The sequence below is a fragment of the Nyctereutes procyonoides genome, unplaced genomic scaffold (genome assembly GCF_905146905.1).
Source record: "Nyctereutes procyonoides isolate TBG_1078 unplaced genomic scaffold, NYPRO_anot_genome, whole genome shotgun sequence".
Classification (NCBI taxonomy): domain Eukaryota; kingdom Metazoa; phylum Chordata; class Mammalia; order Carnivora; family Canidae; genus Nyctereutes; species Nyctereutes procyonoides.
Window position 1 is genome coordinate 14,699,575 of NW_026575128.1, and position 222,926 is coordinate 14,922,500.

General features: G+C 42.6%; 7 protein-coding genes across 13 annotated transcripts in view; 4 read left to right on the forward strand and 3 right to left on the reverse strand.

Moving 5' to 3' along the window:
* The first annotated feature begins 3,328 nt into the window (after positions 1 to 3,328).
* Positions 3,329 to 44,956, forward strand: IPP (intracisternal A particle-promoted polypeptide). Of its 4 annotated transcripts, XR_008666631.1 has the most exons (10): positions 3,397 to 3,668; positions 6,493 to 6,834; positions 11,283 to 11,714; positions 20,230 to 20,385; positions 21,882 to 22,049; positions 27,001 to 27,138; positions 28,118 to 28,240; positions 32,311 to 32,531; positions 39,474 to 40,004; positions 42,898 to 43,008. XR_008666631.1 is itself a non-coding variant. In XM_055341628.1 (9 exons), exons 2-9 carry the CDS (start codon positions 6,543 to 6,545, stop codon positions 43,120 to 43,122), a joined length of 1,755 nt encoding a protein of 584 aa, XP_055197603.1. In that variant the 5' UTR covers positions 3,329 to 3,389; positions 6,493 to 6,542; the 3' UTR covers positions 43,123 to 44,956. The 4 variants fall into 4 exon arrangements, 3 of the variants coding, with proteins under 3 accessions (XP_055197603.1, XP_055197602.1, XP_055197604.1); XM_055341628.1 differs by lacking the exons at positions 3,397 to 3,668; positions 39,474 to 40,004 and adding an exon at positions 3,329 to 3,389 and having other exon boundaries at positions 42,898 to 44,956; XM_055341627.1 differs by lacking the exon at positions 39,474 to 40,004 and having other exon boundaries at positions 42,898 to 44,956.
* A 2,252-nt stretch (positions 44,957 to 47,208) lies between these two features.
* TMEM69 (transmembrane protein 69) lies at positions 47,209 to 51,525 on the reverse strand. Its single transcript, XM_055341635.1, has 3 exons — positions 51,436 to 51,525; positions 49,448 to 49,568; positions 47,209 to 48,209 (listed from the first exon to the last, which is right to left on the reverse strand). The coding sequence occupies exons 2-3, from the start codon at positions 49,487 to 49,489 to the stop codon at positions 47,502 to 47,504; spliced, it is 750 nt and encodes a 249-aa protein (XP_055197610.1). The 5' UTR covers positions 49,490 to 49,568; positions 51,436 to 51,525; the 3' UTR covers positions 47,209 to 47,501.
* A 1,155-nt stretch (positions 51,526 to 52,680) lies between these two features.
* Positions 52,681 to 111,347, forward strand: GPBP1L1 (GC-rich promoter binding protein 1 like 1). Of its 3 annotated transcripts, none has more exons than XM_055341631.1 (12): positions 52,681 to 52,820; positions 78,318 to 79,348; positions 79,940 to 80,054; positions 84,030 to 84,159; positions 85,134 to 85,420; positions 98,595 to 98,667; positions 99,917 to 100,110; positions 105,243 to 105,380; positions 106,036 to 106,194; positions 107,607 to 107,731; positions 108,882 to 108,984; positions 110,402 to 111,347. In XM_055341631.1, the coding sequence occupies exons 3-12, from the start codon at positions 79,995 to 79,997 to the stop codon at positions 110,552 to 110,554; spliced, it is 1,422 nt and encodes a 473-aa protein (XP_055197606.1). In that variant the 5' UTR covers positions 52,681 to 52,820; positions 78,318 to 79,348; positions 79,940 to 79,994; the 3' UTR covers positions 110,555 to 111,347. The 3 variants fall into 3 exon arrangements, with proteins under 3 accessions (XP_055197606.1, XP_055197607.1, XP_055197605.1); XM_055341632.1 differs by lacking the exon at positions 52,681 to 52,820 and adding an exon at positions 53,052 to 53,074; XM_055341630.1 differs by lacking the exon at positions 52,681 to 52,820 and adding an exon at positions 53,318 to 53,461.
* Positions 111,348 to 112,931: 1,584 nt separating this feature from the next.
* On the forward strand, positions 112,932 to 117,352 carry CCDC17 (coiled-coil domain containing 17). Its single transcript, XM_055341486.1, is given in 12 exon segments — positions 112,932 to 113,902; positions 113,935 to 114,602; positions 114,818 to 114,901; positions 114,991 to 115,109; positions 115,365 to 115,560; positions 115,737 to 115,806; positions 115,933 to 116,030; positions 116,173 to 116,376; positions 116,531 to 116,741; positions 116,813 to 116,923; positions 117,148 to 117,251; positions 117,253 to 117,352. Coding segments are annotated over 12 exon segments (2,130 nt in total). The 5' UTR covers positions 112,932 to 113,737.
* A 1,444-nt stretch (positions 117,353 to 118,796) lies between these two features.
* On the reverse strand, positions 118,797 to 155,788 carry NASP (nuclear autoantigenic sperm protein). 2 transcript variants are annotated; one of them, XM_055341625.1, is made up of 15 exons: positions 155,608 to 155,788; positions 138,080 to 138,130; positions 136,104 to 136,214; positions 133,608 to 133,688; positions 131,106 to 131,215; positions 129,192 to 130,205; positions 123,592 to 123,671; positions 123,119 to 123,204; positions 122,939 to 123,012; positions 122,092 to 122,280; positions 121,806 to 121,972; positions 121,145 to 121,201; positions 120,978 to 121,055; positions 120,174 to 120,302; positions 118,797 to 119,689 (listed from the first exon to the last, which is right to left on the reverse strand). In XM_055341625.1, the coding sequence occupies exons 1-15, from the start codon at positions 155,664 to 155,666 to the stop codon at positions 119,609 to 119,611; spliced, it is 2,367 nt and encodes a 788-aa protein (XP_055197600.1). In that variant the 5' UTR covers positions 155,667 to 155,788; the 3' UTR covers positions 118,797 to 119,608. The 2 variants fall into 2 exon arrangements, with proteins under 2 accessions (XP_055197600.1, XP_055197601.1); XM_055341626.1 differs by lacking the exon at positions 129,192 to 130,205 and having other exon boundaries at positions 155,608 to 155,786.
* Positions 155,789 to 166,272: 10,484 nt separating this feature from the next.
* On the reverse strand, positions 166,273 to 180,877 carry AKR1A1 (aldo-keto reductase family 1 member A1). The gene is made up of 9 exons (XM_055341634.1): positions 180,464 to 180,877; positions 172,930 to 173,019; positions 169,908 to 170,027; positions 169,586 to 169,737; positions 168,766 to 168,961; positions 168,095 to 168,294; positions 167,767 to 167,839; positions 167,536 to 167,622; positions 166,273 to 166,900 (listed from the first exon to the last, which is right to left on the reverse strand). Exons 2-9 carry the CDS (start codon positions 173,011 to 173,013, stop codon positions 166,835 to 166,837), a joined length of 978 nt encoding a protein of 325 aa, XP_055197609.1. The 5' UTR covers positions 173,014 to 173,019; positions 180,464 to 180,877; the 3' UTR covers positions 166,273 to 166,834.
* A 29,476-nt stretch (positions 180,878 to 210,353) lies between these two features.
* PRDX1 (peroxiredoxin 1) overlaps positions 210,354 to 222,926 on the forward strand; it is a 16,695-nt gene continuing 4,122 nt past the window's right edge. Inside the window, exons 1-5 of the mRNA XM_055342004.1 lie at positions 210,354 to 210,462; positions 212,961 to 213,077; positions 216,073 to 216,226; positions 216,587 to 216,709; positions 218,000 to 218,130. Coding sequence (XP_055197979.1) covers positions 212,972 to 213,077; positions 216,073 to 216,226; positions 216,587 to 216,709; positions 218,000 to 218,130 — 514 coding nt within the window. The 5' untranslated portion in view covers positions 210,354 to 210,462; positions 212,961 to 212,971. The remainder of the gene's footprint in view (positions 210,463 to 212,960; positions 213,078 to 216,072; positions 216,227 to 216,586; positions 216,710 to 217,999; positions 218,131 to 222,926) is intronic.

Below are 222,926 nucleotides of genomic sequence, written 5' to 3' on the forward strand. Positions count from 1 at the left end.
AGCACAAAGATAAAAGTGCTCAGGAATAAATTTAATAAAACATATATAAGATTCTTATGGATAAAGTTAACAAGCTTTTAAAATTTCTATAATTCAAGGGAGTCTGACTGGTTCAGTGGGAAGAGCATCCAACTCCTGATCTTGGGGTTGTGAGTTCGAGCCACATATTGGGTATAGAGATTACATAAATAAAAAACAATTCTAAAATTTAATTTTGTTAATGGATAAGAATACTCAATGTTATAAAGATGTTAATTGTATCCAAATTGTCCTATAGACATGTTGAAATTCTTCTTTTTTAGACATATTGAAATTCTTTTTTTTAAGATTTATTTTTATTTATTTATAATAGACACAGAGAGAGAGAGAGAGAGAGAGAGAGAGAGAGAGAGAGAGAGAGAGGTAGAGAGAGAAGCAGGCTCCATGCCGGGAGCCCGACGTGGGACTCGATTCCAGGACTCCAGGATCGTGCCCCGGGCCAAAGGCAGGCACGAAACCGCTGAGCCACCCAGGGATCCCCCGACCTATTGAAATTCTAATAGGAGTTCTATCTTGTGTAAAAGTGAGTGTAAAACTTAACAGGCTAGTTCTAAAGTCCCTGTGGAAGAACCCAGAGTCCCAGGAACAGCCAAGACACTGCTGAAGAAGGACAAGGTGGAAACTTGTCCTACCAGAGTTATTACAAAACTATAGTAATTAAAACAGTATGGGGGGGATCCCTGGGTGGCTCAGCGGTTTCGTGCCTTTGGCCCAGGGAGCGATCCCGGAGTTCCGGAATCGAGTCCCGCGTCGGGCTCCAGACATGGAGCCCGCTTCTCCCTCTGCCTGTGTCTCTGCCTCTCTCTCCTCTCTCTATGACTATCATGAATAATAATAATAAAAAAGTATGGCATGGATGAATAGTCTAAGGAATTGAATAGAGAATACATGAATAGCCATTTTATGGAAGAAGAAACTTAGCTGGCTATGTATTAGTCTGTTTAGACTGCTATAACAAAATATCAGGGCAGCCCGAGTGGCTCAGCGGTTTAGCGCCTGCCTTGGCCCAGGGCATGATCCTGGAGACCCGGGATCGAGTCCCACGTCGGGCTCCCTGCATGGAGCCTGCTTCTCTCTCTGCCTGTGTCTCTGCCTCTCTCTTTCTCTCTCTGTGTGTCTCTCATGAGTAAATAAATAAAATCTTTTAAAAAATATACCACAGACTGGGTTGCTTAAACAATAGAAATTTATGTCTCATAGTTCTGGAGGTTTGGAAGTCCAAGATCAAAGTGCCAACAAGGTAGGTTTCATTCTGAGGCTTCTCTCTTGGTTTGTAGGCAGCTACCGCCTCCATGTGCTCACTTGACCTCTTCTTTATGTACATAGTGGGTAAATGGGTTCAAGGGGAAAACACTGGGAGTTTAGGGCTTCAACATAAATTTTAGCGCGGGGGGGGGGGAGACACAATTCAGTTGTAGTATCTTATGAACATCTTTTTACTGCCTGATCTCATAAATAATGAGATAATGTAAATTATAATAAAATGAAACACCATTTTACAGTCACCAGGTTATGATATTAAGGGTTGGCAAGTATGTGGAGGAAGGGAACTCATTCACGGCTGGTGGGAATGTAAATCCCCCTGAGATTTGAAAAGAGGATGTATATGCCATATGTCCCAGCAATTCTGCTCCTAGGTATATACACTAGTTTTCAAATTGCTGGGTGCAATCCAATACTAGGTTGGGAAATTAATTTTAATGGTGCTAAAGTATAATTTTCCAAAAGGTAAAATTATGACTGTCATAGAAATAGAAAATAAACAGATGCCAAAAATGTTATTTATATTAATTAATGAGAGCCACGAAAATGTTACAGGAATTCTGTATGAATTTGCTAAGAATCAGGAATGTTGAAATGAATTTGCTGAAAGGCAAAAGTGGTTTATATCCCATAGGTCAACATAATGTTTTTTGTGATATCTTTTCTACAGTGGACAAGATTCATTTTAAACACCTATTCTCTTGCAAAATAGCTTAGTTAATAGAAAGTTAGAGGTCCTTATGGACTCAAATCCTTCCAGAGTCTGCTAGGCAGTGCCCAGCCTTACACGAGAAGGGCACCCAGGTAATTGCTTTTGTTCATTTCCAAGTCTTTGAAAATAATTTTTCTGACAACGGGTCCCTCTTACCTTTTTTGGGAGGGTGGGGGGTAATAAATCGAAAAGAAATAGAAATTCAGTGCCTTGCTGGCAGTAAGTATATAGTTCTGTGAAATTGTTTCAGATATACACATCTATATATACATATGTGGTATCATTGGGTTTGAAGCATAATGTTTTTGTTCACCGTTGGCTGAGGTCAAAACATTTGAAAGCCACGAATGTGGGATATTACGAGGTTCGACAGTCAGACATTGAGTCCCCCCTTCGCTCAAAGTAGGCATCCATCCAAATGCCAGGCTTGGTCAGGCAAACTCAGAAAATGATTTGAGTGAATGGTAAGGAATAAAGAGAAGACAGAAATATCGAATCACGTTGTAAATGAAGCTAATGTTATATGTCTCAATTAAAAAAAAAAATCTGGGATCCCTGGGTGGCACAGCGGTTTGGCGCCTGCCTTTGGCCCAGAGCTCGAGCCTGGAGACCCATTCGAGTCCCATGTCGGGCTCCCCGTGCATGGAGCCTGCTTCTCCCTCTGCCTGTGTCTCTGCCTCTCTCTCTCTCTCTGTGACTATCATAAATAAATAAAAAAAATTAAAAAAAATTTTTTTTTAAAAAATCTCAGGGCAGCCCTGGTGGCTCAGCGGTTTAGCGCCGCCTTCAGCCCAGAGCGTGATCCTGGAGACCCACGGTCGAGTCCCACGTCGGGCTCCCTGCGTGGAGCCTGCTTCTCCCGCTGCCTGTGTCTTTGTGTGTGTGTCTTTCATGATTAAATAAATAAAATCTTTTTTAAAAAATCTCAGAAAAAAAGAATAGGGAGCAGCTCAGCGCCGGGGGCTCGTCTCCGTCTTTCCTTTAACCATGAGGTTCGCTAGGTGCCTGGGACACCCCAAGAGTGGAGAGGGCGTAGGCGGTGTGGGACGGTCCGGCGGGCCAACCCCAGCAGGCAGGAGCTGGGACTTGCAGCCGCGCAGGTCGCGGGCGGCGGTTCCCACACTAGCTCGGGGCCAGGGCCGCTCCCCGCGAGCCGAAGAACACTGCGCACGCGCACAGCCGACCGGCGCTGGCAGCGCGCGAGGAGCGCTCTGAGGCCGGCCTGGCGTCGCCTCCAGCCCCCGGCGGCTCGCGGGGCCCAGCCACCTCCGCCTCGGCGGCTCAGCCGGGGTTCCCCCGCCCTCTCCGCGCAGGCGCGGGTGGCGACTGCGCGCGCAGGCCCGGAGCGGGCGCCGGCGGGAAGGGGAAGCGGCGGGTAAGAAGGGCTTGCGTCTGGGCGCGATTGTGACGGGGTTGGGAACGACCTCTTCGCGGTTGCGGCTCTCGGGCTCCCTGAGCAGAGCAGAGGAGCCTCCGGAGCCGCTTCCTCCGGCCGCTCAGGCCGGGCTCCTATTCCAAGTGTTTCCGTCCGCACCTTCTCGCTTGGTCGGCTCCGCTCCTGCCTCTCCTCTCCCCGCCCCCACCCGGGAATCCGAAGGCCGAGCCCGCAGCCGGTCAGCCCCAGCCCGTGGCGGATGCCTTCTCCGTCATTTAGGTAGCGCCGAATGTTTATCCGCTTGTAGAGTTGCAGCAGCTTAGGGGGTTCTCACTCAGGCGCGAAGAGCTCCGTTGTTTTGTTTTGTTTTGTTTTGTTTTTTAAGATTTTATTTATTCATGAGAGACACACAGAGAGGCAGAGACAAGGCAGAGGGAGAAGCAGGCTCCTCACGGGTCTCCAGGATCACGCCCCGGGCTGAAGGTAGACACCCAGTCGCTGAGCCATTCGGGCTGCCCAAGAGCAGCTGCTGCCGCCCCCTTTTTTTTTTTTTTTTTAAACGCTTGCTCTTTCTGCCATCCTTTGCTGAAGCAGCTTCCCGATGCTCTCGGCGGTAAAGTCAAGGACACCAAACATAGGTCTTTACTTCCGGGCTTCTCCACCTGATAATCTCCCATTCAAGCTTAGGTCTCTTGAACCACGTCCCTCACATTCCTGTGCAGTGTCCCGGAGTTAGTTGTACTCGTTCCTTTGGAAATGAAGTTCTTCACTGGCAGCGGGATAGTATCAGCAATTACTAAGAAGCATGGTAACAGATTAGGATTTCTGCTGTCTGCTACCGGAGTGGATGGGTGTTCAGTGAGCTCGTTTGTAGCAGGAGGCAACGTTTTAGTTCAGTGGCTGTGCTTGATGACTTGAAGCTGGGATAGAGGAGGTGCCTTGTAACTCCAAACTCTGGTGACAGGAAGAAATCTAAAACAAAAATGCCTCACAGCTATGTCATGTTTAATAATATCTGCAGGTCGAATTTCTATGTAGAGATAAATGCACTGTTTGTTTTTATATGCCAGTTAAATGTAATATGTTGACATTCTGTAAATGCTGATGTGAAATTTTAGCAGCTGCTCTGGAACTTCTCAAATTTCTCAATTCCTAGATAATCATGATAACCAGCTTCATTAGTTTTACTTTGATAAGTTTAAGCGCTGTAAATGTAGCCACTTTTTTCTAATATCAGCCCACACCTTTCTGTCAGTTTTATTACTAGTTCCCTTTGACGCCTAGATTACAGAACCGTAGTCGTTTTAAGATTTCCCTGTGCTTCATCTTCAAATGTCTTATATTACCGGATCTCATGGTTTCTTTACTTAAAAAGTAAGTTGGATTTATCCTTTCAATTCTCATTGTTGAAGCTGTAAGGCTGTTTTCAGGTCTTTGCTACCTCTCCGTACATCCCCTGGAAAGTACATGTAACAGTTCTGAGACATGACAATTTACCCTTGAGTCCATAAGGGCTCATTCCTCAATGTCTGTATTTGGGTTTCAAACCCTTTTCTCTATAGGTTGTCCTAATAGTTACTGCGTGGGTGATCTGGTAGGAAAAGCCCAGGATTTAGAGTACTAAGACTTAGATTCAAATACTGAGACTCTCATTATACTAATGCTGTGTCCTTGAGAAGCTTTGAGCTTCAGTTTCTTACTCTCTGGTTTCAAATAACAGTATCTTTTCTTCCAGCCTCTTAATTGTGAGGATTACAAATGGCAGAATGTGTGGCGAGCCTATCGTAGTTAGACAAAAACAAGCTAAGCTGTTATTTTCTCACTGTACTTGTTCATTTCACAAATATTTGAAAACCTAATATATCTTAGGTACTGGTGCTATTGATATGAAAAATAGTTCCTAACTTTAAGGAACTGTGTTTCAGGAAGCTTTCACAGGGGCGCCTGAGTGGCTCAGGGGTTCAGCGTCTGTCTTTGGCTCAGGGCGTGACCCTGGAGTCCGAGGATTGAGTCCCACATTGGGCTCCCTGCATGGAGCCTGCTTCTCCCTCTGCCTGTGTCTCTGCCTCTCTCTCTCTGTGTCTCTCATGAATAAATAAAATCTTTTTTTTTTAGAAAAAGGGAAGCTTTCAGAGGATGTGTGTGTCTGTAGGGAATAGAGTGGTAGAGTGTCTGGCAAGATAGAGCGTGCTATAGGCACTAAAATAGGTAAATTTAGGGCAGCCCTGGTGGCTCAGCGGTTTAGCGCCGCCTTCAGCCCAGGGCCGGATCCTGGAGACCTGGGATGGAGTCCAACATCAGGCTCCCTGCATGGAGCCTGCTTCTCCCTCTGCCTGTGTCTCTGCCTCTCTCTCTCTCCCTCTCTGTGTGTCTGTCATGAATGAATAAATAAAATCTTTAAAAAAAAATAAGTAAATTTAGGGTGAGCACCAAATCCAGAGGAGAGAGGAACAGGGAAGTTCTGCAGGAAATTATGTATGAACAGAGTCTTGAATTATAACAAAGATCCAAAAGGAAAAGGTGGGGAAGGATATCTTGAAAGAGACACTTTTAGAGAACTACAAATTGTTAGGTTTTGTTGGAGTATTAAGTTCAAAGAAGAGCACGGGAGATAAGACTGGACAGGTAGATGGAGGTGAGATTTGAAGGGCTTTGTGTGCTTAGTGTCAGATTGAAGGACTGTAAGCAGACAGTTGGCCTGATCACAGTTTCTTTTTTAAAAATTCATTCTGGCTTGAGTGTATGCTTCCCTACTACAGTGTACAAAAACTTTTACCTTTGTACCTTATTTTCTTTATTTCACCCAGAAGGGCTTATGCCCTCTCCTCATATGTTAATATTTATCTTGTAGCATCCAGTTCAGGTCCCATTTCTACTGTGAGGCATCCTCCAATTATTTTAGGCCTTATTATTTATTCCCTTCCTGAAACCCTATTAGGAATAGTACCACACAGCTTTAGTTCTTACTTGTTTCATGTGTATTTTATGTCCCTAAATAGATTGTAAGCTTCTTGAAGGTAGGGAATATTTGATTTGTGTGTAAATAGAAGATGTGTTAAACACAAAAATATTTTATCTTACTTCCTTCTATTTTTTTTTTCAGGGTAGGACCAGATTATGGGCAACAGTCCTTTTAATTAATCTGTCACCATCATGGCTAATGAGGCCTGTCCTAAGGCTGGTGATAGTCCTTTTTCATCAGATAAACATGCCCAACTCATCTTGGCCCAGGTCAATAAAATGAGGAATGGAGAGCATTTCTGTGATGTGCAGTTACAAGTTGGAAAGGAAACTTTTAAAGTTCATCGACTGGTTTTGGCTGCCAGTAGTCCTTACTTTGCAGCTTTGTTCACTGGAGGAATGAAAGAGTCCTCAAAAGATGTTGTACAGATTCTAGGAATTGAAGCTGGAATCTTTCAAATACTTCTAGATTTCATTTATACAGGTATGTTAAATGAGCCTATAGCTTTGAGTGAAGAATGATGTAATCACTCACTCATTGCAATGAGTTGATACAACTTATATGGAAAGTAATTCGATAGTATGTTATTATGAGTGTTTGAAAAGTTCTATCTTTTGACTCAGTATTCCTTTTCTAGGAATCAAGGAATGAATTAGTGTTACAGACAAATGTTTATGTACCAGGATGTGTATTGTAACATTATGTATAACAGTACATAATTGAATACAATTAATTATCCTTCAGTAGGTTATATGATTAAATAAATTGTGGCACATTATATACCATGGAATATTTTTTAAATCTCTCAAATTATTTAAATAAATATATTATGGAAGAGTGTTTACAAAATATTAAATGAAAAAAATTGCATATAAATACTGCTCTAGTTTTGTAAAGAAAAAAATTATGTGTATTTGTACATAGGAAAAAGACCAGAATGTTACTAAGTGTTTATCTCTGGCTCATGGAATATGGAAGATCTTTATTTTTCCTTCTTTTTCTTTTGCCTCTTAAAATATTTATAATCGGTATGTATGTATTTTAGTTAAAACTTTTATTTTTAAAATGTTTTTGGGGACACCTGGGTGGCTCAGCGGTTTAGCGCCTGCCTTCGGCCCAGGGTGTGACCCCGGAGTCCCAGGATCGAGTCCCCCGTCGGGCTCCTGCATCTCCCTCTGCCTGTGTCTCTGCCTCCCTCTCTCTGTCTCTCATGAATAAATAAATAAAATGTTTTTTAAAAATAAAATAAAATGTTTTTGAAGAGTTTTAATAACATTAGAAAATGTACACAAAAAACTATGAAGTATAAGTTTTATATGGTATGTAACATACATGGAAAAAGGATTTGAAAGAAAGATGCTGAAGTGTTAATATAGTGTATGTCTGTGGGAAAATGCATGATTTTAGTTTTTATACTTTTTTGCTTTGAAGTTTTTTTGTGTGTGTGGTGAATATATATTACTCTTATAATTGGAAAAAAATGTTTGAAAACAAAAACTATGTTTGGTCATCATGCTGTCCTTAAAGGATTGCTTGTTGAAAAAAAAAAAAAGGATTACTTGTTGGAAGATAATTATGTGACCTGCTAAAGTATTCTTTATTTAATGCATGGTACTTAAACCTGGAAAATGACAAAAGGAGGTTTATTGTGTTGTTTCATACTACGTTTTGCAAAAGTATCTGAAAATAACTCTTAATTGGAGATTATAAAAATGACTTTTATTTACTGAAAATTCAGCCTTATCTATTGGCTAATATGCAAATTAGCATTGAGGGATTTTTTTTACCTTTTGTAAATGCCTTGAGTGAGCTGAAAACAGCTTCATAAATGTCCTGCTTCTCTTATTTGCAAAATGTAAATTAACACAGATTAATCCAATGGAATTAGTGTTGAACTACATAAAAACAAGAAAAGCTGCAAAGTGTCTATTCTGCCTTTCTTGTCTAAGGGTAGCAACAAGAGATACTTAGTGAAAGATGTTCCCACTACTATCACCATATTGGTGATTAGCACTTGCATCGAATAAATAAAAAGTAGTAAAACTCAGAGAAATAAAAGCTGTTGAGTATACCTGGGAGAAACAACATTCTAGAATATTGACATTTAAGGCTAAAATTGATAAAACAATTAAGAACAGGGGCAGCCCCGGTGGCGCAGCAGTTTGGCGCCGCCTGCAGCCTGGGGTGTGATCCTGGAGACCTGGGATCGAGTCCCACATTGGGCTCCCTGCATGGAGCCTGCTTCTCCCTCTGCCTATGTCTCAGCCTCTCTCTCTGTGTCTATGAATAAATAAATAAAATCTTAAAAAAAATTAAGAACAGAATTTGGCTACTAGTAAAAGCTATCACATGGCTTAACAAGATAGTTTATTTTTCCACAAAAGTGAATTCATAGTAGGTGTCCCAAAGATGGTATGGTGGTTTCATGATGTCACTAGTGTCTGTTAGTCTCCCAACAATTTGCTCTACCATGTATAGCTTGTAGCTTCTAATCTCTCGATTGCTGAATTCCAGCCAGTGGAAGGAGGAAGGGGAAATGCAAAGGGCCTGCTAGCTGAGTCTGTGCTGTTTTTTTAAGCTTTTCTGTTAGCTGTGTCCAATAACTGCTGTCTATAACCCATTGGCCAAACAGTAAAACATTTATCCCTATCTCTAAGGGCACAGTTACCACCCACAACAAAATTAAGGTTTTTTTTTTTTTTTTTTTTTTTTTTTTTTTTATGATAGTCACACACACACACACAGAGAGAGAGAGAGAGAGGCAGAGACACAGGCAGAGGGAGAAGCAGACTCCTTGCACCGGGCCAAAGGCAGGCGCTAAACCGCTGCGCCACCCAGGGATCCCCGATTTTATTTATCCTTGACACACACACACACACACACAGGGAGAAGCAGACTCCACGCAAGGAGCCCGATGTTGGACTCGATCCCGTGTCTCCAGGATCACACCCTGAGCTGCAGGCGGCACTAAACCGCTGCGCCACCGGGGCTGCCCTTAACAGAACCTTATAAGGATGAAAAGAAAATGAATATTGAGTATTTACTGGACAGGGAACTTTGCAGTCTTTGATACAACTCATTCTTTTTTTTAATTTTTATTTATTTATGATAGAGAGAGAGAGAGAGAGGCAGAGAGAGAAGCAGGCTCCATGCACCGGGAGCCCGACGTGGGATTCGATCCCGGGTCTCCAGGATCCCGCCCTGGGCCAAAGGCAGGCGCCAAACCGCGAGAAGCAGGCTCCATGCAGGGAGCCGGTCGCGGGACTCGATCCTGGGTCTCCAGATTCACACCCCGGGCTGTAGGCGGCGCTAAACCGCTGCGCCGCCGGGGCTGCTCCGGTGCTGATAGGTCTTTACAGATATTTCTCACAATAGATATTTATATACTTAGAATCAAATAACCTGGATTTGTGATCTAGCTCTATCACTAATTAGCTATGTGATATATGATACAAGACATTTCCATTTAACTTTAATCATTCATTCTTTCAACAGATATTTATGGATACTTTTTTTAGAAAAATAACCTTTAGGGACACCTGGGTGGCTCAGCCATTGAGCATCTGCCTAACTGCTCAGGATGTGATCCTGGAGTCCCAGGATCAAGTTCCACATGGAGCTGCCCACAGGGAGCCTGCTTCCCCCTCTGTCTGTGTCGCTGCCTCTCTCTCTGTGTCTCTCATGAATGGATAAATAAAATCTTTAAAAAAAAAAAAAAAAAGCTTTATACCCAATATGGGGTTTGAACTCAGAACCCCTGAAACACATGCTGTGCTGATGGAGCCAGCATTGTGCTCCATATGAATACTTTCCGTGAGCTAAGCTCTAGGGATATGACAGTAAGCAAGACAGGCAGGGCTGCTGTCTTCTCAGAGCTTTATAGAGAGTGCAGTTTAGGGGCTTACGAATTTTTTTTTTAAAGATTTTATGTATTTATTCAGGAGAGACAGAGAGAGAGAGGCGCAGGAGACAGAGAGAGAAGCAGGCTCCCTGTGGGGAGCCTGATGTAGCACTTGATCCCAGGATCTGGGGATCATGACCTGAGCCAAAGGCAGACACTCAACCACTGAGCTACCCAGGCGCCCCTGATTGGAGATATTTAAACTTTTTTCTTTAATGATTTTTTTTAAAGATTTTATTTATTCATGATAGAGAGAGAGAGAGGCAGAGACACAGGCAGAGGGAGAAGCAGGCTCAATGCAGGGAGCCCGATCTGGGACTCACCCTGGGTCTCCAGAATGTATGCCCTGGGCTGAAGGCGGCACTGAACCACTGAGCTACTGGGGCTGCCCATATTTAAACTTTCTGATTTCTTTTTTTTTTTTTAATTTTTATTTATTTATGATAGTCACAGAGAGAGAGAGAGAGGCAGAGACACAGGCAGAGGGAGAAGCAGGCTCCATGCACCGGGAGCCCGATGTGGGATTCGATCCCGGGTCTCCAGGATCGCGCCCTGGGCCAAAGGCAGGCGCCAAACCGCTGCGCCACCCAGGGATCCCAAACTTTCTGATTTCTGAGTGGCTCAGTCGGTTAGCATCTGACTCTTGATTTCAGTTCAGGTCTTGATCTCAGGGTTGTAAGTTCAAGCCCCATATTGGGTTCCATGCTGGATGTGGAGCCAACTTAAAGTTTTAAAAATATATAATAAATAAACTTTGTTTAATTGATAGAAAAAGAAAAAATAATACCTACTATATGGGGTTTTAGGGACAGTTAAATGAATGTATAAAGCAATGAATCCGTCATTGTAAGTGTTCCATAAATGTTAGGTATCATTTAAATTTTGCACTCTTTCTACAAATCCTTTGTTGCTTTTTTATTTAGCATTTATCAGCAAATTCTAAGCCATCAGTGGAATTAAGTATAATGCTTTTTAATATAAATCAAATGTTTGTGTTTATTTTGTTCATTTTGTTTCCCTACTTTCCCAGGTATAGTGAACATAGGTGTGAATAACGTCCAGGAACTGATTGTCGCAGCAGACATGCTACAGTTGACTGAAGTTGTTAATCTGTGCTGTGAATTTCTGAAAAGACAGATTGATCCATTGAACTGCATTGGGATCTTTCAGTTCTCTGAGCAAATTGCCTGCCATGACCTTTTGGAATTCACAGAAAACTACATTCATGTCCATTTCTTAGAGGTTCATAGTGGGGAAGAGTTCCTGGCACTTACAAAAGATCAATTGATCAAAATTTTGCGAAGCGAAGAGCTCAGTATTGAGGATGAGTATCAGGTCTTCTTAGCTGCAATGCAATGGATTCTGAAGGACCTGGGAAAAAGAAGAAAACATGTGGTGGAAGTACTAGAACCAATTCGATTCCCTTTATTACCTCCTCAGAGGCTTTTAAAGTATATAGAAGGTAATAATTTTTTTGCATATCAAATAAGTCAATATCCAGTGTCTTTTCCTGTTTGAAATGTGATAATGTTTTCATTTTTCAGTTCAATAGCAAACATTTATTGAATGATTATTATATGCAAGATACAACTTTTGTGTTTTGCAGTTAGTAGTATTTCAGGATTTCTATCCATTATATTAATCAAATCCTTACATATCTTTCTTGAGATTAAATACTAAGATCAGAGCTATATATAAAATTATTCACAGAGCTAAAACACCACTGCTGTATTGGGTAGTACTGATTATTTCAGTGTAAGATTTCCTCATGCTTCTTTAAAAAATTCAGCAAAACCTGACATTTGAGGAAAATGCATATGCTAAAAACAAAACCCAAATTCAATAAATCCTGTAAGTCTTCTCATTATAAAATTAATTTCATATTGATATATATAGCCTTTTTTAAAAAAGATTTTATTTATTCATTCATGAGAGAGAGGCAGAGATACAGGCAGAGGGAGAAGCAGGCTCCATGCAGGGAGCCCGGTGTGGGACTCCATCCTGTGACTCCAGGATCACGCCCTGAGCCTAAGGCAGGCACTAAACCGCTGAGCCACCCAGGTGTCCCAAATGGAGGATTTTTTTAAAAAAAGATTTTAAGATACTTCAACTTTGAAACTTTCTTTTTGATCATATTAGAGAAAAAGTGGGCAATTTATGTAGAAAAATATTGAGACTCTACCACAAAATTCAGAGAGAACAAAAAACTTAATAGAAAGGGTTAAATTGGGACGCCTGGGTGACTCAGCAATTGAGCACCTGCCTTGGATGTGATCCCACAGTCCTGGGATCTAGTCCCACATTGAGCTCCCTGCATGGAGCCTGCTTCTCCCTCTGCCTATGTCTGCCTCTCTCTGTGTGTGTCTCTCATGAATAAATAAATAAAATCTTAAAAAAAAAGAAATGGTTAAATTATGTGAAATATGTAGATTTTCTTCCAGTACATATATTTTTTTGTATTTATCACTGGAATATTCAGGAGATTTAATAGTACTACCTATATGATAATACATCTATTTCTCGCCATTTTAGAGAATGACTACTTTTTAAAAATGGTACATTCTCCTACAAACGTGTAGGTAATAAAGGATAATAAAACAACAAATTCCCCCAAAGTCCACTACCCAGAAATAACCAGTTATAATTAACATTCAATAAACATCATTCTAGATATTTCTGTATAAGAGGATGAATGATGGATGGGTGGATGTATGGTTGAATGGATAAACAAAAAAATATAAGAATCATTCTGGGGGCAGCCCTGGTGGCGCAGCGGTTTGGCGCCGCCTGCAGCCTGAGGTGTGATCCTGGAGACCTGGGATCAAGTCCCACGTTGGGCTCCCTGCATGGAGCCTGCTTCTCCCTCTCCCTGTGTCTCTGCCTCTCTCTCTCTGTGTCTATGAATAAATAAATAAAATCTTAAAAAAAAAATCATTCTGTACATACTATTTATATAATACAAAAAGTATATTTAAATCTCATTAAAAGTTAAAGAAAGGGAAGTAATAACTAATTTCAGATGAACGTTTCTTTATCTCAGGAAGTACTCATTCTAAAAAGTTCTTAACCAGTTAAGGACAAAAGATGAAAATCATTAAAAGAGGGGATCCCTGGGTGGCGCAGTGGTTTGGCGCCTGCCTTTGGCCCAGGGCGCGATCCTGGAGACCCGGGATCGAGTCCCACGTCGGGCTCCCAGTGCATGGAGCCTGCTTCTCCCTCTGCCTGTGTCTCTGCCTCTCTCTCTCTGTGACTATCATAAATAAATAAAAATTTATTTAAAAAAAAAGAAAATCATTAAAAGATTAAAAGTTTCATTTTGTGTTGCAATTTTATTTTTTGTTTTTATTATTTGAAAATTTTAATTCTAGTATATTTAAACATAGAGTGTTTTGTGTTTCAAATTTTTTTTATTTTTAAAGATTTCATGTATTTGAGAGAGCGAGCATGAGCAGGGGGAGAGGGAGGGAGCCTGATTGAGCCACCCAGGCACCCCTTATGTTTCAATATTAATTAATTTATTTTTAAAAAGATTTTATTTATTCATGAGAGGCACAGAGAGAGAGAGAGAGAGAGAGAGAGGCAGAGACACAGGCAGAGGGAGAAACAGGAAGCCCAACGTGGGACTTGATCCCAGGTCTCCAGGATCACGCCCTGGGCTGAAGGCGGCGCTAAACCGCTGAGCCACCCGGGCTGCCCAATATTACTTTTTTAAAAAGATTTTTAAAATTTGGGGCACCTGGGTGGCTAGTTAGTTAAGCATCTGCCTTTAGCACAGGTCTTGATCTCAGGCTGGGATCAAGTGCGGCATTGGGCACCCGCTCAGTGGGGAGCCTGCTTCTCTCTCTGCCACGCCCCCTGCTGGTGCGCTCGCGCATGCGCTCTCTCTCTCTTTCTCAAATAAATAAAATCTTAAAAGAAAAAAGATTTTTGGGCAGCCCCGGTGGCGCAGCGGTTTGGCGCCGCCTGCAGCCTGGGGTGTGATCCTGGAGACCAGGGATCGAGTCCCACATCAGGCTCCCTGCGTGTCGCCTGCTTATCCCTCTGTGTCTCTGCCCCTCTCTCTCTGTGTCTATGAATAAATAAATAAAATCTTAAAAAAAAAGAAAAAAGATTTTTAAAATTATTTTTTAAGTAATCTCTGTACCCAACATGGAGCTCGAATATACAACTCTGAGATCAAGAGTCGTGCATTCTATCAAATGAACCATCCAGGCACCTCAAGGATGAGCATAATATTCTTTTTTTTTTTTTAAGATTTTTTTTTCAGAGAGAGCGAGAGAGAGCACATGGCTTGTGCCGTGAGCAGGAGGAGGGGCAGAAGGAGAGAGAGAGAATCTCAGACTCCTTTCTGAGTAGGGTCCAACATAAGCTCAGTCTCATGACCCATGAGATCATGACCTAAGCCAAAATCAGGAGTCTGAGTCTTGATGAACTGAGCCATCCATGTACCCTGTAATTTTCACAGTATAGAAAGGTTTTACTCTTAATCGTTTCCATTTTACAGAGGAGTAAACTGAAGTCAGAGAGATTGGGTAATTTGTCCCTATCACATATTTAGTAAGTGGTAAAGCCTGGACTTGAACCCAGGTGTCTTCCAATCTACAGCTTAACCTAATATTCTTCAACCTCATCTCCAGCCCCAGCCCCTACCCTTCCTTGGAAATTAGAAACATGAATGTGGGCATTATCTATAGGTGCTATTTCAGCACATGTGTCCTAGAAGGCTCAGCTTTAAGTCATAAATGGAGGGGTGCCTAGGTGGCTCAGTCAGTTGAGTGTTGGCCTTCAGCTCAGATTGTGATCCCAGGGTCCTTGGATTGAGCCCCTGCTCAGCTGAGAACTTGCTTCTCCCTCCCCCTCTGCCTGATGTTCCCCCCTGCTTGTGCTCTGTCTCTTTCTCTGTCAAATAAATGAATAAGATTTTTTAAAAACTCATAAATGGAATCTCTCTGATGCTTCTAACAGAGGGATATAACTGCTTGATAACAACCATCAACTCTCACTTTGGCCAGCTAGGTGCTGGACACCCATGCATATAAAGGGAAGACCCAAGAAAGAGAAAAGGTGAATCTCATGCCGCAGATGCAGGGATCAATCTCATGAGCCTGAGATCATGATCTGAGCTGAAATCATGAGTTGGTTGCTTAACTGACTGAGCCACCTAGTTGCCCTGGGGATAATTTTTTTTTTTTAAGATTTATTTATTTATTGAAAGAGTGCACGCACTCTCAAGGGGGAGGAGGGGCAGAGGGAGTGGAGAGAGAGAATCTCAAGCAGACTCCCTGCTGAATTCAGAGCCCAATACAGTGCTTGATCTCATGACCCATGAAATCATGAGCCAAATCAGGAGTGGGACAGTTAACCAACTGAGCTGCCCAGCTACCCCCCAGCATAATATTTTTAAGTTATGATGATATTCCTCCCTGCCCCCAATCAAAGTTTATGACTTGGTCCTTATTTTTAAATGATTTGCTTTTTCTGCTTAGATGCCTGAAGAATTATTTTGTTATTTTTTCCCCAAAAGATTAGTATCAACTCATATAAAAGATTAGCACCCAGGTGTGCTTTTTTAAAAAGTTTTTTTTTTAAGATTTTATTTTAATTTATTCACGAGAGACAGAGAAAGAGAAAGGCAGAGGGAGAGGCAGGCTCCCCGCGGGGAGCTAATGTGGGAGTTGATCCAGGTCCCAGGACCCCAGGATCATGACCCGAGCCACAGGCAGGCTCCCAACCACTGGAACACCAGGTGATCCTTTAAAAAAGTTTTTACTTGGGATCCCTGGGTGGCGCAGCGGTTTGGCGCCTGCCTTTGGCCTGGGGCGCGATCCTGGAGACCCGGGATCGAGTCCCACGTCGGGCTCCTCGTGCATGGAGCCTGCTTCTCCCTCTGACTGTGTCTCTGCCTCTCTCTCTCTCTCATTCTATGTGACTATCATAAATAAATAAAAATTAAAAAAAATTAAAAAAATTAAAAAGTTTTTACTTGAATTCCAGTTAGTTAATATACAGGGTAATATTAATTTCAGGTGTACAATATAGTGATTCCACACTTCCATACATCACCTGGTGCTTATCACACCAAGTGCACTCCTTAATCCCCATCATATATTTAACTGTTCCCCGCCTACCTCCCTAGGACTCAGTGAACTTTTTTAAAGATTTTATTTATTTATTTTGAGAGAAAATGGGAGGAGGGGAGGAGCAGAGGGGGAGGGAGAAGAAAAGGGAAGGGGAAAGAATCCTAAGCAGACTCAATGCTGAGTGTGGAGCCTGACTTGGGGCTTGATCTCCTGACCCTGAGATCATAACCTAAGTTGAAATCAAGAGTCAATGCTTAACCAACGAGCAACCCAAGCACCCCCTAAAAGTACTTTTGAACTATGAGAATAGATTCATTGTTTTAAAACCTTAGTTCGGGATCCCTGGGTGGCGCAGCGGTTTCGCGCCTGCCTTTGGCCCAGGGCGCAATCCTGGAGATCCGGGATCGAATCCCACGTCGGGCTCCCGGTGCATGGAGCCTGCTTCTCCCTCTGCCTCTGTCTCTGCCTCTCTCTCTCTCTCTGTGACTATCATAAATAAATAAATTTAAAAAAAATTCTTTAAAAAAAAAAGATAAAACCTTAGTTCTCATTGTTTTATTACCTAGTAATAACTGATCAGTTATTTCAGGAAGCAAATATAAAGCTTTATTTATTCTCTGAAATATGACAGTAGGCAATGGTAATGGCATTTGTTTATTTTTATTACTCTTGATTTGTGTTAAAGTTTGTCATTTTTCATTAGAATATAATATATACCCTTTCCTTTTAAAGGTTCGGTTTTTCCTTCATTTAGGGGAAATCTTCCTATATGAGACTTCTCAATACTTCTAATGTTTGGTAGCCTTCATCCTTTTTTTTTTTTTTTTAAGGTTTTATTTATTTACTTTAGAGAAAGAGCATGAGAGCAGGGGTAGGAGGAGCTGGGGGAGAGGAACAAGCAGACTGAACGCTGAGTGCAGAGCCTGACTCAGGGCTTGATCCCACCACCCTGAAATCATGACCTGAGCCGAAATCAAGAGTCAGACACCCAACTGACTGAGCAGCCCAGGAGTGTCAGTCTTCATCATTTTATTGGAATTTCTTGGTCTTTCAGATTTATCATCTAATGTTAAAATATTTTCTTTTGCTATGTATTCACAGTTGTTTAAGTCTTTAGTCTAAATCGATAGTTTTTTAGTCATGTCTGCTGTGCTTCTTGTTTCTAATTTATTAAGTCTGCAGTACTATCATTTCAAGTTCTCACTTTGTTTCCTTAGCAAGGCATCTCATTCTGTTTTGGAGCTCTTTTTTTAAAATAGGATCTATATTCTTTAAAAAAAATTTTGTTTATTTACTTTTAAAGATTTTATTTATCCATGAGAGACACAGAGAGAGTGAGAGGCAGAGACACAGGCAGAGGGAGAAGCAGGCTTCATGCAGAGACCCTGATGTGGACTCGATCTTGGGTCCCCAGGATCATACCCTGGGCTGAAGGTAGCGCTAAACTGCTGAGCCATCTGGGATCCCCTAAAATTTTTGTTTTATTTTTTTAATTTTTATTTATTTATGATAGTCACAGAGAGAGAGAGAGAGAGAGAGAGAGAGAGAGAGAGAGAGACAGGCAGAGGGAGAAGCAGGCTCCATGCACCGGGATCCCGATGTGGGACTCGATCCCAGGTCTCCAGGATCGCACCCTGGGCCAAAGGCAGGTGCCAAACCGCTGCGCCACCCAGGGATCCCAAATTTTTTGTTTTAAATAGGCTCCATATCCAGCGCAGGGCTTTGGGTTTTTTTTTTTTTAACATTTTATTTATTTATTCATAGAGACACAGAGAGAGAGAGAGAGGCAGAGACACAGGCAGAGGGAGAAGCGGGCTCCATGCAGAGAGCCCGACGTGGGACTCGATCCAGGGTCTCCAGGATCACGCCCTGGGCTGCAGGCGGCGCTAAACCGCTGCACCACCCGGGCTGCCCCAGCGCAGGGCTTTGAACAGACAACCCTGAGATCCTGAGATTGAGAGTTGCATACTGTACCAACTGAGCCAGCCAGGTGCCCCAGATCTGTATTCTTAAGTATTTCCATCCTGTGAAGTCAGTATGGCAACTCTGTTTCCATTTGTGGCTAATGTTTTCTTCCAGAATGAATTCTTCAATCTCTCTTCTTTTTCCTGGGATATATTTTAATAGTTGTATTGTTATTTCTTGATATATTTCTCATGTATAACTTGGGCAACTCTATTCAAACCAGTTCACTCTGATAATGGAAGAGCTAATGCTTCTTGATATCCTTTCTACCTTAGTGTAACTTCTATCTAAAATTTGAGTAGGGATCCCTGGGTGGCGCAGCGGTTTGGCGCCTGCCTTTGGCCCGGGGCACGATCCTGGAGACCCGGGGTTGAATCCCATGTCAGGCTCCCTGCATGGAAGCCTGCTTCTCCCTCTGCCTGTGTCTCTGCCTCTCTGTCTCTCTCTGTGTGACTATCATGAATAAATAAATAAAATCTTAAAAAAAAATTTGAGTACTAACACCAATAAAAAATAAATTAAAAAAATAAAATAAAATTTGAGGACTGTGTTGTGTTTTCTCCTCTTCTTTCTAGCCTGAGTATGAAGGTGGTAGAAGAACAGAGATCAGCTAAGGCTTAGATATTTGCTTAGAGACCTGGGCTCTGAGTTCTCTCTAAGATTTTGTTCTTGATCTCGTATCAGGGCTTACTTAACCCAGCTAAGGATGCTAAGGATGTGTCTCACTAGTATGGACTTCGGCTAGTACTATACTCTGTTAGATGGTAAAGACCAATGGTCCTATAAAGGACTTCTTGTAGTTTTCTTGTTTTTTCTTTGATTTCTCAGTTCTGCTTCTTATCTGCTCATTCTACCTTTCCAAAATATTAGTCATTAGTGAGAATTCTCAAGATTTAGTTAATTGACCTTGTTTGCTCAAAATTGCTTCTGGACAATAGGGACAAGGCTTGGAGGCAGTCCCTTGCTAGCATATATGGTGCCTTTCTGCAAATTAGAAAATAGTGCCCTTTCAAGGGACCAGGTCTTATAGCTTGCCAAGTGGGACACAGTTTGACTTTTATCCCCACTTCACCTCAACTAAGCATCCTTGAGCAGGAACAATCTACCTAATCATGCTCAAAGTCGGACCTCATGCCACTAGAATCTTTTGTTTCTTGCTTTGACTATTATTTTTTTAAGTATGTGACTAATTTTTATCTTTTTGTTATTAAGTCCTAAGTGTAGAATATTGGGCTATTTTATTTTTCTATTTAGTTAGATAATCATTATCCTATTTTACCTTGCCATCTTTGTTTAGAAATCCTCAAATTAGAGAATAAAAAAAAATCCTCAAATTAGATATTATGAAGCATATTGTTAAAAAAAATCTTTGATTTAAGGAAAGTATATCTTTTTAAGATTTTATTTATTTATTCATGAGAGAGAGAGGCAGAGACATAGGCAGAGGGAGAAGCAGGCTCCCTGTGAGGAGCCTGATGCAGGACTTGATTTCAGGACCCCGGGATCACAACCTGAGCCAAAGGCAGATGCTCAACCACTGAGCCACCCAGGCACCCCTAGAACAGTATATTCTTTTTTTTTTTTTAAGACTTTATTTATTCATGAGAGACACAGCGAGAGAGAGGCAGAGACACAGGCAGATAGAGAAGCAGGCTCCACACAGGGAACCCGATGTGGGACTCGATCCCGGGACTCCAGGGTCACGCCCTGGGCCAAAGGCAAGTGCTCAACAGCTGAGCCACTCAGGCATCCCCAGAAAAGTATATTCTTTAGTAACAATGAGAAAAATAATATTTGGTATTGTGGGAAACAACCACCATTGGTTGATGATGAGTTTTTATTTTTTGATAAATGTTTTATCTTTATGGGAACATGTCTTTTCAATATTGCTTAAAAGTTGATTAAAACAGTATCTTGTTAAACTTGCTTTAGGAGTATCCGATTTTAATCTTCGTGTTGCATTGCAAACACTTTTGAAAGAGTACTGTGAGGTGTGCAAATCTCCCAAAGAGAACAAGTTTTGTAGTTTTCTGCAGACATCTAAAGTTCGACCTCGGAAGAAAGCAAGAAAGTACCTGTATGCAGTAGGTGAGAACTTTTTAAAAAATGATACAAATAATCTTTATTTTTAGGATTAAAACCTTTTAATATTTTGTTGTTATTTTATTTATTTATTTTTTGTTGTTTTAAACATCAGAATATGCAAGTGTGTCAAAAAGGCATATTTAATTTCACATATAAGCTACAAATTAGTTAATTGTGTTTAATTACAGTGGCTACATCTAAGAATAAATAGCTATTTACTCGACATCTATTATTCTGTGATTTAAATTGTTGGGTTCTTAGATTGCCCAATTACCGCCAAAAAAATCCAACTTACGAAATACTGCTTTAAAGGTTAAAAATGTGAATTCTAATGAAAAATAAGGAAAATCTCAAAAATTTTAACTACTCATGGTGTCTTAGATGATTAGGGATTATAGGAACCAATGGTCTCTGAAGTGTGAGTTGTTGCAGGATAATCCACAGGAGTCTCAGATGAACACATTAAAATATATTTTAAACTTTAAAAAGCATTAAATCTTATTAATATGTGATGTATATTTAGACAAATTGTCCAAATTTATGGACATATTTCATGTATACTTCATAACATAATTTATAATTTGTATATAATTATATGTATAATTTCATGTATGCTATAACATAAATATGTAATTTTTGAGTATATACTGTAATTTTTTACTATGGGATATGCAGTTAAAGGTTTCAACTCACTATTTTTTTAAAGATATTATTTTTTTTTCTTTTTTCTTTCTTTTTTTTTTTTTTAATTTATGATAGTCACAGAGAGAGAGAGAGAGAGAGGCAGAGACACAGGCAGAGGGAGAAGCAGGCTCCATGCACCGGGAGCCCGACGTGGGATTCGATCCTGGATCTCCAGGATCGCGCCCTGGGCCAAAGGCAGGCGCCAAACCGCTGCGCCACCCAGGGATCCCATAAAGATATTATTATTTTAGAGAGAGAGAGTAAGAGAGGGCACAATTAGGATGAGGAGCAGAGGGAAAAGCAGACTCCTCACTGAACGGGGAGCCTGATGTGGGGGCTTGATCCAGGACTCCGGGGTCATGACCTGAGCTGAAAGCAGACGCTTAACCAACTGACCCACTCAGGCACCCCTCAACTCACTATTTTTAAGTGAAAAAGATACTAATAGAAGTCATAATGAGACCTCCTAACTAGACAGATAATCAGTTCCTTTTATGTTTTATCTAACATTGTATTATAACCCAAACCAGGTGATATAACACTATGGTTGGCCTCATTGCATTTAAGCCATAATCTTTCAGGACTTGGCTCATTTAAGAATAATATATGTACGTATGATAGGTTCTAAGCACTTATTCCAGAAAGAAAGAAAGAGAGAGAGAAAGAAAGAAGAAAGGAAAGAATAAAAAGAAAGCACTTATTCCTTGCTATGCAATATAGACTGTCAAGATGTAGAGGGCTAGGTTTTTCTCATTACTGTCATTTCCATATTTAGCAGTAAAGTATTCGCTATATATTTCTTTTCCTTCATTCAGGTGGATATACTCGGTTGCAGGGGGGTCGTTGGAGTGATAGCAGAGCTCTCAGCTGTGTAGAACGTTTTGACACCTTTAGCCAGTATTGGACCACTGTGTCTTCACTTCATCAGGCTCGATGCGGGCTGGGAGTAGCAGTTCTGGGAGGGATGGTTTACGCTATTGGAGGTAATAATGAAAATGTCTTTTTTCCCTTCTCAGTCTCTAGTTGTAAGCTGGTTGCATTCTTATAGACTCATATATATTGTTAGGTAATGTGGGATATACATAGATATAATTGTGCTTAATAAATATTTAATGAATAATGAATAAATGAATGAAAAAAAAGAAACAGAAGATATTGAATGTTTCAGACCAGAGGAATACTTTGATTTATCACAAGACAGAATATTTAGGTTTGGTTTTAAGGAAAAGTTGTATATAAAATACACCAAAATTTAGGTCAATGTGATAAAAACTGTTTTAATTTTGAAATTTAATTTCATATACTGGAAGCTCATTACAAATCACTTTTAATTACACAAGTTATCTGGACAGTGCAATTTATAAAAACCAAATCAGCTAGGCATTGGCATATATTTCCTGATTGAAATCACTGTGTTTTCTGAAACTATTATGAATTGTAAAATGTTTAATAAAATTAAGTAAAGGAGTTTTGACTATTGGGGAGAACTAATTATAAGAGGAAGATCTTTTTTTTTTTAAGATTTTATTTATTTATTCATAGAGGCACAGAGAGAGAGAGAGAGAGAGAGAGGCAGAGACACAGACAGAGGGAGAAGCAGGCTCCATGCAACAAGCCTGACGTGGGACTCGATCCCGGGTCTCCAGGACCATACCCCGGGTTGTAGGCAGCACTAAACCACTGCGCCACCAGGGCTGCCCTATAAGAGGAAGATCTAAAGAAAAATAAATACTAACACTTTTATATCAATATTTACTTCTGGATAGTTTGTTTTTATAGCAGCAAGCCTAGTTAGGTCATCTCTAACCCTTACAACTAATCTTTATGCCTTATTTCTGTGGGTTAGTCTAAAACACAAAAGGTTGTAAATTGAAAAAACCTATTTTAAAGATTTATTTGTTTATTATTTTAGAGAGAGAGCACTACCAGGAGGGGCAGAGGGAAAGGGAAAATCTCAAGCAGACTCAGTGCTTAGCCCAATGTAGGGCTTGACCTCAAAATTTTGAGATCATAGCCCGAGTAGAAACTAAGAGTTGGTTGCTTAACCAACTGGGTCACCCAGGCATCCCTTGAAAATGTTATTATTTATTACCTATGATACTGATGATACCATCAGTTTAAGATAAGAGAGATAAAGAGAATATTTGGTTTTTACTTCTTTTTTGGAGGGAACATATTTGTCCCTTTATGTTTATTTTTATTTTTTAAGATTTTATCCATCTATTTATGAGAGACACAGAGAGAGAGGCAGAGACACAGGCAGAGGAAGAAGCAGGCTCCACGCAGGGAGCCCGATGTGGGACACGATCCCGGGACTCCAGGATCATGCCCTGGGCCAAAGGCAGGCGCCAAACCACTGAGTCACCCAGGGATCCCCATAATTGTCCCTTTAAAACAGTTCATTAAGAGGCAGTTGGGTGGCTCAGATGGTTAAGCAGCTGACTCTTGATTTCAGTCTCATCATGATCTCAGGGTTGTGAGATCAAGCCCCATGTTGGGCTCTGCTCAGTGCAGAGTCTGCTTGTCCCTCTCCATCTGCCCCTCCCCCTTGTGCTTGCACACACTCTCTCTCACAAATTAAATAAATGATAAAATAGATTATTTATGTATGAATGTATTTATAAGTAGACTCCACACCCGTTGTAAACTCATGACCGAGATTCAGGGCCACATGTTCTACCAACTGAGTCAGCCAGGTGCCCAACTTTGTCTATTATTATTAATACTATCAACATTGCTATCTTAAGATATTTTATAATATATAATTTTTATTATCAAAATAATGTAGATTTGTGATAGAGAATTTTGCTGAAATTGAGGCATATGAAAAAAAATAAAAATCACCCATACTCTAATCCTGTCAGAGATAATCACAATATTTGGTTTATTTCCTTCTACATACATATCTGGGTTAATATTCTAAGTACTATTTTTAAAAATTAAGATATAATTTACATACCATAAAAATCACCATTTGAGGGAAATCCCTGGGTGGCTCAGCAGTTTAGTGCCTGCCTTTGGCCCAGGGATGATCCTGGAGTCCCGGGATCGAGTCCCACGTTGGGCTCCCTGCATGGAGTCTGCTTCTCCCTCTACCTGTGTCTCTGCTTCTCTCTCTCTCTCTTTCTCTGTGTCTCTCATGAACAAATCTTAAAAAAAAAAAAATATCAGGGATCCCTGGGTGGCACAGCGGTTTAGCGCCTGCCTTTGGCCCAGGGCGTGATCCTGGAGACCCGGGATCGAATCCCACATCGGGCTCCCGGTGCATGGAGCCTGCTTCTCCCTCTGCCTGTGTCTCTGCCTCTCTCTCTCTCTGTGTGATTATCATAAATAAATAAAAATTAAAAAAATAATCACCATTTAAAATATACTGTTTAGTGGTTTTATTTATTTATTTATTTATTTATTTATTTATTTATTTATTTATTTAGCATATTCACTAGTTGTGCAGCCATCATTACTGGACATGCATTCTCCGGCCTGTTGTGCTAATTGAGATTTTAGTTAGTATGAATAGAGAACCAGTTTCATCCTTTCCTCGTATATATAATCAATTATCCCAGCATAAAAGGCTTTTGTTTCCCTACTGCTGTGTATGCAAACTGTGTCATATATCAGGTAATCATATATGTGTGTATCTGTTTCTAGAATTTCTGTTCTGTTCAGTCTTTGTATATCCTTATCTTAATTATTATACCTCTGTTTTAAGTCTGATAAGCTTATCTGATAGGATAGTTTCTCTCATTATTCTTGTGTGTGACTACTTGGCTATTCTAGGGCGTATGTACTTCCATATAAATTTTAGAACCAGTTCACCAAATCTGTTTTTTTCTTTTGCCAAATCTATTTTTACAAATAATGTATAATTCCACTTATATGAGGTACCTAGAGTAGACAAATCATAAAAGACAAAGTATAATGATGGTTGCCTGGAGAAGGGGGGGAGATAGGGGAGTTATTGTTTGAATCTGTAGTAGTGTTTCAGTTTTACAAGATGTAAAGAGTTTTGGGGATGGATAGTGGTGATGGTTGTACAAAACTATGAACATGTTTAACATTACTGAACTCTACATTTAAAAATGGTTAAGATGGGGTGCCTGGGTGGCTCATTCAGTTAAGTGTCTGCCTTTGGCTCAGGTCATGATCTTAGGGTCCAGGGGTTGAGCCACTCATCAGGCTCCTTGCTCAGCTGGGAATCTGCTTTTCCTTCTCCCTCTGCCCCTCCCTCTGCTCATGTGCTTGCACATGTGCGCACATGCTCTTTCTCCCTGCCCCACTGTCTCTTTCAAATAAAATCTTTTTTTAAAAAAATTTATTCATTTATTCAGGAGAGACCCAGAGAGAGAGAGAGAGAGAGAGAGAGAGAGAGAAGGTAGAGACACAGGCAGAGGGAGAAGCAGGCTCCATGCAGGGAGCCCGATGTGGGACTTCATCCTGGGTCTCCAGGATCACACCCAGGCCGAAGGCAGTGCTAAACTGCTGAGCCACCCAGGCTGCCCTCAAATAAAATCTTTAAAAAAAATGGTTAAGATGGTAAATTTTATGTTACTTGTATTTTATCACAATAAAAAATGTGTTTCAAGTTGAGATTACATTAAATCTGTAAATCAGTTTGGGGATAATCATCTTTACATTGACTCTTCTAATTCATGAACATCATATATCTCTTTATTTGCTTACATATTCCTTAATTTAAAATTATATCTAAATGAAGTTTATAAATTTTATCTGCCAGAGGTCTTGTACAATCTAATTAGTTTTACTTCTAGGTATAGTATATTTTAAAGTTCTATTTTAAGTGGTACCTTTTTAGAAATTTTTCCTTTTCTTTTTAAGATTTTATTTATTTATTCATGAGAAACACAGAGAGGAGAGAGAGGCAGAGACACAGGCAGAGGGAGAAGCAGGCTCCATGCAGGGAGCCGGGTGTGGGACTCGATCCCGGGTCTCCAGGATCAGGCCCTGGGCTGAAGGCAGCGCTAAACCACTGAGCCACCCAGGCTGCCCCTATTTTCTCTTTTTTGCTAGATAAGGATTGCATTAAAATTCACATTATAGGGATCCCTGGGTGGCGCAGCGGTTTGGCGCCTGCCTTTGGCCCAGGGCGCGATCCTGGAGACCCGGGATCAAATCCCACGTCGGCTCCCGGTGCATGGAGCCTGCTTCTCTCTCTGCCTGTGTCTCTGCCTCTCTCTCTTTCTCTGTGTGACTATCATAAATAAATAAAAATTAAAAAAATCCATATTTAAAAAAAAAGTTTTAAAGTACAAATTTTATCCTCAAAACTTACATGGATTATTTGGGTGGTAGAATTAGAAATAGATAATAGGAAAACTATGCCTTGCTTCATTAAGTGGGCTTTTTTTTTTTTTTTTTTTAATAATTTTTTTTAATTTATTTATTTATGATAGTTACAGAGAGGCAGAGACACAGGCAGAGGGAGAAGCAGGCTCCATGCACCGGGAGCCCGACGTGGGACTCGATCCCGGGTCTCCAGGATCGCGCCCTGGGCCAAAGGCAGGCGCGAAACCGCTGCGCCACCCAGGGATCCCCATTAAGTGGGCTTTAATAAATGACAATGCTATTGATTCATAATAACACTGAGCAAATTAATTTTAATGAATAGTATAAAATCAGACATTAAGGAGTGAATTTTTTTTAAATTTTATTTATTTATTCATGAGAGACACAGAGAGAGGCAGAGAGACACAGGCAGCGGGAGAAGCAGGCTCCACGCAGGGAGCCTGATGTGGGACCCGATCCCGGGTCTGCAGGATCACGCCCTGGACTGAAGGCAGCGCTTAAACCGCTGAGCCACCAGGGCTGCCCAAGGAATGAATTTCTGATAACATGGAATGCTACTAAATACTGTATTATGGTTCTAGGCTATTAGCATTACTAAACCTTCTGATATATCTCTTTTATTTAACTTAGGTGAAAAGGATTCAATGATTTTTGACTGTACCGAATGCTATGATCCAGTTACTAAACAGTGGACAACTGTAGCTTCAATGAATCACCCCCGCTGTGGCTTGGGAGTGTGTGTGTGTTATGGGGCTATCTATGCTTTGGGTAATTATGCTTTTCAGTTTAAGGATGTCTAATATTATTTAAGTTCTTAGATTCTAATTACTTTAGGCATTTTTCTTCCCTCCCATAAGCAACTTAATGTCTTTTCAGCTTTATAATTTTTTATTAAATCATCACTCCTAGTTTCTTTTTTTTTTTTTTTAAGATTTTATTTATTTATTCAGAGAGATGCAGAGAGAGAGAGAGAGGAAGAGACACAGGCAGAGGGAGAAGCAGGCACCATACAGAGAGCCTGACATGGGACTCGATCCAGGGTCTCCAGGATCACTTCCTGGGCTGCAGGTGGTGCTAAACCGCTGCGCCACCGGGGCTGCCCAGCTTTATAATTTTTTAAAAAAATATTTTATTTATTTATTTGACAGAGTGCAAAAGCAGAGGGAGTGGCAGGCAAAGGGAGAGGGAGAAACAGGCTCCGCACAGATCAGGGAGTCTCTGATGAGGGGCTCAATCCCAGGACCCTGGGATCATGACTTAAGTCAAAGGCAGATGCTTAACTGACTGAGCCGAGCCACTCAGGCGCCCCTAAATTTTTATTTTCAAAATTGAATTACTTGCGGAATATTGTCAAGTATGGAGTTCTTAGGAGATGGAGGTAAAGTGTAGATAACATGTCGAGTGAAGCACTTTATCTAACTAGTTAAATCCATGATAAAGATAACCATTCTGAATATGCAGAAGTTGTTTCAAAAGATAGTTTTGCAAAATACCTTATTTCCTAAGCAGTAGGAGCTTTTGGTTTTATTTTGTTTATTTTTTAAATCTCTAATGAAAACTAGGCAGAGAGTTAAGATATAAGTTTTATGGTCAGATTCTAACTTTCTGTCTGATCTTAGACAAATAACCTCTTTGGTCCATGTGATAATCATTCACAATATAAAGTTGCTAGATTAGATGTTTTCTAAGGTATTTTTCATAGATAAGACTCTTTATCCAGAAATGACATTTTTCTATTTGGTTACAGGTGGATGGGTTGGAGCTGAGATAGGGAACACCATTGAACGATATGATCCTGATGAAAATAAGTGGGAAGTAGTTGGCAACATGGCTATGTCGCGCTACTACTTTGGGTGTTGTGAAATGCAAGGTAATTGCTTTCTAAAAAATTTTTCCTGAAAATTTGTTTTATTTATTTATTTTTGAGGACAGGCAGAGGGAGAGGAGAGAGAGAATCTGAAGCAGGCACCATTGTTCATTGGAGAGCCCAATGCAGAGCTCAGTCTTAGCAACCCTGAGATCATAACCTGGGCCAAAATCAAGAGTCAAATATTTAACTGACTGAGCCACCCTGCTCCCTCTTTTACTTTCCTTGTAAAAATATTTTTTTTAAAAAACTAAGCTTGAGGCTTTATTTTCATAAACCTTTATTTTATGTCTGTTCGTATTGAATGATTGGCACTAACAGTATAGAAGTATTGCATTATATATATAGATAGGTTTTATTCATTCATTCATTCATTCATTCATTCATTCATTCATTCATTCGAGACACAGAAAGAGAGAGGTAGAGACATAGGCAGAGGGAAAAGCAGGCTCCATGCAGAGAACCCAATGTAGGACTCTATCCTGGTATTCCAGGATCACACCCTGAGCTGAAGGCAGATGCCTTAACTGCTAGGCCACCCAGGAGTCCTGCTTTTAATATTTTATGTTTTAACCTCTTATATCTTTACTTCTGTATTGCCAAAATAATAGTTTTTTCCCAAAATAAACAAAGCTAGATTTAAAAATTACACAAATACCTGACTAACAAAATAAGCTTTTGAACTTTCGTCCATCTTTGTCACTTTCTCTCCCATACAGTCTTTAGTAAGTATTTCTAAGTAGGAAGAGGATATAAAAAACAATCTTCAGGGGCACCTGGGTGGCTCAGTTGGTTAAGTGTCTGCCTTTGGTTTGGGTTGTAATCACAGAATTCTGGGATTGAGCCTGGTATCTGGCTCCCTGCCATGTGGGGAATCTATTTTTCCCTCTGTCCCTCTGCCCCTCCCCCCTGCTCATGCTCTTTCTCCTTCCTTCAAATAAAATCTTTTTGTTTTCTCAAATAAAATCTCAAAAACTGGGGATCCCTGGGTGGCGCAGCGGTTTGGCGCCTGCCAACCCAGAAGTTCTCCAAACCCTGTCCTTTTGGATTTTTATGGAGGCTTCATTACATAGGCATTAAAATTATTGGTATTTGGTAATTGATCCAACATCTAGGTCTTCTCCTCTTCCCAGAGGTCAGGGATTGAGACTGAAAGTTCCCAATGCTCAAATCCTAAATTTGGCTCCTTTGGCTAGCAGCCCACATCCTTAAGGGCTTTCCAAAAGTTAGCTCGTTAACATAACAAGACACCCTTATCATTCTCAACACTTTGGAAATTCCTAGGGTCTGGGGTTGCAGTGAGCAAGGAACTGTGGATGAAAACCAAATGTAGATGAGAAATATGTATTTTGGTCATCTGAATGACCAAATATGTATTCTTTTTTATGTAATTTTATTTTTTAAAGATTTTATTTATTTGAGAGAGAGGGAGAGAGAGAGAACTAGCAGGGGGGGAGGGCCAGTGGGAAAGAGAAGGAGACTCTCCACTGAGCAGAGAGCCCAATGCAGGGCTACATCCCTGAGATAACCCAGATGCTTAACTGAGCCACCCAGGTGCCCCCCAAATATGTATTTCTTACAAATTACAGTATTGCGCTTTCTAGAATCATAGAGCTAGAGAGGCATTTTGGAGATTATCTATTTCTCCTTTGTTTATAGATAAGCAAGCTGAAGATCAGGAAGGTTGTGAATTGTCTTTTCTCATAGCTGATTACTGGCAAAGCTGGAGCTGGAACCCAAGTTCACTGACATTTAGCGCACATTTCTTTCTTTCTTTTTTTTTTTAAGATTTTATTTATTTATTCATAGAGACATAGAGAGAGAGATAGAGAGGCAGAGACACAAGCAGAGGGAGAAGCAAGGTCCTTGCAGGGAGCCCGGCGCGGGACTTGATCCCCGTTCTTCAGGATCACACCTCGGGCTGCAGGCGGCGCTAGACCGCTGTGCCACCAGGGCTACCCAAGCTCACATTTCTTAAAATGCCATTCTTTATAATTTAACAGGTTCTCACTTTAGAATATAAGAAACAATGCTGGCATTTGAAAGTAATTGTAGGGCAGCCTGGGTGGCTTAGCGGTTTAGTGCAGCCTTCGACCCAGTGCGGGATCCTGGAGACCCGGGATCAAGTCCACATCAGACTCCCAGCATGGAGCCTGCTTCTCCCTCTGCCTGTGTCTCTGCTCTCTCTGTCTCTCATGAATAAATAAATAAAACTTTTAAAAGGAAAGGAAGGAAGAAAAGAAAGAAAGGAAGAAAATAATTGTAGATTGTCAGAACCATTAGTCTCAGGACGTCTGGGTGGCTCAGTGGTTGAGTGCCTCCCTTCAGCCCAGGGCGTGTGATCCTGGAGTCCCAGGATGGAGTCCTGCATCAGGTTCCCTTCATGGAGGCTGCTTTTCCGTCTGCCTGTGTATCTCTGTCTCTCTGTCTCTCTGTCTCTCTCTCTCTCTCTGTGTGTCTCTCATGAATAAAATAAAATCTTAAAAATAAAAAAAGAACCATTAGTCTCAAATTTATTTATTTATTTATTTATTTATTTATTTATTTATTTATTTATTTATTTATTTATTTATCAAATTTAATAAGAAACTCGGGGCAGCCCCAGTGGCCCAGCAGTTTAGCACTGCCTTCTGCCTGGGGTGTGATCCTGGAGACCCGGGATCGAGTTCCATGTTGGGCTCCTTGCACAGAGCCTGCTTCCCCCTCTGCCTGTGTCTTTTTGTCTGTCTGTCTCTGTCATGGATAAATAAATAAAAATCTTAAAAAAAATAATAAGGAACTCACTGTGTGGGATGCCTGGGTGGCTCAGCCTCTGCCTTGGGCTCAGGGCGGGATCCCAGAGTCTGGGAACGAGTCTTGCATCAGACTCCCTGCATGGAGACTGCTTCTCCCTCTGCCTGTGTCTCTGCCTCTCTCTCTGTGTCTCTCATAATAAATGAATAAAATCTTTAAAAAAATAATAAACTCACTGTTAATTATGTTCTATTGTATTCTAGTGATTAATCCTGAATACCTTAACCTAGCTATATAACTATTCTAATTTGAATTCAATTCTCTATATCCGTCTGAGCAACATGTAGGCTGTCACCAAACAAGGTCATATCGTTCCCAGTTTAAGTGCATGGCGTTTTTTAGGGGAAAAAAAAAAATCCCTCTCCCTTTCCTATTTTACTTTATGGTGCAGTGGTTCTGGAACTTGAGCTCATCAAGCAGACAGTAAGATGGGAAAACCTTGTCTGACTGTTTTGTTACGGCATTGTAAGTTCTTTGAAAAATAAATGCTGCTAAATTTTTTTTTTAAGATTTATTTATTTTAGAGAGCACGTTCATGTGGGTTGAGGGGGGCAGGAGGAGAGGGAGAGAATCTTAAACCGACTCCACAGTGAACATGGAGCACAACGACACACAGATCTCAGTGTCCCGAATATGAGACCATGACGTGAATCCAAATCAAGAGTCTGACACTTAACCAACTGAGCTACCAGGTACCCTTTAAATGCCACTTTAGGGGCACCTGGGTAGCTCAGATGCCTTGGGCAGGTTGTGATCCCGGGGTCCTGGGTTTGAGACCCCCATCAGACTCCCTTTAGGGAGCCTACATCTCCCTCTACTTATGTCTCTGTGTCTTTCATGAATAAATAAATAAAATCTTTAAATGCCACTTTATACCTCTAATTCTTTGTAACATGCTTGAGTGTGAGATAATACATGAGACAGAAGTCCGTTTTCTCTTTTCAGAGGATAACGTGAGCAGTACATTAAATATGGCATCAGCATAGCAGACATATATATATATATATATATATATATATATTTAAGATTTTATTTATTCATGAGAGACACAGAGAGAGAGAGGCAGAGACACAGCAGAGGGAGAAGCAGGCTCCATGCAGGGAGCCTGTTGTGGGACTCGATCCGGGGACTCCAGGATCACACCCTGAGCCAAAGACAGGCCCAACCGCTGAGCCACCCAGGTGTCCCTAACATAGCAGACATAAATCACAACTATTACTCTTTATAACTGTTTATATTCTATTTTCTGTAGCATCTGAGTAAAATTGTTCTGTTTCCAGGTTTAATTTACGTAATTGGGGGTATCAGCAATGAAGGAATAGAGCTTCGTTCTTTTGAAGTGTATGATCCACTTTCTAAGCGTTGGTCTCCACTTCCTCCAATGGGAACCAGGAGAGCATACCTTGGTGTAGCTGCACTCAATGACTGTATATATTCTGTTGGAGGGTGGAATGAGACACAAGATGCTCTTCATACTGTAGAAAAATATTCCTTCGAAGAGGTAGGTTGAATGATTTCAAATGCTTAATATCCTATTATTCTTATAATGTCTATAAGATCTGTGGTGATATGCATTCTTTTATTCATGATATTGATCATTTGTAGTTTTTTTTTCTCCTTTTTTCTTTTCAAAGAACCAACTTTGATGTCATTTTTTCCAATTGATTGCCCATCTTCTGTTTCATTGATTTCTGTTTCTTTTTTTTACTTCTATTTGTTTAATTTGCACTTTTTTTTCTAAATTCTTTAAGTAGAAGCTTGAATGATTGATTTTAGACCTTTTTTATAATGTAAATGTTTAAAACTAAATTATTTTCAAGCACTGCTTTAAAGTGTATCCCTCACATTTTGATATGTTATATTTGATTGATTGATTGTTGTATTTTAATTAACATTTATCTTGAAATAGCTTCTAACTTCCCTCGTAATTTCCTTTTTAACCAGTAAGTTATAAGAAATATGTTACTTAATTTCCAAATATTTGGGGATTTTTCTAGTTCATTGTGTTACTCATTTCTGATTTAATTCCATTGTGACCAGAGAGCATACTTTGTATGATTTTTGCCTTGATAAATGTTTCATGTCCACCTGAAAGGACTTTGTATTCTGTTTTTTTCTTTTTTAAGATTGTATTTATTTGTTCATGAGAGACACACAGAAAGAGAGAGAGGCACAGACACAGGCAGAGGCAGAGGGAGAAGCAGGGTCCATTCCATTCAGGGAGCCTGATGTGGGACTCCATCCCAGGACTCCTGGATCACACCCTGGGCCGAAGGCAGGCACTAAGCCGCTGAGCCACCAGGGGTCCTGAAAGCTCAGTTTCAAAAGATTGCCTCTCACTTTACACACCAGTTTCAAGTAGTGGGGCCCTAGGTTAACCACTGAGTTGTTTACACTTGTCTGACTTGGGGGTTCCCATAATCCTTTCCTTAGGTTTAATAATTTGCTCTAATGGCTTATAGCACTCAGGGACTGTATGTACTATTACTGATCTATTATAAAGGATACAAATGGATAGCCAGATAAAGAGGTATGTAGGGCAAGGTCCAGAAGAGGCTTGAGTGTAGGAGTCTCTGTAGAATTTGGGGTGTGACACCCTCCTGATATATAGATGTGTTATTCACCAACCTGGAAGCTTTGTGAACACTGTAGTGTAGAGATCTTTATGGAGGCTTCATCATATAGGCATAATTGATTATTAAGTCAGCCCCTAGTCCCTCTCCCTTCCCCACATAATAGGGGGTTAGGGCTAAACATTCCAAGCATCTAATTCTGGCTTGGTCTTTCTTGTAATCAGGCTTCATTCTGAAGCTATTTAAGAAGTCTACCAAGAGTTGCCTCATTAGGAGAAAAGACACTTCTATCACCCAGGGAATTCCCAGGGATTTAGGAGTTCTGTGTCAGGAACTGGGGCAAGAGGCCAAATATATGTTTCTTTTTATGTCATATCCTCCTATGACTTGTTCTTTGCTTGTTCTCATGGAGTTTCACTTTATGCATTGCACAGATTAGTGGTATTCAGCTAAAATCACAAGGGGACCTCTGGCAGTCTTGTTTGCAAATCTTAGCTGCTTCATCCTCTTTAACCTCTGATCTCTGTGTCCTAAATCAGATTACTGTCATGCTGTGCTTGGGAATCCCCTTCCTGTACTATTGTTCAGAAAGCCCCACCAGACAGAAAGCCTGGAAGACCATGAACACGTGGAGTTGTGGGGACTGTAGCGCATGTGGAGAAGGCTTGAAAGCTCTGCACCCCTTTCCCATAACTTGACTTTGCATCTCTTCCATCTAGTTGTTCCTGAGTTATATCCTTTTAGTAGTAACATTTTCTCTGAGTTTTGTGAGCTACCCTAGCAAATTAATTGAACATGAAAAGGAGGGACCATTGGAACTCTGATTTATAGCCAATCAGAAGCACAGGTAATGGGCAGCCCGGGTGGCTCAGCCAATTAGTGCTGCCTTTGGCCCAGGGTGTGGTCCTGGGGACCCAGGATCGAGTCCCACATCGGGTTCCCTGCATGGAGACTGCTTATCCGTCTGCCTGTGTCTGTGCCTCTCTCTGTGTGTCTCTCATGAATAAATAAACAAAATCTTAAAAAAAAAAAAAGCAGCCCAAGAAACAGACTGGGGAGGATCAATGTCTTATAAAACTGAGCTTCAACCCGTGGAATTTGATGCTATTCCAGATATGGGTACGTAGTGTTAGAATTGAGTTGAATTCTCTAACACCCAGTTGGTGTTCTGAGAACTGCTTGTTGTTAGTAGGAGGGAAACTGCCCCTCACCCCCATGATGAAAACTGAGTCTCAGAACACCTAATGTATATGGGAAGATAAAAATAATGAATACAAAACAATTAAAGAACACTATAATAGGTATAGGGCAGCCCGGGTGGCTCAGCGGTTTAGCGCCTGCCTTCAGCCCAGGGTGTGATCCTGGAGTCCCGGGATCGAGTTCTGCATCAGGTTCCCGGCACCGAGCCTGCTTTTCCCTCGGCCTCTCTCTCTCTCTCTCTCTCTGTCTCTCATGAATAAATAAAATCTTAAAAAAAAACACTATAATATAACATAATAGAATACAGTCTGTCCCATGTAATTTGAACATTTAAATGCTAGTAGAGGGACCTGGGTGGCTCAGGGGTTGAGTGTCTGCCTTTGGCTCCAGTGTGATCCTGGATCACACCCCAGGCTGCAGGCGGCGCTAAACCGCTGCATCACAGGGGCTGCCCCCCCCCCCAAATTTTTAAAAAATATTTATTTATTTGAGGGGGCATGTGGGTGACTCAGTTGGTTGGGCAGCTGCCTTTGACTCAGGTCATGCATGATCTCAGGGTCCTACGGTGGAGCCCCAAGTCAGGTCTCTGCTCAGTGGAGAGCCTGTTTCTTCCTCTCTTTCTGCCCTTCCCCCTGCTTTGCTCTCACTTAGGCTCTCTCTCTCTCAAATAAATGACATATTTTTTTTAAATTTATTTTTAGGGATCCCTGGGTGGCGCAGCAGTTTGGCGCCTGCCTTTGGCCCAGGGCGTGATCCTGGAGACCTGGGATCGAATCCCACGTCTGGCTCCCGGTGCATGGAGCCTGCTTCTCCCTCTGCCTGTGTCTCTGCCTCTCTCTCTCTGTCTCTCATGAATAAATAAAATCTTAAAAAAAAAAATTTAAAAAAAAAATTTATTTTTAAGTAGTCTCTACACCCAACATGGGACTTGAACTTACAACCCCAAGACTAAGAGTCATGTGTTCTTCTGACTGAGCCAGCCAAGCTTCCCATCAGCTTCAGTTTTTACCAAGAAGCTAGCTTGGTTTTAATAGGGATTACATTGAATCAGAGATCATTATGGGAGTACTGCTATCCTAACAATATTAGGACTTTTCATCTTCAACATTGAATGTCTATTTATTTAGTCTTCTTCAATTCATTTCAACAGTATTTTATAATTTTCAGTTACTTGCACTCTATTGGTTAATTTATTCCTAAATATTTTATTCCTTATGATATTTATAAACTGTTTTCTTAATTTCATGTTCAGATTTTTCATTGCTAGTGCATAGAAATTCGATTGATTTTTGTCTATCTTAATCCTGAAACCTTATAGTACTCATACTCTGATAATTGTGTGTGTGTGTATTCCTCAGGATTTTCTTTTCTTTTTTTTTTTAAGATTTTATTTATTTATTCATGGAAATGCAGAGCGAGAGAGAGGGAGAGACACAGGCAGAGGGAGAAGCAGGCTCCATGCAGAGAGCCCGACATGGGACTTGATCCAGGGTCTCCAGGATCACGCCCTGGGCCGCAGGCGGTGCTAAACCGCTGCGCCACTGGGGCTGCCCTCCTCAGGATTTTCTATATATAAAATCATGTCTTCTATAAATAGAGATCATTTGGGACACCTGGGTGGCTCAGCAGTTAAGTGTCTGCCTTCAGCTCAGGTCGTGATCCTGGAGTCCCGGGATCAAGTCCCACATGGGGCTTCCTGCATGGAGCCTGCTTCTCCTCCCTCTGCCTATGTCTCTGCCTCTCTCTCTCTCTCTCCCTGCACCCCTCTCCCCCATGTCTCTCATGAATGAATAAATAATAAATAAATAAAATCTTTTTAAAAAAAGAGATCATTTTACTTTTTCTGTTCCAGTCTCAAAGCTTTTTATTTCGTTTTCTTTCCTTTTTTTTTTTTTTGTTTTTTTTAAGATTTCATTTAGTCATTCATGAGAGAGACAGAGAGAGAGTCAGAGGGAGAAGCAGGCTTCATGCAGGGAACTCGATGAGGGACTCGATCCCAGATATCCAGGATGACACCCTTGGCTGAAGGCAGATGCCTAACCCCTGAGCCACCCAGGCATCCCTCATTTTCTTTCCCAATTGCCCTGGTTAAAACCTCCATTACAGTGTTGAATAGAAGGGACAAGAGTGGCATTGTCTTACTGTAAAGCATGATTTTGATTCTTATTTCTTACAAATTTCAAACTTGGGTGGTAGTTCAAATTCCTTTTACCGGGCATCCCAGGTGGCTCAGCGGTTTGGTGCTGCTTTCAGCCTTGGACTTGATCATGGAGATCCGGAATTGAGTCCCACATTGGGCTCCCTGCATGGGGCCTGCTTCTCCCTCTGCCTGTGTCTGTGCCTCTCTCTCTCTCTCTCTCTGTGTCTCTCATGAATAAATAAATAAAATCTTTGAAAAAAAAAAGATACAGCTTATCTTTAAAAAAAATACAAATTCCTTTTACCTTCTATGTGATCTTATTTGGGAATTTAGAAAATGAACTCTCTGAGGACACTTTCTGTTGCTAATTTTTCTATACTGCTGGAAACAAACATTTTTATTTCAAAGTATGTGCTAATCACTAATGAGTTACCTTGGTTTTTCCATACATAAATCTAAAATGGTATTGTTATTTACAGTCTACTGAAGTCTTATAGATCCAAATCTTGATAATGTAAAACATGTATCTGGTCAGGAGAAAGTTACTCAAGAGAAAAGGCAAACTATAGTTCTTTTTTATTTATTTATTTATTTATTTATTTATTTATTTATTTATTTATTTATTTATTTATTTATGATATTCACACACACACAGAGAGAGAGAGAGACAGAGACACAGGCAGAGGGAGAAGCAGGCTCCATGCACCGGGAGCCCGATATGGGATTCGATCCTGGGTCTCCAGGATCGCGCCCTGAGCCAAAGGCAGGCGCCAAACCGCTGCGCCACCCAGGGATCCCGCAAACTATAGTTCTAATACACTGATAAAAATGAAAGGTAAACATTGTGGGATGAGCTCCTTTATTTTTGTCAAGAGCCATTTCTGTAGGGGAGCAAAGTTTAGATCTCCCTAATGATAAACATAACGCCGATATCCTAATCGACTTTATTTATTTGAGAGAAAGAGAGCAGGAGCAAGTGGAGGGGCAGAGGGAGAGGGAGAGAAACGGACTCTGCTGAGCAGGGAGTCTAACATGGGGCTCTATCCCAGGACCCTGGGATCATGACCTGAGCCAAAGGCAGATGCTTAATGGACTGAGCCACCCAGGTTCCCCAATTTTTCTGAATATCCCTTTTAAAATATGAGTATTTTGGGGGGTGCTGGGTGGCTCAGTTGGTTAAGTGTCTGACTCTTGCTTTTGGCTCAGGACATGATTTTAGGGTTGTGAGGTCAAGCCATGTGTTGGGCACTGCACTGGGTGTGGAGCCTGCTTAGGATTCTTTCTCTCTCCTCCCTATTCCTCCCCACCACCACCACCCCGCCTCACGTACTCTCTCTCCAGATAAATACATAAAATGCAAGTATTTTTTCAACTGTGCCACCTCTGTGATGTATTCTGTAATTTCAGATGATTTAATAGTCTTCAATTTTTAATAAAGATCCTTCAATTTCTAAGGATTGCCTCTAGTTTTAGTATCTCTGATTTTAATTTAAATTCAGATCAGCAAACATTCATTGACTGTATGTAATGTGCTAGTGCTATGCTGGGTCCTGGGATGTGAAGCTCATTAAGTTCCTGTCCTCAAAAAGTTCACTTTCAGGGTGCCTGGGTGGCTCAGTTGGTTTAGCATCTGCCTTCAGTCAGGTCATGATTCTGGGGTCCTAGGATTGAGCCCCACATTAGGGCTTTGAAATAAATAAAATATATATTTTTTAAAGTTAGCTTTTTAGCATTAATGAATAATCAGTGTTCACCCTTCATGTTTCTGTAAACTCTATTCATCATATGCTTTATTTCCAGACTCTTATTTTACCTGGCAACTTGCTCTATTCTCTCTTGGTTATTTCTCAGGACTTTTATTAGCTTTCCTGTTTTCTGGGTATAGATATTTTCTCTAGAGAAGGACATTATGAGTAATTTTGGTTATAGCAGCTTATTGAAATTTCTTCAGGGAATAGTGTGTACCAGGAGTTAGTAAACCTTTTGTTAGACAGTTAAGGATGTTGGGTGGCTCAGTCAGTTAAGCATCCGACTCTTGGTTTCAGCTCAGGTCATGATCTCAGGGTCATGAGATTGAGCCTCACATCAGGCTTCATGCTCAGCTCCAACTCTGCTTAAGATTCTTTCCCCCTCCCTCTCTGTTCCTCCTCCTATGTATGCATGCTCTCTCTTAAATAAATAAATAAATAAATAAATAAATAAATAAATAAATAAATAAAATAAAATCTTTAAAAAGAGAGAGAGAGAGAGAGACAGATAGTGGATATTTTAGGCCTGCAGGCTACATACAATTTCTTCTTTTGGCATATTCTTGGTTTTTTATTTTTTACTTTTCAATTAATTAATTTTTATTTTTATTAAGTTTTTAAAAATTTTAGTAAGTTTTTAATTTTAATTACAGTATTAACATACAGTGCTGTTAATTTCAGGTGTACAATATAATGATTCACCAATTCTATACATTACATGGTACTCTTCATGTTAAGTGCATTCTTTTTTTTTTTTTTTAATTTTTATTTATTTATGATAGTCACACAGGGAGAGAGAGAGAGAGGCAGAGACACAGGCAGAGGGAGAAGCAGGCTCCATGCATCGGGAACCCGACGTGGGATTTGATCCCAGGTCTCCAGGATCGCGCCCTGGGCCAAAGGCAGGCACCAAACCACTGCGCCACCCAGGGATCCCATGTTAAGTGCATTCTTTAATCCCCATGAACTATTTCACCCATCCTCCATCCCACCTCCTTTCTGGTAACCATCAGTTTGTTCTCTATAGTTAAGAGTCTGTTTCTTGGTTTGTCTCTAGTTTTTTTTTATTCATTTTCTTGTTTTATTTCTTTTTCTTTTTTTTTTTTTTAAAGATTTTATTTATTTATTCATGAGAGACACAAATAGAGGGAGAAAGGCGGAGACACAGGCAGAGGGAGAAGCATGCTCCATGCAGGGAGCCCGGTGTGGGACTTGATCCTGGAACCCCAGATCATGCCCTCGGCTAAAGGCAGGCACTAAATCGCTGAGCCACCCAGGGATCCCTTGTTTGTTTTATTTCTTAAATTCCACATGTGAGTGAAATCATATGGTATTTGTCTTTCTCTGACTTATTTCACTTAGAATTATATTCTCTAACCTCATTGATGTTGTTGCAAATGGCAAGATTTCATTCTTTTTTATGAATTCTTTTTTATATTTCAGTGTGTATGTCGATTCATCAATGGACACCAGAGCTGCTTCCATAATTTGGCTATTGTAAATAATGCTGCAGTAACCATAGAGTGCATGTATCCCTTTGAATTAGTGTTTTTGTATTTCTGAGATAGATGCCCAGTGGTGCCATTCCTGGATTGTAGGGTAGTTCTATTTTTAACTTTTTGAGGAAACTTCATATTGTTTTTCTCAATGGCTGCAGCAGTTTGTATTCCCAACAACAGTGTATAAGGGGTCCCTTTTTTCCACATCCTCACCAACTCTTGTTTCTTGTGTTTTACTTTTATTTTTTAAAGTAATGTCTGCCCCCATGTGGGGCTTGAACTCATAACCCCAGGATCAGCAATGCATGTCTGACCAACTGAGCTAGCCAGGTGCCCCATCTTGTGTTTTTTATTTTAGCCATTCTGACAGGTGTGAGGTGATAGCTCATTGTAGTTTTGATTTGCATTTCCCTGATGATGACTGATGTTGAACATTTTTTCGAGCGTCTGTTGGCCATCTATATATTTTCTTTGAAGAAATGTCTGTTTATGTTTTCTACCCTTTTTTTTTTAAGATTTTATTTATTCATGAGAGACAGAGAGAGAGAGAGAGAGAGAGGTAGGGACACAGGCAGAGGGAGAAGCAGGCTCCCTGCAGGGAACCCGATGTGGGCTGCAGGGAGCTCAATCCTGGGTCTCCAGGATCATGACCTGGGCTGAAGGCAGGTGCTAAACCTCTGAGCCACCCAAACTTCCCTCTGCCCATTTTTTAATTGGATGATGATGATGATGATGATGATGATGATTTTGGTATTGAGTCAGTCAGTACTTTTTATATTTTGGATAGCAACCCTTTTATCAGATATGTCATTTGCAAATATCTTCTCCCATTCAGTAGGTTGTCTTAGTTTCGTTGTTTGCTATGCAAAAAAAAAGCTTTTTGTTTTTATATAATCCCAATAGTTTATTTTTGCTTTTTTTAAAAGATTTTATTCATTTATTCATGAGAGAGAGAGGCAGAGACACATGCAGAGGGAGAAGCAGGCTCCATGCAGGAAGCCCGATGTGGGACTCCATCCTGGGACCCCAGAATCACACCCCAAGCTGAAGGCTGGCACTCAACCACTGAGTTACCCAGGCATCCTGCTTTTATTTTTTTCTTGACTCAGGAGACCTATCTAGAAAAGTGTTGCTATGGCTGTCAGAGAAATGGCTGCCTGTGCTCTCTTCTAGGATTTTATGGTTTCAGGCCTCACATTTACATCTGTGATCCATTTTTAGCTTATTTTTGTATATGGTATAAGAAAGTGGTCCAGTTTCATTCTTTTGCATGTAGCTATCCAGTTTCCCCAACACTGTTGAAATAGTCTCCTTTTATAAAATAACCTCTTAACCCAGAAGATCATTCTTACAAAAGTAGGCTATAGTTTCCAACCCCTGATCTATACTACCTTTCTGAAAATGTTTTAAAAATTATTACTCCACTAGGTGGTCTTTGCAAAAAAGGATTCCATGGTCAATAACTCAGCAAGTGTGATAGCAACATTCTCTTAGAGATTTATAAGGGTCATTAGTATATTTAAAAAAATTTTTTTAAGATTTTATTTATTTATTCATGAGAGACAGAGAGAGAGAGGCAGAGACACAGGCAGAGAGGAGAAGCAGGCTTCACGCAGGGAGCCTGACGTGGGGGACTCGATCCTGGGTCTCCAGGACCAGGCCCTGGGGCCAAAGGCGGTGTTAAACCACTGAGCCACCCCGGCTGCCCCTAAAAAAATTTTTTTAAAGATTTTATTTATTTATTAATGAGAGACACGGGGGGGGGTGGGGGGGCAAAGACACAGACAGAGGGAGAAGCAGGCTCCCCGAAAGGAGCCCGATGGAGTTCTGCATCTATCCTGGATCCAGGGATCCCATCCTGAGCCTGAGCTGAAGAAGGCAGACACTCAATCACTGAGCCACCCACGCATCCCGGGTCATTAGCATATTAAAGCTTTTTAAAAGCCATTCTGTATATTAGCTTTTATCTCCTTGGAGCTTTATTGGATTTGTGTTGTGTGTGTGCATTACCTATTTGTATTCCATAGAACTAATTTCACAAAATGTCTTCCTATATAGGATTTCTAGATTGTCTCTTGATCATGATTTATAGTTAATCACAGACATGTTTTTCAATTGTTTTCCTCTAAATTTGCTACTTTGTCTATACCTGCTCAAAAGTTCATTTGAAAAAAAATTTTGTTTTAAGATTTTATTTATTTATTGATGAGAGACTAAGAGAGTGAGGCAGAGACACAGGCAGAGGGAGAAGCAGGCTCCATGCAGGAAGCCAGATGCAGGACTTGATCCCAGGACTCCAGGGATCACACCCTGAGCCAAAGGCAGATGCCCAACCACCGAGCCACCCAGGCGTCCAGAAAATGTGTTGTATAGGGCACCTGGGTGGCTCAGTGGTTGAGGGTCTGCCTTTTGCTCAGGTTGTGATCCCAGGGTACTGGGATCGAGTCCCACGCCAGACTCCCTGCAGGGAGCCTGCTTCTCTCTCTGCCTATGTCCCGACTTTCTCAGTGTGTCTCTCGTGAATAAATAAATTATTAAAAAAAGAAAATGTTTTATATATATATATATGTATATGTACATATATATATTTTTATGACTAGACCCTGAGTTTGAAATTTAAGTATATAAAAGAATTAGAATATCTGATTTCTCAGCAGTTTTCTTTACTATCATTTTATGATTCTGCTGTTTTTTTTCTCTTAACCAGGAAAAGTGGGTTGAAGTTGCCTCAATGAAAGTGCCTAGAGCAGGCATGTGTGTTGTGGCAGTCAATGGGCTTCTGTATGTTTCTGGAGGTCGATCTTCCAGCCATGATTTCTTGGCTCCAGGTACCTTGGACTCAGTTGAAGTTTATAACCCTCATTCAGATACATGGACAGAAATCGGTAACATGATCACCAGTCGTTGTGAAGGAGGTGTTGCTGTACTATGAAATATAAAGCATAAGGGAGCACAAGAAACATTTTGAAAATAGAGGATCTGACCCTCTGCAAGTCACACATGTATTTGGTGATAGGACCCTCTGATTCTACTGAATTTTCCATGTATTTGGTAGATAAATGGCTAAAGAATGATTTTTCTAAGAATTTGAGTAAGGAGAAATATGGAACATATCCTAAATATTAAAGAACTCACACAAATTTGCCAAGCTTACCAATAGAAATGCTGTTTATGCTCTAGAATTCTCCCCTTAGAGTCCTATTTGTAAAAATGATTTGCTAGAAGCTTCTTGGCAAATAGCCCCATTCACGCTTCTCCAGTGCAAACCATGCTGTAACATGACCCTTAAGTACTGTAGGAATATCAGTGAGCAGTTTAAAGATGTCTGTAGATTCATGGTTCAATCTACAGACAGTTTTCCATGGCCACAGTTGAACTTAACAGAGAAAGCCAACGAAACAATTCCCTTTTTATTTGATGCTAGGAGTTTTCACTAGTCCCAAACTTTTTATTGGCACCAGATATACTGGGAGGAACATGTGGGAAATATCTACCTATCTGTATAGATGTTTATATAGATAAATAAATTTTTGCCTGTTGATAACAGGATTAAAAAAGCTTTTGCTCACTTATGTTTTTTTGTCTTAATGCTGAAAATGCAAGTGAGAAATTACTAGGAGGTTCTTAGTGACAGTCCTTTAGTACAATTGGATGATATAATGGGTGACAGAGCCCAGTGAGATGTATGTACTTATTAAATTTCTTTCCTATTTTCTAAATGGTTATCAAAAATATCTGTTTGGCTTTGGGAAGAGGGGATTTTATTAGACTATCAAGCTTTGTGAAACTTACTTGTACTTGGGCAATCCTAAGTATGAACTTAGTACAAAGCCACTGCCTGGTTTGGAGACAGTGGAATTATAGGTACTTATGAAGCTTTTTATAGACATTGATAAAAGTGTTAAGTTGAAAGGCCTGTGGTCCAGAACTACTTCTCAAAACTTTTCGTTTTTCCCTTGAGAAACATTCTAAAGAATGGTTATCTGTCCAGTTCTGAGAGGAACATTCTTTGTGTACCTGACCATCACTTTTAGTTATTTCTACTAGTCGTTTAGAGCCGTACATATTAAAGGTCTTGCATACATTTAGGTTTATCTAGTGATTCCAGGATTTGATTTGTATATCCCTGATTTCCCCTTTTCCTCCCCCCCCTTTTTTTTTTTAAGATTTTGTTTTTAAGTAATCTCTGCACCAAGGTTGGGGCTTGAACCCACAACCCTAAGATCAAGAGTTATATGCTCCTCTGACCAAACCAGCCAGGCACCCCTGATTTCCTTTTCTTTCCTAAAGTCCTTAAGTGTATTATTATAATTATATAGTCATCAGCATCTTATTTAGATAGAAAATCTTTGATGGTAAGCATTAAAGATTCAGGTAGCACTCACATCCAAAATATTTGGATTGACCCACAAGGATACTTTCTTTCATAATTTAACCATATGCATGTATTAAGAAAAGCTTATGTAGTACAGACAGAAAGCTCTGTGTCCCTTTCTTTGGGGTATCCTAAAGTCTGAAGGGTCATAGATGCCTAGTTGAGATCTATAAGATGTCAAGGAGATAATTTGTAGATTATTTAAACTCTAATTAATGTGCCTTTAATATTTCTAGTTACAGAGAATCTGCATTTTGGTTCAAGAGATTTACAGAATATGGGATCCCTGGGTGGCGCAGCGGTTTGGCGCCTGCCTTTGGCCCAGGGCGCGATCCTGGAGACCCGGGATCGAATCCCACGTCGGGCTCCCGGTGCATGGAGCCTGCTTCTCCCTCTGCCTGTGTCTCTGCCTCTCTCTCTCTCTCTCTGTGACTATCATAAATAAAATTTTTAAAAATAAAAAAAAAAAAAAAAAAAAAAAAAAAAAAGAGATTTACAGAATATTCCTATAATTTAATTATAATTTAATTATTGCCTGGTGCCAACCTAAAATGGCACTGTGAAGGGAGGCATTTTGTACTGCTGTGGCAGAAACATGTCAAGACAATCTGTGTTTGGGCTTAATAGGTCCTAACAATCCTTATAAATATATTATTGTAAAAATGCTTATTATTTTCTAGGTAATGATATGGTTTTTAAAATAATGTACTAATAAAGTATGTTAATTTTTGCTTTTCCTTGTGTTTATTTTATTTTTTTTAAAGATTTTATTTATTTACTTATGAGAGACACAGAGAGAGAGGCAGAGACATAGGCAGAGGGAGAAGCAGGCTCCCTGCAAGGAGCCGGATGTGGGACTCAATCCTGGATAAATAAAAATAAATAAATAAATACATAAAAATTAAAAAAAATAAAATAAAATCAAGGTGTTAATAGCCCATTCCTTCTAAGTGCTAAAAGGAAGGCATCTATTCCAGGTTTCTCTCCTAGGAATCTGGATGACTAACTTCATGTACATGTGGCATTTTCCTGGTATGCAAGTTTTTCCTTGTTATAAGGATACCAGTAATATTACAGCCTACCCTTAAAATCTCATTTTAGCTTTATAACCTCTGTAAAGACCTGTCTCCAAATAAGGTCACATTCTGTGATATTGGGGACATGGAGAAAACACAGTTCAGCTTATGAAATTCAGACTAATATTTGTAATTTGTCTTTTTATTTATTTATTTTTATTTATGATAGTCACACACACACAGAGAGAGAGAGAGAGGCAGAGACACAGGCAGAGGGAGAAGCAGGCTCCATGCACCAGGAGCCCGATGTGGGATTCGATCCCGGGTCTCCAGGATCTCGCCTTGGGCCAAAGGCAGGCGCTAAACCGCTGCGCCACCCAGGGATCCCCAGACTAATATTTGAGTTATACAAAGATAACATACCACGTGATACTTCACTGATTTATTATTTTTTTAGTTTTTATTTATTTATGATAGTCACACACACAGAGAGAGAGAGATAGAGGCAGAGGGAGAAGCAGGCTCCATGCACCAGGAGCCCGACGTGGGATTCAATCCCGGGTCTCCAGGATCGCGCCCTGGGCCAAAGGCAGGCACCAAACCGCTGTGCCACCCAGGGATCCCACTTTACTGATTTATACTCTTATGCTATTTAGAATGTTTTTCCTTTTTTATAAGATGCTCAAGAGACCAAGTTTTCAAGTTAGAATCTAAGGTGTTGCTTTTGCTTGTTTTAAAAAAAACTTCTTTGGGGCAGCCCAGGTGGCTCAGAGGTTTAGTGCCACCTTCAGCCCAGGGCCTGATCCTGGAGACCAGGGATCAAGTCCCACATCAGGTTCCCTGCGCGGAGCCTGCTTCTCCCTCTGCCTGTGTCTCTGCCTCTCTCTGTCTCTGTATCTCTTATGAATAAATAAATAAAATCTTTAAAAATAATAAAAAATTTTTAAAATTAAAAGCTTCTTTTTGAGTTAATAAGTAAAACTAAAGAGCCCTGTTTGTTAGAACATCAAGGTGGCAAAACAAAAAGCAACAAAAAATTAAAAAGATGGCTCCATCTTGACTTTCCCTAGTTTACATATACTAATTTTTAAAAAAGATTTTTATTCATGAGAGAGAGAGAGAGAGAGAGAGCGAGAGAGAGAGAGGCGCGCAGAGACACAGGCAGAGGGAGAAGCAGGCTCCATGCAGGGAGCCTGATGTGAGACTCAATCCCAGGTCTCCAGAATCACACCCCCGGCTGAAGGCAGGCTCTAAACCACTGAGCGTCCCAGGGATCCCCCATATACTAGTAATTTTATTCTTCAAAATTATTTTGACTAGCTGGTGTTCTTTGGAGATGAAGTTGTGTCCATAAAAACTGGAAAATATGTCCAGCTTTTCTTTGAACCTGGCTTCCCCTCATGACACTGCTTCCTCCTGACTTTAGAGCCACAGATCCTTTCAGCTCATATAACTAGCTTATACCAGATGAAATGAGCTTCGAAATGAAATGCAATCCCCAGGGCCAGTTACAATGAATACTCCACACCGGAACCACCTATTATTTTCACACTGATGGATACAAAGTTTTCCTCTTGTAGGAGAATGTGCCTGCCTTTTTTCAATGATCATAATAAGGCTCAACAAAAGGGATTTTCATTTTTATTATTTTATATTCTTTTAAAAAAGTAAAACATTAAAATATATATTCATAAAGACCAAAAACTGTTAAGTGAAAATGACTTGTTAGGGATTTTCAAACTGTTATCAAGTAAATATTTGACAATAAAGATTTCTAGAAATGAAAATAATCTGTTAAGAATAAATAACCATTGATGGAGAAAAAAAGCTAAACAGGAGGAGAAAAAAGGTGATGCTAAAACAAAACATTCCAAGGCTTATAGCCAACATGCTAATGTCATCTACAGAGTAGTTTTATATTTATTCTATTTGACCAGGTCTCTTGGGTCCTTTCTCTGGATAAATTTCTTTAACTAGTAAAGTGATTATAAATGAAAACAAGGCCACTAAAGTGACTACTATCTTAAGGGCCTTGAACCAATTGGGATAATGTGGCAAGAGAAAAAGTTCAATGTGTAATGCTATTCCCAAACCTATTATTACTGTGACTATAGCTTCACTGAGTCTTTCAGAAATAAGGAAGGCAAACCATGAGAACACAACAGGAGCTGTACTATTAGCTAAATTGAGGAAGTCTGGTTTGGCTGCACTACCTTCTGGCAGAGCAAAACCCCATCTGATCCCTCCCAAGAAAGATAGGAAACTGGCTCCATAAGCCATCTGAGTGAAAGCTAATAAGGGGATATAGGTCTTTGTCATCACCATGACCACTGGTGGAACAACAAAGGGGATTAGTCCTGCCAGAGTTATATATAATGCTGGCTTTGGGCTGTCAAGCAGGTAAGTAATGGTGATTGGTGGCTTGGCTGGAAGTACTTCTTGCTTCTTCTTCTTAAAGCTGCATGGGGAAGTATGATAGTACTGTGTCTTCCTCATATACACTGGAAATGATGAGAAAAACCAAGGCCTTGGAAACAAAGGGGAAAAGTTCTGCTGGTGACATGTCTTGAGAGAAAGTGTTTCAATTCTGCTGACTCCTAGTCGGACTGGAAAAGGGTACTTCAGCATCTACAGAAAAAACAAAACCCGTAGATAAAAAGATTTTCGAATAACCACAATGTCTTAGTTAATCCCAAACTGAAACAATTTAAAAACAAACCATCTACCCTCTATTACTACATCAAACTTTACAGAAAGGTTGGACTACAGGGTGCTGTTAATGCTAGCTAAGGCTAGCAAACAGCTATACAACATGCAAATAGAAACCTAGTGATGTGTTTAGCCTACCACTAATCTTATCCCATAAGAGGAATATCTGAAAGGAGAACAGGTAAAGACTATATCTTTATTACATGGCATTTTTAAAAAAGATTTATTTATTTATTCATGAAAGACACAGGCAGAGGGAGAAGCAGGCTCCTCTCAGGGAGCCTGATGCGGGACTTGATCCTGCATCTGGGGATTATGACCTCAGCCGAAGGCAGGCGCCCAACCGCTCAGCCACCCAGGTATCCCTAGTACTTGGCATTTTAAACTGCCTCTGCTATTTATAACCTGCAAAAGCAGCAGCATTAATTACTGTGGGAATGCTATTTTATATAGAGAAAGCAGTCTACTTTCCAACTTAGCTTTAGAGACACTGCATACTTTCCATAGCTCCATTCGTTTCTACTTGTCTTTGCCTAGAATTCTAACCTATTATTTTACCTTTCTTTCTTTCTTTTCTCTTTTCTTTCTTTCTTTCTTTCTTTCTTTCTTTCTTTCTTTCTTTCTTTCTTTCTTTCTTTCTTTCTTTCTTTCTCTTTCTTTCTTTCTCCTTTCTCTCTCTCTCTCTCTCTCTCTTTCTTTCGAGACATGCCTGGGTGGCTCAGCAGTTGAGCATCTGCCTTTGGCTCAGGGCGTGATCCCAGGTCCGGGGATCAAGTCCCACATTAGGGCTCCCTTCAAGGAGCCTGCTTTTCCCTCTGTCTGTGTCTCTGCTTCTCTGTGTCTCTCTCATGAATAAATAAAATATAAATAAATAAATAAATAAATAAATAAATAAATAAATAAATAAGCAAGCAGATGCTTAACTGACTCTATTTTTAAAGTGCAATCCTAAATCTATTGTTGATATTCCCTATTCTCCTTCCTTGCTTTATGTTCTCCAGAGGACTTGCCACTTGCAATATTAAATATTTTACTTATTTTTTACTCACCCTTTCCCCTATTACATAAACATATAAAGATAAGGATTTTGTCTTTTTTTTTTCACTGCTATTGCCCCAGTGAATCAATTCCAGCAAATATTTGCTGGATAAACCAACCTTTGAAGATGCTTGAGGAAACTTCTGGATGAAATGAAGCATACTGGGTACTACTGAAAGTCTTGCTCAGGAAGATGCCAGGCAGTTCTGATTAATACATTTTTACATCTAGGTGGAGGAGCTGAATCAGAAACATGTTGCAATAAAACAAGATGTCACTTACTTTTCATTTTATGCATAATTCTTTTGTAAGTAGGAACTAAAGAATTTTTTCCATATAACACACTTTCCTTTGAAAATAATCATTAATGTTTTGCAGAAATCACTAATACATTAAGTAAACATCCTTTTCTTTTCATAACCATTAATTTATCTTTTGCTGTTTGGTGTAACAGGAAAAGTAATGCACAGAGACAGAAGAAGATCTGTATTTTACATTTATAATTCCCCAGCTGTGTTACCTTATGTAAATTGCTTCCTTGAAGCACTGTTTTCTTACCTTTAAAACTGAAGGTTATAGCTTCCCTTGTTCTCTTTTTTTTACCCTATCTGTGGGGCTTAGGCTCAAAATAATGAATAATAGCAATTAATACAATTGTATTGAACCAAGTTCAATTGTATGAACCAAGTACTGTAACTATGTGTTTTAGATACATCAACTCATTTAAGATTTTATTTTTAAGTAATACACCCAATGTAGGGCTTGAACTCACAACCCCCACACTGAGTCACTGAGCCAGCCAGGCACTCTGCATTAACTCATTTATTTTTTTTTAAGATTTTATTTATTTATTCATGACAGACACAGAGAAAGAGAAAGAGACAGAGACACAGGCAGATGGAGAAGCAGGCTCCATGCATGGAGCCTGATGTGGGACTCGATCCCAAGTCTCCAGGATCACGCCCTGGGCCGAAGGTGGTGCCCTATTAATTCATTTAAAAATACAACCACCTCATCAACTTGGTGCTGAGAAACACTATAGCCTGTTAGGTTACAGTGAAGATTTTGGAGTCAATTTGTGTTGGCATCCTGGCTCCACCACTTATTTGGTACGTAATTTTGGAAAAGTTATTTAGCTTTGTCATGTTGCAGTTTACTCATTTTTGAAATGAAGAACTAAAATAACTACATAGGGTCGTTGTAAAATTAAATGAATATATGTAAAGAGCTGCAAACTGTCTCTGACACAAAGTAAGCGCTCAAAAAATATTAGCTATATTCCCCGTACACAAGAGGAAATGGTTAAGAACTCTAACCTAAGCCTTCAGTAAGTGGTTGAGAATATGGATCCAGATGTGTTTTACACGAGTTTCATTCTTAACCAGGAGAATGAGGTGTCTAAAAGACACAGAACCCATACTTGCTACCTAATTAAACACTTTATTGAACTGATTTCTAGGTCACAGCTTTTAGGGCCAGGTAGAGAAATCCTGTATTCCACCAAAGCTTTCAATCTATAACATAAAGACGCAGGGAGGTAAGTTATGCTGGGCCTCTGAGGAGATCTTAGATGGCACTTACACCCACCTCCTGACCTCCAAACACATCTGCAGGGCCTACACACTCACTGTACGCTGATTGTTCACTGTACGTTCACTGTACGTTGATTTTGGTCAAAATCACCTGCATAAGGGCTTTCCAGACCACTCCCCTTAAAAATCTCAAAGCGCTCTTCTCATCGGGGACTCCCTGTGTACTGTGACCATGTGCTTTTCAACTACTGGGTGTTGAATGGAAGAGTGATAGCCTATAGCCCGGGGACGGAAACTGGTGAGATAATTAAGAGCAAAGACCCAAGGGTTAATCCGCTCAATTTAGGTGAAAACGCCCGATGCTGCCGCTGCCCGAGGAAACAGTTGCTAACTGCAAGCCTCAGTGCCGACTTTAGAGAAAAAGGCCTGCGGTAAGAACGCAAGGATCCCCAGGACGCTTTGTCCGACAGTGCCCGCGGCTTTGACTTACTGTCAACCCTTGGTCCCAGCCCCACCTCCACTCCCCAATTTGCACCCGGTGCCAGCAGCTCTGCTGTATATAGAAGTATACTTGCCAGTGTCGAACCCGGAGATGGAAAACTGAGCCCCAAGAACAGCCAGAAACTCACGAAAACGTATTTCCGGCGGGTGGGATTTGACAGTGCCCGCCCACTTCCTGAGAACAAGAAAAAGAGTCCGGGTGGGGACCTAACCAGAGCTGACTGGTTCCCATTCCGGGCTTTCCATCTTGGGTCATTCTTTTACATTTTAATTCTGGGGATCCCTGGGTGGTCAGTGGTTTGGCGCCTGCCTTCGGCCCAGGGCGTGATCCTGGGGTCCCGGAATCGAGTCCCGCGTCGGGCTCCCTGCATGGAGCCTGCTTCAGCCCCCTGCCTGTGTCTCTGCCTCTCTGTGTCTCTCATGAATAAATAAATAAAATCTTAAAAAAAAAAAAATTCTGGAAGCCGGCTTTTGAACTCTGTAGGGTACCTCGATGGCCCTTGTCTCTCTCTTCCAGGTTTCCCAGCCAGCAGAACCTGGCCCTCAGAGTTCGGGAAGGTAGAGCACAACTACCTCTTGAAACAATCTCAAGAATGATGGTGTTTTAGGAAGGTTGGAGAGATTTGGAGTCTAGGGCAGGTGTGACTTGGCCAAATTGCTTCCCATCACTGAAACCCATAACAGGGTTTCAAGGATCAATGGGGGCACATCTTACTCCGAATTAGGCTCCTGAACTACTCAGAAAAACAAAAACTGTTTTTACTTCCATTCTCTTTGCTTGGACCTGGAAACTCCATTAAGTAAAGAGCACAAAGGGTAGGGTTTTCGCTTCCGTGGTAGGTGTAGGGATCACAATCTTGGGCTTAGGGTTGATCTGAAAAGTCAACTATTCCTTCCGTCACCCTCTGCTTTTACTTATTTGTCGGCTCTGTGACCTCGGACGGAGTGGTCTTCTATTTGCTAAGTCAATCAGAGAAGAGAGCACCAGGCAATCTCAGCGTCCTTCTGAAAACAGCCGAAAGGCCCAGGCTGGCCACGGCCAGTTCCTCCCACTCCTCCGGATCCTAGGTCACCAGCTTCCTGGCTGCCGGCCGTCACTCGGCTCAGCGTTCCGTGTGGGATGGGCCCACCGCGAATTCTTCGGAGTAAGCGCTAGGCTTTCACTTTTATTTCCTTCTCCGCCTGCCAGGGCAGCGCCGCCCCTTCTCGTAGTGCGACACCCAATGAGACTTTGGGTCAGGGAAACAGCTTCTCCGCCCCGGCAGAGGAGCAGGCTCCAGACACAAACCCGCCCTGCGCCGGGCCCGGGGCGCTACGCCAGCCGTCGGGCGGAACTACCACTCCCAGCGGGTAGCGCGTGCGCCCCGGGCGCGCAGGCCCACCGCCGCGCATCCCGCTGGGGGCTGGAGTCTAACACGACGCGCGCACGTGAAGGAAGGAAGGAAGGAAGGAGCGGAAGGTGGGAAGGGTCGGCACACACACGATCCTACCAAACCGGTTTGCTAGTACTTGTACGGGTAGTTTGGGGACGCGAGCATGCCCAGAAGTGGGGTACGCGAGGCTGAAGGGGCGGGGAAAGCGGTACACGCATACACACCCACCCACTCATTCACTCGCATCCAGGCCCTCGTGCTGGGCCGGGGAATGAGGAGGGGTTCCAAACTCGGCGGGTCACCCCCGCGGGGGCGGCGCGAGGGAAGGCCCAGCATTCAGGTCCGCAGAGGGGTGGGGGCCGCCGCGCACTGCCCCGAGCCGCGGCGGGGGGGGGGGTGGGGACCGCGCGGGGAATAACTGCCGTTCACGCGGCGGAACGTTGGCGGCGTGGGGCGCCGGCAGGGTCACCCGAACGGCGCTCCTGCGCTTGCGCTCCGGCGGGCGGTGCGAGCGGGTGGGCGTGTGTGAGGCGGGGCCGGAGGGGGGAGGGCCGGGCCGGTCGTCGCTCCTCCCCGCCTCTGCCCCTCAGCGCCGTGTGGGCCGGGCAGCCATTTTGGGAAGAGCTTTGTTATGGTTGTGGGCTCTCCACCTCTGCGGGATCTGGAAGCTGGGGACGCGCCCTCAGACGCCGCGTCTGGCCCCTAGCTGCAGCCCCGCTGCTGCCCGGTGAGTGGGGGTTTCAGACGACGGAGCGGTCGGGGATCCTGAGTCGTTCCGCCGCGGGGCTCCGCCCGGTGCCCAACGCGCCGGCTGCTGGAACTAGTTGAAGGAGGCTCTCACACAGGTGGTTGGTGCAGGTCGGCCCGGGGCGGGGAGAGCGGCCGAGGGCCCGCGGTGCTGCGGTTCGCTCGGGCCGCCCCCCGCGCGCGGAGCTCTGCAGTCGAGGTCGCGGCGGCTTTGCCCGTGCGCTCCTACTTCAACTTTGGTCTCCGGGTCGGAACGCTCACCTGCGGCTCTCTGGCTCCTCTCCAGGCGTTCCGGCTTGTTGGTGTTTTTGAGGGGCTTGCTTTTAAGGGTTCCTTTTTCCTTCCTTCCCAAATTAGAGCCAGGGGCTTTTGTTTTCCAACGAAGGAAAACCTAAGGAGTAAGAAAATTGTGTAAGTCCGCTGTGGGGCATCTGAGGGGAAAAGGAGCTTTGACCACCAGCGTTTTAGGTCCTTCTTGGGGGGCGAGGTGTTTTCTTTGATTTTGATTAAGTCGGTTTCCAGTACCTACGGATTACTTCCCTCCCCCCGAAAAACCAGTCGATCTTGAAGAGTTTTAACTAGATTTTTTTTTTTTTCTGTTTTAAATCTACCTCTCTCCACCCCCCGTGAAATTCAAAAGAAAGGCTGAATCTAAAATGGCTGTAGCTTGGGGAAGTGCCCTAAGCTTCGGTAACTTAAATACGTTACCATGCCTTAAATTGTTGGCTGTTTGTCTTACGAGGACAGCAACTGAATCTTTGGATGTTTTGATCTTCTTGCAATTGCTGTCTTGTCTTGAAGGGACCTTGCTAGGTGAAAACAAAGGTGAGGCTAAAGAAGTTTGCTTACTCGAAAAGTTTACGTAAGAGTGGGTGCGGTTGTGTGTGTGTGTGTGTGTGTGTGTGTGTGTGTGGTTGCTTATAGTTTTGAAATTGTGCTACGATGGTAATTTTATCAGCCAACTTTGTGCTCTGAGGTTGGTTTGTCATATTTGTCGAAATACTTGCTCTTAACTTTGATACTTCTTGCTTACCAGGAAAAAAAAAAACAGCTAATGGTGGTTCATGTTTTAGTTTAGTAACAGAAGTCACACGTTTCTATGTGAATCCCATCAAAAAGTAAAGTGATTGGTAGTCTTCTAAAGACTTAGATCTCAAAAAAAATAAATAAATAAAATAAAGACTTAGATTTCTAATTTGGCGGACTTTTGGCCTTTTCTGTGTAATACATGAAAGGGAATCACGGTACTCTTAAGTTTGGGGTATTTGTTGCAATGGTGAGACAAGTGAAAACGAACTTTAGATGTGGAGCTCCTGATTGTTGTGCTCTTTCAAACAAAAGGCTGTCTTTTTTGTTTGCCCCCCCCCCTTTTTTTTAAACTATTAGATCCAGAAATTTAACTTAAAACACAAAGGCATAGAATGGAAACCAAGAACAGATAACTTCAGGGTTTGGAAAGGTGCTTCAGTTTCAGGTTGCAATCTTTGTAAAAGGTAAAAATAATAAAATGCTAATTGTGAATGAGAACTTGGTAATTAATAGTAAAATAAGCTGTCATCTTCCCTAGGGAGTCAGTTTCACTTTACCTTACTACATTCTTTCAACACAAAAGTTTATTTTTATCAGTTCCCCTGGAATTTTTTTTTCTTAAATAATTTTCGTGATTTTTTTTTTTTAAATTTTTTTTTTTTTAATTTTTATTTATTTATGATAGTCACAGAGAGATAGAGAGAGGCAGAGACAGAGGCAGAGGGAGAAGCAGGCTCCATGCACCGGGAGCCCGACGTGGGATTCGATCCCGGGTCTCCAGGATCGCGCCCTGGGCCAAAGGCAAGCGCCAAACCGCTGCGCCACCCAGGGATCCCAATTTTCGTGATTTTATAAGAGAAACATTTGAAGTACTTTATAGAAATAACAAGTCCGTTGCTTTCTGTTTTGCCAGTTTGCCTACTGAACAACTAAAACTTGGGTACTCAAAATGGTTTGTACATGTTGATATAAATATTTTTTCAGTTGATTCTGGATAGTTTCAGAGTTCTTGAAATGGGAGGTTGATGTTAGGAAGCCTTTTTATTTTGTATAAATACAATTCACCAGTTTTCTTATCAGTGGCTGTTTAAAAGCTTGGCTGAGGGAGGGCACACGCAACCATTTTAATAAGTTTGTAATGATAAGAAATCTGAAACACATTTCTGCTTAATTCATTAATCCATTTTTAAATTCTCAGTTAAAAAAATAAATTCTCAGTTAAAGATATAATACACAATTATGAATCATTCTTCAGCAGATTGCATATCTTTGTTTTATGGTTAAATTGTATGTACTTACTAACCGTGATAACTAATGTGCAAGGACCTAAGCAATCTGTTTCTAAGCCATTGTGCTTAACCATTATGGGTGCTGTCTTTAATGATTAAAATAAGACTGTTGGAAAAGGTGGGAGATACAACAGCTCTATTTATTTATTTATTTATTTACTTACTTACTTACTTACCTACTTACAACAGTTTTAAAGGATCCCAAATAAAAAAGTACTTCATGGAAAAAGTAAATTTTATGGTGGGCTATTTAGGGTTTTTCAAATAGATGGGAGGAAAAATCTAGGTGGCACATAGATATCATGTTACCTCACATACGACTGTAGTTGTCTTTGTCTGGAGTTTAATATTTGGTATGCTGAGACCTAGCGTCCAAGTCATTTCTAAATCAGACTCTGATTTTTATTTCCCATTGAAGTCTCCCCAAAACAAAACTGGCTACATTCAAACTTGAAAAGTAGTTCCTCAAGAATAACTGAACTTTCATCCATTGGTAATCTTAACTAAGGAAGTAAAATATTGCTGTTACGTAAATTAAATTTTTGTAGGTGATTTCAGATAAATGGTAAATATTTCAAAAAGTCAATTATTTTTCTTTATTAAAGCAACAATTAGCCCCTCTCCCCCATTTCAAGAAATGTTACAGGCTCTACTGTGGAGCCAGTTTTGGGTGCTAAGGATGAGAAATACCTAAATGACCATAAAACATTTTGCCACCGAAGAATTTAGTAGATTAACATAAGTGGAAAATGTTACAGAATGACAACATAGAAAGCTGTCTTTCTTAAAGGGGTTGGCTTTTAACGTACTCGTTATGTTTACCTTCTTTTTCTGTGATAAAACTGCTTTGCCTTATGTTAATCAGACGTCAGGCCAGAGAATCACCAGCATGAACAAAATTTTAGTACACTTTTCTGAGCAATAGGTCTATTTGTGTGGAATACATTTTGTTTTCAGAAAAATCAAATTCATTTAAGTTTGGCTGTACTTCAGATTTCAGACTCTTGTTTCTTCTGATTGTAAGTTTAAATTTCATTATATAAAAAATTCTTTTCTGAATTATTGCTCTTTGAAGTATGTTGAAAAGTTGTTTGGGGGGCTCTTTGGCTAGTTAATTAAAAGGCAGAGCCATTCCAATGTTCCTGCTATATGTTTATGAATTATTAGCTCTACTTTTTAATTAGTCTTACGAGGTCCGATGGGAAGGATAGTTTATTGTGGGCTTTATAAAGCTGGAGGCTGTAATAGAGGCCAATGTATATAATCTCATTCCTCAAAATTCTTTCTAAAAATAGACTAACCCTTCAACAGGTGAGTGTACAGAGGCTCCAAGAAGTTAAGTAATTTACCTAACATGAGAGGTCAGAATTCAGGCACCTTTCTCTCATTCTAAAGCTCAATTTGCACCACATCATGTAGAGAGATGTTATTTTAATTAAGGACCTCAACTATATAGCCTGGATTTGAATCTCTGCCTTGCCACTTAGAACTTTGTGAGTGGGAGAGAGTTTAAAGTGAAATTTCTGTGCCTGTTTCTTCCTCTGTTAAATGGGGGATAATAGTAATTTAGAGGGTTATTGGGGCAAATAATATTTGTAGAGCTCTTAAAGCAATGCACTTCATAATTGATAATAAACTATTTAAAATTGTCTTTAATGAATGTCCTTTTACCAATCAAATGAAATTTATTGACATCTGAACAGATTACTGCATGTGGAGGTTATTTTTTTTCTTTCTTTCTTAGGTATTTTTCTGTTGTTTTTTCTAGTTTATTTGAATCAGAATCCAGTTCCCACATACCATGACTGACATTATTTCAAACCTCTTAATTTGTATGTTTCTTCTGGGTTTTTTTTCCTTGTATATTGTTGAAGAAACCAGGTTATTTATCCTGCATAGTTGCCACATTTGAGATTTTCCTGAATTCCTATAAGCTGGTAGTTGGGTATTGACTCTTATATTGAGATCTGTTGGGGGAAGGAGAGAAGACAGCTTCATAGGAGATTATGTGCATTCGGAGTTTTGTTCTGGTTCAGTAGGTCTCATATGTATCATTTTCTTAAAATTTCTCAGTTGAGCAGCATGGAGGAATTAGAGGAGTTATTTATCTTCCTTTGATATGCATATAAAATGGAGGGCTTGCCAACCCACTATTTACTTTAACAGACAGTTTTTTTCCGGTCCTTTTTTTCTTCATAGTATGTATTTTTGTATATAAAATTGAGCTGAGTGTGCTGGGTTTGCAGTGGTCTTGTTTTCTAGTTTTGGTTACTAGTGAGTAGTTTTCTCAGGCTATTTAGTTTGAAATTTTTTCTTCTCAAAACTGTTCTTCCCCAGGGTACCTAGGTTGTGCAGTCAGTTAGGCAATCAGACTCTTGGTTTCGGTTTAGGTCATGATCTCTGGGTCGTGAGCTCAAGCCTTGAGTTGGGCTTTGTACTCTGCAAGGAGTCTGCTTAAAACTCTCTCTACCTCTGCACTTTTCTTCACGAATTAATAAATCTAAAAAAAAAAATCAACAACAACCACTTTTCCTCCTATTGCTTTTGCCCCCTTCTGAACCCCCTTAAGCATTTTATTCCTGATACCTCTTGAACATGGACTGTATGTAGGCCAGGCACTTCTCCCCTTACACCCCCAGGGAAAACATCCAGGTATGTGCTTTTTTTTTTTTTTTTTTTTTTTTTTTTTTTTTTTTAAGATTTCATTTATTTATTCATGAGAGACAGAGAGAGGCAGAGTTGTAGGCAAAGGAAGAAGCAGGCTCCCTGTGAGGAGCCTGGTGTAGAACTTGATCCCAGGACCCTGGGATCAGACCCTGAGTCAAAGGCAGATGATCAACCACTGAACCACTCAGGTATCCCATTCCAGGCGTATTCTTAACACTACTTACAGTCACCCTTTAATCATCAACTTTCCAACAGTCTCCACACTACTAAGATTTGAAGCAAAAAGAGATGGAATGACTTGCCCAATTACACAGCTAGAACCAGCTAGATCCAGTCTGCCCTTCTAGCTTAAATGTTTGGATTGAAAGCAAAGTTTATTCTTGAGAAGAAATTTTTAGAAATGCTTGTAAAGTAAAATGAACTTGAAGTAAAAATATATGTTTGGTGATACAGTATTTACTATTACACCTCTCAATTAAAGAAAGGATGTAGGGATGCCTGGGTAGCTCAGCGGTTGAGCGTCTGCCTTGGGCTCAGGGCATGATCCCGGGGTTCCAGGATCGAGTCCCACATCGGGCTCCCTGCATGGAGCCTGCTTTTCCCTCTGCCTATGTTTCTGCCTCTCTCTCTCTCTCTCTCTCTCTCTCTGTCTCTCATGAATAAATAAATAAAATCCTAAAAAAAAAAAAGATGTATAGTTTTTAGATGTGACAGTCTATTCTCTAATAGGGAATTTGAGTCCTTCAGGGTCAGCATAGCTGCAGATATTTGATAAAAGTTATCACTACTTAGTGGCTTGTTTGTAGTGTAGTTGATATAGTCACTTTGGAGAAAATACTATAAAAGCATTTTTGCTGGTTCTTAAACCTTAGAGTTTTAGATTGCATAAATCTAATGCATGTAGTTATTTGAATCCTACAGCCAGAATTTAATGTGTCAGATTGCATTAGATAATGTATTTCTGTGGGATCCCTGGGTGGCGCAGCGGTTTGGCACCTGCCTTTGGCCCAGGGCATGATCCTGGAGACCCGGAATCGAATCCCACGTCGGGCTCCCGGTGCATGGAGTCTGCTTCTCCCTCTGCCTATGTCTCTGCCTCTCTCTCTCTCTGTAAATAAATAAATAAAAAAAATCAAAAAATTTAAATAAATAAATAAATAAATTTTAAAAAAAGGAATAGATAATGTATTTCTGTACCATACCATTCTTACTTGGAACTTTTGTAGTTTCATTAAATTCCATTTCTATCAGTGGGATAGTGAGTGTTTAGTTATGGGTACAGGAAATGTTCGTAAATGTTGAATGACACAGTATTGGAAAGATTATCTGGAAAGTAAATTTTACTCTTGAAAATTTTTGCATTTTGTGAAATTACTTTCAGGAAATGTTTTTGGAACAATGAAGTAGAAGGCACAATGATTAAAGTTTATTACTGATGCGAAGACTGGCAAGATTCCTGTTTTGGACATTCTAATTGGGTTTTTAAGTTACTTTCGTTATTTCTTTTGACTGTTTACTCTTTTAACCCCCTTCATATATTGCCTTTTTGTGAATCTTAGTGGGAGAGGAAGCTGGAAAGGCTATGTGTATGTAACTTGATGTGTACACACATATACATGCCTTACACATACACTTTCTGTCCTTAACACCTGACAGTTGTGACCCAAGTTGTGCAAGTCACAGACACTTGAGTGGGGACTGGAATCTGAAGTGAGAGATGCAAAGAAGCAAGGACAGTTTAGAATCCATTTTATTGGCTGGTGGCAGTGCTAGCAGGGCAATTTCCTAAGCAACTCTTCCTGTGGTATGACCTTGGTTGGTGATTTTTGACTGTGCATGTTTGCAAAGTCAAGGAGGCTCTCATTCATTCTCTGAACTTTCAATATATTTCTGATAAATTCCTTTTCTGTTTAGTCTACCTAAGTATAGTTTTTTTTTTTAACCAAAGACCTTGATTTATAAAATTGGCTAATATAATTTGCTCCTTGTAGAAGATTTTGTTTGTGATTCCCTCTGTTTAGGGTAGTCTCCTCATTTATGAAGTGAAAAACTTATATGTCTTTTTTAAAGACAATCTTAGACAAGAATTTTCCTTTTTATCCACTCCCAATTTTTTAAAGCAGTAGTGCTCAACCTTTTAAAATTTAGCTGGAGTAAGGCTTGTGCACCATTAGTTTATTAAAGCTCCCTGTGTGATTTTCTGTCTTTTAAAGATTCTTTTATTATTATAAAAGCAGTATTATGCTGGATAGAATACTAGGAAATGTACATATGCTGGACATCTGGGTGGCTCAGTAATTGAGCACCTGCCTTTGGTTTATATGATCGGGGTCAATCCCACATCAGGCTCCCTGCAGGGAGCCAGCTTCTTCCTCTGCCTATGTCTCTGCCTCTCTGTGTGTGTCTCATGAATATATAAATAAAATCTTAAAAAAAAGGAGATATACATATGCAAACATAAAAACATTCTCCTCATCCAGAAATCGCTACTGTAACTTTTGGTGCACTTTTCCATATCTTTCTTTAAGCACATATATGTAAGTTTTTATTTTTATTTTACTAAAACGAGATTAATTTGCAACTTGCTTTTTTTGTTGGTGATACCCTTTCTTCAATGTGAATAAATGTTCATTTTTTCCAACATCCAGGTGCTATTTAAATTCCCCCAGGGGGCACTTCGGTGGCTCAGTGGGTTAAGAATCTTGGTTTCAGCTCAGGTTGTGTCTCATGGATCATGGGATCGCTTGGAGCTCAGCAGGGAGTCTGCATGAACATTCTCTTCCTCTGCCCCTCGTCCCCTGCCTTCAAATAAATAAATAGATCTTTATTTTTTTTTAAGATTTTATTTATTTATTCATAGAGACACACAGAGAGAGAGAGAGAGGTAAAGACACAGGTAGAGGGAGGAGCAGGCTCCATGCAGAGAGCCTGAGTGGGACTCGATCCAGGGTCTCCAGGATCACGCCCTGGGCTGCAAGGCGGCGCTAAACAACTGCGCCACCAGGGCTGCCCAAATAAATAGATCTTTAAAAACATAGATAAATAAGTTTCTCCAGCTGATCTAAAATAGAATCATAATAAGCTAGCTATTCAGTATTAGTGTCTGATCCAAGATCTTGTTACATGTAACACTTTTGTTTCCTTATCTCTTTAATCTAGCATGGTCCTTATTTTTTTAGTAACACTGAATTTGAGACGACTCTGTCATGAGAATGATTTTGTACAGTTGCATTCTGTGTTGTCATTTATTTTGTTCCTTTAATTCTTGTATTTTTCTCTAAAGTGTACATCTAAAAACTTGATAGGTTTACATCAAAACATTTTTAGCCAGGATACATCATAGCTATATCATTCCGCATCATATTCATAAACACAATACCTTGTTGACCTACTTTCATAATGCTAAGATTGATCCTTGGATTAAGGTAATAGTAGTCTCTGATCCATATATTAAACAATGAATCTTCTCTCCTTGCAACAAGAAATTAATTTGCATGGTGTTACTTTGCACTAAAAGTTCCCAGTCCGAGATCCCTGGGTGGCGCAGCGGTTTAGCGCCTGCCTTTGGCCGGGGGCGCGATCCTGGAGACCCGAGATCGAATCCCACATCAGGCTCCTAGTGCATGGAGCCTGCTTCTCCCTCTGCCTGTGTCTCTGCCTCTCTCTCTCTCTCTGACTACCATAAATAAATAAAAATTTAAAAAAATCTGTTTAAAAAAAATAAAAGTTCCCAATCATTGTCCTAATTTTTTTTTTTAAAGATTTTATTTATTTGGGATCCCTGGGTGGCGCAGCGGTTTGGCGCCTGCCTTTGGCCCGGGGCGCGATCCTGGAGACCTGGGATCGAGTCCCGCGTCGGGCTCCCGGTGCATGGAGCCTGCTTCTCCCTCTGCCTGTGTCTCTGCCTCTCTCTGTGTGTCTCTCATGATTAAATAAATAAAATCTTTTTTTTTTAATTTTTATTTATTTATGATAGTCACAGAGAGAGAGAGAGAGGCAGAGAGAGAGAGAGGCAGAGACACAGACCAAGGGAGAAGCAGGCTCCATGTAGGGAGCCTGACGTGAGACTCTATCCCCGGTCCCCAGGATCAGGCCCTGGGCCAAAGGTAGCACTAAACCGCTGAGCCACCCAGGCTGCCCATAGATTTCTTTTTTTTAATGGCTAAATAATATTCTGTGTGTGGTGAGGGTGACACTTTTTCTTTTTTTTTTTTTTAAGATTTATTTATTTATTTTAGAGAGAGGGAGAGTAAGCAGTGAGGAGGGGGAGAGGGAGAAATAAACTTAAGCTGAGTGTGGAGCTGATGCAGGGCTCCATCTCACAACCCTGAGCTGAAACTAAGAGTCAGTCATTTAACCACATGTGCCACTTAGGCTTCCGTCTTTCTCTGTTCATCCGTGGGCAGACAGATGGGTTGTTTTCATATCTTATCTACTATAAATAATGCTGCAGTGTGCATGGGGTGCATTTGTTTTCAAGTTAGCACTTCTCTTTCCTTTGGATATATACCTGAAAGTGGAATTACTGGATTATATGGTAGTTCTATTTTTAATTTTTTGAGGAACCCCCATACTGTTTTCCATAACAAACCAATTTACATCCTCACCAACATTTGTTATTTCTTTTCTTTTTGATAATAGTCACTCACAGGTATGAGGTGAAATCTCATTGTGATTTAATTTATGTTAAATACAAGTCCCTTATCAGATACATGGTGTGCAGATCTTTTCTCTAAGTCTTTGGGTTGTCTTTTCAGTTTCTTGAGGGGGTCTATATTTTGAAGCACACTTTTTAAAAAAATGATTGATTGATTTAAAAGATTTTATTTATTTATTTATTCATAAGAGACACAGGCAGAGGGAGAAGCAGGCTCCATGCAGGGAGCCTGACGTGGGACATGATCTCGGGTCTCCAGGATCACGCCCTGGGCTGAAGGCAGTGCTAAACTGCGGAGTCACCAGGGCTGCCAAGTTTTATTTATTTAAGTAATCTCTACACCCAACATAGGGCTTGAACTCATGACCCTGAGATCAAGAATTGCACACCCTTCTGAGTGATCCACCCAGGCGCCCCTGAAGCACAAACATTTTTAATTTTGATGACATCTAATTGATCATTGCCTAAGCAACGTAGATTGCAAAGATTTACTCCGATGTTTACTTTTAGCTCTTGTATACAGGCCTTTGATCCACTTAAAAAATTTTTAAGCTTTATTTATTTTAGAGAAAACACAAGCAAACTGGCGTAGGGGCAGAGGGTGAGAGAATCCTGAAGCAGACATCGTGCTGAGTGCACGAGCCTGATACAGAACTCAAACCCAGGACTCTGAGATCATGATCTGAGCTGAAACCAAGAGCTGGCTGCTTAACTGACTGTGCCACCTAGGTGCCCCTAAAGTTAATTTTTTTAAAAGATTTTATTTATTTATTCATGAGAGACAGGCAGAGACACAAGTGGGTTCCATGCAGGGAGCCTGACGGAGCCTGACGTGGGACTTGATCCCGGGTCCCCAGTATCACTCCCCGGTGCTAAACCCCTGAGCCACCCAGGCTGCCCTCCCTAAAGTTAATTTTTATATGTGGTTTAAGATATAGGTCTATAGTCTTTCTTTCTTTCTTTCTTTCTTTCTTTCTTTCTTTCTTTCTTTCTTTCTTTCTTTCTTTCTTTCTTTTGCTGGTGGGCATCTGGTTATCATAGCACCATTTTTTTGAAAAGAAAGACCATTTTTCCCCTCATTGATATTTCTTGGCCTCTGTTGAAAATCAGTTGGCCATAGTTATTAAGTTTATTTCTGGACTCTTGGTTCTGCTCCATTGGTCTCTATGTCTATCCTTATGTGTGTATGCGGAATTGAAGCCCTTTATGTAGTCCTCTCTGATTGCATAGCCTTCCTTGTGTCTTTCATCCTGAATTTGGTGTTGATAGTTCTCTTATATTACTAGATAATTTTGCTTTGTAGTATTATATCCCAAAACAATATGTAATATTAAAATTTTATATAGTAGCAGATAGTTCTTAATTTTTACATTTTTACTTTTTGGTGTTTAAAAAAAAAGGCACCAAATATAGATAATTTAGTTTTTGTCTAATCCTTTAGTGAACATTTTATATTTTTTGTGTTTTGTCAATGTGTGATTAAAATTGGTGGGTCGGGTCACCCTCTCGAGTGGGTGGAGTGACTCAGTTGGTTAGGTGTCTGACTCTTGATTTTGGCTCAAGTTGTGATCTTGGGGTTGTGGGATCAAGCCACTCATCAGGCTCCACACTCAGCAAGGAATCTGCTTGCATTTCTGCCCCCACAAAATAAATAAATCTTTTAAAAAAATTGGTGGGTCATAGAAGCTTCACATCTTCAACTTCATATTTTCCAAACTGTTTTCCAAAGTTTTTATATGGATTTACACTTCTACCAGCAATATATAAGAATTCTTTGTTCACTTTACATCTTTATCAACACTTAATTGTTTCAGAATTTGTTTTTGCCAGTTTGATAGGTGTGAAATAGTATGTCATAAGTTGACTCAGGTTGGTTTCTTTGTTTGTTTTAAAGACTATTTATTTGTTTATTCATAGAGACAGAGAGAGAGGCAGAGACACAGGCAGAGGGAGAAGCAGGCACCATACAGAGAGCCTGACGTGAGACTCCATCCCGGGTCTCCAGGATCACGCTCTGGGCTGCAGGTGGCGCTAAACCGCTGCGCCACCAGGGCTGTCCGTGACTCAGGTTTTAAAAGTATGAATTTGTGATTAATTGAATGTAGTGTTTTATATCATGCTTTGTGATAATTTCAGAGCACTTGCATATCACCTGCCTATCTCTTACGGGCAGGGTAATGTGTTAAATGTCCAGTTAGGGTTATTGACAAATAATTTTGTTGTCATTGAGTTTATACTAGAAATAGATTTTTTTGTTGTTTATTGGAACCTAACCCTCTAATAACATACTTTACGTGTCAATATTAATAACCATGGAATTAAGCATTTTCTAACAGAAATGCCATAAGGAAAAAATATCTTAAAGGTATCCTATATTTCTTTTCATTTGAAAGACATGCTCAAATTTCATGTCCTTTAGAAATTCTTAGGAATTTGTCTCCTCTAAAACTAAAATATATGGATTTGGACTCTTTCCTGGGCTGTGAAGTATCAACATGAGGATTAAAGATGAACTAAGCAAAAAAAAAAAAAAAAAAAAAAGATGAACTTAGCAATGCACCAGTAACTCTGACATTCTCCCTATTGAGGACTTAAGGAGGAAAAATTCATATGCAGACAGTTAGGAAACGAGTATAGACAACAGTAAGATTACTAAGTCCTTTAGAGAGAGTGAAAGTGGTAGACATTTAGACCTAACTTTTCTTTTCAGATCCTGTGATAGATTTGTTTGTTTAAGCAATCTGCACCCAGTGTGGGGCTCAAACTCATGACCCTGAGATCAAGAGCCACATGCTCCACCAACTGAGCCAGCCAGGTACCCCTCAAATCCTGAGATTTAGAAAGGATATATTAAAGCCAGTGAATATCTGAAGATACACAGATGTATAGGCTTGAGCTCTGCAGTTTAAGGAATGTTCAAGGAGAGGTCTTAACAGTAAGATAAAGGAGAATAATTGGTGAAATTGTTGACATCTCTTAAATCAGTTATTTAATGGGCACATTAAATAACACAGTTAGGGATCCCTGGGTGGCGCAGCGGTTTGGCGCCTGCCTTTGGCCCAGGGCGCGATCCTGGAGACCCGGGATCGAATCCCACGTCGGGCTCCCGGTGCATGGAGCCTGCTTCTCCCTCTGCCTGTGTCTCTGCCTCTCTCTCTCTCTCTCTCTTTCTCTCTCTCTCTCTGACTATCATAAATAAATAAAAATTAAAAAAATAACACAGTTATGTCTGTACTAAGAAATTATCCCATTTGTTGTTAATCCCTACCCAGGTGTGCCCTGTTTGTAGGGGAGATAAGTTAAATAGGTAAGTGTAATGTACTGTGATAGATGCTTGAGTATGGGTATGTGTGTGATAAAATGCTTCGTGAAATGGAAATTTACTTAGTCACTCTAAGATGAAAAGTGAAGACTTAAAAATGAGTGAGATAGTGAAGAAATTACAGAGAAACCAAAAAAGTGCTCCATCAAAGCTGTAAATATAACAGGGCAAAAGAAAAATAATCACAGGGTAGGGAGAAGACCAGGATATCTTAATGCAGTGGTTGCCACTCCTGCTACTCGCTGACAAAGATTTCACCAGCTCTTTGTAAATAGTATTAGTGTAAGGATGCCACCTTTTTAAAAATTTTTTTAAGATGAGTTGACTTGGGCACCTGGTGGCTAAGTCAGTTAAGCCTCTGTCTTGGGTTCAGGTTGTGATGTTGAGGTCCTGGGATTGAGCCCCACATCAGGCTCCCTGCTCAGCTGGGAATCTGCTTTTCCCTCTTCCTCTGCCCCGTGCGCACACTCTCCCTTGCTCTCTCACTCTCTGAAGTAAATGGATAAAATCTTTTTTAAAAATCCTTTTTCCGGGATCCCTGGGTGGCGCAGCGGTTTGGCACCTGCCTTTGGCCCGGGGCGCGATCCTGGAGACCCGGGATCGAGTCCCATGTCGGGCTCCTTGCATGGAGCCTGCTTCTCCCTCTGCCTGTGTCTCTGCCTCTCTCTCTCTGTGTGTGTAACTACATGAAGAAATAAATAAAATCTTTAAAAAAAAAATCCTTTTTCCCAGATTTGTCTTTTACAGCAGTAATGCCTTTTCTTTAATGAAGTGACATTGTTAGGATTACTTTTATGTTTTATTTACGAAATACAATTAGCAACCAATATCAGCATTTAAAACATACTTTGAAATTTTATAGCTTGCTGCAATCCAAGACTGAAAACTGCTCATCTAATGATGTGATAGAAACCACAAGAGGGCATTTTAAGATGGGATTGGGAGGGCACCAGGGTGGTTAAATTGGTTAAGCATCTGACTCTTGGTTTCAGCTCAGGTCATAATCTCAGGGTCATGAGATCAACCCTGCATCAGGCTCCACAGCCAGCATGGAATCTGCTTTAGATTTTCTCTCTCTCTCTCTCTCTCTCTCTCTCTCTCTCTCTCTCTCCCTCTCTATAGTAGCACCCTCGAAAAGAATGGTCTGCATTTAAGAGTCTACAATTCCTTTGCTTTAGAATGCACCCAAATCGGGCCTTCACCACTACCCTATCCAGCATATCTCCACTTAGATGTCTGATAAGGACCTAAAAGTTAACCTGTTCAAATAATTTATCATTTGTAGAATCTACAAATTGTATTTAATCCCTAAGAGTTATTATCTTACAATATACACAAAAATATTAACAACTTAATATGGTCATGAATGATAGACCTAAATGTGAAACCTAAAAGTACAAAACTTCTGTAATTAACCATAGGAAAAAAAACAAGACTAAATCTTTATATGTTGTTGGTTTAGCAATTTTCTTTTTTTTAGATAAGACATAAGCATAATCTATAAAAGGAAACATTGGTAAATTTAACTTCATAAAAATTAAAATCTTTTATTCTTCAAAAGATATTAACAGGGACACCAGGGTGGCTCAGCAATTGGGCATCTGCCTTCAGCTCAGGGCGTGATCCGGCTTCCCTGGAATGAGTCCCACATCGAGCTCCCTGCATGGGGCCTGCTTCTCCCTCTGCCTCTGTCTCTGCCTTTCTCTGTCTGTCTGTCTCATGAATAAATAAATAAAATCCTTTTTTTAAAAAAAGATACTGTTAACAAAATGAAAATGAGGGCTACAGATGTGAGGAAATAGTTGCCAAACATGTATGTAATAAAAGACTTTTATCTTGAAAAAAAATCTCTATTTAACAAAATGGCTGGATATAATTTATACCAGTAGTAAACAATACTGCCATTTAAAAGAAAAACATAATACCATAAAAAATATAAAGTAGGAATTAATCTTTTTAAAAAGATATGTAAGATCTTTATGGAGGAAATATAAAAATTTTATTTGAAAATATTAAATAAGAAATTGACTATACTCGTGATGTGGAAGATTTATCATAAAGATATCAGTTCTTTTGTATTGATCTAGACTGATTCATTAGTTTCTTTTTAAGATTTTATTTATTTATTCATGAGAGAGAGAGAGAGACAGGCAGAGGGAGAAGCAGGCTCCATGCAGGGAGCCCGACGTAGGACTCGATCCCGGGACTCTGGGATCACGCCCTGGGCCAAAGGCAGGCACCAAACTGCCGAGCCACCCAGGGATCCCTAGATTGATTCATTACTATTCTAAGCAGTGTCATAACAGCCTCTCACTCCATGCTTGTTTTAAAATTTACATGAGGGGATCCCTGGGTGGCTCAGCGGTTTGGCACCTGCCTTTGGCCCAGGGCGCAATCCTGGAGTCCCGGGATGGAGTCCCGCGTTGGGCTCCCGGCATGGAGCCTACTTATCCCTCTGCCTGTGTCGCTGCCTCTCTCTCTCTCTCTCTCTTTCTCTGTCTATCCTAAAAAAAAATCAAAAAAAAAATCTTTAAGATTTACGTTAAAGAATAGCCAAGACCTTCAATAAGGTGTATGTATGGCCTGCTATGTATCAAGGTCTTATAAAGCCATAATAGTTAAGACATGTGGTAGTAGTGTAGGAATAAATAGACCAGTATAACAGAAGCCTGGAAATAGACCCATACATGTATAGAAATAACTTATAATAGAGCTGGCTTTAGAGGTGCCTGGTGGCTCGTCAGTTTAAATGTCTGACTTCGGCTCGGGTCATGATCCCAGAGTCCTGGTATTGAGCCCCACATCAGGCTCTCTGCTGGGTGAGGAACCTTCCTCTCTTGCTCTCGCTCCCTCTGCTTGTTCTCTCTCTGTCAAATAAATAACTAAAATCTTCATTGAAAAGAAAAAAAGTGCTGGCTTTATAAATCAATGGGAAAAAAATGGTTCTGGGACAGTTGGTTATTCATGGTGAAAAATGAAATTGGACCAAGATCTCATACCAGATACTAATCATTTCTAACTAATTGAAGCCTTTTTTTTTTAAGTTTTTTTATTTTTATTTTTATTTATTTATGATAGTCACACAGAGAGGCAGAGACACAGGCAGAGGGAGAAGCAGGCTCCATGCACCGGGAGACCGACGTGGGATTCGATCCCCGGTCTCCAGGATCGCGCCCTGGGCCAAAGGCAGGCGCTAAACCGCTGCGCCACCCAGGGATCCCTTTTTTTTTTTTTTTTTTTTTTAAGATTTTATTTTTTTAGGGACGCCTGGGTGGCTCAATGGTTGGGCAGCTGCCTTCAGCTCAGGTCATGATCCTGGGATCTGGGATCAAGTTCTGCATCAGGCTCCTGCGAAGAGCCTGCTTCTCCCTCTTCCTGTGTCTCTGCCTCTCTCTGTCTCTCATGAATAAATAAATCTTTAAAAAATATTTATTAATTAGAGAGCCAGAAAGAGAACAGGGGAAGGAGCAGAAAGGGACAAAACAGCCTCCTTACGCGCAGAGCCCGATGCAGGGCTTGATTCCAGGACCCAGAGAACATGACCTGAGTTGGAATCAAGAGTCTGAAGCTTAGCCAGCTAAGCCACCCAGGCATCCCTATTGATGTCTTAAATGTGAAGGTAAAACTACAAAAGTAAGAAGACAACAAAGACAAATGACTACATTTAAATTTAGAACAAGTGTTCTTCAACCCATGAAGTTGGAAAAGATACTTGCAGAATTTACGATCAGAAGATTAGGATCTGTTGTAATTCTCTTACTTCAGACAAGTAAGAGAAAGAACAGCCGAATGAAGAATGCTTAAAAGATAAGAATTGGTATACAGTTTAGTGATTCAGCAGTACCATACATCATCACCCTGTGCTCATCACAAGTGCATTCCTTAATCACTATCAGCTTTTTAATCCATCCCTCCATCACCTTCCCCTCTGGTAACCATCAGTTTAAGATTTTATTTATTCATGAGAGACAGAAGCAGAGGGAGAAGCAGGCTCCCTTTGGGGTGTCCAATGCGGGACTCGATCCTAGGACCCCAGGATCACAACCTGAGCCAAAGGCAGACACTCAACCACTGAGCCACCCAGGTAACCCCACACGCACTTTTTAAGATTTATTTATTTGAGAGAGCATGCTTGAGTATGAGCAGAGGGAGAGAGAAAGAATCTTAAGCAGACTCTCAGCTGAGTGCAGAGTCTCATGTGGGGCTCCATATCACAACCCTGAGATCACGACCTGAGCTGAAACTAAGAGTCAGATGCTCAACCAGCTGAACCACCCAGGCACCTGAGAGTCTTTATTTGTGTCTCTCTCATTTTCTTTCTTTTACTTGTTTTGTTCTTTAAATTCATGTATGAGTAAAATCATAATGGCATTTGTCTTTTTCTGACTGACTTATTTTAATTAGCACTATACCCTCTATCTCTATCCCAAGTTGTTGCAAATGGAAATATTTCATTCTTGAGGCATCTGGGTAGCTCAGTCAAGTGGCTGACTCTTGATTTTGGCTTAGGTCATGATCTCAGCATCATGAAATTAATCTCCACACTGGGCATGGGCTTGCTTAAGATTCTCTAGCCCTGTCCCCACTCCAGCCCCCCCTCCCCCACTCATGCATACTGTTTCAAGGGGAAAAAGGTTTTTTCTTTTAAGATTTTATTTATTTATTTGAGAGAGCATGAGCAGGAGGAGTGGCAGAGGTAGAGGGACAAGGAGACTCCCCACTGAACATATGAAGCCAGACAGGTTTGATCCCACAACCCTAAGATTATGAACTGAGCTGAAGTCAGGATGCTTAACCAACTGAGCCACCCAGGCATCCCAATTTCATTCTTTGTTATGGCTGAATAAATACTCCATTGTATATATACACTACATCTTTTTTTAATTAAGTATTTATTCATGATAGAGGCAGAGACACAGGCAGAGGGAGAAGCAGGCTCTATGCGGGGAGCCCGAGGCGGGACTCGATCCCAGGACTCCAGGATCACGCCCTGGGCCAAAAGCAGGCGCTAAACCGCTGTGCCACCCAGGCATCCCCACATCTTTTTATTTTTTTTAAATTTTTTTAATTTATTTATGATAGTCACACAGAGAGAGAGAGAGGCAGAGACATAGGCAGAGGGAGAAGCAGGCTCCATGTACCAGGAGCCTGACATGGGATTTGATCCCGGGTCTCCAGGATCGTGCCCTGGGCCAAAGGCAGGCGCTAAACCGCTGTGCCACCCAGGCATCCCCACATCTTTTTTTTTTTTTTTAAAGCAATCACTACACCCATTGTGAGGCTCAAACTCACAACCCTGAGATCAAGAGTCACATGCTCTACCAACTGAGGCAGCCAGTGACCCCTATACCACATCTTTATCCATTCATCAGTTGATGGACATTTGAGCTACTTCCACATCTTGGCAATTGTAAATAATGCTGCTATAAACATAGGGGTGCATGTATCTCTACAAATTAGTGTTGTTGTATTCTTCAGGTAAATAACTAGTAGTGTGATTGCTGGGTCATAAGGTAGTTTTATTTTTAACTTTGAGGAACTTCCATACTATTTTCCACAGTGGTTGCACCAACTTTGCATTCCTACCAGCAGTACCTGAGGGTTCTTCCTTTTGATCCATATCCTCGCCAGCTTGTTGCTTGTGTTTTGATTTGCATTTCCCCAATGATGAGTGATGTTGAGCATCTTTTCAGGTGTCTGTTGGCCATTTGTATGTCTTCTTTGGAGAATTGTTTGTTCATGTCTTCCCCTTTTTAAATGGGATTTTTTGTTCTTAGTTGAACTTTATAAGTTCTTCATATATTTTGTATGGATATGATTTTTTTTTTTTAAGAAGGAAAAGGGATAGATGAAGAGAATCTCTTTTTTTGAGAGAGAGAGGGAGAGTGTGTGCACATGCAGTGGTGGAGGGAAGGGGCACAGAAAGAGGGAGAAAGAGAATCCCAAGCAGGCTCTATGCTCAACATGAGCCCAGTACAGGACTCAATCCCATGACCCTGAGATCAAACACCCAAACTGAAACCAAGAATCAGTTGCTCAACTGACTGAGCCACCTAGGCACCCCCAAATGTGATTTCTAAGAATGCTGTATGTGATTTTTTATGTCAATGCCACTCACTCCTTTGAATTTTGTTATTTTCCAAGAATCATTTCACAGTCTGTCATCAAAAGTTATTTTTAGTGATCTCTTAGCTAAGAACTAGGTTACATCCTTTTTCAGGTCTGTGGAATATAGGCATACCTTGTTTTACTGCACTATACAGATAACTGCATTTTTTTCAAATTGAAGATTTCTGTTGAGCAAGTCTTTTGGTGCTATTTTTCCAAAAGCATTTTCTCACTTCATGTCTGTCACATTTTGGTAATTTTCTCAGTATTTCAAACTTCATTATTACTATATATATATATATATATATATATATATATATATATATATATACATATATATATGATTTAATTAATTAATTAATTTTAGAGGGGGGGGGCAGAGACACAGGCAGAGGGAGAAGCAGGCTATATGCAGGGAGCCCAGAGTGGGACTCGATCCTGGGACCCTGGGATCACACCCTGGGCTGAAGGCGGTGCTAAACCGCTGAGCCACCTTGGCTGCCCTATATTTCTGATAGTGATCTGTGATCAGTGATCTTTGGTGTTATATTGTAATTGTTTTGGATACCACTAAAACAGCAGACTTAATAAATGTGTTTGTTCTGACTCCTGCCCTGTTTCTCTCCCTCTCCTTAGGCCTCCCTATTTCCTGAAACATAACAGTGTTGAAATTAGGCAGTAAACCCCACAATAGTCTCTGAGCATTCAAGTGGAAGGAAGAGTCACAGGTGTCTCACTTTACATCAAAAGCTAGGAATGTGGGGATCCCTGGGCAGCGGTTTCGCCCCTGCCTCCGGCCCAGGGCGTGATCCTGGGGACCTGGGATCCAGTCCCACGTCAGGCTCCCTGCGGAGCCTGCTTCTCCCTCTGCCTGTGTCTCTGCTTCTCTCCCTCTCTGTCTCTCATGAATAAATAAATAAATAAAATCTTTAAAAAATAATAAAAATAAAATAAAAGGCTAGGAATGATTAAGCGTAGTGAGGAAGGCATGTTGAAAGCGGAGATGGACCAAGAGCTAGGCCCCTTGAGTCGGTTAGCCAAGTTGTGACTGGAAAGGAAAAGTTCTTGAAGGAAATTTAAAAGTGCTACTCCAGTGAACACATGAATGTCAAGAAAGCAGAATGGTCTTATTGCTGACGTGAAGAAAGTTGGAGTGGTCTGAAAAGATCAAACCAGCCATAATAATGCTTGCTTATGCCAAAACCTAATCCAGAGGGATCCCTGGGTGGCGCAGCGGTTTGGCGCCTGCCTTTGGCCCAGGGCGCAATCCTGGAGACCCGGGATCGAATCCCACGTCGGGCTCCCGGTGCATGGAGCCTGCTTCTCCTTCTGCCTGTGTCTCTGCCTCTCTCTCTCTCTCTCTGTGACTATCATAAATAAATAAAAATTTAAAAAAAAATTAAAAAAAAAAAAACCTAATCCAGAGCAAGACCCTAACCCTCTTCAATTCTGTGAAGGCTGAAAGAGGTGAGGAAGCTGCAGAAGAAAGGTTTAAACCTAACAAAGGTGGATTTATGGGGTTTGAGGAAAGAAGCCATCTCCATAACAGAAAAGTATGAGTTGAAGCAGTAAGTGCTGAAGCAATAAGAAGCTGCAGCAACATCCAAGTAAGGACCCTCCATCAGCAAAAAGATTATGACTAGTTGGAAAAATCAGATGATGGTTAGCAGTTTTTAGCAATAAAATATTTTAATTAAGCTATATGTACTTTTTTTAGGCATAATACTACTGCACACTTATTAATAAACTACAGTATAGTGTAAACTGCTTAGTGCACCGTGAAATCAAAAAGTTCATTTAACTAGCTCTGTGGCACTATTTGCTTTATTGCCATGGTCTGGAACTGAATCTGTAATACCTCCAAAGTACACTGGAACACAGATTGTAAATTACCTGATCTGTTTAATAATTTGTTACCTAGTCATTAAATTTGTCAGTTTCTAAGAGCTAGACCCAAAAGCCTTTTCTAAAGAAGATACTAAATTACTGTATCTATTACTCTTGCACTTATAGAAGTTTTATGAAGCTAAAATCAAACACAAGATTGGTTAAAATTGGGCAGCCCAGGTGGCTCAGGGGTTTAGCACTGCCTTCGGCCCAGGGTATGATCCTGGAGACCCGGGATCGAGTCCCGCGTTGGGCTCCCAGCATGGAGCCTGCTTCTCCCTCTGCCTGTGTCTCTGCCTCTCTCTCTCTCTCTCTCTCTCTCTCTCTCTCGTCTGTCATGAATGAATGAATGAATGAATAAAATCTTTAAAAAGATTGGTTAAAATTTAGACACTGTATTTTTTTAAGACACTGTATTTTTTAATTTTCCCATAGGTTTTTTTTTTTTTTTTCCAAAAAAAAATTCTTTTATTTATTCATGAGATAGAGCGGCAGGCAGAGACACAGGCAGAGGGAGAAGCAGGCTCCTTGCTTGGAGCCCGATGTGGGACTCCATCCCAGACCCCAGGATCACTTCCTGAGGCAAAGGCAGACAGACGCTCAACAGCTGAGCCACCCAGACATCCTTTCCCATAGGTTATTAAAATTAGAGAGGTGCCTTGGTGGCTCAGTCAGTTTAAGTGTCTGTTGATTTCAGCTTGGGTCATCATCTCAGGATGGTGCTTTTTCATTTAGCATAATGTTTTCAAGGTTCATCCACGTGGTAACATGTATTAATACTTCATTCTTTTTTTTTCTTTAAGATTTTATTTATGAGAGAGAGAGAGAGAGGCAGGGACACGGGCAGAGGGAGAAACAGGCTCCATGCCGGGAGCTGGACCTGGGACTTGATCCCAGGTTTCCAGGAAGGTGGTGCTAAACCACTGAGCCACCCGGGCTGCCCTTCATTCCTTTTTATAGCTGAATAATATTCTATTATATGGATATACCACTTTTTGTTTCTCTATTCATCTACTGATGGACATTTAGATTGTTTCTGCTTTTTGGCTATTATGAATAAAGCTGCTGTGAACATTGATTTACAAATTGTTGTGTAGACGTATATTTTCATTTCTCTTGGATATATACCTAAGAGTGGCAATATTAGGTCATATGGTAACTTCTATGTTTAACTTTTTGAAGAACCACAAATTGTTTTCAGCAGTTATACCATTTAATATTTCTACCAGCAATGTAAAATAAATAAAACCATTATTGGCATTTTGTTATGTATGTATGTATGTCTTTTGCTTCCAGAACAGGAATTTCTTTTTTGTCCTCTTTCATCTTCGTTTATTTCTTACCTTTTACTAAACACTCTGATTTGTTATCCATCTCCTCCTCACCACATATTATGCATATGTGTGCGTAGACCACATTCTGTTTTTTATTTTTTTTCCATAGACCACGTTCTTATATAACTTTATATCCTATGTATCCGGGCAGGCTGATAGGTAAGTAATTATGGAATATATGTCAGCTTTTAGAACTTTCACACCAGTAGCAGAGCATCGCCAATTAATATTTCTTCTGCGTTCACTGCTTCAACTGGGACTCTGCTAGAGATACTTGGAATTGAGAATTGACTAAAAAGATGGTATATAAATGTCAGTTGGGAGACTAGAACATGCCTAGTTGGGTTTGAAAAGTAACTATATGGGCAGCCGGGGTGGCTCAGTGGTTTAGCACCACCTTCAGCCCACAGCGTGATCCTGGAGACCTGGGATCAAGTCTCACGTCGGGCTCCCTGCGAGGAGCCTGCTTCTCCCTCTGCCTGTGTCTCTGCTTCTCTCTTTGAATCTCATGAATAAATAAATGAAACCTTTAAAAAAGAAAAAAAAAAAAAGAATACGTTACAGATGCAGTTAAAGCCACCCAAGACCTCTTTTTGATTCCTTTCGTTTCCCCACAGAGGTATTTACTGCCCCAAATTTGGTATTTCTGATTCCTGTGAACCTAAAACACTAGAGCAAGGCCACCAGTTTATTATATGAGATATATCCTCCAAATTAGACTTTACCAGTATAGAGCAGAATTGCCTACAGATGCAAGCCTCCTCTTATATCAAAAACTTTCTAGCCCCTGGAAAAATGTTGGGAATTTGCCAAAGAAGTATTTGTGTCATCTCTTACTGCATATCTTAAGTCAGAGCCTAAGAGCTTAAGCCTTTCAGTTGATAACTAGGTATCTGGAAAGGAAGGAATGCTATGACACATGATTTGTTTTTAAAAATCTAGCTGTGGTGAGGGATCCCTGGGTGGCTCAGCGGTTTGGTGCCTGCCTTTGGCCCAGGGCGTGATCCTGGAGTCCCAGGATCGAGTCCTGTGTTGGGCTTCCGGCATGGAGCCTGCTTCTCCCTCTGCCTGTGTGTCTCTGTCTCTGTCTTGTTTCTGTCTATCATGAATAAATAAATAAATCTTTTTTTTTTTTATTTATTTATGATAGTCACACAGAGAGAGAGAGAGGCAGAGACACAGGCAGAGGGAGAAGCAGGCTCCATGCACCGGGAGCCCGACGTGGGATTCGATCCCGGGTCTCCAGGATCGCGCCCTGGGCCAAAGGCAGGCGCTAAACCGCTGCGCCACCCAGGGATCCCTAAATAAATAAATCTTAAAAAAAAAAATCTAGCTGTGGTTACTGTTAAATAGTTTATGACTGTCGTGATAAACAAGTTCTGTGGCTTTGTGATTACTTAGAACAAGTTATTCACGTGTGTGAGAGAAAATGTAAATCTAACAGACTCATAATTTGTATTTCTGAATTATCTTTGATAGCTAATTATAGATATGGTTATATAAAGCACACTCTAGGTGCACCTGGAAGCTCAGTGGATTAAGCGTCTGCCTTCAGCTCAGGTCATGATTCCAGAGTCCCGGGTTCGAGCCCTGCATTAGGCTTTCCGCTGAGCAGGGAGCCTCCTTTCCTCCTCCCTCCTTGTGCTCTCTGTTGCTATCTCTGTGTCTGTGTGTGTCCTCTCTCTCAAATAAATAAAATCTTAAAAAATAAACTGTTCGGTCAGCTTGGGTGGCTCAGCGGTTTAGCACCACCTCCATTCCAGGGCCTGATCCTGGAGATCCGGGATCGAGTCCCACGTTGGGCTCCCAGCGTGGAGCCTGCTTCTCCCTCTGCCTGTGTCTCTGCCCGCCCCTCACCCCCGTGAATAAATTAAAAAAATTAAAAACAAAACAAAACTCTGTTCAGGTGACTTTTCTAAAGTCCTTTAAAAATCCTCAAAAGAGAGGCACCTGGGTAGCTCAATCGGTTGAGCATCTGCCTTCAGCCCGGGTCATTTGAGCCCCAAATTGGGCTCCTTGCTGGGCAGGAAGCCTGCTTCTCTCTCCTTGCTGCTTCCCCTCCTTGTGCTCTCTCTCTGTCCAATAAATACACAAAAAATCTTTTTTAAAAAGCCTTAAAAGGGCAGACCAGGGTGCTCAGTGGTTTAGCGCCTACCTTCAGCTCAGGGAGTGATCCTGGAGTCCCGGGATCAAGTCTCACATCAGGCTCTCTGCGTGGAGCCTGCTTCTCCCTCTGCCTTTGTCTCTGCCTCTCTCTCTCTCTCTCTCTCTCTCTCTCTCTCTCTCTCTCTCTGTGTCTCTCATGAATAAATAAAATCTTTAAAAAAAGAAAGCCTTAGAATTATAGTGAATTATGTTATTGCTATAGGTGGTGGCACATTAAATTAATGCCTAAATTGGATTTATTTTTTTCTAAATTGGATTTAAGTTTTGATTAGTAGTACCTATTATTGATTGATCATATGTGTCTTATTTTAGCAATTCTATGTAACAAGGAGTTTTGCCTCTTGTGATATTGTGTTATTTTGCTTTTTCATTTATAGTGATAGATTCCTGTGGCCTTTCAAATGGTTGAATAATGATGGAAATGGATCCAAAATTATAAGTGACCACTCTACTGAAGCAGTAGAAGATTATTTCTTCATATCACCTTCCAGTTCAGTTGTCTTTAGGAAGAAGCAGAACAAGTGAAAGAGAGAAAACTGAAGAGAAGAAAACCTCACTGAGGAACTGTTTTACTTCCTCCTTGACTGACTGCTCCTTAACTTCTTTCTTTCTACTTGTTTTAATTTTGCTGTGAATTTATAAATAGTGAAGACCAAAGAAATAGAAGATACATTTGGGAGCTTTATGTTACCAAGAAATTTGCCTTGAAAGCTGCTATTCTTTGGAGGAAAACATATATTCTGTCAGATTAAAAACAAACAAGATTTCTTTATGTCCTTAGATTTTGAAGAATAAAACAAATATAAATATCTGCATACATTTTAGCAGCTCTGTAGGAATTATGAGATTTGTAAATTAAGGGCTTTGTTATGTGGATGTTTTGCCACAGGAATTGATTGCTCAGAAGATCTTTTTAGCTCTTTGATGTTATATTTTTGAACTGTTGCTTGGATGGCATTATTTGCCCACACATGAGTTCACTTGTTTTTCCAGCTATGACCTTGCCATGAACGGTGTTTGCACTCGATGTGCAAATGTCCATGTATTATCTGTTTAAGCAACAAAATAGTGCCATCACTCAAGGAAGTTGAATGAGGTGAACATAGACATAGCTCTTCCCCTTCCCCCCATTTTTTAAATGTAACAAATACTTTTTATGTTCCCCTTCCCCTTCCCCTTTCCCCTTCCCCTTTTTGGAGACGTGTCAGGAACCTGGATAGTTTAAGATGAGCAATTGAGGGGACTTGAGAGAGTAATACATACAGAGCCTGGCTTCCTTGTGCTTTATCACAAGGCGTGCTGCTGGCCAGCCTATTTAAGCACCCTTTTAACAAGAGAACCTCGTGGGAAATCCAGCTGGCAGACTCAAGGAGTTCGGGAAACAGGACCACAGAGGTTACACTCTGGGGTAAATATTCTCCTATGTCTAATTTTGAAAGAAGACTGTATGTTATGTATAGTGGAAAATAGCTACTGTTTTCTGGTATATTTAATTTTGGAGAACTTGAGTGAGGTGATGTGGAGACACCAGCGGATCTCTTAGAAAAACTGATACTAGTTAGTATTTGAGGAAATTAATGGGAACTAAATGGAACAATTCTTGAGAATCTGTATCTTCCTTCTTTAGGAAGATATTTTCTGCTTTTGCCACAAGTTACCAGAGTACCTGAAGCAGATTAATCTCTTTTCATAAGTATCAGTAGTTTAAAGTAGTTGTTTATTCTTAATGTTCTTCTGTTAAAACTCAAGAATTCATTAGCTTTCATATAACCTTCCAGATCTGTGTCAAAAGTTTTCTGATTATGTGTTTTTCATAGTCATTATTCATGGACTGTTGGTTTTGTTTAGAACCTCTTTGAGATATAGAGCCTGATAAGTAATCTTAGAGAGGCTCAGAGGGCAGGTCTTTCTGTAAAGAGGAGATCTTAGAGTAATCACAGATTCTACATTGATACCAGATACTTACAAATATAAATGATTTGAGTTTTCTTATTTTCAGATCCTGGCCATGAGGTTGGATGCCTCACCTTGCTGAAAAGAGACACTGGACCTAAATGGCGCAGCATGACTTTGTTCCTGCTTGGCTAAATTTCTCAACACCACAGTCAGCTAAGGTACTATTCTTCATTCCTATAGTAACCTTCCAAATACCAGTCCTTTTTATCCCCAACTTATTAATGGCTTCTATTTTATAGTCTAGGTGTTCTTGTATATTCAGCTTTGCCTGTTTAAAATATATTTTCATAGACTTACTAATTTATTTTAACAGGATATAAATAATTAGGCAGTCTAAGTCATTGTGGGCCCTGCCACTGCCAAATGTCTTCCCCTCTTCTTTTTTTCATTGTTTGCTAAGCTTTTCTCATTATGTGGCACATTTAAGATTTCCTGGATTAACTGCACTACACTTGGGAACTAAAACATATCTGCTAATTTATTATTTAGGTAAAGAGGGGTAGAGGTAAAAGGGAAATAGTTTTTTTGAAAAATAGACCATTAGGGTGAATGCAATTTGTCTATAGTAGTAGATAACGAGGAAAGGGAGAGACTTTCACTACTACATGGATCTCATATAAAATCCTAGAAATTCTGATTTAGGGGCAATAATCTAATGATTTCAGATGTATGTTGTATTAGGAATAGACAAGTGACAACAACCAGTTCATATAGAGTGAAGCATCCTTAGTCACAGTACACAAAAGAACAACCTCAACTATTAATAAAGAAGACCTTTGGAAAGTTAATAAACTTAAGAATGCTCCCCATTGGGATCCCTGGGTGGCTCGGCGGTTTGGCACCTGCCTTTGTCCCAGGGCGTGAGCCTAGAGAGTCCCACAACAGGCTCCCTGCATGGAGCCTGCTTCTCCCTCTGGCTGTGTCTCTGCCTCTCTCTCCCTCTCTCTGTGTTTCCATGAATAAATAAGTAAAATCTTAAAAAAAAAAAAAAGCTCCCCGTTTTGCCAACTAATAGAGGAGGGACAAAATTGATGTGTAATTTTAAAAGGGGGGGTGCCTATCTTCCTTTTTTTTCTTTTTTTCTTAAAGAACTTACTTATTTTAGAGAGCATAATCAGAGGGAAGGGTGTGTGTGTGACGGAGAACACATCCTGACACAGGGCTTGATCCCAGAACCCTGAAACGATGACCTGAGCCAAAATCAAGAGTTGGACACTTAACTGGCTAAGTCACCCAGGTGCCCCTGTTTGTTTGTTTGTTTTCTTTTTTCAGAGAGAGTGCCTACTCTTGAAAATGGAGTGGAGGGGACAGAGGGAGAGGGAAAGAGAATCTCAAGCACAGGGCTTGATAATCACAACCCTGAGATCACCACCTGAGCTGAAATCAAGAGTCAGACACCCAACTGACTGACCTGGCCAGGCCCCTTTCCCTGTTTTTAAATGTGAATTTTGGGGCAGATGTTCCTGATCTATCTAGACCCACAATCTTTTGCTCTAAACTTAATTTTGAATTGCCCTTTTGAAATTCCCAAGATCTCATAATTGACATAATCTGACTCAAAGGTTGGGGATGGTGAGCCTGGGGGATTAGGTGTGGGATCCAGGAAAGCGTTTAAAAGTAGGTAGAGGGATCCCTGGGTGGCGCAGTGGTTTAGTGCCTGCCTTTGGCCCAGGGCGCGATCCTGGAGACCAGGGATCGAATCCCACATTGGGCTCCTGGTGCATGGAGCCTGCTTCTCCCTCTGCCTATGTCTCTAACTGTCTCTCTCTCTCTGTGTGACTATCATAAATAAATAAATAAATGAATGAATGAATCGTAGGTAGAGAGGGGGAATCCCTAGGTGGCACAGCGGTTTAGCGCCTGCCTTTGGCCCCGGGGCACGATCCTAGAGACCTGGGATCGAATCCCACGTCGGGCTCCCCGTGCATGGAGCCTGCTTCTCCCTCTGCCTGTGTCTCTGCCTCTCTCTCTCCCTCTGTGTGACTATCATAAATAAATAAAAAATAAAAAAAATAAAAAAGTAAAGAGGGACGCCTGGGTGGCTAAGTGATTTAGCATCTGCCTTCGGCTTAGGGCGTAATCCTGGGATTGAGTTCCATATCGGGCTCCCTGCATAGAGCCTGTTTCTTTCTCCCTCTGCCTGTGTCTCTGCCTCTCTCTCTCTCTCTTACGAATAAATAAAATAAAATCTTTAAAAAATAAAAGTAGGGGCAGCCCGGGTGGCTCAGTGGTTTGGGGCCACCTTCAGCCCAGGGCCTGATCCTGGGGACCTGGGATCGAGTCCCGCATCGGGCTTCCTGCGTGGAGCCTGCTTCTCCCTCCGCCTGTGTCTCTGCCTCTCTCTCTCTCTCTCTCTCTCTCTCTCTCTCTCTCTCTCTCTCTCTCTGTCTCCCATGAATAAATCTTTAAAATAATAATAATAATAATAGGGATCCCTGGGTGGCGCAGCGGTTTGGCGCCTGCCTTTGGCCCAGGGCGTGATCCTGGAGACCCGGGATCGAATCCCACGTCGGGCTCCCGGTGCATGGGGCCTGCTTCTCCCTCTGCCTATGTCTCTGCCTCTCTCTCTCTCTGTGTAACTATCATAAATAAATAAAAAAAAATTTAAAAAAAAAAAAAAATAATAATAATAATAATAATAATAATAATAATGTAAAAGTATGTAGAGGGCACCTGGGTGACTCACTTGGTTAAGTGTCTGCCCTCGGCTCAGGTCATGATCCTAGAGTCCTGAGATCAAGCCCCACGTCGGGTTCCCTGCTCAGCAGGGAGCCTGCTTCTCCAACTCTCCTCCCTGCTTATTCTCTGTCACTATCTCTGTCTCTATCTCACTCAAATAAATAAATATTTTTGAAGAATGAAAGTATGTAGGTCTTATTATCTGCGAAGAATAATCTAGCACAGTGAAGTAAGTAAAAAGAATTGGGAAATGAGATTTCACTGTTTACAGTAAAGCTGCAGTAAACAAAGTTGTGCAGTGTTGGGATAAGGATAGACATAAAGTAATGGAAAAGAATAGAGAATTCAAAAATAGTCCTATACATACAGTCTGTTGATTTCTGACCAAAGTGCCAAGGTAATTTAATGCAAAGTGATTTAGCATTTAGTGATTTAGATTTAGTCTTTTTAGGAAATGGTTCTAGAACTGTGTATATCTATCTGTCTATCGGGAGGGGAGTGAGAACCTTTACCTCAATCTTCTATCACACACACAAAAATTAACCTGAAGTGGATCATAACCAAAGTTAAAGAGCTAAAAACTCTAAAACCAAGGAAATAGATGTAAAGATAACTTTGCCCCAACCTGTAGTTTTCCTCTATGCCTTTGTCAAATATGTCCATATTTTTCAGTTTTTTAGACTTTGACTTCTCATTTGAAACTATAGAATGTTCTAGAATAAATTATTTGGAATAGGGAGGGACATGAGAATTCATCTATAACCATGTTTCTCAGTCTGCCACCTTTACATTGTATAACCTTAAAGACTTACTTTCCCTGACCTCTTTGCTCATGTGTAAATGAGTAAAATGAGGATGCCAAATTATGGTACTGTTATGAATATAAAATTAATGTTTAGAAGTAAGTGCTATGAAACTATAAAAACCATGTCGTTGTTAAAATTGTTAATGGCCTACCAAGTTGGGGTGGCATTTAAACCATTTCTTTCACCCCAATTCTAAAATAATTTACAGAAATAATGAAGCTATTTAGAATTTTTTTAAGCAAACATCTTGCTTTTCCTTTCCTATTATAAGGTTAACATAATATCTTTAAGTGTAAAGTTTGAGGGCTTATTTATGGGTATCAATAGGGTTTTTTTTTTCACCCTCTCTTTTGCAAATAATTGAAGTAGCTGCCTTTTCTCCCTTTTTGGGATACAATAAATGAGTTAATGAGTGAATGTGTAACTTATGTCTATGACCATACCGCCCTGACAATGCCCAATCTTGGTTGAATATGTAACCTAGGACTTCTTTAACCTAGGGGCCTATATTACCCTTATTATGGCCCATATGCTCATAATGGGGGTTTCTTCCACTATTATTACTTGTTTTCTGAAAGGCTGATACAAAACATAAGATACTGAGATTGATATCTTCTTAGTCTGTTTCTCTGTACTTTACCATCTTAGTCACCTACAGCCACCTTCGAAAAACACGGAGAGCACCTACCCCGAGGAGACCGTAGATTTGGAGTAAGCCGCCGTCGACATAATTCTTCTGATGGCTTTTTTAACAATGGACCTCTACGTACCACAGGAGGTGAGCCATGCCCAACTTCCATGACTGTATTTAAGCTAGACGAAAAAAAAAAATAAGCTAGACGAGCCCACATTGGGGGTGCATGTCCATAATCTTGATATGATGGTTTGTTTGTTTGTTTTTTAAGATTTTATTTATTTATTCTTTTTGTTTTTTTAAAGATTTATTTATTTATTTATTTATGATAGACATAGAGAGAGGCGCAGAGACACAGGAGGAGGGAGAAACAGGCTCCATGCCTGGAGCCCGATATGGGAATGGATCCCGGGACTCCAGGATCACGCCCTGGACCAAAGGCAGGCGCCAAACTGCTGAGCCACCCAGGGAGCCCTATTTATTTATTCTTGAGAGAGAGGCAGGGGGAGAGGCAGAGACACAGCCAGAGGGAGAAGCAGGCTCCATGCAGGGAGCACGACATGGGACTCGATCCCGGGTCTCCAGGATTACACCCTGGGCCGAAGGCGGCGCCAAACCACTGAGCCACCCGGGCTGCCCGACATGATGTTTTTTAGACATGTTTCTCAGGCAGTCTGGGTGGTTCAGTGGTTTAGCGCCACCTTCGGCCCAGGGTGTGATCCTGGAGACCTGGGATCGAGTCCCACATCGGGCTCCCTGCATGGAGCCTGCTTCTCCCTCTGGCTGTGCCTCTGCCTCTCCCCCCCCCCCCCCCGCCCCCCGTGTCTCTCATGAATGAATGAATAAAATCTTTAAAAAAAAAAGTTTCTCAGTTTGATCTTCCAGTTGTCATTATTCAGTTACTTTGGCTTTCTAACATTCTTGTGTTCTCATGTGTCATTTTTTTTCCGTTGAAGATTTAATGTAGAAATTATATTTTTTAAGAAAGATAATTTCTTGATTTCTTTTTTGTGGACTTAATCTTTTATTTTAAAAGGTCCCCTGAAGAGCTTTTGGTAGTACTATTAATCAGATCAGGAAGCAGAAATCTAATGTGTTATTTCTCCTTACTATTCTAGATTCCTGGCACCAGCCCTCCCTGTTCCGCCACGATTCAGTGGATTCTGGTGTCTCTAAAGGAGCTTATGCTGGAATCACAGGGAACCTCTCTGGTTGGCATGGCTCTTCCCGAGGTCATGATGGCATGAACCAGCGTAGTGGGGGTGGCACAGGCAACCATCGCCACTGGAATGGCAGCTTCCACTCCCGGAAAGGCTGTGCCTTTCAAGAAAAGCCACCTACAGAGATTAGGGAAGAAAAGAAAGAAGACAAGGTGGAAAAATTACAGTTTGAAGAGGAAGACTTTGTAAGTATGAAGGTTTAGATGTGTGATTAAAACCTAACAAATAATGCTGTAAATAGAAGATTTAATAATGAGAAGATTGAAGAAATTACTAAAAAGAAAGTCCCTAAGTTTAGATTTTTACTGTGTTTAGAGGGAAGGAGTTGATCAGTAGGAAGATAGTGATGAAAATTCCTCTGTAACTTTTAGCAAATCTTGTTTTTCATCTTTATGCCTTTGAAACTTAAAAATTCTTAATTCCCTTTAAGTTTTATAAGGTCAGCATTCAAAATTTGATACTCAAATTATGTATAAAGATGTAGTCTTGCATGTTGAATTGTCTTTCTCCAACTATCCTAAGTTTTTTCTTTTATATAAAATAAATATGCAATTGTAAGTATTTAAGCTGTTGCCTGTATATACAGTAAAACTTTGCTGTTGTATGTTGAATTATATGCCTTTTGGCTTCTTAACCTGAAGAAGAGTTTTCAGTGCACCTTAAAAAAAGTTTACTATATTTTATTAACAAAACATATCCAAATTATTTTAATATGTGATTGGTATCTTTAAATCATTAGTGAGGTAACTTATGTTATTTTTTGTACTAGGTCTTCAAGATCCTTTGTGTATTCTATACTTGTTTGTAGCATGATCTCAGTATAAATCACGTACTTTCTGAGTGCCTAACAACTACATTTAGCTGGTGGCTACCATATTGAACAAAACAGCTCTAGTTATTTTTAGGTAGCACGTTAAATTAGCCAATCACTTCCGTGACAGTCAATTTAATAAATTAATAAAGCCAACTGAATAAGAGTCAAATTTAGGTGTCAGCTCCTCTTCTCATATAGCAAATGTTCTGGGCTTCTTTAAATGTTATTTTTTAATGTGAATTCTTAACCCCCAGGCACCTATTCTTCAAAACTTTATTTGTGGAAAGGTTTATACTGCCCTGACCTTGAATATTTGTACAGAATGTTCTAAGTATCCAGTGGTCCAGAACTTACTATGACACCAAATTATAACTTTCATTATTTATTCAATAAACTTAGCACATTTAAGAAAGACCAATGGGTATAATTAACAAAATCTCTGTTGCTCATTACACTTTGGGAACTTGGTTAAAATCCTTGATCAGACCAGCAACAACAAAAAGTTTAATTGTATTCCTGTGAGTTTCTTTTTGTATTTTATTCCACATAAGTAAATTAACCCACTGTAACTATAATTTATATGACATGAATGTTTATCTAAAAGTATACCTTACTTACATTGTGACCAGAGCCAGATGAGCATATGGTAAAGTCTATTAGGATCTCTTTATTAAAAGTTTTGGTTTCTTACATGCTTTGGTTTAAAAAAAAAAAAAAAAAAAAAGATTGTAGCAAACTAGAAGTCATGTGGAGTAAAATGGAAGTTGCTTGAGTATTTAAGAGCACCTTTTGAATAGGTTTTGTACTACTGATTGGCAGAGTTTGATAAGAAGGCTCAGTATCAGTTCTGTGGCATTTCCAGTGGGAAATAAATAACAGAAAGAAAAATATTAAAGTAGCACAATCGATGCCTGCTAAGTGATTTAAGTGGAAGTTAGCTGACAGTCAAACCCGAACCAGGTCAATAAAGGCAAATTAATACTACATTTGTGTTTTAAAATATCTGAAATGTACATAAAAGTCTGGAGAAAAATAAGTATGCACATCACGAAATGAAAGCTTCCCTAATCCTACTCTCTTCACTTCTTTCCCAGAGGTAATCTTGATTTAAGTGCTTTATCATGTTTTTGATAAACTTCTACTACATATATGTATCCATAAGTAATATATATCATTTTCCTTGATTTTTATGTTTATACAGATAGTATTGTTCTATTGTATTTGCTTAAAATTGTTTTGAGATTTATCTGCATTGATACATATAGCTCTAGATCAGTGGTTCTCAGCCAGGAGCACATTTTACAATGTGTGCCCGGCACATTTGGCAATATCTATGCAAATTTTGGTTGTCACAACTGGAGATAGTGCAATTTATATCTAGTAGGTAGAGATTAAGGATGTTGCTAAACATGGTGCAATACACAGGACAACACCTGGTGAACTCTAGAATTACCTAGCCCCAAATGGCAGTAGTACCATGGTTGGAAAATGTTGCTTTAAATCTTTTTCACTATTATATAATATTCTGTTGTGTGAGCATACTAGATTTATTTATCCATTTTCCTGTTGACAGACATTTAGCTTGTAAAAGATCATGGTTTGGAGGACAAATCTAAAGGATTGGAACCCGAGGTATTGTAACTAGAGAAGAAAGAGTCAAAAATAAGATTTCTATTTAAAGCAGATTGATGAATATAAGTTATTTGAAAAGGAAAAACAGCATAATTTGAGGGAGAAGATAACAATTTCTTCGTAGAAAAAATATGGGTGAGATCTAGAGATGTGCACATGGAAGTAAAGATGATAGTTGACGATGGTGAATGGATAAGAATCACCCAAGGAGAGTGATCTATTCAGAGGGAACCTAGAATATGTGGAAATAGCAATAAGGAGTCTGGGAACTAACTGGTTGAAGAAGAAAGGGGTTTGTCAAGAAAGAGTAGTTAACCAAAAATGGCAAAATCTAGGTATTTTGTAGACATGTTTACAGTGATTTTTCTATATGTTTTTCTATACTGTACATTGTATAATTAGAAAGTTATTTTTTGTTTTAAAATGGTATTTGACTTAACAGTCTCAGTTATCTTGGACAAGTTAAATAATTTTCCCTGCATTGTCACATAGATAGTAATGTCTACGTAGATAGTAAACTTGCAAATGTTATATAGTAAAGAGTAAAGGTCTATTGTTGAAATTAACTGCAGGCTGGGTCAGTTGGTAGAGCATGTGACTCTTGATCTCAGGATCATGAGTTTGAGCCCCACATTGGGCATAGAGCTTACTTTTTAGAAATAAAGTTGTATTTTTATGTGCTAGCAGTAAACAATTGGAAAATGCAGTTTTATAAAATGCTTTTGTAAAGCAAAAAAAAACTTTTAAAACTGTGTGGGAATAAAATGTTTGGGAATAAATTTAATGAAAGATATGAAAGACTTCTATACTGATTCACAAAATACTGCCAAGAGAAATTAAAGAAGATGTATATAAAAGAGATAAATCATTGTGAATGTGAGGCTTTGAATTAGACGACTCAACATGTTTAGGACATCAGTTCAACAGATTCTGCACAGCACCACCAAGCGTGGGTTCTTACAGAAATGGACTAAGTTATTCTAAAATTTTCATTGACTTAGAAAGACCCTGGAATACCCAAAGTGATCTTGAAAAAGAACAGAGTTGGAGGACTTATACTACCTAACTTCACTTAGTACAAAGCTATAATAAGATAAAGTTATGTTATTATAAGGATAGACCAATAGTGAAGCAGAATAGCTCAGAAATAAACTTACAGGGATCCCTAGGTGGTGCAGCGGTTTGGCGCCTGCCTTTGGCCCAGGGCGCGATCCTGGAGACCCGGGATCGAATCCCATGTCGGGCTCCCGGTGCATGGAGCCTGCTTCTCCCTCTGCCTATGTATCTGCCTCTGTCTCTCTCTCTCTCTGTGGGACTATCATAAATAAATAAATAATTTAAGAAAAAAAAGAAATTTACATTTATATAGTCATTTGATTTTCTTTAAAGAATTTTTTTTAAGATTTTTATTTATTCATGAGAGACAGAGAGGGGCAGAGGCAGAGGCAGAGGGAGAAGCAGGCTCCATGCAGGGAGCCTGATGTGGGACTCAGTCCCAGGACTCCAGGTTCACACCCTGAGCCAAAGGCAGACTTCCAACCGCTGAGCCACCCAGGTGTCCCAGTCATTTGATTTTCAACAAAGATACTAAAGCAGACCAATAGAGAAGGAAATGTATTTTTAACAAATGGTCCTAGAATAATTGTGTGTGTGTGTGTGTGTCATGAATAAATAAAATCTTTAAAAAAATATTTATAAAGCATATGTATGAAAAGGGACTTGAATCTGCAATATAAATAACTCCTTGAATTCAATAATAAAAAAACAACTCAGTATGTATTTTTCTTTCCTTTTTTTTTTTTTTTTTTGGAGAGACAGTGTGATTTGGGGGAGTGCAGAGGGAGAACGAGAGAGAATCTTTTTTTTTTTTTTTTAAGATTTTATTTATTCATGAGAGAGAGAGGCAGAGACATAGGCAGCGGGAGAAACAGGCTCCATGCAGGGAGCCTGACATGGGACTCCATCCCAGGGTTTCCAGGTCACACCCTGGGCCGAAGGTGGTGCTAAACCGCTAAGCCACGCGGGCTGCCCATGAGAGAAAGAATCTTAAGCAGGCTCCACACCCAGTGCTAAGCTGACACAACTTGGGGCTGGATCTTAGAATCCTGTATTCATGACCGGAGCTAAAATCGAGGCAGACAGTTAACCAGTGGTGCCACTCAGGTGCCCCTCTTTCTTTTTTTTTTTTTTTTTTTTTTTTTAAGTTTATTTATTTAGAAGTGTCTGGGTAGCACAGTCAATTGAGTGTGGGACTCTGTTTCCAGCTTGGGTTGTGATCTCAGGGTTGTGAGATTGAGCCCCACATTGGACTCTGTGCTGAATGAGAAATCAGCTTTGAACTGTCTCTCCCTCTCCCTCTGGGCACCCTCCCCGACCCCGGGGCTCACACACTTGCACTTTCTTCTAAAAAAAATAAAACTTAAAGTTTATTTAAGTCATTTCTACCCACTGCCGGACTCAGACACAACCCTGAGATTGAGTCGCATGCTCTTCTGACTTAGCCAGTCATGTACCCTGACAACTCAATATTTTTAAAAATGAGCAAAATTGGAACAGATTCTTCACAATGGATGATACACAAACGGCCAACAGTCACGTAAAAAAAAAGGTCTGTGTCATTAGTCACAAGGGAAATGTGGAAATTGGAATTAAGATTATGAGATACTGATACCCACTTACTAAAATGGCTAAAATTTGTAAGTCTGAAAACACTAAATTTGGTGACATTTTCAAACATTTGGAACTTTCACATGTTGTAGGAGCATGAGGTAGTACAACCGTTTTGGGGAAAGGTTTGGCAAATTTTTATAAAACTAAACATAAACTTATCCTATGATCCAGCACTTCTAGATATTTACTCAAGAGAAACTAAGGTATATGTGCATTTATTATAATTTTATTCATAAAAGCTTCAAACTGGAATCAGTTTAAATGTCTTTTGACAGAAGAATAGAACATTTGTGGTATAATCATGTAATGGACTGCATATATTCATTAATAAAGAGTGACTAAAAAAAAGTGACTAATATAAATTTCAGTGAAGCTTTACACAAGATGGTGCATACTCTCTGATTCTGTTTATGTGTTATTCTAGAATAGGCAAATAATCTATGGTTGGAAAGATAATCAGAGCAGTGGTTGCCTGTAGTGAGTGGGAATTGACTGGGATAGGGCATGAGGGAATCTTCTGGTTGCAGGAGGTAGTTTTTATTTTTGGAGAGGTTGAGGAGTTACAAGCATTTTTCAAAACTCCTAGAATAGTATATGCACTTAGTATATGTGCATATCCTTTTATGTAAATTTTATTAAAAAATAGATTATCACCAGTCATGGGGGAAATAGATATAATAAACCTCCTGATGTAATGCACTGAGGATGCAACCTCACCTCTGTAAATTATTTCCAGGAATGCATATCCTGAATCTAAACATGAGAAAAATATCACACAAACTCAATTTGAAGTATCTACTAAAGAATTACTAAAGATTCTACAAAAGAACTAGCCTCTGCCCTTTAAAAATGTTGTCCTGAAAGAAAAAATTGCAGATAAAGGAAAACTAAAGAAATAAGATAACTGGGATGCCTGGGTGGCTCAGTGGTTGAACATCTGCCTATGGCTTAGGGCGTGATCCCAGGTCCTGTGGTCAAGTCCCACATCAGGCTCATCTCAGAGAGCCTGCTTCTCCCTCTGCCATTGTCTCTGCCTCTCTCTGTATCTCTCATGAATTAATCAAATCTTAGGGGAAAAAAAAGGGAAATAAGATAAAGGAAGCATGTGAGAGGCACCTGGCTGGCTCAGTGAGTGGGACTATTGACCTCCGGATTGTGATGAGGTCAAGCCCCACGTTGGCCTTGAGCCTACTCAAAAACAACAACAACAACAACAACAACAAATGTGATCCTTTGGAGACTGGATGGGAGAAAGCAGTGTACATCTTTAAAATTTTGTTTTACCATTAAAGTAATCAGTGTTCTAGTTTGAATAAGTGTTATAGATTAGACTGTAGCATTTATTGTAGTATTGCCTAATTTTTATGATTGCACAGTGTTCATGTGTTTTTAAAGAAATACATAATTAAGGATTTAAGGGTAAATGGCATCAAGTCCCTCAACTTGCAGATGGTTCAGGAAACAATAACATTTAGAGAGAATGTTGGAGCAAGTGGTGTAAAATGTTGACGAGAATCTAGACATCTGTGCAGGATGTACAGAATGTTTATTTTTGCAACTTTATTGTAAGGATGAAATTATTTCAAAATAATAAGAAAGAACAGAGAGAGAGGTACCTGGGTGCCTCCTTGGTTAAGCTTCTGACTCTTGATTTCAGCTCAGGTCTTGATCCTCAGGGTCGTGAGTTTAAGCCCTGTGTTGGGCTCTGTCATTTTTTAAAAGTTGTTTAAAAAAAAAAATTAAAAACGCAGAGAGCAACTGGTATTGAATAACAACAAAAATTCATGGAAGTTATCTACAGCAAAATAAAGTGAGGTGTCATTACAGAGACAAACCACCAAAAACTATAATACCTGGGTAGTGATAGCATTTGTGCAGGAGAAATTGAAGGAAGCAACAGAACATCTGGCAACCCCAAAAGAACCAACAGTTGCTTCTAGATAGTTTAGAGGGTATGTTTGAGAACAGCTAGAAATTAGGAGTGGTTTTACAAAACTAGTCAGTATAGAAGTTCTGGAATGAGGTATGGTCTGTCTGGATCAATCGAGAGAGAAACCATAGAATAGTTTGAAGAGGGAAAGTACAGGATTAGGGTAATGAATTGGTTAGTAATAAAGAGAACACTGAAGAATTTGGAAGTAGCCAATATAAAAGACAACCATTAACCCTAGGGCTAAGATAGAGTGCCCAAGGAAGAGTCTTCCTCTTCCCCCATCCCCACCAGACCTTGTTAGAAAGGGCTTAGTTGTGGCTCACTGAATGACAAGAGTTATTGAAGTGCTTCTCCTAGGAGCATACTGAAAATCCTGGCCCCTTGAGGTCTTGGTAAAGTTGTTCACATGTCCCTGCTACCAAAACCACTCAAGTCAAAGTTCACTCACACTTTAGAACCTGGCTTAGCAGGAACTGGGTGCTGCAGGAGCCTGCTGACTAAGCACACTGGAATAAAAAGAAAATCTTTCTCTTGGTCTCTACTGACAAAAAGTTAACCTGCCAGCTAGCAAAGGAAAAAAATGTAAGTGCCTGGACACATTTACACAGAGCGGGCAGAAAGGATGACTTTGGACTAAGAAGTGAGAAGTTGATAAATAGCACTGAGTACTACCATTGTTTGTATTAACCAGCCAATATTCCCTTCTAGAATATAAACTATCAAAAATAGAATCCAGATTGAGCTGCAGAGATGGAAACAATGGAAACAAAGAGAACATTCAGATAAAAGGAAAGAAGGTAGGGATGACAGCCAGGACATGAAAGAAACTAAGGCACTATATTTTTGAATACTATAAAAATAACAGAAGAGAGAGCTCTAAAGCTTGAATGTTAGAAAAGCTATCTTGACCCACATTCACAAAAACTGAATGTAAATGAACACAAAGGATCAAGAGATAAGGAACAGAATAGCATCCTTAACAGACAGTGCAAAGTATACCTGTACAGCATTTCCACAAAACATAACCATTTTAAAATTTACTGTTACTACAATATTACTTAAAATATTTTAAAATTTAAATGATCCTAAGAGAATGGCATAAGGACAGTCTAAACCAGAAAAACTCAAAGTGCTAGAAATCAGGAAATAATACGAAATTTGAGAAAAATGGAGACTAAACACAAGAGAATAGTACATGTTTTTCAAGAATTAGAAGAGGACAGAACTTTCGTGGGTGGTTTTTTTTTTTTTTACAACCTTTTTTTAAAGATTTTTGTTTATTACAGTATTTGGGGGAGTACCAGTGGGAGAGAAAGAGTAAGACTCTACCGAGTGCAGAACCCGGTATAGGGCTCGATCCCATGATCCTGAGACCATGATCTGAGCCAAAATCAAGAGTTGGACACTTAACCAGCTAAGCCACCTAGGCACCCCAGAAGAAAATTTTCAAGTGAGGGAGAAACAGATTAAAAGTTAGAATTGGGGCAGCCCGGGTGGCTTGGTGGTTTAGCGCTGCCTTCGGCCGAGGGTGTAGTCCTGGGGTCCTAGGATCAAGTCCCGTGTTGGGCTCCCTGCATGGAGCCTGCTTCTCCCTCTGCCTGTGTCTCTGCCTTTCTCTGTGTGTCTCTCATGAATAAATAAATGAAAAATCTTTTAAAAAGGGGGGGGTTGTTTTAAAAAAATAAAAGTTAGACTTGAGGGGGCACGGTCAGTTAAGTGACTGACTTGGTTTCATCTTGGGGTTGTAGGATCAAGCCCAAGTGGGGCTCCACACTCAGGAATCTGCTTGATATTCTCCCTCTCCCTCTGCCCCTCTCCATTCCTTGTGTATGTGCACGTTCTCTCTCTCCTCCCTCTCAAGTCTTTTTTAAAAAAAGCTAGAATTGAGGAGCTCATGACTCTGTCTCAGTCTTGAGCTCAAGCCCCAAACTGGGGGTAGAGTTTACTTAATAAAAAATGTTATAATGCATCATTGTTTTTAAAATAATAATAAAAGTTAGAATTGAGAAATGATACATAGTTGGCCAAAAAAGAAAGATTATATATATATATATATATATATATATATATATATATATATATATATAGAAAGATTATATATATATAAGATATATATAATATTCTATACACACAGAAAAAACAGCTTTTTAAAGGCTAAAAATTATAAGTCAAGAATAACTTTCTGAAATACAGTAAGATTTGAAGCTATGAATTGAAAGGATATAGCTAGAACAGCCAGTACCTACATAGGCTTATAAAATGCTAGGCTCAAGTGAAAAAGAAAACTATCCTTTGAGCATCAAGTCCAAGTAACTTCTAGGAGAAAGAAAATCAGACTTTGACAAAGTTTTTTTTTTTTTTAATTTTTATTTATTTATGATAGTCACACAGAGAGAGAGAGAGAGAGGCAGAGACACAGGCAGAGGGAGAAGCAGGCTCCATGCACCGGGAGCCCAACGTGGGATTCAATCCCGGGTCTCCAGGATCGCGCTCTGGGCCAAAGGCAGGCGCCAAACCGCTGCGCCACCCAGGGATCCCAGACTTTGACAAAGTTTTATAGCAGAAGTCAATGGAATAAGAATTACAGCGCTCAAAATGTTAGCCAACGATTTATACTCTTAGCACACTAATCTTCAGTTATAAAAGTCACAAATACACTTGGGTGACTCAGTCTATTGGACTGACGACTCTTGATTTTGTCTCAGTCATGATCTCGGTATTGTGCGATCAAGCACCCCATCTGGCTCCATGCTCAGCAGAGAGTCAGCTTGAGATTCTCTCCCTCTCCCCCTTCCCCGACTCATGCTTTCTCTGTAAAAATGAGTAAATAAATCTTTAAAAAAATAATAAAAGTCACAAAAAGCCGTGAGAATTTGGAATATTGTTCCCAAGACTTTTTCCTGAGGCAAGTGTTAGACAACAAGCTTCAGACAAGAAAACTAACCAGAAAAATAAAAGGGTGGAAAATAATATTTGATTAATTGTAGAACTAAATAAGAGTTAAAAGACTTTAGCATGTAAAGCTATGGACTCTGACAGTCTAGAAAAAGCATAACTTTTTAATGGGAGAATGGGGAGAGCCTGTACAAACTAACATTTTATTAGTCATATTGGTAGCGTAATGTTGATATTGTTACTCTGATACTGTTGTGTGCAGTACAGGATGGAATGATTGAATATGATATTCCATACCTTGAGAATCAGGATTCTTGGCATAGAAGAAAGGAAGTATAGATAGATGTTTGGTAAAAACTCAAGTTTCTCAGTATATGTTAGAAATATCAATAAGAGGTCATGATATATTTTATCTTTGAAAATGTATGTATGGGGATGCTCCAGTGGTTGAGCATCTGTCTTTGGCCCAGGCATGATCCTGGAATCCCGGGATCAAGTCCCACATCGGGCTCCCTGCGTGGAGCCTGCTTCTCCCTCTGCTTGTGTCTCTCTCTCTCATAAATAAAATCTTTTTTAAAATATGGAAATGCATATATGTAGATTCTGTGCAGTGAAAAGACCTAAAAACTGACCAGTCCCTTAGCAGTTAGCATTGTTAGTGCCCAGACTGTAGTCTTGAAATACCATTTCTGAACAGGATATTTGTAAGATAAGCTTGGGATATTTTGTCATACTACATGGTAAAGAAGTAATTAAAGACTACTAGAGTTGTATCAAAAGAATTCAGAAGGGACACCTGGGTGGCTCAGCAGTTGAGCATCTGCCTTCAACTCGGCATGATCCTGGGATTCCGGAATCCCGGGATTCAGGGATTGAGTCCCACATCAGGCTCCCTGCAAGGAACCTGCTTCTCCCTCTGCATATGTCTCTGCCTCTCTGTGTGTCTCTCATGAATGAATGAATGAATGAATGAATGAATGAATAAATAAATAAATAAATAAATAAATAAATAAATAAATAGATAAATAAAATAGAATCTCTTTTAAAAAGTATTAGGATTCAGAAGCCAAATTGAAGACGTTCCCACTGGCCAAATACAAATATTTCATACATCAGTTAAAGATACTGATTAAATTTGTGAGTTCACAGTGATACCTCACTTTAGAAACAAGCACGTAGTCTACCTATCCCTCTAGATTGAACCACTAAGTCACCAAATAGATGAGAGGAGGTTCCTTATGGAAGGATACTAGCTAATAAAGAAGGAATGATAAAACTGGAAGATCATCATTTTGCAGCTTGTAGTGAGTTAGTTTTAGTTTTAGGCTATGAGCATCTATGTCTGCCAACATCACAAAAAGAAGCATAATCAGACACTATGTGTCTCCTAATGGAAGAACCCAAAACTAGCAAGAAGCTGCCTTGCAAAAATAAAGATGTGTGTAGAAGGGTTCTATAGTCTAGAACCAACTACCAGTTTATAGGGAATACAGAGGGGTAAGATTTTTTTTTTTTAAGTAACCTGTAGGTTAAGAGAATTAATAGATGTTTTTTGGAGACAAAACTCATTTTGAGGGATATGACCTCAGGTGGTAAAAGAAAGCAAAGAAGTGATCACTATAGGTGAGGTAATGGTTATTTTTAGAGGCGAGGTAGGTTTGTTTTGATTTTTGTTGGTTTTTTATTTGTTTTTTTGAATGAGGCTTATAAAATGTTTCTGGTTTGGCTGGTAATATTCTGTTGCTTAAACTGAGTGACCCGAGTGGTGATTACAAGAACTTTTGCCCATTTGTTTTCTGCATTTTTTTTTTGTATCTGTGCTACATTTTACTATTTTAAAAAATCAGTGGAAAGAAAAGATACCATATAAATAGGGGCAGTATCTCTGAATACCCTAAATAGAATGTGACTAAGAACACAAGCAAATTAAAATAGGAAAATACAGCTTTTATCCATGGGACTCCTGCTACCTATGTTTTCCATCCAGAAGAGTGTATTTATCTGTCCTTCATATTTTGTCACTAATTTGTCCATTTAAATATGAGTTGGTTGTTCAGTATGTACGTATCTGTGCTTGTTCTGGGCTTGTGGCGCTCACCTTGATGTATTGTACACACCTGGGGCTCCATCCCTGGAGAATTTTTGATTCAGAAGCCCCATAGTGGAGTCTGGGCATCTTTCTGTTGTTTGTTTAATGTTCTGTGTGTAATCGTACTGAAAAGCCATTTTCCTACTCTAATTCACATTATAAAGTTTGGGCATGGACACCAGTATCATACTCACACCTCCTGTACAGTTCGTTGTTAAGTCCAGTTTATTGCTCTTAACTTTTCCATCCTTTCCCTCATCTCTTTCTCTATTCCTGTTACCTTCATTACTCTCCTGAACTATGGAATTGGTCTCCTCTAATGGTCTCCTAGTTGATGTTTAAACCTCTCAAACACATCCTTCAAGCTGCTACTGGACTGTTGTAAACTAAATGACTATGGATTATATTAACTGCATGAGAGATGGATCTTCAATATCTACAGAATAAAATTTAGTCTTCCTAAAAAATCTGGCTCTTGCCTATTTTGCCAGACCTCTCTTTCACCACAGAAAGGAAGGTCCCTTCCTTCCCTAGTACTAATCATTCTAAACTATTTGCAGATCTCTGAATATTCTTTTTCATACTTTCCTGTCTGGGTATTCATTGAGCAATATGATCCTGGAATCACTTTTCCAGCTTTGGAATTCATCTTTTAAGGATTCTTCTTAGTCCATCAAACCTCTAATGAAACCTTTTCTGATAGCACTTCTTTCACATGGAATTGGCTATTCCTTCTTCCCTAATAATAAATTTTTATCATAGACCCTGTAACCTTTTACTGTGCTTATTTGTCTACAAGTGTATATCTTTGTAGTAGGGACTGTGACTCTTGTGGGCACAGAGGCTCTTCTTAATGGTCTTAATTGCCTTTGTATTCCTAGCACAGTCCCAGCCTGGCACATGGTCTGCTTCTGTCATAAAGCAGTCTTAGAAAAACTACACATACTACACATTTCCCTGACCAGATTGTCCTTAAATCTGAGAAAAGTGATCTACATTCTTGTCCGTTCAGTTTTCTGTGCCTCCTTATTTGGCGTGCATATCCTATCAGAAGATGAGAACTTGCACATTTAGTCTGTTTATTTAAAAAAAAAATTAATCCTCTTACGTTAAAGGAAATGAAACCAAAGAGAACCTGAGATTAATGTAAGATCTATTGGTTTAGCATTTTGATATCTTCTGCTCAGTTGTTGATTCTGAATACAGCGTTAAATATGTGCTGCTCATACATAATTATCAGATAGGTTCCATGGTGATGGCTACTTTGTGAAAAGTGCCAAAATGATTAGCTTTCTTTATCAACCATTAATATCCCTTTTTTCCTAGCCTTCTTTGAATCCAGAAGCTGGCAAACAGAATCAGCCATGCAGACCTATTGGGACCCCTTCTGGAGTGTGGGGTAGGTAGATTTTGCCATTTTAAAGGCACAATTTTACATTTTTCTTAGCATGGAGAGGAGCAAAAATTCTTTATCTCTTTTTTGTTTCTTTCTCTTTTTTTCTTCATCTCATCCATTTGCACATGGTAACTAACACCTGTTACATCTCTTACTCTGCCCACCCAGAATACCATTGAAATATAATGGTAGTGGAGTCATAATACAGATAATTGAGAGCTTGTAGAGCCCTGAATTTGAAAGCAGATTTTAAGCAAAGGGAGAATTATCTAAAGCTTGTAAGAAGTAATGTTTAATTAACATTGCTAATTCATTTGTAACAATTAAATTGAATTTTATGTGTTATAATTGTCTCCTAAATATTTGGTAGGCAAATATAACGGTATATTCTAAGCATTCATTTATACTAGTCTTCTGAAATGTTCTTTGAAAGGCTGTATAATACTACATCCTATAGATGATTTTGTTCAACCAGGTTCCAGTAGTTGAGGGTATTTTTTTGTTTGAGGGGGTTAAGGGGCAGGTTTGGCAGTTATAAATGTTGCTTGTTGTAGAGGGCTGGATAAAAACATAAATACACACGATTATGTGTACATGTTGGGAATAATTAGCCTTATAAAAAATTAAGAGACAAATCAGTGTATTTCATACCAAATGTAATCTGTAGTTTTGGAATTGTTGGCATTTACAAATGTGACTCTCCTAGTCCCTACATTAGACCTATTCAGTAGTTAGGAATCTTATTAGGAAGGCTTTAATATATCTAAGTACTGGTTTTGAATCTTGAACTATAGGATTAAAAGTGCCTGTGGTACTGTTTCCCCTTTGTTAATAGTGTAAAGCTTTGCTTCACTTTGCCTCATCAGAAGGTCCCAAGGTAGCCTCCTTTCCCCAATTTCCACATCTCTCTCCATTCTCATACTGTCTCAGGAACTGTCACCCTTGGATACATTCTTGTTTGGTGTGTGCCTGAGTGAACACATCATACACTAGACAAGTTATGCCCCTAAAGGATTACTAACACTTTTGGGCTTCCTGGTTGATTTATGAATTTAGATTCATATGCTGCCTTTTTCCTATAATTCCCAAGTATTGTCATTTTCGAGAATACCTGTTAAGTGCACACCAGGAAATGTTTGTCCCTCAGTCTCAACTGACAGCTCTTTGTTGAAAGTGAGGACTTCATATTAACTGTGCCTCATGTTAACCATTATTTGACATTCTTTTGTCTCTTCACTATTTTGTCTCACAGAAAACCCACCTAGTGCCAAGCAACCCTCCAAAATGCTAGTCATCAAAAAAGTTTCCAAAGAAGATCCTTCTGCTGCCTTCTCCGCTGCATTCACCTCACCAGGATCTCACCATGCAAATGGGAACAAATCATCAACCATGGTTCCAAGTGTCTATAAGAACCTGGTTCCTAAGCCTGCACCACCTCCTTCCAAGGTATGATTTGGAATCCATGTAAGAACCTTCTATAGCAGAGGTCTGGAAACCAGGAAAAATTTTAGTAAATTTATTTTTTTCCTGTTGATTCATTCACCAGATATTCATTCAATATCTAATATATGTATAGTATTTTTCTCTGTCTCCAAACTCTCTACTTCTGCTAACTGGATTTTTAATAGGCTTCTCATACTCATTAGCTTTATCTCATAAACCTGCTTCTCCTCATTTGCTGTTTCCATTAATAGCATCAACATCCATCTGATCACTTAGCTGATTCTCTAGATTGGCTTCTTATTTCCTCCTCCTCCTCCTCATTACTCATTCCCCTCTACCAAGCAATTATAAATTCCCTGTTTGTTATTCCCTCTATGATGTCCTATGCCCTTGTCACCTCCCGGTACTATTGTGCACCCTACTATTTCCTCATCTCTCTATATTCATTTTGCACAGAACTGCCAGAATGATCATCCTAAAACAATTTGAATATATGACATCCTTTCCTCAATCACTTCAGTAGTCCCAAACCGTCTATAGCAGGGTTTGGTAAATTTTTTCTATAAAGAGCCAGATAATACTTTAGGCTTTGCTGGTCACATATGACATACAGTTTTTGTTATATTTTTCCTTTCTTTTCTTTTTCTTTTTTTTTTTCTGATTTTTGTTTCTTTTACAACACTTGAAAAATGTAAAAAGTATATTATTAGCTCATGGGCCATATAGAAACAAGCCTCAGACCCATGGGTATTCCTTGCCAACCCTGATCCTACAGTACAGTACAAGTCAAACTCCTTTGCCAGTGGCATGTATAATTCTTTATACTCTAAGCCTAATCCATCTTTTATATTTTACTACCTCTTCTTTCTCTTATGTAGGAAATTATTCATCCTTCAAATTCATGCCATTTGCTCTGTGAATCCTTTTCTATCACACACATCTAAAGATCTCATTAATCTTTATATCTCTGAATAGCACTCTGTGTCTTATCATAATATCTATAACACTTTATTGCATCTCTTTATTTCCTCACTTGTAATCTCCTTAAGGGCAGCCTTCAGGTCCTTTTCATATTTGTATCCCTAGCACCCTCACAAAAGCACGTAATAATTGCTTTAATGAATTGTAGCCATCATACACAAGTAATTAGAATTTATTTGGTTGGCAGCCCCGGTGGCACAGCGGTTTAGTGCTGCCTGCAGCCTGGGGTGTGATCCTGGAGACCCGGGATCAAGTCCCACACCGGGCTCCCTGCTTCTCCACCTGCCTGTGACTCAGTCTCTCTCTCTCTCTCTCTCTCTCTGAATAAATAAATAAAATCTTTTTAAAAAATAGAATTTACTTTGTTATTGAGAGGGAAACTAATGAGCATTTATTCATTTTCCTCTGTGTGTAAGCAGTGTTTGGTGGTTCTGAGTAATACAGAGAAGTAACAACATTGGTTGTGACTCTCCATGAACTGAAAGTCTAATTGGGATAAGATATAACAATATAAAAGGTCGTGTGATTATGCATAAAATAAAAGAGTAACAGATGCTAATAACAAATTCTAAACAGACTTATAATAACTAAATGAATTAAACATTAGTGTTCAGTCAGTTCAGAGGATCAAGATCAGTTCACATTATGACCATTGAGGAAAATTTTGCTGAAAATTTGTCATTTGAACTGACTTTTGGAGGATGGTCCAGATTTGAATAGGCAGAAAAAAGTCTGGAGAGTATTGCAGATCATAAGAAAAGCAGTTAAATACAAGTTCTGAAACCAGAAAACACTGGACATATTTGGGGGATTGTAAATGATCATTAATTACTCCTGTGAGCACTAGGGAAATATCCAGACAAGAGGTCCTTATCCTAGTGGTAATGAATGAAGCTTTCTGGCAGCCCCGGTGCCGCAGCGGTTAGCACCACCTGCAGCCTGGAGTGGGATCCTGGAGACCCGGGATCGAGTCCCATGTCAGGCTCCTTGCATAGAGCCTGCTTCTCCCTCTGCCTGTGTCTCTGCCTCTCTCTCTCTGTATGTCTCTCATGAATGAATGAATAAAATCTTTTAAAAAATAAATAAATAAATGAAGCTTTCATGGTGGATAAGATCTCTAAGGAAAGAGGATAAGACAGTAAAGAATGGGAAAATAAAAGTTGGAGGAATATTTAATAATTTAGAAATATTAAGAAAATAATGATAGTGGGGCTAAGAAACTAATTCAGACATCAAAAAAAAATAGCATGCTATCACAAAAATTTGGGTGGATGAGTTTAAGATAGCAACTGGGTTTGTCAACACTTGACAAATGCTGCTAACAGGTTGAGGAAAGTAACTGAAAAAGGGTTTTTGACCTTAGCACTTGGAAAGGTTTAGGTGACCTTTGAGTTGAGGTTTTAGGAGAGTAGTGTAGGGATGAAACAAGATCTCAGGGGGTTCTGGAATTATGTGGGTGGAAGTGGAGGTAGTGGCAACTTTGAGATTTGAAAATAAAAGTAAATAGAATGTAGGTGATGGGAAAGTTAAGTGAAAGGATGAAGAAAATATAGGAAGAAGCCCTTGAAGGGCATCTGGGTGGCTCAGTGGTTAAGCGTCTGCCTTTGGCTCAGGTCATGATCTCGGGGTCCTAGGATTGAGTCCCACATCAGGCTCCCTGCAGAGAACCTGCTTCTCCCTCTGCCTGTGTCTCTCATGAATGAATGAATGAATGAATGAATGATCTTTAAAAAAGAAGAAGAAGCCCTTGAGGGCAACTTGGAGTGTACTTGAAAGAGTTCATTAAAGGATCATGGCCTAGGAAGAAATGAGTGGGAATAAAACTGATTGATCAGTGGATTTATCTTTGAAAGGGTTTAAGATACTTGTTTGTCTGATATAGAAGGGAAAGAATGTGAACGTAAGTCAAGAGAGCAACTACTGCCTAGGAAACAGTATGGCGTGGAAATTAACAGCAGGTCTCTGGAGTAGATAGAGTCCACTTTGCACCTTTTTTTTTTTTTTAAGATTTTATTTATTTAGGGGATCCCTGGGTGGCGCAGCGGTTTGGCGCCTGCCTTTGGCCCAGGGCGCGATCCTGGAGATCCGGGATCGAATCCCACGTCGGGCTCCCGGTGCATGGAGCCTGCTTCTCCCTCTGCCTGTGTCTCTGCCTCTCTCTCTCTCTCTCTCTCTCTCTCTCTCTCTCTCTCTATCATAAATAAATAAAAATTTAAAAAAAAAAGATTTTATTTATTTATTTGAGAGAGAGAAATAGTGTAAGAGACCATGAGCAGCAGGGAAAGGAAGAAGCAGACTCCTTACTGAATGGGGAACCCAATGTGGGGCTCAATCCCAGGACCCCAGGATCATGACCTAAGCTAAAGGCAAACACTTAACGGACTGAGCCACTCAGGCATCCCCCCTTTGCACCTTCTTTGTGATATGACCGTGGGCAAGTTTATTAAGTGCTAAATCTCAGTTTTATCATCTATACAATGGGATAGTAGTACCTATTTTTTTAAGGTTTTTGTGAGGTATAAATGTGTTTTTCGTTTTTTTTTTTTTTAAGATTTTATTTATTTATTCATGAGAGACATAGAGAGAGAAAGAGAGGCAGAGTCACAGGCAGAGGGAGAAGCAGGGAGTCCAACATGGGACTCGGTCCCAGGATTCCAGGATCACACCCTGAGCCGAAGGCAGCCGCTCAACTGCTGAGCCATCCAGGCATCCCAGTACATCTTTTTAAAAAGAAAAAAGGGGGCAGCCCTGGTGGCGCAGCGGTTTAGCTCTGCCTGCAGCCCAGGGCCTGATCCTGGAGACCTGGGATCGAGTCCCACGTCAGGCTCCTGCATGGAGCCTGCTTCTCCCTCCTCCAGTGTCTCTGCCTCTCTCTCTCTCTGTCTATCATAAATAAATAAATAAATAAATCTTTAAAAAAAAAAAGAAAAGAAAAAGAAAAAAGGGGGCAGCCCCCGTGGCGCAGCGGTTTGGCACCACCTGCAGCCTGAGGTGTCATCCTGGAGACCCAGGATCGAGTCCCACATCGGGCTCCCTGCATGGAGCCTGCGTCTCCCTCTCCCTCTCCCTGTGTCTCTGCCTCTCTCTCTGTGTCTATGAATAAATAACTAAAATCTTCAAAAAATAAAAAATAAAAAAAAGAAAAAGAAAAAAGGAATATTCCAGCTGCACAATGGTGCCCAGCCATAATTGGGACCAGGACCATAGTGACAGAATGGTCCTAGACCCCACAGGCCAAGCAGAGAAGGGAGCAAACCAGAATTATCTCGCCATTTACTTGCCCACCCTGGCCTAGAAATAGCTTCCTGTTGTTGAAGTTCCTGGAAAACAGTTTTTTTTTTTCCTTTTTCTAAGAAGTGGGATTATGGGGCACCTGCGTGGCTCAAATGGTTAATTGCCTGCCTTCGGCTCAAATCATAATAATCTCCAGGTCCTGGGATCAAACCTCGCATCAGGCTCCTGGCTCAGCGGGGTAGTCTGCTTCTCCCTCTCTTCTCCTCTCCCCCTGCTTGTGCTCTGTCTCTCTCAAATGAATAAATTAAAAAAATTTTTTTAAGATTTTATTTATTCATTCATAAGAGACACAGGGAGAGAGAGAGGCAGGGACACACAGGCAGGGGGAGAAGCAGTCTCCATGCAGGGAGCCCAATCAATCCCAGGTCTCCAGGATCAGGCCCTGGGCTGAAGGTGGCACTAAACTGCTGAGCCACCCGGGCTGCCCTAAAAATTCTTTAAAAACTAAAAATCAGGATTACATCAGAGGTTAACAAACACACCATAAAAAGAGAACATTTTGCAGTCCAGTAAGTTTAGAAAATATTGCCTCTCAAATTCTCATGTATAGTTAAATGCTTTGACAAATGGCATAGTGAAGAAAAATTGTTGAACTTTACTCTCCTCAGCATCTCCCACACTTACCAAACCAGAGCTCTCTTTGAGTATACCTATTAATTAATACCAGGACACTTCTGGTTCCCATCTGCTTTTTTCCTTCAAGTGTCTAACCTCAGAAAGAGGTTGCATACCTCCGAAACATGTTAAGATGGGTAAGCTCTAGTACTCGTGTCCCCACATAACATTTTACTCTGCTTCATGTGATCTTCCAGCTGAGCTGTCTCCATACGTGGTCTGATTTGTTCTTTCTTCCCACATAGCCCAGTGCATGGAAAGCTAACAGAATGGAACACAAATCAGGATCCCTTTCCTCTGGCCGGGAGTCCGCCTTTACCAGTCCAATCTCTGTTACCAAACCAGTACTGGCTGGTGGCGCAGTTTTAAGCTCTCCTAAAGAGGTGAGTTGAGGGACACCTGGGTGGCTGAGCGGTTGAGCATCTGCCTTCAGCCCAGGGCGTGATCCTGGAGACCCGGGATCGAGTCCCACGTCAGGCTCCCTGCATGGAGCCTGCTTCTCTCTGTGCCTGTGTCTCTGCCTCTCTCTCTCTCTCTCTCTGTTTCTCATGAATAAATAAAATATTTTTTTAAAAAAATAAAAAAAATAAAGAGGTGAGTTGAAGATAAGGCCAAGCAGCCTTTTCTGCAATTGCCAATTTGCCATTTACTAAAACTAAGATAGACGGTGTGACATGTACAGCTCTAATTCCATTTCTTTTGTAGTGTGCTTAGCCCAGAGATGGGCAGTAGCTGAGTGGAGTAGTCTCTGTGTGGTAGACTGGGTCCAGCCTGTGGCAGACCGGCATTGTGGCTTGAGTCTGTAAAAAGATCAGAGGTGCTGTATAAGCCATCCAGTCTTAACTGCAAAAACCCTGCGAAGCTGAAGTCTGTTTAAATGAAAAGGATAGTTTATTTTTGGTTAAAACAAAACAAAACAAAACACAGTGATAATTAGGCTACCAGATTCCAGAAATTAATACCATGTAGAAGTGACCCAGAGAATCCCAGTTCTTGCTGTTTGCTATCAGGAACAACCTCTTTGTGTTATTTGCCCAGAGTCCCTCCAGCACTACTCCTCCAATTGAGATCAGCTCCTCTCGCCTGACCAAGCTGACCCGCCGAACTACCGACAGGAAGAGTGAGTTTTTGAAGACTCTAAAGGATGACCGGAATGGAGACTTCTCAGAGAACAGAGACTGTGACAAGCTGGAGGATGTAAGAGCATAAGGTTTTTCTGGGGCAGCAAAGGGATTTTCCTGTGTTGTATATGTGCTTTCTTAAAGTCTTGAATTGGGTAATGCTGTAAAAAGTTGGTAAATTATAGAAGCTTTTATCAGGATTATATTTAATTGCAGTATAAGGAAATCTGAAAAATAGCATAAAACAAGAGGGAGGTTTTTTTATATCCCACAACAGGAAAGTTAGAAGTTGCAAGCTAGGGCAGCCCGGGTGGCTCAGCGGTTTAGCGCCACCTTCGGCCCAGGGTGTGATCCTGGGGAACCGGGATCAAGTCCCACGTCAGGCTCCCTATGTGGAACCTGCTTCTCCCTCTGCCTGTGTCTTTGTGCCTCTCTCTGTGTCTCTCATGAATAAATAAATAAAATCTTTAAAAAACAAAAAAAAACAAAGAAGTTGCAGGCTAAGAGATTAAGCTCATTGGGATTATCAGAAAGCTTACAACTTGGGATGCCTGGGTGGCTCAGCTGTTGAGCATCTGCCTTTGGCTCAGAGCATGATCCCAGGGTCCTGGGATCAAGTCCTGCATCAGGTTCCCTTCAGAGCCTGCTTCTCCCTCTGCCAGTGTCTCTGCCCCTCTCTCAGTCTCTCACGAATAAATAAATAAAATCTTAAAAAAAGAAAAAAAAGAAAGAAAGCTTACAACTTTTGGTCACCTTGGATTAGAGTGGTTTTGCCCTCTATACTTCCCCTCTATATTCTGGTTAAGGAAAGGACAGGAAGCCAAAAACCTGAAGGAAGATAATGTCTGTCCCTTTTTAAAATGCTTTCTTAAAAGCTACACCCTGCAATGAGCACAACATTGGCCCACTGTCAGATGGCAGCTCCTAGTTGCAAAAGACTCTAGGAAGGTGAACTTTTTAAAGTTGAGCACAGTAGTTCTCTAGTCCAAATTGTTAAGACTAGAGCATTGATACTGCATTAGTATCAATTCACATCTACCACCATTGACATAACCTGAAGTTAAGATCCTGACCAGTTGGTAAACTTGAGAAATCTTAGTAAGATAAGCAAATCCTCTTTTTTTTTTTTTAGATTTATTTATTCATGAGAGAGACAGAGAGAGAGGCAGAGACACAGGCAGAGGGAGAAACAGGCTCCATGCAGGGAGCCCGATGCAGGACTCGATCCCGGGACTCCAGGGTCACACCCTGGGCTGGAGGCAGGTCCCAAACCAGTGAGCCACCCAGGGATCCCCACAAATCCTCATTTTTAAATGGGGAAAACGTGTGGGCTAAAGTTGTTTTCTGGAGAGCGGTTTCCTCAGTTCTGACTCCTTAATCTTATAGATTATGTATCTTGCCACAAAGGATCATTATTTTTTTTTTTTTTTTTTTTTTTTTTTTTACAAAGGATCATTATTAAACCAAGTGTGTCCTTTCTTATTTCAGTTGGAAGACAACAGCACACCTGAACCAAAGGAAAATGGTGAGGAAGGCTGTCATCAGAATGGTCTTACTCTCCCTGTGGAGGAGGAAGGGGAAGTCCTCTCACACTCTCTGGAAGCAGAGCACAGGTAAGTGAAGATCAGATCACAGGGCATGCTGTGTATGGCCTTTAAGGAGCTTGAACATCCTAAGGCATATCAGATTGAGTCTAGCCTACAGAGAAGTGTCTATGGGCACCATAACTTGTTCTCGTTTTATGCCCCAGCTTGGTCTGTTGCCCACTGGGCTTTCCTGTACAGATTTGCCAGCTTTGCTTTCCAAGGTTTTCATGTAGTTTAGTTTCAGACTCTGTTTATAACTCCATTTGGAGAGGGGAACTTGTTTTCTAGGACTGCTGTGCTGGCCCTTGGACCCTCCTAGCCCAAGTGATCCATTATAAGACCCCTTTAAAGGGCCTTGGGAGGTATAAGATCCCCATGGATGGATCTTATTCTTTAAATGAGGGTCTTAAACACAGAGCCACCAATGGTTTGAGCACCTGGATAGCAGATGGGGGGCCTGCCATGTGTGGCAGTACCTTCCTGAAAGGAAGTTCCTATCCCGAAGAACTTTAGGAGTCAGCAAGATCACAAGAGTATGAAGGAGACCACATTGCCATGAAATTGAGAGAACTTAGCTACATGTGGAGATGTGCTAATTTGCTTACAAAAGACAAAAGTGAGATTTATTTCTTTGTTCTGTCTGTCAGAGAGGGCCCTTACACTTTGGCTCCTATGCAGTCTTATTTTCTGCTGCTGCTGCTATCTCCTGTCTATAGCTCTTATGCTCTGGAAAGAGCAACTGTCGAGATCCCTCGTTTAATTCAAACAACTAAGTAGCCATAATTAAAGCTTATCCCACTGGGGAGAGGCACCTGGGTGGCTGTCAGTTGGATGGCCAACTCTTGATTTTGGTTCAGGTCATGATCTGGGGGTCCTAGAGTTGAGCCCTGCATCAGGCTCACTTAGCAGAAAGCTTGAGGATTCTCTCCCTTCCCTCCCTGCCCCCCCTCCCCGTGCTCATATACTTTTCTCTTTTACACTCTTTTCTCTCTAATTAATTAATTAATTAATTAATTAATTAATTTTTTTGAAAAAAAAAAAACTTATCCTACTGGGGAGAAAAAAATTTAAGGGACTACCATTGCCCCTGGGTGAGTTAATTTTCTCTGGAAAGTTGTGGGCTTCCCACTTGTGCTGAAAGGTGTCATATTTTCTTTGCCTGACCTCCCTCTACCAGGTTATTGAAAGCAATGGGATGGCAGGAATATCCCGAAAATGATGAGAATTGCCTCCCCCTCACAGAAGATGAGCTCAGAGAGTTCCACATGAAAACAGAGCAGGTATGTCCTAAACCTTTCCTGGAGACCTGTTAAGGATGAGGAAAGAAAGGAACCAGGACAGTCCTTGCACTTGGCCCCAGTTTAGTGTGAGAGAAGGAGCTCGGAAAAGAAAATGTAAATTAAGTTGCCATAGAAGAAATACAGAGGAGCATATCACTGCCTAGGCAGTAGGGATCTCCCATAGTGGACAAAAGAACTAGGTCAGGCTAGCAGATCTCAGAAACTAGTATGTTCTTTCATCCTGGCAGCTCTACCCCCTTATCAGAGCCACAAGGCTGTGTTCCAGAGTTAGGGGCTGACCTGGGTCTCTAGGGAAGCAGACTCGTCCTCCCCTGCCTCCGGCCCTGAGGTTTGCCTCTGATACTTTCTCTGGAGCCAAGAAACAGCCTATTTGAATTTATTCAACAAATAGTTGGATTCTTTTTGTGGGTGAGACACTGCCAGGTCCTAGAGTATATAGCAGTGAACAAGATAAATGGAGTCTGCAGACCTCTTGGATTTTACATTCTGGTGCTATTTATATTTATGGTATTTATATTTAAAGGACAAATAACAATGGTATTAAGTCCTATAAAGAGAAATTATGGTTGACATAAAGACTTCGCTACTCAGAACTACACCCTTGATCCTTGTCATCATCTGAAACCCTACCTACTGAGTCAGAATCTGCATTTTCTTTTTAAGATTTTATTTATCCATGAGAGACACACAGAGAGAGGCAGAGACACAGGCAGAGGGAGAAGCAGGCTCCATGCAGGGAGCCCGATGCAGGACTTGATCCTGGGACTCCAGGATCACAGCGTGAGCAGAAGGCAGACACTCAACTGCTGAGCCACCCAGGCGTCCCAGAATCTGCATTTTAAAAAAAGATCCATAGGTGATTGATTTGCACATTAAAGTTTGAAAAGCAGGCAGCCTGGGTGGCTCAGCGATTTGGCGCCTGCCTTCAGTGCAGGGTATGATCCTGGAGACCCGGGATCGAGTCCCACATCAGCCTCCCTACATGGAGCCTGCTTCTCCCTCTGCCTCTTTCTCTCTCTCTCATGAATAAATAAATAAATAATAATTAAAAATAAAAAATAAAGTTTGAAAAGCACAGCTATAAGAAATCTTGAATCTCTTAGAAGGGCCCCCTCTTGGGACACCTGGGTGGCTCAGCGGTTGGGCGGTCTGCCTTTGGCCCAGGGCGTGATCCCGGAGACCCGGGATCAAGTCCCACGTCAGGCTCCCTGCATGGAGCCTGCTTCTCCCTCTGCCTGTGTCTCTGTGTCTCTCATGAATAAATAAATCTTTTTTTTTTTTTTTTTAAGAGGGGCCGCCTCTATATTCTGTCTAGAATTTTGAGTACTGGCCTTTTCCAGGGCCCGCTGCCACTGTAGTTTTTGACAGTTTTCTCTTTTTCCTGTGCTAACTGTAGCTGAGAAGAAATGGCTTTGGGAAGAACGGCTTTTTGCAGAGCCGCGGTTCCAGCCTGTTCTCCGCTTGGAGAAGCACTTGTAAAGCAGAGTTTGAGGACTCAGACACGGAAACCAGTAGCAGCGAAACATCTGATGACGATGCCTGGAAGTAGGCATATAAAGGCTCACAAATCTGACCCAGTGAACTCAGCTTGTGTGTTTAGGGAGTTATACAAAAGAAATCGTTCTTTTCCTTTTCTTATGTTGTTGAATACTTCATGCACAAGGGAAATAATCATATCCCAAAGAGAGAGCAGTTGGCTTGTTTAGCTTTTGTTGTTGATGTTCTTCCCGGTTATCTGCTTAATAGAGAGAAGTTTGTGTGATGGGAAAGAATTTTTAAATACACACACACAGAGACACAGTATATATGGGGCGATGCACAGGTGGGAGCTGGCTGTGCAGAGAGGAGGAGACACCGGTCTGCAGCGACAGCTTCTACTACCAGCCCTTGGGGCACTCACCCCTGTGCTCAAGCAATCATTGTCAATGACAAAGTGACTATTGAAGTTATAATTGTATTAAATTAATGCTAATAATTTGGATATTTTATTTTATTTTTGGCTGCTCGGGTAACGTTAGCCCTTAACCAAGCATACATGGTTTGTTTTTTCTTTTTCTTTCTTTCTTTCTTCCTCTCTTTCTTTTTTTCTTTCTTTCTTTCTTTCTTTTCCTTCTTGGGTACAGCTGTAAAATATTTGGATATAGGAAATGTTGTGTTATTCTTGCAGCCTTGATATTCAGGGTGGATTGTAAAATATAAATTTTTGTGAGATTTCAAAGATTAAGATTATTTTGATAACATTATTTACAGATTTAAAAGATGTGGTTATCACAAGTCTGTTGAGGGGAAAAACTACTGCATAAAATAACTAACTTGGAATAAATATTTTGCATCAGTTTGGATTGTCTTGTGTAAGTAGTATATTTCCTTTAAAATTAGATGAGTGGATTCTTTGGGGGAAATACTTCCAGAAGTCTGAAGGAAGTCTGAATTCAGACACAGCTGTTTCTCCTTTTAGCAGATACTTTTTTGATGCAGAAAAACTTGTGCAATAAATTATCAGTAATAAAATCAGAAACCCAAGTTTCCTTCCTGAACCTGATTTTCACTTGCCTGGGTATGTATCACTGTGCCTATTTTAAGGAAGGCCTGTATCTCAATTCTCCTGCTAAATAAAAACATGGGAAAGCCTGTGCTGTCTGGGTGACCAGTGGAGGAGGCACAGTTTCCATGCAAGGTTCACTTCCCAGCAATCTCTTTACAGCCCTGGCATTTTGCAAAGCTCTGGGGATGCAGGGAATGCCCGGCCCAGGAGGGAAGAGAATAAACAGTTATATTAAAACTGAAACGTTAGGCCAAAACCTGTTGGACAAGAAGTTACAGTAAGCATTTCCTGACACTGGCACTCTTTGGCCATCTCTGCACGGTCCCCAGTGGAGATAGGGGTCCGAGATCGTACTTTCATGGGAGACAGCCAGCAGTAACAGCCCTAATTGCATGTTAGAAAGATCACCAACTGGGAGTGTCTCCAGAAGGGATAGAGGTTAGGGGCAGAAAGAGCCGCAGGACATTTGCTAGATTCTAAAGGCTAAGAAGGCAGAGACCTGATCTGCCACCTGTACAGGGTCTCTCCCAGTGTTGTCAGCAGTTTATGTAGCAATGGTGGTTGAGATGAGAGCAGTAAGAACTGTATCATATTTCATTGAATAAATCTTTTAAGACATTATGTTTTTTTAAAAAAAATGTCTTAAAACATTTAGACAGGGGCACCTGGGTGGCTCAGTAAGTTGAGTGTCTGCCTTTGGCTCAGGTCATGATCCCAGGATCAAGCCCCACATCCTGCTCCCTGCTCAGTGGGGAGCCCACTTCTCCCTCTGCCACTCCCCCTGCTTGTGTTTGCTCTAATAAGTAAAATCTTTAAAAATTTAGACTGTTAGATAATGACAATTTCAGACAATGTTTAGACTTCCTCTAAAACAAGAACAACTTTTCTTAAGTTGTAGGACGCCAGGGTGGCTTAGTCTGTTAAGCTTTCGTGTCTTGATTCCGGCTTAGGTCATGATCTCAGGGTTGTGGGATGAAGCCCTGAGTCCAGCTCATTGCTCAGCAAGGAGTTGCTTCTCTCTCCCCCACCCACCCTCCGCCCCTACCCCCACTCATTCTCTTATCTTAAAAAAAAAAAAAAAAACCTTGCCAATTACAATACTCCATTGTCCTGATTTCAGTGTTAAAATGTGAGGAGAAAAAAGTGCATCATAGAATCCGTGAAATACTGTAAAATGAATTACGTTGTAAAAGCATTCAACTGGAAATTTGGGACGCCTGGGTGGCTCAGCTGTTTAGCATCTGCCCTTTTGCTTGCTTGAAATTAAGCTGGCTAAGATCACATGCTCTGAAACGCTTGTAACCTGTTGCTGGTCACACCTCGGCCTTACCTGGTGCGGGGGACGCTACTGCAAGTCCGTCCCTGCTTGTTTAGGAAAGGGAGCCGAGAAACGGAGTCCCTGCTGGAGTTCCTGCCACTGGTGGCCGAGTACATATGGGGAAGTGGCCGAGCTGGGTCAGCACAGGAGGCCTGCTGGGCCCCGGGCCAGCCTCCGGTGAAGGAATACCTACCCTTCTACATCGGATTCCCTCATCTGCTTCGTTACGTCCTCCTAGAAGTTTCATCCCTTGGGCTGCGAATTCTCTTCCCTCGAGAGACAGAACTACTCAAGAAAACAGGAATCTGGGAACGCACATTAGGGAAAAACTGCTCGATTTGGTGCCACAAAAGCCGTTGTTGCGGGCGAGCTTCGGCTTAGGGGAGGGACAGGTTTCCTGGCCCAAAACCCACAAAGGCAGATGGCTTCTTTCCCCAGGTGTTCCCCAGCATGGGGAGTGACACTAACCTGGGCGACATCTACTTGGGATGTCCTTGGATGAAACAAGGACAAGATTCGTCCCTGGTGGAGACTGGAGTGTGTGACAATGAGCTGGCCTGGGGCAGCTGCCAGGGCAGGAAACCCAAGGGGTTACCTCTGAAGGGCCTCAACCGTGCTCATGGAATGGCGTGCAGCCCACTTGGTGACGCTTCTTCAAGCGGGGGCTCCTTCCAGGGTGACCAGCCTTTCCCCACCCATGTTCCAGACCTGCCCAGACCTGTAGTTGCTGCCCGGGGAGCGGAGTCTCCTCCCCAAACATACACAACCTGGCCTTGCCTCAGCCTCTAGCTTAGTTTCGTCCTCCCCCTTGGCCCTGCTCTGTCCTCCCTACCGCAGGTCCCGGCTGGCGGAGCGAAGGGTCCCGTCCCATGGCCGCGTCCCCTGAGGAGCCAGGGCTCCTGTCCTGCGGGTCCTGTGACATGGTCTTCCGCTCCTGGCCACTGCTGGCCACCCACACTCAGCGCTTCTGCATTGGCCGTCTGACCCGCGAGGTGACCCCGGGTCATCCCCCCCCCCAAAGGGCCGCGTCCGTGGTGGCACAGGTGGGTATTGAAGCAACTCGGAGCCTCGGATTCATCCCACGCCCTGTCGCCAGGTTGTGTCACAAGAACACCAGGGCCTCCCAGACCAGGAGGCCAGCGAATTGGCTCTAAAGCAGCTAACCGAGGAGGTACTCCCCGCTTTCCCCACTGGCTTGAAAGGAAGCCTCCTCCCCCAGGCCCCTGCCATCTTGGGGCAGGTTACCCCAACACAGATCGCGGGTTCCCGTTACGTCCAGGTGCAGCGGCTGTGGCTGTACCTTCAGGACATGCTGCCCTGGATAACAGAGGTCCCCAGGGGACTAGAAGGGCCCCGGAGGGAGGCGCCTGCGCCCGGCCCCACCGCCGAAGCTGCTGGAAGCCCTGGGGAGCGGCTTCGGGCGCTGCAAGGGACTCACGCAAAGCGGGTGGCGGAGACTGAGTCGCAGAGTCGGGCTCTGGAGCGACGCCGCGAGGGTGAGGGGAGGGGAGCCCCCGCCCTCGGCTTCGAGTTTGTCGGACCCTTTGCGACTCGGTCCCTTAACGCCTCAGAACTAAGCCAACGCCTCCAAGGTTTGGCCCAGACCCGGGCCGGAATAGCACGCCTCCGAGGCCTGGAGCGGGAGCTTCGAGAACTCCGGGCGGAAGCCAGGCGATCGCGCGGAGCTCTGGACGCGCTGGGGGCGCAGGTTCGGCTGCTGCAGCCCGAGCCCGGGTGAGAGCTCGCGCGGGGGCTTCGGCCGGGGGGCGGGGCCGGGCGGGGCCGAGCTGGGGCCGGGGCGGGGCAAGGCGCGCGAGGCGGAGGGCCCCTCGCAGCGGGAGGGCTGCACGTGCCCCCCGGGAGGGGGCGGGGCTTCCGGGGGCCCCGCGTCGGGCGTCGGGCGTCGGGAGCCGCAACGTCGGGTCCGCGCCCCGCCCCCCCGGCCCCAGGACCCGGCCCCACGCCTCGCGAGAGGCGGAGCTGTGTTGCCCGGTGCTGCAGGCCACCCCGGCGACTCTGGCTGCCGAGATCGGGTAAGGACCGGGGGCCGGGGCGGCTGGGGCGAAGCGCTGCTCAGTCCTGGAAAATCCCTGCTGCGTCCTGTCCGCCACTGCGTCCCCAGGGCCCTGCGTGAGGCCTACGTTCGAGGCGGGGGCCGGAACCCCGACGTTCTGGGCCACATGTGCCAACTGCAAGTGGAGGCATCAGCACTGGATCTGCGGCGGCTGCAGCCCCGCAGAGGTGAACAGGTGGAGCCAGCGGGAGGGCCTCTCGGAAGCCGCGGCCTTAATTCTGGGAGGAGAAAGGGCGGGCGGGCGGGAGGCGGCTTTGGTGTGGGAACCACCCGAAGGTGGAAACCGTGGGTGGCTCTGTGGCAACGGCTAGTTGGAGTGAGTCCAGCCCTGTCCAGAGGCTTTGGAGCTGGAGAGAGCTGCTCGGATCCGATCGCACCAGCTGGTCACCAGGGGTCAGAGGTGACAGACTTTTTCATCGCAGGAAGACGGACAGGTGCCGCCCTGGAGGAGCTTCTGGCAGTGGAAGCTGAAAACCGGCGCCTGGAGGCAGAAATCCTGGCCTTGCGGATGCAGAGGGGCGCAGGCCCTGCGTCCTGGGGTCAGCGAGCGCCCTTGCCCCGCGCCGTCTCGCTCTCCCAGCAGGCCGAGCTCAGAGGAAGGGGTTAGAGGGATCACGCGTGGGGACTGGGCGCGCTGTGGCTGCACGTTCCTGTCCTCGCCATCGCCGGCCGTCAGGGTGAGGGCCTCTCAGCCCTGGTACTTGCCGCGGCCCGCGCACGGCTGCCCTACCCTTAACTCTGCTCCCAGGGCCCAGGGAGCCTCGTCCCGTGGTGGATCCCAGCCCGTGCCTGAGGAGGGAAGATCCCCCACGCCTCCCTCCGCCGGTGGCTCCTCCGCTGCCGCCGCGTCCACCTTCGGCAGGCGTCCTACTGAGTGGCGCCGAAAAGGCCGTGAGGGCCCAGGGCGTGGGGCCCGGGCAGCTGGTTTGGGTAGTTGGGAAGCCGGGGCGCCTGGGGCCGCGCCGGAGTCAGCGCTTCCCCCACTCACAGCTGCGGGCCCTGGGAACCATGACCAGGAACCTAGGCCTGGATCCGCACTTCCTCCTGCCCGCTCCTGACGTTCTGGGCCCTGCACCCTACGACCCTGGGTGAGGCCTGCTCCCTCTTCTGATACTCTGAACTGGAGACCTACTAGGAAGAGCTAGGGTTGGGGGGGGGGGGGTCAGGGTTGAGAGTTGGGGGGGGGGGTGATGGGGCTTATAGGTGCCAGCTGAGACCTGTGTTCTTCAGGGCTGGCCTGGTCATTTTCTATGACTTCCTTCGGGGCCTTGAGGCTTCTTGGATTTGGGTGCAACTGGTAACTGGCTTGACCCGCGATGGACAGGATACAGGAAGGGCCACAGCATTGCCTCCAGCCCTTTGCTTGCCCCCACCTCCAGCTCCGGGGCCCGTGGGCAACTGTGCCATCCTTGCCAGCAGGCAGCCTGTACCCAGGTCAGGACGTGGAGACCGACTCCGGTGCTTTTTAAATGAGGCTCTTCCCTCATCCTGCTGAGTTTTCTCATCTGTATACAGGGCTGCTGGCTCAGAGAGCTGCCCAAGGAAAGAACAGTTCTGGCTTCTGACACCTCGTTTTGGTTGTTTCTAGACTGCCACCTTCACCATCAGTATCCCTGGTCTGTGAGCTACAGGCCTGGCAGGGGCTGGCAGGGGCTGGGGAACCACAGCCAAAGGCTTGGGCCTCCCTGGTGCTCTTTGACTGGGATCAAAGGGTGCTGAGTGGACGTTGGCGTCTTCCACTTCGGGCCCTCCCTCTGGACCCCAGCCTTAGCCTTGGACAGCTGAATGGAATTCCCCAGGTGAGTGTGGAGGACAGGGGCCAGGTGCTCCTCCAGGTACAGATGGATGCAGTACCATTTCCTCTCTCCAGGTAGGTCAGGCTGAGCTCTTTCTGAGACTGGTTAACGCAAGAGATGCGGGTGTCCAGACACTGGCAGAGATCAACCCAGCAAGCACCCAGGAGTACCAATACCCACCTCCAGTAAGGGCCTGCCCAGAGCTGGGGACACTAAGGTGTCATTGGCGTGGTTCAGTGCCAGCATTTGTTGAGCACCGTGTTCCAAGCTTTCTGTGAATTAACTCCTTTAACTATGTAAAGGGATAAAATCAGCAGTGAGGTTTTTAACCTGGTAGTCAAGATATACTTTAATTAGGTAGTCAAGATATTAACCTCTTGCTAAAGATAAATTTTTCCCTGTTCCACAGATGTCCTGCTCACCTTCACTAGAAGCAAGCTCCCTTGTCCCCACAGCTGGCTTTGTCGACCCCCCTCCTCCTGCAGAAGAGCCCCTCCGCAGCAGAGTCAAGGACAGATGAGGGTTTGGGCCCTCATCCCAGCTTTGACTCACCCCCTCTGGTTTTAAGGAACGTGGACATGAGTAGCTTCCCATACACAGAACTAGGACTTTAGAATGAGGCCTGTTGCCAGACCTGCAGCTTTACTACTCCATGTTCTCAGGGGGTTTTAGACAGTAAATAGCAGATACAGCTCAAGATAGGAGGTCCAGGGATCCCTGGGTGGCGCAGCGGTTTGGCGCCTGCCTTTGGCCCAGGGCGCGATCCTGGAGACCCGGGATCGAATCCCACATCGGGCTCCCGGTGCATGGAGCCTGCTTCTCCCTCTGCCTGTGTCTCTGCCTCTCTCTCTCTGTGTGCCTATCATAAAAAAAAAAAAAAAAAAAAAAAAGATAGGAGGTCCAAGCACAGCTTTACCACCTTCCACAAATAATTGGCGTTTCTTCACCAGTTTTCCTTTTGTAAAACAGGTTTTTTTTTTGTCTCCCCCCACCCCCACCCCATGTGAGTTCTTGCAATATTGCCTGAAATATAAATTCTTTGAAATATGAGCAGGGGCCACTCTTTGTTAAAGGAACTTGATAAATTTGTTCTCACCTATTTTTTTGTTGTTGCTGTTTTGCTAAAGCCCATCTTGTTGCCACACTTCTTCATTCAGGACATCCCCTGGGAAGCCTTCGGGGCTATAAAGGTCCCCCATAAACTAGGCGCTCCCATACCTTACACACTTACAGAGGGTCACATGTAAAATCTGGCTGAAATTTGATATCCGGCCTAGCCCCAGAACCCAGTGTCAACCAAAGGTCAAAGGCCTAAAATCTTCAGGACTTGGAAGAACATGCAATACAGGGGTATCTTCGGGAAGTCCAAAGCCAAAAATTCTGGAGCCATGAGTTACCATGACCAGCCCAGAAAAATTCCAACCATTTCCCTTATATTTCTTTAGAAAACAAAATATAGACTGAAAAACTGCCTCGGACATTGGACATTCAAATAGCAGTTTCTGAAATACTGTCCAGTGCACCAAAGTAGCCCTGTGGGTGGTCAGAATTACTATATCCCATTAGGTAAGGGCAGGCCCGATCCCAATAGTAACTGGTGCGTAAAGGGTTTTTTTGTTTTTTTTTTTTCTTGGCGTAACGGGTTCTTAAACTAAGGGTCACAGGGGCAGAAGCAGTTCAGGCAGGAGGGGTCTCCCACTAGCCTTGCACCCTGAACAGGAATGAGGTCTCAAGGGGATGGCTTTAATATCAGAATCCTGAGCAGCCCAGGTGGCTCAGCAGTTTAGCGCCACCTTCCGCCCAGGGCGTGATCCTAGAGACCTGGGATCGAGTCCCAGGTCAGGCTCCCCGCATGGGGCCTGCTTCTCCCTCTGCCTCTGTCTCTCATAAATAAATAAAATCTTCAAAAAATATTATCAGAATCCCGAGCACCAGCACTCTTAGACTGGGCAGCCAAAACTGGTGGCCCAGTTTCTTTCAACCCCACATCCCACATTCAAATGCTTGAGACAGCACAGGATCCCACTGGAAAATCTTTAAACACAAGTCCAGACCAGCAACATTTTTTAGCGTCTTTATTTGAGAAGTCAAAACTGCAGATGGGTAACAATTTGGATTCAAGTAATAAGATATATTTCAGCCTTTCTGTACAAAAAACAAAACTTCACCAGCCAGCCTCCCCACAAATTGTTCCAACTACATCCAAAGCATCCAGTCTCTTAGCCACTTTCAAACCAGAAAGCTCAATTCTACACAGCACACCGGTTTTTTTCAGGGGTCACCTTCCCCCACCCCTCCCTCACAAGTTTTCTTCAGAGTTCTTTTTAAACCAGGACAGAATTATTGAACCCCAGTTGGAGATTAGGTGCATAAAAATTATCACTTTAGGGCCTGGCTCAGGCAGGTAGGTTACCAGCTCACAAAGTCCATCAAACAGTATCAGCACCAAAGAGCAAAGATCTTAACCAAGTCTTGCTTCTATAGCCCCCATCAAAGGAAAGCACCAAAATGAAGGGGTTTGCAAGACAGCAGTCCGGTATTTAAAATGGGAAAAATATATAGCACCATTGGAAAACAAAGGGCCTATGGCTATGCTTGATTTGATCACCTCCACATTAGACAGGAACTTGGATGAGAATTTCCAACAGATCAGTACAGAAAGGGGGAGGGGGGAACACCTTTGACCACTCTATAAACCCAGAGTGCTCCAAGGCAGTTTCAGCCAGTATTTAAGAAAAAAAAAAATCATCAAAGCCTCAACCTTTGCTTACAATCTTTATTGAAGTTATACAAAAAGAATCCCCCCAAAGTGAAAAAATACATTATATACAAAAAGACTTTCCCTCAGGAGGAAGGCTCTGTGCCCTCTCTTAACATGCAGTGCTCTCAACTGTAGCTCCGGCCTCCACTGTCCCCTCCACTGCTGACCGGCTTTCAGCCTGATTCTCAGCCTGGAAGATAAATAGGGAGCCTGGGCATAAATGACCCTAGTTTAAGCTATTGTCTTATACAATCAAGCAGGCCTTAGAGCAAGTGAACAGGTCTCCTAAACCCTGCTAGGCTCCCTACACTACTAACAGGACAATTACCACAAAATGTAAGGCCATATCCTAAATTATCTATAGTAGGGCTGACAGAGCCAATGTTCATACATTACTTGGAAAGGGAACCCAATGGTCTTGCCAATCAAGTGCCTTCTCATACATTCATTAGAGTGGGACCTATGATATGTATATAGTTTCCATTCATCAATGAGAGAGACATCCTACATTCTATAACCAAAGAGTTCCCTGCATTGTTCCTATAAGGGTTGCATTCAAGTAATACAAACAGTCTCAAGGTGAGGAACATGCACTTAGGAGGACTAGCTTCCCCAGGGCCTGAGAACAAGGGGAAATAAGGCAAGAAGAGTCCAAGCCCTCTTTAACTGCCCACCTCCTCCTCCATGTTTTCTGAAACTTCATTTCCACTGGAGACGGCATCCCCACTGCCTCCATTGACCTCCAGCTCTTGTTTGGCCTTCTTTGCATCATCTTTCCGGGGACTCTCTTCCTCTGGTTTCCTCTAAAGATATAATTGTGAAGGCTTCACAAATGTGCTGAATGTTTTTTACAAGAACTGCAAAACTTTAACAACCCCTTCACACCTCTCCTCCCCCATTGCTGCCACCCCATGGTGCAGATATCCTCAAAAGTGGGATCCATGGCTCTCAGGGCCTCTCTCATGGCCACAGGAAGCAGATGCCAACCTCTGCTCGTACAATAAATTAGAAACCACAACATACCAATCCAGCCTCTCTACTGGGAAGGGTGGGAGTGTGAGGAATAGATCTGAACAGTAAGCCAACCCCAAGTTTGTGAATCCAGAAACAAAGGAATCAGTCTCCCACAAGAGAAAAAAACTGTAACCAGCAGGAGAAGGCAGACTCAGAAGTTTAACTATCAGCAGGTCTGCAGCTCAATGACTATCAAAGAAAAAGAAGAGCCAATGTGAGCAATTCTCAACAGCTTTCCCTGATAGTCCTGGGCCAAGAGGCCTGGAAAATTGTCAGAACACATATTCAAGTGAAAACAACCTTCACTCAAATACTCACCAACTTCACAAAACGAATGCCTTATCACACCAAATACTAGGAAATGATTCCTCATGTACCATGTGAAGCAAAACAAAACAAAACAAAACAAAAACAAAAGCAAACGGAAAGAAAATAGAAGGGAAATGACCACATGTAGATTTTACCTTCTTTCTGACAAGGTGGGAAATATCAGTCACACAATTTGATGAGGAAGCACCATCTGTTGGTTTTCTACTGGCAACCTGACAAAAAGGACTTTATTAACAATGTACAACTACACAGGACACAAACAGGCCTAATATTAAGTGACAAAAATAACCTGAATACTCACCATGGAGACTGAAGTGCTGCCTCCACTAGGAGTGAAACCTGAAGTAGAGCTCTCCACCTGTGTGAGAGGGGACAGACCCAAGTGGGCCCCAGAAAAGAACGTACCAGGATCACCCACACACCTACCACAGGTATCTACCAGTTATCAAATAACTGATTAAGACCTCAATACTACTGGGCCTACATATAATAGCAATTTCATCCATCCCCACTTTACCTGCACCTGCTACCCCCAAACTGGGGATTTAGGCACAGTGTAGATGTTAAATTAACTCCTCCATATCATGTCATCACCTGTGGCATAGAAAGCTCCTTGATATTCCAGCAGTCAAAAGCAGAGCCATAGCTAAAAGCCATCAATACCTTACTAATCTATACAGAGGAGTTCTCAAAGATGGAAGTAATAGCTTACATTTATTAAGCAAACACTAAAGTAGCATGCTCATGGTCACATACAGATATATAACCCAGTCTGACTCCAAAGTATATTTCTTAAGCATTATACCATTTGATAAGAATAATTAGATAAATGCTCACATTCTAACTACCAACTCCCTAGAAACCATGTCATGGTTCCTAGGCAAATGGAACATTAATGCCATGAGCCTTCCAACAATATCAAACATTCTATTATCAAAACTTTAAAAGGAAACCAAACCAACCAGAGTTGCTTTCAGAGCTAATTCAGCTACATTCCCACTACGCTGGGACTCCTTTGCATCTTCTATCTTCTCTCTAATTTCAGGAAGCAGTTCCTTCAGCTCTTCAATTTCTTTCTCATATTCAGTAGATGATCCTTCAGCCTCCTTCATCTGCTCACTCAGTACAGCTACAAAAACAGGCTGAAGTGATCAGTAAGAGTTACCACCAAAGGATCCATTTTTATTTTTATCTTGTCGATTACTGGATCCAGTCAAGCTTATCAACAAAGGGTTGATGATCACTCACCCATTCTCTTCTCAATGACTTCAATAGATTTGCTGAACTGTGCCACTGCCTCATCATACTGAGAGTTGTATCCATAGGCCAAGCCCAGCTGGTAGTGGGTCTCTGCAAGAAGACGATCATGGGCTTCCAGGTACTGTTCTTGCAGGTTAAGGCAAGCCTGGAACTCCTCCACAGCTTGGACATAATTTTCTAATAAAGAGAAAAAGAATAGCAAGCAAATGGATGGGATTTAATATATAATACTTCTAATTTTTTTTAAAGATTTTATTTATTCATGAGACGGGGGTGCGGTGTAGAGACACAGGCAGAGGGAGAAGCAGGCTCCATGCAGGGACCCTGATGCAGGACTCAATCCCCAGACCGGGATCATGGCCTGAGCAGAAGGCAAACACTCCACCATTGAGCTACCCAGGTGTCCTAATACTCCTAATTTTATTTTATTTTATTTATTTATTTTTTAATACTCCTAATTTTAGATCACTGTACAGGAAACTGGGGGTGGGAGTAAATGACTAAAAAAGACTCAGAAGAGATTTTTCACTATTCTAGGAACTATAGGAACCCAAACCAACTGCCATGTTAAGCCAACTGCCAGGGTCAGTTAAGAGTCTGCCTTCAGCTCAGGTCATGATCTCGGGGTCCTGGGATGGAGCCTGATGTCACAGACTCCTTGCTCAGCAGACAGCCTGCTTCTCCCCTGTCCCTCCCCCTGCTTGTCCTCTCTGTCTCAAATAAATAAAATCTTATTTCAATTGCCCACAACTGATGATCAATTAAGCTGAATTTTAAGGAATTAGAGGAAGAATTGGGTAGAGGGGAACATTAAAGGAAAGAGAAAATGTATTACCAGATTCAACACTAACTTCTCCAAGTTTAAGATGTGCCTGTGCAGCATAAAGCTGAGCTTCTTTTGTTTCTTGCCTGAAAGGAAAAGATCAGAAATCCTAATAGCATTCATCCAAGCCTAACTGATATTCTTCCAACCTCCAAACTCCCAACCTGAGCCTAGAAACACCAAAAGTTTTACCTTTTAAAAATGATCTTTGCTAAATCCAGCATATCCCAGGCAAGCTCTAGATTCCCAATCTCCTCCTCTTCGTTTTCTTGAAGAGACTAAAAGGTATATCCAAATCATTGGTATTATTCAGAAGACAGGCATTTTTAAATCACAAATCTAAATGTATCATTTAATACAGCTTAAAAAAAACCCCACAGGATATAGGATTCAAAATTTAGACTTTCCCCCTAAAACCTACAGAAACCTAAAACCCTATAATCTTTCTCCAAGTTATCACCTTATGTGAATGGTATCTAACAGTGACATGTTGAGTCCTATCTTAATAGATAGGACATCCTGGGATTAAATGGATGTGTGGATTCTAGGCACAAATAAAGGGTCCCCAGTCCCTAACCAAGAAATGGCTATGATAATAAGGCCTACCCTAGTAAGCTACAGTCCTACAATAAGAAAGCTGAAGATGATACTGAATAATAATTTACCTTGTTTTCAAGAAGCGATTCATTTGGTGTTTCTTCAGCCTTGTCATTTTCTTTATCCTCCTCTTCTGAGCCTTCAGTTTCTGTAAGCAAAAATTCCTCAGTATTGAGAATACTAAAGCTATCTTCTAACTAGTCAAGATTCCAATATATGCCAGTCAAATAACCTATATTCTGAGGTAGAACACGCCAGATACTAAGTTAATATATGAACCGCATATGAAGTCAGTGATTACAGTCTAATTCAAGTATAATCTAGATTTAGATTGTATATCCTATAGTGTCTGTGGTTTACATCTTCACTGATCAGAAGGCTGTCTTTCTTCTAAAAGTCAATCTGGATCATTCAGATAAAAAAGATTAGCTACTGTAGTCTCTTAGTCACTAGAAGCTCCCATCTATTTAGCCAGCAGCACTTGGAGAACCCAGCAAGTGTTCCTGGTGTCTTTAAGCAGCCATTTGTTATACAATACTAACAAGCTGAGAAAGTACAAAAGTTAAATTACTCCAGTCCATTCAGAACAAGAATGCTCAAGAGACTAGCTTTCCCACAACATAGCTGTGAAGAGAAAAGCATAGTCCTTAGCAACTCTAACCAATGAGCATGCCACAGACTCCAGCCAGCTCTAGCATGTACAGAATTGAGTGAGCAGTACCAAAACCAATTGTTTTACTCCACTATAATGTTAAAATTTGTAGCCATATTGACACTATTATTTCACCATATTAACATACAGTCACAAGTCAACTGCCTTAAAAAAAAACAAAAAAAAAGTCAACTGCCTTTAAGGACAGGCTGCTAATAAATAGCAATGTCAAGTGATTAAAAATGGGCTTTGGGGGGCACATAACAATGCATGAATTGGGAATAACGTGCCTACCTCTGCCATTTTTCATTAAGCATTTTATTTTAACACAAGCAAAAGAACTCAAATAAGGTCTCCTAACAAGCTATTATGGGAACATAAATATGCAATTAGGCCTTAATGCCATGTCAGGTTAAAGGACTTTTATGTTTAGCAATACTGCCTCAGAATGGGAACAGGCACAGAAAATTCCTAAACATTATAAATTAATAAGACAATCTAAAGAAGTTCTCTAAGAAAGGTGCGTGGCTGGCTCAGTTAGTGAGCATGCAACTCTTGATCTCAGTGTTAGGAGTTCTAGTCCATGCTAGGTGTAGAGATTACATAAGAAATTAAAAAAAAAAAATCCTCTAAGAACCAGTTACAGGCTAATTAACCTATAGCAAACTATTTTATCAAATGGCTCACTTTTCCCCTGTTGATGCTGACCATGTAATTTAGTACTTCTGAAATAAATACCATCATAATACACCATTATCTTTCTGTACCCGTATTTCCAAATCATTTGTATACTCAGTACTGTTAGACTAGATGGGTGGTTTTATTAACAATACAGTCCATTCTCAAGAATTCTCTAGACAAGGGACGCCTGGGTGGTTCAACAGTTGAGTCTGCCTCCAGCTCAGGGTGTGATCCTGCAGTCCCAGGATCAAGTCCCGCATTGGGCTTCCTGAATGGAGCCTGTTTCTCCCTCTGCCCATGTCTCTATCTCTCTCTCTCTCTGCTCCTTCTGCCTATGGCTCTGTCTCTCATGAATAAATAAATCTTTAATAAAATTTCTCTAGATGGGTGAAGTTTATCTATGAAACACTTTTACCTTCTTAATTTGTAGGAAAATTTGACAAAATATGTATTGTTATTCTGTATTCTTAAATTATCTCGTATCTGTTTCTATTCATACCAGAATGCCAGGTGACATCTAATTTGACATAAAATCTTATTTTTACATCAAATTTTAAAATTAAAATTCTTATGATATCTGAAAAAAATACTGGTTTCCCTTGAGAAATCTGTACTATCCTCAAGGAATGGTGGAAAGGAAGCTAGGTTATGAGAAAGCCATTACTTTAAAACAACACCTTCCAACCTGGTAAGTTATACCCAGATATTGGAATGCCTTTATGTCCTCAGTAAAGTGATCTGTTAAAATATTTTCCAAGCCTCTCTAAAAATGGAATCTTCTTTATAGTTGCCTTGGAGAAAAGGGAAACACAGCTTTATACCATTTCTCTGATTTGCAGCCTGTTCAAAAGTTAAGGGCACAGAACAGCACAAGAAAAATTCTTAAAGACAAAGTAAAGGCAATCTGCTGATTCTCTGGTTACTCTAGAACTCGCACAGGATTAAGTCAGGTAAACACTACAGATTGACCAGTATAGTCTGAGAATGGCCAAGCTCTGTGCCTAAAATTTAAAAACTTTGGGGACGCCTGGGTGGCTCAGCAGCTGAGCGTCTGCCTTCAGCTCAGGGCATGATCCTGGGACCCAGGCTCAAGTCCCACATTGGGCTTCCTGCATGGACCCTGCTTCTCCCTCTGCCTAGGTCTGTGCCCCACCCCCCTCACTCTTTCTCTGTCTCTCATGAATAAATCAATCTTGAAAAAAAAATTTTAGGCTTTGTTCACTTACCAATCATATCTAGCATGACACTTAGAAAAGAACAACCAACTATCTTTATTAGGGATATGGACAGCCTGAGAGGTGGTAGAAAATGGGATTTTAAGAGAAAAACTATGGGGTGCCTGGCTGGCTCAGTCAGTAGAGCACTGGACTCTTGATCTCAGGGTTGTGGGTTTGAGCCCCACATTAACTATAGAGATCACTTAAATAAAATCTTAAAAAAAAAAAAAAGAGGAAGGAGATGCCTGGGTAGCTCAGCCAGTTAAGCATCTGCCTTCAGTTCAGATGATCTCAAGAGTCCTGAGATCGGGCAGCCCCGGTGGCGCAGCGGTTTAGTGCCACCTGCAGCCCAGGGCGTGATCCTGGAGACCCTGGATTGAGTCCCACGTCAGGCTCTCTGTATGATGCCTGCTTCTCCCTCTGCCTGTGTCTCTGCCTCTATGAATAAATGAATAAAATCTTAAAAAAAAAAAAAAAAAGTCCTGAGATCAAGGCCCACACTGGGCTCCCAGCTGTGGGAAGTCTCCTTCTCCCTTCTCCCTCTGCCTATAGCTCCCCCAGCTTGTGCTGTCACTCATTCTGTCAAATAAATAAAATCTTAAAAAAAAAAATACTTAGAAGATTTTTTGCAAGCTAATGTTGCCACATAAAGAGGAGAGAGGAATGCCTGGGTGGCTGAGTGTCTGCCTTTGGCTCAGTGTGGTCCTGGGATCAAGTCCTGCGTTGGGTCGCCAAAGAGAGCTTGCTTCTCCCTCTGCCTAGGTCTCTGCCTCTGTGTGTCTCTCATGAATAAACAAAATCTTAAAAAAAAAAAAAGTGACCGGAGAGGCATGTTGGTGACCAGATGTTTAAAGGACTCTTGGGATCCCTGGGTGGCGCAGCGGTTTAGCGCCTGCCTTTGGCCCAGGGCGCGATCCTGGAGACCCGGGATCGAATCCCACATAGGGCTCCAGGTGCATGGAGCCTGCTTCTCCCTGTGCGTATGTCTCTGCCTCTCTTTCTCTCTGTGTGTGTGTGTGTGTGTGTGTGTGTGACTATCATAAATAAATAAAAATTTAAAAAATAAATAAAATAAAGGACTCTTGGGGGCAGCCCCAGTGGTGCAGCAGTTTGGCGCTGCCTACAGCCCAGGGCGTGATCCTGGAGACCCAGGATCGAGTCCCACATCAGGCTCTCTGCATGGAGCCTGCTTCTCCCTCTGCCTGCGTCTCTGCCTCTCTCTGTGTGTGTCTCTATGAATAGATAAATAAAATCTTTAAAAAAAATTAAAAAAATAAAGGACTCTTGGTTTCTGGCTCAGGTCAATTGCAGGGTTGTGAGATCAAGCCCCCAATGAGGCTCTGTGCTGAACATAGAATCTGCTAAAGTTTCTCTCTCCCTGCTTCACTTGCTCACTCTCTCAAATATATAAATCTTTAAAAAACAAATAAATAAAAAGAGTGACCAGATAAAAGTCGCCTTCCTCACTGTGAGGTAGGCTTGAGAAGAATATACATTCATGTCAGATCTAGGGTCTGATTCTAATTCTATGACTTAGTGTTTGACCCTAAACAAGTAACATAAGCCCTAAGTCTCAATTTCTTCATGCTCTCCCCAGAGGAGTACTACCTACTGTATAGTATTTTTTTGGAATCAAAAATAATTGGGACGCCTGGGTGGCTCAGCGGTTGAGCGTCTGCCTTTGGCTCAGGGCGTGGTCCTGGAACTCCAGGATCAAGTCCCACATGGAGCTCCTGGCATGGAGCCCGCTTCTCCCTGTGCCTGTGTCTCTGCCTCTGTGTCTCTCATGAATAAATAAAATCTTTAAAAATAATAATAATAATAATGAATGTGAGGGAACTCTAACAATGTTACTTATAATCCAACTGAATAGTTTTTGAACTGGAGAAGCAGGACCTCTCTACTATACTATACCTTATTATTCAAAGTCCAAATTAATAGAGCCAGCAGATCTTCTGTCTTTGATCACTATCATTAAAGATTAAGACATGGTAGCTTTTTAAAATTGAGGCATTGTTTTTTTCCATAAAGAACTCCTAAAACCCAGTAAGCAGCCCAGTGGCGCTATCATTTAGCCAATTCACTTCTGGTTACCATGCCTGTGCTGGCTGGAGTGCAAGGACCTGCACATAGGTAGAATGTAGTTTTACCAGAATGAGCTGCAAATACTGATAGTGGGTCTTTGAAAATCTAAAACTGATGAGAACTCTTAAAGTAGTCTGTCAGTTATATGAACTAATAACTATTAACTGGAATATACCTGTAGTTATTAATATCAACGTTAGATAAGCCTTACGGACAGTAGAATCCTCAAATGATAGTACCACTCAAGTCAGACGTGCCAATTATGTAAATGCTAGAGGCTTATACATCTTGATGGAATTGAATCAAAATTAAACCAGTAATACTACACAAAGCATCCCACAGTTTATGTTCTAAGTAACAAAAACTTCGGTTTAGCAGCCAAAGCAAGCATGAAATGAGGGGGAAAGCAGCAAGAGGGCTAAATGTTAAGTTTTTTGTTATCTTTTGGAGGAGGCTAATTTAAAACTAATGTAAATAAGCCTCTGAACACTTCCTGAAGACTAAAAGTAAAAGAGAGTCACCAGAATTTTCACTGTGGTTAACTGCCTTCATTTAAATGGCATGCCTGCTTAAGTGTACCAATTCACTGGATTCTACTGCTCTAATCCTGCTTCCTAAAGCAGAGAATAGGAACCATGTGAACAGTAAATTAAATAATCCAGAGGCATGCAAGTGAACATCCATTCAGCATTCTCTGCCAGCCTAGCCCACTATTTCCCTACCTACTCCACCAGCCCCCATCCACCTTTATTGGCTAGTATGTACAAGTTACTGATAGCTAGCCAAGTCTCAGAAATCAGAGAAGGCCTATTTTGCAGTTAGTAAAAGCGTTAGTTTATAAGCCTGCTGAAGACTTGCATTTGACTTGCTCAACTTATCACAATCTTCTTAAGCTATCCCCATTTTCATTTAGCCCTTTTCTAATCCAAAGGCAGACGGAAAATCCTGAATGGAAGGCTAACTTTTACCCATGATTAGTGAGTCAAATCCAGAATGTACTCCACCCACTGCAGCTCTTGCATATCCCGGTTACCTTCACCCTCTTTCATCTGTTCTTCTCTTTCTCGTGTTTCTTCATTAGCAGCTATCTTAACTTTGTCTTCAGGCGATTTCTCAGGAGCCCCCCGGGCTACCTTGGTCTCAACCCCATCTCCAGCTGCCTCAGACTCTTCTATGGACAGCTTAGTTTCCTCCTGGCTAGGAACCAACTCTGCCCTGACCTCCTCCTCTAGTCCTGAGCCATCTTTTGTTTCTGTCAGTTCTTCTACATTAGTCTGTTGTTCAACAGGAGTCTGATCTCCTGCAGCTGACAATCCATTGACTGTACCATCCTTAGGGAGAACTGTGGCCTCCTGCCCAGGCTTCTCAGAGACTTCTGACCCAGCTTCTGCAGCTGAGGTCTCTGCAAGCTCTATTGTCACCTTTGGTGACTCTTCAGCAGGAGGCATTTCTTGCCCTACCAGCTGCTCAAGAACAGCCCTTCCTGGCTCATTTTCAGAGGCAGCTGCTACCTGCTCCTTTGGCTCATTCCCACCCCCATCCACTGGCTTGACTGCTGAATCTATAGGCTCTGCTTCTGCCTCCACTGCAGTATCCTGCTTTTCAAGAGTTGTAACAGGATGCTCTCCTGAAGCTTCTTTTGGCTTCTCCTCTATGTTCACAATTACTTCTCCCTGCTTCTCCTGACCTTTTTCTCTGCATTCATCTTGCACGTCAGTTCCACAAACTGATTTTCCTTCCTCAGCATCTGGGGCTTCCTGTTCTGGCTTCCCAGAAGTGACCTTGGCTTCATTCAGTCCTTCTGGTGCTGCTATTTCTTTTGCCTCAGTGGTTTCAGTTAACTGATCTGGAGTGGACTCAACTTTTTCCTGTAGTTCCTCTGCAGGCTCACTTATATCCATGTCTTCTCTTCCACCCTTCTCCATTTCATTCTCCTGCTCTTTATCAATTTCAGGCTTTACCAGAGACTGGTCTTCTGGTTTTTTTGCTTCTTCTTTTTCTCCCATGGCGTCATAAACCTGTTCTCTCAACTCTTCCCTTGCTTCCTCTACATGGTTAAAGAACATGAAGCATAAACATGTCTTCGAATTTAGTGATAAAGGCATAAATGGAAACTAAAAATACATTCCCTTTAAACCCTCAAACAGCCTGGCTTAAATTTTAGCAGATGGCCTAAAATATTATCTGACCCCTTGAGAAAAGCAAAGGGAAAAGTCCCAGATAGCAGAGCAACTTATTGCAAAAGAAACCCAAGCTCCTTAAATGAGATATTATTTTTACTTGAGCATTTTGATTATCAGTTAGGTTAAGAGATGCCAAGCTTTATGCTCTCCTCTAAACATTATAAACCTCCAACTAATATGTAAAACTCTAGTAGCCAAACTCCACTAAGAAGTTACTTTTCTTAGACAAAAAAATGTAAAAATACTCCAGAAGCACTGCTATTAAAATAACTGAGCTGGGGATCCCTGGGTGGCTCAGAAGTTTGGCGCCTGCCTTTGGCCCAGGGCGCGATCCTGGGGACCCGGGATCGAGTCCCGCGTTGGGCTCCCTGCATGGAGCCTGCTTCTCCCTCTGCCTGTGTCTCTGCCTCTCTCTCTCTCTCTATCATGAATAAATAAATAAAATCTTTTAAAAAATTAAAATAAAATAACTGAGCTGCGCAGACTTTTAAATATTTGCATTAGAAAAATATTTAAAGTTGCTATATATTTAAAATGTCAATTTAAATGACCACATTTATTGAGGAAATTAAGTTTTCCTTTTACAAAAGCCTGCTGTCAATTTCAGTAATTGGCTATCTCCACACTGTAGTCTCCACCAGATGCAGGTACGACCCAATGCAACTTAGGAGAAACCATCCAGGACAGGGAAAGACCTACTCCCATCACTTGTACACAAGAAATAAACGTCGCATCTCCTGAACGTCACACGCAACTCCACATACCATCTATGTTATCATTATTTTCTACCAGAGATTCATCTTCTGTTTTTTCTCCTTCCTCCTCTTCCACATGCACACCTTCTAGGGCATTTCCCAATACACCATTCTCCATTCTAGAACAAAAGGACAAAGCACCAAAGGTATGATAGTTAGAACCTAACGGTTTTTCTACAACAGAAGTTATAGTGCTATATTATAAAAGCAACAGAGAAACAATCAAGTGCAGAGAATATAAACCTTATTCATTGAAGAAAAGCAGTGATCAAAACTAATATAAATTAAGGCCATAAAAGCACTCAGAAAAAAAAAAAGCACACCCCTCATCCACCTGCCTAAAAAGCACCGATGACTCTATCAAAAGATCAATTTAGGGATCCCTGGGTGGCACAGCGGTTTAGCGCCTGCCTTTGGCCAAGGGGGCGATCCTGGAGACCCGGAATCGAATCCCACGTCGGGCTCCTGGTGCGTGGAGCCTGCTTCTCCCTCTGCCTGTGTCTCTGCCTCTCTCTCTCTCTCTCTCTGTGACTATCATAAATAAATTAAAAAAAAAATTAAAAAAAAAAAAAAAAGATCAATTTAGGGATCCCTGGGTGGCTCAGTGGTTTAGCGCCTGCCTTTGGCCTGGAGTCCCAGGATCAAGTCCCGCATCCAGCTCCCTGCATGGAGCCTGCTTCTACCTCTGCCTGTGTCTCTCATTAATAAATAAATAAAATATATTAAAAAAACAAATCAATTTATATTCACTTTACCATAGGGCCATATTTCTCAAACCTTGTATCTACCCCATATTCCTCTAGTTGGCTTAAAAACATTCTGGCAAGACTTGGTGACAAATCATCAAAATGACCTACAAAAAATTTTTTTTAAATTTTTATTTATTTATGATAGTCACGGGGGGGGGAGGGCAGAGACATAGGCAGAGGGAGAAGCAGGCTCCATGCACCGGGAGCCTGACGTGGGATTCGATCCCGGGTCTCCAGGATCGCGCCCTGGGCCAAAGGCAGGCGCCAAACCACTGCACCACCCAGGGATCCCATCAAACCTTGTATCTACCCCATATTCCTCTAGTTGGCTTAAAAAGATTCTGGCAAGGGATCCCTGGGTGGCGCAGCGGTTTGGCTCCTGCCTTTGGCCCAGGGCGCGATCCTGGAGACCCGGGATCGAATCCCATGTCGGGCTCCCGGTGCATGGAGCCTGCTTCTCCCTCTGCCTGTGTCTCTGCCTCTCTCTCTCTCTCTCTCTCTCTCTCTGTATGACTATCGTAAATAAATAAAATTTAAAAAAAAAAAAAAAAAAGATTCTGGCAAGACTTGGTGACAAATCATCAAAATGACCTACAAAATTAAAAAACTTACCAGAACTGGATTAAATGAGGCATAAAATATTTGCTAGTTTGTGTACCCTCAATAGATTTTATTTTGGTTAATAAACTCCAGTGAAAAATATACAACTTTCCAATAGTTAAGACTACCTGTTTTATTTACTAAACATCTTCATAAAAAAAAAAAATAAAAAAAAAAAATAAACATCTTCATATGGTAGTGTTTTCAAATTGTCCTTCATTCAGTCCTTGTTGAGGATGACTGTTCTGAGAGTGCTTTTGAAAATTCTCGCTCTAGGGGATCCCTGGGTGGCGCAGCGGTTTGGCACCTGCCTTTGGCCCAGGGCGCAATCCTTGAGACCCGGGATCAAATCCCACGTCAGGCTCCCGGTGCATGGAGCCTGCTTCTCCCTCTGCCTATGTCTCTGCCTCTCTGTGTGTGTGTGTGACTATCATAAATAAATAAAAATTAAAAAAAAAAAAAAGAAAATTCTCGCTCTATATTGGAACTTATTACTGACCATTCTCTAATAGAAAGATCTCTGCTTCAAAAGACCCTAAAAGTCAAAACCAAAGCATAAGTTTACTCTGCATCAAGTGCCTCCCAAAACTTCCATCAATATTTTGCATTCCTTCTAAACCCCCTTTCTTATTGAAACCAGTCTTATCCACCTCATATAAAGTTGCGAAGGTAGTAAATAATCTTGGCAAAAAACGAAACTTAAGTTTTTAAACAGACCATTAATGCGATTCAAAATACCCTACTTAAGCACTGCAGTCTGAGGGACGCCTGGGTGACTCAGCAGTTAGGCGTCTGCCTTTGGCTCAGGGCGTGGTGACAGAATGCAAGGATGGAGTCCCACATAGGGCTCCCTGCGTGAAGCCTGCTTCTCCCTCTATGTCTCTGCGCCTATGTCTCTGCGCCTCTCTCTCTCTCTCTCTGTCTCTCATGAATAAATAAATAAAATCTTAAAAAAAAAATTGCAGTTTGAGGGGCACCTCAGACTCTTGCTTTTGGCTCAGGTTATGATCTCAGGTTTGTCAGATGGGAGCCCCACATTGGGCTCCCCCCTCAGCAGGGAATCTGCCTAAGGATTCCCTCTCCCCTGCCACCCCAAACCCCACACTTGCTCTCTCTCAAATAAATCTTAAAAAATAAAAACAGTGCAGCTTGAAAGACATACCTTGCCAACTCCAGAAGGGATTTCCCATAGAAAAAGAAGGCTTCTCCACACTCATTAGCTGTCTCTCCATACTTCTTACCTCTACAAAGAGAATAAACATTGAAGATCTAAGTTAACATCTAACCTGAAATATTTGTAGTTCTTTAAATTATAAAATGACATTTCTTCAGGGACACATCCTTCTAGGAAACTAATACTTCCCCCTTCTCTTGCTTTCAAGTTAAGGACAAAGGGACTTTAAAAATGTATGGGGTGCCTGGGCCGTTCAGTTAAAGGTCTACTCTTGATTTCAAGGTTTTGAGTTCAAAGCCCCATGCTGGGGGGTGCCTGGGTGACTCAGTTGGTTAAGTTTCTGACTTTGGCTCAGATCATGATCTCAGGGTCCTCAGATTGAGCCCTGTGTGAGGTTCTGCACTCTGTGGGGAATCTGCTTGTTCCTCTCCCTCTGCCTTTCCTCCAGATCATGCTGTCTTTCTAAATAAAATCTTTAAAAACAAACAAAGCCCCACTGTGGGCTCCATGCTGGGCATGAAGCTTTTTTTTTTTTTTCTTTAAAGATTTTATTTATTCATGATAGAGAGACAGAGAGAGAAAGAGAGAGGCAGAGACACAGGCAGAGGGAGAATCAGGCTCCATGCAGGGAGCCCGAAGCGGAACTCGATCCCAGGACTCCAGGATCGCACCCTGGGCCAAAGGCAGGCGCTAAACCGCTGAGCCACCTAGGGATCCCCTGAAGCTTACTTTTTTTTTTAAATGATAGTCACAGAGAGAGAGAGAGAGGCAGAGACACAGGCAGAGGGAGAAGCAGGCTCCACGCACCAGGAGCCCGACGTGGGATTCGACCCCGGGTCTCCAGGATCGCGCCCTGGGCCAAAGGCACATGCCAAACCGCTGCGCCACCCAGGGATCCCCTGAAGCTTACTTTATAAAAAGGGCGGGGGGCAGCCCAGGTGGCTCAGTGGTTTAGCGCTACCTTCGGCCGAGGGCCTGATCCTGGAGACCCGGGATTGAGTCCCATGTCAGGCTCCCTGAGTGGAGCCTGCTTCTCCCTCTCCCTGTATTTCTGCCTCTCTCTCTCTCTTCTGTCTCTCTCCTCTCTCTCTCTCTCTCTCTCTCCCTGCATGGAGCCTGCTTCTCCCTCTGTCTGCCTGTATCTCTGCCTCCCTCCCTCCTTCTCTCTCTCATGAATAAACAAATAAAATCTTAAAAAAAAAATAAGATCTTACACACACATACAATGTAGAAAGTTAATATACTGCCTGGTCTTTCTCTATATATATATATATATGTTCCAAGTGACATCAATTTGCTACAGTTATAGTATATAATCTAAGAGCCAAACTACATTAACAGGTGTTTTTCCTCCTGTAAGATGAATGTCAGTATAGCCCAGAACAGTAACGAGGCTGAGACCTGAAGAATGAATCAAAGTAGAGATGCCTGCGTGGCTCAGCGGTTGAGCATCTGCCTTCAGCTCAGGGCATGATCCTGGAATCCCGGGATGGAGTCCACATCGGGATCCCTGCATGGAGCCTGCATCTCCCTCTACCTGTGTCTCTGCCTCTCTCTCTCTCTCATGAATAAATAAAATATTTTTTAAAAAATGAATAAAGTATGTAGAAAGTATCATGTTATAGAGGTAACAGCTTATTCCCTGGAGTCAGACTACCTGGGTTCAAATCCCACCTCTAAACTTTTTTTTAAAGATTTTATTTATTTATTCCTGAGAGACCCAGAAAGAGGGGCAGACACACAGGCAGAGGGAGATGCAGGCTCCATGCAGGGAGCCCGATGTGGGACTCGATCCGGGGACTCCATGATCACACCCTGAGCCGAAGGCAGGCGCTAAACTGCTGAGCCGCCCAGGCATCCCCTCACCTCTAAACTTTAGCTATATAAACCTTACATTTCATATGCTTTTACACATCTATAAAAAAAAAAGAAATATTTTACAAACTGCTTAAAGATCTACTCTAAAAATTGAATAATTGCCTATAAAAGTATTTATTTTTATTTTTTTAAAGATTTCATTTATTCACTCATGAGAGACAGAGAGAGAGAGAGGCAGAGACATAGGCAGAGGGAGAAGAAGCAGGCTCCATCCTGGGAGCCTGACATGAGACTCGATCCCTGGGTCTCCAGGATCACATCCTGGGCCAAAAGCAGGTGCTAAACCACTGAGCCACCCAGGCTGCCCCATAAGAAACTTTTAACACATTGGGATGCCTGGGTGGCTCAGCAGTTGAGCGTCTGCCTTTGGCTCAGGGAGTGATCCCAGGGTCCAGGATCAAGTCTCACATCAGGCTCCCTGTGAGGAGCCTGCTTCTCCCCCTGCCTGTGTCTCTGCTTCTCTGTGTGTGTCTCTCATGAATAAAGGAAAAGGAAAAGGAAAAGGAAAAGGAAAAGGAAAAGGAAAAGGAAAAGGAAAAGGAAAAGGAAAAGGAAAAGGAACCTTTTAACACAACATAGCACATCAAAGCAAAACACAATACTTACAAAAGACTAGCTGCTTCCTGGAATGCATTGACAGCTGCTGGAATATCCCCCATCACCAGATGTTTCTGTCCTAAACCCAACAGTTTCTTAGCTTCATTATCCACATCCAGGCTGCAAGAAAAAAATATTTTTTCAAGTATCAAATACTTAAAACAACAACAACAACAACAACAACATTTGTTGAATACCTGTTACATTTAAACCATTTTGACTTTTTTTTTTTAATTTTTATTTATTTTATGATAGTCACACAGAGAGAGAGAGAGAGAGAGGAGAGAGAGAGAGAGAGAGAGAGAGAGAGAGAGAGAGAGAGGGGCAGAGACACAGGCAGAGGGAGAAGCAGGCTCCATGTACCGGGAGCCTGATGTGGGATTCGATCCGGAGTCTCCAGATCGCGCCCTGGGCCAAAGGCAGGCGCCAAACCGCTGCGCCACCCAGGGATCCCACCATTTTGACTTCTTTCAAACTTTGACCTCTCCAGCAAAGCTTAGTTAACTCATTTATTCATCACTATAAAAGCAAAAGAAACCCCATGATGCCTGGGTGGCTCAGCAGTTGAGCATCTGCCTTCAGCTCAGGATAGGATCCCAGAGTCCCGGGATCAAGTCCCAGAACAGGCTCCTCACAAGGAGCCTGCTTTTCAGTCTGCTATGTTTCTACCTCTGTATGTGTCTCTCGTGAATAAATAAATTAAAAAGAAAAAAAGAAGAAAAGAAAAGAAAAGAAAAGAAAAGAAAAGAAAAGAAAGAAAAGAAAAGAGAAAAGAAAAGAAAAGAAAAGAAAAGAAAAGAAAAGAAAGAAAAGAAACCCCAAAGCAGTATTCTCAACAGCTTTCCTAGATTACTTTCTCTTAAAGGTTTATCTAAAACAAAAAACAAAAACAAAAAAAAAAAAAAAGGTTTATCTACTCACAAAGCCTATACTGTATGTCACTATAAACATTTACTAATTAAGCAACAAACAAAAAAGGAATCTAAAAGAACCATAAATTCATACAGGAAGCTGTACTACCTCTAAGAAAAATTTAAAATACATAAATTAAAAAAATAATAAAAATAAATAAATAAATAAAAATACATAAATATAGGGGATCCCTGGGTGGCTCAGCAGTTTGGCGTCTGCCTTTGGCCCAGGGCATGATCCTGCAGTCCCGGAATCGAGTCCCACATCGGACTCCGGGCATGGACCTGCTTCTCCCTCCTCCTGTGTGTCTGCCTCTCTCTCTATGTCTATCATAAATAAATAAACCTAAAAAAAAAAAAAAAAAAACATAAATACGGGAGGCCTGGATGGCTGAGCAGTCGAGCGCCTGCCTTTGGCTCAGGGCGTGATCCTAGGATCCAGGATCAAGTCCCACATCGGGTTCCCTGTGAGAAGCCTGCTTCTCCCTCTGCCTGTGTCTCGGCCTCTCTCATGAATAAATAAACAAAATCTTAAAATTAAAGGGGAGGGGGAATCCCTGGGTGGCTCAGCGGTTTAGCGACTGCCTTTGACCCAGGGCAGGATCCTGGAGTCCCGGGATCAAGTCCCACATCAGGATCCCTGCGTGGAGTCTGCTTCTATCTCTGCCTCTCTGGTGTCTGTCTCCCTCTCTCTCTCTCTCTCTTGCTATGTCTACATGAATAAATAAACAAATATAAAAAAAAAAGATCTAAATCAGCAGAAATATTCAAAAAGAATAGGCAAGTAACGAATGAGGAGCAGAACTAAGTAACTTTCAATTCTGATATTTTACTCAATATGAAAAACCAGGGTGCCTGGGTGGCTCAGTTAGTTCAGCACCTGCCTTCAGCTCAGGTCATGATCCCAGGGTCCTGGGATGGTGACCCTCATCAGGCTCCCTGCTCCATAAACTACAGACAGGTATCTTAATATTCAGTCTCAACTGTTATCTATTAAGAATAATACTGCTCTTAAGTTATATAGCTCTAGTTTATATTCCAAACATCAATCTACTGTACTGTAAATAATCTTACCTCTCCACTTTATCTGCAGAGGTAGAAGGAGCAGGAGCATCTTCTTCAATCCTGTAATGAAAAATTAAGGGAAAAAAAAATAAGATGAAAGCTATTCTAAGCCTGGAAATTAAATAAATTAAGAAAAAAATAAAGCCATAATAGAGCTACCATTTATTAAGTGCCCAATAGGATATTAAGATCTCAAAAGTATTATTCACCTACATAATCAAATTTAATCTTCACTCAAATATCTGTTAAATGCTTATTATTTGCTAGCATGAGAATACTACATTAAACAAAATGGTCACATCCTAGCTTTGAGTTTAGGATCAGGTGGAAAAGAGTGAAATATGTTATAATCTAACATATGCATTCCTAAAAACCTCACATTGTTAAATTGCTCACTAAAAATAAAGTTCTTAAAAAAAAAAGGCCCAAAGAATCCATGAATATTCAGTTTTGAAAAGTTTTAATAAAGATCTTTAGGGGGATCCCTGGGTGGCGCAGGGGTTTAGCGCCTGCCTTTGGCCCAGGGCGCAATCCTGGAGTCCCGGGATCGAATCCCACATCGGGCTCCCAGTGCACGGAGCCTGCTTCTCCCTCTGCCTATGTCTCTGCCTCTCTGTGTGACTATCATAAATAAATAAAAATTTAAAAAAGAAAAGACAAACTTGGAGACAAGAACTGCTTTAAAGGGATCCCTGGGTGGCGCAGCGGTTTGGCGCCTGCCTTTGGCCCAGGGCACGATCCTGGAGACCCGGGATTGAATCCCACGTCGGGCTCCCGGTGCATGGAGCCTGCTTCTCCCTCTGCCTGTGTCTCTGCCTCTCTCTCTCTCTCTCTCTCTGTGACTATCATAAATAAATAAAAATTAAAAAAAAATTTAAAAAAAAAAGAACTGCTTAAAAAAAAAAAGATCTTTAAAAAATTTTGTAGTTGGGTTTACTGAAAAGATTTAGAAATAATGACCAACTCAGTAGCAATGAAAAACCCCACCCCTAGATACTCAGACTATACTCCAAAAAATATATTTCCCACTAGAAGGAACCAAAACCCCATCGAAAAATAATAGATTCAGGATGCTCAGGTGGCTCCCCAGTTGAGCATCTGCCTTCACCTCAGGGTGTGCTCCCGGCGTCCCAGGTCGTTGTCCCAGGATTGAGTCCCATATCAGGCTCCCCTCAAGAAGCCTGCTTCTCCCTCTGCCTATGTCTCTACCTCTCTCTCTCTGTCATGAATAAATAAAATCTAAGAAAGAAAAAAAAAAGAAAAGAAAAGAAAAGAAAAAAAAAGAAAAGAAGAGGGGAGGGGAGGGGAGGGGAGGGGGGAGGGGGAGGGGAAGGGAAGGGGGAGGGGAGGGGGAGGGGAGGGGGAGGGGAGGGGGAGGGGAGGGGAAGGGAAGGGGAAGGGAAGGGGAAGGGAAGGGGAAGGGAAGGGGAAGGGAAGGGGAAGGGGAAGGGAAGGGGAAGGGAAGGTAAGAGAAAAGAAAAAAAGATTCTAAGCCAAGGCACAGAAAGTACAAAGGTGAATTTGGCTTTCATGCCAGAAAGCAACGAAGCTGTATCCAAGTCGTCATATATACTTACATTCATGCAAAAAGAATTATAAAGCAAATATGAGAAATCCAGGGAAAAGCAATATAAGTTTTCTTTATAGAAGTTTTACAACTTTTCTCTAAGTTTGGTATGTGTAATAATAACGTACAAAAATAAAAATAATAATGTACAAAAATATTACAAAAGTACACTCAAGAGTCAGCCTGAATAAAATCCCACTGGCCAAAAAGTGTCAATCTGAGCATCAACAAAAATAATAGCTACAATGGATTAAAAGCTTCAAATATTTAAATCAATGAGTTCTCAATGATACAAACAAAAACAACTTATTAGTTTTCTTTGGATAATGACAGGAAACCACTGCATTATTTTGAAAATTGGTAAATAAGAGTGTGGCTCAGTTGGTTGACCATCCAACTCTTGATTTTGGCTAGGGCCATGATCTCAGAGTCATGGGATCATCGGTTCAACAGGGAGTCTGCCTGGGATTCTCTCTCTCTCCCTCTGCCTCGGCCCTTCCCCCGTCACACCTCCCTAAAATGTTTTTTAAAGATTTTATTTATTTATTTATTCACAAGAGACACACAGAGAGAGAGGCAGAGACATAGGCAGAGGGAGGAGAAGCAGGTTCCATGCAGGGAGCCCAATGTGGGACTCAACTCTGGGATTCCAGGATCACACCCTGAGCTGAAGGCAGACGCTTAACCACTGAATCACCCAGGCAATCCCTAAAAAAATTTTTAACTGGTAAATAAAGTGAAAGAAAAATTTACAATCCACTTGTATTTGCAATTTCTTCATAATACAGTTGTACTTTAAGATAGGTTTTAAGACATGGTTGTTTAAGTTACTAGTAGGAACCCTACAGATTGACCCCCATGCCCTTGCTATTAATTTAAATCCTGGGATCCCTGGGTGGCACAGCAGTTTAGCGCCTGCTTTGGCCCAGGGCGCGATCCTGGAGACCCAGGATCGAATCCCACGTCAGGTTCCCGGTGCATGGAGCCTGCTTCTCCCTCTGCCTGTGTCTCTGCCTCTCTGTCTCTGTGACTATCATAAATTAAAATAAAAATAAAAATAAAAAAATAAAAAAAAAGAAATAGATGAGGACATAAATGCAGTTATTTAAATGTATTATAAATAAATAAATGAATGAATGAATGAATGAATGAATGCATTCCACATGTTCAAGAATGTAAGGAAAGCAGGCCTAAAAATAGAAGGTATTTAAAAAAGAAAAAATTACATTTTTCTCAAATCACACTTCTGGAGACAAAAATATACTTAATAAGATTAGCACTGATGAGACTAAACAAGAATATTATTAGGAATTTAAAGACAAGGATCCCTGGGTGGCACAGCAGTTTGGCACCTGCCTTTGGCCCAGGGCGCGATCCTGGAGACCCGGGATCGAATCCCACATCGGGCTCCCGGTGCATGGAGCCTGCTTCTCCCTCTACCTGTGTCTCTGCCTCTCTCTCTCTGTGGCTATCATAAATAAATAAAAATTAAAAAAAAAAAAAGGAATTTAAAGACAGCAGTGAAAATTATACAAAACGAAAACACAAAGGCTTAAAAAACAAAAACAGAACTTTCGGGCACCAGGATGGTTCAGTCAGTTAAGCGTTCTAAGTCTTGATTTTGGCTCAGGTTATAATCTCAGGGTCATGATATTGAGTCCCATGACAGGCTACATACATGCTCAATGCAGAGTCTGTTTTCAGTTCTCCTCCCTCTGTCCTCTCCCCCCGCCCCTCTAAAATAAACTTTTTTTTTTTTTAATAGAACTTCATGAGTAGAGAAGCCCGGGTGGATCAGCAGTTTAGTGCCGCCTTCGGCCCAGGGCCTGATCCTGGAGATCCGGGATCAGGTCCCGTGTCAGGCTCCCTGCATGGAGCCTGCTTCTCCCTCTGCCTGTGTCTCTGCCTCTGTGTGTCTCTCGTGAATAAATAAATAAAATCTTAATAAATAACTTCATGGTCCCGGAATCCTGGGATTGAGTCCCACATCGGGCTTCCCGCAGGGAGCCTGCTTCACCTCTGCCTAGGTCTCTGCCTCTGATGAATAAATAAATTTTAATTTAAAAAAATAATTTCGGGATCCCTGGGTGGCTCAGCGGTTTGGCGCCTGCCTTTGACCCAGGGCGGGATCCTGGAGTCCTGGGATCGAGTCCTGCATCGGGCTCCCAGCATGGAGCCTGCTTCTCCCTCCTCCTGTGTCTCTGCCTCTCTATCATAAATAAATAAATCTTTAAAAAGTAATAATAATAATTTCATGAATATGAAACACTAAACAGACTAACAAATGTGGATTAGAGTCCTGAAAGGATAGGGGTGGGAGAGGAAATATTTAAAGGAATGGAGGAAGGGCGCCTGGGTGGCTCAGTTGTTGAGCGTCTGCCTTTGGCTCATTTAGAAATCCTAGGGTCGGGGATCCCTGGGTGGCTCAGCGGTTTAGCGCCTTTGGCCCAGGGCCCGATCCTGAAGTCCCAGGATCAAGTCCCATGTCAGGTTCCCCACAGGGAGCCTGCTTCTCCCTCTGCCTGTGTCTCTGGCTCTGTGTGTCTCTCATGAATGAATGAATGAATAAATAAATAAATCTTTTTTAATTAAAAAAATAAAGGAATGGAGAAAATATTTAAAGAAAGATGGCAGGGATCCCTGGGTGGCTCGGCGATTTAGTGCTTGCCTTTGGCCCAGGGTGTCATCCTGAAGTCCAGGGATAGGGTCCCATGTTGGACTCCCTAGGTGGAGCCTGCTTCTCCCTCTACCTGTGTCTCTGCCTCTGTCTCTCATGAATAAAATATTAAAAAAAGAAAGAAACTATGGCAAAAATAAACACCAAAAAAATGAATAAATTTTAAAAATAAAAGATGGCAGAAAACTTGCCAATTTTGAGAAGCATAAATCCACAGATCCAAAAATCAACAAACTCCAAGCAAAAGAAACACGAAGAAAAAAAAAAACACACCAAAGCACATAATTGTCAAGTGCTAAAAACCAGTGATAGATAAAAAACCATAGGGGTGGTGCCTGGCTGGTTCAATCAAAGCATCCAACTCTCAATCTCAAGATAATTCAAGCCCCATGTTGGGCATGGAGCTTATGTTAAAAAAAAAAAAAAAGATATAAAATCAGGCAAAGGAAAAAAGATACTTGGTCATAATAACAAATATAAGAATGATAGCCGGGATCCCTGTGTGGCGCAGTGGTTTGGTGCCTGCCTTTGATCCAGGGCGCGATCCTGGAGACCCGGGATCGAATCCTACGTCGGGCTCCCGGTGCATGGAGCCTGCTTTTCCCTCTGCATGTGTCTCTGCCTCTCTCTCACTCTGTGTGACTATCATAAATAAATAAAGAAAAAAATATTAAAAAAAAAAAATAAGAATGATAGCCAACTTGTTAGAAACGCAAACCAGAAGATAGTAAAGCATTATTTTTAAAATACTGAAAGAGGGCAGCCCCAGTGGCCCAGCTGTTTAGCGCGTGGCCTACAGCCCAGGGCGTGATCCTGGAGTCCTGGGATGGAGTCCCATTATCAAGCTCCCTGCATGGAGCCTGCTTCTCCCTCTGTCTACCTCTCTGCCTCTCTTCTCTCTCATGAATAAATAAAATCTTTAAAAGTAAAAAATAAAATACTGAAACTATCAACCTATTCTTTTTTATTTTTTTTAAGATTTATTTATTCAGAGAAAGAGAGAGAGAGAGAGAGAGAGAGAGAGAGAGAGAGAGAGGCGCGCAAAGACACAGGCAGAGGAAGAAGCAGGCTCCATACAGGAAGCCTGGCGTGGGACTCAATCCCAGGTCTCCGGGATCACACCCTGGACCACAGGTGGCGCTAAAACGCTGCGCCACGGGGGATGCCCTATCAACCTATTCTATAGCTAATGAAATTATCTTTCAAATATAAGAAATAAATCCTTTTCTTTCCTATAAAAGAGAGGATTTAGGGGCACCTGGGTGGCTCAGTGGTTGAGTATCTGCCTTCAGCTCTGGTCGTGAACCCTGGGGTCCTGGGAGGAGTGCAGCATCAGGCTCTCCCCAGGAAGCCTGCTTCTCCTTCTGCAGGTCTCTGCCTCTGTGTGTCTCTCATGAATAAATAATTTTTTTTAAAAAAGAGAGAGGATTTACACCAGTAGCCAACTATGAGAAAAAAAATATTAAAGGAAGGGCAGCCCCAGTGGCTTTGCGGTTTGGCGGTTTAGTGCCACATTCGGCCCCAGGCATGATCCTGGAGACCTGGAATCCAGTCCCAGGTCAGGCTCCCTGCGTGGAGCCTGCTTCTCCTTCTGCCTGTGTCCCTGCCTCTCTCTCCTTCTGGGTCTCTCATGAAAAAATAATTTTAAAATCTTTAAAAAAATAAATTAAGTCTAGGTAGAGAAAGTAATACCAGGTAGAAATCTGGATCTACATAAATAAAAAGCACTGACAATGGTAAATGAGGGTAAATGTAAAACATTCTTTACTTTTTAATCACTTTCCTTTTTAGGATTTTATTTATTTATTCATGAGAGAGAGCGCGCGCCGCAGAGACACAGGCAGAGAGGGAAAAACAGGCTCCATGCAAGGAGCCTGATGAGGGACTCGATCCCAGGTCTCCAGGATCACACCCCGGGCTGAATGAAGGAGGCGCTAAACCGCTGAGCCACCCGGGATGCCCCTTTAATTGGTTTTTTGAACTTTAATGAACATTTGTCTCATTTTTAGTTTTTGCCTATTATGACAACTTAGCTGTATGTATTCTGGTGCACAGCTGCACATTTCTTTTTAGTACAGAGAACAAGCTACAGGTGTTTAGATGATTTTAGAGGTGGGACACCTGGGTAGCTCAATGGTTTGGCGCCTGCCTTGGCCCCAGGGCATGATCCTGGAGACCTGGGATGAGTCCCGTATCAGGCTCCCTGCATGGAGCCTGCTTCTCCCTCTGCCTGTGTCTCTACCTCTCTCTCTCTGTATGTCTCTCATGAATAAATAAATAAAATATTAAAAAAAAATAAAAAGCTTTCCCCTATGGGAAACCCTAGTTACACTGTTGGTGGGAATGCAAGCTGGCACAGCCACTCTGGAAAACAGCATGAAAGTTCCTCAAAATGTTGAAAATAGAGCCACCCTACCACCCAGCAATTGCAGTTACTGCCTATTTACCCCAAATATACAAATGTAGTGACTCGAAAGGGGACCTTGTACCCCAACGTTTATAGCAGCAATGTCCACAATAGCCAAACTATGGAAAGAGCCCAGATGTTCATGGACAAATGGATAAAGACGATGTGGTCAACACACACACACACACACACACAAGGATACTACTCAGCCATCAAAAAAAAAAAAAAAAGAAATCTTACCATTTGCAATGATAAGGACAGAACTAGAGGATATTATGCCAACCAAAATAAGTCCATCAGAGAAAGACAATTCTATGATCTCACTCATATATGGAATTTAAGAAACAAAACAGGAACAAAGAGTAAAAAAGGAAAAAAAAAGACAAAATCAGAAAGGGAAACAAACCATAAGATTCTTAATCACAGTAAATAAACTGAGGGTCGCTGGAGGGCAGGGATGAGGGGATGGAGTAACTGGGTGATGGACATTAAGGAGGACACATGATGGGCAGCCCTGGTGGCCCAGCGGTTTAGCGCTGCCTTCAGCCCAGGGCCTGATCCTGGAGTCCCAGGATCGAGTCCCACGTCAGGCTGCCTGCATGGAGCCTGCTTCTGCCTGTGTCTCTGTGTCTCATTCTCCCTCTGTGTCTATCATGAATAAATAAATAAAATCTTAAAAAAATAAAAAAAAATAAAAAAAAGGAGAACACATGATTTAATGAACACTGGGTATTGTATGAGACTGATGAATCAATCACATTTACCTCTGAAACCAATAATGCATTTTATGTTACTGAATTTAAATAAATTTTTTTAACCATTTAAAAAAAAAAAAGCTTTCTCCATAGCATGTTTCTTTTTAAAAGCAGGTACTTTCCCACTGTTAAAATACCAAGTTTAGGGATGCTTGGGTGGCTCCCAAAGGTCTGCCTTTGGCTCAGGGTGTGATCCTGAGGTCCTGGGACTGAGTCCCACAACAGGCTTCCTGCATGGAGCCTGCTTCTCGCTCTGCCTATGTCTCTGCCTGTCTCTCATGAATAAATAAATTTTACAAATAAATAAATAAATAAATAAATAAATAAATAAATAAATAAATAAATAAATAAATAAATCTTTAAAAGAAATAGATTTTATCTTAAATAGATTATTTTCAAGTATCTGCTAGTGTGTTTATTACTGACAGCCCTGGTTTTTAACTTCCTAAAATGGCTAACAAAGAGCTAGGAGTACAAGCTATAAACACAAGTGCTAATTCTGCCATCTTCTTGCTATTTGTGCTTGCATTATCACCTTCAATCCACCGTTTCCAAGCAGGAATCTTTTTTTGTATTATTATTATTCATGAGAGACACAGAGAGGGAGGCAGAGACACAGGCATAGGGAGAATCTGGTTCCCTGTGGGGAGCCCGATGGGGGACTGGATCCCAGGATCACGCCTTGAGCCGCAGGCAGAGGCTCAACCTCTGAGCCACCCAAGCATCCCTAAGCAGGAATCTTTTAAACACATTGTCCATTTTGTAAGAGCTAGTTTAAACTGGAAAAAGTCAAAAAAATAAAAAAATAAACTGGAAAAAGTCCTATCAAGACTTATTGTAGCAATCATTTAGCCAATATATACACAAACATTGGATCATTACGTTGCACACCTGAAACTCAATTAGATCTCATTTTTAAAAAACCTAATGTGGGTAGCCCTGGTGGCGCAGCGGTTTAGCGCCGCCTGCAGCCCAAGGCGTGATCCCGGAGACCCTGGATCGAGTCCTACCTCGGGCTCTCTGCATGGTACCTGCTTCTCCCTCTGCCTGGGTCTCTGCCCCCCGCCCCCCGTGTCTCTATGAATAAATAAAGTCTTTAAAAATAAATAAAATAAAATAAAAATAAAATAAAATAAAAATAAAAAACCTAATGTTGGGCAGCCCTGGGTGGCTGGGCGGTTTAGCACCGCCTTCGGCCCCGGGCGTGATCCTGGAGAGCCTGGGAGATCCCATGTCAGGCTCCCTACCTGGAGCCTGCTTCTCCCTCTGCCTGTGCCTCAGCCTCTCTCTCTCTCATGAATAAATAATAAAATCTTTTAAAAAATAAAAATCCTAATGTTTAAAAATAAGTCATGAATAAGGCAAGTGTCATACAGTGTCAATCTCTGTATCATTATTAAAGCTTAATTCTTCCCTACCTTGGAGAACACTTCCTGAAACTAGAATGTAAATTCCAAGCACTAGACTTTATCTAACTTTCCTTGTCCCACTTTCCATTTAGAAGATGTAACAAGGAGCAAGTGGATGAGTTTATAGGAGCCAGATTATTTTGTTTTAATGCCATGTAAGGCTTTAAAAGTTTTTATTCTGAAGTGACTCAGGTATAATATAATCAAATTTATATTTTATATACTCTAACTGTAGTACAAAAAATAGTTTGAAGTAGATAAAATTAGAAACTAGAAAATCAATAAAACCATTATAAAAATAACATTGTACCTTGAAAAAAAAAATAACATTGTAGGGGCACCTGAATGGTTCAGTCAGGTAGCTGGATGACACTTGGTTTCAGTTCAGGTCATGTTCTAGTGATCATGACATCAGGCCCAGTGTCCAGGTATGCTTCAGATTCTTTCTTCCTCTCCCTCTCCCTCCAGCTTTCGTACACCTGTATGTGCTCTCTCTCAAATAAATAAAATATTGGGGTGCCTGGGTAGTTCAGTTGGTTAAACATCTGCCTTCCACTCAGGTCATGATCCAAGGGTCCTGGGACCTGGCCTGCTAACAGGGAGCCGGATTCTGATTCTCCCTCTCCCAGCCTGCCTCTGCCTAATGCTCTCTCTGTTTGTGCTGTCAAATAAAATCTTTCAAAAACAAATTACTTAAATCTTTTAAAACAATACTTCAAAAAATAACATTGTTAAGCACTCACCAGTGATAAAACTTACTTCCACTGTTTATGGCCTAGACAAATAAAAAGGACCTGAACTAAGGTAGCAGTGGTATAGTCTGAAGAAGAGATGGATTAAAGCAGTGGTTCACAAACTTCAGTCAACCTGAGAATTACTTGGAGAACTTTTTTTTTTTTTTTTTAAGATTTTATTTATTTATCCATGAGAGACAGAGAGAGAGAGGTAGAGACACAGGCAGAGGGAGAAGCAGGCTCCATGCAGGGAGCCGGACATGGGACTCGATCCCGGGTCTCCAGGATCACACCCTGGGCTGAAGGCAGCGCTAAACTGCTGAGCCACCCAGGCTGCCCGAGAACATGTTAAAAGCTAAATGAATGGGACGCCTGGGTGGCTCAGAGGTTGAGCATCTGCCTTTGGCTCAGGGCATGATCCCGGAATCCCTGGATCAAGTCCCACATCAGGCTCCCTGCATGGAGTCCACTTCTTCCTCTGCCTGTGTCTCTGCCTCTCTCTCTGTGTCTCATGAATAAATAAAATCTTAAAAAAAAAATGCTAGGTGAAATCAATCAGAGAAAAATAAATACCATATTCCACTCATATGTGGAATTTAAGAAACAAAACTAAGGAAAAAAATAGACAAAAAAAAAACACTCTTAACTATAGAGAACTGATAGTTACCAGAGAAGTCAGTGGGGAGGACGGGTGAAATAAGTGAAGGGGATCAAGAGTACACTTATTGTGATGAACAGTAAGTAATGTATAGAATTGCTGAATCACTATACTGTACATTTGAAACTAATGTAACACTGTATGTTAGTTATAATGAAATTTTTTAAGTAAAAAAAAAAGGAAAGATATTTACCCTGCAGATACACTACTCCATTGTTTATTACAAGGCTATTCACTGTAGTGCTGGCTTCGCAGCACATATACAAGTTACTCACTGTAGCACTATTTATAATAACTCAGTATTTGAAACAACTCAAATGTCTATCAGTAGGTAATTTGTTCAACAGCCACAAAATAGAGCACAAGACAGCCATTAAAAATTAAGGAAACTAAAAAAAAAAAAAAAAAATTTAAGGAAACTATGCCCTGATAAGGAATGATCTCCAACATGTATTACTAAATGCCTAAAAATGTGTCAAATAGGCTATCATCTATACAATTTAGAATTAATAACTATACAGTTTTTTGGTTTTTTTAAAGATTTTATTTATTTATTCATGAGAGACAGAGAGAGGCAAAGAGAGAAGCAGGCCCCTGTGAGAAGCCTGATGTAAAACTCGATCCCAGGACCCCGGGATCATGACCTGACTCTAAGGCAGATGCTCAACCACTGAACCACTCAGGTGCCCCTAGTTTGCTTCTACATGCATGCATAAGGTTGTCATTAAGGGATACGTAATAAATTCCTAACACTGGTTCACTGTGAGAAGAAAAACTATGTGAAAATTAGGAAGTAAGGGGTAGAGGACACTTCACTGTAAAACCAACATTCTGGATTTTGAATCAGGAATGTATTTTCTAGGGCAGCCCGGGAGGCTCAGCAGTTTAGCACCGCCTTCAACCCCAGGTGTGATCCTAGGGACCCAGAATCGAGACCCATGTCAGGCTCCCTGCATGAAGCCTGCTTCTCCCTCTGCCTGTGTCTCTGCCTCTGTGTGTGTGTGTGTGTGTGTGTGTCTGTCTCTCGTGAATAAATAAAATCTTAAAAAAAAGTAAATCTTAAAAAAAAAAAATTCAATGCAAACATCTGACTGCCAAAAACACATGCAGTACCTATTCATTTTCATTTAATCCTCTCACAAATTTTGTGGTAGATGCACTACTCCTCTATTTTAAAGAGAAATAACTTACTCCATTACACAAATGATTTAGTAACATGTATGACCACATCACATTTCATACTATACTTCAATTGCCTACTGACTTTCTGGGTTGCTCAAGAAGATTAAGCTCTAAGGAAAAAAATCCTATTATCTATCTTATTCTAGCTGTATCCTAGCACCAAGCACAAGCCCTGGTACTTGATCAGTATTTGTGAAAATAAGTGACCAATTCTGAATCACTAGGAGAGGGCAAGTGACTGCCACTTAGCTTGTGAGGTGCCTCAGTTTCATCAACTATAATTAATAGTACTTAACTCACAGGATTTTTGAAAATCAAACAAGAAAGTTGACAAGGCACTTTATTCAATGAATCAATAGCAATTATTAACAAAGATAGGAAGAAATGGAGGTAAGAAAAACAAAATTAGGAGGGAGTGACCAGTATTAGATGCAGCAAAAAGGTTAAGAACTAATTAGAAAGCTAAGAATAAGAACTAATTTAGCATGTAGACAATCAATGGTTATTTTTAGTAATGTTGCTTAGATGGCATGAAAGGAAAGAAGCCAGATTGATACAAGCTGAACAAATGTGTATACTTAGTACACACCTGCCCTATTAGATATGATCTGATGACCAGAAACTGAGACTGAATTCATCTTTGTATCTCTAAAACCTAACACATTAAATATATATTAAATACATTTGGGCAGCCCGGATGGCTCAGCGGTTTAACAACACCTTCAGCCCAGGGCCTGATCCTGGTTCCCTGCATGGAGCCTGCTTCTCCCTCTGCCTGTGTCTCTGCCTCTCTCTGTCTCTCATGAATAAATAAATAAAATCTTAAATACATACATACATGCATTTGTTTGCAGGGCACCCGTGTGGCTCAGTGAGTTAAGCATCTGCCTTGCACTCAGGTCATGATCCCAGGTTCTGGGATCGAGCCCCGCCATCCTCCCTAAGTGAGAAGCCTGCTTCTTCTCCCTCTGCCTCCTGCTCTGCCCTTGTGCTGTCAAATAAATCAATAATATCTTTTTTAAAAATTGCTAGGGCGCCTGGGTGGCTTGGTCGGTTAGGCATCTGCCTTCAACTCAGGTCATGACCCCAGTGTCCTGGGATCAAGCCCCACATTGAGCTTCCTGCTCAGCAGGGAGTCTACTTCTCCGTCTTCACTATCAAATAAATAAAATATTTAAAAAAAAAAAAAAAAGGGATCCCTGGGTGGCGCAGCAGTTTAGCACCTGCCTTTGGCCCAGGGCGACAGGGCGCGATCCTGGAGACCCAGGATCGAATCCCACGTCAGGCTGCATGGAGCCTACTTCTCCCTCAGCCTGTGTCTCTGCCTCTCTCTCTCTCTCTCTGTGTGTGACTATCATAAATAAATAAAAATTAAAAAAAAAAAAACAGGAAACAGGGAATCCCTGGGTGGCTCAGCAGTGTAGCGCCTGCCTTCTGCCCAGTGTGTGATCCTGGAGTCCTGGGATCGAGTCCCCTGTAGGGCTCCCTGCATGGAGCCTGCTTCTCCCTCTGCCTGTGTTTCTGCCTGTTTGTCTCTCACGAATAAATAAAATCTTAAAAAAGATAGAGTGACTTCATTTTAAATTTTATTTTTAAAAAGATTTGAGAGGATCCCTGGATGGCTCAGCGGTTTGGCACCTGCCTTCGGCCCAGGGCTGATCCTAGAGACCTGGGATCGAGTCCCACGTCAGGCTGCATGGAGCCTGCTTCTCCCTCTGCCTGTGTCTCTGCATCCCTCTCTCTCTGTGTGTGCCTCATGAATAAATAAAATCTTTAAAAAATAAAAAATAAAAATAAAAAAAGATTTTAAGATTTATTTATTCAGGATAGACAGAGAGAGAGAGAGAGAGAGAGAGAGAGAGAGAGGCGCAGAGACACAGGAGGAGGGATAAGCAGGCCCATGCCGGGAGCCTGACGTGGGACTCGATCCCGGGACTCCAGGATCGCGCCCTGGGCCAAAGGCAGACGCGAAACCGCTGAGCCACCCAGGGATCCCCTAAAAAAAGATTTGAGAGAGCGTTTGTGCATGCCAGCAGGGGGAGGGGCACAGGAAGAGGAAAAGAGTAGACTCCCCACTGAGTGTGGAATCTGATGAGGTGCTGATATCATGAACCAGAGATCATGACCTGAGCTGAAACAGAGTCAGACACTCCTCCACATCACTTGCCATCATGGAAATACAAATTAAAACCACAATACATACCCCTTACACCCATGGGAATAGCTAAAATTAACAAGACAGGATGTTGGCAAGCATGTAGAGAAAAGGGAACCCTCTTGCACTGTTGGTGGGAATGCAAGCTGGTGCAGCCACTCTGGAAAAGTGTGGAGGTTCCTCAAGAAGTTAAAAATAGGGGGGATCCCTGGGTGGTGCGGTGGTTTGGCGCCTGCCTTTGGCCCAGGGCGCGATCCTGGAGACCCGGGATCGAATCCCACGTCGGGCTCCCAGTGCATGGAGCCTGCTTCTCCCTCTGCCTGTGTCTCTGCCTCTCTCTCTCTCTATCATAAATAAATAAAAATTTAAGGGATCCCTGGGTGGCGCAGCGGTTTGGCGCCTGCCTTTGGCCCAGGGCGCGATCCTGGAGACCCGGGATCGAATCCCACGTCGGGCTCCCAGTGCATGGAGCCTGCTTCTCCCTCTGCCTGTGTCTCTGCCTCTCCCTCTCTCTCTGTGACTATCATAAAAAAAAAAAAAAAAAAAAAAAAGATTCTCCTATAAAAAAAAAAAAAAAAGAAGTTAAAAATAGGGACACCTGGGTGGCTCAGCAGCTGAGGGTCTGCCTTTGGTTCACATCGGGCTCCTTTTGGGGAGCCAGCTTATGTCTCTGCCTCTCTCTGTGCCTCTCATAAATAAAAATCCTTAAAAAAGAAAAAAAAATAAGTTAAAAATACAGCTACCCTACGACCCAGCAAAGATACAGAGATTGTGAAACGAAACACCTGCATCCCAACGTTCATAGGAGCAATGTCCTCAAAGCCAAACTGGAAGAAGCCATGATGTCCTTCGACAGATGAATGGATAAAAATATACACACAACACACTTGAGTATTTCTCAGCTATCAAAAAGATTGAGTACAGGGCAGCCCCGGGGGCTCAGCGGTTTAGTGCCTGCCTTGGGTTCAGGGTGTGATCCTGCAGTCCGGGGATCGAGTCCCACGTCGGGCTCCCTGCATAAAGCCTGCTTCTCCCTCTGCCTGTGTCTCTGCCCCTCTCTCTCTCTCTCTCTCTGTGTGTGTGTGTCTCCCACGAATAAATATTTTTTAAAAAAAAGGCAAAACAAAAGATTGAGCACAAAAAAAAATTTTTTTTGAGTACCTACCATTTACATCGACATGGACGGAACTATTATGCTGAGTTAGTCGGAGAAAGACAATTATATGATTTCACTCATATGTGGAATATAAGAAATAGTGAAAGGGGGACACCTAGGTGCCTCAGCAGTTGTGCGCCTGCCTTCAGCTCAGCGTCCTGCATGGGCCTCCCTGCAAGAAGCCTGTTTCTCCCTCTGCGTTTCATGAGTAAAAATACAGTCATGAATAAATACAGTCTTTAAAAAGAACAAAAAAAAACTAAAGTCATTTTCATGGGTGGCTAAGTTGGTTAAGCATCTGTCTTCTGCTTGGGTCGTGATCCTAGGGTCCTGGGATGGAGCACTGTGTCAGGCTCCCTGCTTGGCAGGGAATCTGCTTGTCCCTCTTCTACTGCCTGTCATTCTCCCTGCTTGTGCTATCAAATAAATAAAATCTTAAACAAACAAGGGGATCCCTGGGTGGCTCAGCGGTTTAGCGCCGCCTTCAGTCCAGGGCGAGATCCTGGAGACCTGGGATTGAGTCCCAAGCCGGGCTCCCTGCATGGAGCCTGCTTCTCTCCCTCTGCCTGTGTGTCTGCCTCTATGTCTATCATTCATAAATAAATAAATAAATAAATACATACATACATACATACATACATCTTTTTAAAAATAAATAATAAACAAGTCATTTTCTTTACCTTCCCCCTTAAACACCTTAGACACTTTACCTCTGAATACCACAGAGAAATGCCATCTTTACTGTTCTCTCAGACTAATTAGGTTTTCATGTAATTTACTCTCAAGGTAAGCTTCTTCATAGGTAATGAAAGTATAAAATCAAGGGGCATCTGGGTGGCTCAAATGGTTAGGCATCTGCCTTCGACTCAGGTTATGATCCTGCGTCCTGAATTGAACCCCACTTTGTCGGGCTCTATGCTCAACAGGGGAGTCCGCTTCTCCCTCTCCCTCTGCTTGTGTGCTCCCTCAAATAAATAAATAAAATATTTTTAAAAAGTATAAAATCAAAATACTGGGATTTAACCCAGACTGTGCCACTTATGAACGTAGACATTATTTAACCACTCTAATCTTTATTTTTACCTATAAAAGGAAGATAACTACTTCATAGCAAACTCATGTGGATTAAGTAAAAACACTCAAAAAAGCACTTGATACATAGAATTGGCCGGTTTTAGTTTGCACCTTATGGTAGAAGGCACTTAATGATTTTCCTTTCTGGAGGCACACCAGTACTTTCTCTGTGTATGACCTGCCAGGAAGCTGGAGACTAGTTCACTACTAACTTTAGCTATAGAGGGCAGGGCGCCTGGTTCAGCGATTTAGCACCGCCTTCAGCCCAGGTTGTGATCCTTGGTCCAGGATCGAGTCCCACGTTGGGCTCCCTGCATGGCGCCTGCTTCTCCCTCTGCCTGTGTGTCTCTACCTCTCTTGTTCTCCGTGTCTCTCATGAATAAATAAATAAAATCTTAAAAAAAACCCACACACACACACATAAATCAATGAAGTCTGAAAACGGAACTTGAAACTAAAATTGCATTTTCTAGGAGTTCCCAGGTGATTCTGAGGGTGGTTTGAGAACCACTGCTCAACATGAAACCCACAGGGAAACGAACCAAAAAGTGGTGGGTAGCACAGGTAGAGATTAAGTAATTCTCTAGTAATTGTCAATGTATCAACACCATCAGAGTGTAAATCTATTGACCAATCATAAAACTTCACAGTAGCCTTTCTCTTTATAGAGGAGAAAGCTAACTTCTAAAGTGCAGAAGAGAAAAAAGCAAAAGCCCCTAAAAAACAAGGGACGACTGGGAAGTCAGACCCACCAGAGGGAAAGAGCACTTGCTTCCTCAAATTAACGGAGTGTTCCCTCTCACTCTTCAAGAAATACCTTCCGTTTGACGAGCATTGTGGCGCTTTCAAAGCAACCGTTTCTACCCCATCTTCCTAAGACACTTTGTGCACACATACGCCTAGCACCCATTCGCCTAGCAACCAAACACTGCTGGAAGTAATCGGAGCTCCAAGCAACCCTAGGTGAAGATGCTTTGCGTCTCGATAAAACGCCTCCGAAACAGTAAAGTCTCTCGCCAACAGTCCCAAAGCCTAAAGAGTCACTATTCTCTCCACTAAGAACGAGGACAGCTGAGAACTGGAGGTTAGGAGATGCGCGAGGAGACGGTGGAAAACAAGCTTCACCGCGCCACACCGCGGAAGTCGGAGAATCTCCGCGAGCGGCACAGCCCCAAACAATGGAGTTTTCCCGCCTCCTCAGGACCCCGCCCCCTGCTCCAGAGCCGGCGGAGGAAAGCGAACGCTCGCGCGTATGGCCCCGCCCCCGGAGGCCCCGCCCCCTCCCGAGCCCACCGGGCCAGCCTCCCTCCTCGTGGTTTTTTTTTTTTTTTTTTTTTGGCGCCAAATTTCTGTTAATTATTTTCCTGGGTTGTTGGGAACGCTATTGGAGGTGCAAGCAAGGAGTGCAGGGACTGTAGGGGCATAGAGAGGGACAGGAGCCCTGTGGCCCCGCCTCCTCGCGGATAGCCCTGGGCCGGGGGAGGAAGGAGAGGGGCAGGCGACGGAGCAGCCGCCGCTGCCCCCGGCAAGATGGCGGCCGCGAAAAGCGGGGCAGGGGGCGCCAGCCGAATAGTGTTACTGCTAATACGCGAGGTTCTCTGCAAAGGTGGGTTTCTACAGTCCAGGCCTCCCCGAACTGCGACGGTTCCTCAGTAGGAGGCAAGTCCTTCCTCGCACCGGTCTCTTCCTCCCGGGGTTCCCCCGTCCACCACCCCCTCCCCGTGGACTGGCCAGTGCCTCAAGCGCTCCACAGTCCCGCTTACTTGTCGGCGGAAACCAGCTCCGCAGCGATGGCGGCAGTAGCTGTGGACTCTGCAGCCATCGTTCCCCTGAGGTGGTGGGCCAGCGGGCAGAATACAGTCTGTGAGGAAAACAGAGGGAATTTGGGAAGCCAAAGACCTATTCAGGGACAGAAAATGGCAGATTGGAGACCCCGCGCGGCTGGGCCCCTATATGTACTAAAGCCCTTTGCCCCGCCCATCCACTTCCGGATCCTCCCCCTCAAATTTAAAGAGCCAGGACTCTGCCCCAGTCCAGCCCAAGGACACCCCCGCCCTCGCCGACTTGCTCTGCGGGGTACCTTCCCTGCCTGGCCCGCCTTCTCCAAAAAAAGCAACTTCCTGCTTCTCTAGCAAGTAGCGTAAGAACTGGAATCTTGGTACTACAACTCCTGACTGGGCGTCGGCCAGCGGCTTCCACAGAAGGGGAAGCTGGTGCTGGTCTGCATGTTTGGAGCAAGTAGCCGAGAGTCTCTTTCCGGCCCTGATACTCAGGGAGGTGATCCGAAACTTCTGCCCGTCCTCTCAGTCCTAACGGACGGACACGTAAGAGCCGAGGACCGGTACAGCAGCAACGGCTAGAACTGATTTCGGTGAGACTCGTGGCTCTGAGCCTCAGCAACAATTGACGCAAGAAAATGCTACCCTAGGATTGGCTACCGCTGAAACTACCGCGCTTGATTCAAAGTCAGTGCTGCGGCGGGACGCGGCTAGCTCCTCCCTCTGGGCCCGCCCCCTTCGGCTCGCCCAATCCGCTGGCGCCATCCTCGTAGGCCCTACCCACATTCCAAATCTAGTTGATCTAGTGCTCCCAGCTCTTTTCCTCCACTCAGAGGTACCGTTTGTCGTTTGCACAGTACGTGCCAGAATCCTGTGCTTAGACACTTTAAAGATGTTAGCCGTTTTATTTAATCTCAACAAAGCTACTGATGAGGTCGAGATTATCAGTCCCATTTGGTAGAAACAGAAACCAAGGTTTAGGGAAGGTGTGACTTGTTCAGAAAGTTACAAGACAAGTCGGTTTTGGAAAGCAATGTGCTTCATTTCCTGCAACTGGCAGAGTGGAAGATAACTGGCAGGCTGCAATGGTCGCATTTTCTCACACCTGGAGCATCTTCCATTGCCTTCAACTATGGCCTTCCCTACAGTGATCAGAACAGGAATTTTATTTCTGTCCAGATTGGACACAATGGGAAATATTTCTGCAAAGGATTTTTCCTCCAGTCTGTAAAGGGTCAGGCAATTTGAAATCTGGGTGGCATAGAACTGGACCTGAAAATACCAATTCCTGTGGCAAACACGTGGGATCTCCATTATTAGCTGGGTGACCTGAGCCAAGTCATGTAATCTTTTAAGATTATATGTAAGATGAGGACAATATTGGTATCACTCCTTAAGAATATTGAGATAGGGACGCTTGGGTGGCTCAGCAGTTGAGCCTCTGCCTTTGGCTCAAGGCATGATCCTAGGATCTGGGATCCAGTCCCACATCGGGCTCCTTGCAGGGAGCCTGCTTCTCCCTCTGCCTATGTCTCTGCCTCTCTCTGTGTGTCTTTCATGAATGAATAAAATCATTAAAAAAATAAAAAGAATATTGAGAGAATTAGAAGTAATGCTTATTTCACAATCAGCACTGTACCTGGCTCATGCTAAGCACTCATTAAATGACTACTATTGTCTGATTACATAACTGGAGATTTGGTTTGGAGAAGGGGAGATCTCTTCAGAGCCCTTGCAGCCAGGGCTAGGGTCTGAGAAACACGTCTAGTACTTTGTGTGACCCACTTATCTGTTAGACTAATATTCACAGAGCAACTATGATGTGCAAGGCTTTGTACTAGGTCCTAAGGACAAAAGATAAGATTTCTGACTTTGAGGAACTTGGCTGTATGAAAAATAGATTTTAGGGCACTTGGATGGCTCAGTCAGTTGAGCATCTGCCTTCTGTTGGGGTCATGGCCCCAGTCCTGGGATCAAGTCCTGGGTAGGTCTCCCTGCTCAAAGGGGAGTTTGCTTCTCCCTCTGCCCCTCCCCCTTGCTCATGATCTCTCTCTTATGCTCTCTCTCTCTTTCTCAAATAAACAACATGTTTTTTTTTTTTAAAGATTTTATTTATTTATCCATGAGAGACACACACAGAGAGAGAGAGAGAGAGAGAGAGGCAGAGACACAGGCAAAGAGGAAGCAGGCTCCATGCAGGGAACCCGATGTGGGACTCCCGGCATGGAGCCTGCTTCTCCCTCTGCCTGTGTCTCTGCCTCTCTCTCTCTCTCTATGTCTATCATAAATAAATAAAAATAAATCTTTAAAAAAAATAGATTTTAGGGATGCCTGAGTGGCTCAGTGGTTGAGTATCTCCCTTTGGCTCAGGGCGTTATCCCAGAGTCTGGGGATCAAGTCCCACATCAGGCTCCATGCAGGGAACCCGATTTGGGACTCCATCCTGAGACTCCAGCATCATGCCCAGGGCCAAAGGCAGACTCCGCTCAGCCACCCAAGGATCAAAAAAAAAAAAAAAAAAAAAAGATTTAAAAATAGACTTTTTTTAAAAAGGGTAGAAAAGATTTTTTTTTAATTTTTTTTTAATTTATTTATGATAGTCACAGAGTGAGAGAGAGGCAGAGACACAGACAGAGGGAGAAGCAGGCTCCATGCACTGGGAGCCCGACGTGGGATTCGATCCCCGATCTCCAGGATCGCGCCCCGGGCCAAAGGCAGGCGCCAAACCGCTGCGCCACTCAGGGATCCCTAAAAATAGATTTTAAGGGGCGCCTGGGTGGCTCAGTTGGATTAGCATCTGATTCTTGATTTTGGAACAGGTCATTATTTCAGGGTCCTCAGATAGATCCTGACTGGGGCTCTGCCACTGCTGAGCCTGCTTGGGACTCTCCCTGCTTTCCTTCTGCTCCTCCCCCTCCTCAAATAAATAAAAATCTTAAAAAAAAAAAAAAAAAAAAAAAACCTCTCTCCCTCTGCCTCTGCTCTTTCCCCTCCTCCTCTCTAATGAAAAAAAAAAAAAAAAAAGATGTTTTGAGCTCCTTACCATTCCCTACAAGGCCTACATGATCTGGCTCCAAACCACCTCTCCAAATTCATCTCCTACTGTTCTCCTTCCTTTACCATCCTAATACTATGTTGATCTTTCTGTTCCTCAAAACACCCAAGCCCTTTTTCATATCCAGGAGCCTTTGCACTTGCTACCTGACTGCCTAGAAAGCTCTTCTCCCAATGACTAGCTCTTATTCATCCTTTAGGCCTCATCTTAAATATTACTTCCCCAACGAGGCCTTCCTAGGCCACCCAATCAAATTAGCTTCCTTTTGTTTATTTCTTCCATTGTGCTCATCAATCTGAAGTTATTTACTTGGGTGTTTTGTTGTTGTTGCTTACTCTCACCCAGCTTTAAGTATAGGCTCCATGTGACCTTTTCAGTTTTGTTTTCCGCTAAATCCCCAATGCATATAATAGTAGCTGACTTGGGACACCTGGGTGGCTCAGCTGTTGAGCGTCTGCCTTCGGCTCAGGCCATGATCCTGGAATTCTGGGATCAAGTCCCACATCGGGCTTCCTGCGTGGGGCCTGCTTCTGCTTCTGTCTGTCTCTCTGTGTCTCTCATGAATAAATAAATAAATAAAATCTTAAAAAAAAATAGTAGCTGACTCATATTAGGTATCCAAAATGAACTTGTTAGATGAATGAATGAATGAATGAATGAAGCAATCATAATATAATCATAAATAAAACTGGAAGAAATTTCACTCAGAAACTCAATATATCTGCTTAAGGGTGTCTGAGTGGCTCAGTCAGTTAAGTGTCTGCCTTAGGCTCAGGTCGTGATCTCAGTGTCCTGGGATTGAGCCCTGCATCTGGCTCAGTAGGGAGTCTACTTCTCTCTCTCTGCACCTCTCCCCTCTTCATATTCTCTCACACTCGCTCTCTCTCAAATCTTTAAAAAAGAAAGAAAGAAAGAAAATAAAAATAAAATAAAAAAAAAGAAAGAAAGAAAGAGAAAGAAAGAAAGAAAGAAAGAAAGAAAGAAAGAAAGAAAGAAAGAAAGAAAGAAAGTCTACTTAAAATAAGAACCAAATTTCATAGTAAGTAATGAAGGTAATGGGACTTTGAAGGGGGCAGGAGTCTTATATTTAACAAGATTTAAGGAAGACTTCTAGTTAAAGATGGTGGGTTGAACACATACATTTACATCCATCCAGTCCCTTTTGAAGCCTATCTACATAACAATAAACGAAATTCTTTTGTTTTTTGTTTTGTTGTTGCTGTTAAGGTAAAACAAGATTAAATATAATGGGCCAGGAAGCCACAGCATTAAAATTTTAAAAGCTGGAAAAGTGACGGACAGGTAGTAATTGACCTAGCTGACTAAGAAAGGAGAATCCCAATGGGGGAAAGCCAAGAGGCAACCAGATTGACAAGAGAAACCTTGAAGTTTTGCAGCAGTTACCTTTAGGAATAGAGGATGGAGATAAGGATGTAAAAAGGTTAGGCTGAAAAATTTTAAGCAGCAGTTAGACTGGGATGCCTGGGCGGCTCAGCAGTTGAGCATCTGCCTTTGGCTCAGGGCGTGATCCTGGAGACCTGGGATCAAGTCCCGCATTGGGCTCCCTGCATGGAGCCTGCTTCTCCTTCTGCCTGTGTCTCTACCTCTCTCTCTCTCTCTCTGTTTCTCACAAAGAAATAAAATCTTAAAAAAAAAAATGCAAAATAAATAAATATAAGTCAAAAATTGTAGTTGAGGGGCGCCTGGGTAGCTCAGTTGGTTAAGCGTTGCCTTTGGCTCCTGTCATGATCTCAGGGTCCTGAGATCAAGCCCCAAGGTGGGCTTCCCATTAAGTGGGGAGCCTGCTTCTCCCTCTGCCTATGTGTCTGCCTCTCTCTCTGTGTCTCTCATGAATAAAATCTTAAAAAAAAAAACTATACTCAATACACATTATATTCAAATATTACAGATCATTTATAAAAATGGACCATATATTAATTAGACTACAAAAAAGTCTTAATAAATTCTAACAGGGAAGCCCTGGTGGCTCAGTGGTTTAGCGCCGCCTTCAGCCCGGGGTGTGGTCCTGGAGACTTGGGATCGAGTCCCACATCAGGCTCCCTGCGTGGAGCCTGCCTCTCTCTTCATCTATGTCTCTCATGAATAAAAAATTAAAATATATATATAAATAAATAAATTCTAACAAATCATTATTATTATTATTATTATTATTATTATTATTATACAGACTATCTTCTCTAACCACTAAGCTTTATTGCATTGCAAATTGACATTTATACAATTGACCCTTGAACAACAACATGGGTTTGAATTGTGTGAATCCACTTACATGTGGATTTTTTTCTAAGGTTTTATTCACTTATTCACGAAAGACACACAGAGAGAGAGAGAGAGAGAGAGAGAGAGAGGCATAAACATATGCAGAGGGAGAAGCAGGCTCCCTGTGGGGAGCCCATTACGGGACTCAATCCCAGGACTCCAGGATCAGGCCTTGAGCCAAAGGCAGATGCTCAACCACTGAGCCACCCACCCAGGCGTCCCTGGAATACTAAAGTTTCACTGCAAAAAAAGAAACCTGGGGCAGCTGGGGTGGCTCAGGGGTTTAGCACCGCCTTTGGCCCAGGGCATGACCCCGGAGTCCTGGGATCAACTCCTACACTGGGCTCCCCGTATGGAGCCTGCTTCTCCCTCTGCCTGTCTCTGTTTCTGTCTCTGTTTCTCTCTCTCTCTCTCTCTCTCTCTCTCTCTCTCTCTCTCTCTCTCTCTCTCTCGTGAATAAAGTCTTTAAAGAGGATCCCTGGGTGGCGCAGCGGTTTAGCTCCTGCCTTTGGCCCAGGGCGCGATCCTGGAGACCCGGAATCGAGTCCCACGTCGGGCTCCCGGTGCATGGAGCCTGCTTCTCCCTCTGCCTGTGTCTCTGCCTCTCTCTCTGTGTGTGTGACTATCATAAATAATAAATAAATAAAAAAGTCTTTAAAAAATAAAATAAATTGTAAAGTCAGTTAAAAAGGGATATCCCTGAGGTGCCTGAGTGGCTCAGTCAATTAAGTTACCAACTCTTGGTTTGGGCTTGGATGGTGATCTCAGGATCATGAGATGAACCCTACATTGGGCTCCAACTGAGCATTGAATCTGCTTGGGATGCTCTCTCTCTCTCTCTCTCTCTCTCTCTCTCCTTCTGCTCCTTCCCACCATGTGCACTCTCTTTCTCTCAAAGAAATATATAATTCTCTTTAAAAGGGATATCCCAAGGAGGGTGGGGGTGGGGGCACTGAGGTGGGCATTTGACGGAATGAGCACTGGGTGTTATTCTATATGTTGGCAAATTGAACACCAATAAAAAATAAATTTATAAAAAAATAAATAAAAAATAAAAGGGAGGGGATCCCTGAGTGGCGCAGCGGTTTAGTGCCTGCCTTTGGCCCAGGGCGCGATCCTGGAGACCCGGGATCGAGTCCCACGTCAGGCTCCCGGTGCATGGAGCCTGCTTCTCCCTCTGCCTATGTCTCTGCCTCTCTTTCTCTCTCTCATTCTCTGTGACTATCATAAATAAATAAAAAATAAATTAAAAAAAAATAAAAGGGATATCCCTAAAATTAAAGAAATAGTCTTCTCCATTCCATTAAAAGACTACCTTTGGATAGTCCTGGATGCAGAAAAATGAAATGGAATGCAATTTAAAGGTACTTAAATATGGATTAATTATCCTGGGGAAAATATATGTTGTCCATATATTTTTATGCTAGCTCAGGCTTACTTACCATGTTGTATAAAACAATTTATTAAACCTTGAGAGGTCAGGGGCACCTGGGTGTCTCAGATAGTAAAGCATAAAAAAAAAAAAAAAAAAAAAAAAAGATGGTAAAGCATCTATCTGCCTTCTGCTCAGGTCATGGTCTCTGGGTCCTGGAACTGGAAGCCCCACTTTCAGCTCCCTGCTCAACCGGGAGTCTATCCACCACCACCACCACCCCACCACCCCCACCCCTGCTGCTCAAGCTCTCTCTCAGGAACAAATAAGATCTTAAAACAAAAATAAGATAGAGTAAAACCTTGAGAGGCCAAAGGCCCAAGTGTTAGAGAAACAAAACAAGTATTTATATCTGAATGGGCATATTGATAGTTCCAGATGTTTATACAGGTATTGGAAGTGTGGATGATCCACTGAGAGAAATGTAGAGAAAAAAAGCAATAGAACTTGTCATGAACATTCTAGAAGTTAACATCTCAACCAAAAAAGGGATTTTCAGTGTTTTAGTACTTTGAACAAATGTCAGGGCTCCTTCATGGATATTCTCCTAAAAAAATACTGTGATCTTTTTTTTTTTTTTAAGATTTTATTTATTTATTCATGAGAGATGAGAAAGAGAAAGAGGGGGGGGCAGGGACGGAGGGAGAGAGGCAGAGACACAGGCTGAGGGAGAAGCAGGCTCTAAGCAGGGAGCCCAATGTGGGACTTGATCCAAGGGCTCCAGGATCATACCCTGGGCTGAAGGTGGTGCTAAACCGCTGAGCCACCTAGGCTGCCCTGTGATTTCTTTCAAATGCATGTTATCCGTCCCTTTTTATTCAGTCCCTTTTTTAAGTATCCTTTTTTAAGTTTGCCAATCTGACTACAGGGTTCACATGCCTTCTCCTACACAATGCCACAAAGTCTCATTCTTCCTACTTGAGTATGAGACATACCCCCTCCTCTCTTGCAGACCCAAGGCAATTTCTGAGAGGTCTTAGGTTGTACTTCTGTATAAAAAATCTTGATATAAGAAAGCAGAATGTAGGGCAGCCCTGGTGGCTAGCGGTCTAGCACCACCTTCAGCCCAAGGTGTGATTCTGAGGTCCTGGAATCAAATCCCACATCCGGCTCCCTGCATGGAGCCTGCTTTCCCTCTGCCTGTGTCTCTGCCTTTCTCTCTCTCTCTCATGAATAAATAAACAAATCTTTAAGTGGCTCAGTGATAGAGCTTCTGCCTTTGGCTCAGGGTGTGATCCCTGAGTCCTGGAAATGGGTCCCACATTGGTCTCCCTGGATGGAGCCTGCTCTTCTCCTCCCTCTGCCTATGTCTCTGCCTCTCTTTCTCTGTGTCTCTCATGAATAAAATCTTTAAAAATAATAATAATAAAGGAGAGTGTCCTCATCTTTGCTTTTCTTTTTTGGTTAACTCTCAGATCTTCACTTTTCAATGGCTTTGGGTATGGTGTATGAAGTTCCCCAACACCATTTTCATGGTTTCAAATAATACATCTTTTACAAAATTTGCAACTTCACTTTGCAGTGAATGCATGCTGTGTTATCCAGTGACTAGACAAAGATGTCAAGAGAGCAATGCTAAAGTTAAGCAGCGTGAGATGTTTGAGTCAGGAATAATTTTTAAACAGTCGATTTATTAGGGAATTATTTATTTGTGAATGATTTAATGTTATGATAACTTCTGCTTCCTGGTATCAGCTGAATCGTGTCCTCTCCAAATTTATATACTAAGTCCTAACTCCCAATACCTCAGAATGTAGCTATATTTGGAGACAGGCACTACAACATGGTGCTGAAGAATGTGAAACTGATGTGGACTGAGGTCCCCAAGAGTGGCTAAGGCAAAAAATCTAAGTCAATCAACAAGGACTGTTACATCTCCAAGATGCTTCTGTGTGAGGACTTGGCCATCATGATCCTATGGAACCTACTCATCACCAGCAAGTAGGGGCCTCCTCCCTGCTGTCAGAATCCCCTCCCTCATCTTACTAAGACCTGCCCTTTATAGCTGGAATAATAAAATCCTGTTTTTTCTAGTGCCAAAAGAAGGAGAAAGAGGAGGAGAATAAGAAGAAATTTGGATGTAGATACAACAAAGAGAAAAGAAAATCTAGAGGCACAGGTTGATAGCCACCTATACGCCAAGGAGAAAGGCCTGGAACAAATCCTCCCCTCATGACATTCAGAAGGAAGCGATCCTTGCTGATACCTTGATCTTGGACTTGTAGCTTTCCAGAGAAATCAATCTCTTTTCTTTAAGCCACCCATTCTGTGGTACCATTAGAGCAGGCCTAGCAAACTAATATGCCTCATACTCAAACTACTTCATAACTGTAGAAACTTAGATCATCAAAGTGTGTCAAGGAGCTATGGAAACGTATAGCAAGCCACCTGAGGAGGCTGAGGTCAGGAAAGATGTCTCAGAGGAAGTGACAGCTAAACTGAACATTTAAGTAACTTTTGTTAACTGTATAATGGGCTAAGGTGTGGGTTGTTTCAGGTACAAAGGACAAGAGAAAAGACTAACTTCCATCATGCTTCCCTTTATCTACATTTTATCTGTTTGATCCATTCTCTCCACTACACCAGTGTTGTGCTGCTAAGACACAAATAAAACCAAATTAATTCTGCTCCAAACTCTTCCTTGGCTTTTTTTTTTTTTCTCCAGATTTTATTTGAGAGTAAGCACAAGTAGGCAGAATGGCAGGCGGGGGGGGGTGGGGGGGGAGCAGGCCCCTGCCAAGCAGAGAGCCCAATGCAGAGCTCAATCCCAGGACCCTGGGACCATGAACTGAGCCAAAGGCAGATGCCCCACCAACTGAGCCACCCAGGGGCTTCTCTTCCTCGGCCTCCTGCTGCATACAGGATAAAAGTAAAATCCAACTCAGTTTCCTAGGCTAGCACCAGGCCCTACCTAATTTTAGCATTCTTCCATGCCATACCATCCGCACTCTTTCAGGTGTTTTTGTTGTTGTTGTTTTAATTTACTCATGAAAGACATAGAGGCAGACACAGGCAGAGGGAGAAGCAGGCTCCACATAGGGCGTCCTATGTGGGACTCGATCCCGGGACTCCAGTACACCCTGGGCCGAAGGCAGGCACTAAACCACTGAGCCACCCAGGGATCCCCTCACTTTTAGGTTCTATCATGGAAGACTTTTTTGTTTGTTTGTTTTTATGGAAGACTTCTTTAAGTTTTTCCAATAACTTCCAGTTTCAAGGCTTTTCCCCCCTAAGCTATCCAATTTGCAGGTAAGACTATTCCCACTCTCACCTTTTTAAACTAATTAATCCCTATTCCTCCTTCATACCTCAGCTGATTAAATCAGTAGGCTCCTCACTCTGCACTTTTCATAGCACTTCTTCTAAGTGCAATTAAACTAATTATGCAATTAAAGTCTGTCTCCTCCTTCAAACCATAGGGACCTATGTGTCTTGGTCTCCTGGGTATGGTATTGTGCCTAACTCATAGAAGTACTCAATAAATATTTGTTGAATGAAGAGCAATGGTTCCACTGGAAAACTAAAATTAGTTTTGTGTGACTTAAGTTTAGAATTTTTTTAAAACTCTCCTAAAGCCTCAGTAGCCTTTGGTGGGACTATAAAATACATAAGATAGAACCTTAAGATAGGTGCAGAATGACCTGTTTTCAGACTCACTAGACCTTCTTCACGGAGCCTATGCACACTGCTGTAGCATCTGAGACAAAGCCCCATCCCTACCTTTCCTGATTTTGTAAGCTGGGATTCCTGAACTTCTAAATATACAGGTATTTTTGGCTCTTCATAGTCCTAAACCGAGGCACTGAACAAGGTGGTTGGTGGTCGTGGTTGGGAATCCAAGACCCAGGCCCAGCAGTGCCAGGAAACCACACGACTCTCCGTACCTTTTTAAAAAAAAATTTTTTTAATCATTTATTTACGATAGTCACAGAGAGAGAGAGGGGGGGGCAGAGACACACAGGCAGAGGGAGAAGCAGGCTCCATGCACCAGGAGCCCGACGTGGGACTCGATCCCGGGTCTCCAGGATCACGCCCTGAGCCAAAGGCAGGCACCAAACCCCTGCGCCACCCAGGGATCCCGACTCTCCGTACCTTGATGGCACTCTGAGAAGACTAATTTTGGGCACTCTGGGACAGTATGTAGTGCTGTGAGCTGCCACTAGATGGCAGTACTACCTCAATGTACCTAATTCAAGAAAGTAGAACTGGAATTCAGCCACATACTGGTTTCTCCAGAAACAAAAAAGAAAAGAAGTCCGGGCTTGGGACAGGTGGCATCCAGCATCCCTCAGCTCAGCAGCTCTAAGGGAAATAGTTTCCATCTCAGGTCTGACCAGACAAATAAGCAAGTAGTGTGGCTGCTCCAATGACTTTATTAACTCCTTTCTGGGGGTGGCAGGACCTTGTAGTTGAAGAGCTGGAATGGAAACCAGGAAGTGGTGGTCTCAGTATGGATCATTAAAGGGGTACAGAGGGTGCCCTGCATCTCTCGGGACCCTCTTCCCATCCACCTGGAAAGAGACAGACAGATGACTCTATTAGCAGGAGTTGACATTCCAAAGACACAGGGCCTTTCCCTGAATCCTCCTGAACATCACCTATAAACAGCACTATGCCAGATGGCAGTGGCAGGACCCTGAGCACCAGAGAATGCCAGTATTGACATACCAGCAATCCATAGCCTGGTGTATACCTGTCCCTGCCCCTAAGCGTTCATAGTCTCAACTGGAATAAGGAACTATTTATTTCCCTACCTGTAACAGGCTTCAACCCAACCTCAATTCCTCTACCAAGACTGAGAATGCCTTAAAGCCTCCTCTCATTTATACCATATACTGAGAACTTGCAATGTATCAAGAACTGGGATCCTTTTACAGATAAATTGAGGCTTGTAAAACTTAAATAACTTGTTCTAGGTCACAAGATATCAAAGCTGGACTGGGACTCAAAAGCTATTGCTTTATCCCCAAGCCTTATTACTTTCCCAAGCTTAATAAAAAGAAAAGAACCCACTGTGTTCAGGACAGCAATCCTACCAACAACATTCAGCTCCTCCTCTGACCAGCAAGGCCGAGAGGCTAGATCTAGGCCAGAATTCTGCCCCAAATCTTATATTCCCTAACTCTGGCAGGTGATATATACTCACTGTGAGCATGGGCACAATGTATCGCCAATTTTTATTCAGGGCATCTAGCTGCTTCATCTCGTCTGGGCTAAAGGTGAAGTCAAACACCTGGGGATAAGAAGTAGGGATCAGGAAAATCAGCTTTGTGTGTGGAAGCCAGGATTCTTCTTCTTGCCAGGCAGAGTCGGAGCCAAACTATGTCCCAACGGGCTAAAGGTTGAGACCAAGAAGACAGGACCCATCACCAAGTACCTGGATGTTCTGGAGAATACGTGAAGGTGTGATACTCTTGGGGATGCAGATCACTTTCCGCTGGACCTGCCACCTAAGTGGGGGATTGAAGTAGATTAGGAAGAGGAGTCAGTACTCACAATCATTGTTTCGTCCTCCACACAGCCTTCTCTAAACTCCTGGTGTCCCTGAGCCCCAGTAGAATGGGGAACATGCCTCAGAGTAGCTTCCCCTAGATTATACAGCAAGATTAGCAGCCTCACTCAGGTAGTTGGATAAGGAATCACTCAACCCTTGCCTCCCAACCCAGGTGCCCTCTCCGTACTTCTTTCCCCAAGATTGCCCACACCTGAGCAGGATCTGAGCTGGAGACCGGCCATACTTTTCAGCCAGTGCCAAGACTACCGGCTCCTCAAGTAGGACAGGCTCATCAGGATCACGCCAAGCTCGATCAGAGGATCCCAGAGGGCTATAAGCGGTCACCTCCAGGCCGCGTGCTTGGCAGTGAGCAATCAGCTCCTTCTGAGCCAAGTATGGGTGACATTCCACCTGAAACAAACAAAAAAAAAAAACCATCACTATCGGCTGGTCTCACCCAGCTTGTGGGGCCCCCATATCTCGGTCAACCTTGCATTGCTGACTCCCCAATTCCCCTCAGCCCACCTTCCCCACTCCTCACCTGCCACTCCATTCTCTTCCCACACCTCAATGTCTTTATTTTTGGTTTTTTAATATTCTTGTGTTTGATATGAACCAATACATAGTACTTCTTACTGACAGAACCTTACTTTACACATACATCGTTCACATTTATTTCCATTGTGCTTGAATCAAAGACTTTTTAGTTTTTTTTAACTCCAGTGTAGTTACCTCAATGCTCTCCTTTATGCAGAAAATTCCTTCGTCAACACTTCTGAAAACTTGCTAGCCATCTCCATGAAGTAGACCCATCATCTGCTCACTTATGTTCCCGCACACACATATGCTCTCAAAGCAACAGATCTGTGTTGCTGTGCTCACCTGCAGGACAGCTGGGCGTACAGAGGCCACACTGAGCACATCATCGATCTGCCGACTGCTGAAATTGGACAGGCCCAGTGCTCGTACCAGTCCCTTAGCCACCAGTGCCTCCAGAGCTTTCCAGGTCTCCTTGTAGTGGGTAGAGTCATAGCGGATTGTCCCATCGGCGTTTTTAGGGAAAAGGTTGTCTCCCCGCCTAAGTAAAGACAGCCCCCCATGAGTGGGCACAAATGCAAGGCTCCTGCCTTATCTGCTCATCCAGCCACTCTGTGTCCCCATACCAAGCCCAGAAAGGGCAAAAGGCCAAGAATAAAAAAACAAGCATGCTCTTTCACCCGCTTAGGTCATGACCCAGGTGTTAACTCTATATAGAACGCCCATTCCCTCTCCTCTTCTTCCTAGACACAAATTGTATCTCTTCTCCTCTGGGAAGTCTTTCTGAACTCCTTCCTCCTCAAAGAGTTGCATGTTCTTGCAATCTTCTTCTAGGACTGGCACAGAGCTCCTGGTAGGCTCCTCTCATACCCTCTGCTGGAGCTGATTCTCTACTGCAATCCTAGGCCTAGCTCAGCAGAAGCCAGTAGTTTCCTGAATGAATAAAGGGAGGGGGAGGGACCACCCATGTATCCCTAGGATCCACCTCAGGTGAAGCTACACTTCTTTGCTGTAGCTAAACTCTTGGCTGCGATGGCATAAAAGGCTGAGTTCCCATGGCAAGCTGAGGAGTGTTCCTCTCCTGCCCTGCTCTTGTGCCTTACAAGTTACTACCATAACTCCCCCAACACCTGACTCCCTGGATGAAGACCCTGGCAAGACTCACTCAAAGGCATAAGGCCAGTGCATCAGGTACAGGTCCAAATACTCCAGCTGGAGGTCAGCCAGTGTCTTCCGGAGGGCAGGCTCCACATCCTTGGGGTGGTGTTTAGTGTTCCACAGCTTAGAAGTCACAAACAGCTCCTCTCGAAGCACCACCTGGTACAGGGGCAGGGCCCATAGTGAGAAGAGCCATGGGCAACCGATACACAGCTAAATCATTTCACCCACCCTCACCTCTGGGCAAGGAATTAGAAGGAAGACGCTGCCAGATCCCTCCAGGCAGGACTCCAGCCCTCACCCCACCCCTCCGTCACCCTAGTCCTCACCTTGCCAGGTCCTACATTCTCCTTCAGGGCCTCCCCGATCTCAGCCTCATTGCCGTAGATAGCAGCACAGTCAATGTGGCGGTAGCCTACACTCAGGGCATACGTAATAGCTGCTTTTACCTGCCAGATGAGATGCAAAGGTTTCAGTTCTGTTGGCCTAGGCCAGAAACTGCCCTCCTGAGGGTCACTAATGGGGAAAGGGGCAGTTATCCCTGTTATCCCACTTCCCTGGAGTGGGAAGATGAAAAATGGTTCTAGTCTAGGGGACTAGAAGCCTCTTCAGAGACCCCAAACCCTTTGCGCTGGCCTAATAATCCCCTAGATTCCCTCCTACCCAAGCAATCTTAGTGGGGCCTAGTAAAAAACTAACATTGGGGCAGCCCGGGTGGCTCAGCGGTTTAGCGCCACCTTCAGCTAGAGGCATGATCCTGGAGACCTGGGATGGAGTCCCACGTCAGGCTCCCTGCATGGAGCCTGCTTCTCCCTCTGCCTGTGTTTCAGCCCCTCTCTGTGTGTCTCATGAAAAAATAAATAAAATCTTAAAAAAAAAAAAAAACTAACATTGGTACTCTCAGACGCTCAGTAGATGGATGGATACATTAAAAGAAAACAGAAGTTTAGGTCATGGAGACTGGTTCTCTAGGTCTGAGGAGCTGATTAGGGAAACACGATACACAGGTAAATAATTTATAGGCCAGTGCTACACTGAGAGATCCTTATGGAGCCCTGTAGATCAAGTGAGCTCTGGGAGTTCGAAGGAGCAAAAGAGCTCTGAGAGGGGGGAAAAAATTAAGGAAGGCAGAGAAGTGAGATGGAAGCTGGGCCCAGAGCCCTCTGTTGGGAGAGAAGAAAGCAGACACAAAGTAGGCGGACAGGTCAGTCAATTTGCTAAAAAACAAACTAGAAACTTGGCATCAGAAGCAGAACCAGGGCAGCCCTGGTGGCTCAGTGGTTTGGTGCCACCTTCAGCCCAGGGTGTGATCCTGGACACCCGGGATCGAGTCCCACGTCGGGCTCCCTGCGTTGAGCCTGCTTCTCCCTCTGCCTCTGTCTCTGCCTCTCTCTCTGTGTCTCTCATGAATAAATAAAAATCTTTAAGAAAAATAATAAAAATACAGCTATATTAAAAAAAAAAAAAAAGCAGAACCAAGGGTGCCAGGGCCTTGCCTTTTAAGATCCCCATCTAGGGTGCCTGGGTGGCTCAGTCAGTTAAATGTCTGCCTTCAGCTCAGGTCATGATCCCAGAGTCTGGGATCAAGTCTGGGATCAGGCTCCCTGCTCTGTGAGGAATCTCCTTCTTCCTCTACCCCTTCCCTCTGCTTGTGCCCTTTCTCCCTCAAGCTCGTTCTCTCTCATTCTCTCAAATAAATAAAATCTTAAGGGCAGCCCCGGTGGCGCAACGGTTTAGCGCCGCCTGCAGCCTGGGGTGTGATCCTGGAGACCTGGGATCGAGTCCCACATCGGGCTTCCTGCATGGAGCCTGCTTCTCCCTCTGCCTGTGTCTCTGCCTCTCTCTTCGCTCTCTCTGAATGAATGAATAAATAAAATCTTTAAAAAAATAAAATAAATAAATACATAAAATCTTAAAAAAAAAAAAATCTCAGGGTAGCCCCGGTGGCGCAGTGGTTTAGCGCCGCCTGCAGCCCGGGGTGTGATCCTGGATCAAGTCCCACGTGGGGCTCTCTGCATGGAGCCCGCTTCTCCCTCTGCCTGTGTCTCTGCCTCTCTCTGTGTGTGTGTCTATGAATAAATAAAATCTTAAAAAAAAAAAATCTCCATCTAGGTACAGCTCTTACTATCCAGACGTACTCCCCTCACCCTGCTGACCCATACCCCCAGTCTTGGCCCAGGTTCTGATTTCCACCCCTTGCCTTTACCTAGCTCCTAGACCTGTCCTGGGCAGTGTCAGCGACTGCCTGGAGTACAGACACCCTGGCTCCAGGGTTCTAGGCAGCTAGAGGAAGGAAAACAAAGGAAAAAGAGGCAGAGCACACCACAAATACCAGCCTAATTCCAAGAGAGAAGAGGCTCTTCTCCCTGCCAAAAGTCCTTCTCAAACTTAATCCCCAAACTTCTCTAAACTCTGACTCAGATTTCCAAAGCAGAAAGAAGCCCTGGGAAGATGCCCCACCCCAGGTGGGAACTGCATCTCTAGTTACAACAACCCTAGGAAAGCTGGTCTCGATTCCCACACTCCCCTAAATTGGAAGAGTCTATACTAGGGTTATTAAACTCCAGCTAGCCTTTTGTTTTTTTCAGCTAAGAATGGTTGTTACATCTTTAAAAGGTTACTTAAGGATATAATTGCCCCCATTTTGCAACTTGTCCAGCAAAATCTCAACCATTAAGCATCTGGTTCTTTAAGAAAAAGTTTGCTGGGATCCCTGGGTAGTTCAGCGGTTGAGCGTCTGCCTTAGGCTCAGGGTGTGATCCCAGGTCTGGGGATTGAGTCCCACATTGGGCTCCCTGTGAGAAGCCTGCTTCTCCCTCCACCTGTCTCTGCGTCTCTCATGAATAAATAAATAAACAAATCTTAAAAGAAAAGAAAAAGTTTACTAACCCTTGGTCTCTACAGTTGACAGGTATTCTTCAAACCCTGACACCTATCATGTGCCTACTTCTGGACTGAACACTAGGGAGTGGCCCAGCCCTTGAGCCCTGTGTGGGAGAGGAAGATATGATCACGGTACTTAAATGCCCTATTAGGGATCAGCACAGGGCCACAGTGGGGTCCCATGTCTGCCACAGCACTCAGTACAGATCTCATTAGGGAAATGGTTCCTTCCTATTCCCTTAGCCCTTCTGGGCCCCGCAGCTGTCCTCTGAGTTAGCTGAGGAAGCCAAGGGCTCACTGCTGGCCTCTTCTTCCCTTGTTTCTTCCTAGTGCCTTTCAGGCTCATCCCTACCTGAAATAGAGTACCAGGATGGGGCTGCTAGGGAAAATTCAGGGGCCCTCTCTCAAATTCTCCCTTTTCCCTGGCAAAGGTGCAAGAAGCCCTCCTCCCTGTCCTCCATTTCTCACCTGGCCAGGATCACTCTTCCAGGTGCCCAGCCCAATCAGGGGCATCTTCTGCCCAGTGTGCAGGAGGACACATGAAGCCGCCATCGCCCCCTGAAACACCAATGGGAAGAGAATGGTATGGGGGTCAGTGTTGCTGCTTGAGCCTCTGCTACCCATTGGTCAAGAGTCCCATAAAACATGGGTGGTAAAGGGAGCACAGACATGAGACAACAAATACATGATTGTGCATACATGCCTGTAAGCAGAGGGCAGCTAAAACAGCATAACCAGAACCAACCAAAGCTAGGAGTTCCTGGACAAACATTAACTGGACCACCAGCCTGGCTGTCCTTCCTTCTACCGGGCTAAAGGTCTGTGTCAGAGAGCTCTAATACCTAAAAACAAAGGTGGGTGGCTCCCTAAAGTATCCAGACTTGACAACATAAAGTCTCAAGCCACTGTAAGATAGCAAAGGCCACGATAAGTCAAAGTGAGACCAAGTGACAGAACAGATTCAGGAACAGGTCACCTCTCTGAGGATGAAACAAACATTCCCAGGAGGCTCTCAGAAACTAGAGATTCTCCTAGTCCCTCACAGACTGGTCTGATCTGCACGCTACTAGGCCAGAGTGGAGTCTTACAAGGGAAGTATACCTTTATTTATTTATTTATTTATTTATTTATTTATTTATTTATTTATTCATTTATTTATTTAAAGATTTTATTTATTTATTCATTCATGAGAGACACACACACACACACACACAGAGAGAGAGAGAGGCAGAGACACAGCAGAGGGAGAAACAGGCTCTATGCAGGGAGCCCGATGTGGGACTCAATCCCAGGTCTCCAGGATCATGCCCTGGGCCAAAGGCAGGTGCCAAACTGCTGAGCCACCCGGGCTACCCAGTATACCATTTTTTAGATGAAAAAAGCAAACTCAGGGCAGCCCCAGTGGCTCAGCGGTTTAGCGCCGCCTTCAGTCCCGGACATGATCCTGGAGACCCAGGATCGAGTCCCATGTCAGGCTCCTTGCATGGAGCCTGCTTCTCCCTCTGCCTGTGTCTCTGCCTCTCTCTCTCTCTGTGTGTCTCTCATGAATAAATAAATAAAATCTTTATCAAAAAAAAAAAAAAAAAGAAAAGAAAAAAGAAAATAGCAAACTCAGGGGATCCCTGGGTGGCTCACGGTTTAGCGCCTGCCTTCAGCCCAGGGTGTGATCCTGGAGTCCCAGGATCAAGTCCTACGTCGGACTCCCTGCATGGAGCCTGCTTCTCCCTCTGCCTATGTCTTTGCCTCTCTGTGTGTGTGTGTGTGTCTCTCATGAACAAATAAAATCTTTAAAAAAAAGAAAGAAAAGAAAAGCAAACTAAGAGGGGAAGTTATTTGCCCCCAAATTAACAGCTGAGAAGTAGCAAAGCCAAGGAACCAAGGAGGAGCCAATGGAAAAAGACAAAAAAAGGCCAGGTTAAACAGACTCCTAATATTCATGTGTTGTGCCTCACAGTAGACACCTATCACAATGTGCTACAGAAAAGCAAATGACATCTGTAGGGCAAGGACCAGGGAATATAGACATTGGCTTTTAAGTTGGACTTCCCCAAGGGGAGTCAAGGGGAGAAGGCTTTCCAGGAAGGGGAATCAGATATAGCAGAAAGCAATAAATTATAGACACAAGAACATTTCCAACTGAACAAAACAGGTGTTACTGGAGCAACCCTCTTTGGAGAGCTTTGAAAATCAGAAGTCTCCAAAGGGCCCACGAATACTCGTTCAGTCAGTAAAAGATGAATACTCCGGGTCTTGTACTGGGCCTAAGAGACCCACATATTCAGAGTCCCTGCCCTCTTGGAGTTTATTATGGGCTGGTGTAGTGAGGACAGAGGGTATTAGTACAATGTATGAGATAGGACTAAAATCTGCACAACTGCAACAAGAAAAGAGTAACCCTGCTAGGATGGCTTCTTGGAAATAATATTTGATTCTTTTTTTTTTTTTAAGATCTTATTTTTGGGGCACCTGGGTGGCTCAGAGACTGAGCATCTGCCTTGGCTCAGGATGTGATCCCAGGAGACACACAGAGAGAGGCAAGACATAGGCAGAGGAGAAGAAGAAGGAGGCTCCCTGCAGGGAGCCTGGCACAGGACTCAGAATCCAGATCCCGGGATCATGCCCTGAGCTGAAGGCAGACGCTCAACCACTAAGCCACCCAGGCGTCCCAAAAGACTTCATTTTATTTTATTTTTTAAGATTTTATTTATTCATATGAGAGAGAGAGAGAGAGAGGCAGAGACACAGGCAGAGGAAAAAGCAGGCTCCATGCAGGGAGCCTGACATGGGACTCGATCCCAGGATCACACCCTGGGCTGAAGGCGGCACTAAACCGCTGAGTCACCAGGCTGCCCAAGATTTTCTTTCCTTTTTCTTTTTTTTTTTTAAGACAAATTATTTTTTTTATTTTATTTATTTATTCATGAGAGACAAAGAGAGAGAGAGAGAGAGAGAGAGAGAGAGAGAGAGAGAGAGAGAGAGAGGGGCAGAGACACAGGCAGAGGGAGAAGCAGGCTCCATGCAGGGAGCCCGACGTGGGACTCGATCCCGGGTCTCCAGGACCAGGCCCTTGGCTGAAGGTGGCGCTAAACCACTCAGCCACCGGGGCTGCCCAAGATTTTCTATTTTTAAAAATATTTTATTTATTTTTTATTTATTCATGAGAGAGAGAGAGAGAGAGAGAAGCAGAGATATAGGCACAGGGAGAAGCAGGCTCCATGCAGGGAGCTCGATGTGGGACTCGATCCTGGGACTCCAGGATCATGCCCTGGGCCGAAGGCAGGCGTTAAACCGCTGAGCCACCAGGGATCCCCAGATTTTCTATTTTTAAGTAATCTCTACATCTAATGTTGGGGCTCAAACTCACAACCCCGTGATCAATAGTTGCATGCTTGGGGCGCCTGAGTGACTCAGTTGGTTAAGTGTCCAACTCCTGATTTCAGCTCAGGTCATGACCTCAGGATCCTGAGACTGGGCTGGGAGCTGGGTGTGGGGCCTACTTAAGATTCTCTCTCTCCAAAAAAAAAAAAAAGATTCTCTCTCTCCATCTCCCTTTGCCTCAATCCACCAATCTAAAAAAAAAAAAAAGAAGGGACACCTGGGTGGCTCAGCAGTTGAGCGTCTGCCTTTCTCTCTCTCTCCCTCTCACTTCTGTTCTCTCTCTTTCTCTCTCTTAAAAAAATAAATAAATAAAAGATGCATACTCTACCACTGAGCCAGCAAGGCGTCCCTGAGTCAATCAAGTCTTGATGAATAGGAGTTATCCAAGGGAAAGGGAAAAGAAAAAGAATGCTCAACCTAAGAGCCAATAAGCTTGAAATAACCTTTTCCCTTGATCTCCTCAGTACTATAGATATCACTTCCTTGGGATTGATTTCATTGCCAGCAATAACTTTATAAATATAACCTTTGTTTCTAAGTTCTGAAAAGACATCAAGAATATTATGGTAGAGCAGGAAATAAGACAAGTTGTAAATATAACTGACATACCAAAATCGTTTTTCCTAATACTTCCAACTCTGGAAGATTTTTATAGTCTAGCATACTGTGGTTATGGGTACCTTTTTCTGCTGAAACAGAAACAAAATTGTTCAGTCTGGGCAGCAAACCACAGATCACTGAGGGTAGTACTGTTACCAAACTTCCCAGGGATCAGGCAAGTTTGTCTGAACTTCACAGGAGGAACTAGTCTGCCAGTTGCCACCAGGGTCTGTGGCTGGTGTCCTGGGCTTGATCCCCAAACAGGTGACCTGCTGGCCTCTCCCAGATTTCCTAGCACACATTGGAGAACTCTGAAATTACACATGGACTTAGGCTGAAAGCTTGAACAAAAGCCTAGTCTAAGGCAAAAAGGAAGAAACCTGATGCTTGCTTCTCCCTTTTGATGGTGAAACAGAAAACCCAAGAGGAAAAAAAAAAAAAAGAAAACCCAAGAGGCCGGGAGGTGGGGCGTGGGGCAAGGGAGGGGGGGGCGTCATAGAATAAGGAACACCTAACAAAGAGGTTCAAAGAACAAGAGCTCCAAAGGAGAGAATGGAGGGGCACAGAGAACAAATGTTTTTCTCTAGGACAGGAAATCATACTTTGCCAGCTCCTGACTTCCTCATCTTCTGCCTCGGGGATTCACTTTCCAGCCTTCTCCTGCATTAACAGGCTCTGAAGCTGTCAGGAACTGCCTTGCTTGGCCTCTGGCAGCAATCAGAAACCCTTATGTTAATTTGGGAGACGTTTGGGGCACCTGGGTGGCTCAGTCAGTTAAGCATCTGCCTTTGGCTCAGGTCGTAATCTCAGGGTCCTGGGATGGAGCCCCGTGTTGGGCTCCGTGCACAGTGTCTGACTGTCCCTCTCCTCCCCCCTCTGCTCTTCCCCTCCTCACAGGCTCTCTAATAAATATAATCTTTAAAAAGGGGGTGGTGGGGGATCCCTGGGTGGCTGAGTGGTTCAGCGCCTGCCTTTGGCCCAGGGCATAATCCTGGAGTCCCGCGTGATCCTGGAGTCCCTCGTCGGGCTCCCTGCATGGAGCCTGCTTCTCCCTCTGCCTGTGTCTCTGCCTCTCTCTATGTCTATCATGAATAATAAAAACAATTTTAAAAAATAAAAATAAAATAAAAATAAAAAGGGGGTGCCTCTCTCTCTCATGAATAAATAAATAAAATATTTTTAAAAAGTTTAAAAAAAAAACTTAGGAGAGAATTTACACATAAAAAAGAAAAGCTGCATGGTGGGGAGGGGGGCATAGGTGGTATCAGGACTCAGGTTTTTTTTTTTTTTTTTTTTTTTTTTTTTAGGACTCAGGTTTTATTTATTTTTTTTTAATATGTATCCTGTGGGGGAGGAAAAATGTATCCTGTGTAAATACTTTTGATATTGATGGAGGGAAGGGATTTTTTTTTTTAAGATTTTATTTATTCATGAGAGACACAGAGAGAGAGAAAGAGAGAGAGAGAGAGGCAGAGACACAGGCAGAGGGAGAAGCAGGCTCTATGCAGGGAGCCTGACGTGGGACTCGATCTCGGGTCTCCAGGATCACACTCTGGGCTGAAGGCGGCACTAAACTGTTGAGCCACTGGGCTGCCAGGGCTCAGGTTTTAGGGGCACCTGGCTGGCTCACTTGGTAGAGCACGCAACTCTTGATCGTGGGGTTGTAAGTTCAAGTCCTATGTTGGATGTTCAGATTACTTAAAATCCTTAATAAAAAAAAAAATCCTTGGGATCCCTGGGTGGCGCAGCGGTTTGGCGCCTGCCTTTGGCCCAGGGCGCGATCCTGGAGACCCGGGATCGAATCCCACATCGGGCTCCCGGTGCATGGAGCCTGCTTCTCCCTCTGCCTGTGTCTCTGCCTCCCTCTCTCTCTCTGTGACTATCCTAAGTAAATAAAAAAAAAAAAAAAAATTAAAAAAAAAAATTAAAAAAAAAAAATCCTTAATTAAAAATAAAAAAAATAAAAAAAGGACTTGGGTTTTATTATTCCCAAGTCAGCATCTACATTCCTTCTGTCTGGGGCTGTCTTCCCTTCTCAGAGGACTCTATAGCTGCTGCCTGGATGCAGGAAACTTAAAAACACAGGAAAAAGAGAAAGCAGTATTTACATGAGTGTTCCGGGCTGCCTGGGCCTCTCCTCTATCTCTCACAAATGTTAGTGTCCCTCAGAGTTCTGTCTCCAAACCTCCTCCCACTCCCTAGTTAAGCTCATGTCTTCACTTACCACGTTAAGCACTGATTCTGCCCAACCCAGTCCTGGACCTGCAGCTCCCTCTGGACATCTCTACCCATACAACCTATAGGTATCTAAGACTCAACATGTCCAAAACTCTACTCATCATATCCAGCAGCAAACCACAAAGGAAATGGTTCAAGGCCTGCAATTGCACAGACCTGGATTTGAATCTCAGGACCCCTCCCCCATTTTGAAGAGACGCCCTATCAAGTACTTTGCACAGTGCCTGACCAATGCTCTTCATTCGGTATACCTCTCTCAGCAGGGACTCAAGGCCCTGGATAACAACTGTTAAACAATTCATAGTACAATCCACAGGGTCTTGAAAAAAATATCTAAATAAATTATTTCAGTTCATTTGGCATTTTTTAGTATTATCTATCAGATTATGGTTTGACAGGTGATGGGTAGGAGAGTATATCCTTGCCTGTACTTCTAAGAAGCCAGCATAGAAAACTACCTTAAATATGTAACAGTGATCAAGATTTGGTCAATTTGGCTGGGTTAAAAATCCTATTAATATTGGTCAATATTTGGGCAGCCCCGGTGGCGCAGTGGTTTAGCGCCGCTTGCAGCCCAGGGCGTGATCCTGGAGACCCTGGATCGAGTCCCACGTCAGGCTCCCTGCATGGAGCCTGCTTCTCCCTCTGCCTGTGTCTCTGCCTCTCTCTCTCTCTGTGTCTCTATGAATAAATAAATAAAATGTTAAAAAAAATATATTGGTCAATATTTTTTAAAAGATACAGTTTGCTCTATACTGTAATGTAAAACCTAAGACTACAGTAACACTTCACATACTTGAGGTATGTGAAAAGGATTTTTTTATTTTTTTAAATATTTATTTATGATAGTCACAGGGGGGGGGGGCAGAGACACAGGCAGAGGGAGAAGCAGGCCCCATGCACTGGGAGCCTGACGTGGGATTCGATCCGGGGTCTCCAGGATCACGCCCTGGGCCAAAGGCAGGCGCCAAACTGCTGCACCACCCAGGGATCCCTTTTTTTTTTTTTTAATTTTTATTTATTTATGATAGAAAAGGATTTCAAAATATTTCTTTTTTCTTTCTCCAGTCCATCCATGTCTGTCTCCACCGCCACTGCTCTAGCTTGAACCACACCTACCTGAACCACCAATCTCTCTGCTTCAGTGCGGCCCCTCTCCCTACAATCCATTCATTAAATCTGACCTTGTGACTCCAAGGCTCAAAGTCTTTTTTTTTTTTTAAAGATTTTATTTATTTACTCATGAGAGACACAGAGAGAGAGGCAGAGACACAGCAGGCAGAGGGAGAAGTAGGTTCCATGCAGGGAGCCCGACGTGGGACTCAATCCAGGGTCTCCAGGATCACAGCCTGGGCTGAAGGCGTTGCTAAGCCGCTGGGCCACTGGGGCTGCCCTAAGGCTCAAAGTCTTCCAGCAGTTCTTGCCTACCTAAGCGCCCCTTAGTAGTATCTTTCATAACCTGGCTCCCTCCTTCTTCATTTTCCCACCTCTTCATGGCAAAGTCCAGGTTTCAGACCTGTCCTCAGAAAGAGTTCAACTAAAACTTCCTGAACAACCTAACAGTGGACACACGCTTTTAAAAGCTTTATCTCACTTAACTCTCACCGCAGTTGCGATGTAGGAACTCATTTCATGGGTAAGAAAACTGAGGTCCAGACAAACTGAGAATTTAGACATCACCACACAGGGTTCAATTGGGAAACCGAGTCAGACTGCCTCCAGAGCCTGAGCTCTCTGCTCTATTCGGGGGGGGCAGGAGGAGATGGGAGCAGCAGCAGCAACTCACCCCGGCTGGAGCGCAGAGCGTCAACGAGGCAGTGTGACCTCTGCTCGGTTCTGGGCCCTGCCCACGATCCAACACGCCTCAGCTCCGGGAACTGCTGGGCTGCGAGGGAAGATGGCCCGATGCTGAAGGCCGGGACCTGGCTTAAATCTGGCAGCGACGAGGAAGCTCCTCCCAGAGGGGAGAGGGCCGGGCTTTCAACATCACGCGCGGCGGCGGACCCCACCCCTGGCCCCGTGAGGAGCTGGCGGAAGCCAGAGCGGGCAGCCTGCACCTTCCCCTTCTCTAGGGGCTAGCGGTCGGATTCGCTGGAGTTTATTTTATTTTTTTTTTTTTCAAAAGGATTCGCTGGAGTTTAGACACGCTTCGCTGCGCAAGTTTGAAGCACGCGGGGCTGGCCGAACCCCGAGCCGCCTGCCACGTGGGGGCTCCGGCGGCTGCCGGCCCGCGCCTCTGCTGGCCCACAGTGCACCGCGCGCCGCCGCTCTAGGCCGCGCCGCCTTCTGGGGAGCGGCCGCTGCGGGAGCGGGAGGGCCCCGGGGTCACGTGGCAAGTGCTCCTCCGGCCGCCTCACCCTGGATTCACCGAACCAACGCCTGCTGGTCCCGCGATCCCGGATCCAGTCCCACGTCGGGCTCCTTGCGGGGAACCTGCTTCTCCCTCTGCCTGTGTCTCTGCCTCCATCTCTCTCTTTCTCTGTCTCTCATGAATAAATAAATAAAAATTTTAAAAAAAGAAAGAAAGAACCAGCTCCCGCTCCTTTCCCTTAGAGTCAGCCAGGTTCCCCGCGTCTACCTGAGGCCGGCCCGCTTACCTGGTCAGGTAAACAGGCTCAGAATGTAGCCGTAGCCTAAGAGTTGTCTGTAACGAGGAAGACCTCAGGCCTATGGGCTCCAAGAGATAGAAAGTGCATGGGGGGCAGCCTGGGTGGCTCAATGGCTTAGCATCGCCTTCAGCCCAGGGCCTGACCCTGGAGACCCAGGATGGAGTCCCACATCGGGCTCCCTGCATGGAGCTTGCTTCTCCCTCTGCCTCGCTCTCTCTCTCTGTCTCTCTCCCTGTGTGTCTCATGAATAAATAAATAAAATATTAAAAAAAAAAAAAAGAAAGAAAGTGCATGGGCCCCGATCCTGGACTGTGGACCTTGGCTGCGCGTTAATGCGCCAGGTCCCGGGCAGCCCGCTGGCGCAGAGGTTTAGCGCGGCCTTCAGCCCAGGGCCTGATCCTGGAGACAGGGAATCGAGTCCCATGTTGGGCTTCCTGCATGGAGCCTGCTTCTCACTCTGCCTATGTCTCTGCTTCTCTCTCTGTGTCTCTAATGAATAAATAAATCTTAAAAAAAAAAAATTAATGTCCCAGGTCCTGTGTTAGACTTTATAAACATGTTTTAAAAAAAGAAAAGATTGGGATCCCTGGGTGGCACAGCGGTTTGGCGCCTGCCTTTGGCCTAGGGCGCGATCCTGGAGATCCAGGATCGAATCCCACATCGGGCTCCCGGTCCAGGGAGCCTGCTTCTCCCTCTGCCTATGTCTCTGCCTCTTTCTCTCTCTGTAAATAAATAAAAATTAAAAAAAAGAAAAGATTTTACTTATTTTTTCACGAGAGACACAGAGAAGCAAAGACACCGGCAGAGGGAGAAGCAGGCCCCACGCAGGGAGCCCAATGCGAGATTCAAACCTGGGTCCCAGAATCACGCCCTGAGCTGAAGGCAGACGCTCAACCGCTGAGCCACCCAGGCGCCCCTATAAACATGTTTTTACTGAATCCTCACAACAATCTTGTAAAGGGAGTGTTCTCTCTCTCTCTCTTTCTTTTTTTTTTTTTTTAAGATTTTACTTATTTATTCATGAAAGACGCAGAAGGAAGAGAGAGGCAGAGACACAGGCAGAGGGAGAAGCAGGCTTCGTGCAGGGAGCCCGACAATCCCCGGTCTCCAGGGTCACACCCTGGGCCAAAGGCAGGCACTAAACATCTAAGCCACCGGGGCTGCCCCAAGGGAGTGTTCTTTTTAAATTTTTTGTAAGCTTTTTTTTTTGTAAGCTTTTTAATTGAAGTACAGTATAGCATACATACAGAAAAATGCAACAATCTTTTTTTAATATTTTATTTATTTATCATGAGAGACACAGAGACAGAGACATAGGCAGAGGAAGAAGCAGGCTCCATACAGGGAGCCCGATGTGAGACTCGAACCCGGGAATCCAGGATCACGCTCTGAGCCAAAGGCAGGCATTCAACCTCTGAGCCACTCAGGCATCCCAAAATGCAGCAATCTTAAATGTACAGCTCTGTGATTCCCCCTCTCCCCCATATAATTGTTATCGAAGTGAAAATACAGATGTTACCAGCACATTGGAAGTCGCCTGTGAGGGAGGTATTCACCTTCCGGTTTTACAGATTGCACAGACTCACCGAGGTAAAGTAGCTTGCCCAAAGTCACACAGCTATTAAGTTCACGGATTTTATGGTTGAAATAGCCCTTGCCTGAGAGGTGGCTTGCATTTTACATTTTCCCCTCTGTGTAGCTCTGCCTTTTTCTCCTCACACCTCCAGAGTCCCCTGCTCCTTTATTCTTTCCTATTGTTTTTTTGCTCCCTGGATTACTCCCTGTTTCCTCAATATAGGTAGTGTCCTGATAGAGCAAATGTCCAACGTTTGATGCTAACTATCCTCATAAAGACACTCAAGATTCCAGCTTCTGTGATCAGAATTTAATACCCCTCAGACTCATGTTAGGATACCAAAGACTTGGGCAGCCTGGTGGCTCAGCGGTTTAGTGCAGCCTTCAGCCCAGGGTGTGATCCTGGAGACCTGGGATCAAGTCCCACGTGGGGCTCCCTGCTTCTCCCACTGCCTGTGTCTCTGCCTCTCTCTCTCTCTCTCTCTCTCTCTCTCTCTCTCTCTCTGTCTCTCATAAATAAATAAAATCTTAAAAAAAAAAAAAGAATTTGAAAGGTGACACTTACCTGGATGAGGCTTAAGGGTCCTTTCATTAAAAAAAAAAAAAAAAAAAAGGATACCAAAGACTTGCCATCAAGAGACACATGCCATGTATCCCATCCCTCCCACTTTTCTGCAGTCTCACAGACTCCATATTTTTTTCTGCTGAGTCTGACTTCTTAAATGTCTGAAGGGCAGCAATCAGGTGGTGACCTTGCCACCTGATGAATTGCTGAGACCTTCTCCTTCCCCAGCATTGGGGTTTTTGCTCCTAGATCTGGTGCTGGGGAATATTTCATACGAGGTACAACCCTATTCCTCCAAGAGTTTTCTAAGCAATAGTTGTCAGCTTATAAAACAGATTGGCTCAAGAACACATCACTTCTTTCACAACCATCCTCCCATTTTACAAAAGGTAAGACTCTCAGTCAACTTCTAGGGTGCCTTGCCCCAGTGTAAAAACAAGGAGGCCTGAGAGGTAGGAGGAGACCAAGTGAATGAGTTGTCTCAGAATGCAAGGGAAATGAGTAGTTCAGGTAGGAAGGATAGTGGGAATGTATTGCTTTTTGGCTGTCCAATGTCCATTCCTCCTTCTTTTGGAGAATTTCTTCCTTGTTGGAAATTCAACAGTCATTAATTCAGTTATCTGGGGATCCCTGGGTGGCTCAGTGGTTTAGTGCCTGCCTTTGGCCCAGGGCGTAATCCTGGAGACCCGGGATCAAGTCCCATGTCGGGCTCCCTGCATGGAGCCTGCTTCTCCCTCTGCCTGTGTCTTCTGCCTCTCTCTCTCTCTCTCTCTCTCTCTCTCTATCATGAATGAAAAAAAATAAATCTTTAAAATAATAATAATAATTCAGTTACCTGCCCTCACCTAGTCAACATGTGTGTGAATGACCCAAGATATACCAATTAGATATTTCTTCCTTGGGGCAGCCTGATTGGCTCAACGGTTTAGTGCCGCCTTCAGTCCCGGACGTGATCCTGGAGACCCAGGATCGAGTCCCATGTCAGGCTCCCTGCATAGAGCCTGCTTCTCCCTCTGCCTGTGTCTCTGCCTCTCTGTGTGTGTGTGTCTCTCATTAATAAATAAAATCTTTTTTAAAAAATATATTTCTTCCTTGAGTTTGAATTATTAATATAGTCATCAAAAGACTAGAATCAACTGAATTTCATGCCTTTCATCATGAAATGCATTTCACTAGCACCCTACCGAGGCTGCCAAGCAACCTCTGCCAATAGGACCTCCTGAAGCCACCTGGGTCCTGCCAATTCCCTGCCATACCTTCCCTTTTATCTTGCAAGTTCTCCTATAGCCTTCCCAAAAAGCTTTTCTCTTTCTTTGGTTAGAGCCAGTTTTTGTTGCTTATAACCAAAGAAGCCTAACAGACACAATGAGTAAAAATAGTATCAGATGCTACAGGAAGAAGAGGAAGAGGAAATAAATCACAAGGAACTCTAAAAAAAGCGGTAATAGAGAAAAGGTCAAATTAGAACTGAATGAATATGACTAAAATGTGAATGTGTTTTTTCACATCTCTCCTTAGGTTCAGGATTGCATAAAATGCAAGAGGGATAATTCAAGTTAGATATAAATATGGTCTGGGACACCTGGGTGCCTCAGTGGTTCAGCATCTGCCTTCGGCTCGAGTCATGATCCCGTGGTCCTGGGATCGAGTCCCACATCTGGCTCCCTATGGGGAGCCTGCTTCTCCCTCTGCCTATGTCTCTGCCTCTCTCTGTGTCTCTCATGAATAAATAAAAATATTTTTAAAAATATATAAATATGATCTGTTTATGTTGATGATCAAATTCAGATGTGACCCTGGAATTGCTACAGCCATTTTGGTTCCAGAATGAAGATAAAACCAGTACAAAAAAAAAAAAATTAAAAAAAAATAAAATAAAATAAAATTTAAAAAAAGATAAAACCAGTACAAAGAGGAGGACAAAGCCAAGAGAATGTCAGGGAAGTAAAAATATTAAGCCTTGATTGTCATACTATGTCTGGAACTTGCCCTATCCCTGGAATTATATAAGATAACAAAATTTCTGGAGCACCTGGATGGCTCTGGTCATGATCTCAGGGTCCTGGGATCAAGACTCATATCAGGCTTCCTGATCAGCAAGGAGTCTGCTTCTTCCACTCCCTCTGCCCCTATCTCCCCACTCGATAAACAAAATCTTAAATAATAATAATAATAATAATAATAATAATAATAATAGGGGCAGCCCGGGTGGCTCAGCAGTTTAGCGCTGCCTTCAGCCCAGGGCCTGATCCAGGAGATCCAGGATCAAGTCCCACGTCGGGCTCCCTGCATGGAGCCTGCTTCTCCCTCCGCTTATGTTTCTGACTCTCTCTCTGTGTCTCTCATGAATAAATAAAATCTTTAAAAAATATAATAATAATAATAATAATAATAATAATAATAATAATAAAATTTCCTTTTTGTGTAAAGCCTTGTTTGAATCGAGGTTTTCTGATATTTGCAACTGAAAGCATCCTAATGGAGACATGCAGTAGTATTGCAGAAGAAGATAGAGTCAGGCATTTCTGCAGAAGGGAAGGCATGTAAGAAGTTCAGAGGTAAGAAAAAGAGGTTGTTGAAAAGAATGGCAAGTTATTTGGTATAACTCTAGATTGGAATCCCTATGGGGAAAGTGAAAGAGATGGGATCTGAGAAGTAAGTAAGGCCCTGTGTGCTAAGCTAAAAATCTTAGAGTTTATCCTGAAGAAAATTGGGAAACATTCTAAACAGGATTATGCCATGATCAGATATGAATTTAAGAAAGGTCATTGTAGGGATGCCCCGGTGGCTCAGCGGTTTAGCACTGCCTTCATGATCCTGGAGACCCGGGATCGGGTCCTACATCAGGCTCCCTGCATGGAGCCTACTTCTCCCTCTGCCTGTGTCTCCGCCTGTGTGTGTGTGTGTCTCATAAATAAATAAAATCTTAAAGAAAAAAAAAAAGAAAGGTCATTGTAGTAGCGAAGGGAGTGACTGATATAAGTGCAAACCTGGAAGCAGGAACAATTGGTGGTAGGCAGTGACCTAGGTGAGAGGTGATGAGGGTCTGTCCTAAGACAGCAACTCACACTCATGGAAAGGATACATTTTAGAAATATTTAGGAGCAGGGGCGCCTGGGTAGCTCAGTGAGTTAAGCATCTGCCTTCCGCTGAGGTCATAAACCCAGGGTCCTGGATAGAGCCCTGCACTGGGGTTTTCTGCTCAGCAGGAACCCTGCTTCTCCCTCTCCCTCTGCCTCCCACTCTGCCTACTTGTGCTCTCACACTTCTGCACTCCCTCTGTCAAATAAATAACATCTTTTAAAAAACAATATATATGTATTTTTAAAAGATGTTATTTATTTTTTTAAAGATTTATTTTTATTTATTTATGATAGACATAGAGAGAGAGAGAGAGGCAGAGACACAGGCAGAGGGAGAAGCAGGCTCCATGCTGGGAGCCCGACACGGGACTCGATCCTGGTACTCCAGGATCACACCCTGGGACAAAGGCAGGCACGAAACCGCTGAGCCACCCAGGGATCCCCAGATTTTATTTATTTATTCATAGAGATGCAGAGAGAGAGAGAGAAAGGCAGAGACACAGGCAGAGGGAGAAGCAGGCTTCATGCAGGGAGCCTGACGTGGGACTCGATCCTGGGTCTCCAGGATCACACCCCAGGCTGCAGGCGGCGACAAACCACTGCGCCACCGGGGCTGCCCTGACCTCAGGTTTAGATCTCAGCGTTGTGAGTTCAAGGCCCCATTGGGTGTGGAGCCTATTTTAAAAAAAAGAAAAAAAGTGGGGGGGCACCTGGGTGGCACAGTTTGTTGGGCATCTGCCTTTGGCCCCAGGTCATGGTCCTGGGGTCCTGGGATGGAGTCCCGCATTAGGCTCCCTGCTCCGTGGGAAGCCTGCTTCTCCCTCTGCCTCTGCCTCTTGCTCTCTCTGTCTCTCATGAATAAATAAAATATTTTTAAAGTATTTTTTAATGCTTCATTCATTCATGAGAGAAACAGAGAGAGAGGAAGAGACACAGGCAGAGGGCTAAGCAGGCTCTCCACAGGGAGCCCGATGTGGGACCGGATCCTAGGACTCTGGGATCACGCCTTGAGCTGAAGGCAGATGCGAAAAGAGGAGAGAATAATGGAATTGTGCTTTTAGCTAACGTTTATTGAGCATTTATTAAGTCCTAGTCTCTGAGTCCGTTTGGGCTGCTATAACAGAGTACCACAGACTGGGTACCACCAACTGAGCCATGCAGGAGCCCCAGGAGCCTCTTTAATAAGGCACTAATCCAATTCATGATGGTTCTATCCTCATGACTTAAATACCTCCAAAAGTGTCATGTACTAATACCATCACATTGGGCATTAGGATTTCAACATATGAGAGATGCCTGGATTGCTCAGTGGTTGGCATCTGCGTTCAGCTCAGGGCATGGTTCCAGGGCCCTGGGATTGAGTCTCGCATCAGGCTCCCCATAGGGATCCTGCTTCTCCCTCTGCCTGTGTCTCTGCCTCTCTGTTTCTGTATCTCTCATGAATGAATAAATAAAATCTTTCATTAAAAAAAAAAGAATGCAGAATGAGAAGTGCTTATACAGAGGAGGCCTTTTTTTTTTTTTTTTTTTTTTTTTTTGAGTAGAGGAGGCCTTTTGGGATGCAAGGGGAAGAGGCTGAAACTGATAAAGAGCTGGAAAGTGAGAAGGGCTTCCTAGGAAGCAGGAAGGCAAGACCCTCTCTGGACGACTAGGTGAGAGGGACAAGTTCTCAACCCTCCCTCACTGAGCATTCAGTATTTGGCAGGAGTATCCAGACTGAGAGGAATGTGGTCAGGTCAGAGGGATGAGGAAACACACCCTCTCTTCCCAAGTGTCTGAGCGTCTTGAGGCTATCCTGGTATTTTATTTGCTGGCACTTCCTGTTTACTCTAGATTGGGGTGTCCAAGCAGAAACTAAAAACAAAGGTCAGGTTCCCATAACAGATTCCCATATGCAAAGCAGGACAATAAAGGAGCCACCTTGGAAGCTCACAACCTGGAAACAGAGTAGGCCTATATACTTTACCTAAATAAAAGAAACTTGAGGCAAGACAATGAGGAGAGATGCTTACTCTCAGACCCTCTCCAGACTTCTTACCAGTGTCAATAAGTACCCCTGGAAAGAGAGGGAGACCATATATCCAGACTCACCTCCAAGAGTTAATGGCTGAGTTTTGTTCCATCCAGTAGTGTCCTTCATTCAACTAGTACTGAAGTCCTACAGTGTGCTAAAAATTCTGCTAGCGTGCTGAGAATACCTTAAACAAGATCTTGGGGATGCCTGGGTGGCTCAGCTGCTAAGTGTCTGCCTTTGGTCCAGGGCATGATCCTGGAGTCCCAGGATTGAGTCCCACATCGGGCTCCCTGCATAAAGCCTGCTTCTCCCTCTGCCTGTGCCTCTGCCTCTCTCTCTCTGTGTCTCTCATGAATAGATAAATAAAAAAATCTTTTATTTTATTTTATTTTTAAAAAATATTTTTTATTTACAAAAAAGGATGTTAACTTTTCTGTAGCAAAGGGATGATGCCAACTATAAAGTCTTATAAAAGACCTAATATTTTCTTTTTCTTTTTTAAAGATTTTATTTATTCATTCCTGAGAGACATAGAGAGAGAGAGAGAGAGAGAGAGAGAGAGAGAGAGAAGCAGAGACACAGGCAGAGGGAGAAGCACGCTCTATGCAGGGAGCCCGATGTGGGACTCGATCCTGGGACTCCGGGATCACGCCCTGAGCCAAAGGCAGACATTCAACCACTGAGCTACCCAAGTGTCCCATGTGTGTTTGTTTTTAATTGTGTTATTGCAGTCTAAACTACTAAAATAATTATTGTTTATTAGTTTGTGATCTAGTCATAGAAATTCAGTATATTTTCAATCATGTCTATGAATATGGGAAAAATAGAGTTTAAAAAGTGTATGTAGGGATGCCTGGGTGGCTCAGTGGTTGAGTGTCTGCCTTCAGCTGAAGGTGTGATCCTGGGATCCTGGATGAGTCCCAGATAGGGCTCCCTGTGGTGAGCCTGCTTCTCTCTCTCCCTATGTCTCTGTCTCTCTCTCTCTGTTTCTCATGAATAAATAAATAAATATTTATTTATTTATTTTAAATAAATAAATCTTTAAAAAAATAAAATAAATTAGGGTGCCTGAGTGATGCAGTCGTTGGGTGTCTGCCTTCAGCTCAGGTAGTGATCCCGGAGTCCTGGGATGGAGTCCCACATTGGGCTCCCCACAGGGAGCCTGCTCCCTCTGCCTATGTCTCTGCCTCTCTCTCCGTGTCTCTCATGAATGAAAAAATTAAATTAAAATAAAAGGGCAGCCTGGGTGACTCAGCAGTTTAGTGCTGCCTTCAGCCCAGGGTGTCATCCTGGAGACCCGGGGTTGAGTCTCACATTGGGCTCCCTGCATGGAGCCTGCTTCTCCCTCTGCCTGTGTCTCAGCCTCTTTCTCTCTCTGTCTCTCTATTTATCATGAATAAATAAATAAAATTTAAAAATAAATAAATAAAAGCAATGTTTTTTTAAATAATCAATTAAAATAAATAAAAATCTTTCAGATAAATCAAATTAAAATTTAAAAAAATGTATGTAATAGTAGGACCAAGGGTATTTGTGAAGTGACTCAAAGGATATCAACCAGAAAATGTTGAAAGCTATTACTTTAGAGATGGTATTTTCCCATGAATCATTTTGATAGGTAGAAATGGAGGGAAGGAGCATTTCCAGAAAATCAATTAGCAAAAGCATGTTGGCAAGAAGAACCAAGGTACTCTTAGCAAGTGGGCCACCTCAGCTGCAGAGTAGATTTATGTAGAACACTTAGCCAAGAGGTTTGAACTTTGTAGACACAGTAAAGGTTTTCTAAGCAGAAAGAAGGCATAATTAAAGCAGTTCATTGAGAAGATTAATTGGGTAAAATACACAAAATGGATGGAGTAATAGTTGGAAATTAGGGGCTACCAGAAGGCCAAGGCCTATGTGGTAATAAGAGTCTGAATTAGAGTGGTGAAGTAGAGAAAAGTGAAGCAGAGAAATAAAGAGAGAGAGAGAGAAAGAGCACACACCTATGCCCATGTTAACAAGGGGTTCAATCCCACAACCCTGAGATCATGACCTAGGCTGAAATCAAGAGTTGATGGCTCAACTAAATCACAGTGCTCAGCAAATCCATGACCTCCTTGATATCTACCACCCGGTTATCCCATCCCCCATCCCTCTTCCCTCTAGCAACCCTCAGTTTGTCTCCTATGATTAAGAGACTCATACGGTTTGTCTCCCTCTCTGATTTTGTGTTGTTTCATTTTTTTCCTCTCTTCCCTTATGATCCTTTGTTTTATTTCTTAAATTCCACACATAAGTGAGATCATATGATAATTGTCTTTCTCTGATTGATTTATTTAGCTTAGCATAATACTCTCTAATTCCATCCATGTTGTTGCAAGCAGCAAGATTTCTTTTTTTCTTTTTGTTTTTTTTTTTTAATTTTTTTTTAATTTTTATTTATTTATGATAGTCACAGAGAGAGAGAGGCAGAGACACAGGCAGAGGGAGAAGCAGGCTCCATGCACCGGGAGCCCGACATGGGATTCGATCCTGGGTCTCCAGGATCACGCCCTGGGCCAAAGGCAGGCGCCAAACCGCTGTGCCACCCAGGGATCCCTCTTTTTTTTCTTTTTGATGGCTGAGTAGTATTCTGTTGTGTGTGTGTGTATATATATATATATATATATATATATATATATATATATATCGTATGTATATATGATATATATATTTATATTAGCTATATATATAGCTATATATAGACTCTGGGGTGGCTGAGCAGTAGCGCATCTGCCTTCGGTTCAGGGTGTGATCCCGGAGTCCCCAGATGGAGTTCTACATCGGGCTCCCTTCATGGAGCCTGCTTCTCCCTCTGCCTATGTCTCTGCCTCTCTCTGTGTGTCTCTCATGAATAAATAAATAAAATCTTTAAAAAATATATGTATATATACACACACATATATACATACCACATATTCTGGGGATCCCTGGGTGGCCCAGTGGTTTAGCACCTGCCTTTGGCCCAGGGCGCGATCCTGGAGACCCCGGATCGAATCCCACGTTGGGCTCCTGGTGCATGGAGCCTGCTTCTCCCTCTGCCTATGTCTCTGCCTCTCTCTTTGTGTGACTATCATAAATAAATAAAAAATTAAAAGAAAATACCACATATTCTTTATCCATTTATCTGTCAATGGACATTTGGGCTCTTTCCATAGTTTGGCTGTTGTGGACATTGCTGCTATCAACTTTGGGGTGCAGGTGCCCCTTCAAATCACATTTGTATTTATGGGGTAAATACCCAGTAACTCCAATTGCTGGGTTGTAGGATAACTATATTTTCAACTTTTTAAAAATAATTATTTATTTACAATAGACAGAGAGAGAGAGAAAGGCAGAGACACAGGCAGAGGGAGAAGCAGGCTCCATGCCGGGAGCCCGACATAGGACACGATCCCGGGTCTCCAGGATCCGGCCCTGGGCCAAAGACAGGCGCCAAACCGCTGAGCCACCCAGGGATCCCGATTTTCAACTTTTTGAAGAACCTCTATACTATTTTCCAGAGTGGCTGCACCAGCTTGCATTCCCACCAAGTTTATGAGGGTTCCCCCTTTCTCCCTATATTTGCCAACATCTGTCGTTTCCTGACTTTTTTTTTTTTTTTTTAAGATTTTATTTATTGGGATCCCTGGGTGGCGCAGCGGTTTAGCGCCTGCCATTGGCCTTGGGCCGGATCTTGGAGACTGTGGTTTGGATCCCGCGTCGGGCTCCCAGTGCATGGAACCTGATTCTCCCTCTGCCTGTGTCTCTGCCTCTCTCTCTCTCTCTCTCTCTGACTAACATAAATAAATAAAAATAAAAGTTTTTATTTATTTATTCAAGAGAGACAGGCAGCCCCGGTGGCCCAGCGGTTTCGCACCGCCTTCGCCCAGGGCGTGATCCTGGAGACTCGGATCCAGTCCCGCGTCGGGCTCCCTGCGTCTGCTTCTCCCTCAGCCTCTCTCTCTCTCTGAAATAAATAAATAAATAAATAAATAAATAAATAAATAAATAAATAAATAAATAAATAAATCTTTAAAATAAATAAATAAATATTCACGAGAGACATACGGAGAGAGAGAGAGAGAGCCAGAGACACAAGCAGAGGGAGAAGGAGGCTCTATGCAGGAAGCCCGATGTGGGACTCGATCCCAGATCTCCAGGACCACGCCCCGGGCTGATGGTGGTGCTAAATCGCTGGGCCACCAGGGCTGCAGGGCTGCCCTTTCCTGACTTGTTAATTTTAGCCATTCTGACAGGTATGAGGTAGTATGTTGTGGTTTTTATTTGTATTTCCCTGATGCCAAGTAATGAGCATTTTTTCATGTTTCTGTCTTCTTTGGAGAAATGTCTGTTCATATCTTCAGTCCGTTTCTTGGTTGGATTCTTTGTTCTTTGGTGTTCAGTTTGATTAGTTCATTATAGATTTTGGATGCTAGGCCTTTATCTAACAAGACTTTTGCAAATATCTTCTCCCATTCTGTCAGTTGTCTTTTGGTTTTGTTGACTATTTTCTTTGCTGTGCAAAAGTATTTTACCATGATGAAGTCAGAATAGTTCATTTTTGCCTTTTTTTCCCTTGCCTTTGGAGACATGTCTTGCAAGAAGTTGCTATGGCTGAGGTCATAGAGTTTGCTGCCTGTTTTCTCTTCTAGGATTTTGATGGATTTCTAGCTCACATTTAGATCTTTCTTTCTTTTTTTTTTTTTTTAAAGATTTATTTATTTATTTATCACAGACAGAGAGACAGGCAGAGACACAGACAGAGGGAGGAGCAGGCTCCATGCCGGGAGCCCGACGTGGGATTCGATCCTGGGTCTCCAGGATCGTGCCCTGGGCCGAAGGCAGGCGCCAAACCGCTGCGCCACCCAGGGATCCCCACATTTAGATCTTTCATCTATTTTGCATTTCTTTCTGCATATGGTGTGAGGAAATGATCCAGTTTAAATCTCCTGCATTGTGTATGTCCAATTTTCCCAACACCATTTGTTGAAGGGACTATCTTTTTTTCATTGGATATTCTTTCCTGCTTTGTCGAAGATTAGTTGACCATAGAGTTAAGGGTCCATTTCTGGGTTATCTATTCTGTTCCATTGATCTATATGTCTGTTTTTTTTTAATAAATTAATTTTTATTGGTGTTCAATTTACCAACATACAGAATAACACCCAGTGCTCATCCCATCAAGTGTCCCCCTCAGTGCCCATCACCCATTCACCCCCACCCCCCGCCCTCCTCCCCTTCCACCACCCCTAGTTCGTTTCCCAGAGTTAGGAGTCTTTATGTTCTGTCTCCTTTTCTGATATTTCCCACACATTTCTTCTCCCTTCCCTTATATTCCCTTTCACTATTATTCATATTCCCCAAATGAATGAGAACATACACTGTCCTTCTCCAATTGACTTACTTCACTCAGCCTGTTTGTTTATTTTAAAAGATTTTATTTATTTATTCATGAGAGACAGAGACATAGGCAGAGATATAGGCAGAAGCAGGCTCCCTTCAGGGAGCCTAATGCAGGACTTGATCCCAGGACTCCAGGATCATGAGCGAAAGGCAGATGCTCAACCACTGAACCACCACCCAGGGACCTCTATATATATGTCTGTTGTTGTTGTTTTTTAAAATATTTTATTTATTTATTCATGAGACACAGAGAGAGAGAGAGGCAAAGAGAGAAGCAAGCTCCATGCAGGGATCCCGATGTGGGACTCAATCCCGGGACTTGGGGATTATGTCCTGAGCCAAAGTCAGACACTCAACCACTGAGCCACCCAGGTGTCCCGCTCCATATGTCTGTTTTTGAGCCAGTATCATACTGTGTTAATGAGTACAGTTCTGTAATAGAGCTTGAAGCCCGGGATTGTAATGCCACCAGTTTTAGTTTTGGAGCCAGCAAACTTCTGCTAAAACTCTACCAAAAAAAAATAATAATAATAAAAATAAAAATAAATAAATAAAACTCTACCAAACTGTAATATGTCATAGCATACCTAGGAAACCAACTTACTTAGCATCATTCTAATGGCAAAGACTAAAGGAATTGAGGTACTAGAAATTGTGGAAGAAAGGTAGTAACTAGGCAAGTTCCCCTCTGATGGGCGAATGGGAACTTAAAAGTCCATCTGGCTTTCCTTCAGCCAGAGTGAATATACATTCATATATTCCATATATAGCAAATTGATCATCAAAGTGATTCCAAGGTTTTTATTAACATTTTGCTTCCTATATTTCTCAATGCCAAAAAGAGAATCTTCTGGAGGGCAGCCAGAAACATAGCAATCCTTGAAATGCAGTTTTTTTTTTTCATGGTGAATTAATATATTGATTTTCTAATTTATATATCAGTCCTTTGAATATGTAAATTTCCCTGAGTTAGAATTCTCTAACAGAATAGAGTTGAGGCTTGGGCCCTGGGCTACAAGTGACCAAGCAAGATATTGCCCTGGCATTTAACCTACATCCTTGGCTGCTGTGTGAGGAACACTTAGGCAGCTCTAAGAGTAAACCATAGTTGAGGTGGTAGTGAATTAAATAAGAGTGGAAGCAATAGGTGGTAAGAAGTGGTCAGATTGAGGATACATTTTTATTCAAGATTTTATTTTATTTTATTTTATTTTTTAAAGATTTTATTTATTGGGGATCCCTGGGTGGCTCAGCGGTTTAGCTCCTGCCTTTGGCCCAGGGTGCGATCCTGGAGTCCCGGGATCGAGTCCCACGTCGGGCTCCTGGCATGGAGCCTGCTTCTCCCTCTGCCTGTGTCTCTGCCTCTCTCTCTGTCTATCATAAATAAATAAATAAATAAATAAATTAAATAAATAAATAAATACATATTTTAAAAAAAAGATTTTATTTATTTATAAATGAGAGACACACACACAGAGAGAGAGGCGGAGACACAGGCAGAAGGAGAAGCAGGCTCCATGCAGGGAGCCTGACATCGGACTCGATTCTGGGTCTCCAGGATCAGGCCCTGGGCTGAAGGTGGCGTTAAACCGCTGAGCCACCCGGGCCGCCCAGGATTTTATTTTTAAGTAATTTGTTTTTTTTTTAAGATTTTATTTATTTATTCATGAGACACACACAGAGAGGCAGAGACACAGGCAGGAGAAGCAGGCTCTACAGGGAGCCTGATATGGGACTTGATCCCATGACTCCAGGATCATGCCCTGAGCCAAAGGCCGACTCTCAACTGCTGAGCCACCAAGGCGTCCCTAATTTTAAGTAATCTCTACACCCAACATGGGGCTTGAATTTACAACCCCAACATTAAGAGTTGCATGTTTTACTGACTGAGCCGGCCCGACAGCCTCAGGATACATTTTGAAGACCCCCCCCCCCCCCAAAAAAAAGACCCAGCTGTCAGGATAAATTAGATGAGGAATATCAAGGAAAGAGGAATAAGGAATGACTCCTGGGATTTTTGACCTGAGCAACTGGCCAACTGGTGGTGTCATTTACTAAATGGGAAATGTAGTAGTACAAATGCCATTTGAAGACATGAAAGAAAATTTAAAAAAAAAGAAAAGAAAAAGAAAAAAAAGAAGAAGGCATGAAAAAGGGTCGCCAAGTAGGTTTTTTGAATATATGAGTCTGGAGCCCATTGGTGAGGTCAGGGCTGTATAAATGATGTCTAACGACCTGAAATTGGATGAGTTTAGGGAATGAGGGAGACATAAGAGAAATAAGAACCAAGGATTCTCATGTGGAGGGCCCTGCAACATCTAGAAGTCAGGAAAAAGACCCAGAAAAGGAATGGCCAATAAAATGAAAGAAAAATCAGTAGAGTGCAAAATCCCAGAAGTCTAATAAATATTTTTGAGGTGAGAATGATCAACCAGGACAAATGCTTCATGTAAATGAAGACTACGGCTTGACTATTGGATTTGGAATAATGGCAGCCATTGGCGATCTTGACACAGAGGCTTCAGTGTAGTAGTGCAGACAAAGCTTAGAGTGAATTAAGAAAAGAACTGGAGGGGTTACCTAGCTGGCTTATTCAGAACAGCATGCAATTCTTTTTTTTTTTTTTTTTTTTAAGATTTTACCTATTTATTTATTAGAGACACACACACAGAGAGAGGCTGAGACACAGGCAGAGGGAGAAGCAGGCTCCATGCAAGGAGCCTGATGTGGGACTTGATCCCAGGTACCCAGGATCACACCCCGGGCCGCAGGCGGCGCCAATCCTCTGGGCCATCAGGGCTGCCCAGCCGATGTGTTTTAAATGAAACAATGGATGTAAACTGCCTGCTAGTGCAGAGTAGGGACTTAGTGAATGGTAACGATTATTATTTTTATTCAGAGTAGATTGCTGCAAAGGAGGCTGAAGTAAGGAGAACCATCCCTTCCCCTCCCAGTAAAGCTGCTGAAACTGCTCCCCAGACCTGAGAGAGATAGCAGGAATTCTGAATGGAGGAGGACTCTGCAGAAAGGTTTCATTCTCTCCAGCTCTCTCTCTCTCTCTCCCTCTCTCTCTCTCAGACAGGTGTGCATACACATCTTTATGCAGAGCACCAGCTCTTGGTGTAGAAGCTATGGTTGTATCAGTGCAGTAATCAAAGTCACAAAGATCAATGCTGCAGTGAAGTATTGGAAAGAAGGCTACAGCCAACTGAAATCCTTGGTCTGGGGCTGGAAAAGGGAGGGGAACAGGAGGGACATGGGCCGGTCTGGCAAGGCAAGCATGCAGAACCACAGCAGGAAGCTGACACCCTAAATCATATGGCAGTACGGATTTCCCCTGTCAACTTCACTTCCCAATTTTACATCCTTCCATTGCACATGTCACCCACAGAGGCCACTTGGTGCTAAAAGTGGGCAGAAGTGATTGATTTATTCATTCAGTTGACAAACATTTAATAATACCTACTGATGTGGGGAAGAAAGGCAGAAGGAAATGTAGATAAAATTAAATTTCCTTATAACCCACAACCCATTGACAAATACTTGAGGCAGGCAGAGTTTGACATTCCTTTTTTTTTTTTTTTTTTTAATTCCCAACTATCTTAATGTTAATGCTTTGCTAAAGGGACAAACAACTTTAGCTTGACAATAGCTCGACCTCCAGGATCCTGAGTCTTTTTTAGCATATGAAAATCCTTTTGGAAACTTCCTTTGTCTGTACCTACTCCAACTCCGGGTATATAATGAATTGCTCCTCACAATCCCAGGCCAGCTCTTTCTGCCAATAGGTCCTGTCCCCCCTACTATAATAGACACACCTTTTTGCACCAAAAATATCTCAAGAATTCTTTCTTGGCCATCAGCTCCGAATCCCAATATTTTCATATCACCTACCGCGTGCCAGAAATTTTCTAGAAGGATAAACAGTTGCTGACCAGGAAAATAAAGGGAGCTAGGGAAGGGCAGTGTAGACAGAGAAAGAAATGTGCCAAATTGTGGAGGAATGAAACAGGATCATACATTCTAGGAACTACATATGGTTTGATAAGAAGGGGGCATGGTGTTCCAGGACAGAAAATTGGGAGGTGAAATTGGAGAAGTAGGATGAAACCAGTTGATAAGGAACCTTAGTTGCCACCTACAAATGTCTGGATAATTGACTAACTATATGGGGATTAAAAAGTTGAATTCCTACGTTATACTAGATACAAAGGTAAATTTCAGAAGGTTTAAAGGTTTAAATATTAAACAAGCAAATAAAATCCTAAAAGAAGAAGTAGGAGAATAGTTGTATAATTTTAGGGTGGAAAAGGACTTTCTTAACTTTTCAGTCAAAGTTAGAAAGTATAAAGGAGGGAAGCCTGGGTGGCTCAGCGGTTGAGCATCTGCCTTTGGCTCAGGGCCTTATCCTAAGGTCTCAGGATCGAGTCCCACATTGGGCTCCCTGCAGAAAGCCTGCTTCTCCTGCCGGTGTCTCTGCTTCTCTGTGTCGTGAATAAATAAATAAAATCTTTTTTTTAAATTTTTTATTTATGATAGTCACACAGAATGAGAGAGAGAGGCAGAGACATAGGCAGAGGGAGAAGCAGGCTCCATGCACCGGGATCCCGACGTGGGATTCAATCCTGGGTCTCCAGGATCGCACCCTGGGCCAAAGGCAGGCACCAAACCGCTGCGCCACCCAGGGATCCCAATAAATAAAATCTTTAAGAAAAAAAAGTATAAAGGAAAATATTGACAGTTTTTGTTGTGAGAAACAAAGGCAGAAGAAAAATTATTAAATTTCCTACTACTGGGGATCCCTGGGTGGCGCAGCGGTTTGGTGCCTGCCTTTGGCCCAGGGCGCGATCCTGGAGACCCGGGATCGAATCCCACGTCGGGCTCCCAGTGCATGGAGCCTGCTTCTCCCTCTGCCTGTGTCTCTGCCTCTCTCTCTCTCTCTCTCTCTGTGTGTGACTATCATAAATAAATAAAATTTAAAAAAATATTTAAATTTCCTACTACTTACATTTCATCAACAAGTCCTTGAAACAGGCAGGGTGACATTCCTTCCTTGATGTTAACACTTTGCTGAGGGCAAAAGGCAATCTTAGCCAGACCCTCCTCCAGGATCCTCTAAGTCTATTTTAGCATATAAAAATTCCTTTGGAAACTTCCTTTATCTATACTCCCCAAGATACATGTTGGCAATCATCCCCCAAGCATATAACCTACTGATATACATCTAAAGGGTGTCATGACTAAGGTTTTATTAGGCAGTAATAAATAATCTGTTCCCCACAATAGCTAGCCCCCTCAAGGTCCTGGAAACCTTGCTTCCAAATTCCCTACAGACTTACCCTATCCTTAACCTGCTCTCAACTTGAAAGTATATAATAGGCCACTGCTCATGATCCCAGTACAGCTCTTTCTGTCCATGGGTTCTGTCCCCGTGCTTTAATTAAACCACTTTTTTTGCACCAAACACATCTCAAGAATTCTTTCTTGACTGTCGGCTTCAAACCCTGACATCTTTCCTACATCAGTTTTCACTAGATAAAAGTGAAAATTGTGGGCAGCCTGGGTGCCTCAGCAGTTTAGCACTGCCTTTGGCCCAGGGTAAGATCCCAGGGTCCCAGGATAGAGTCCCACCTCAGGCTCCCTGCATGGAGCCTACTTCTCCCTCTGCCCGTGTCTTCGTCTCTCTCTCTGTGTGTGTCTCTCACGAATAAATAAATAAAAATTTTTTCAAAAGTGAAAACTGTGCAACAAAAACAGCATAAGCAAGATTAGAAGACAAATGACAAAGTAAGAAAAGATTTTGCAGTATTTAACAGTCAAAGGGCTCAAATGTTACTTTGTAAGAAACTGCTATAAAATCAAGCCTGGGGGATCCCTGGGTGGCGCAGCGGTTTGGCGCCTGCCTTTGGCCCAGGGCGCGATCCTGGAGACCCGGGATCGAGTCCCACGTCGGGCTCCCGGTGCATGGAGCCTGCTTCTCCCTCTGCCTGTGTCTCTGCCCCCCTCTCTCTCACTGTGTGCCTATCATAAATAAATAAAATTAAAAAAAAAATCAAGCCTGGGTGGCTCAGTAGGTTAAATGTCTACCTTTTACTCAGGCCATGATCCCAGGGTCCTGGGATGGAGCCTGCATTGGGCTCCCTGCTCAGTGGAGAGCCTGCTTCTCCTTCTCACTCTCTCCCTCTGTGTACCCACATGCACTCTCTCTCTCTCAAATAAATAAAATCTTTTTTTAAAAAAGGGTATTCGAAAATAAAATAAAATAAATAAAAAAGGGTATTCGAATATACTCAACAATGAAAGAAACACAAATCATTCTCCCCATCAGATTGATAAAATTAAAAATAAATCTCCAGTGTTGGGGACAGTATGACAAAAAAGATCTACTCATATACTATTGATAGGAATTCAAAATCGTATAATCTTTCTATAGGATAATTTCATAATACATAGTAACATTTATTTATTTATTTTAAAGATTTTATTTATTTATTCATGAGAAACACAGGGAGAGAGAGAAACAGGCTCCATGCAGGGAACCTGACATGGGACTCGATCCCGGGTCTCCAGGATCACATCCTGGGCTGAAGGTGATGCTAAACCCTTGAGCCACCCGGGCTGCCCTTTTTTTTTTTTTTTTTTGCATCCTTTCTGATACACCAATTTTTAGGAATTTACTCAAAGGAAATAATAAAGTGACAAGGATATTTACTGTGCTGTTAAAGAAAAATTACTCAAATGTTCTAAGGACGGAATTGGCAAAATAAATTATTGTACAAAAAATAAACAAAATTTAAAAAAAAATTATTGTACATCCATACAACAAAATGATGTAGCCACAAGGAGAAAGTAGATCTGTGTTGTACTAGAAAAATGTCTACAGGGCAGCCCCAGTGGCGCAACAGTTTAGCGCCGCCTGCAGCCCGGGGCATGATCCTGGGGTCCTGGGATCGAGTCCCACATTGGGCTCCCTGCATGGAGCCTGCTTCTCCCTCTGCCTCTCTCTCTCTCTCTCTCGTTCTATGTGTCTCAATGAATAAATAAATTAAAAATCTTAAAAAAAAAGAAAAGAAAAATGTCTACAATATGTTAAATGAAGGGGAAAAATTAAAAAGGTGCTTATCAAAAGCAGGTTTGGAAAAAAAAAAAAAAGCAGGTTTGGCACTAGTTTTATTCAGGTCATTCAGCTCCAATGATCAAAGTCCTTGGGCTTCAAAAAGCCAGGGTGCCATTTCCTGCCCCTGGATCAAAGTTGTGCACAACGCACAACGCACAACGAGGGAGGAGGCTGGCCCTGAGCCTAGGGTGGGGGTGGGGATTTCTTCTCCAGCTCTGACAAGGCCATGACCGAGCCCAGGAGCCAGATCCCTGCACTGGAACCCAGATTTCCTTCTCTGGCCAGAATGTGGGTGAAGGTTAAAGCCCTAGATACTTACTGGTGCCCTTCCTGCTTATTTAGGACAAGAAAGTGACTTCTCTGAGCTTTGTTAGTGCTAGGCTTTGGAAATCTGTTTTCCTTTTCCTAGGGAACCTAGCAGATAAGCCTTTCCTATGAGGCTGCCCTTTTAGGCACAGACCAGCTATAGCCAGAATACTCGTCTTGGTCACGTTCTGTTTGAGGAGAGATAGTGAGTCCATTTCTGAGGGGCAAGAAGATCATGAGATTTCAGAGTTCCCTGGAACACAATAGTAGGTACTTGATAAACACTATGCTTCATATAAGCCTCGGCTTCCAGTAAGATCCTAGGAAGCAAAATAGTTTCTTCATTTGATAAAATACTTTAAGATCTGAACTTTGGACTGACAAACTATTATGACTTAATTGACCAATTAGTAGCTAATTAGAGCTCTGGAACTCCCAGGCCAGGGCCCTATCTAGAAACCCTCTTGGGACTGAAGTAGAAAATCTAGTGTGTAACACTTACTGATCAAAAATATTTTCCAGTGAAAGTCTCCACACTGGCTTTTCCCACCTAAGATACTAGGGCCCCAATTCTTACACTCTGAAAAAAATGCTTGTACTCCCCCGCCTCTATTCCCAAGAGGAGGAGGACAGAGGTCATAGTGTAATTCTCAGGCCCAGATTAGTACTACTCCTGTCAGTGGTTCTGGATCACTGTCCAGACCAGAATGGCTGTGGTTGGCTCAGTTTTCAGTGGAGCTGATTCATAATGCTTCTCCCGTCGCCCCCCACCCCCCAACACCCGGGGAATACAGAAAGTAGTATTAAAAACGTGGGAGGGCTGGGTTTTTTTATTTATTTATTTTTAAGATTTTACTTATTATTTGATAGAGAGTGGGAGCACAAAAGCAGCAGGCAGAGGGAGAGGGTGAAACAGGCTCCCCACTGAGCCAACATGACATACAGTGACATGAGTCCAACAGGACATACAGGGGGCTTAATCCCAGAACTCTTGGATCATGACCTGACCTGAAGCCAGACACTTTAACAATTAAATGACCCAGAAACCCCATGCTTTTTATTTTATAGTTAATTATTTAATCTTGCTAGCCTATGGGGGAAGGCAGCAGGAACCTCAGTTCTTGAAAGTAGGGAAATTGTAACAATGATTAACTCAGCAAATACCTGTTCAGTAATTTCTCTGCTGTTGGTAATGAATAAGGAACTTGCACACCTATGACAGATAAAGGTGAATGGGGTGATGATAGGATTCCATCAGCTTTCTGGCTCCAGCTTGGTCCCATGACATTCAAAAATAAGATCACTGGGTTGCCTGGGTGGCTTACAGGTTGAGCATCTGCCTTTGGCTCAGGTCGTGGTCCCAGAGTGACCAGATTGGGTCCCACATCAGGCTCCCCTCAAGGAGCCTGCTTCTCCCTCTGCCTATATCTCTGCCTTTCTCTGTGTCTTTCATGAATAAATAAATAAAATATATATTTTTTTTAATAAATAAAATATTGAAAAAAAATCACTAAATGTGTGGCTAGTCACCTGAGAGCAATTCCCTTCTGCCTGAGGTATTCATACATTTACTCCACATTCACTGAGCATCAATTCCTTTCAGGCCATGTGCTGGATGCTGGAGGTGAAGAGGTAAAGATGTGGTTCTGCCCTTAAGGAATGGACAGTCCAATGCAATGGTTCTCAATCTATTTTCTCTTTGATGCTATGGGGTACTTGCTACTATCATATCTTTGACTTACTAAGATCATGGTCATGGGGGGAAGCAGGAGCCAGAAAAAGAAATAATAATTATGGAATGATGTGATAGGTGGTATCTGATAGAAATAAGCACAGAGCACTGTGTATGGTAGAAATACCATGGGGAAGGAGCACTGAAAATCAGGTTAGGAACAGGGAGGTTATCAGTAAAGGTGTCCCAGAATGGTGACTTTTGAACCCACTTTTGAGAGACAAGCAAGAGTTAGGCAAATAAGACTGTGAACAGGATGCAGGAGATCTGTAACATTATGGTACTCAGGGATTATACACTTGTGCTTTATAGTTAGAACAACATGGAGGGAGGATGGACAGGATGTCAGATGGTGGAGGTTATATGTGTCAGGATAAGGAATACTATGCTGAATATTATGCTAAGCTCAGAGCTCTGGGGAGATGATCAGCAAGGGGGTTGGAAATCACTTCACATAAGGAACAGCTAGGGAAATGGGTCTGTTTAAGTTGATGAGAATACTGAGGGGAAAGAAACCTTTTGGTTTATAGCATGTACAGGCTTTTTTATTCTGTGTTACCTCAGAATTAGAAAAGGCCAACTTTTGGGGCACCTGGGTGGGTCAGTCAGTTAAGTGTCTGATTCTTGGTCTCAGCCTAGGTCTTTTTTTTTTTTTTTAATTTATTTATGATAGTCACAGAGAGAGAGAGAGAGAGAGAGAGAGGCAGAGACACAGGCAGAGGGAGAAGCAGGCTCCATGCACCGGGAGCCCGATGTGGGATTCGATCCCGGGTTTCCAGGATTGCGCCCTGGGCCAAAGGCAGGCACCAAACCGCTGCACCCAAGGATCCCATCAGCCTAGGTCTTGATCTCAGAGTTGTGAGTTCAAGCCCTGGCTTGGCAAACCATGCCTGATAACCTGGTTCTGGACAGGTTACCAGACTTCCAGTGGTGTCTTTGGTCAGGTGCCCAAACTGTTCAATCATATAGGATGGCCTTGCTTCCTATCTCACTCTGGTCTTAAGAGTTCTCAGATTAGGGTTTACTCATCAGCCTTGATGTTCCTCTGGGGAAGGTGGAAGGAGAGAATGTGGAGATGCTTCTAGTTGCAGAATTATAGTTTACTGGGAGCTAAGGGAACATGACTAAGGGCGCCATGAAAGGCGGGATCCCAGTTTGTGGTTAGAGGTGTGGTTGAGGCTAGGAATGAATCAGTGAAGCCTCCTTGCCCAGTGGTAAAGCTCTCCTTTTCCATCAGTACGCTTTCAGAGCCTTTTGTCCTTTGTCTTCTTTTCCTTCCCATCTGTCAGTGGCAGAGTGGCTCTCAGAACAGCCAAAGAGTCATTAAAATGGGTGTGAGCCTTTCTGGTCTCAGTATCATTAGTCTCCTAATTGCAATGCTTCTGACAGTCAAGGCACTCTTTTCTGGAAGCTTTAGCAAAGATTTCTAGAAGTATGAATACATGAAAGAAATACATTATTTTTTTTTCTGCTTCCAGGCAGAGAAGACCCTACCAGCCAAGACAAATGGGCCAGAAGGTTAGATAGGCTAGGAGTCCTCAAGTCATTTATTTGACTTTCTCTAGCTCAACTTGGGGTTGAGGTTCTCAGCTTGGGGAAATTTTGTCCCCTAGGGCACATTTGGTAATGGTGGGGGGTGCGGTTTGCTCCTGGCATCTAGAGGACAGGATATCAGGACACCTGGGTGGCTCAGTGGTTGAGTGTGATCCTGGAGTACCGAAATCGAGTTCTGCATCAGGTTCCCTGCATGGAGACTGCTTCTCCTTCCGCCTATGTCTCTGTTTCTCTCTCTGTGTGTCTCTCATGAATAAATAAATAAATTAAAAAAATAGAGGGCAGGATATTGCTAAACATCCTATCATGCCCTGGACAGCCCCCCACACTCCCAAAAAAGAATTATCAGGATCAAAATATTGATAGCACTGATGCTGAAAATAACTGATAAATGCTTATGTTTATAAGGATTTGGTAAAAAAAAATATAAGGATTTGGTTTTGGGAAACCTGGTGGCTCAATTTTTGAGCTTCTGCCTTCGGCTCAGGACATGATCCTGGGGTCTTGTGATCGAGTCCCACATTGGCTTCTTTGCATGGAACCTGCTTCTCCTCCCTCTGCCTATGTCTCTGCCTCTCTCTGTGTCTGTCATTAATAAATAAAACTTTTTAAAAAATTATTAAAAAACTCTTAAAATATATATAAGGATTTGGTTTTAGGGGGTAAAAAGGATTTGAGCCATAGTCTCTGAAGCATCAAATCATTAGAGTAGAATCCCACTTTAACTGTATAAACATAGGCTGCAAATCCTGCTGTTAGTCCAGCTTACTGATACACCACCATGGTGCTTCCATGAGCAATTCTGCTTTAATGCTCTGGTCTCAACTTTCTTCGTGCATTCATTCTAGTTCTCCTAAAAATGGGGAGACGGAAGAGGGAGGAAGAGAAGACAAATCAACACTTTATTTTTCTTGGGATGCCTGTGTGGCTCAATGGTTGAGTGCCTGCTTTTAGCCCAGGGTGTGATCCTAGGGTCCCAGGATCGAGTCCCACATCAGGCTCCCTGTGTGTCTCTCATGAATAAATAAATAAAAATTTTAAAAACCTCATTAGTTTTTTTATAAAGATTTTAGTGGGGGAGGAGCAGGGGAAGAGGAAGAAAGAGAGACTCTCAAGTAGACTCCCTGCTGAGCCTGGAACTCGACTTTAGAACCCTGAAATCATAACCTGAGCCAAAAACAAGATTTGGATACTCAATCAACTGAGCCAGCCAGGTGCCCCAAATCCATTAGTTCTTTGACAGACTCAGATGATAGGTTGGAGCCAAACCAAAAAATTTTGATACAGATAACGATGATCATAAGAATGGTTAACTTACTCTGTGAGAGATAATTCTGTTACATCATTTTCATGAGGACAAAACTAAGGCTGAGGGGAGTTACATGGGATCTCATTTATCTATTATCTATGTTTGTGTAATAAACTACTCTAGAACTCTGTGAGCCACCCAAGTCAGGGAGACTGTATTCTACAGGAGAATACTATAGTTCTTTTATTTATTTATTTATTTATTTATTTATTTATTTATTTATTTATTTATTTTTATTTTTTTTAGAATACTATAGTTCTATGCAGCTGAATTGCCGCCCCTTTTTAGGTGTCATGGACAGTCCAGAGAGCACCAATATGAGCACCTAGGAGTCAGTCATCATGGAAGTGTTCAAGTCAAGGCCCAGAGACGATTAGGCCTACTAAAGAAGGGATTCTGGTAATGGGTAGAAAGTTGGATGTTAAGCTCCATGCTTAGTGTAAGGCATGGAGGGCAGGGCCTAGAAGAGTACATGGCACATGGTGGGAACTAAAATTTAAATTAGTTAACTGTGATTCCTTCCAACTCTGAGGGTCTAGAGCTCTATATATTTTTTGAGGAGATAACAGTTCATATGTAAATATTTAATCATGCAAGTAACCAAGAGTTATAGTATTTCCTTTTTTTTTTCCTTTTTTTTTAAAGATTTTATTTATTTATTCATGAGAGACAGAGAGAGAGAGAGGCAGAGACCCAGGCAGAGGGAGAAGCAGGCCCCATGGAAGGAGCCCGATGTGGGACTCGATCCCGGGACTCCAGGATCACGCCCTGGGCCAAAGGCAGGTGCCAAACCGCTGAGCCACCCAGGGATCCCGAGTTATAATATTTCACTTCATGAATGGTCTGCAATACTGGAAACATTACTACAAACAGGGTTGCTGTGCTGCCCAATTCTTGGGACACTATTCATGGAAAACATAAAGTGAATATCACCCCCTAAAGCTGTGTGACACAGAGGCCCTTATTGTAAATATAAGACAAGTTTAGTAAAATAAAATGACACCTGTAGAAAGGGTAGAAGATAAAAACAGTAACTGAGGCAATTAGAAGAAAGCATTTAGTTTTAATGGTATATACATTTACCGTTAATGGTTTATAGGTATAATATAATGCTTTATAAATTTATGATAGATTATTATTAGGTTAGCAACTCCTATTGTTAAAATGATCACTGTTACAGGACATTTGCTTTATACTCCTACTGAACTGCCTTGCCTGCAGTATCTAATTAGCTATAAAGAAGGGGCAATGGCTGTTCATGAGTCAGTTAACTGCGCTTACCATAGTAAATCAGTGCTGCGGTATTTTGTTTAAATGAAGACCAGGGCAGCCCGGGTGGCTCAGCGGTTTAGCGCCACCTTCGGCCAGGGTGTTATCCTGGAGACCCGAGATCGAATCCCACGTTGGGCTCCCTGCACGGAGTCTGCTTCTCCCTCTGCCTGTGTCTCTACCTCTCTCTGTGTGCCTCTCAAGAATAAATGAATAAAATCTTAAAAAAAAATAAATGAAGACCAGATGATGTCTAAGAACATCTTATGAACAAAGGTTTCATGCTAGCTTAAACAGAGAAAGGTGGTGGGAAAACTGAGTCACCATCATAAGGTACAGGCAATTACAGTTATGCAGAACCCAGGAGGAAATGCACCATAGCATTGGGGCCATATTTGGGGAGGATATGGCTTATGGCTTATAGAAATCTTATCTTGTATATTTCTTTTTTTTTCTCCATCTTGTATGTTTCAATTTGTAATAGTTCAGCAACAGGAGTAGTAATTAACAAGGAAAACATTTTCATTAAACAGTATTTTAAATTATTTTTGGGATGCTTGCCCTGTGTCCTGAGCCGAAGGCAGGCGCTTTAACCGCCAAGCCACCCAGGCATCCCTAAATAAATAAATTCTTTTTTTAAAAAAATATTTTATTTATTTATTCATGAGAGACACAGAAAGAGGCAGAGACACAGGCAGAGGGAGAAGCAGGCTCCATGCAGGGAGCCCGACATGGGACTCCATCCTGGGTCTCCAGGATCACGCCCTGGGCTGCAGGTGGCACCAAACCGCTGCGCCACTGGGGCTGACCCAATAAATAAATTCTTAAAAAAAAAAAAAAAGTTAGGTGTAGGGAGTCAGATCTTCTGAAGAACTGAGCTGGGAACTGGTGCTTCATCCAGCAAAGAGCCATACTTACTTGAATTGGCAGAGAAAAATTTAAGAGCCTCATGTCTAAGAAATAGAGCAAAACATGATTCATGCAAGCATTTTCTTAGTAACTGCCCTGCCACCAAGCAATTTTTTTCCAAGTAATTCTTCCTAACAAATGCCTCACCCAATGCTTTCAGCAACCAGCAACTTAGTAACAGATATACACCTATTTTTTTTTCTTTTTAAGGATTTTAGAGGAAACTTACTAAGTAAATTTCCTAGGTGGCAGCTTGTGTGGCTACTATTTGACTTTTCAACACATTCCTTTTTAATGTTGTTGTTACCCTTTCCCAAGTGCAGGCAATTTCAGTGCTGATGGTGGGGACCAAAGGAAATTATTCTTAGAAACAGTCTATCTTCATGAGTGACTTTTCAGCCTTCTGCATTCTGGCCAAGGTGTGATCCTGGAGTCCCTGGATGAAGTCCCACTTCAGGCTCCCTGTGTTGAGCCTGCTTCTCCCTCTGCCTGTGTTTCTGCCTCTCTCTTTCTCTCTCTCTCTGTGGGAACCCCATGTGGGACTTCATCTCGAGACTCAGGGATCATGATCTGGGCTGAAGGCACTCAACCACTGAGCCACCCAGGCATCCCTCTTCTGGTTTGTTTGTTTGTTTGTTTGTTTTATTTATTTATTTATTTATTTATTTATTTATTTATTTATTTATTTATGATAGGCACACAGTGAGAGAGAGAGAGAGGCAGAGACACAGGCAGAGGGAGAAGCAGGCTCCATACACTGGGAGCCCGATGTGGGATTCGATCCCGGGTCTCCAGGATCGCGCCCTGGGCCAAAGGCAGGCGCCAAACCGCTGCGCCACCCAGGGATCCCCCCTCGTCGGTTCGAGTTTCCTCTTCCCCGGTGGTGGTTGGGGGGCCATGATAGAGGCAGTGTGGACATAATGTATTTATTACATGCTCCTATTTTATATCGAGTGCTCTGTTATGTCTTAGGGACATGAGGTGAGTGTAACCCAAACCTTACTTTCCAGAAAGTCAATGTAGCAAGAAGAGACAGGCATATAAACAAACATATAAAATAGCTTACGAGGGCAACCCCCATGGCTCAGTGGTTTAGAGCTGCCTTTGGCCCAGGGTGTGATCCTAGAGATGCGGGATCGGGTCCCATGTCGGGTTCCCTGCATGGAGTCTGCTTCTCCCTCTTCCTGTGTCTCTGCCTCTCTGTGTCTCTCATGAATAAATAAATAAAATATATATATTTTTAAAAAGAGGTATTTTGTATAGCTTCTGGCCTTACAGGATGTTGTTTTGGGCACAAAGGACGGAATGATAAATTCTGGGGAGGAGCAAAAGCCAGAACAGCTTTCCAGGACTTCTGGGGATGAGCCAAGGTCCGGAACAGTTCCAGAAGTCAAGCTTCGGCGGTCTTCAAAGACATTTTCTCTAGTCCCACTAGGAGGGAACAGATTCTTCATATTTGAACAAAAGCCTGAAGTCTTGAAACAGCGACACATTGTTCTGGGTGTTACAATCCAGCTAGGAGCAAGGAAGAATTCTAGTAATAACAGCTAACGTTTCTAACGTATAATTAGAACTAGTAATTGTGCTAAGTAAGCCACAAAGATGATCCCAAGGAATTACTAGTTTTTTCCATTTTACGGGTGAGAACAATCAAGGCTCTTGTTTGAAAGCCACACATAAAATGACAATGAGTTTTAATTCAGGAAACAGACTACGGAGCCCCAGTTTTTAAAACCACAAATCAGAGGAGTGAACTGATCAGATTTCAGAAAGATTCCCTCTAGCAGCTGCGTTAGGAGTGGGTGGGAGAAGGAGAGCAGCAATCCTGTAAGAATAATGAAGGAGGTTGTCTAGGTACTGAGGCAGCACTGGGGCAGAGGCTGCGGGGATCGGGGTGGCGTATTTGAGAAACACTTGACAATTTTAAGTGCTTGATGTGGATTAGACGTAATCCTCCGTGGGGCAAGACCAACACCGCGGTCTGGGTCTTGAGGGCAGGACGCGCAGGAGACCCTCGCAGAGATCCCAGAGTAACAGGGGCATTGGGGCCTCGAGACCGTCGCCCTCGGCTCCCCGACCCTAACGGTCGACAGCAGGGAGGGGGATCCCAACCTTCCGAGCCCGAGCCCGCCCACCGCGAGGGAAAGTGCTGAGTCATTCTGGCGGGGCGCGTTGGCTGGGGCGGGGGCGGGGCCAGATCCCCCTTCCCTCTCCTCCTGCACCCCCAGCCCGCTCTGACTCTCGCGAGAGCCCCACAGGCTATAAAGGCAGCGCCCCGCGCACGCCTCACGCGTCTTCTTCCTGACTGGTTTTCGGCGGTTAGTCTACTCAGCGCTGGTGAGAAGGTTCTCCACGCCCCGGTCGTCGTCTTTTCCTGTTTCTTCCAGGGTCCTGCCCTGCTTGGCTTGGGTGCTGTGACGGGGGAGGTGGCTGGACGAGGTCTGGCGCTCGAGAGTAGTTAGGCGGTCCGCGCGCCCTCCCTTACCGATGCGGGGACCTGTGTAAACCCTGAGGCTAACGTCGGTTCGAGTTTCCTCTTCCCCGGCAACGCGAGCGGAGGGCGCTCATTGGCGCGGCGAGGGGGCCTCGTGGTAGTGGTGGGCTCTCCTCAGCTAGGCTCCTTCCGGGCGGGCTCAGGAATCTTCTAGAGTGGACCTGGAAGCTGACCTGAGGCTACCCGCCTGTCGTGTGGTGGAGGTGATGACTGTTCCCGGCCCTCCGCTGGGCCTACATGGGCAGTTTCCGGTACTGATTCCCTGCCCTGGCTTTATTTTTTGCGTTTGTGTAATAGGGTTGTAGTGATCTCAAATTTGTCAAGACTGCTTTTTTCTTTTTTTGGGGGGGCGGCTAGTGCTTTCCGAAGTACTGCGGTGGGGTTTCTCATGGGAGCGGCAGGAGGGAACCTGAAGCGGGATTTGGGGGCGTGCATTTAGCCTTGGAAGTTCATGGGCAGATCCACGGAGGCCCACGCCGCCTTGAGGTCTAACGGTCTTTACCCCGCCGAGTCGGTCTTTAGTGGACGTGGGAACCACGTGGAAAAGCAGGTTTGGATGAGGAGGTCGTATATGTTAGGATCACACACCCCCTCTGTATTTGGTCGCCAAATTGCAACTTGTCTTACTAGGGTTTTTTTTTTTTTTTTTAAAGGTGTTAGGCAATAGAAAGTTTGCAATAATAGATGCTTGGTTTTATGCACCAAAAAAGTTTGGGATTTGGAAAATTAGCTTCTTGAGCCTTTCAAACTGATGACTTACTGGTTTAGATCTTAATTCCTTAACTTTGTGTTGACCTGAGTGAATCCAGTGCAGCATTGCTTTTTAGCAATGATTTGTTTTGCAGTAAGGATTTTTTTTTTTTAAGGTTAAGTAATCTCTAAATCCAGCATGGGGCTCTAACCCACAGCCCTGAGATAGAGTCACATGCTTCCAACCAACTGAGCCAGCCAGGGTTCCCAGCAATAGACCCTTGTTCTCCTTGCTGCTCCAGAATCCTGGCCCTGAGGTCAGAAACCCACTTTTTTTTTTTTTTTTAAGATTTTATTTATTTACTCGTAGAGACAGAGAGAGAAAGGGCAGAGGCACAGGCAGAGGGAGAAGCAGGCTCCATGCAGGGAGCCGGACATGGGACTCTATCCCGGGTCTCCAGGACCACACCCCAGGCTGCAGGCGGCGCTAAACCGCTGCGCCACCGGGGCTGCCCAGAAACCCACTTTTGAAAGGACTTCTAGGGCTTAAACACAATCTTTGAAGTTTTGCAATTTAGCAGATGGGGATCCTGTCTCTTAAAGACTTGGATTAGGGGGGCAGCCTCGGTGGCCTAGCGGTTTAGCGCCGCCTGCAGCCTGGGGTGTGGTCCTGGAGACCCGGGATCGAGTCCCATGTCCGGCTCCCTGCATGGAGCCTGCTTCTCCCTCTGCCTGTGCCTCTGCCTCTCTGCCTGCTTCTCTCTCTCTCTGCCTCTGAATAAATTAAAAAAATCCAGAGTTGGATTAGGGGTGTGCGGTCTCTTGGGCAAATGTACCTGGAGAAAGGTCATGTGGACTTCTTGAATTCTGAAGACAGATAAAGATGCAGTCCAGAGAAAGGGCAACATGACAACTTCTAGAGATCAGACATTCTTTCTCTGGAGCTTTTTGCATAATGAGAGTACAGAAGAAGAAAATGTCACTGCATAAATGATCGTTTAGAAAAAGTAAGAGGTTACTTCAATTTTTAAAAATTGCTGTTCTTAAATTTTTTTTTAAAATTTTTATTTATCTATGATAGTCACAGAGAGAGAAAGAGAGAGAGGCAGAGACACAGGCAGATGGAGAAGCAGGCTCCATGCACCGGGAGCCCGATGTGGGACTCGATCCCGGGTCCCCAGGATCGCGCCCTGGGCCAAAGGCAGGCGCCAAACCGCTGCGCCACCCAGGGATCCCGAAATTGCTGTTTTTAAAGGAAAACAAAAGCTGATGTTCAGAGAAGTATTCTGATTTTTTTGTTTTAAGAGTGAGCCTTCGAATGCAAGGGAAGGGAAGAGAGAGAGAATTTTAAGCAGGCTCCGTGCTTAGCCTTGAGTTAATGAACTGGGTTTAAATCAAGAGTCAGATGTTTATTTTTTATTTTTATTTTATTTTTTTTAAGAGTCAGATGTTTAAAGGACTGACCCACCCAGGCGCCCGTAATACTTGGTTTTGTTTCATAGCTTTCTCAGATGCGTCTTACTAATATAAAAAAATTAGTATGTATATTTAGGGCCACTGGATAATTCTTTTATTTTGTAGCTAAGTGTCTAGGTAGAAGGGTGTTGGTTACTTAGAAAAATAAGGCTTGTTTTAATTTACTTTTCTCCAGCCCATAGCAAGATGTCTTCAGGAAATGCCAAAATTGGGCATCCTGCTCCCAACTTCAAAGCCACAGCTGTTATGCCAGATGGCCAGTTCAAAGACCTCAGCCTATCTGACTACAAAGGTAAGAGTAATTATATTAGATTTGGTTTTTTTTTTTAAAGATTTTTTAAATTTTTATTTATGATAGTCACACACACACAGAGAGAGAGAGAGGCAGAGACACAGGCAGAGGGAGAAGCAGACTCCATGTACCAGGAGCCCGACGTGGGATTCGATCGATCCCGGGTCTCCAGGATCGCGCCCTGGGCCAAAGGCAGGCGCCAAACTGCTGCGCCACCCAGGGATCCCTAGATTTGTTAAAATGGAATTATTTTCCCATCTAGGATGGCTCATTATATTTCTGTATATCTGTTAGGTTTGATTGTAAAACGACTTCTCTCTCCTAGGTCAGTCTTCAGAGTAGGTGGCTGTTTTTATGTTGAAATGATGTAGTGATTACTAACCATGATGATGGATAATCCTGTAGGTTCAGACTGCTTATGGGAAAAGCCCATGCTTTGTTATGCCTGGACATAATAGCTCAATTATTTTCTCAGTACTCCTCAATTCTATTGGAGATACTCTCATTATGTCATTGAAAGCTCAAGTCTTGGGGCGCCTGGGTGGCTCAGTTAGGCATCTGCCTTTGGCTTCTGTCATGATCCCAGATCAGAGCCCTTAATCCAGCTCCTTGCTGAACAGGGAGTCTGCTTCTCCCTCTCTTCCCCCCACCCCACCCCCTTGTGTGCACACACTTTCTGTTCCTTCAAGTCTTTGGAGCTTACACCATTAATTTTTTGAGATATGTATGTCAGAAAAAAAAGAGATGTATATCAGAGCTGCTGTATTATTAGCAGAGGTTTAGGCATATTCTCCTGTTTTGCCCCAAGAGAAGAGTTGGAACAGTTTTCTTTTCCTGTTAAGTTTCAGGTAGACCTTGGCAATCTGATAAAGCTCTTCCTCTTTTTTTTTTTTTTTTTTTAAAACCTTGCAGTCCTGGAATGAGGGGAGGGTTTTTCTGAGATAGTTGATGTACAGATTCCTTAAAATGCAAATCTGAAACTCAGGTGTTAAGTGTACCTTTTAACTTAGTGGTGCAATAATTAGTTCCTGGATTCAGTTTATGGGAAGAACGTGTGACTAAGGTTTCCTAAGACATCACACTTGTTTGGAATGAGAAGCAGTTAAGAAGGGGCCCAATGGAGGGAAGCTTCTCTGGCAAACAAGGTAAGTAACACCACAGGGAGGAGACCTTGGCCCAAGGGTAAAGGCATGAGGTTTAGAAAGAGCTGTTATCTGTTCCTCCAGGGCTTGACCTGCTGAGGCTTCAAACTGCTTGTTAGGAAAAGCCCTGGAGAGGTTGTTTAGATGAGGGAGTTTCTTGTAATTTTGGTTTTCAAAGTAAATGTCAAAAGTTTTTGATTTTCAGACATTGCTGCTACCTGGAAATGAGTGAATATTTGGCACTGTTTCAGTAACGCGGCCCTCTTAGGTGTGGTGAGAGGCTGGTTGGCCAGTTGAATATGTACTTCTACTGGTAATCTGCGTGACTTCTGGAAAATTTAAGCTAGAGATCCTGTTGCTTTATCAGAATTTTTTAACTTTTGCCTCAGACTTTTTGTTGTCTAACTAGGCTTGTTAGGAACATATTTGTGGTGATTTATTTTTTTAATTTTATTTTTATTATTTTTTATCATTTACTTATTCATGAGAGACGCAGAGGCAGAGACATAGGCAGAGGGAGAATCAGGCTCCATGCAGGGAGCCCGATGTGGGACTGGATCCCGGGACTCCAGGATCAAGCTCTGGGCCAAAGGCAGGCGCTGAGCCATCCAGGGATCCCTTGTGTTGATTTTTTTTTTTTTTTTTTTTAAGATCATTTAAATCTTACTGTCCTGTAATTGTGGTTCATAGTGGACTAAGTGCCAAAGTCTTTAGTTTCTCTTTGATCTCTATTGACTTGCATAGAATCCAGCATTTGAGGTTTTCCTATGCATTCATTTTAAGCGTTGGCATCAGGCTATCTAGTTAGGTAAATTGCATCCTTGGTTTTGCTGTTTTTCATCGGAGAACTTAGTGTTGTGCTAATTGTAACGAGATGAAAATCAGACTGAACAATGTTTATCTTCTAATTGGCAGCTAATGGGGAGGCAGGAAAATAAAGCACAGAAATGAAAGGAACTTTTTTTTTTCCATGCAGGCTCTCCTACCACAATTTTCTAAAGGTAGCTGCTAGGAGACCTCTGTGTTCAGTTTTGGCATTTAGCAGTTGTTGTCTACCATCAACTTAAGGCTTCCTTAAAAAATAAAGACTTTTTTCCATAGGAAAAGGTCTATAGGGTTTTACTGTTCTTTTTTTTTTTTTTTTTGATACTTTATTACTTTTTTAAAGATTTCATTTATTTCAGAGTTGAGAGTGTGCCTCCTGTGCAAGGGGGGTAGGGAGAGCCTCTCAAGCAGACCTCGTTCTGAGCGTGGAGTCCACCTTGAAATCATGACCTGATCCAAAATCCAAGAGTTGGATGCTCAACAGACTGAGCCACCTGGGCACCTCAAGATTTTTTTTTTTTTTTTTTTAAATTTTTTTTTAAGATTTTATTTTTAAGTAATCTGTGCAGCTAACATGGGACTCAAACTCAACCCTGAGATCAAGAGTCCTGCAGGGGCACTGTGGTTAAGAGTATGACTTTTGATTTTGGCTTAGGTTGTGAACTTGGTTGTGACCTTGAGCCTCCTCTCCTGTTGGGCTCTGCTGGGCGTGGAGCCTGTTTAAGATTCCCTCTCTCCTTCTCTCCCTGTGCCCCCCTCCCCAAAAGTCATGTACTCCACCAGGTGCCCCTTGGTTTTTATGCTTTGTAAAGTAAGTGTCTTTTCTTTCTTTTACTTTTCTTTCTTTCCTTTATTCATGAGAGACAGAGGCAGAGGGAGAAGCAGGTTCCATGCAAGGAGCCCAGGGCGGAACTCGATTCCAGGATCATGCCCTAGGCCGAAGGCAGGTGCCAAACCTCTGAGCCACCCAGGGATCCCTCAGGAAGTGTGTTTCAAAGGCAAACTTGTGGCTCTTTTTCTTCCTCCAGGAAAATATGTTGTATTCTTCTTTTATCCTCTTGACTTCACCTTTGTGTGCCCCACGGAGATCATTGCTTTCAGTGACAGGGCAGAAGAATTTAAGAAACTCAACTGTCAAGTGATTGGTGCTTCTGTGGATTCTCATTTCTGTCACCTGGCTTGGTAAATCTCCTGTTGATTTCACATATAAACTTTGAACCAAGTAGTAACTGGGACTGGGGTGGCTTTGACAATTGACTTGCTCAAATACTGCTTTCTGGCTCCTGATGGGAGTGCAAAGGCTCTGATTTCTTCCTTTATTCTTTTTATCTGGCAGCCGAGGAGAAGCAGCTTTGGGTTGCAGCTGAGTGTACCCTGGTGACGTTAACAGTCTTCAGGCACTCACTTTACTGTTGGAAAAAATTTTGTTTTCTGGGATAATTAGATTAGGAATGCTTGAAAAATGGGAAGGAATAAAGTTAATGCTTTTGCTACACAGTAGTTTGAATGAATGTGATTGTGTGTGTGCGCCTTTTGCTGTAGGATCAACACACCCAAGAAACAAGGAGGACTGGGACCCATGAACATTCCCTTGGTATCAGACCCCAAGCGTACCATTGCTCAGGACTATGGAGTCTTAAAGGCTGATGAAGGCATCTCGTTCAGGTATACACCTGCCAAGGGGGCTGACATTTCATCAAAATTATCTAATTGATGGGCAGCCCGGGTGGCTCAGTGGTTTAGCACCGCCTTCAGCCCAGGGCCTGATCCTGGAGACCCGGAATCCAGTCCCATGTCAGGCTCCCTCCAGGGAGCCTGCTTCTCTCTCTGCCTGTGTCTCTCTCTCTGCCTGTCTCTCTCTCTCTCTCTTTGTGTGTCTCTCATGAATAAATAATAAAATCTTCAAAAAAACCCCAAACAAACCTAATTGAATTGAGGGCCTTTTGGAGAAAGGTAGAGGCCTGATCTGTAAACTTTTTCTCCCTCCCCCCCCAGTTAATTCGTTGAACAATAATTGACCTATATCACTATATAAAATTTACTTTTTTTTTTTTTTTAAAGATTATTCGTTCAGAGAGAGCGAAGAGAGAGGCAGAGACACAGGCAGAGGGAGAAGCAGGCTCCCCGCAGGAAGCCTGATGCGGGACTCGATCCCGGGTCTCCAGGATCACACCCCGGGCTGCAGGTGGCCGCGCTAAACGCCTGTGCCATTGGGGCTGCCCTATTTTTTAAAGATTTTGAGTCCACTCTACCCAACATGGGGCTTGAACTCACAACCTCAAGACTGAGTTGCATGCTCCACTGAATGAGCCAGCCAGTACTCCCTTTAATGTATAAACTGTACAACACGATGATCTCATTTCATTATTCCTTTTTTTTTTTTTTTTAGTTTTTATTTATTTATGATAGAGAGAGAGAGGCCGAGACATAGGCAGAGGGAGAAGCAGGCTCCATGCACCGGGAGCCCGATGTGGGATTCGGTCCCGGGTCTCCAGGATCGCGCCCTGGGCCAAAGGCAGGTGCCAAACCGCTGTGCCACCCAGGGATCCCTCATTTCATTATTCCTTTAAAAAAGAAAGAAAAGTGGCTCAGTGGTTGAGTGTCTTTCTTTCTCATGAATACGTGCATTTTTTTTTTTTTTTTAAGATTTTATTTATTCATGTGAGACACAGAGAGAGATGCACAGACAGAGGGAGAAGCAGGCTCCATGCAGGGAGTCCAACGTGGGACTCAATCCTGGGTCTCCAGGATCACACCCTGGGCTGAAGGTGGCACTAAACCGCTGAGCCACTCGGGCTGCCCTCCTTATTTCATTCTCTATGCAGGAAGAAGACCAAGCCAGTGCAAGTCTGGGAGAGGCCAGCAGATAATCCTTTCTATTGAGTTTGTGTTCTAACAAAGCAATTTCTAAACCTGTATTGGATTTCCCTCAAACCTTCAATCTCTTTTTCCCAGGGGCCTCTTTATCATTGATGATAAAGGTATCCTTCGGCAGATCACTGTAAATGACCTTCCTGTTGGTCGCTCTGTGGATGAGACTCTGCGACTGGTTCAGGCCTTCCAGTTTACTGACAAGCATGGGGAAGGTAAGCCAATCCACCTGCTGACTTGACAACAGAATGGTAGGTAGGATAGGAAAGATGGCAGGAACAAGGTCTACCAAATAAAAGTGTCTCTTCAAGAAATTAAAATCTCTGGATTATAGTGGGTGGTTTGGTGAGGTAATGGAAAAGTTAAGGGAGGATAATATAAAGGCTTTTTGTTGACACTGCATAGTTCCAGCTTCTGCCCCTGCTCATTTAGAATCACTGCTGCAGCTGGTTTTTTTTTTTTTTTAATTTTTATTTATTTATGATAGTCACAGAGAGAGAGAGAGAGAGAGAGAGAGGCAGAGACATAGGCAGAGGGAGAGGGAGAGGGAGAGGGAGAGGGAGAAGCAGGCTCCATGCACCGGGAGCCCGACGTGGGATTTGATCCCAGGTCTCCAGGATCGCGCCCTGTGCCAAAGGCAGGCGCTAAACCACTGTGCCACCCAGGGTTCCCTGCAGCTGTTAACTTACTAAAGGCATGTAGGAGGATCTCCTAGGTGTGTAGAAGGGCAAAACAAAAAGTTTGAGAATTCCATCTCGACATAACAGCATGCCATTCTTTTTATTTTATTTTAGTTTAGTTTAGTTTATTTTAGTTTTTATTTTTTTATTTTTTATTTTATTTTTTTATTTTATTTTTATTATTTATTTTATTTATTTTTTATTTATTTATTTATTTTATTTTATTTTTTAATTTTTTTTATTTATTTTATTTTTTTATTTTATTTTTTATTTTTTTATTTTTTATTTTATTTTATTTATTTTATTTTATTTATTTTATTTTTTTATTTTATTTTATTTATTTTATTTTATTTATTTTATTTTATTTATTTTATTTTATTTATTTTATTTTATTTATTTTATTTTATTTTATTTATGATAGTCACAGAGAGAGAGAGAGGCAGAGACACAGGCAGAGGGAGAAGCAGGTCCCATGCACCGGGAGCCCGACGTGGGACTCGATCCCGGGTCTCCAGGATCGCGCCCCGGGCCAAAGGCAGGCGCCAAACCGCTGCGCCACCCAGGGATCCCCAGCATGCCGTTCTTGATAAGTGTTTATTGGGAGAAGAGATTAATCCCTTTGATCCATATTCGTTTTACTGTTTTTTTTTTTTTTTTTTTTAAGGTAATACATGACCACTTTTGAATTTTGGAAAGTAAAAATAGGATTAAGATAATTTGCCTAAAGACAATAGAGCTTTGATAATGTTTCTATTCACTTAAAATATATTCCAGTGTATAATGTAATTGTCAGATTTACAAGAATTACAATCCGTGAATAACTCAATTATGTAAATAGTTACATAAAATGTTCTTTTAAGGAAGGAGGGGTTCTAGTTAGGTTTCAGATGAAACATCAAGATTCTTTCTTCCTGAGATGATTGAGGATCAAAGATCACATTTTTATAAGCTTGTCCTACAAAATCTACATGTGACCAAGCTGTTTCAACTCAGAATTTTTTTTTTTTTTAAGATTTTATTTATTTATTCATGGGAGACACACAGAGAGAGAAGAGAGGCAGAGACACAGGCAGAGGGAGAAGCAGTCTCCATGCAGGAAGCCCGACATGGGACTCGATCCTAGGTCCCCAGGATCAGACCGTGGGCTGAAGGCGGCGCTAAACCGCTGAGCTATCCAGGCTGCCCCAACTCAGAATTTTTATCTAGCATTTGCTAGAGTGTGGTGGGCCTTTTTCTTCTCCAGCACTAGTACTTTCCTCCTTAGATTTTCATTACAATGTTGTAGTAAAGTACTGAACTACTTGGTCTCAGCTTTTGAGTTTGTAAGGTTGTAGCTTTATTTTTTTTTTAATTTTTAAAAATATTTTATTCCTAAGAGATATAGAGCGAGGCAGAGACACATGCAGAGGGAGAAACAGGCTCCATGCAGGAAGCCTGAGGTGGGACCCAATCCAGGAACTCTGGGATCACGCCCCAAGCTAAAGGCAGATGCTCAACCACTGAGCCACCGAGGCATCCTCTTCTTTTTTTTTTTTTTTTTAAAGATTTTATTTGTTCATGATAGACATAGAGGGAGAAAGAGAGAGGGAGACACAGGCAGAGGGAGAAGCAGACTCCATGCTGGGAGCCAGATGCGGGACTTGATCCCAGGACTCCAGGATCACGCCCTGGGCCAAAGGCAGGCGCTAAACCGCTGAGCCACCCAGGGATCCCCCCCCCCTTTTTTTAAATGTAATTTATTCATAAGAGACAAGGAGAGGCACAGACAAAGGGCAGAGGGAGAAGCAGGCTCAATTCCATGCAGGGAGCTTGATGTCCGACTGGATCTCCAGGACCACACCCTGGGCTGAAGGCAGTGCTAAACTGCTGAGCCACCTGGGCTGCCCCCCCCCACCCCCTTTTAAAGAGTTATTCATGAGAGAGGCGCAGAGACACAGGCAGAGAGAGAAGCAGGCTCCATGCAGGGAGCTCCATGTGGGACTTGATCCCAGGACTCCGGAATCTACGCCCTGGGCAGAAGGCAGGTGTTTTTCCGCTGAGCCACCTGGGCATCCTAGGTTGTAGCTTTTTGAGTTTTCCCCCTTCTTGGAGTGGAGTATAGTGTTGATAGAATGAGACAACCTTACCCTAAGAGTCACTCTTAGTTTTTTTTTTTTTTTTAATTTATTTTTTTAAAATTTATGATAGTCACACACACACACACACACACACACAACACTCTCTCTCTCTCTCTCTGTGTGTGTGTGTGAGAGAGAGAGAGAGAGAGAGAGAGAGAGGCAGAGACACAGGCAGAGGGAGAAGCTGGCTCCATGCACCGGGAGCCCGACGTGGGATTCTATCCTGGGTCTCCAGGATCGCGCCCTGGGCCAAAGGCAGGCGCTAAACCGCTGTGCCATCCAGGGATCCCAAGAGTGAGTTTAGTTTTTAAGGACTTAGGTCCTGAGGCTCCAAGTGCTTGGTCTATGGGGTATGGAGAACCTCATAACCTCTCAAATTTAATGTAACTGAGGACAAGATAGTTAAAATGAAGTGCTACTGATGTCAGATGAAGTGCACACGTGTACTTGGATTGAATTTGCCTTAATACTTTTTCTTTTAGGTGATAAATATTTCAGACTAATTTTCTAAAGCCCATTTCAGCTCTGATTTTGTGATACAGAACATGGAAGTTAAGAGTCTGAATTAGTGGTGTCTGCTGGGGGGACCCAAAAGTAGTGGCTTGCCTAGAGTGAAAAGCTTAACATGGATCAGTGACCATGATACCCAAAGGCACCATTTGTTGCAACATGTGTGGACTCTCAGTGTATTGAAGGAGCAGATAGATGGCTGCTGAGACTGCCCCCTGGTGGGGGATGAGATTCAGCACAAAGACTGAGGGAGCTGGAGAGTGGCAAAGTCCTTTGTTGGACTTTTACTAGTTCCTTACATGTAGGCTAGACTTTTTTTTTTTAAGATTTTATTTATTCATGAGAGACACAGAAATAGGCAGAGACACAGGCAGAGGGAGAAGGAGGCTCCATACAGGGAGCCTGATGTGGGACTCCCTTCCTGGACTTGAGGATCATGCCCTGGGCAGAAGACAGGTGCCAAACCTCTGAGCCACCCAGGGATTCTCCCCGCCCAGGCTAGACTTTTGAACCCAAGTTTTCATAACTCTGAAGCTTCAGTCTTCAGAGTCTTGGTTTGGTCTCTTCTCATCTCATAAGAACAGGCACAGCTTTCTGTGTGCAGCCTTTATGATTTATAGGATAGTTCCCACTTGAGAGCCTAATGAATACCAACCACTTTGTGAGATACTTTGCATGTATTAATTTTTTTTTTTTAAGATTTTATTCATGAGAGGTCAGCCCCAGTGGCGCAGCGGTTTAGCACCGCCTGCAGCCCGGGGTGTGATCCTGGAGACCCGAGATCAAGTCCCACCTCAGGCTCCCTGCATGGAGCCTGCTTCTCCCCCTGCCTGTGTCTCTGCCTCTCTCTCTCTCTGTGTGTGTCTCTATGAATGAATAAATAAAATCTTAAAAAAAAATTTATTCATGAGAGACAGAGAGGCAGAGACCTAGGCAGAGGGAGTAGCAGGCTCCATGCAGGGAGCCTTATGGGGGACTCATTCCCAGGGCCTCAGGATCACAACCTGAGCCAAAGGTACACATTCCAATCACTGAGCCACCAGGTGCCTCCATAAACCAACATTTTTTTTTTAAGATTTTATTTATTTTTTCATGAGAGACACTGAAAGAGAGGCAGAGACACAGGCAGAGGGGGAAGCAGGCTCCATGTAGGGAGGCTGATGTGGGACTCGATCCCGGGACTCCAGGATCATGCCCTGAGCTGACGGTGGTGCTAAACTGCTGAGCCACCCGGGCTGCCCCCATGAACTAATACTTAAACATAGCGTTTATTCATAGTAAATGTTGAAACTGGGAACCAGATTCATAACCACCTTTTTTTTTTTTAAGGTAATACTGAAAAAGTCAGTGTTCAGGGCTTTGTGTGTGTTGTAAGTTCTCATACTGAAGTTGCCATGATTGATGTCATTTTTTCTTGGGGGAGTCTTAGTATTTTGATTGTATTTGAAAGCTGGATTATGGTGGAATGCAACCAGTTCTTCTGGATTCCATATTGATTCAGAAAAAAACAGCACTCCTGGATATGAAACAATCAAGTGTGGCTTTCTGTCTTGTCACTGATAAGTGTTTTATTTGTATTTTATTTTATTATTTTATTTTATTTTTTAAATTTAATTTAATTGTTTAATTATTTAATTTTTTATTTTTTATTTTATTTTATTTTATTTTATTTTATTTTACTTTTACTTTACTTTTACTTTACTT

What these genes read in the sequence shown, in the direction of transcription:
- IPP (XM_055341628.1), top strand. Translation starts at nt 6,543, where the DNA reads ATGGCTAATGAGGCCTGTCCTAAGGCTGGTGATAGTCCTTTTTCATCA. An exon ending in TCTAGATTTCATTTATACAG is followed by an intron (nt 6,835 to 11,282) that starts GTATGTTAAATG and finishes CTACTTTCCCAG; the next exon opens with GTATAGTGAACATAGGTGTG. An exon ending in GCTTTTAAAGTATATAGAAG is followed by an intron (nt 11,715 to 20,229) that starts GTAATAATTTTT and finishes AACTTGCTTTAG; the next exon opens with GAGTATCCGATTTTAATCTT.
- NASP (XM_055341625.1), bottom strand. Translation starts at nt 155,666, where the DNA reads ATGGCTGCAGAGTCCACAGCTACTGCCGCCATCGCTGCGGAGCTGGTT. An exon ending in TCTGCAGATAAAGTGGAGAG is followed by an intron (nt 136,215 to 138,079) that starts GTAAGATTATTT and finishes TTTTTCTTGCAG; the next exon opens with CCTGGATGTGGATAATGAAG. An exon ending in TCCCTTCTGGAGTTGGCAAG is followed by an intron (nt 131,216 to 133,607) that starts GTATGTCTTTCA and finishes CTTTTGTTCTAG; the next exon opens with AATGGAGAATGGTGTATTGG.
- TMEM69 (XM_055341635.1), bottom strand. Translation starts at nt 49,489, where the DNA reads ATGCTTCATTTCATCCAGAAGTTTCCTCAAGCATCTTCAAAG. An exon ending in TTCCTCAAGCATCTTCAAAG is followed by an intron (nt 48,210 to 49,447) that starts GTTGGTTTATCC and finishes TTTTTTCTGTAG; the next exon opens with ATGCTGAAGTACCCTTTTCC.
- GPBP1L1 (XM_055341631.1), top strand. Translation starts at nt 79,995, where the DNA reads ATGGCGCAGCATGACTTTGTTCCTGCTTGGCTAAATTTCTCAACACCA. An exon ending in CAACACCACAGTCAGCTAAG is followed by an intron (nt 80,055 to 84,029) that starts GTACTATTCTTC and finishes TTACCATCTTAG; the next exon opens with TCACCTACAGCCACCTTCGA. An exon ending in TCCACATGAAAACAGAGCAG is followed by an intron (nt 108,985 to 110,401) that starts GTATGTCCTAAA and finishes TGCTAACTGTAG; the next exon opens with CTGAGAAGAAATGGCTTTGG.
- AKR1A1 (XM_055341634.1), bottom strand. Translation starts at nt 173,013, where the DNA reads ATGGCGGCTTCATGTGTCCTCCTGCACACTGGGCAGAAGATGCCCCTG. An exon ending in CCAGCTCAGATCCTGCTCAG is followed by an intron (nt 167,840 to 168,094) that starts GTGTGGGCAATC and finishes TCCCCCACTTAG; the next exon opens with GTGGCAGGTCCAGCGGAAAG. An exon ending in ACATTGTGCCCATGCTCACA is followed by an intron (nt 166,901 to 167,535) that starts GTGAGTATATAT and finishes GTCTCTTTCCAG; the next exon opens with GTGGATGGGAAGAGGGTCCC.